The 288,358-nt window shown below is 42.0% G+C and overlaps 1 protein-coding gene across 3 annotated transcripts; it reads right to left on the reverse strand.

The window, feature by feature from the left end:
- Window positions 1-30,239: 30,239 nt before the first annotated feature.
- PREP (prolyl endopeptidase) lies at window positions 30,240-194,728 on the reverse strand. Of its 3 annotated transcripts, none has more exons than XM_077812877.1 (15): window positions 194,598-194,728; window positions 190,626-190,700; window positions 174,826-174,959; window positions 169,936-170,066; window positions 164,347-164,556; window positions 162,906-163,027; window positions 142,338-142,434; window positions 109,844-110,035; window positions 94,089-94,286; window positions 88,171-88,274; window positions 50,068-50,204; window positions 43,047-43,141; window positions 40,367-40,498; window positions 35,903-36,059; window positions 30,240-30,986 (listed from the first exon to the last, which is right to left on the reverse strand). In XM_077812877.1, the coding sequence occupies exons 1-15, from the start codon at window positions 194,640-194,642 to the stop codon at window positions 30,692-30,694; spliced, it is 2,124 nt and encodes a 707-aa protein (XP_077669003.1). In that variant the 5' UTR covers window positions 194,643-194,728; the 3' UTR covers window positions 30,240-30,691. The 3 variants fall into 3 exon arrangements, with proteins under 3 accessions (XP_077669003.1, XP_077669002.1, XP_077669004.1); XM_077812876.1 differs by having other exon boundaries at window positions 142,329-142,434; XM_077812878.1 differs by lacking the exon at window positions 35,903-36,059 and having other exon boundaries at window positions 30,729-30,986; window positions 142,329-142,434.
- Between the last annotated feature and the right edge of the window lie 93,630 nt (window positions 194,729-288,358).

Consider the following 288,358-nt stretch of genomic DNA (forward strand, 5'->3'; position numbering starts at 1 on the left):
AACACCACTGGCCATCACGTACAGCCCCCAGCTAAAACTTCTCCAGCACATTATCAATGATCTACAACCTATCCTGGAAAATGATCCCTCACTCTCACAGACCTTGGGAGGCAGGCCAGTCCTCGCTTACAGACAGCCCCCCAACCTGAAGCAAATACTCACCAGCAGCTACACACCAAACCACAGAATCACTAACCCAGGAACCAATCCCTATAGCAAACCTCGTTGCCTACTCTGTCCCCATATCTACTCTAGCGACACCATCAGAGGACCCAACCACATCAGCCACACTATCAGAGGCTCATTCACCTGCACATCTACTAATGTTATATATGCCATCATGTACCAGTAATGTCCCTCTGTCATTGTACATTGGCCAAACCAGACAGTCCCTACGTAAAAGAATAAATGGACACAAATCGGACATCAGGAATGGTAACATACAAAAGCCAGTAGGAGAACACTTCAATCTTCCTGGACATTCTAGAACAGATTTAAAAGTAGCTACACTTGAACAAAAAACTTCAGAAACAAACAGCGGAATTAAAATTCATTTACAAATTTAACACCATTAATTTGGGCTTGAATAGGGACTGAGAATGGCTGGCTCATTACAAAAGCAGCTTTGCCTCTCCTGGATTGACACCTCCTCCTCTATTATTGGGAAAGACTACACCCACCCTGATCGAATTGGCCCTGTCAACACTGGTTCTCCACGTGTGAGGTAACTCCCTTCCCTTCATGTGTCATTATATAATGCCTGCATCTGTAATTTTCACTCCATTCATCTGAAGAAGCGGTGTTTTACCCACAAAAGCTTATGCCCTAATAAATCTGTTAGTCTTTAAGGTGACACCAGACTCCTTGTTGTTTTTGTGGATTAGACTAACACGGCTACCCCCTGATGCTTGTCCCTTTATTCCTACTCTTAGCCAGCTGTCTCTTAGCCAGTTTATAATCCATGTCAGACCACTTCCTCGAATCACTGCTTAGTTTCCTTAATAGCTTCTTGAGATGGACTTTGTCAGAGGGTTTTTGAAAGCTGAGGCATGCTGGTTCAGGGATTCTCCCTTTGTCAACAAAATAGTAGCTAGGTCAAAGAATGCTATTAGATTGGAAAGGCAAAATGTTCCTTTACAGAGGCTAAATAAACTCATTTGCACATATTCATCTAGCTGTTTTAAAATTCTCTCTTTATCAACAAGTTTGTTTGGAATGATAATTAATGAAATAAGGCTCACTGGTCCATACTTCCCAGGATCCTCTATGGCTTGTATAAAGATGAAAGCGCAACAGAAGAGCTGTTGTATTATGTGAAAATCTCAAATAGAGGGTGCTTTTGCCCTATACATTCTGCAGCATCAGAATGACTCTGCTGAAGTTTCTCTATTAAAATCTGTCAAAGGGTTCACTACTCACTGTTGTGGCACCTCCTGGTGGCTCTCAACCAGTCTGACACTCCCTCCTTTGTTTGTTCACCATGGGGGGGGTGGGCGGGAGTCTCTCTCTCTCTGGACTCCACTTCCCCAGTGGCTGGTAGGGGAATCCAGGCCCACACACTACTCTGGGATCCAGCCCAGGGACCCTATGCCTAGCAACCATGGTCTACACAATCTCAGATCCTGTTGCTATTTCCTCAGCATCCTTCCTACTTTTCCTATCTTCTGCTCCCCTGGATTGCCACTAAAGCTTCCTCTGCTCCCCATGACTTCTTCACCCCCTTTCAGGTTCTTGCCAGAGAGTCTTACCATGATTTGAGGACTTCAGTAGTTCAGACATAAGTTAGGGGTTTGTTACAGGAGTTGGTGGGTGAGATTCCGTGGCCTGCATTGTGCAGGAGGTCAGACTAGACGATCATAATGGTCCCTTCTGACCTTAAAGCTTATGATTCTATGATTGTAGTCCCAGGCAGGATCCCAGGGCTTACTCCCCGCTAGGATTCCTCATCTCTTGCCAACTTCCCTTCTCTCTGAGGAGTGACTTCAAAGTTCCTTCCCACAGCCCCTCTTGCTCTCTACTTCCTGATTTTATACTAGCTCAGCCTGCCCCTGCCCAGCTAGGCTTCATCATCAGTCAGAACTTGTCAGCCCTGACTCATCTCCAGGTTCCGCCTGTTGCAGGGTTAACTGACCCTTTTTACATCATCAGGCCTTATGTGGGGGCAGATACCCAATCACAGGGTCTGATCCATAGCTCACTGAAGATGTGTATTGACTTCAATAGGCTTTGGATCAAGTACCCAGAGGGTCAAGTTATCCTGTTAATCAGCTTCCAATACCCAAAACTATTGGCCAGCTAGAACAGTACAACAACATTTTTAGGGCACAAGACTCCATCAGTCAATTGGATTGTATTTGACTATTAAACCTTATTAGCTATATACATGTTAAATGTGAAAAGGGAAATGTAAAGTCAGGTAAATTAATTCTCTTTGCAGCTACAAAGAATGTGATAATGAAAACTACACCAAGCCTGTAGTAGGAGGATAGCAGAGCAGTCTCTAGAGCTTATACATTTGAAACAATTATAATGACAAGTAACAGTTGTAGAGGCTAAATCTCTGTTAGTTCCAAACTCTATTAGCCCTATATCCTTTAAGCATGCAAAGGAAAAGGTAAAGTCATGTGAAGTGATTTTGCTTGCAGCTTCAATTAATATGATAATGAAGGAGTATACACAGGACAGGAGAGTAAAGTAGTCTGTAGGGATGGCCTACACTGATGAAATAATGACAAAAACCACAGTAATGCAAGTTAAATCACAGATAATTCCAATTAGAGGAGTTAATTAAATGGGCCAGGATGACATTCAAAGCGGCAAAATGCGGGCATCTGGTGGTGCTGAATGGAAAATATGAGCATGGGATACTAGCTGAACATCTAAAGGGGAGACCTATCAAACTTGTGAGACTCCTTAGTTGGGAAAGTCTCCCGTCAATCATAGAATCATAGAATATCAGGGTTGGAAGGGACCTCAGGAGGTCATCTAGTCCAACCCCCTGCTCAAAGCAGGACCAATCCCCAACTAAATCATCCCAGCCAGGGCTTTGTCAAGCCTGACCTTAAAAATATCTAAGGAAGGAGATTCCACCACCTCCCTAAGTAACCCATTCCAGTGTTTCACCACCCTCCTAGTGAAAAAGTTTTTCCGAATATCCAACCTAAACCTCCCCCACTGCAACTTGAGACCATTACTCCTTGTCCTGTCCTCTTCTACCACTGAGAATAGTCTAGAACCATCCTCTCTGGAACCCCCTTTCAGGTAGTTGAAAGCAGCTATCAAATCCCCCCTCATTCTTCTCTTCCGCAGACTAAACAATCCCAGTTCCCTCAGCCTCTCCTCATAAGTCATATGTTCCAGTCCCCTAATCATTTTTGTTGCCCTCCGCTGAACGTTTTCCAATTTTTCCACATCCTTCTTGTAGTGTGGGGCCCAAAACTGGACACAGTACTCCAGATGAGGCCTCACCAATGTCGAATAGAGGGGAACAATCACGTCCCTCAATCTGCTGGCAATGCCCCTACGTATACATCCCAAAATGCCATTGGCCTTCTTGGCAACAAGGGCACACTGTTGACTCATATTCAGCTTCTCATCCACTGTCACCCCTAGGTCCTTTTCTGCAGAACTGCTGCCGAGCCATTCGGACACTAGTCTGTAGCGGTGCATTGGGTTCTTCCGTCCTAAGTGCAGAACTCTGCACTTGTCCTTGTTGAACCTCATCACATTTCTTTTGGCCCAATCCTCTAATTTGTCTAGGTCCCTCTGTATCCTATCCCTACCCTCCAGCATATCTACCTCTCCTCCCAGTTTAGTGTCATCTGCAAACTTGCTGAGGGTGCAATCCACACAATCCTCCAGATCATTTATGAAGATATTGAACAAAACCGGCCCGAGGACCGACCCTTGAGGGCACTCCACTTGATACCGGCTGCCACTAGACATGGAGCCATTGATCACTACCCGTTGAGCCCGACAATCTAGCCAACTTTCTATCCACCTTATAGTCCATTCATCCAGCCCATACTACTTTAACTTGCTGGCTAGAATACTGTGGGAGACAGTGTCAAAAGCTTTGCTAAAGTCAAGGAACAACATGTCCACCACTTTCCCCTCATCCACAGAGCCAGTTATCTCGTCATAGAAGGCAATTAGATTAGTCAGGCATGACTTGCCCTTGGTGAATCCATGCTGACTGTTCCTGATCACTTTCCTCTCCTCTAAGTGCTTCAGAATTGATTCCTTGAGGACCTGCTCCATGATTTTCCAGGGACTGAGGTGAGGCTGACTGGCCTGTAGTTCCCAGGATCCTCCTCCTTCCCTTTTTTAAAAGATGGGCACTACATTAGCCTTTTTCCAGTCGTCCGGGACTTCCCCGGATCGCCCTGAGTTTTCAAAGATAACGGCTAATGGCTCTGCAATCACATCCGCCAACTCCTTTAGCACTCTCGGATGCAGCGCATCCGGCCCCATGGACTTGTGCTTGTCCAGCTTTTCTAAATAGTCCCGAACCACTTCTTTCTCCACAGAGGGCTGGTCACCTCCTCCCCATGCTGTGCTGCCCACAGTGCAGCATGGGGTAGTGCAGTAGTCTGGGAGCTGACCTTGTTCGTGAAGACAGAGGCAAAAAAAGCATTGAGTACATTAGCTTTTTCCACATTCTCTGTCACTAGGTTGCCTCCCTCATTCAGTAAGGGGCCCACACTTTCCTTGACTTTCTTCTTGTTGCTAACATACCTGAAGAAACCCTTCTTGTTACTCTTAACATCTCTTGCTAGCTGCAACTCCAGGTGTGATTTGGCCTTCCTGATTTCACTCCTGCATCCCCGAGCAATATTTTTATACTCTTCCCTGGTCATTTGTCCAATCTTCCACTTCTTGTAAGCTTCTTTTTTGTGTTCAAGATCAGCAATGATTTCACTGTTAAGCCAAGCTGGTTGCCTGCCATATTTACTATTCTTTCTACACATCGGGATGTTTTGTCCCTGTAACCTCAATAAAGATTCTTTAAAATACAGCCAGCTCTCCTGGACTCCTTTCCCCCTCATGTTATTCTCCCAGGGGATCTTGCCCATCAGTTCCCTGAGGGAGTCAAAGTCTGCTTTTCTGAAGTTCAGGGTCCGTATTCTGCTGCTCTCCTTTCTTCCCTGTGTCAGGATCCTGAACTCAACCACCTCATGGTCACTGCATCCCAGGTTCCCATCCGCTTTAGCTTCCCCTACTAATTCTTCCTGGTTTGTGAGCAGCAGGTCAAGAAGAGCTCAGCCCCTAGTTGGTTCCTCCAGCACTTGCATCAGGAAATTGTCCCCTACCCTTTCCAAAAACTTCCTGGATTATCTGTGCACCGCTGTATTGCTCTCCCAGCAGATATCAGGGTGATTGAAGTCTCCCATGAGAACCAGGGCCTGCAATCTAGTAACTTCCGTGAGTTGCCAGAAGAAAGCCTCGTCCACTTCATCCCCCTGGTCCAGTGGTCTATAGCAGACTCCCACCACGACATCACCCTTGTTGCTCACACTTCTAAACTTAATCCAGAGACACTCAGGTTTTTCTGCAGTTTCATACTTGAGCTCTGAGTAGTCATACTGCTCTCTTACATACAATGCAACTCCCCCACCTTTTCTGCCCTGTCTGAACAGTTTATATCCATCCATGACAGTACTCCAGTCATGTGAGTTATCCCACCAAGTCTCTCTTATTCCAATCACATCATAATTCCTTGACTGTGCCAGGACTTCCAGTTCTCCCTGCTTGTTTCCCAGGCTTCTTGCATTTGTGTATAGGCACTTGAGATAACTCGCTGATCGTCCCTCTTTCTCAGTATGAGGCATGAGCCCTGCCCTCTCACGTGCTCCTGCTTCCTCCCGGTATCCCACTTCCCCACTTACCTGAGGGCTTTGGTCTCCTTCCCCCGGTGAACCTAGTTTAAAGCCCTCCTCACTAGGTTAGCCAGCCTGCTTGCGAAGATGCTCTTCCCTCTCTTCGTTAGGTGGAGCCTGTCTCTGCCTAGCACTCCTCCCTCTTGGAACACCATCCCATGGTCAAAGAATCCAAAGCCGCCTCTCTGACACCACCTGCATAGCCATTCGTTGACTTCCACGATTCAACGGTCTCTACCCAGGCCTTTTCCTTCCACGGAGAGGATGGACGAGAAGACCACTTGCGCTTCAAACTCCTTTATCCTTCTTCCCAGAGCCACGTAGTCCGCAGTGATCCGCTCAAGGTCATTCTTAGCAGTATCATTGGTGCCCACGTGGAGGAAGGGGTAGTGATCCGAGGGCTTGATGAGTCTCGGCAGTCTCTCTGTCACATTGTGAATCCTAGCTCCTGGCAAGCAGCAGACTTCTCGGTTTTCCCGGTCGGGGCGGCAGATAGATGACTCAGTCCCCCTGAGGAGGGAGTCCCCGACCGCCACCACCCGCCTCCTTCTCTTGGGAGCGGTGGTCATGGAACCCCCAACCCTAGGACAGTGCATCTCATGCCTTCCAATCAGCGGAGTCTCCTTCTGTTCCCTTCCCTCAGATGTATCATCTAGTCCACTCTCCGCATTAGTACCTGTGGAGAGAACATGAAAACAGTTACTTACCTGTATCTGCGTTGCTGGTACATGGACGCTCCCCTTTCTTCTTCTTGAGGTCACATGCTGCCAAATTTCTTCACCGTCCTCCTGGCCCCGCTGCGCAGCCTGCTCTGAATCTTCAGAACATTGTGCCCGTAGAAGCATATCCTGACGTCTGTCCAGGAAATCTTCAATTTCTCTTATGCAACGCAGGGTCGATACCCCTGTTGCTCCAGACCTTGAACCTTCTCTTCCAATATGGAGACCAGCTTGCACTTTGTACAGACAAAGTCGCTTCTGTCCTCTGGAAGAAAGACGAACATGGCACATCCAGTGCAGGTCACAACAGCTGAACACCCCGCATCCATATTACCTTCCTTCCACGAGCTCACTCAGGAGTTGTAGTAACTACTCAGAGAAGCCGGCCAGATGTAAGCCTCAGCAGGCTCTCCCCGGGCGAACTCCCAGGCAAACTCCCTCTGTTAGCCTCTCTGCTGTTCGCTGCTCAGCTGGTTCGCAGCTGACTGGCTTTTATACAGTCAGGCCCACTCAAGGCTCACCTGGAACAAAGCACTCCCTATTCACACTTTTCAAACCACCAATCAAGCACACAGTCAAACTGTCTCCACAACAGGCACTCAGATACTCACCAACACAGCCTCCTTAATGCAGCCCTTAGCGTACCTCCTCTCAGGCAGATCCCAGGCAAACTCCCTCTGTAAGCCGCTCTGCTGTTCGCTGCTCAGCTGGTCCACTGGTCAGCTGGTAAAGATGATGGCTGGTAGAGTTAACATCAAAGAGCTGAAAAAAATACAATGAAAGCAAGGATAAGAACAGATGGAAAACCAGGAACTGTCACATTGGTACCAAGAATTCTCAATGAAAGAAATTCATCTCTGTGATGATGGCTAGTACAATGTCTGGACATCACTTACAACTCAGAAACAGGACTCAAGTGGAGCATAATCCGTCATCCAAAGTGAGCTGCTGTCCTTGCAGTGATTGCTATTAGGGATGTATGGAGTTATAAGTTGTGACCTGCAACAGAGCAGAAAGAAAACTGTGCACAATGCAGGTTTCCTTGCACTTGGGGTTGTATAAAAATCCTGCAGACTAAAGCTCCAGATCATGCAAGGTGTAGGCAAGGTTAAAACAGCAGGAGAGCCGAAGGATGAAAAATGAAGAGAGGTCATGTTATTACTACAGCTGAGGAGTAGTAAATGAGGGCACTTTGTGGAGCTAAAAGTAGCTAAAGAAAGTGGGATGCATTTATCACATTTAATGCCAAGGAGAAAAGAACTGCACTGTGGAGAGCGAGCGCTGGGATAAAGCTCATGAGAGCAGGAGAGAGACAGCCTCAGGTGAGGGCCAGAAAACACACATGACCTGACAGTATAGATGAGCGGGGCTCATAGTATAGGAGCAGTATAGGAGCAGGGCTGTGAACAGAGCTTTTTGGGAAGGAAAGGCTCTTAAAAAGACACAGAGACGGAATCTTCTGAGTTGTTCCAGGGTGCTTATTGTAGGGCACTGTGATAAGGAGATATCTCTGGAGGGGGGCCCATCTTCCGCCCCTTCCTTTCACTCCCTCATTCTTTGAGAAATGCCCTGGCCAACATAAAGAAAATTTAACTCTTGACCCGATCAGTGCTCCACAGAATAGCACTTCAGGGTATTTTCTGCAGATTTGTTAGTAAGATTTTTCCTCCTCACTCTTTGTTTCTGACACAGTGAAAGAGCTTTTCATGAATGCAAACAGCATTTACAACACATTTCCTGCTAGAAATACAGGAGACATGACCTCACAAAAGGCTTGTACAGACTTCTAAGACTTGAATAATTACATTTGAACATGAGATGTCAGATTTTACTCACACAACTCTTTTTTGACATCTTCTTGTGGGGTAGGTGCACCCCACCATGGAGTGTCGGATTCTGGGGGTTATCCAAGTGGGTATTTGACAGCCCAAGTGGCCAGGGTCTATGTAGCGGCCCTGCAGCCCAGGGTAGTATGTCCCAATGGCCAGAGTCAGTAAGGCTGTTCTTCAGTGGCAAAGTTCACCCCTCCAAGCATTAGCTGCCTCTGGCGGTGGGACTGGGCCGAGGCAGGGGGACCTGGGCTCACCCTTCTCCACTGGGTCCTGACCCAGGGCCCTAGGGAACCGGTACTTCTATAATCAGTTTCAGTTACCCATAACTACAGTTTCAGTGACCCATAACTACAGTCCCATTCCCGGGGCTGCTTCCTACCCTTCTTTCCAATACTGGTAGTCTAGCGGCCTCTGCTGTCTCTCTGTTGGAATCAGTGGTTGGTCTCCTGGAGTCTCAGTCCAGTGGGTTTCTGTACCCTGGAACTCCAGTAGCTTCCCAGCAGAAGCCTGCAACACACGCCTACTCTCATTGGTGGCCAGCCCAGACTGAGCTGAACTACTCTCTTTTATCCCCTGGTTCCAGTTGGAGCATGCGCAGCACAAATGAGGGGGCATGGCTTCCTCTACCCACTGTGTGCAGTTAACCCTTGCTGAACCGGTGTGGGTAGGTACATCCCATCACACATTTCATGTCATTTTGCATAGAGGGGAAAACCCACAAAAATTGACACACACAGCAATAACTTTGAACAGAAAATAGCCTTTAATGGGTACGTTTGCAAACATCAGACTAAAGGGCATCACATATGCGTTTAAATGTTTGAGGTGTTGATCTCAGGATATTAGAGAGATAAGATGGGTGAGATAATATCTTTTATTGGCCCAATTTCTGTTGGTGAGAGAGACAAGCTTTCCAGTTTACACAGAGCTCTTCTTCAGGTCTGGAAAAGGTACCCAGACTGTCACAGGTAAATACAAGGTGGAACAGATTGTTAAACAAACATGTTAAAAGACACCATTTGAGGTGAAGTGGGCAGTTAACACCTAACCATCATAGGACACAGGAAGGTTAGTGGGTTACAGATTGTTGCAATGAGCCACAAATCCAGTGTCTTTATTGAGGTCATGATTTTTAGTGTGTAGCAAAGTTATGAATTTACGCTCCCAGGCTCATCTTTTGAAGATTTGTGCAAGTTTCCTTTGATGCCTAGGGCTGATCAGATATGGGATGATCTTTATGTGAAAGGTATTCACGCATGGGTGATATGCTTTTATCATTTTTCTTTGTGAATTCATTTGAGAGAATATATCATTTTTTCCAACTGTATCAACATATCCCAAAGCTTTGGGTTTCATGAAACAAGCACACCTGGCATGTGTACCATACACCTCACAACAATTTTCATTATACATGTGGCTTCCAGGCCACTTTCAGTTGTTTTTCCTTCTACCCACGTTTGATTAAATAAGATACATACAGAAAAAGGACATTTGTGTGTGTGTGTGTGTGTGCGCGAGCGGTCATGTCTGCACTTTCTTTTAGGATAGAAAATCTCCGTTAACCTTTCCAGATCCATCAGCTGAGACAAAAAGCCGGTTGGCCAAAATTTGCTGTCAGTTACGTCCCTGCAACCCCACCGACTGTAGCCATTAACTGTGGGCATAATTTGGCACTTTGAATTTAAAGTCGCAGATAAATTCTGTCTGAATAATATCTGAGCAGGGAACCTTTTTTATGATCCACTTCATCACATCTCTCCTCCAGTCATCTGTGTTTTATCCCAAGCTCCCAAACCAACAGCAAAGCGACAGACAGATACAGATCATTCTAAGTTATGAGAGTTCAAAGCCAATACTTAAGCACCAAAGCTAGTACAGTGGCTGGTTTGGGCTCTTGGGATGAGCTACAGTTGACTGGCTACTATAGATCAGCTTATATAACAGTAGCCTCTGACAGCTAGGGGACAGCTCTTAGTTTCCTGGGTTGAGGTCTGAGTTTCTGGTCACAGAGGCACAAATCTCTAATTCTATTACATTCCCACCCCCACCCCTTGATCTTAAATACTTATGTTTGGCCAGTGATTACATTTTATGTACGTACGTGGCCATGTACGGTTGCAAACAGATGCCTCATTCAGGTACCAAATGTTCATTTTGTGCACCAAATAGGATTATGCTTCTCTCTTCAGTCAAATTTATGGCACAAGCTCCCTTGAAATGATCTAATCTAACTTGATAAATAAGGCAAAAATAAATGCGTTTTGGTATTAAAAACATGGGTTTTTTTTTTAGAATCTCTCTACATGTGATGTGAACCATATAATAATGGAATAATTCCTGTGTTCTCTCTCTACCCCAGCAGAGCCGTGCCTAGCATGCAAAAGAACAGGCTGCCTAAATCCTAATGAAAGGAACAAGTATCAAAATTAACAAATACTGCCAGAAAATTCTAATGAACTAGTTACATCTCAATGGAATTTCTGATTCATTAGTTAGAAACAACTTTGAAACAGAAAATTCCTATTCTTACTAAGAAACCACTCCCCCAATCTATTTTCTTTAGCAAATGCTAGAAAGGCTGGAAAGCTCTACCATACAGGAAGAATAGCCCACGGGCCTAGGGCAGCAAACTGTTTAATGGCTGGGTTGTTGTGCGAATGATTGTCATCTATGAGAGGAGTATGTTTTCCAGTTTGTCCTTGGCTGCCAAAGCTCTAGAAGTCAGTTCTGCAGGATAATCACACTATAAAAACCAGTTCTCAAAAGTTGTCTTCAGGTATTTTAAGAGATAGACCAAAGCATGAAGTTAAGGAATAGATCTGAACTTCAATGCTCAAGAAGGTTTGAACCTCTTTAATTATTACACCCCCTATTTTAATTCCCCCTAAAAACAACCAGGGTGTTTATACATGAATAAAGTAACAAGCATTTCCCAGATACCACACTGATTACAAATGCTTATTTCCCCTTTTTTGTACTAAAGGTAAGGTTCTGCAAACTACACCATCAAGCTGGAGAGAGACTTTCTGTTAAATACAATGGACAAGAGAGACACTGATTTACACCAGCTGAGGTTGTGGCCCATATCAGCAGCTACAAATTCATGCCCTTTGCGTTTTCATGGTTCCAGACTGTTGCCTTCTCTATAGAGAAGAATTCAACCACAACAACATTTTCTGTAGGACACACATTTTTAAAAAAACTGCAAGGTGAATTTCATTTTTCAATATAACCTAGAAAAATTATAAGTATCAACATTCAATGTGTAAGTTATGTTGGCCAAGCTGGTAGGCACATCAGAGGGTTTAACATTAACAGCCAATCTGGACTTCATTTCTGATCATATATAAACGTTAATGGAGTCAATACCAGAGCAGATTTTTCTCTTTGAGGATATAGCTCTTTGCCCTATGCAAGCATTATCGCAGTTTTGGGGTAACTGCACCTCTAGCCCCTCTCTGTGGTCTACTCGAGAAATGCCCTCTCAGGTCATGCCTCTCTGAGAAGGGACATGTGCCCATGCAGCTGTCTGCAGTTGCACTATGATTATCTAAGGAAGGCCTGACTAAAGATCAGTCCCTGCACTTTGTTTTCTCTCCAAAGGGCAGGACCAGGGAATGCCAGCAGTTCTGAGGGACCATACAGCTCTTCCAAAGCAGAGAACATTTATTTAAGGTCAAAATTATACAGAGAAAACAAACAATAACATAGCCTAAATGTTTCACCAGTAGCCCCATTAGTCCTACAGAGACTTGGGCAAGTTCCAGTCTTTCCAACCCTTCTGCAGGTTTGGGTCTTCTCTTGGACAAAAAGTCATGCTCATCTGTTGAATCGGTCAGGATCTTTAGACCCCATGTTCTTGCTTTATCTCCTGCCTCTCTCGGAAACCTAGCTTGAAGGAGTACAGTATATATAAACAACCCCAGGGGCTGGTTTACAGTCCCAGGGTTTGCAGTAATTACTCTCCACTGTTCATCGTTCCTGGAGGGACTGTGGTAACCCTCCCTCATGGAGTAGAATACAATCCTATCCCACTACAATACATATAAGCCATAACATTAATACAATTGTCCCCAAAAGTACTGCACCTGGTTGCACTATCTGTCACAAGCATCAGATTCTGGTAAGAGAATTGTACTGTTTAGATTGAAAGAGGCAGAAGACATTCTCTCTTCTTGTCACAACTCCAAGGGATTCTAAATAGCTGAATTCTTTATTCAACTTCTTTACCGGGAAGGCAAAAGAAAGCCAGCCCACACCACTGCACTTTGCCATTTGCTGTCAAAATGACAGGTTGTTGCCTCATGCTAGGAAGTAGCCTAAAAACTTAATGAAGCAGAGAAATTCTTCATCTGTTAAGTATTCCCATCAGAATTTCTGAAAAATTGCATCAATTTGTGTTAAACTAAGGGATAAAGTTATTTTATATACTTGCTGTTGCTCCATGACCACTGGGTGCCAAAGCTAGCAATATTTTTGGATACTTACTGTCGTCCTGTGACACTTTCAGATTCCCACAGGGCTAGTGTTAGTGTCAGATGTTACAGAAAGTAGCATGGCATCCTTGAAATGCAGTATATCTTGATAAAACCATTTGTCTGCTTCTGTAGTGAGGAGATATTATAGATTAGGCATAGTTCTTCACAGAGAAAAGAGAGCAGCTGAGAAAGATCATGCCACTAAATAAAAGAAACAATCATCTCTAATCCTTTTCGCCTTTGTGTTGGAGTGAGAAGATATTTCACTCAACTCAGGGTGTGGGATTTGTAGCATTGCTGTAAGTATTTCCCCAATGGTTTCTTTTGGGCAGGATGAGGCTGAATAGGATGTTCATTTTAAGGTCCTTATGACTGTGCATCTTGTACCCTAAAATATTGAAAGAGACAAGCTAGGTTTGAAGAGGTTAAATAATACATGTGTATGATAGGGGTTAAACACAGTTCAGAAGTTGTTTCTTTTCATAGCTATCCTTTTAATAATCTTCCCCTCATACGTTTGAAAAACAATGCTGAGATATAATGTTCAGTTTCAGATGATATTTTGGCTTCTAAACTACTGACATGTTCTTGTTAAGGTTACACAGTGATCATAGGGTTTAGTACTTCAGGTAGCACTGTATGCAGGCTACAGAACTATAGACATTTAAAGGACTTTTTTTTGTATGCATGCAGGGCCGTCCCTAGCAATTTTGGTGCCCTACGCAGCCCCCCCCACGGGGGGGGGGTTGTGTGGGACCCCAGGCCTCCATGGGGTGGGAGGCTGGCCCTAGGTCTCCATGGGGCGGGGGCTTGGGAGCGGGGGGAAAACTGCCCTCCACCCCCCAGCCCGCTCCGCTCTGCTCCTCTGGCTCCCAGCCTTGGAGGGCAGGGGGGAACTGCCTCCCAGCACTTGCCAGTGGTGCAGCTGGGAGCCAGGGGAGCGGAGCAGGCTGGGGCCAGGTCGCTCCACTTACCACGTGGTGAGTGCAGGCCCGACCCATGCAGCAGTCCTCAGGGGAGTGGGGGCAGAGCAGGGGCGGGAAGAGGCAGGCTGGTGGCAGAGCAGGAGTGGGGGCTTGGGGAAGGGGTAGAGTGGGGGCGGGGCTGGAGTGAAGCAGGGAAGTGGGCTTGGGGAAGAGGCGGAGCAGGGGCTGGAGCAGCACGCAGCTGCGCATGGCGGCAGGAAATTTGGTGCCCCAAATTTTCTGGTGCTCTACACAGCTGCGTACTTTGCGTATGGGTAGGGACGGCCCTGTATGCATGATTTAAAAAACAGCAAAAAAGCAACAGTTCAGTGTGGTAAGGACAAAGCTTTACCACTTCCTTGGGCATGGAAGACCTGATAAGCAATGAAAGTGGTGCATTTAGGATCAGGTGGGATGAGTAGAACCCATGCAGGGTGTCCACAGACCCTAGGTTTCAGAGTAGCAGCTGTGTTAGTCTGTATCTGCAAAAAGAAAAGGAGTACTTGTGGCACCTTAGAGACTAACAAATTTATTTGAGCATAAACTTTTGTGAGCTACAGCTCACTTCATCGGATGCATGCAGTGGAAAATACAGTGGGGAGATTTATATAAACAGAGAACATGAAACAATGGGTGTTACCATACACACTGTAACAAGAGTGATCAGGTAAGGTGAGCTATTACCAGCAGGAGAGCAGGGGGTGGGGGGAAGAGAAACCTTTTGTAGTGATAATCAAGGTGGGCCATTTCCAGCAGTTGACAAGAACGTCTGAGGAACAGTGGTGGGAGGGGGAGAATAGTTTTACTTTGTGTGATGACACATCCACTCCCAGTCTTTATTCAAGCCAAAGTTAATTGTATCCAGTTTGCAAATTAATTCCAATTCAGCAGTCTCTCGCTGGAGTCTGTTTTTGAAGTTTTTTTGTTGAATTGCCACTTTTAGGTCTGTAATCGAGTGACCAAAGAGATTGAAGTGTTCTCCGACTGGTTTTTGAATGTTACAATTCTTGACATCTGATTTGTGTCCATTTATTCTTTTACGTAGAGACTGTCCAGTTTGACCAATGTACATGGCAGAGGGGCATTGCTGGCACATGATGGCATATATCACATTGGCAGATGTGCAGGTGAACGAGCCTCTGATAGTGTGGCTGATGTTATTAGGCCCTGTGATGGTGTCCCCTGAATAGATATGTGGACACAGTTGGCAATGGGCTTTGTTGCAAGGATAGGTTCCTGGGTTAGTGGTTCTGTTGTGTGGTTGCTGGTGAGTATTTGCTTCAGGTTGGGGGGCTGTCTGTAGGCAAGGACTGGCCTGTCTCCCAAGATCTGTGAGAGTGATGGGTCATCCTTCAGTACAGACCCTATGTGCTGCCAAGCAGTGCTTTACAGGGCTTCCTGCTATGGGGGCTAATAGGTCTGCAGCTATATGGACTTATTAGCTAAACTTCTCAAGGGTGCAGCAACTGTGGAAATTACAATAGCCCTCAAGCTGTAATAGTGGCCTTGTAGTGGCTCTGTTGCCAATAAGTAGCTTCAGAATTGTCCTTACTTTACAGATGAAGAGACTGAAACAAAGAGCAAGACCATGAAGCAAATTCGGTGTGGTTAAGAGGCTTTATACTGCTCACAGCAGTGTCGAGGGTTGTGGAAGAGGGGAGAATCCCTCTGATAAGTTCTCTCCCACCTTTTGGCTGAGCTGAACACAATTTTTAAACTTCAGCTTTACAGATGACCCTTAACTTTCATATGGACAGCAACGAAGAATGGGAAATAGGGCTTTTAAGTACTAACTCATTTATCTGACTAGCACTCCTCTGGTATTTGGCTGACTGCGAGTAATTAGCCATGGTTCTTCTTTGGGACTTCAACCCAATAGACCTTCTGTCTCAGATGCAAGAGTAATTCACCCAATATCAATACTGCCCAGAGGTAGACCATTCTGGGTTGTCCCAAAAAAAAAAAAAAAATAGACTGGAAAAATATCCAACAGTAATAGAGGCAAACCAAGCACCCATCCCCAAAACAGCAGGAAAGAAAAAGTGTTTTGAGGAAAAATTAGAGAGATGAAGACACTGGGAAGGGCTGCTAAGAAAGCAGTGGCCTAGCCTAGCATACATGTGGCATTATCTAAATAATAATAGTGGTTGGCTGAATGAAGAGACTGCGGAGAAGCTGTGTCTATTAAACAATTTCAGAGCAGAAGAGCTTGGCAAGAGATGGGACAGTTGCTTATCAGGATGGTTTCCAGCTCCAAATAGAACATCCTACCCAAACAACTCAGAAAGCCCTCTGAAAGCAGAGGTTGTCAAAAAGTGTCCACAATCAGGTCCTTCTGAAGTCAGCAGGTGCCCCTGTGCCTAAAATTAAATAAATGAGCTGAAGAAACAGATGTTTTTAAAGCTGTGAAGAGCTTTAGATGCAGAGTCATCCCTGCACGTACTTAAGCTTTCCTGCAGGGAAGGGAGGAGGTAGATTCAGTCAAGGGCCATGTTCAAGGAAATCCTGGTGTGGCAGGATAAATCCCCATTGTCAGTAATATACCTGCTCCAGATCCTACTTGTATTGGAATTTCTTTCATCTTCTCACATCCACAAGCCAACTCCCTCACTCCCCCAATTTGCTATACTTGTGTATTTGTGTTGTTGGGGAGCAAGGGGCACCTGTAAGATCATATTTATGCTGTGTAATGAAAAGTTTAAATTAACCCCATTTTAAAAACAGTTTAAAACCACTGAGATGCTATTTTAACTGCTTTCTGACATTTATTTTGTCCTCCTGCCTTCAAAAAAACCCAACAACCCTTTCGACTTTTCTCACACAGAAACCAATTCTATCAATAACATGCTCTCACTGGAAAGTGTCTAATTTATTATATCTATTCATTAGTTGTGAAGAATGTTAAAAGGCTAGAAACGCAGAAAGACAAATTTTAACTTTTAAAAAGAGATTCCTGTTGCACAAGTTTAATAAAAATAATACAAACAAGGCAATATTTTCAGTCTATGCAAATAAAACTGAACTTTAGTTGTTGCAAAGAACAGATTCCCTTTTTTAAAAGTAGCTTTTTGGTACAGATCAGGTTAACTTCCTCACTGAAGAAGAATTTGCTTCATCCTCCAGAATCAGTAGGCACAAGCCAACCAGAAGTGCATATAGGATTTGTCCATAAAGAAATTAGCACTTCCACTTTAAAAACCAACCAACCCCCCCCAGAGGGGCCGAGAACTTGTTTTGGTTTTATGTCGTTAGGGATGACTTGGTTCCAGGTCTACTTAAGCCAAACCATCAACACTCAGGTTTAAATACTATACTATGATGAGAGCATAACTAGTACCTGACAAATCCCCTTATCTCAAGGTCTATGACTACTTCAAGAGAATAGAAGCAGCATCTTTACAATAAACTGAATCTAAAGCAGCACTTCTAATCCACATATAGTTCCACAAAAGAACATCCCCATTTGTTCTATACTGCTATACGGAGTCTATTCAGTCTACAAGCAAATGAAACTCTCAAACTCAATCACTTCCAAAAGGCTGCAAAACCAGTGTATTTCTAGAGATATGGCACTTCTTCCATATAGAATTGAGTGACTTGGGATCTAGTGTTGGATCATATTAAAGAAGTTCTGTATTAAAATCACAAATGAGTTTGATTCCCCATAGTTTAAATTCCAGGGTATTATTAATTAAGAGGTCTCTTGGTTTTTGGTACTGTTTCTCTCCCTCTACGTGTGAAACTTGCAAGCTGCTAATTGTGTTAGTACATTCTAAGACAGAGTCTGTTCTCAGAGCAATTCTTTGTAACAACAACTACTCACACAGAGAGAGACTCAAAGCAATACTCTGTAACAGAAACAGCACCCAGAGACTCCCCGCCCTTTTGTTGTATTCATCTCGCTTTGTTAACAATTGTGATTAAAATAGAGATAGAGGATGTATGTGGATGGATGCTTGGTGTGGATAATAACTGAATGATCAGGGAGGTGCCAGCCTAAGAATCCAGTGTCCATTGGCTGAAGAAGGCATCAAGTGGAAATAACCAGAGGACCCTCGGAGGGCAGACCGGAATCCACCCAACAGCCTCAAGAATGGGAGAACCAAAGAACAAGATAACATCTAGCAGCACGGAGCTGTCAGGAATGTGCTATCTGCTGATTGATTCAGCAACAGCATGATGAAGCAATTCCCACAGACTGGCATAGGAAGAAATTCCTATAAAAATAGACTCTAAAGAGTGAGAACTTTGGGGTCTGATTCTGCAAACCAACTTCCAGGAGCATCAGATGAGCATCTGACAAGGCCCTGTTCCCTCCTCATGTCCAGGCCACCTGGCCAGTGGCTTGGCATGAGCAACTCTAAGGCTGGTAACTATGATAACAACCTTGCAGAACCTGTGTGTGTGTGTGTTTGTATGAATGAATGTGTGAATAACTATGAGATTGAATGGAATGTTATAGCTATAACTAACTGCTTACTATGATTCTTTCTGTATTCACAATAAATGTGGTATTTTGCCTTTTTCCCTTTAATAAGATCCTGCTGGTTTTTAATTTATTGGTATAACACTAGGGTAGCTCTAGGGCCATGTCTACACTACAAAATTAAGTTAACCACTTGTATCGATTGTACTGTCAGTGTGGGGTGGCTCATGAAAGCCAGTAACAGTTGACACAAGCTTTGTAGTGTCTACCCTGACACTGCATCAACCTAACTACATTGACCTTGACTCTACGCCGCTTATGGACCTGGAGTTATTAAGTCAGTGTAGTGGCGCAGTTAGGCCGGCAGGAGCGAAATTTAAGTGTAGACACTTCCATAGTTTGGTCAATGTAAGCTGCCTTGCATTGACCTAACTCTGTAGTGCAGACCAGACCTAAGAAACCATTAGTCACACCAGTCAATCAGAAGTAAGTATAAGATTGATTAAAATCAGAACCAAAATCTTGCTTCAGAAATAGATTGATCCTCATCAAGATGATTGTCTTCCAGAAATGATACACATGGGAACACTTTACAGTGAGCAGGTGCCTTTAAAAGCAGATAAACACCTCATACTGGGTAGAGTCAACAATTCATTCCCTTCCTGAGCTTTGGCAGGAACAACATAAAAATTCAGCTCAGATCTTCTCAGTTGGGCAGGCTGCTGCTCCCACCTCAGGGCTTCTTAGCTCAGATCCACTCCAGCCACTTGCACCTCCCTTAAGCGAGGAAACTAACAATCACCTCCTTCATTGAGTCAGCACAACCACTTAAACCTTTCCCAGAAGGATCAACCAATGGAATGTGTCAGCAAACACTGCCAGCCTGTGATACTGAATGTGGGCAAAATCTTTCTACATGCCCAATACATTCTTCAGGGATAGTTTAACAACCCTGATACACAAACATTTGAAAACAAATATACTCCTTGACCATTTAAGATCAGACAGCATTTCTGATAGAAGACTACAGAAGAAAAATAGCAATTGAGATATATTTTATTAAACCCAATAAACAATTATGTTTTCTGCTACTGAAAATTACTTGTGGAGGATCCAGCTGTTACACTTGCCACAAACTCAGTTTCAGGAGCACAGAGCTTCAAGGGAGCCAACTGCTGATACAATTCAAGGAAAAGATTTTTGCTCTGATGATTGTGATATAAGTTGCTTAAATTCAAACTCTGAAAGTCATATTAAAAACATGAGCCCCTGAGGATGAACATGGGGACATTATCCATCTAGAATTTTAAACCTTTTCATAGAATCATAGAATATCAGGGTTGGAAGGGACCTCAGGAGGTCACCTAGTCTGATCCCCCACTCAAAGCAGGACCAATCCCTAAATGGCCCCCTCAAGGATTGAACTCACAACCCTGGGGTTAGCAGGCCAATGCTCAAACCACCTCCCCACAAATATTACCTGGTGTGCTTTGCCTCTCCTCTTCAACGTGGATCTCTAGCAATAAAGAGGAGCACAAGACAGGGGTCAAGGAAGTGGGATATGCCGGCTTCGATCCTGCTTCCTGCTTTCCTTCCTCTGAGCCAGCAGAAGCCTGTTCATGGATATGTCCTGGGTTTCCGGCTACCTGAATCTGTAGGGCGTAAGATGGGCATGGCAGTTTGCAGTGACATTATCACTCAGCAAGCTCAAACCTGGTACAGATTAATAAATAATGTACAAGCATTAGTTTGGATAGGTGTCCCCGCTACAGTGTGGAGTTCACACTTTCCCCTAGCTGGTGAGACTTCCAGGTAGTGTTTAGCATGGAAGTCCTTAGCAGCATGGTTAAGTTGTAACATGACCCTGTCACTGTGCAACATTAAGCAGTGTTAAACGAGATGGTAGACAGACCTCAGCCTGCTTAGTCATGGCTACCTCCATTAAAAATCCTTTTAGCCATTTATTAACAATACAGAAAAGAAAGAACAGTTCAAACATTTGAAATGTGAAGTATTAAGTAAGGCTTTAATTGTAACAACATTCAATACAGGATTTTGTATTGTGTCTATGATAAATAGACTAGAGAAATGTTGAGGGCCTGAAGCCCCAATGTGAATTCTTTTAGTTATAAGATTTAGCAAGGCTTAATTTACAATGTATTCTGTATACCTTTGAAGGTTTCTGTGAGACACTGTTTGTGTGAATGAGGAATGCAGGCATCAGGAAAAGATAAGGTATAAAAGCCATCACAAATGTCCAGACAGTCAAGAAAAAGTGAGAGACTTGGAAACAGCAGGAGACAATCAGAAAATATCCATTGTATCCATGCTAAACATGTTAGCAGCATTGACAACCTCAGAAGTGAGACAGGCAACTCCGAAGGAGAGACAACAAATAAATGATAACAGCAGAAAACCCCAAGATTAACACCAATTAAGGACTAATGATTACAGGATGAAATTGCAAAATGCATGGACTCAAATGGGAATTTACAACTATAAAGATGGGCTGTTTTGCCATGGAACTCTGGGTTCAGTCCTGCAAAGCCTCGGAGCATTGGATTGCAACCGACAGAGCCCCGCTCCTCGCGCTCAATCTAACTGGCCATTAGATTGACTGGAGCTACAACAGACTGGTAAATATAAAGACCATCTGCAGGACTTGTGTGTGTGTGTTTGTGTGGGTGTTGTGTGACTGAAAAGCATATGCTAACTGTTGTATTTACAATAAACATGGCATTTTGCCTTATTCAGAAGGACCCCTCCCCCACATCTCACAGCCTTTTAGATGGTGTTAAAATAGTAATAACTGTCCTTAAGAGAAATTAGTTGAAATGGGCTGGAGCTGTTATTGTTAAAGTCTGATCCTGCTTCCTAAAAGACAAAACAAGACACACAAAAAGGGAAAGAAAAGGACAGCAAAGATGGAAAATGTAGCTTCTGTCTCTGGTGTTGACTTTCACTTCTAACCTCACTGCTGGCAAAATACAGGCACGGCACTTGGTTGTATCAGCCACTCTGAGACTGGCAAACTTGTTCCAGCATTGGGCTGCATAAGGCATTGCTTTTACTTGCCTTACTGGCCACAAGCTTTACAGCAGTGTTGCAAAATATGTAGTCTTGGCTAGCGAAACCAGACTTTTTTTAAACAGAAGACAAGAGGAAGGATGAGAAAAAGGAGAGACAAGATGGGGAAGGAGGGGGATGGCGGTATTCAGGATTTACCCATAGCTGGTGACGGTGACAATGTCATCTGGATCCCTTTCTGGGACCCGATGTGGTCAGGACATATCGCAGGATTAGGACAATGAAGGCCCAGGGTTACGGGGGATCCTAGGGTCACAGGAGACAGCACGGGTGGCAGCCACGATGTAAAGCTTGCGTCTCCCCCTTTTGTTGGTCAGTAATTGTTGTGTTCACATCCTCCCATTTTTCTCCCCAAAGTCTTTTCTGTTAAGGACCCCAAAAGGGAATGGTGGGTGGAATAGCTCATCCTCTCATTATTTTGTCACCAATTAGGCCTAATTTCTAACGCATCAATTTTGGTCCCTTGATTTCCAGTCCCACGCCGTTCTTGTTTGCCAGGCATGATATTAACACAGTCCTTGAATTATATTAGTAGGCCTTTCTATTTAGATTAGTTAAGTATCTGTCTCGCTTTTGCACCTTTTCTCATCAACATTTATTGTTGTGGGTTATTGTGGCATTTGATTATTTTTATCAACTTTCCCCCAGTTAGGCTTAGACATGGATAGGACTACTATGCTCAAATTATCATTATATGGTCAGCAAAATGGATGACCCTTCTTCCATATCTCAGGGGAACTTTAGGTGTAGGAGCAAACTCCTTGCCCTGATACAAGGAATGTCCACTAGACGATCATGGGCTTGATTCATACCCAAGGAAGTTAATGGGAGTCCATCCATCAACTTCAGTGGGCTTTGGATCAGGACCCATTTGGGGAACATAATTTCTGCTCATTACCTGTATAACTGCATCCATAAACTCACAGACTTTAAGGCCCAACGGGACCATTAGGATCATCTAGTCTGACCTCCTACACATTGCAGGCCACAGAACTTCACCCACCCACTCCTGTAATAGGCCCATAACCTCTGGCTCAGTTACTGAAGTCCTCAAATCTTGATTTAAAGACTTCAAGTTACAGAGAATCCACCATTTGCTCTAGGTCAAACCACCAAGTGGCCCATGCCTGGGCAACAAGCACTGACTGGTGAGACTGCATCGTTATGCAGCTCTGGGATGACAAGCTGTGGCTGCAGAACTTTCAAATGCGTAAGGCCACTCTCCAGGAACTGTGTGAAGAGCTTTCCCCAGCTCTGAAGTGCAGCAATACTAAAATGAGAGCTTTTGTGACAGTGGAGAAGTGAGTGGTGATAGCTCTGTGGAAGCTTGCAATGCCAGGCTGCTACCGGTCAGTGGGGCATCAATTTGGAGTGGGTAAATCTACCGTGGGATCCAAGTTTGCAGGGCCATCAACAGACTTCCTCTAAGAAGTGTAGTGACTCTGGGAAATGTGCAGGACATAGTGGATGGTTTTGCCGCGATGGGGTTCCCTAACTGCAGTGGGGTGATAGGTGGAACGCATATCCCTATCTTGGCACCAGACCACCTTCCAAAGAGTACATAACTTGAAAGTGGTGTTGCAAGTATTTGTGGATCACAGGGGCCATTTCATTGACATCAGCCTGGGATGGTCAGGAAAGGAGCATGTCGTGTGCATCTTTAGGAACACAGGTCTGTTCAGAAAACTGGAAACAGGGACTTTCTTTCAGACTGCATAGTAACCATTGGTGATGTTGAAATGCCAATTGTGATCCTGGGAGACCCAGCCTACCCCTTGCTCCCATGGCTCATGAAGCCATACACAGGCAGCTTGGACAGCAGTAAGGACCGGTTCAACCGTAGGCTGAGCAAGTGCAGAATGGCAGTAGAATGTGCCTTCTGACATTTAAAAGGTCGCTGGCATTGTTTGCCAACGAGATTAGACCTCAGTGAAAGCAATATCCCCATTGTTATTGCTGCCTGCTGTGTGCTCCATAATATCTGTGAAACAAAGGGAGAAAAGTTTCCACCAGGGTGGGGGGGTTGAAGCAGATTACCTGGCAGCCAATTTTGAGCAGCCAGACATCAGGGCAATAAGAAGAGCACATCAAGGGGCTCTGCGTCTCTGGGAGGCTTTGAAAACCAGCAATGAGCCAGAGTAAGGTGACACTTATCTATGTTGTTCCTTACCAAACTGTCCCCTCCAGTGCATTTTCTCCCCTGTAAACTCCACCACCACCAAGCTCTGTGTATTGCATACAAACACACAGAGACAGCAAAGAAAAGTAAGATATCCTGGGGCAAAAGGGCTGATAACACTGTGGGGTGGGGTGGGGGGGAGAAACAAGGACAGCTTGTTTACAGATGCACTGCAATAACAACCAAAGGTGTGGGAATGGGCGCCTTCTGGTCCTTGTACCCTCCCCTGGTGTTGAGTGCATGGGACACCGAACTCTCCCCCCCCGCCCTGCCTCAGGGCATTTGGGGAAAGGATATAGAACTGGGCAATGATGGCAGCAGGTTCAGCCCAGGCTGCAGAGGGACTCTAGCATCCAGCTGCCTTTCTCAAACCTCAACCAGATGCCTCAACATGTCTGATTGCTTATTCATAATCAGCAGCATCTCTTCCTGCGTGGCATGCTCTTGTTCCCTGCAAGCTCTCCTGTCCTCGCGGTCATTGTGCAGGCTGTCAGACAGTGTAATCCTCCATGCTCTGAGCTCCGTCTAGTCACTCTCGGAGTCGCACATTAACTCACTGAACGTGTCCTCCCGAGTCTTCTTTTTCCACCTTCTAATTTGGGAAAGTCTCTGTCCCAGCGTGGAGGATGTGCCGATGGACAAGATTTCAGCCGCAAGGAATGCAAAGCACAAGGGTAGCATTGACAGTGCATACACTGTTTCTAGAGCAAGTTTTTTTACTAAAAAAAAAAAACAACCCTCAATACACTTCACTGCCAGCCACAGTGTAATCACAAACGCTGGCTACTGCAAGAGTCGGTTTGCTGCTCCAGCCATGGTAAGTAAGGCCATGTGGCATGGGCGAGAGGTCTTGTGCTGCTGCTTTTGTGAAGACATCTTTGGGATCACAAGTTGGAACTTGAGAAAAGCCCCCTTTCCCCTAGTAACCAGGATGGTGTTGAGGACAGGACTAGCGTAAAGCCCCCCAAAGAGTTTGTTTTTTTATAAAAGCGGCACTGAGTTGTGGGGGGAGGGGAGAGAGAGACAAACAGGAAGCTGCCACCTACCCTTTTCTTCAGTGCTGCTTGCAATATACAGTGACCCCTTCCAACCACAACCACAGCACGTTTGGGAAAGAGTGGTTGTATGACCCAGATTTCACCAAATGGGGTGAATTACTTGTTAAATTTTTTGTGGTTTAAGGGCTAGGATTCAAAACTTCCCCCGTTTCCCCTAGGTGACCCTATGTGATATCACTCTCCTGAGGGTAACAGTGGCAGCAAGGGAGCCGATGCTGCAAGCTTCTGGGTACAGACCTGATCCTTATGCTGCAATGCCGTGTGCTGCAATGATGCCAACAGAGTTAATACTGGAGTGGTGTGGGAAAGTGTCCTACTGTGGTGGACGAAATAAGGCAGCCCTTCCCAGAAACCTTCTGTGAAGGATTGCAGAGTACCTCCATGAAAGCTTCATAGAGATTTCCATGGAGGATTCCTGGACCATCCTCATGTACATAAACAGTCTTTTTTGGAGAGCACCCTCTGCATAGCTGGAGTGGCCACCGACACCCACTACACCTACTTCTTTGTTCAGATTAAACATAAAAAATAATAGCATGTAACCCCTACAGTTTGATTGGAAATGTGTACTCTCCAGAGGTGCCTTACCCTGCTGCCAACTGGTCCTGTAAAGGGATGGTGTCAAGGTTCCTTCCCCACTCTGAACTTTAGGGTACAGATGTGGGGACCTGCATGAAAACCCCCTAAGCTTATTTTTATCAGCTTAGGTTAAAACTTCCTCAAGATACAAACTATTTTACCTTTTGTCCTTGGACTTTATTGCTGCCACCACCAAGCGTCTAACAAATATATAGCAGGGAAATGTCTTTCCCCCCAAAATCCTCCCCAAACCCTACACCCCCTTTCCTGGGGAAGGCTTGATAAAAATCCTCACCAATTTGCATTGGTGAACACAGACCCAAACCCTTGGATCTTAAGAACAATGAAAAAGCAATCAGGTTCTTAAAAGAAGAATTTTAATTGAAGAAAAAGTAAAAGAATCACCTCTGTAAAATCAGGATGGTAAAGACCTTACAGGGTAATCAGATTCAAAACACAGAGAATCCCTCTAGGCAAAACCTTAAGTTACAAAAAGACACAAAAACAGGAATATACATTCCATTCAGCACAGCTTATTTTATCAGCCATTTAAACAAAACAGAATCTAACGCATATCTAACTAGATTACTTACTAAGTTCTAAGACTCCATTCCTTTTCTGTTCCTGGCAAAAACAACACACAGACAGAGAACACCCCTGTTTCCCCCCACTCCCCCCTTCAGCTTTGAAAGTATCTTGTCTCCTCATTGGTCATTTTGGTCAGGTGCCAGTGAGGTTATCCTGGCTTCTTAACCCTTTACAGGTGAAAGGGTTTTTCCTCTGGCCAGGAGGGATTTTAAAGGTGTTTACCCTTCCCTTTATATTTATGACAAATGGGTTCCAGGGTTAAAAAATGTTCTTGGCTGTCGGGGAGAACGGACCCAACGCTTGCCTGCCTCACATCCTCCTCACTGTTGCTTGAGGTCGCCTGGGGCTCCTGGGGGGTATCCACAGAGCATTTTGGGGTAGTGGTGGGGTCGCCGCCAACAATCGCATGCAGCTTCTCATAAAAGCAGTATATCTGCAGGGCAGAACTAGAACGACTGTTCAGCTCCCTTTCTTCTGGTACGCTTACTGAAGCTCCTTTATTTTCACGCAGCTCTGCTGCGTGTCCCCGATGTAGCCCTTCTCCCCCATGCCCCGCAGAATCTTGGTATAGATGTCAGTATTTCTTCTGCTGGATCGGAGCGCTCCCTGCACAGACTCTTCTTCCCACACAGCAATAACAGCCACCACCTCCTGTGTACTCCATGCTGGAGTGCATTTGTGGCCTTGAGCCTCCATGATCGGCTGTGCTGACGAGCTCTCCATGCTGATCAAACAGGAAATGAACATTCGAAAGTTCCCGGGGTTTTAACAGGGGAGCAGCTGTTTCCTGTGTACCTGGCTGACATGCAGTGGAGTTGAAAGTGCTCTCCAGTGGTCACAGCAGAGCACCATGGGACACCTCCTGGAGGCCAATTCATTCGAATTACACAACACAGTGTTTACACTATCCCCCATCGCGGAGGTGGAGCACAGAAGTCAACTTTACAGGCCACTTAGGTTGGCGGAAGGGACTCAGTAGTGTAGACACATATATTATTAGATTGACTTAACGCGGCTTATGTCAACCTAAGTTTGTAGTTTAGACCAGGCCTTACACACTGCCTCTCTCAGCACTGTACCTAACCTCACAGTCTAGCCCACAGTAATTGACCGGTGTACTTTGAATTTTAAAAATAAACATAGTTTTGGTAGGCTAACAACATTAAAGGCCAAATTCTGCTCTCAGATGTATGCATGGCTATAACAAAAGTCAATGAAAAACACAGATATAAGAGCAAATTTTACTCTAAAGATTCTAGAATGAAGTTTTAATAACAAGAAGTGGGTGTTTCTGGGCTATCCAAAACTGGAAAATAACAGTGCTTTCTACTTTTTGGAAGGGGAGAAGGGGAAATCTGAGGAACATGTTTTTGTTCTGGAAAGTCAAAAGTTAGTTCCAGCATGGTTAGTATGGACATTTAGGCAGTCTGGAACCAAACTTCTGCATCTATTTAACCAATACCCATTCAGCCTAGAACAGGGGTTTTCAAACTTCATTGCACCATGACCCACTTCTGACAACAAAAGTTAGTGCACGATCCCAGGAGGGGGGACTGAAGCCTGAGCCTGCCTGAGGCCCACTGCCCCGGGAGGGGGGTCAAAGCCAAACCCTGAGTCCTGCCACCCTGGGTGCGGGGGTAGCAAAGCCCTTCAGCCAAAGGTAGGGGTCTGTAACTTGACCCTTGCCACATTGGACTTCGGCCACGGGTAGTGGGGCTTGGGCTCCAGGTCCCAGCAAATCTAACACCAACCCTAGCAAGCCCATTAAAATGGGGTCCCAACCTGCAGTTTGAGAACCACTGGCTTAGAAGATAAGAAATGGCAGCTCAAATACTGTGCAAGTGCACATATTAAAGCTATAACTGAACCCAGCTATCACTGCCTTATTTAAATGCCAGTGCGGGGGTATACATGTGTTCTGGACATCAGGACAAGGTGAATCCAACCAAACTGGAAACCATTTTCAGACTGAGACAATTTGGGGACTCTGTGACTCAATGCAGATGTGGAGTCAGCCACCTGCTGTCTGGGCTGTAGTGTAGGTGAAAGCATCTTGGGACTATGTGTTGGCTGGACCCTGGGGAAACCAGTTTGACCAAGTTTCTCTGCAAGGGGCTGGAAAACTGGAGACTGCAAAATTCTCAGCAGTAGAACAAAAAAATAACCCCCATTCTCCCCCCTGCCAAACCAAACAAGGTGGTGATAGTGGGCTATATAAACTCAAAGGAGACACACACACACAGATATGCAGGACGCTTTGGGCAGGACAGAATGGCATGATTTTGTACACAGGGGTGTTCTGTTTAACAGTGGGACCAGCCAAAGGCAAAGGAAGCTAGCTGCAGGAGAAAGGGTGATGCCACGATTCCGAGAACTACCCAGAGAACTCAGCTCAAGCCCAAAGAACTCTTCAGAGTGGCAAGGAAACTGAGTCAGGGAAAATGCTTACAAATGTGTTATTTTGTCTAGACTTGTGTATTTCTCATGCTACACAAGTAAAGGGCCTTACTCCTGAGGACATTCTGTGCCAAAAAAAAATTCTGCGCATAATATTTTGAAATTCTGCAAATTTTATATGTCAAATTAATGTGGAGGCTCCAGCATGGCATTGGGGAGCACAGGCCACTGGCTGCACAGAGGTGGGAGATCACTGTGCAGCACCCCTGCCCCAGGACACGGACTCAGCAGTGAGGCTGCACCCACCCTGACACAACTCAAGCACGAGGCCTGCCCCAGAAAGACCCTAGGGCTCTGTCCCTCCATGCCAGATGCACCAGGTATGTGCAGGCAGGCTCAGCAAGTTAGGATCCAAGTGTGGATGGGCTTAGTGTGTGGGGATCCAGGTGTAGGTTGAGCGGGTTCTGTGTGGGGCAATCTGGGTGTGGGCAGCTCAGTAGGGGATCCGGGTGCAGGGTGGATCTGGATGTACAGGGACTTGTTGGGGGTTTCTGGGTGCAACGGTAATGGGACTCTGCAGACGGGTCCAGGTGACGGTGGCTGGGGCTCAGCAGGGAGGGGTCGGTATGTGGGGAGACTGGAGCTCAGTGGCGGGGGGTCTGGGTATGGGGAGCTGAGTGGGGGGTCCAGATGCTGGGGGAGTGAAGCTCAGTGGGGTGGGGATCCAGGTGCAACTGGTTGGGGCTTGATAGGGTGGGAATCCGGGTGCAGATGGCTCATTGGGGTGGCCCAGGGGCAGGGGGAGTGGGGCTCGTCAGGGTGGGGATTCTTGGTGTGTGGGGGGGGTGATGATCGGCGGGTGGGTCTGGGTGTGAGAGGGTCTGGATGCATGGGGGTTGGGCTGATAGGGGAGTAGCTCCCCATACAGTGATCCCTCCCCCTGCAGCTGAGGAGCGACATGTGTAGGAAGTGCAGTGGGGAGAAGGGAGGAGTTTGCAGAGCTTCCTACAGCCAGGGGAGAAACCTGGGGGTGGGTCTGACATGGCCCTGGGTGCCATGCAGGGGAAGAGGAAGTCCCCTCCTTCCCAGCCAGCCGGGACTAGCAGCTGAGCCCGGTGCAGGGTAGGAGCCACCAGCTAGGTCTTCCGCAGTCACGCCCCAGGCCCCACGGTGATTTACCTCTCTGCCGGCTACCTTTGGCACTTAAAACTGCTGGGGAGGGTCACATAACTGCTCTTGAGGCTTCCTTTTGTTTCCCCATCAGAAAGTCATTTTTCTGCAGGGAAGCACAGAAATCTGCAGGGGACATAAATTCTGTATATGCACCGTGGTCCAGAATTCGCCCAGGAGTAAAAGAGTAATGCTATTTTAGAGTCCTATGCAAAGTTAATGGGTCTGTTTGCTTTCACTATTGAATGACCATATGGAGCTAAACTGTAAACCCAGAATGCTCACATGGCTGGAACTCGGGGAAAGTATGTGTTTAAGCTGTGGATGAGCCTGAGGGGTCAGCAGTAGTCTGAAGGGCTGGGGAGCTGGACTGCAGGATCTCATCTCTCATGAGGGAGTGCCAGAGAAGAGGATCTTCACCCTGAGTACGCATAGGGACTGTAAGCCAGGGGCAGTACCTGGATTCTGTTCAGACTCAGAAGGCTTAAAGACCACACAGGACCCAGTGAGGTGGGCCCAAAACACAACAACCTGGTGAGTGTCCAGTTTTGGGGGAGCTCTATCAGGGCTCTGTGACGACACTAGTGATATATGGTCTGTTCTTCAGAAGTAGTTAAAGATCCAGGGACAACATTGTCAAGGTTATCTGTGCAACTTGAAAAGAACACAGTAAAATCTTAGAGATGATCTAAATTCTGCAGGTTGAGTTTCTATTACATGGGGAAATAAATTACCTGATACTAAGCTGGTGAAGTATTGGACATCTGCAAGAAACTGATGAAGTTAAGCAACAGAAGTATGATGGACTGTAATACATTGTTATGAATAACGTGAAGTGTAAGCTTTTTAACAGCAATATTTGACTTCAAATGACCCAGCGTATTTGTACTTCAGCATTTTAATTGAAAAGATTTTGTAATACCCATAACATTCTTAAATAACTGATATTATGCTCCAAGTGTTTGTACTGGAACAGTACTTACATTTAATTCCAGGTGAACCGGATATGTTTATAGGTGCAAAACACATTAACATTATTTTATATGAAATAAGCTCAACTACCACCAACTCGGGAATCTAAATCTTCACAACAGCATTGCTAGCAATTCAGCTATCTATTCAAAGGTGCTATCTAAAACATGTTCCTAGTAGAAAAGAAACCCAAGTAAATATTAAAAAGAAGGAAGCTTAAAAGACCAAAACTCCACAGCAGATGGGATCAATAAAATATTAAACTGCAGTTCTTAAATGTAAGTACTACACCAAGTGGTCGGTTGTTTTCACGTAGTGTAAAAGCCCTTGATTTCTAATTGAGACAGTAATGTGTATTCTACCTATTCAATCCAATCAAGATTTAGGCATCGTGCTATAAAGGCAAACATATCAGACACTTCTTCTATAACTTTAGCTGTTGGCTTTCCTGCTCCGTGCCCAGCCTTGGTATCAACATGAATGAAAAGTGGGTTCGTTTGTTTATGGCTTCGGCCCACCACATACTGCAGAGTAGCAATGAATTTCAGCGAGTGCAGAGGGACCACTCGATCATCATGGTCTGCCGTGAGAAGTAACATCGAGGGATACTGGATTCCATCCTCTTCTGGTAGTTTGACATTATGAAGTGGAGAGTACCTGAAAAGAGGACACAAGGCCATTTAACGTTCAAGCCATCAGAGTGGTGCCTGACAGCACTCAGAAAGTCAGTCCCCCATTTGTATAAAATCAATTTTATGTGATGTAGGTAGTGATTCTCTATCACTTGTGTGCTATTAAAGTCGAACAATGGCCACTTATCTCTCTATTTGAATATTCTGGCTCTCAGCCCTGTAGGAGCCCTTAGTAAACTCCTTCCATTTTGGAAGTAAATATGCAAACATTTTAGACAGACATCAGACTTATCAGCAACTGCAATAGTACTCATATGAAACAGGGAAACCTAACAGGCTGGAGCGTCCACTCCACATCCATTCCAGGTGCTGTGCTGCTGGGAATCAGCCAAGTGCTGTGCAGAAGCAGCTGACCTGTCCATAGGGATGGCTCTTGGCCTTTATGGAGCCAGAAATGGTTGTCTCCAGGAGCCATGGGGTTAGGAGGTTGGGCCCCTCCAATCTTTGGACCCCTTCTCAGCCCCCATTTGCCTTCAGGGGACACTGCAGGAAATGGAGAGGAAGTTTTCCTGCCTCTTTGACCAACCCCTTCGTGGGTGATCCTCTGAATGAGGGATAGTCTGGCTTCCAATAATTTGTTTCACTCCCACTGGGCACCATATATCCCTAAACACTAACATACCATGAACTCTCTCAAGACTCCTCTTATATTAGAAATTAACGTTACAGCAATACTAAAACACAGGGGATTATAATATAAGAACAGCCATACTGGATCAGACCAATGGTCCACCTAGCTCAGTATCCTGTCTGCAGACAGTGGCTGGTGCCAGAGGCTTCAGAGGGAGTAAACAGAAAGGGCACTTTACTGAGTGATCCCTGTCATCCAGTCACAGCTTCTAGCAGTCAGATGTTTAGGGAGAGACAGAGCATTGGGTTGTGTCCCTGACCGTCTTGGCTAATAGCCATCGATGGACCTATTCTCCATGAACTTATCTAGTTCTTTTATACTTTTGGCCTTCACAACATTCCATGACAATGAGTTTCACTGGTTGACTGCACACTGTGTGAAGAAGTACTTTCTTATGTTTGTTTTAAACCTGCTGCCTACTAATTTCATTGGGTGACCTCCTCTGTGTTATGCAAAGGGCTAGATAACACTTCCTTATTTACTTTCTCCGCACCAGTCATGATTCTATAGACCTCTATCATCTCTTTTCCAAACTGAACAGTCCCAGTCTTTTTAATTTCTCCTCATAGGAAAGCTGTTCCATACCCGTAATAATTTTTGTTGCCCTTCTCAATTCAAATATATCTTTTTTGAGACAAGGCAACCAGAACTGCATTCTGTATTCAAGGTGTGCACATATCAGGGATTTATATAGTGGCATTACGATATTTTATGTCTTATTAACTATCCCTTTCCTAATGGTTCCTAACATTGTTAGCTGATTAGACAAAGGGAACCACTCATTGCTCTGGATATAATATGATGGTACAGTAACTTACACTAGTTTGTCAGTCTAAAAAAAGACTAACTTTTCACATTAACATCAGATAAAACGGTTTCTAAAACACCTGTTTTGATTTTGAGAGGCCTACAATGGACATATATACAACAGACTATACAGGAACCTTCTTATTATGTGTATTTTCCCCCCACACACAGAGCAAATTTAAGATTCTCCTTTTCATTCTCTATGTTCCAAATTTCATCATATCTGAATTCATTCATATATAAACAAGTTTTATTACACACAAATGTTTGTATCATATCTACAGTAGATACATTTTGTGGGAAAAATCCTCTGACAAAATTCAAAATATGAACTTGACACAATTAACAAATTTTATTGTGCACTGTAATACTGTAAAAATACCTTGCAATCAATATCACCACATGAAAGTTTATACTGTCTTGATAAAATGGCAATCAAGAGGCAAATGATTTACAATAGGCCTAATAGATCATAAGGTATTTTCATTTTGCATTAATTTTCTTTTGAACTCTATGATATTTTAAATAAATGCTTTAGCTCACAAATGAGAGTTAGATTATCTATTCAGTTACATCTAATGGGGCTATTTTAGTATCTAGACACTACATCTAATGGGGCTATTATTTTAGTATCTAATATCTAGATTTAGTATTAAATCTTACATAGTAGTTTAATACTTGTGAGAAATCCTCATTCTTAGTCTTCACTGTTAAAGAAATGAAAATTCAGCATTAGTAGAGCAAGTGTTACAGAAGTACTTTTTAAATGAGGTTACATATTGTAACAGGCTCTTTATTATCCATTATCAATTTGCAGCACATTAAAAAAAAACAGGTCTGTGAAAATACGAATCTTTTTAGGCTTCTGAACAAGAAGTTAAACCTGAATTAATTTCCTTTTGTGCCCCACTCCCAATCAATTTATACAAATAAACCCTATCTACATTCAAAATATAACTTAGAAAAGCAATCCGCTCTCCCATATAATTAAAAACGCTATTTGTTTAGCTGTGGGGCTGAGTGCTCTGTTCTGACAGCCTACCGGAAAATGTAGTGATTACTTAAAAAGCCAATCCTGCATGGTATGTAACTTTTGAAAATATGGCCCATTGGCTTTACAGAATTTTTCCAAAAAGCAGAAAGGTACAAATCTACTATTTATAAAAGTGACTTAAAAGTTAATTTTGAACTTTCAGCGTCCACTGTGTTTATCAACTTCCTGGACACCACTATCGGTTTCAGCAATGGATTATATACAGATGATTATATGCAAGAAACTCATGGATACCCACACAGATCTCGCAAGCACCCTGGACACACCAAGAAAGCTGTTATCTACAGCCAGGCACTCAGATACCAGAATTTGCTCTGAAGAGAAAGTCCAGGCTACATACCTTAACACCACCTTCACTAAATAAAGGACACTCCACCAGAGAAGTAGATCATGTCAGGGAACGGGCCACCCAAATACCCCAGGAGAACCTGCTTCAATATAGAAACCGCCCCCCCACCCCGTCCCACTGATTGCACACCCCTATCTGTCACCTACCACCCTACACTAGAACCCATATGGGGTTACATCAAACAATTACAACCCACATTTGATGGGGACCAAATACTGAAAGAAGTCTTTCCCAAATCCCCTCTTCTGATCTTCAAACAACACCCTAACCTCACCCAGCTCATCATCAGACCAGGACACAGCTCCCCAAAGACCAGGACACAGCCACTCAAAGCGGCACCGGACCCTGCCAGAACAACAGATACAAAACCTACAGACATACTCCACTGCTATGATCATCAACATCCCCCACAACACACCTTTCAAGATCCCTGGGTCATACACACGCCTATCACAATATGTGGTGTACCTCATCCAGTGCACGAAAAGCATAAACAACAACTATGTGGGTAAAACCAGACGATCGCTAAGCTCTGGAATGAACTCACACAGAAAAAAAGACAAACATCCTGTCACTCATGGGTGAACACTTTTCACAAAGCGATCATTCCATATCAGACCTCTAAGTCCCCGTCCTCAAAGGAAATCTGCACAACACCCTCAAAAAGTCAAACATGGGAACTTAGGGTATGCCCCTAGATGAGAATAAAAAACCCACGGCTAGCATGGGTCAGCCCACTTGGGCTCACAGTGCATGGGCTCCGGAGTTGAAAAACTGCCGTGTAGACATTTGGGCTTGGGCAGAAACCCAAGCTCTAGGATCCTGAGAGGGTGGCGGGTCCCAGAGTTCAGGCTCCAGCCCAAGCCCGAACATCTACACAGAGATTTTTAGCCCTGCAGCCTGAGCCCGAGCCAGCTGACCCAGGCCAGCCATGGCCAAGCCATAGGGCTTTTATCCCTGTGTGAACATATTCTTAGGGTAAGTCTACAATGCAATATAAGCCCAGGGTTCGTAGAACTTTAGATAGCAGACCTGGGTTTGTTAACCTAGGGCTTGAGCATCTATACTCATTTGAAATACCAGGTTAGAAACTGTTGAACCCTGGGTCCCAACCAGGGGCTGTAGTGTCTACACTGCAGTATGTGGGCCCAAGTCCAACCATCCATATCCCAGACTTTCTAGTGCTCTCCCAAAATGTGGCTGGCTCTAGCCTTTTGTTTGTGGTGCAGTGTGGGAAAACTTGATTGTCCAGAGGACACAGAAAGTCAGCCTGTGGGATTGTGGTATACTTCTGGCAGACTCTCAGAACACAGATCCAGTGGGGCTATATCTACATTGGAAAGCAGCAGAGTTTGAACCTCTGGTCTCAGTGTGACTTACACTCAGACTCTCCACCCCATGTGGTCCGGGGACCCTAGGTTCAAGGCCTGGGTTAGTGCAATTTGTACACAGGCAGAAGGGGGTGGGTGGGTGGGTAGGTTTCAGTGTGAGTTCAAATCCTGTGGACATACCTTCAAATTCATAACTTTGCTGGACACTAAAAATCATGGACTTAAAAGACAAAATGGTTTTACAGCTCGTTACCACACTTTGTTACACACCCTACTGCTTACTAACCCTCTGCGGTCCTACAACTAAGTGTGAACTGCCTACTTCATTTTAAGTGATCTCTAACAGTATGTGTGAACCCCTTATGCTTAACAGTCTGTTCCACCTTGTATTTAGTTTGGACACTTTGGATACCTTCCCCAGATCTGACGGAGAACTCTGTGAAACTTGAAAGCTTCTCCCTCCACCAACAGAAGTTGGCCAATAAAATGTATTACCTCACCTACTTTGTCTTTTTCATTTAATGGAGTCATTTTGATCCATACCATTACTTAGTTCACATGGGTGAGGGGGAAAATAATTTGTACAATACTTAGTTATTGATGACTGCCATTTAAAGCAGTGAGACTTGACTCAGTAATTACCAGTCAGCTACAGCATAATATAACATTCACACCAGTCGGTTCATTAAAAACACCAAAAGGCACTTACTTCAACAGCCATTTAAATTGTTCTTTATAGTCAGAGCAGCCATAATCAGTTGTCCAGGCATGACCAATGGTGTATTTGTGGAATTTAAGCATGTCCATTACTCCAACTTGAGCAATCACACAACCGAACAGGTCAGGGCGTTGATTAGCACAAGCAGCTTAAAAACAGCAAGACAATTCTATTAACACTGAAGTCTAAAGGAAAAATCAAGGGCAGTAATAAAAGGTACAGTCAACATAAATTTGGCTCAACATTAAATTTTGTAATGTTAGCTTTTGTAAAACTTAAGGATGGCAATTTTACACATTTTGGAAAAAATCCAGTTAAAACAATTGTTTTAAAAAATAAATAGCCCCATGCAGTGCTTGAAACACAAACACTGACTAAAAATGCCTAACATAACACCTATTGAAGTCAAAGGGAAGACTCCCAATAGCTTCAATGGGCTTTGGTTTAGGTGCAAATAAAGTCAAAGGGAAACTGATTTAACAAGCCTGTAAGTCACTTCACTAATTCTCATTGTCCAAGCAGAGGCAAATGAGCAGTGTAAACAAAGAACAGTATTTTTAAAACAGTCTAAGGGAGTTAGGTGCCCACATACTACTGCAATAGAGTCTGGCACCTGACTTTTGCTGCTCCTTCGTAAATTCCAGCCCAAGAGTGTCACAACTGACAAACACACTGGATTCAAACAAGAAACTCACTTTTAACAATCAATAGTGTTATCAGGAACATAAGTAAAGATATTCAGAGAATCATAAAAATGGAAGGGACCTCGAGAGGTCATCTAGTCCAGTCTCCTGCACTCAAGGCAGGACTAAGGATTATCTAGACAATCTCTGACAGGTTTTCTCCAACCTGCTCTTAAAAATCCCCAGTGATAGAGATTCCACAAACTCCACAGGGAGGTTGTGGTTTGTTGAATATTGGTTTGTTGAATTACAGCTTGGCACTCGCCAACGTTCTGATATCACTGTCAGGAAAAAGAAACGGACGAAGCACAAATCTGTATTTATTGCTCTCCATGGGTGAAATGGCACCATAAAGCTCTTTTATTGCTAAATGAACGTAGTAGTTCCTTCATTTTTCAGCTATATGCAAGCCAAAGAACTCTGATAAATAATCATTTCTGACTTAAGCCTGGTCAACGCTTACAATTTAGGCTGACATAGCTTTCATGCTCTGGTGTGTGAAAAATCCACATCCCTGACCACTGTAGCTATGCTGACCTAGCCCCTCATGGAGATGCAGCTAGGTGGATGGAAAAATGCTTCTATTGACCTAGCTACTGTCACTTGGGGAGGTGGCATTCCCACAGGAGTGGGAAAAACCCTTCCCTTACTTTAGGCTGCGCTTACATGACAGGGTTATGTTGGCACTGTAGCTATGATGTAATTGTCCCCATAGTCCAGACCTGGCCTCAGTTGTAATCACAGAGGGAGGACCTCATTTTTTTATAGAATGGAAGCATAAGGAAACAAAATGGAACCAATCTTCCTATTACTATAGGGCATTTTTAAAGAATAATGGCTGCCCCACTTTAAGGAGTGCATATGATTAATCACTAGAACTAAAGCACTCTGGTTTCTGACATTAGAGCTTTCTCTACAGGCTTTTCCCTCTCCACAGAATCTTAGAGTTTTTCGCTAACAAATTCCTGAATCTCAGATACAGAAGCCAAAGACCACAAAATCCCGTAACTGTTTATTAAAGCTAGTACAAGAGGTCAAATAGTACAGTACAGGGATCCTCTTTGTGTGAAGAGGCCTTTTTAGCCCACAGCTGTGCTGCTAACTAAGCCTTTGCCTCGCACTATCATTCCATCGTGCAGGACAAGGAAATCTTGTTTTGCAGTTGAATGAGCCAGAAACTATGGCTTTAGCCTATTCAGAGTCACCTCTTAGTAATTAAGACTAAAAGGGAATACAGTATTCTGGAGGAATGCCAACAATCTTTTCTTCAATGAATGCAAACTGAGGAAATATGGCATTGGGCCCTTGCGTCTGAGCTATTAGTAGCAAATGATAGCTGTTGTACAAGGACATGAATAGCTATTTTGAAATTCCTTGGGTAACGAGAGAAAAAATCCCATTCTGCTTTGAAGAAAGAGCACAGGTAAGAATTTCAAAATAAAGGAGCAATGAGAACATAGCAGTTGGATTCTGCTGAAGGAGAGGAAAAACCCTTCTTGTTCCTTGTGCATCAAAGAAATCAAACTGGAGAACTCTGATTACAGGCCTTAAACTATATTCAAAACAGAGCTTTAAAATGCTCATTAAAGTTCAGTCAGGCATAAAACAAAGTAATATTTTCATAAGCAGTTAAACCACCAAATTCAAATAAAAATCAGAAAAGGTGGATGGCCAGTTCAATGTTTAACTGAGCTCTCAATTAGGTGCTCAATGCTCTCAGTTAGGTGCTCAAATTTACAGTCCACCTGTAAAATGGACTTTTTTGTGCTTGAACTGCAGAGAGATCAATGCCCAATAGCTCTTTACCTTTCTATTTATGCTCTCATTTGCAATACACAATATCTTCTAGCAAAAAGAAAGTAAGCTGAAAGTAAAAGTCTAATTTTACTGATGCTGAAACCAAAACATTAATTCTGTAAAACATTTTTTTCTCTAAATCCTTGGGTGTTTTTATTTCAGTAGCCTTAGGCTGTCAAACTGCAACATGGTCCTCTCAAAGTTACCCCCATCCCCATCCCGCTATTCCTTTGTCATTGTATCCCCATTTGGGGTGGGGGTAAAAAACCTTTCCTCTTTGTTCCCTCTGCTACCTAGGATGAGAGCACACAAGAGAGTAAGGATTTATTTAGTGACAAAGTTGGCAGCTCTTAAAAATTTTCTTAGAATGTGAGAAATTTTTCTTTGAGATGGACTTTCTATATTTAAGATTAAATTGTTCTGAGTAAAGATGAGTTAGAGAATTACACATTAATAAGGTGTACTTATAAACGGTGTGTTAGATTTATATTGTTTCTGAGAATCAAAATTTTTCCATTATTTAGACTTAATTTTTCTTTTATGTATTATTGTCAGAGGTATTTGTTTCTTGTGATCATCTTTTCATCAACTGATTACAATGAATACAGGGCCAAATGTTGCAGTTACTCATCTGTGCACAAAGGCCATAAATGCAGCAGAATTGCCATGATTTTTGTGTGTGTGTATAACAGACCACAGAAAGGCAGAGTATGAAACTTTGAAGCCATTCTCTCCACGGACTTGGGTTTAGGGTAGAGGTGGGCAAATACGGCCTGCGGGACCCTCCTGCCCAGCCCCTGAGCTCCTGGCCCGGGAGGCTAGCCCCCAGTTCCTCCCCTGCAGCCTGAGCTCACTGCGCCGCCGGTGCAATGCTCTGGGCGGTAGGGCTGCGAGCTCCTGCAGCAGTGCAGCTGCAGAGCCACGGCCTGACCCAGTGCTCTGTGTTGCACGGTGGCATGGCTGGCTCCAGCTGGGTGGCACGGCTGCCTGTCCTGGTGCTTTGGGCGGCTCAGCTCCAGCACCGCCAGCCACCAGTGCTCCAGGCAGAGTGGTAAGGGAGCGGGTGGAGGGGGGGGAAGAGGTTGGATACAGGGCAGGGAGTTCAGGGTGGTGGCCGGGGGTATGGATAGGGGTTGGGGAACAGGGGGGTTGTATGGGGGCAGGGGTCCCGGGGGGGGCAGTCAGGATTGAGAGGACGGGTTGGATCGGGTGGCGGGGGGTCCGTGGGCGGTCAAGGGACATGGAACAGGGGGGTTGGATGGGGCAGGAGTCCGGGGGGGGGGGCGATGGGACGGTCAGGGGGCGAGAAGCGGGGGGACGGGGGCCAGATAAGGGGCGGGGGTTGGGCCACGCCTGGCTGTTTGGGGAGGCACAGCCTTACCTAACCAGCCCTCCATATAATTTCAGAAACCCGATGTGGCCCTCAGGCTAAAAAGTTTGCCCGCCCCTGGTTTAGGGGCTTGGCTAACTATGAGGATTTGGGGTAAACTATGCAGATCCAATGGTCAACTAACCCGTCTGTGGCTACTACCATGGAGACCTGTTAGCGAATCTGGATGAAGTTTCGTAAATTTATTTTTAATGAAAAATGTCATTAACAATTGGACTTAAAAAAATAAAAAGAATATTTGTTTGTGAACATCTCCCCCTGTTTCTCCACCAGTTTGTGCTCAGTTTGTGTCGCACATTCTGTGCAGGGCAGGTTCCAACAAACATGAAGAACATGCATTTGACTATGGGTAGCAATTGCCTGTGTGGCTTTAATGGTGGGCATTTTCCAAAGGCTACAGAATGCCAATGTCCCATGCCACCAGAGACTGAAGTGGAATTTAATTACTTTATCCGTATTAACACAGTGACATGCCACCAATTTTTATATCCAGGGGCTCTTATAAATTTTTCCCTCTGTTTAGCTTATGAAAAACGATCCACGTACTAACATCCACATAACAGTAAATATACAAATAGTTCTTACCCACTAAGAGACCCCCATTTGAACCTCCATTAGTAGTCAGCTTCTTTGGAGATGTGTATCCCTCTTTGATAAGATATTCCGCTGCACACTGGAAGTCAACAAAGCAATTTTGTTTGTTCGCTAAAATACCACCTACCACACAAGGAAAACAAAAAACAGTTAGTTCTATAAAATGCATTTGACAGCACCTATTCAGAAAGAGGTGTATGCAGAAATGCGTAGGATGAATTTCAGCTTCATGAACATTTTAATAATTGATGCAGCTGAGAAAGACAAATGAAAACGAAAAACTCTTCCAACACAGAAATTATAAGATGGTTCTGCCAATAACTCTAATGGTCTCAAAAATCTTGAATAATACATATCTATGCTGAGGATCGAACAGGTGATGCTCTTTACCAGCGAGATTCCAGCTAAAAGCTTTGCACTGCCAATTTTACACAAAATGACCACACATAGTTCCACTTGAGGTATGTCTTAATGGAACTTTAACAGAATTAAGCTCACTTATGACCTTTTAAGAAGATAAAACTTCAAACTTACTGCTGTAAAAAATAAGCTAACACTAACGTTTGCTGGACATCAGATACATAACTGGTAATTTACAGGGTTTTATTATTATTATTTGTTTTCAAATCTGATGATATACAGCTATGATAGAAATGTGACTTCAGAGCCAGATCTTAAATTGGCATTTCATTAAGATAGCTCAAATTTTGAAAAGCTACTGTTGTCTTATTAATCTATTATAGTGAAGCTACTGTAGTCTTTTTAGACAAAATTTTAACAAGGCTCATGTAAGGGGAAATAAATGTACAATTTTTAAAAAACTGGGGAAGAAAGAATTTTGTATGCAAGAGATATTCTAATTCTAATGTCAAAACCCATATGGGAGGCAGTCTTGCCCTGCAACCTTTTTATATAAAATAAAGATAATTAATTGCCAAGCTGTGATATTCACAGAAGGATTCAAAACTGACCAAAACACCAATTTACATTTCCCCATTTAAGAAGTTCATTTGATGAGAGACTATAAATGGCTCCTGATCAAAGATGGCATAAAGCTTTGTAAATGCATACCACCCCTATCTGACCTGGACGGTTCTGTCTTGGGTAATTAAACACTAATTAGGAATTGTACTTAGGTGGGAATTGAGAATTAAGTACTAATACCCTTATAGCAAAGGCTATGTTCCAATCTTGTAAAGGGATTCTTGTGGGCAGACTTTACACCTGTTCAGATCCCTTTGCAGAAATGTATAACTTCTTAAAATGTAAAACTTCTTAAAAATGCAGAATACATAATTCATCCAACACAAAGACCACACAAGAGGTGTCCTGGGAATGTTGGATATTTTTATATTAACTAATCCCCCAAACTGCAATGGTGGAGGAGAAATAGAAGTGAAGAGACATCCTGTGCTTTACTCAGAAAACTGAATAATTCTGGTCTGGTCTAAGATCAGGATCCTATCCATGAAGTTAAAGTTATGCAAAAAGACATCTGTATTAGCTGTCTCTGAAATTAACAAAGAACAGATATATACCTAATTGAGATAACAGACTTGAGCTGAAATTAAATTAAACAGGAAATAGGGAGACTAAAGAAGCATTTTCATAGCAAGATAAAATCTCATTAAAAACCGATGGCCAAATCCAAATTACGGAAGGATACTTTGTCTTTAGCAGTGACATTATGCATGCCTGAGCATATGCTATTTCTTTTTATGAAACTGTTACTTCTTTAAGTCAATTACAAGGAAATGTCCCGGACAGGTGTTACAGCAGAAAGAGATGAAAGAGCAATACTGAGCAAAATCACTTTACCGTAGGTTAACAATAGAAATAGTATGCAGAAATTGGTACAGACAGATACATTTGGAAAGCAGATTCGAGATAAATAGTAGCATTTATAAATATTGCATTGAATCCAGAAAGTTGATCTTGTTTTCTTAAAATGCTAATAATTTTCTTAGAAAACTTACACAATGTTTGTTGTAAAATAAAATTTTACACTATGTTGTAAAGTAATATTTTTAAGTGGGATGCAACAAGCAAAACAATCTAACTGCTAAGATCAAATAACATGAGGGAGCTACAGGTGTAATAAATAAATAAATTCTGACTTTCATAACTATCTGGGTAAACAAAAGATGAGAGAAGAAAGGCAGACAATTTTTGGGTATGTTCACTATGCACAGTTAATCTGGGCTCTTATCAGAGTTTTAGCCTCAAGCTTGCTCCCATCCATACAGAAAAGCCTGAGACCTAGGTCTGGAGGTGCTTTAAGCCCATGCTAGCTTATCCAGCTGGAGATGTGGGTTAGAACATGGGATCTCCAAGCTGCTCACTTTGTACTGAGGACAGGCTTATCACTCAAGTGCCTTCCCACATTCTCCCCTGAAGGGCAGGCGAGTTCTCCCACAACTTGACACAACTGACTAGAAAAGAATCCTAGAGCGTCCTTGCACAAAGAACCAAAGGATATGCCCCCAACGTGGGCAGGTCCACAAACTTTGAGGACACAGTGACACAAGAATGGCTTTGCTATAGGGGGACACACACCCAGGTGAGGCTAAACCCAGGTGCCAATGATGTGGGTTAACTGTGCAATGTAGACACGGGCTTTGTCAGTATCACTGCTAAAACCACCATTTGTTCTTGTACTCAGAACCTTTACCTTTGTGCCAGGTCTCTCCATATTCACCACCTCCTCTGATGTTAGCCACAGCTAGAACACCACCCAGATGCCTCACAAAAATAAGTCTTGATACACTGAAGGAGAAAAACAGAAAGCTAGTAGATTACTTTTGATTTCCTGCCCCCCAATGTCTCTCTCTTCTCCCCCCTCTCCCCGCAATGCTGTGTGTATGTTAGATGCAGGAGAGAGTCTGGCATAACGTATGTGACAACATAAAGGGTTAAATCCTCCCTCTGTGCCAAGCCCGAGTAGCCAGACTTGTCTCAGTAGTGTTCCATGGGGATACTACTGTAAGTCTATGTAAAGAAAGCAAAGCTACTCCAATCTTCCTCCTATAGCCCTCCTCAAGGGCAGTGGCCAGCAGATCTATGTAACCACAGATCCACTGGCGATGCCTCTGTTCCTTGACAGTCTCCCAACTCTTCAGTTTGGGGAGCTAGGCTCTGCAGCACTTATGCCCCCCATATAGACTCTCTAAACTCTTCCTCCACTGTGTCTAGAGCCATCTATTATTTCAGAAAAGCAACCTATTTGTTAACCAAAGAACAAGAGCAAAGATATTAAAGGCTAAAAGTGAAGGCCACCATTTGGTCTGGCTTTGTTTAGGAATTGTAGATATCTGAATAGGCGTTAAATTTGTATTTAATATTGCTTGCCTCTGACACTTACAAGGCTGTATTTGCAGAAGAGATCATGTTCTTACATCAAATGTTTGTACCAGTGGTTATACATTTGAGTTCTTGACAACACAAAACTATTTTATACTGAACAATGTAAGTAAACAAAAGAACATTAAAATCTAAATTTCAGTAGCTGACCTCGCTGGTATTTTCTGAGGTTGGATGAAAGCTAATATAATATAAACATATCTCAATATTAAATTACTAAGATATTAGTGTCATTAATATATTTTAAAAAGAGTTTGAATTAAAAGTCACTTCAATCATATTTGACAATCAAAAAGGAAGCAGGCCTCCCATCAATTGAGGCAAAAGCTTAATGTAGCCAGAGCTCTAGGTGGCAAACCAGGAGTACACCAAGGAGAATAGTAAAACATGGGAATTAACCCCAACCAGATTTCCCCCCCTAGGCAAGTCCATACCTACATGAATCAGTCTTAACAGCTCACATAAGAAAGAATTGGGTCTTTATGTCTTTAAGTCCTGATGCCACTTATGAGATTCATTCAAAAATATTTCTGAAAAGTCATTTCCCATGCATTTGCTGTCAAATGCTTCCTAAAGAAGCACAATTATTCTTGTGAACTCACCTACCAAGTTACTTTGTTAATTACAGAAAAGACTATAATGTTACAGTGTGTCCATAAGTCTGTAGTTACAAAAAGAAGCAGTATTTTCACAGCTCTAAAAACAATTAACACCTGCTGGTGACTTCTCTTGCACAGTACGTACAGGGGTAAACTTTGGGAGGGGGGGCGGGGTACCTTGTAGAAGGGGAATTGAGAAGAGGCTCCTGTAGTTTCATCATCCACCCAAAGGATAAATCCTCTACAATAGGCTTGTTATCTACAGCCATCAGCTCACCTAGGGCAATGTGAATTCTCTTTTTTGTTGCAAATCAATTTTCAAGGCTTAGGTCTCTGTGATGTCCTGGTCAGAGACTAGATTTATATTCCAGACATATACTGTGTACAGGGTCACAGTGCACTGTTTTGCCAAACTGTAGAGTGACTAATTTCTAGAGGTTGAGATAGTTCATGTGGAATAGCCTGACACTAGACTGATCCAAGAGATTGAAAAACCACAATCAATTTTGGTTTCAGAGTAACAGCCGTGTTAGTCTGTATTCGCAAAAAGAAAAGGAGTACTTGTGGCACCTTAGAGACTAACCAATTTATTTGAGCATGAGCTTTCGTGAGCTACAGCTCACTTCATCCGATGAGGCACCTTAGAGACTAACCAATTTATTTGAGCATGAGCTTTCGTGAGCTACAGCTCACTTCATCCGATGTAGCTCACGAAAGCTCATGCTCAAATAAATTGGTTAGTCTCTAAGGTGACACAAGTACTCCTTTTCTTTTAATCAATTTTTGGTGGATTATAGTCACAGAAAGAAGAACTCCTAGTTTTTATTGTATTTCTTCTCAGTCCTTGTATCCCAAACAAAATCAAAAGGGATGTCTTTATGTCCAAACCTGCTTGATTGGTCACTTAGCATTCAAAAGCAGCCTATCACAGGATATAGCTGATTGAGCATGGGATCACTAACTCAATATATGTTATTCACAGCTATTTAAAAAACTCAAACCAAAACAAACACCACCCTCTCCCCTGCCTCCCCCAAGCAATTTCTGAATACTTCACTATCAATGCCTTTTCTGTACAACTCAAATCCAAACTGAGAATTCATCCCATGACAAAAGTATACAAACACTGGAACTTTAACAGAGCAGTTATTGTGATTCAAATTTTCAAAAAGCATCTAAGTTATTCAGCATTAGCTTTTCTGTCAATTGCCCTTGGTATACAAAGGCTTAGGTCCTATTCACTTTCAGTGATACATAGGCTCCTAAGTTGCTTAGAAATTTTGAACATTTTACCACATGTGCATAGAACAACTTCACTGTAAGTGGATATTTATTAGGGGAAAGACTGTGCCTTTAGCCACAGCCTATAGGAGGGAGACTGTAAGGAATTCTGCGCCAGGGAGGCAAAATGTTTCCAAGAACTCTTGGATGCATAGACTCTGCATGTCTGAGATGATATTCTTTTGAGGGATGCAACTTACTCTCTCTCCTGTGCAGCGGGCCAATGTGTTGGGAGACAGGAAGAAAAAGCCATAGACTTGCCTTCTCCCTACTTCCTTTGGGGGGCTGTGCGCTGTAGAGATAGTAGGGCGGGAGCAGCTCCTGTGCTTCGCAGAACACAGTGCTATTTTGCTATTTTGCCTGACCCTTATGTGTGCTCTGAAAGGAGTCTTTATGCCCTTCCTCCACACTATGCTCTTGCTTAAGGGCCTGGCAGAATTTGGCCCTGTAACAGGAACACCAATTTAGATTTATGGCTTACTTCACAATCAACGTTTCAGTATACACTAGAAACTGGTTCTACTGTACCTACAAAGGCACATACAGAGCAACAGGGTAAAACATGGCACCTCCTTCAGGATGGTGTGCAGAATCTGAGGTATTACTGGTGGGTTTTCAATAATATTTTCACAGAAGCTTTGCCAAGCCCACACTGAATGCCACCAATTTACCACACCTTTTAACTGTGGTGTTGCTATACAGACTATGAAGGCTGTATAATTGATGACAATGCTACAGCATGTATTCTACTAGAGTTGGTTCTAAATCCAGCTGCTCAGTCCAGAGAGAGAGAGAGAAATAAAAAATGCATGCTTATATCCAAAAATAAAGTACTACTCTAACTGGGTTAATGACTTTGGTCTGCTATTACTTATTTGTATTTATTTCTGGATCTACTGACCTAAACTCTTTACATTTTAAGGAAACTACAACAGCATAGAGTGAGCAGTTACCATAGTAACAGATGCAGTTCCCTTTTTGGGTAGGACACATTTAAAAAAGATTGCTAATAACAAAATACAATGCCAACGTACACAATGTAGCTACTGCCCAAAGCACCAGGCCAAATAGCCAGGGCATCGCTCGACTAGGTAGCTTAATAAGGGTTTTCCTGGTTGAAAATGCAACGGGGCTAGGAGAGACCGAGTGGAAACTGTGTGTTGAAGGGAGCAAGCCTGCAAGAGTTGTGAGTGTGTGACTGAAGGGTAGCACAGAGACAGAGATTCTTGGGCATAGTTTGCTGGAGTGACCTGCTAACGTTTGTTTCTACTGCGGTCAGGAAAAAGGATATTCATGTACATTTTTTATTAACTAACAAGATTGCATCAAGAATATTTCTGAATCTCATTATAATTTCTCATTCAAAAAGAAACAAACCTACAAGGCTAGCTCCTCAGGCTTAAGAGGCAGTAATACAAAACACTAGCTGGGTGACATCTTACTTAACTGAACAAAGGGTAATGGAAAAAACAGAGTCCCCAGGAAGAAAAGAAGAAACTGGAATAACTTGGATTTGTGATAAGTTGCAGGAGCACTGAGATCAAACAAAAATCTGGAGTATTTATCTTCACAAAAATACCCCTTCTGTTTTAGACAAAAGGACTGTTATTCAGTGGAGACCAGAAATAATAATAATAAAAAAAGTAGAAAACTATGATGAATTTTTCATTAAATTTAGTTTTATTTCTGTATATATCTTAGGCAAGGGCTATGTAGTACTACAATCTCCAACGTATTTTGTGCATAGGAGCTGAGTTTTGTTTTACTGTTAAATCGTTGTAGTGTAATTTCACTCTCTCAACCCAGCCTGTTTGTGTGTCTCATCCACCTGTCGTGTCCTGACATACAGACTGTAAACTCTCCTTTGTTATTGTCTGGACAACCCCTACTATAACAGGCCTCTGGTCCTTGATTGATGTTCTTAAGCACCACCACAATGTAAATAATAATCAATCTTGTGAGGTCTTGTGAATCGGATTCTCTGTGAATAATTAAAATCATTATGATATGTTTATCAATTTACTCTATAGGAAACACATACTCTGCATCACAAGCTGAAGTCAGTGATATGTTTTTAGTGGAGGAGGAAGGAGATATTTGCAGGGTGATTCTCACCTAACACAATGACCTATTTATTTCCATCATTTATCAATAACTCTCTCCATATATAAAATCTGTAAGTGGCCTGGAACCTAAAACTGTTTTCTCTGTGACATGTAGTCACAGTTGTGGTCAGCAGAGGCACCTAAGGTGAATCTCCTCATTCAGTATGACAAAGTGAATGGCTGGCATTCTCCATGACCTTTGGAACTCACTTCCTCCCCAACTCTGTAACAACCAGATTTTTTTTTTAGTTTCCAGGGTGCACTTTATAAGGTCACTCCTTTCCTCCTTTGCCCATGAGGAGCTAGATATTGGGAAGGGTTGGTAGTAGTGATGTAAGGTTCTAGTGTGGGACTGTGTGTGGGTTAATTAATTTCTATTATATTAACATTGTTACTGGGTATTTTATTTGATCTGGGGGAATTGGTGGGTCTCTTTAATTAGTGTATTCTTAAAAGACTGTCAAAAATGCCTAGAGCATTAGGCAGGCATGCGTACTGTACACTGTGAGACTCTAAGTTAAATATATCCAGCATTTGGTTTTTATCTCCCCCACTCCACCTCCCTTCCCCAATATATACAGCACATCACATCCTACTAGAAACTAATAAATCACTGGTTGAACCTTCTTTACATAAATATTTTAAAAAACTATTTAGTGTATGTAATTCTGTTTTATACAAACCACCGGAAATTAAAAATGTAGCTTCTGGAAGACAGCTGAAAAGAGCATTCAGATAATCTCATGATACATCATAAGAGTACGGTCCATTATTACACAATGTATTTGATATGAAGGACCAGAAAACTGTAAATGCTATCTGACAATATATTGAGAATGAGGTTTGCAAAGGATTTCATGAGATTTGCAAACTTTAATGCAAGAATTATAGCAGGCAGCAAATTGCTGTAGCTCTTAATATTGCATGTAAATTTAACAGGACAGTTTAATAATAGATTATTTTTGTGACAAGATGCAAACCTACTGTCCGAAGAATCTTCCTTTATCCTGTACTTGCAATTTATTTATTTTTTCTATGCAATTGTGTCTAGCAGGCTTTGCTTTGTACTGAAAGCTGTAAAATAATCCCAGTGTCATATCTTGGCAAGCTTACAATAAGAGTTCACTTGCTGGTGAAATAAACATTGCTTCCCTTTTACAAGATTATTAATGGGTCAAGTAGGCTGCTGTTTGTGGCTCATGAACTATAGAATAGATTGGAAGTCCTGTTTTAAACTTACCACTTTTGATCTCTGATGCATTGATTTGCATGAAAAGAAACCCTCCTACATGTTTATTCTCTGTTCTCCACATGTTGATATTTTACCGAGCAGGAAAGATACGTTCTAAGGTCCCAGTTCAGCAAAGTACTTAAACACAATTTATTTTAAACCCATAAGCAATCCCACTGAGTGCAATGAGAAAACCACTCAGGAAGTGACTCCATACACCAATGGTTAGGGTGCTAGCCAGGCAATCAGGAGAATTGGGATTTGACTCCCTGCTCTGCCACAGACTTTCTGTGTGATCTCAAGCAAGTCACCTGTCTCCCTCTGCAAAATGGGAATAATAGTACTTCCCTGTCTCATAAGGGTGTGACAAAAACAAACATATTGAATATTGTGAGGTATGCTTAATAATATTGGGTTCCTAGCTGGGCCTCTTGCTCTCTCTCTTTTTTAAAATAAGACAGTTCATGCTAGGCTGATATTTTCTTTATTATATCAATATTAATTCATTTATAACAGATTCAAGTGAACAGCATTTCCTGCATATTTTTAAAGATTCCAGAAATTAGCTAACGTCTCAGCTAAAAATAGTGTACCAGAATTGTTTAAGGAAGCTATAGACAGTATCCGTGAAGGAAAATTTGTACCAGTAGCTTGTGCTGGCAGTTCTTGCCTTCCTACACATATTGCCGTATTTTATTAAAAGCTAGTTTGTACTTTTATTATGTTACAGTGATCATCTTTTATTTTTTGAATGATAAGGAATATTCCCACTGACAAGCTTCTGGGACCATGTGCATCCACTTATGGACTTAGCACTAGGAAAAGCTTTTTCAGTAGCTGGTACATCATTAGTTTAAAGGAAGTGAAGAGCTGCAAATGTTTTTAAGGAAAACACAGACTGCACACATCCTGTAATTTCTCTCTCCCTCTCCCCCTCCCCCTGGATGATGAGACAATTGGTCCTGTTTACAAAGGCACAAAAAACTCCCATAGAATTGCCATACTGAATCAGACCCAAAGTTCATCTAGCCCAGAAACCTGTCTTTAAAAGTGGCCAGCACCAGATACTTTAGAGGAAGATGCTGGAACAGTAGCTGTCAAAAATGTCCGTCTTACCTGTAGCTTGGAGTAATAGATATGTTGAAACCCCCATAACCATACAAGAAAGCAGGATGAGAACCATCCAATTTAATTCCCTTCTTGTGGACAATAAACATTGGGATCTTGGTACCATCTTTGCTGGGGTAGAAAACCTAGGACAACACAGAGGAAAGAGATTTGAAATACTGTTAGTGCTGGGAACTATTTGAGAACTCACAAGTCACAAGTAGTTATTTCTACACTTATTTTATACGGATACAAGCCTGGGAACTGTCGAACTGTAGCCTTTTCCCTGTATTTAATAGTTTATTACTGAAAAAATAGAGAAAGGCCATTGCTATCATCATCCACAATGGCTTCTCCCTAACTTCACTGACAGTTTTAAAAAATATGTACTAAAATAAGACCAAACACCTTATTATGATTCTGCTACCTTTACTCACTCCGAATAGTACTTACTCAAAAGACTAATGGTCACTGAAAACTTTATGAAAGGAATATGATAAGCTACACAGACAAACAGGAAAGACAGTAATAAGAAAGATAAATTACCATTTAAGATAAAATATATATTTTTAAAATACTAGAACTAGACATTCACACAAGAAGGAAAGCAGGGTAACTGAGAGGTAGGAGAAGGAAGCTTGTGACAAATACCGTTGACCAGTGTCATTGACATCGATGAATTTAATGCTTCAGCAATTCCCCAAAAGATTGAATAGGCAATTAGAGCTATCAGAAGCTGACAAATAATTCTTTTAAGAATTATATCTCAAAATTCCAGAGACTGTTGCTGCACTAGCAGCAGGAGAAACTGATAAGCTTATGGTAAAGATTTAGGGATAGCCCATTAAGGACTAGGTTAGGTCTAGATAACTGGAGGCTTCATGAACCATATGAGTATTTAAACAAGGATCATAAAATAAAATAAAAATGCAGCCCTGTATGGGCGTGACCCTGATTACTGAAGTCAACTGGAGTTTGGGACCTAAAAGCACAATTTTAACCGTTAGAGACAGACTGCAGCATTTTAAAAATCCATGGTAACATATCTAGGAATATTTATGTTTGAAAAACATCATGTTTTATTTATTTTTATTGTGGATATTATTGGGTTGGCCCACGGTTGTTCCATCATTAGTCACAACAGCATTATTACATTTGTATTAACATCATTTTTCACCAATTAGAAGAAGAGTCACTTTCACATCATATTTTAGGCAAAAAAGAGTGATCTTTGACCAGTCTAAGAGTTTCTTTATAGTAATGCTAAACTTTTACAGTAATGAAATCACTGAGATGGAAAGAGACTACTGAACATTTTTTAAATGTACAATCTAGTAAGGGACACACACACACACCAACATACATCTGGATTTCAGACAAAGCATTTACACTTGCCCTTAGAACTGACTGACCTTGCAAGGTTAAAAAAAATAATAGGAAACTATTATAACAAATTCAAATTGGTTTGGGAATACAAACCAGAGAGGGTTATTAAAGAATCACAAATGTCAAGACTGTGGTGCGTGAAAGGGCTGAAGTGGTGAAATAGGTGGGATGTGACAAAATGGCCAGCATGCAACCCATTGTTTGCTTTGTACTGTACATACCTAACTATGAATAATAGGATGATGCTGTATAGTCTGGTGGGAAAGAACTCGGCAGAAAATACAGAATAGAGGAACAAAACAAATCTAAAGTAATTTGACTAGGTAAGGCTAATGGACTGAAAAATGGCTTATGCTATTCAGTGGAGTAAGAAAGAACAGGAGGATATTAAATAACCGTGGATGTTACAATCTCACAAAATTTTAATACAGAAGACAAACCATGAAGAATTCTTAAGATTTATGAATAATGTACTGAAAACAAGGACAAGACATTTGGCAGAAATATAAAAATATAAATAGAAATAGCAATCTACATCCAGAAATGAAAGCCTCATCTCTAAAGGGCTTCTCTTCACTTACAGTAGTGCAGCAGAACCGCTGAGCACTTAGTGAAGACGTTACCTGTGCTGACAGGAGCTTGTCCCATTGGCACTCCACCTCCCCAAGAGGCAGTAGCTTTGTTGACGGGAGAAGCCCTCCTTTGACATAGCAAAGTTTATGCCGATGGTTAGATCAGATTTTCCACATCCCTGAGTGACACAGTTATACCGACAAAGTTTGTACTGTAGAACAGAGCTACGAAAGCTCCTGGGACTACTACACAGGGTCCAGGACTGAAGCCAGGTGCCCAGGAGTCAGTTTATCCAATCCTGTCTGGCTTATTTTCTTCCGCGGGGGTGGGGGTGGTTTGAGAGTGGGAGAAAGAGGAGCTGAGTCAGTGCTGCCTGAACTGTGCAGAGGGGTGGAACTGTATTCTGCTCACAGAGTCAGCCAAGCTCTCCAACAAGACACTCAAGGGCTTGAAGCAGGAGACACAGACCCTTCCTTTTGCCCCTGGGTTTTCTCAGCCTAATTCTCTCCCTTAAGCCTGCAGGGGCACCAGCTGCTGCAAACCCCTCAAAAGGGGAAGCACAGCTGAGGGGACAATCACCCCTAAAATCCATGCAGTCCTGGGACAGAGCTGGGGATCAGACAAAATTACAAAGCTGAGCTGTTACTCAGATATCTTAAATTGTTTGGAATTTCCTTCAGTAAAGCTCTGCAGCAGGGAGGCCTTGCTAAGCCGCCAGTGGTTGTGGAGGCAGAAAAATCCTGGAGGGAAATTTAGGAAATGGGGTATTTCGCTGCTATCATTGACTGTCCTGTCTGAATCTTCCCCCAAGCTGCAAACAGGCTAAAAGTACCATTGTAATGGATTTTTGGACAAGGATTTTGTGGCTACAATGATCCTGCTAAATCTGGGGGTAAAGCTGGAGGTATCTCATCCTTAAACTGATGGTGCTGATTCAACTCACAAGAGCACAGATATTCCAAGGCAGTGGCTTTGTATTAAGCCATTCACTTCAGTGTGAATGAGTATTACAACACATACCATATGGTTGCACACTATTCTGAAATCCACCAAATAGCTTAGCTCATTTTATGTTGTTAGTGGCAAGCAGAGCCCTGTGTTTTTTGCAAATGTGAAATAACATGAAATAAAACAAAAAAACAATGCTTAAAACAACATATGATGAAAAACTCACTCTGGAGCAGCAGCAGCTCCTGCCCCTAGATCCCTGCTCTGGGCATAGAATCTCAGGGTTGGAAGGAACCTCAGGAGGTCATCTAGTCCAACCCCCTGCTCAAAGCAGGACCAATCCCCAACTAAATCTTCCCAGCCACGGCTTTGTCAAGCCTGACCTTAAAAACCTCTAAGGAAGGAGATTCCACCACCTCCCTAGGTAACACATTCCAGTGCGTCACCACTCTCCTAGTGAAAAAGTTTTTCCTAATATCCAACCTAAACATCCCCCACTGCAACTTGAGACCATTACATCTTGTTCTGTCATCTGCCACCGAGAATAGTCTGATTCGTTCTCTTTGGGACCCCCTTTCAGGTAGTTGAAAGCAGCTATCAAATCCCCCCCTCATTCTTCTCTTCTGCAGACTAAACAATCCCAGTTCCCTCAGCCTCTCCTCATAAGTCATGTGCTCCAGTCCCCTAATCATTTTAGTTGCCCTCCACTGGGCTCTCTCCAATTTGTACACATCCTTTCTGTGTGTGTGGGGGGGGGGGACCTGGGGGGGGCGGGTGGGCAAAAGTGGACACAGTACTCCAGATGAGGCCTCACCAATGCCAAATAGAGGAGAATGATCACTTCCCTTTATCTGCTGGCAATGCTCCTACTTCTACAGCCCAAAATGCCATTAGCCTTTTTGGCAACAAGGTCACACTGTTGACTCATATCCAGCTTCTTGTCCACTTGTCCACTCTAGGTCCTTTTCTGCAGAACTGCTGCCTAGCCACTGGGTCCTAGTCTGTAGCAGTGCATGGGATTCTTCCATCCTAAGTGTACGACTTTGCACTTCTCCTTGTTGAACCTCATCAGATTTCTTTTGGCCCAATCCTCTCATTTGTCTACGTCCCTCTGTATCCTATCCCTACCCTCCAGCAGATCTACCTCTCCTCCCAGTTTAGTGTCATCTGCAAACTTTGCTGAGGGTGCAATCTACGCCATCCTCCAGATCATTAATGAAGATATTGAACAAAACCGGCCCCAGGACTGAGCTTTGGGGCACTCTGCTTGATACCGGCTGCCAACTAGACATGGAGCCATTGATCATTACCCCTTGAGCCCGACGATTTAGCCAGCTTTCTATCCACCTTATAGTCCATTCATCCAGCTCATACTTTAACTTACTGGCAAGGAATAACACATCCACTGCTTTCCCCTCATCCACAGAGCCAGTTATCTCATCACAGAAGGCAGTTAGGTTAGTCAGGCATGACTTGCCCTTGGTGAATCCATGCTGATTGTTCCCGATCACTTTTCTCTCCTCTAAGTGCTGAAAAATTGATTCCTTGAGGGCCTGCTCCATGATTTTTCCAGGAGCTGAGGCTGACTGGTCTGTAGTTCCCAGGATCCTCCTTCTTCCCTTTTTTAAAGATGGGATTACAGTGTGGCTCAGGTCTGGCCTGGCCACCCCTCTGTCATGATGATGGGAGGGCAGCCGCTCCAAATCTGAGCGAGTGTCATTGTGACCTGACACATTGGGCTGCAGTGCCGCTCAGGACCTGCCCCCTCCCATTGGAGGTGTGTGTGGGGGGGTGTTGGATAAAATGATATAACAAGAAATTCAGAAAAAATAAAATGCAAAATTATAAAAAAAATAAAAATAATTTTATGGCTCTCTAGTAGTAAGTTGTACCCATCCCTTCCCTCCAGCTCCCCTAGCTAAGGGATTCAAAGGTTCTAAGTTGCTGTGTATCATATTCATTATGAGCTTTCCCAGCTGCTGCAAACTGGCTTTGAGCATACCTTTGTATCAGTTTGGCTGACTTACCTTTCAGATGTCAACTGTCTCCACAGACTAAGGAATAAGATCAAGCCCTCCACTATAACCTTGTGCTATTCATTACTGCCAAGTTCTGTGCAGCTTCACCTGTGACATTTTATGAAAATCACTTAATGCTGCCCATCAGCTCATGAGGGAAACTCAAGGATCTGCTCACTCAGCAGATGCCATACCTGCCCCATGTGATGTGGCAGAAAGGCAGAACAGCTGGCAAACGCTTGCTGCCTTCCCACAGTTCAGCCACATACACGGGCATTCTGCTGACATGTGGGAATGCATGCCTGAGCAAACAAATGTGGGAATGTCGTGCAAAATTGGTCATATTTGGCAGTCTTGGCTATTGTACTTCCCACCAGGGTAGAAGCTGACCATTGAGTGCCATCCTTGACTTCGGAATTTTCTGACCAAAAAAACCCCCAAAAACCAAAAACAGGTTAAACTTATTGGAAAAATGTTCATGAGAAGTTGGATGAGTCAGGACATTGGTAATGGGAGACAGAACCTCTTAAGCTTTTGATGGCAGCTTCAAATCAAGTCTCAGCTTGGTAGAGATCAAATGTTACTACCATCCAATTGCTGCTCAGTAGACTATATCACGGGTTCTCAGTTTTTCACAGTATATACCAAATCTTAACAGATTTTCTTGAGGACCACTTCCCTTTCAATTGCACAGACTATCTCCCCTTCCATTTCTGATTGGATATTACAGTAGCAACTACACACATTACTAACTTGTAAAAGTAATATCAGGTAAGTATTTAATGTATTTCAGCTGTCTTTTTTTTAAATTTAGCAGCTGGAAACAAAGAGTACCAATACCAGAGAACCAGCTGGCTCTCTGCAGACCACCCATAAGAGCTCTGACGTACAAGCTGAAAATCACTGATCTTTATGAACTGAGTCTAATGATGTCTGTTCCCAAGCAGACAAGTGTCCATATCACAAAAACTACCTTTCTGAGAATGCCAAAGGATGGTATGAACCTGAAAGCTGAACTTCATGCACTCTCTCTCACTCCTATGGTTTGTCTACACACTAACATAATTAAAACCCAGCTATGTTGTTTTAGTGTAATGCCTTTTGCTATTTCAGTGCAAGTCTGCCTGTGGACACTCTTACTTAGCATTAAGCCTGTCCTATTTTGATTTAAATAAAAACCAAATTTAGCCAAATTGATATAAGACATTCTTAATTCAAAACAAGAGCATTCACACAAAGACTTGCACCAAAACAACAAAAAGCGTAACCTAAAACCAGTTATTTTGGTGTATTTTAGTTCCCAGAAGTGCCCCACTAGATTAGATTTGAGACATGTTGGTGTGGCAGTTTGCACTGTTTCTACCTATGCTGTATTTTTTCTATTGATAAATAGAAGATTTAAATCACCAGGAATGCAATCAGGTTTGTTCTAACAAGCATGTAGTGTTTCTAAAAGGATTTTTAATTTCCATTTTATTGGTGATGATGCTTGTAATTAATCCACATTTCTAAAATTTAAACAAATTTGGTTTAAAAATCCTTCTTAGGAGTGCATCTCCAGTTAGCAGCTGTCCTAAACCTTTCAGCTAGTGACAATTTAACTTAAGAAGTTATTCTGCATGGCTGAGCTTTTTAGCATAATTATTTACAGCTTCTATTCTAATTAAAACAAAAAAGAAACAAAAGCAGAATGACATTTGTTACACGGCTTCCTCTTTTCACTCTTTCTGCTTTCAAAGGAAAGTGAGACACCCTCATGTCTATGACACCACACTGAACACTAAACAGGAGTTATTTTTACAGCTTTCTGATGAGCCCCAACAGAAATATGATCCTTTCCAACACATGGTATTTAGTAAGTATCTTTATCACAAGCACTAGCTGCAAAGTGAAATACAAAGCCTTCATGGCATCTCACTTAAAAAAAACCCGACAATTTTTGTTTCATCAGGGCTAAGCAAATACAAGTAATTTCACAAATGAAACAAACAAATAAAACATACCTCCAGGAACTTTGCCTCTGGGAAATTTACAAAAGTTTTCTTTAATTTACTATTCCATTTCATATTATATATTACCTGTGAAATTTAGGGACAAAGCTTTACATCGTTTTTGCCCATCTTAAAATGACGTTTCTAGCTATTGGCATGACCATAGCAGTCACCCATGAAACATGCACCAGCAATCTCTAGAAAGTTATAAAGCTATCAAAAGGGTTTTGGTTTATTTGTTCGTTTGGGGTGGGGTTTTTGTGTGTGTGTGGGGGGGAGATGCTTATTTTAAGAACTCCCAGGAGTTAAAGTATTTCAGTTTAGATAAAATTGCTTGGGCAGAGACCAGTACCAAGAGGTTCAGGGGAAACACTTCCCAAAAACTTCATCAATTGACTCCAATGGAGCTACACCAATTTCTACCAGCTGAGGATCTGGCCCTCCAAATTTTTCCACCAAGTGACTGCTGTTGACAGATCAGTTACTTTCCCTTGACAGTAATTTCCCTGCCCCTTTCTAAACATGAGCTTTTCTAACAACTGTCTGAAGACTGATTTAAGAGGGGGTTTTTATCATTATCATCAGTGAAGATTAAACACTTTAAATAAAAAGACAACAAAGGAAAAACAGCACATCAAGGTGACATTGCTGTTCAGAATTTAAAAGTGTTTCACTCCAACTATCTCTGTTAAAATAATGATTACTCCCCTGCCCCCGCCCCCCAAGATGAACAAACAAAGGGTGGGAATCAATTCAGGAGACATTGAGATATGTGAAGCTATTTACGCTTCTTCAAATAGACTGATTCAATCTCACCTTAAATTTGGTGCTCTCTCTGAAGTAACTGTCTATCAGTTTATTTATAGGACCAATAATGGGAAGGGCTTCTATCTGAGAGATTAAGGTAAACTGGAAAGGGCAAGCCCTACAGAGGGAAGAATGTCTAGGGATGGTATTTCACGTCTAATTTTAGACTCTGACAGCTTTTACTGGAGAATGTTTATGAAAGGGTACTACTGGTTTCTGTTTGATCAGAGCTAGGAGACATCCACTTGTGCTAGTTACAGTGTATTAACCATTGCTAATATACTTTAATAATAACAGAGTATAAGTCTGTTGCAGCTATAGTATACCAAAAAGGCAAATAAATAAAAATCTTCTGAAAAAACAATGACAAAGCTTCAATCAAGTCTCCTTACATTATGAGATAAACGCACATATGACTAATTTATGGGGTGGAGGTAAGACTGAAAACAACCACTCAAAATTATAGCCCTGCAGCAAAAGGTGCTATATTGTTGAGAAAGCATTCTTATTATATACAACACTTTGTGCTGCTCTGGCCGTGTAAAGAAGCTTTGGTTGTAAATGTATCTTCTGCTGCCCTTAAGGACCCTTTATCCAGTTGGAGCAGTGCAAAGCGGTATTAGCGTAAATGAGAATCAGGACCCCTATCACTTAAGAAAAGCATAAGAAGTAAGCACAAAAGACTTCAAATCAAACAAATATTTTAAGAAAGTCTTCTGAGCCATTTCGTAGTCATCCAAGTGTTAAAGAAACCCCAAATATTCATTTTTAAAGAAACTTGCATTCCAGAGATGGCTTTGTTTTAAAACAACTTAAAACCTTGCATAGTCACCATCCTCAATGAAGAAGGCAACTTGGCTAAGTCTGTTTTTTTGGATAATTTTTTCCACTCTCCACCCTGGCTTCTCTAGAACTCCCATTATTCACACATCAGTCTGTATCTTTTCTTACACTGTCACTTAGGCTTTGAAGGCTCCCCTAAATAATGCACGAATAGAGCACACGTTTGTCACCAAAAATACCACCTGTTCTAGGACGCATTTCAGCACTACGTAAGTTCTGTTTTCTTAAGACAATCTGGGGCCCGAGGCACACTACCACATGGGGCTTCCGGGACTCTGCCCCCTACTTCTTGTATATGTCTTTGTTCTTTTATTGTTGTTATTTTGAAAGCTTTTTATATATGGGGAATAGGTAGAAAGCCCTGATTTCTTTTGGTTAAGATTCACTTAGAGCATAGGAGACCTGTCATTCAGTTATATATGAAACGCAGATAGTCCTTGAGAAAGAAAGTCTATGGTTATCCAACTCAACATCTAAGGTGACAAGTAGTGTCCTTTCCTCCACTCCTCCAGAACCGTGCAAGAGTACAGACTTTGCTTACGTACTTTAGCTTTTGGTGTGATACGACAAGGACTCAGGATAGAATGAATGTAGACAACTATTTTCCGTCACTCACCAAAAAAATAAAATAAAATAAAACGGTGCCGATGTTGAGATAGACACATTGAACCAAAAAAAGCTCCCAAATTAACCGAAACAATTCTCATGTGAGTAATTATAAAATATGTTCCAGTTCATGCACCTCAAGGGACACCATCAATTTAAAAGTCATACTTCTGTCTGAATCCCCCCCCATCCTCTCAATACTATTATAATACCTAAAATTACTAAAACTGAAAGTGAACTAAGGGGCAGGAGGAAGAAAATCACCTTATTTTCAGGTTTTTCCTTGTTGTGACATGTTTGTTTCTTTCATGTGACAGCAATTTATGAATAGTCCTCTTCACTGTTTCCCCTGTTTAATCACACCCAGCTCCTCCTCCTGTGTGTGTAGGTCTCTCACACACAGCATGAATGAAAAAGATTTTTTTTTAAATAGGAAAATCTGATCGTAAATCCACAAAAATTGTCAAGGGAAAAATGGGAAGGTGTAGAACCTGAATTTTTTTTTTAAAGTTGAAAATAAAGGATTAAATTTCAAGATGATGTTATAAAAAAGTTAGAGAGTTTTTACAGTAAAGATTGCAGATTACTGCAATAGATACAACCACCAAAAATAATCCCATCTGAAGAAGTCTAATGCATATTTCTTTAACTATGGGTTTATCTAAAAAAAGTTTATATAATTTTGCTGACTCCCTTAACCAGGGCAATGAGGATAAAAATTCAATTTAAAAATGATTGGTTTGGCTTCTCAACTAGAACCCTTTCCCACAGGTAATGTGATTTTCTCATCCAACAAGAAATATTAATTCATTGTATTTGAAAACAAACTGCAAGCCACGCCAAACTAATTATTCTTAGAAAGCCTCCAGTGATTACAAAAATGTCTCACACAACCTGTTTCAAGATCACTTACTACATGCCAGAGTGAATCTGTTCTTCCCATGCACCTGTGTGCTTGATCAAAAACAGATAATGGATAAACTTGTCATAGGACTGTCACCTGCTATAGTTCAAATGAAAAAGAATCTTAAAGCAGAACTATTACCAATAAATAAATAACTAAATAAATGAATAGTCTTTCCTTTCAGGAAAATAGTGTGTTAAGTAATGCATATTTAATAGTAAGGTAGTATCAAAATAATGCCTTTAAAATGAATTTTATTCCAACGTTTTCCACTCTTCAGATATTGAAAAACACTTCCTAATTTGCAACAAATCAAAATTAATAACTACCACAACTCACGTATCAAACACCACGCTAAATTTAGCAATGTGTACTTTACTTGTGAATAAAGAAAAAAACTTCTGACCCACCTTCATCAGTTTTTGAGAATATGGTCACCAATGTCTTAATTACCACAGTGAAAGAGAAGCACCATGATAAGTCCAATACTAATATGTGTAGGTATAAATGAAGTAAGTGCAGCTAAAAATATATTAAGCATCTGATCAGGTAAAGAACCGAAAGCCTTCATCTCTTGCTGACATCAATGTGAGATGAGTGCATTTAGAAACACATGGGATTGGGCCCTATAATTAATGCACTAGCAATCTGAATAGGCCATATTTACTGCTTTTAAATTCATTTTTTTAATTTAATTTCAACTGTTCAACCTGACACAAAACCTTTCCCTGATTAACCATGAAATGGAGAACCTTGATTGGGTTTTAAATTAACTCTGGTTGAAGACCACAGAGGTGTACAGTTTGAAATTTGTGGTATAATATTATATACCAAATTACCATGATCAGTCACCAACAGTACCTTTAATAAAGCCTGCCAAGTTTTTAAAAAACCCACACAAATATAGTTGGAGGAATACAGTTATAGAAATTTAACATTGGAGAAAATTTTCGCACTATGGTGGGTAAAGCTAGGAACCCAAATCTATACTTGGATGCATAAATAAAAGTGACCTGATTTTTAGTGGTGCTGAGCACAGACAGCTCCAATGACTTTAATGAGAATTTCCAGTACACTTAGAGCCTCTGAAAAGCAGACCACAAGCGCCTAATTTTAAGTAGCCAAGTTTGAAATTTTGGCTTTAATCTTTTGACACCTGGAGTGAAATCCTGGCCACACTGAAGTCAATGGTAAAACTCCTATTGAGTTCCATGGAGCCACAATTTCAGCTCTGGTTTCCAAGTTTTAACGTTGAGAAAACCACTCAACACTCTGTTCTAGTCTAGCTCTTATGTGGCCCTCATCACTGTGGTATCATGAATGCCTAAATTCTGGGCTGTGACTGAGGAGTGCTTAGCACATCACAGGATGTCTCAACTAAAATTGGGGCAATTCTGGCAGCAGTCCAGTCCTCAGCATAAATTTGTGTCAGGAGCCAATGGACCAAGTGGCCATTCTCACAGCCAGAAACTGACAGATTATAAGAGACCTGCTCTCTCTCTCTGTTCACACATATGTACCAGGCGTTGGGAGGAATGGTGGGGGAGAGCTGTTACAGTAGCTCCATGCTATTTGAGATTTCCTGCTATGCAGGAGGAATTGTACAGTGGCCTCTTACACTGTCTTTAAGACAACTTTGTGCTGGCAGATGGATGCAAAGCTGCCCTAACATGGGGTAGGACCTGAGCTAAAGTAACTTGGGTATAGTAAAAAATTCATATAGGTAAAAGCCTTAAAGACCACCTGTTACAGATAATTGCAAAATCACTACAGAAATAATCAAGAAGCTCTTTAGAAGAGATCATTTTACCACCCACCCATTGGGACTCGAAGCAGTCTCATGCTGATGGAGGCTAAGTGCCAGGAGATAGTCATTTAGAAAAATTCCTTGTTAGTGAGCTTAGCAATCTAGCAGCAAACGGCTGCTGGGAAGCAACTCACCAGGTGATAGAAGGAATGGGGAGAAACTGAGAAAAAAATAAATCAAAGTTCAGAAATCCTACAGGGAAGGCATAGAAAAAATTCTTTTTGAATCATTCATTTACTTGGTTAAGTGAAAGGTTTTGTTCCCTTTGCATAAATACCAAGTGTCAAAGGTGTAAGTGGCAAAATGCACCAAATCAGTCCCTTTTAAGAGCCACTAGATGAAGGATGCTTTTAGCAATCCGATAGAACCTTTATAGAATAGTTTAATTTTCTACTACTGCCCTCATCATGGTGGTATCTGGGACCCTCCCGGTAATGCAACTAACACTTGTCATGTTTGGTTTGTTCTCTCTGTGTCATTGTTTCCCCAGAGGGAAAATTGTGTGTGCAGTGTAGTATTTTGTTGTCTTATTTTTGTTTTTATTATAAATTAAAACGTACACTGTGCTATGTGTTGACATTAGCGAAGGCAAGGTCGAAGTAGTAAGCCTTGCACTTGGAACTAAAAGGGGCAAGCTATTTGAAGTTTCTAGCCCAAATGGAGATGACTATGTCTTTCTTACATGATTTCTCTGTGTGTGTGTGTGTCTCTGTCTCTCTCTCTCTCACACACACACACACGAGTGTGAGCAAGCTATTACAACAAAACAAAATTGTAATTAACAGCTGGTAGCCCAATTCCCTTAATTAAAACAAGGCTTTACTTCAATGAGGCGATTGCTCTAAGAGATTTACTATAATACCATACTGACAGATAAAAAGCTAAAACAACCACAATCACCTCCATGTAGAAAATCAGCTCAACTTATAATAATGTAGACAAGAATTCAGCTGAGACAACACTGGTAACTCCCTTTTCCCCTTCACTGTCCTCCTCTCAACACTCTCCATGTGAGGGGATACAGCTAAAGAGCTGGCAACAGTAATGGATAGCAGATTGAACGATGCGACACCCTTTTCCTAGAAGGTAAGTGCTTTAAAAAATATTGAAACAAAGGAGAGGAGGTGGCTACAAGTAATAATTATGAGGTTCTTTGTTCTTACCTCTTTATAAGAAATGTGCAGGGATTTGCTACATTTGCCAGTACATGCTTCAAAACCAGTTCCACAGATTTTACCCCAGCGCATGCAAATGCTTATACCAAAGACTTTGCTGAGAAGTAACTGACTTAAAAGCCTGTGATGCCCTTCCATTTGAGGTTTCTCAATCAGGGACAACATGTCGTCTTAGACTTGGGTTTGAGTTTAGGTTGTGTTTCCCCCAATCTACATAAGCAAAAATGGAAAAACTTAATTATCCCTGCTAATGGGTTAGATAAATTAAATCACCCTCCCAAGTAACCCCCAGGGTGTTAGATTAGAAAAGGACTAAGGATCAGGTGCTTTGATTTCACCAGCATCTCCTGGTGACCACCTTCTGTGTTAGAACGTTGCAGAGATGACACTTCATTGTTTACAAATCGGAAAACCATGGATGAACCCGAAGAAAATTAACCCAACAAACAGTAGAACGCACAAAAGAATACTAAGAATGACTTCCTCTAACACCACTGTAGGAATATTTAGGAAAAAATGGCACTGGAGATACTTAAAATAATACATCCTGGTAGCAATATCAGTTTATGGTCTGATTCACAGAAGGACAACATATTAGGACTTCTGGCTCTTCAGTCTGATAAAATTAATGTCAAAAAGTACAGTGACCCAGAGCTGAAATACTTCTGGGGCTAGGGAGAAAAAAACCCCAAAAAGAATGGTAAAAAATTTAAAATATGTCATGATGCTGTGGATTTAATGGGTAGTTTATAGCGATCTCTTCCTTGGGTCGTCTGCAAACAACATTGCAAAAAACCCCATCTCTTTCTAATTCCCAAAACTGTTAAATCACCAAAGAGAAAAAAATAATGATGGTAACTCAGCAGATCTCTGGGTAGTTTAGCTTCTGGAACTAGGAGTTCTAATGGAGTTCAATAAACACTAAAGTGTAGAAGGGAAACCTGGGGAATATTTAAAGTGAAGCATCCCTTGATTTCAGGGGTCCTGGCCTTTTAGGGTATGCGTAGACTGCAATCAAAAACCTGCAAACACACATGGGTGAGCTGACTCAGGCTCACAGCTCTCAGGCTAAGGGACTGTTGAAATGCAGTGCAGCCATATAGACACTGCAATTAAACAAAAGGAGTACTTGTGGCACCTTAGAGACTAACCAATTTATTTGAGCATGAGCTTTCGTGAGCTACAGCTCACTTCATCGATGAAGTGAGCTGTAGCTCACAAAAGCTCATGCTCAAATAAATTGGTTAGTCTCTAAGGTGCCACAAGTACTCCTTTTCTTTTTGCAAATACAGACTAACACGGCTGTTTCTCTGAAACCTGCAATTAAACAGCCACTCAGCCCAAGCCCCACAAACCCGAGTCAGCTGACACAGGCCAGCTGTGGGTTTTTATTGCAGTCTAGAGATTGCTAAGTATAGAGGAGCTTCAAACATAAGGCTATCTTCTCACATAAGCAATGACTCTTAATGAGGAATACCACTTTACATCAGTCTTTCCCACTGTCAACAGCTACCATTGTTTACCACAATCTGTCACCTTTGATGCTGGTTCATATATTAGCTGAAAAACGAATATATATTTTCTCCTATCTGTGAGAACAGCAGTCCAGGACTATGGAGACCTTTGATTTCTTGCTATCATTCATCTTAGCAGTTCAAACACTGGTTGTTATGAATGTTAATGATACTTTCAACAGGCTTTCCTTACCCCATAAATTTCCATAAAATGTCTCAAGGACAGAACAGAAAATAATTAATCTAAGTAAAAATAATATACTCTAAATACCTATGGGTAATGTATGTTGACAGAATTAAGTCAACTCCCAAATGAAGATGCTAACTAAAGTATCTTTAATAAGACTGTGCACTGATGAATTTGTTTTGTGTTAAAGACAGCTAACTAACAAGCAAGGAAAAAAAATGAAAACAACAACAAACCAAACCCAAACTCTTGTAATTAGCAATTGAACTGGATTTTGGGGGTGGGTGCGAAGAGATAATAGTCATCTTTGACTATATTTTGAAACAAACCATTTTTACAAAAAGAAAAGGAGTACTTGTGGCACCTTAGAGACTTAGAGTCACGGATTCTGTGATTTTAACAGATCTCTGTGACTTTTTCAGCCAGACCTGGTGTGATCATACCCTGATTTTGTACATTTTTACCATGACCGCCTCACGAATTTTGCCTAATTTTACTGTGACAAAATCGTATCCATACCCATGACTGATTCAGGCACTGGAATTATTCCAATTTTATCCTCTCTCAGCTGCTGTAATTATAATTACCTTACACACCGTTTTATCAGCTGCACATCAGACCCCAATCATTTACTGATTACTACTGAAGTGTGTGTTTAGAGGTCTGGGGTTTGTAGATCTGCACCTGAAGCAAATTAATAAACCAAACCAACCACCTTTGAGCAATGGTTGTTTTGAAGGCTCTGGTAGGCTACTGGAATATCCTGCTATATCAGAAATTCTGTACACTACATAATGGTTTAAATTGGGTAAGGTACTGTGGAGAAGCTTACAATCCCTCCTGCCTATAATTATTAACAGATGCCCTACAGTGGGAGACTCAGAGTCAAATATGGTAAAGGCATCAGCAACAGACAACTGCTAGAACACTGCGTCCAGTTCTGGAGTCTCACAGTTCTAGAGGGATGTTGATAAATTGGAGAGGGTTCAGAGAAGAGCCATGAGAATAATTAAAGGATTAGAAAACAAGCCTCACAGTGATAGACTCAAGGAGCTCAGTCTATTTAGCTTAACAAAGAGAAGGTGATGAGTCTGTAAGTACCTACATGGGGAACAAGTATTTAATGATGGGCTATTCGATCTAGCAGAAAAAGTAATAACATGATCCAATGGCTAGGAGCTGAAGCTAGCCAAATTCAGATTGGAAATAAGGTGTACATTTTTAACAGGGAGAGTAATTAACTGCTGGAACAATTTACCAAGGATTGTGATGGATTCTCTGTCACTGACAATTTTTAAATCAAGAGTGGATGTTTTTCTAACAATCTGCTCTAGGAATTATTTTGGGGAAGTTCTATGGCCTGTGTGAGATAAGGAGGTCAGAGTAGATGATCATAATGGTCTCTTGTGGCCTTGGAATCTATGAACAGCATTTTGATACTGTCCTGAAGCAGTAAGGAAAGGGGAGAAATCTCAAACTTTTTGGAAGGGTCGGGAAAGAGAACAAGTGTCCCCCCTTTCCTCTCTTCTTCTATTCTCCCCCAAACTTCCATATATTAAAAAGAGAAGACACCTAGGAATAGCTTTTATGCATTGAGGTAAAATGGCCAGAAATAGAGATATATGCAAGAAATCCCAATGTGCAGTGAGAGAAACAGATTGGGAAAGGAAAGAGAAAAGTGCTATTTTTCACTGGATTGGCAACCAAAGAAACCCCAAAAACTTATTTCTCCCTTAAAATTCTGGAATGCACATTGGTCCTTTCTAACCTCAACCAGGGTTAGAAACTGTTTACATTGAGTATTATTCAGCATTCAAGAGAGACTTCCATATAAACTACACATTAAATAGCATATGCCCATTAATGCAGGGAACTCATTGTATTATGCAAGCTTGGGACAAACACAAGAAATGTGAGCTTCACTGCCAAACACAATTGCTGTTGCTCTCCAAATCAGATGTAATTTCAGAACCATTAGCTTTCTGAGTCTATTGCTGTAAGAGATGTAATAGACTTTTCTGTGTGTATTACTCTTCCCTGATTCTTTGGGGACCTAACATTACTTAATACTATTCAGTAGATTTGTACAGCACCTTAATGTAGCACTAAAAGAAGTCAATAAACTCAGAATCAGCCTTCCAAAGAGGCTGGATGTCTCAAGGGATTGGTAATACAGTGCCTTTCCCTTCGATAGTAGTGGTTTGAATTTGGCTCATGTGAATGATAACTGACAGCTGGAGTCATCTAAAGACCTTTTGCCAGTTGTGCAAAATAAGGCTGGAGATCTCAGTCCTGCAAAGAGATGTCACAAAATTTAACACCATTATTGGTAGACTCAGCAGAGAAACGAATGGGCAGGGGGACTGATATTCATAAAAACGATCCCTTCCTGAACAAATCTGGCATGCAACCACAGGGAAGTTTTATATTTTGATTTGATCTGTTGATACAAATAAAATACAGAAAAATATGGACAGAAGAAACAGTGACATATTTTGCCAGTTATCATTTATCTCTTTCACTGCAAGAAATACTGACATCAGGCCTGACCTTGTAGTCCTTACTTCAGTAAAACTCTCTGATTTCAATGGCAGTTTGTCTGAGGAAGGACTGAAGAATCATAAGAATGGCCATACTGGGTCAGACCAAAGGTCCATCTAGCCCAGTATCCTGTCCTCTGACAGTGGCCAATAATGCCAGGTGCTTCAGAAGGAATGAACAGAACAGGTGATCATCAGGAAAAAATGCAATGTTATTTTGTTTGTTTTGTTGGAACTGCTTATGTGCCTGATCATGCCCCACTGAAGACAATAGGAGCTCTATCATTAACTTCAGTGGGCAAAGCATAAAGCTCTATATTTGTGAAATGTTACTGCTCATCTAAATTATGTAAAGCACATCCAGATACTACAGTTATTGAATCTTGATGTTTTATATTAGAGAGATTTGGTTTTATATTGGTCCTGAAATGTTATGCTATGCTGATTGTAGAACAGACTTTATAATAATCGATTAGATTGCAATTTTACTTTTAAACACATTTTGAAGACTCATTTTCCTAAATTAATACATAGGGAAGCAGCATAGTCTTGTAATCAAAACAGTGAACTGGAAGTTCAGGGCTCAATTCCTAGTTCAGCCACGGATCACTGTAATGTGTCACACAATCTATCAATGCCTTTGTTTCTCAATCTGTAAAATAAAGTTAATCATACTTCTCTACCTTTGGGAAGTACTTTGGGATCTTCAGAGAAAAGACAGAATGAAAGTTTGGAAGAAAATACCCGCTGAGACTTAGAAGATTTAGAAAGACTTAGAAAATTCTTCCCTGTTTTCTGACCAAGGGAGTTAAGTCAATTAGTAATGTGTTAATGGTTAAGTACTGGAGGGAAAAATCAAACTTAGGGATGAGTGTTTATGAGAAAGAAGGAAAAAGAAGAAAAAAGTCTTCAGTAATCTCTTTAGAAAGCTAACAAAAAGGAAACTTATTTTTGTAATGAAGATGTTTCTCATTTTAATCTGTCTCTATCCTTACCAACCCTCCACCCTGACCCCACTAAGATACTTGGGGCTTAAATACACACTGCCTTTAAAAACAAAGGGGGGGGGGTGGTGTCCTAATGGCTTATGTTTCTTCCTGAGAGCAAAATTGTATTCACCCATTTACTGTAAAACTAATTTTTTTGCTAGTAGTTATGCAGTTGCTTAAGATATCTGAGGATATAAAAGCAATCCTTTAAACTCTTATTAAAATTGATTTAAGCGCTTGTTCCTAGTCACTCTTACATGTAGTAAGTAATTCACATATGCTAGGAAAAATGGTTATGGATTAGAACTGATCTATATTATTTTAGCTCTCTGTTTTGGGAGGTTCTAAGTGAAACAAAGGCACTTGAATTGGGATCAAATACACCACCTCAATATTCCTCTTCATTAGCAGTGGGAATAAAAAGCGAAGAGTAGTTTAAAGCAAAAAGTTTTAAAAGTGTAAGTCAAAAAGGAGAATATATTTCTCTTGATTTGAACTAGACTACTAAGCAGCTCTGCATCATCACCTCTTTGGACTGAAAAAAAAAGAATATTTATTGTAAGACCTTGTTTCAAGGTTCCTTCCCCACTCTGAACTCTAGGGTACAGATGTGGGGACCAGCATGAAAGACCCCTAAGCTTATTCTTACCAGCTTGGGTTAAAAACTTCCCCAAGGTACAAACTATTTTCTTTTTTCCTTTAGATTTTATTGCTGCCAACCTCCCAGCGTTTTAAACAAAGAACAGGGAAAGAGACCACTTGGAGACGTCTTCCCCCAAAATATCCCCTCCCCCAAGCCCTACACCCCCTTTCCTGGGGAAGGCTTAATAATAATCCGCACCAATTGGTACAGGTGAACACAGACACAAACCCTTGGATCTTAAGAACAATGAAAAATCAATCAGGTTCTTAAAAGAAGAATTTTAATTAAAGGAAAGGTAAAAGAATCACCTCTGTAAAATCAGGAGGGTAAATACCTTACAGGGTAATCAGATTCAAAACATAGAGAATCCCTCTAGGCAAAACCTTAAGTTACAAAAAGACACAAAAACAGGAATATACATTCCCTCCAGCATAGCTTATTTTACCAGGAAATCTAATGCATTTTCTAGCTAGATTACTTACTAACTTAACAAGGGTTGAAAGGCTGCATTTCTGATCTGCTCCCGGCAAAAGCATCACACAGACAGACAGACCCCTTTGTTCCCCCACCCTCCAGATTTGAAAGTATCTTGTTCCCTTACTGATCATTTTGGGTCAGGTGCCAGCGAGGTTACCTTAGCTTCTTAACCCTTTACAGGTGAAAGGGTTTTGCCTCTGGCCAGGAGGGATTTTATAGTACTGTATACAGAAAGGTGGTTACCGTTCCCTTTATATTTATAATGCCTTGTGTCTGAGGATTCTCCCGCCCCCCTCTATAGTTGCCTCATTTCCCTGCATCTTAAACAGAAAGGAAACACTATAATTACGAGGCTGGGATTGGTGAACCCCATAGACTATGTGGTAGTCCAGGTGACTGGGAGATTAGTATTTTAATACTAGTTTCAGCTGTAGGCATGGTCTGGTGCTGTGCAAACTCCCACTTATAGTTGTGCTATGCACACCTCAGTCCTGACCCACAGCATTTCCACTATTCTACTTCCTATTGCGCAAACGCTGCCAATCGTTTGTTTTCTGACACAAACGGAGGTTAGGATGAGACAATACCACAGCCACCTTAATTTGGGGCCTCAACGTGCATTTGAACTCTACAGGTGAAAACTAGTGCAATAACCCACCACGCCATACGCCAATCAAGAACAAGGTGATCTACCTACTAGTCCAGATATTTAGAGAATGACGTCTTCAACTAGGATTTCTACTGTTAATTATTTAAAGCATGCTACATGGAGTTGCTCTAACCCTTGACAATTACTACAGGAGACCCAGCTGCCTCTCATCTAATTAGCTGTCTGGGATTCAAAGCCCAAGAAAAGTGTGAGATCACTAAACAAAATCCTCCATTTAGTTTTATGGATGCTTCTCTAGAAGTTTCTTTCTAGTTTTACAATTCTTCGTATTGAAGGAATCCCTCTTAAAAAGTGCTCAGTGTGGCTACAAAGACCTGTCACCTTTTAAAATATTTCTCTAGAGCTTAAAAAAAAAAATACAGGATCCTAAAATTGGAACAATGCATTTTGAGTTGCACCTCTCCACTGAGCTGCCATTAGAGAAAGCAATGGCAGATTAAAGTGGCATTTGCCATATTCCCATGTTTGTGGAGTAAGAAGTTACTACCCACACTGAATTCAGAAGGCATGTAGCCAATAGTGCCAGAGTTGTCAAAATGAATTTGTTAATGTCCTCCAGAGCAGGACTGTTTGTTGTCTTGGTGCCAACAATACAGTCACTGCCAAACTGCAGGAAGAGATCAGAGATGAAACCTTCTGTGTTCTTGGAATTCTAATGAAAACTGAAGCAACTAAAATACCAATATTCCTTATGCAACAAGATGGGGGCATGCTGCTGCCATACTGTGGCAGGCATTAAATAAAAAACGGTTACGTTCTTGTAACTGTTCTTCGAGATGTGATGTTCACATCCATGCCACATTAGGTGTGCGCGTGCTGCGTGCACGAGCGTCGGAAACTTTTCGCCTTAGCGGCTCCCCTCGGGCCGGCGGGCCCCCCAAGTGGCGCCACTGCGCCGTGCACATCTACCCCTGCCGGCCCGACCCCCTCCAGTTCCTTCTTGCCAGCGAATCCGACAGAGGGGTAGGAGGATGGGTGGTGGAATGGACGTGAACAACACATCTCGAAGAACAACAGTTACGAGAAAGTAAGTAACCGTTTTTTCTTCTTCGAGTGCTTGTTCACGTCCATTCCACATTAGGTGAATTACAAACTTACCTCTGGAGGACGGTAGGAGTCACGGAACAACTGCTCAGAGGACCGCTCTGCCAACTGCTGCGTCCTCTCTGGCCTAGTTGACCGCATAGTGGGTCGTGAAGGTGTGCACCAAGGACTAGGTGGCTGCTCTACAGATCTCCTGGATTGGGACCTGTGACAGGAACGCTGTGGAAGTCACCTGCGCCCTGGTCGAGTGTTCCGTGACCACCGGGGCTGGAACACCTGCAAGCTCATAGCATGCCCGGATGCAGCTTGTAATCCAAGACGAACTCCACTGCGCCGACACTGGGAGGCCTTTTATCCTCTTGGCTACAGCCACAAACAGCTGCGTGGATTTGCAAAAGGGCTTGGTGTGCTCCAAATAGAACGCCAGCGCTCGATGCACATCCAGAGTGTGCAAGCTGCGGTGACTTGAGTCCGTATGGGGTTTCGGGAAGAACACCAGCAGACAAATGTCCTGGCCCAAATGGAATTGGGAGACCACCTTAGGGAGGAACTTGGGGTGCGGCTGGAGCTGCACCCTGTCCTTGTGAAATACTGTGTACGGTGGCTCAGAGGTGAGGGCCCTCAGTTCGGACACCCTTCTGGCCGAGGTAACGGCAACCAGACATGCACCTTCAAGGAAAGTTAAAGGAGAGAACAGGTAGCGAGGGGCTCAAAAGTGGGTCCCATGAGCTTAGAAAGGATCAGGTTAAGGTTCCATGGAGGGACCGGGGGGCGGGAGTATGGGAACACCTTCTCCAACCCCTTAAGGAACCATCCCACCATTGGGTGGGAAAACACCAAGCCCCCCGAGAACCCCTGATGGAAGGCGGAGATGGCCACCCGGTGCACTCTGAGCGAGGATGGGGCTAGCCCTTGCTGCTTGAGGTGCAGGAGGTATTCCAGAATGGCCTACACCCGAGCCTGGCCCAGCCGCACCTGTCAGGGTTCACACCAACACGAGAACCTTTTCTACTTGGCCATATAGGCCGCCCTGGTAGAGGGCTTTCTACTGCCAAGCGAAATCTGCTGCACAGGAAAGGAGCACTGGCTCTCCAGGGCGTTTAGCCACAGAGCCTCCACGCCGTCAGGTGCTGCGGCTGCAGGTCGGGGTGGAGAAGCTGCCCGCCGTCCTGTGTAATGAGGTCCCAGTGTAGAGGCAGGGCTACTGGGGCCTCCACTGACAGCTCTAGGAGTGAGGGGTACCAGTGTTGGTGGGCCCAAGCTGGGGCGATGAGGATCACTGCTGCCCTGTCCCTGTGCATCTTGAGCAGGACCTTGTGCACCATGGGGAGCGGGGGGAAGGCATACATCAAGCTCCCTCTCCACAGGATCGCAAACGCATCCGCGAGTGAGCCTGGGCTGCGGCCCTGGAGTGAGCAGAACCGCAGGCACTGGGCGTTAGCCCTGGTGGCAAACAGATCTACCCGGGGAAGAGCAAAAGCAAGATGTCCGCACTGAGGGTCCACTCGTGCATGAGGTACGACCTGCTGGGGGAGTCCGCCAGCTCGTTCCGCACCCCCGGGGGATAGGATGCCTCGAGGTGAATTGCATGGGCTATGCAAAGGTCCCAGAGGAGGAGAGCCTCAGGACAGAGTGGCGAGGAATGAGCCCCGCCCTGCTTATTTATATAAAACATGGCAGTAGTGTTGTCTGTCAGAACTGTCACGCTGTGACCACTCAGAGTGGCGTGAAAGGTCTGGCAGGCAAGACGAACCACCCTGAGCTCCTTCACGTTGATATGGAGCGACCTTTCTGCCTCAGACCACAACCCCTGCATCATGAGGTTCCCCAAGTGAGCCCCCCGTCCGAGGTCTGACGTGTCCGTCACCAGCGTCAGGTCCAGTTGTGGGGCAGCAAAGGGGATGCCTTCGCAAACCACAGGCTGGAACTGCCACCACAGCAGGGAGTCCAGCACATCCCTTGGGGCTGTCACTACCAAGTCCAGGGGGTCCCTGCCTGGGCGGTTCACCCAAGCGAGCCACGCCTGCGAAGTCCTGACTCTCAGTCTGGCATGCCTGACCACGTGTGTGCATGCTGCCGTGCATGCTGCCATGCAGCACAGCCACAGGCAGCACCTGGCCGTTTTCGTTGGAAACTGGCGCAGGGAGGCCACTCCTTGTTGGATAGCCCGGAATCGGAATACAGGAAGGCTTGCCCTGGCCTGCACCGCGTCCAGGACTGCCCCTATGAATTCCACTCTCTGCATGGGTATGAGCGTAGACTTGGGGAGGTTGACCAGGAGCCCCAGTTCTCGGAACAATCTCAGGGCCACCTCCACATGGCCCCGCACCTCCTCCTCAGATCGGCCCGCCAGGAGCCAGTCGTCGAGGTACGGGTACACCCGAATCGCCACCACTGCCATGCACTTCGTGAACATCCTTGGGGCTGCGGCTAGTCCGACCGGGAGAACCGCAAACTTTTAATGTTCTTGGCCCACAGCGAAGCGTAGAAACCGTCTGTGTGCTGGGAAGATGGCGATATGAAAGTACGCGTCCTTCATGTCGAGGGCAGTGTACCAGTCCCCTGGATCCAGGGAAGGGATGATGGTGCCCAGAGAGATCATGCGGAACCAGACCTTGACCAGGAAATTGTTGAGCCCGCACAGGTCTAGGATGGGGCGAAGGCCCCATTTGGCTTTGGGGATGAGGAAGTACTGGGAGTAGAATCCTTTTCCCTTTAGGCCGTAAGGCACCACCTCTACCACCCCCGCCTCTAGCAGCGAGCGGACTTCCTCCTCTAGGAGATGCTCATGAGAGGGGTCCCTGAAGAGGGACAGGGGCAAACTGCAGCGAGTACCCATTCCACACAGTGCGTAAGACCCAACAGTCTGATGTAATGGTAGACCACGCACGGGAGAAACGGGACAGGCGGTTCAGGAAACAAGGGGAAGGATCCGGTGACTGGTCTGGTATGCTGTCCTCGAGCGCACCTTCAAAAGCCTGGCTTAGTGCCCGGCTGGGGTTTGTGCTGGCCTTGGTTCTGGCCCGGCGCATTATTATCATTATTATTATTGCATCGTCGCCTGTAATCCCTGCCTTGCCTACGGTAAGGCTCATGCCTATGGTGAGGCTGGTACTGGCATTGAGGGGGAAGCTCTGGCTTAAAGGGCTTCCTCTGGGTCGCTGGGGTGTGCATACCCTGCAACTTGAGCGTAGCTCGTGAATCTTTGAGGCTATGCAGCCTCGCATCTATCTGGTCCGAGAAGAGCCCGGACCTCTCAAAGGGGAGGTCCTGGAGTGTATTCTGGATCTCAGGGGGCAGGCCTGACTCCTGGAGTCACGCCGAGCACCTCATGACCACCCCTGACGCAACTGTTCTAGCCACCGCGTCTGCCGAATCCATGGAGGCCTGGAGAGAGGTCTTGGCAACTGCCTTGCCCTCATCCACCAGGGCCGTGAACTCCTGTTGGGAACCTTGCGGGAGGCTGTCCTTAAAACTTCCCCACCGCCACCCAGGAGTTGAAATTGTGCCTGTTGAGGATGGCCTGCTGGTTAGCAATCCTCAACTGAAGGCCCCCAGATGAGTACACCTTTCTACCAAAAAAGGTCCAGGCATTTCGCCTCCTTGGCCTTAGGGGCTGGGGCCTGCTGACCATGGTGCTCCCTTTCGTTCGCCGCCAAAACCACTAGGGAGCATGGACTCGGGTGGCAGAACAGGAACTCATAGCTCTTAGATGGGGAAAAGTATTTATGCTCCACTCCTTTAGCCGTTGGAGCGCTGGAGGCCGGGGTCTGCCATATAGTCTTATAGTTAGACTGGATGGTCTTAATGAGTGGGAGCACTATTCTGGATGGACCTTCAGGGCTCAAAATGTCCACCATGGTAAAGGTCTTTTCCCCAAAACCCCATGGGGTCCTCCTGCTCAACCATCTCCTCGGCCTGCAACCCCAAATTTGGGAGACTCTGCGCAGCATTTCCTGGTGGGCTCTATGGTCTATCGGCGGAGGGCCAGACTCCTCTGTACCTGCCACCGCCTCATCGGGGGAAGACGAGGAGGTTAGCAGCTGCTCGACCCCCTCTGGTTGGTCCTCCTGCTCCCCATCTCCCGTGGTAGGGGCCTCTGGCTCAGGCCGGGGCAGGAGTCCATGGAACGGCACCGGGCTCGGTGCCGGACTCTCTGGTCTATGCTGGGGGTAAGCTTGAAGCCTGGATACTGTTGCCTCCGGCACCGTCTGGTGTCGGTGCGGGGGGGCCGGGACTGCTGCACCGAGTAACTTGCCCTGGACAGGGCCCCTTGGCACTCCTGATAGGCCCGGGGGTCCAGAAGGGCCAATGGCCTGGCGGCCCCCATTGACATTGCCAGCTTCCTTGAGGGTCCCTGCTTTCCGGGCCTGATGCAGGTAGCTATAGCGGCCAGAGCCAGTGCCAACAATCTGCGCCGGCAGGAGAATGAGTGGCTCCTGGCTGAGTGGGACCGGGACTGGTGCCGGCGTTCCTTGGACCGGGACCGTCTGCAGGAGACCTCTGGCGAGGGCCATCTCAACTCCTCCTGGTGCCGGTCTCTGGGCGGTGCCGGAGAGCGGCGTGTCCTTTCTGGTGCTTCTTCGTGTCGACCCGCTGCCGGTGCCGCAACCTCCTTCTGGGCCGCTGGCAAGTGCGAGTCTGCAGAGTTGGAGCTCAACCGGGACTAACTCCGGGAGTGGGGCTAGAACAGTGTCCTCGAGCAGCACACCATTGCCGGCTTACCCCTCGACGGCACCCAAGGCATGGGCGCCAGAGAGTTCTCCCCATTCGGGAGGGGGCTCGCCGCCAACAGCTCGATGAAGTCTTTGCAGCCTCAAAGGTGCGAGGCGTGGAGGGCTGATCCGTTATGCCCTCGAGCCCATCGTCCGCACTGAGCTCACTTAGGTCTGGGCTCGGTGGGGCGTGCGCTGCCGGGACCGCCGGTGTCAGCGCCAGTACCACGGCCTTCCCGCTAGTCGGCGCTTGGGGCCTTGGGAGGTGCCGGCCTCCTGTGCGGGGAACGACCGCGCCTTCCTTTCGGCTGCGCCGGGGGCCGCACCGGGGAGGACGAGCGGTGCCGGGGCCTAGCCTGGTGCTCCGGGGCCAACAGTTTACGGTGCTTAGCCAGTGCCGGGTCTCTCGACGGCTCCGGGGCACTATGCACCGAGAAAGTCTCAGCCGGCGTCGGGTGCTCCGGGCCCAGCAGCTGCAATGCGGCCTCCATCAACAGTTGCTTTAGGTGAAAGTCTCTCTCTTTCCTTGTCCTTGGCTTAAACGCCTTGCAAATCCTACACCTTTCAGTTTGATGTCCGTCCCCGCAGGCAACGTAGACACGAGTTGTGGGGGTCACTAACTGGCATAGGTTTGCGACATGTGGTGCAAGCCTTGAAGCCATGGGCCCGGGGCAGGTACTGGAGGCCTCCAAGCACCTAATGACTTAAGTGTCCACAATCTGTATGTAAACTAACTGATAACAGCCACTCTAAAGGCTAAGGGACTGCTCTTCCAGGAGAGCGAGAGCGAGAGCGAGCGAGAGCGAGAGGTTGTTCCAACACCGCCACGGAGGGTAAGAAGGAACTGGAGGGGGTCGGGCAAGCAAGGGTATATATGCACGGAGCAGTGGTGCCACTTGGGGGGCCAGCCAGGAGCCACTAAGGGAAAAAGTTTCTGACACTCGTGCACGCAACGCTTGCACACCTAATGTGGAATGGACTTGAACAAGCACTCGAAAAGGTACTATAAATTTTTACATAAAACAAGGTTCGCTAAATGTTCTATCTTTCCGAATTGGGAAGCCAGGAGGAACTAAAAACAGTAAAGCTGAAGGAGACAGGAACAACTGACTTGTTTTGCCCTTTCTAATATTAAAATTTATGTTTTTACAGTGAGATCATGAGGAATCAAACAGTCCAAGCATCCACAGAACCAGTATGGTATATAATAGTGTATAATTCTTCAAAATTCATCATTCTTTACCCACGCCTTTAAAAGCTCCAGCTTTAAAAGCATTTTCATGTTAAAGAGAAGGGGAAGAGGGAAGAGGATGGAAAATAGTACAGAGTAATTTATTTACTGAAGAAAGAAAGAGGAGAGAGTGTTCTTTAATTCTGCTTCCTAACACATCGCTCATCTGAAGAACGTGCCTTTTGTCTGTTATTCTGAGGGTGTTACATCTTAGCTGAGATGACAGAGCCATTGAAAATTCTCTCTAAACACCAGGGAACCATTCATTTGTGCTAAGGAAAAGACAAGAAACAACAATAAGTCCTTCTTCACATCCACTTCAAAATATTATAACTGAAGCTCACATTTTGCTAGGCAGATCCAAAAAGATAAGGACATCCATAGGACAGCAACTAATAAGGCCTGGGGCGTAGGCAGGAATACAAATTTGACTGCTTTTGGAGGGGCACTTTCTGAGGCTCACTCACTCTCCCCCACCGTGTCCATGCGGGTGGAGGAGTTCTGTGCCCACGCTGACTATTGGGGGGCCCAAGCCCCTGCTTGCCTCCCCTTGTACATGCCCCTGAATAAGGATGTTAATAAAAATTTTAATGAGTGAATTTAATGTTCATAAATGGATGTACTAATAGTAATGGCAACATCCAGGAATAGCGTTGGCAGGTGTTGTGCACAAGTTTCTCCTACAACTCTACCAATCAACCTCAATTCTGACTCATCTTAGTTTTAAACATCCCTAAAGCAGAAACACCGATTGTGCCAACCTGTATAGTGTAGATAAATTTGTTAAGAATTAGAATGACAATAACCTCATTTTCATTTGTTAACTATCAATATTTTGAACCCAGGTCTCCACAGGAGGCTGAAAAATGAAATAACTCATAGTGCTACTTAGTTCCTACAAAGATAGGTTTTATAAAAGACACAGGATACAATTAATCCTGCGCTCCCTCCACCTGGTCATTTATTGATACAACGTAAAAAATGGCAGCTGCTTTTAAATCAAACTAAGTTATACCATGAATTTCACAGTTCTTTTACAAACAATAGCTAAACAAAGTACAACCCTTGCTAGGCCCATATACTCTTTTGCAATCTTGAACTATTTTAAACACATTGGAAGACATTAAAAGAATGGCAAAGGGATCCAAACAACTTCTTTTGCAATTACAATTTCAACACCTGCAATCTTGCATACCAGCTTAAAAGTAGGTTAATTCAGAGACAGGACAGCAGCCTGTTTATCAATGATTAACCTTCACGATGAGGTGTAACAAGAGCACATAAGAACTCAGTTGGAAGTTCATAAAGTTAAAATTCATGACCTTTAATTAAAGGAGCATTTGAGTTATTATGCAGTAAACAGCTTCTGATAAATTTTACTTATAAGTTGTAGCACCTTAGAGACTAACAAATTTATTTGAGCATAAGCTTTCGTGAGCTACAGCTCACTTCATCAGATGCATTCAGTGGATGCATCCGATGAAGTGAGCTGTAGCTCACGAAAGCTTATGCTCAAATAAATTCGTTAGTCTCTAAGGTGCCACAAGTACTCCTTTTCTTTTTGCTAATACAGACTAACACGGCTGCTACTCTGAAACTTGTAAGTTGCTCAGTTAAACAAAATTGTGCCAAAGTTTCCCTTCATAAATCCATTATTCTCTATTACTCCCCGTAAAATATCACATGATGAAATTATCCAGAGAATCAAAACTCCTTTCCACCTTTTCCAGGAAGCATTATTTAGTTAAAGATTATTAACACTATTTAATACATACTTTAACCACAGGATGTAGGGTACATTTTTGATATGTTGCATGGGGATTTAGCAGTGGGATTTTTTTTTTTTTAAGTCATGTAGAGTCTTGCACTAAAAATCCATGCAACACTGAAAATGTGCCCAAAAGAGCACAGATGTGTCACTTTGACTATTGCAGTTTAGGTTAACACACACATGCATGCGTGCACACTTCATTTCTAACACTTTTGCTCAATTATGTGCAGAGACTACTAGAGAACAACTCTCATTAAAGTTTCATATATGTTATGTAAATAAATCTAGGAAACCCCCAGATGTGCATGCATTCATTCTGTTCATTCAAGTGGAAGAGAATAAATGTAGAAAGCTTTGTACGGGATATTCCTTTCATCTGTATCTTATGAAAAAAAGAATATCCCTCAGTGCAGAATCAAACTTGCCTTAGTCCACTAAGAAAAAAAGAAAAAGCAAGCTTTCGGTTTTCTCCCCTTCAGCACTCAGCAATTTTGATATAAATCACAATAATGAAACCGAGGTTACTATACACGGTTATTTATAATGAAGAAATTAACCTCAACCTGTGACTTTCTGCACAACTACTTTTTCTTGCATCCATTTTCAGTTTCTCCTTTTCAAATGCCTGAGTCATGACCAGGGCTCTGGGGTGGTGCAGAAGTAAGAGGAGGAGCAAGGTTATCATTTAGATTCACACACATACACACACAGATTCCTTGTGGGAGGGGAACACAACCTTTGCAGAGCATCTACTCTTTTCCCTCTCCCCACTGCTGCAAGTGGGTGGGGAGTAGGCAAGGAATGGGGTGGAACCTTGGTTTAGCTCCACAAAACACCCAGTGGTGCAGCTTCACCCCCATCTTGGAGAGCATACGAAACCTGGGTAGCCCTGACACACCAGGCTCCCTTTCCTGGAGTGGAAGCAGAGATGGGCTGGATGGGCAACTGTGATTTAGGCAGCTTTAGGGTCACTGCAGCAATACTTTGACACTAATGCAGGGCTTATGGCAAAGCTGTGATTGAACTCAATGCAATTCAAGTATATAGGTGTCATTTTAAAGGAGCAATTTCAAAAGAATTTGAGATTTAAATGTACAATAAACTGGCCAGATCAAAGGTAAGAAATCTTTCTTCTCTGATGCTGGAATCTCCTCAAATCTCAAATACAAGGAAGCATACACACAGAGGATGGTGTAGGAAGTGGCATTTGTGTATCAGGATATGGCACCTTTCCTTCCAAGTCAGCAAAAAAACAATATCCCACTGCACAGGGGCACCACTTCTGTTATTATAGGTGCTGTATTTGGGGTGTACAAGGTTGCAAGGACTGTCCTCCTCCCCCCCTCCACCCATGTAATTAAGGATCCAAAGGCACTTATCAGAATTATAATGCTGTAGTAACTGCTGTGTTATAGTTAAACTCAACACTGCTAATCGAATTCCAACTGTAGTGAAAATGGATGGTTATTTTTCTTGCTTTCAAAACGTGGAGCATTGCTGAAAGTGAATCACTGTTACATCACTAAAGCAATATAAAGGTAGCAGCTTCTCAGTGGTGGGAAAAATAATCCCTTTCTATATACAACCAAAAAACCTGGGATCCTTCTGGATGAGAAGAGCTCTCTTAACTTAAGGAATTTATTTTTAATTATTAGCCTAATTTAATAAGTAATTGATTTATATTGAAAAGTGGCTTTTGATTCCACAATTGTTTTACATAAAACACTTGATTTGCCAGTAAAATACAATATTCCTAATTTACAATAATTCTTTCTAAACCTCTTAATTATATTGGTTTTTTAATCCCATTATTGTTATCTCACTGAACTTGATAGTATTAGTTATATAATCATGTTCTTTCTCAAAGAGAATGCTATTTTCTTCCTTCAACTCCATATCCTCTGAAGTTTGTGTGTATATACATAATAAAACAGAGAAAGAAGAAGTAGCCTCCCTGATGAATTCAAGCCAAGAGATAAATTTTCGATAACTGCATCTTTAGCAAACTGGCCTTTGCAAAGCTCATCTTTCTATCTACGGAAGCAATCAGAGATGAATGAGGGTATTTACAACAGCCTTGTGCAGAGAGAGATAGTATCTTCTCTGTATGTTAAATTGTGTTATGTAACCTATCACTTAAATCAGCATCTGTGCCAGATGACTGGAGGATAGCTAATGGAATGCTGATTTTTAAAAAAGGCTCCAGAGGCGATCCTTGGCAATTACAGGCCAGCAAGCCTCATTGCAGCACCAGGCAAACTGGTTGAAACTATAGTAAAGAACAGAATTATCCAGCACATAGATGAAAAAACGGTTACTAACCTTCTGTAAATGTTTTTCTTCAAGATCTGTTGTTCATGTCCATTCCATGTTAGGAGTGTGTGCACCGTTGCCAGAGATTTTTCCCTCAGTGGTCTCTGTCAGGCCAGCTCTTGCGCCCTCTGGAGCCCATGACGCTCATGCACAGGTATAAGGAGCACTGTCGGCCACACACCCTCTCAGTTCCTTCTTGCTGAACAACTGGCAGAGGGGTAGGAAGGTGGGTTGTGGAATGGATATGAGCAACACATCTTGAAGAACAGTTATGGAAAAAGAAAAGGAGTACTTGTGGCACCTTAGAGACTAACAAATTTATTTGAGCATAAGCTTTCGTGAGCTACAGCTCACTTCATTGGATGCATTCAGTTATGGAAGGTTAATAAACACCTTTTCTTCTTTGAGTGCTTGCTCATGTCCATTCCACGTTTGGTGACTCACAACAAGTACCTCAGGAGGTGGGCTGAGAGTTCATGAACATGCTGACTGCAACACTGCTCTTCCAAACCTAGCGTTGTCTCGAGCCTGTTGGGTGATGGCATAGTGGGATGCAAAGGTATGCACCGATAACCAAACTGCAGCCCTCCAGATGTCTTGGATGGGCACTTGCACAAGGAACATTGCTGAACAGGCCTGAGCTCTTGTGGAGTGAGTGGTTAGGATGGCTGGCAGTGGGACATTTGCCTGCTCACAGCAAGCTAGAATACAGGCAGTAATCCACGACAAGATACTCTGGGCTGACACTGGGAGCCCTTTCATCCTTTTTGCTACTGCTACAAAGAGTTGCGTGGATTTGCGAAAGGGTTGAGTCCTCTCAATATAGAAGGCAAGAGCACGTCTAACATCCAAGGAGTAAAGCCACCACTCTTTAGAGTTCCTGTGAGGCTTCGGAAAGAAGACTGGAAGGAAAATAGCCTGGTAGCTATGGAATTGTGACGCTACTTTGGCAGGAAGGCTAGGTGGCGGTGCAGCTGGACCTTGTACCGTGGTTTTGATGTAAAGGCCCTGATTCAGAGACCCTGGCTGAGGTGATAGCCACCAGAAAGGTAACTTTCCAAGAGAGAAATAGTAGCAGGCACGGTGCTAGCAGTTTGAATGGAGGACCCATGAGCTTGACAGAAACAGGTTTAAGTACCATGGAGGGACTGGCTCACAGACATGAGGGTAGAGTCTCTCCAGATCCTTGAGAAATCAGACGGTCATCTCATGGGAGAATACTGACCTGTCTTTCACCGGTGGGTGGAGGGCTGAGATTGCTGCTAAGTGCACCCTAATAGATGCAAAGACCAGACCTTGCTGCTTCAGATGGCGCAAGTAGACCAAGATAGCCTACAGGGAAGAACAAAGCAGAGAGAGACCTCATTGAGATGCCCATATCGAGAAGCGTTTCCATTTAGGTAGTAGCCCTAGTGGACAGTTTCCTACTACCTAGAAAGATCTGACGAACTTGCTCTGACCAGGCCTGCTCCGCAGGGTTCAGCCACCTAACGTCCATGCTGTTAGGTGAAGGGAGGCAAGGTTTGGGTGGAGCAACCAGCCGTGGTCTTCTGAGATTAGGTCTGGATAGAGTGGAAGTGGAAGAGGGGATACTACTGAAAGATCCAGTAGCGTGCTGAACCAGCACTGGTGTGTCCACGCCGGGGCTATAAGAATAAACTATCGCTTTGTCTTGCTTGATTTTCAGGAGGCCCTTGTGAAAAAGAGGAATCAGGGGAAAAGTGTAGTGCAGGGGTCCTGACCCGGGGAGAAAAAAGGTGTCAGACAGGGAGCCCAGACTGTGCCCATGAAGCGAGCAAAACTGATGGCACTTCCTGTTCTGCTTGGTCGCGAACAGGTCTACCTTGGGAGACCCCCCACCTTTTAGGAATGAACCTGGCGATCTCTGGCTGAAGGGACCACTTGTGAGAGAAAAAAGGTCTTCTGAGATGATCTGCCAGTGCATTCCGGGCTCCTGGAAGATGTGTTGCCTCCAGGTGGATGGAGTGTTTCAGGCAGAATTCTCACAGATGGATGTCCTCCTGATACAGGGTAGAGGATCAAGCACATCCCTATTCATAGATACAGAACATGGCTGTGGCATTGTCTGTGAGAACTTGCACGACCTTCACTGAGATCTGAGGGAGGAACGCTTGGCAGGCTAAACATACAGCCCTGAATTCCCTGACCAATAGGCCCTGAGGCCGGAGACAGTCAAGCTGGGCTTTCCAAACTACATCTGATGCATCTGAGACTAGCGAGATAGATGGCTGAGGGGCAACAAAGGGTACTCCCATCATTATTGACCCCGGGTCTTTCCACCAGTCCAGGAGATGAGGACCAGGGGAGGAACAGTGAGCACTGAGTCCAAGTGGTGTCTGTTTGGGGAGTGTGAGAAAGGGGTGGATAAAAACTGAAGGATATAGACGATTGTCACTGTACTTAGCACCCAGTGGTCTGATGTTATGCAGGACCATGCCGCGCTGAAATGGGACAGATGGTCCAAAAATAAAGGGCAGGCAGGATCTGATATAGTGCCCTTGGGTATACCTTCAAAAGGCCTGCTCGGGCCCACCAGAGTACCTATCAGACTCTGACTGGGAGGTTGAGGTAGACGGAAGTGGCTGACACCATTTATAACTTCTCCCTTCCCTTTTGTAGGGCTCCTTTCCCAGAGGGGTCGCCGAGAAATAAGGTGGCTTTTGGGGCCTGAAGTGGTTCCTGGAAGCAGACAGAGTGTAGCGGCCCAGTGATCTGAGGGTGGATCTAGAGTCCTTCAGGCTGTGAAGTCTCATGTCTTTCTGTTCCAAAAATAGTGAGGAGCCTTCAAAGAGGAGGTCCTGGATGGACTGTTGGACCTCGTGAGGAAGTCCTGAGGACTGGAGCCAAAAACACCACTTCATTGTGACAGCAGAGGCCATTGTCCTTGCTGCCGCATCAGCTGCATCGAGAGTTGCCTGGAGAGAGGTCCTAGTCACATTCTTCCCCTCCTCCAAGAGGGCAGCGAATTCCTGCCAGCAAATTCCTGTGAGTACAAGTACTCAAATCCACTTGCTGGCACATGTTTCTTTTCTGCCCTTTGAGGTGGGGTGCAGAGACGGAGTTTTCCAAATGGTCTTGACCAGACCCATTACAGCCTCATTAATGGGTAAGGCCATTTTGGAGGGAGCTGCTGCAGCCAGAACGTCAATAAGGCTGTGAGATATTTACTTAAGTGCCTCAATTTCCAGCCCCAGGTTAGCAGCTATCCGCTTCAGCAAGTCCTGATGGGCCCTGAAGTCGTCTTGCAGACACAAGTTACTGGGCCCCGAGATGGCCTCATCTGCTGAGGAGGAAGCTTGCACCGAAGGAGGGGCTCCTTCCTTTTTCTCAACAACATCCATGGGAACCACATCCTGAACGTTGGTACTGGGGTCAGTATTGGATTCAGGGTCCAATGCTGAGCAGGAAGGAGCGATAGCCCACCTCTCTGAAACCACCAAGTAGGATCAATGGGAAGGAGGACCTGGTACCAGGGGAAAACCCCAAGGGTTCCAGTATGGCCAGTGCATAGGCCACTGACCCGTTGGCCACGTGTCGGCAGGGGGACCCACACTGAAGTCCAATGGCACATAGGGTTCTCCTTCAGACTCAGAGTCCTCTCTCAGTGACCACTCTCTGCCTCCATACAGTAGTGTGCTCTGCCTTCATACAGTGCAGAGGGTCCGGGGATTGGTGGCGGACCGAAGATGGTTGTGACAATGGGATCAGGGCTGGCTTGCCCCTAGAAGGTGCCAGTGGGCCCAGTGCCAGGAAGTTCAACACTCTCTGCTCAAGTAGTTGCCCCATCGAAGCTGGAGGGACTCAGAGTGATAGTAAGTAAGGCTATGTTTATATCATGGAGGTCATGGAAGTCATGGAATCCGTGACTTCCAGAGACCTCCCCCTGTTTCAGCCCCAGGGGCTGCAGAACTCTGGACTTTGCAGCCAGTAGGGCCCTGGTAGGCTTCCAGCAACAGGCAACAGCAGTGACAGGGGGCCCCCTGAAAGGCTCCAAAGACAGGCGACAACCTCCTGAGGGGGCCCTCCTTAGGGTTCCAGCAATGGGCGACAGCTTTGCCCAGGGGTGGGGAGGGGATGCCTCAGGCGAGAGGCTGGGAGCGTCCCATTTTCTCTTTGGGATATGTGGTCACCCTACAGCTTCCAGCTGCTATGGGTAGTGGGGGAACCCCACAGCTCCCAGCCACCACAGTGGCGGAGGAAACGATGGAGCCATAGCAGCAAGTCAGACAGGTCATAGCTTCCATGAATTTTTGTTTATTGCCCATGACACTTCCATGACTTTTACTAAAAATAACCATAACAAAACCTTAGCCTTAATAGTAAATCCCCAACTGCTGTGAAAGCCTCTGGGGTTGCAGGGACAGTCAGACCGCTGGTACCGCAGTGGCTTCCGTGTGTCAGTGGAGGGTCCTGCACTGGACTCAATGATCTGGACAGAGTCAACGGTGCACCATGGCACCATGGGTGGAGGAGTGGCCCAACATGGATTGCATCGCACTACCTTCCCCATGCCTGTCCTTTTTCTGCACTGTCGGTGTACTGCTTTTTGTGCTTCTTCCTCTGCACCAGAGATGGTGAATGGTGCTGGTAAGAGCGCGGTGCCAGAGGAGTGCTTTGCACTGAAGCCAAAGTACTCGGTGCAGGATCAGTGCAGCTTGGCTCTGAGGCTGGTCTGAGAGCAGCTTCCATTAGGATAGCCTTGAGTTTTATTTCTCTGTCCTTTTTAGTGCGGGATCTAAAATCCCGACAAATCTGGCACTCGTTCATCTCGTGAGTTTCTATATTTAAAACAACAAAGAATCAGAGATAAAAAACCACTGGGAAAAAGCCTTGCCGAAGCAAGAAGAGTCATTCCAGCAACCATCACAGGCAGTAAGAAGGAACTGAGTGGGCGCGTAGCTGGCCGCGCCCCTTATACCAGCACATGAATGTGCGACTCTAGAGGGCACAACAGCTGACCCGACAGATACCACTGAGGGAAGATCTTCGGCAACAGCGTACATGGCAGGCACACACCTAATATGGAATGGACATGAGCAAGCACTTGAAGAACACCACAATATACTGGAGAAGAGTCAACACAGCTTTTGTAAAGGGAAATCATGCCTCACCAATCTATTTGAATTCTTTGAGGGGGTCAACAAGCATGGGGACAAGGGTGATCCAGTGGATATAGTATATGGACTTTCAGAACGCCTTTGACAAGGTCCCTCAAAGGCTCTTAAGCGACGTAAGCAGTCATGGGACAAGAGGGAAGGTCCTCTCATGGATCAGTAACTTGTTAACAGATGGGAAACAAAGGGTAGGAATAAATAGTCAGTTTTCACGTAGAAAGAGGTAAATAGTGGGTTCCACCAAGGATCTGTACTGGGACATGTGGTATTCAACATATTCATACATGATCTGGAAAAGGGGCTGAACAGTGCCGTTGAAAAGTCTGCAGATGATACTACATTATTTAAAATTGTTAAGTCCAAAGCTGACTGCAAAAAGTTATAAAGGAATCTCACAAAACTGGGTGAATGAGCAATAAAATGGCAGATGAAATTTAATTTTGGTAAGTGAAAAGTAATGCATATTGGAAAAAATAATCCCAACTATACATACAAAACAATGAGGTCTAAATTAGCTATTACCACTCCAGAAAGAGATCTTGGAGTCACTGCGGATAGTACTCTAAAAACATCTGCTCAATGCGCAGCAGCAGTAAAAAAAAAAAAAACCTAACACAATGTTAGGCATGATTAAGAAAAAGAGATAAGTAATACGACAGAAAAGATAATGCTCCTATATAAATCCATGGTACACCCACATCTTGAATACTGCATGCAGTTCTGGTCATCCCATCTCAGACAGGATATATTAGAATGGAAAAAGGACAGAGAAGGGCAATAAAATCGACCAAGGGTATGGAACAGCTTCTACATGAGGAAAGTTTAAAAAGACTCTGATTGTTCAGATTAGAAAAGAGATAACTAAGGTGGGATGTTGGGTGGGGAGATAAGAGATCTACAGAATCGTGAATGGTATGGGGAATACAGGTAAGGAAATGTTATTTATCCCTTCACATAATACAAGAACTAGAATCACCCAATTAAATTAATAGGCAGCAGGTTTAAAACAAACATAAGTACTTCTTCACACAACACAGAGTCAACCTGTGGAACGTGTTGGCAGGGGATGTTGTGAAGGCCAAAAGAATAACTGTGTTCAAAAAAAGAACTAGATAAGTTTATGGAAGATGGATCCATCGATAGCTTTTAGCCAAGATGGTCAGGGATGCAACCCCATGCTCTGGGTGTTCCTAAACCTCTGACTGCCAGAAGCTGGTACTGGACGACAGGGGATGGATTACTCAATAATTGCTCTGTTCTGTTCAGTCCCTCTGAAGCATCTGGCACTGGCCACAGTCAGAGACAGGATACTGGTCTAGATGGACCATTGGTCTGACTTGGAATGGCCATTCTTATTTTGGAGCTTTAGGAATTAGCTTGTCAGAATCCAAATGTTGTACACACCTATTTATTATTTGTAATGTATTAATGCCCAGGACCCCATTGTGCTAGATGCTGTACAAACAAAAACAAAACAGTTCCCAACCAGAAGAATTTACCTGGATGACTGTACTAAGTAAAGTGGAACAACTGCACAGTACATGGAAAGCAATTACATCACTGAGACAGATGCAAAACACTACTAATACCTTTAAAATTCACAACACGAGAAGACGCATACTTGTGTTTGCCTCTTAGTTACATAGCATGGCACATACTAAACTTACCCCCAAAAAGCACATTAGTCCTGCCTCAAAACTTCTGATATTGAAAATTACACAGGAGTTGCTTGAAAGTGATCTTACTCTCATTTTACTCCAGCTGTTGTTAGCCTGCTTCAAAAGCGATTAAAACAAGGTAGAAAAATTAACGTTTTTGTTATTACCTGAACAGTCTGATAAATCGAAGGATCAAATCCTTTCACAGTCACCTCCCGGAAAACTCTTGGCTCCAGTTCTTCTTTCGTCAGATCACAGTGATAAATAATACCTGAAACAGAAGTCAAATTTGTCAATTAAGTGCACATGCATCATTAAAAAGACACTGGATTAAAAAACATGAAAGACTGTAACGAATGGCAAAGTTAACCCAGTAGGGTAAAAAAGCAGCCTTAATAAATCCTTACACTTAATAATTGACATACATTTCTTCACTGAAGAAAGCAGAGACTTTCTGTATGCAAAGAACAATTACTGCTGCCCATACTAAACATTTGAAATTAGAATTCCCACAACCAACTAAATACAGGAAAAAAAAATTAAGCTGCTTTGCATTTAGTAAGAATGATAAATCTAACAGAATTCAGACAATGGAAAGATTTAGGAGTCTATTTGGAAATATGGTGAGTTAATACAGATTATACCAATGTAGTTGAACAGAATTTAGCCTAATACGTTTACTAAGGGCCTGATCCTGCAAACACTTAAGCACGTGAATAATTTTACTCATTTGAGTATGCTCACTGAAATCAGTGGGATTACTCATATGAATAAAATTACTCACGTGCTTAAGCACATGACCATGATGAAGCTGGTAGACTTAAACTTGTTTGTAAGGGTGTGATTGAGGCAGAGCCGCACTGCCCCGGAGGGAATGGAGGCACTCTGCTCAGGGAAGCAGAAGGCCCTCTGGGACATCCATCGCCCAGTGACAGCATACCTGCTGCAACGCCCCTTTGTGGGGAGCACCTCTCTATCCACTGCACATTTATGGAGTGGGCAGAGCCATGCACCCACTTCCTCTTCACCTAGCCCATCCCCTAAAGGAACATGGATGGAAAAGTCACTGCGCACCTGCGTAAGGGCCAGGCAGGATCTGGCTTTTAGACTGTAATCTCCTTTTCTAGGATCCAATCCTGCACATATTTAACCACGTGTTTAAACTCTCTGCTCCCATTCAGTTCTCTAAACTTCCCAAGAAAGTTAAGTTCTTCCCCAATGCTCTCCAAGATGGTCAGTTGGTAGGAAGGGACAAGGACAGTCTTGGGGCCAAGGAACTGGACTGCAATTCAAGAGTTCTGGGTTCAATTCCCAAACTTCCCGTGTGGTCTTGGACAATCACTTTGCCTCTCTGTGCCTTTGTTCCTCAGATGTAAAATTATATTATAGTATAATTATTATAGTAGTTCTTTTCTCTCACCCTTTGTCTTGTCTATTCATATTGTATGCTCATCAGGACAGAGCCTTAACATATGTTTGTACAGTCCCTATCATAATGAGGCCTCAGACTTGGTTGGGAATCCTAGTGATACAAATAAACCTAATTTCAACAGCCAGCAGTCAATATCCTTATGATAGGCTTGCAGGACAGAGGATCATTCTGTCAAAATCTGGAAACAAATCAGGATCAGTGACAAACCTAGGATAGGGCTTTTTGTAAAACCTCTTATTCCTGATCCAGTGGAGCACTGCCATTTCAGATTTAGATAAATTAAGATTAAAGAGGAAAACACAATGTGAGGGTGAGAGAGAGAGAGAGAATAAGATTTAGATTCTGTTTACTGAATTAGGTATGGAAGTACCAAGACTTACCACATTTTTTTATGATTTATTTTCTCTAATAGGTACAATACAATCAACACTGAGAGAAACGCGCAGTGTCAGAGTATAAATAGCAGAGGCTGAGAGTGCAACTGTAGTACAGAGCCAGTAAGCAGAACAAAAGCAAGGTCAGCCCAAATTGCCCGTCTATCTGTATAGTGATTGACTTGACAACATTGCCAAAAATAAGATGCATCTAGCCAGCTTTCAGATTCTCTTGGCTGCTCTGAGCACAGTACACTAATACAAAGTGAGTTTGTATCTAACAAACATTCAGTACTAGATCTCCCTACCTATCAGCAAAGAGGAAATAATACAAGACTTAAATCTGATATAATTAAAGGACAGACACCTATGATTTAAGTATCAGTAAGAAAATCTAACTATTTCTTAACCCAAGTTGCTCCTCCTAACCTAAACATCGTACTGTATTAACGTAAATATATGAAGTAAAAAAAGCAGGGACCATCTAAACAGCAGGGAGTTCAAAAAAGGAAAAGCAGCAAGAAATCTATCCCCTTCCTTAAATTATATAATTTGCTTACAAACCCCAAACTAGTCATATTTCTCTCCTAGTCTCTCTGGCTATTACTATGAACAATTTTGCATCTACTCTGAACCCCTTCATTATACACTGTGACAAAGGGGCTGTTTATTTCACAAGGTAACTACGGCTTCTTGCAGAAATAACTGGACACATGGTTTTGCTTGACAGAAGCTTAAAGGCCTTTTGGGACTTTTGCTTTTATTAACACTCAGGATGAGTCATCCCATTCTGCACTCATCATTCTTCCCCATCTTATCCAGCAATTATTTAGTTTACATAGCTAAGCCTTTATGCACAGCCTTGTTCTGCAGTCTGTTGAGGTAACTTCAAGGTTTTACTTGCATGATCTTTCTGGTTGAAGCTGGTGGGGGTTTTCCTTTCTGGCTCCACACTCAATTATCAACATTCCCAACACCGCCACTCATGTTGAGAGCATATATTCAGATCAGTTCCAAACTGGATACACAGTCTTCCCTGCCTCTCTCTTTATGCTTGAAACTGAGAAAAAAACGAACTTATTTTAAGAAAATATTTCAAGTTTTATAGATTAATTTTCTTACTCTAGTGTAAAATGTAGGGAGAGTTTGGATGACAAAATGAAAAGGGTACTTTTCAGGATATTAAGAGCAGGGGAAGCCCACTTTGACAGTAATCCCATCTAAACAAGCCATGCTCCATCTCAGATATTTTGGGGAGTTTTTTTAAATGAAAAGGCCACAGCATGACTTCTGCCCAGGCTAATGAAGTCCACTCCCTCCCAAACAACTGTTTGCACATTATCTTCTATTGTAGCACATGCACTGTTTGTGTGAAAGTTATACTTCACTGTTAAAATTTGGCATATATAGCAAGGGCCACTTGCAGAAAAAATATAGTTTAAGTTTGGAAGCAAAGACCTCCATGATCAGTTTTTATCCAGTAAGTTTGCCTTTAGAAAGCATCAGTATTTTTCTAGGGACCTTGATTCTCCCGCTTCCACCTATCTTACTGTTCCAGGGATTAACTTCTGCTTGACATTTGGGTAATCAAGAAAACTCAGTAAAAACAAAACGTGTTTGGCTGCATGATGTATTTATATCACTCTGTGGACACTGTTAGATTAATCTGTTTGCACAGGGCCTGGTTTACTGAGCACCCATAGCTCCCTTTTCAGTCAATGAGAGTTATGTGTGCTCAATACCTCTGAAAGCCAGGACTTTAGACAGTGACTGGAGGGTCTACGTAGCACAGTGGAGTGTAGGGCCTGTCATACACAAACTGTTTTTGGAGTAAGTTTTGTGTGGCCAACTTGTAAACTGCCACTAGTGAGAGACAATCAGAATGCACTGAGTGCTCCAATGTATTACTTCAACAAGAACTGCAGAGCAGAAACTGGGATAAATGCAAAATTATGAATTTTAACCATTTCTCCAGATCCAACTACTTGATATTTTGTTATTCAGAAGAAAGAAGTTTGGGTCAGTAGCACGTCATGGACCATACAAAGTAGATAAATGCTGCTTGCTCTTCTATATATGATGGGAAAGCACACCCTTGTTTTAGCATCAAACTGTTCATTTTCTGCGCTTCACTAATGACCTGATTTTCAGAGATGATGAGCACTTTGATGGAAGCTGTGAGTGCTTGATATCTTTTGGGGGAAAAAAAGTTAGTCCATAAGCTTTCACTTGAATTTAACTATCAGCCAGGACCTTTCTGATTTGCTCTTGAAAGAAACACACCTCAACATTTCTCTACATTTAGCATAGATGATCTACGATACCTGTTAAAAAATTACTGATGGTTGAATGGGGCAGTCGCTATGGAGAAGGCTAGACTTCACAGCTTAGTACCCCACTTCCAGAATAAGCCAGAATGGGTACCTATCTCCAAATGACAGAAACTGAAAGGGGGAATGATCTGAGTGGGGTTCTTCATCTTTTACCCACTGCTTCATTCTGGGCTCCCATTATTCTGTGTTTAATCTTTGCTTTTATATTATCGGAGGTTGACGGGGAGTTCTATAGAAGGAGAGAAAAAAGCGAAGGGATAGTAAAGTAAATGGGAAGAAGGAAGACAGTTGTACGGCAGTAAGCATGGTTCATATGGAGGAGGAATATCACTGGTAGACTCGTACCCCTCTTTAGATACTGGTAAGACTGTCCCTGCAAAGACTGATTAATCTCTGATTTACAACAATGCTGCTGAAGAATTTTAATTTGAAATTCAACAGACTGGGGATATTTTCATAGCCATTTCCAAGGGTATAATTAAATACCTCATGCCCCACTAGTAAGGGCTTTGTCATTCCTTCCATGTTCAAGGAAGATGAATTCAAACTGGAACAGATGCAGAGAAGAGCTACAAGGATGATCAGGAGAATGGAGGGCCTATTTTATGAGAGGAGATTAAAAGAGTTGGGCTTGTTTAGCCTAGCCAAACCATGGCTGAGAGAGGATAAGATTGCTCCTCTAAATAGATCAGGAGGGTAAATACCAAGGAAGCTGAAGAGCTATTTAAGCTAAAGGACAATGTTGGCATGAGAACAAATGGATATAAACTGGCCATGAACAAATTTCGGCTGGAAATTGGGAAGTTTCTAATAATCAGAATCAGGTTCTGGAACAGCCTCCCGACTGGATGGAGGAGGGGGGTAAGGTGGTACAGTGGGGGAGAAGGTGAGGGAGGGTGGACAAAACTTAATTCATTTTAAGAGAGGTGGACAAATTTATGAGTGGGATCACATGACTGGGTTGTTTGTGGTGACGGGGGCAGAGCTCATGTCTTATGTTCCTCAAATCTCATGTTTCAGGCTTCAGGAAGGGATGCCCTCTTTCTTTTTTGGTCTCCCTCTTCTGAACAACCTATATGGACATGGCTGGAGATGCTCTGAGGTAATAGTGAGAATTCTCTCTGTAGGGTGCTTGGATGGTCACATGCTCAGGGTTTAAGTGATCACCAGATATGGGACTAGGATGGAATTTTCACCCAGGACAGATTGGCAAAAAGAATGCAAGGTCACTAGCATTCTCTGCAGCACGAATCATTTGCCCAGAGCATCTGGGTCTCTCTCATTTATTCAATTCCTTACCATAACAGGGGGCTCGGGCTTTGGTGCACCTTGATCACTCCTATTCTCTGCCTGTGGCACACAATAGTTTAGTCTCCTGAGAGCTCTCATACTTTGGTCTAACTTTGGTTGTTGGGTTTAGTGTGCAGGTGCTGGGTGGTGATGGTGGCCTGTAATATACAGGAGGTCATACTAGGTTCCTTTTAGCCCTAAACTCTGTGACAGTTTATTAGGTATCTGTGGGCTGGTCAAAAGATATTATCTGGACCACTTTTACATGATCGTGCAGCTCTGCTCAAAGCACATTCATACAGCCTCTAATTGGTGCTATGAAAGCAACACTAATTCCCTTCTTTGAGAGGACAGAATGAGCAAAAAGTTGTAATCTTCCATAGAACTCTCTGTAATACTGAGTCATTTCTGAACCCAGATCCCCAACATATTAACTCACTGTAGACTCATGAGATCCAAGAGTTTTCTCCATTAATATATTTTAAATGCACAGTCCAAACTACAACACACTATTTAGGGCAAAGCACCTTTTTCTATGTTTCTAAAGATCAAGCCACAATTCAGTCTCATTATGTGTACAGTACTTCCTAAATTAAAGATCCATTGGGCAGGTACCCTGTAAAAGGGGCAACACCTGAGGAAATAAACAACCTTACCTGGAGATAAAAAGGACGTAAACTGATAAAATATTTCTGTGTCCTTTTTTCGGCCACTATATCCCACAATGCTGCCAACTTCCAAAGGAAAAGTCTTGAGATGTGTGCCAGTGGCTAGATCATGAAGTTGTAGAACATTCTTCACATCATGCAGGTAACACAAAACCAGGAAGTTGGACCTAACACAAGCAACCCATTCTGTAAAAGTGGTAAAGAAAAAAAAAGTAAAGTGAAACAAAATCCTGCAACTACTGTGGGAACTAAATAATTAAATATAACTAACTTTAAAAATTGCTTTAAACACACACAAAACCTCTTATGGAATATATCTGATTACAATTCTGCAAGCTTCAGAGTTTCCTTGCAGCTCTGAAAATAAACAGTTCTTCAAAATACCAGCAAAAAAGTTATATATAAATATGAAAGACACTATTCCAGGAAAGAGCTGTAATATTCATAAGACTTACATTCTCAGAACATACATTCTAACAAATATTTTTTCAAACCCCGTGCAATTAATGTACACAAACTAAAAGGTGTTTATGTTTTCAGTGTTTAATGGTTCATGTTGCTATTGTATGTCCAGTGTTTCAAAGCTATATCTGACAAAAGTATTGATAAAATTTACAATTTTTTCTTCATAAAAGGGTAATCCTTCTGTCAAAAATATATCAGGAAAATTATTTATGGAAGCATATGAGATAGAAAACTAAACCATAGCTTTTGTGCAAACATAATTTATGAGAATGAAAAGGTAAACAGCTGTGTACAGTACATAGCCATTTCTGTATCTTTTAAAGGATTCACTAGAGTATTCTTATAAATAAGTACTACTCAATGTGATTAAGGATGCCTAATGGAATCCATGGAGTCCCAAGCTTGTGTTCTGAGAACACTAATGTCATGAAGTTAAGACAAAGTTCATAAACTTCTTTTTCAGATTATTAATACTTAATATTGAAAAGTACTAAACCTTTAAGTATGAAGAGAACTATTTTGAAGTATATAGATTAAAGGACAAGAGCTAATTTTTAGTTAATGCTGTTACTTTGATATTAGTTAAAATATACCAAGCAATGGTGTTGGAAAAAGAAAAACCTAAGCATTTAGAAGCAAAGAAATATAAATATTCAAACATCTTCACACTTAATATAATCTCTTAAAATGTACAAATGTAAAATATTACATTGCAGTTGAAACCAACTTTAACTCTGCCCCTTCCAATGAGTCTAAACATGATCGAGCAATCCTCTTACAACCATCCAGCATACATCAGCTACATTTCCAACCTGAGCTACAAACCTTCACAAATCCTCACTGAACTGCAACATATAACTAACAGACCACACTGCAGTTCATTCACCTCTTACGGGGTACATACACAGATTGCTTATACAAACTGGCTTTCAGATTATAAATTCTCAGAGGCAGGGACTGTCATTTATCATGGTTGTACAGTGCATATCACAATGAGTACCAACCTGGTTGAGGCCTCTAGGTATCATCAGAATATAAAAGTTAATTTCCGAGCAAGCACGTGTGTGTCTGTACATTTTAATCTAATATAAGGCCAGTACAGCATTTATGACTTCCCAGACAGGGAAGATAGCTGGGCAGAAACCAAATTTCCATCCCGTGGAAAATTTTGCATTTCTGATTTTGTTTCAATTTATAATGAAAATTCTTTCAGAAATGCAAAATTTTCCACGGGATGGAAATTTTGAAACATTCAGTTTCAGAAGAACCTAAATGGAATTTTCTAAAATTTCTGGGCTGGTAACCCTGCAGAATGTTTTGATTTAATTGATTCAGCATTTTCTGACAGAAAACTGGTCTGTCAGAAAATCTTAGACCAGCTCTATCCCTAAGGTACCTATTCTACCCTTCCAACCCCCTACCCTGGGAAGGGTATGAGCTCTTTACAGTGCCAATTTTCCCACATCACATATTATCATGTGACATTCGCCTGGGTACTTGGATGCTCTGCCTTGGCTTACAGATTAGATGTTGCTTGGGGCACACCATTCTTAGTATGTCCTAAAATGCCTGGGGTTTTCTCATGCCATAGGCTTTAGATCCCTATTAACCACATAATAAGCCTCTCTTTATTAACTTACACATGAGGGGAAAATTCAGCTTACAAAAACCAGCTTCTTGCTAAGTATTTCTGTCATTTAAGAAAAGGGTTACTTAGTCGGCAACTTACTAAAACATTATCACTTACAGTTGTTTCTTTGCCAAGTCCTCAACCAAATTTTGACAAAATGCATACAGTGGTAAAGTATAAGAAAGGAGATGAGGAAAAAATATAAAATCAAGTTCTCCTTTCTCTTGCCAGGTGATAAGTGGATAACGATTCTTGTCTTCTTCAGGCCAAAACTGTGGCTTCTTTCCCTGGCAGGAAGAGAACCTGGTCTATTTGGGTCAGGTTGGAGGGCTGGATCACAGTCAAGGTCCAACTGTTGGACAAAGTTTTCTTCTGGCTCCTGGTTTCAAGAAACTGCAGAAATGCCATTAAATGAGCAGACAAAGACTAGACCTAGGATTGCGTAAGGGTATGTTGTTAAACCCAAGAAACATCATGACCAACAGTTTTTGCATCTACAGTAGAACCTCAGAGTTAAGAACACCAGAGTTACGCACTGACCAGTCAACCACACATCTCAACTGGAACTGGAACTACACAATCAGACAGCAGCAGAGACAAAAAAAACCAAACACAAATACAATACAGTACTGTGTTAAATGTAAACTAGTAAAAAAAAAAGGGGGGGGGGAGCAGTATTTTTCTTCCGCATATTATAGTTTCAAAACTGCATTAAGTCAATGTTCAGTTGTAAACTTTTGAAAGAACCACCATAACGTTTTGGTCAGAGTTACAAACATTTCATAGTTATGGACAACCTCCATTCCCGAGATGTTTGTAACTCTGAGATTCTGCTGTATAACTTGAAACAGAAAACAAAGAAAATCAACACAGAAACAAAGCAAGCAAAACAAAACAAACCAAAATATGACAAAGACCCATCTTACAGGTTACCCTGGGTTTTAAACTCTCTATGGGAATTCAGGGTTCCCCCAACAGTGTTTATAAACCAACTAGAGTAAAGCTGAACACAGACTAAAAACATGTTTGCACATCTAATTTTCAGAACAAAAGTTCCAGGATATGTTATGTTCTTCCTCGTCAGCACAATTTTAGATTAGGATAACAAACTCTAAGAATCGTAGGTCAAAACTAATTTGTCCATAAAGTCTTAACTTCTTTAACTGTTTCTTTTCCTTATATAGGGTCAGATCTGTCCTTCCACTGCCGTGACACCCTGGCTCCTGCTCACCTCTGAATCCTAATGACTATACAGAGTCTTCACTTTCCCCTCACCCTCTTTCCTGAAGGGCCAATGAAAATTTGACATTGGTTTAAATTTTTAGTTATGTTATTTTAAACATTAAATATGCAACTCAAGTGATTGACCCATTTTCTTCAGATTTTGGGGAAAAAAATTCTCCTGTTCTTTTAATGTAAACCTGGCAACTTTCAGGCCAAACCCAAAACCAGACACTTTATACTGGAATACTAACTGGAATTTTAATCATGGAGCCATGACCTGGAATAACACGATACTGTCAGAGGGAAGCGTGGCACTCTATAAAATAGTAGTTGCTATGTAATCATTGCTGTGGTGGGGAATAAATCTTATAAGTGAGGACGGATAATGAAATATAGTTTTACATTTTAATTTCTTACATCTTATTATGCATTTCAAGTTATAGCATCATATGTAGCTCTAACTAAAATAAGAAATACTACATTATTATATAGCCTCTTTTTACACTGCACAATAGGCAGTTTGAATAAAACTGGAGAATCTGCAAGATGCCAGAGTTCAAACTGAATCATAGAATCACAGACTTTCAGGTCAGAAGGGACCACTATGATCGTCTAGTCTGACCTCCTGCACAACGCAGGCCACAGAATCTCACCCACCCACTCCTGTAACAAACCCCTAACCTATGTCTGAGATACTGAAGTCCTCAAATCATGGTTTAAAGACTTCAAGGTGCAGAGAATCCTCCAGCAAATGACCAGTGCCCCATGCTGCAGATTGGTTTTAGTTCATTTTATAACTTTGGTTTATTAATAAAAATATGAACAAGAAAAAAGCATAAATGCAATAAGGGAAATATTCTACTTCTGGCAACACAAGTAATGGTCAGGCAACACAAGTATGGGCTGCGAAAGTGCAATTTGTGTCCCCAGTAGACAACGTACTTCTATACTTAAAATATTCTCAAATTTTATATTAAAAATGTTCTGCATCTCAAAGCTGTATAAAATGATATATAAAGAGCTCCACAGATTAACTTCAGAATTGGGTACAACCCATAACATGCATGCAAAAATATTTATTTAGTCTTTTCTTTATGAAGATATTACCCCCCCATCAAAAATATCAAGCGAAAGCTCTCCATTTTAAAATACAGTTGTGACAATCACTGATTTGTCTCTGATTAGTTGGACACACAATGAAATTTGATGGAGCCTTTCAATACAGGTTAAAATTAATTAGCTTTATGCTTCCACCAAATTTCCCTTTTCTTAAAGAGCATTTCCATTTTTCAGGGCAAAGGCATCTGGTTTCCACTGACGCCTCTTACAAATATTGAGGAGCATGCTTTGAAGGTGGTGATATTAGCTCTTATTCATCCCTTTAGTATATTATGTGGTTATAAATAATCTCCACAAGATGGAGAAAACAGATGACAAGATGGGGGGGTGGGAGGGGGAGTATTTTCAAATGTGCCTGAGGAGCTCAAGTCCCATGGAAGGTCAACAGGACTTATACTCATAAATGCATAGGGCACTTTTGCAAGTCTCCACCACAATGTATTTACAGAAAATAAATACTAGATATGGGCTATACAGGTACAGAAAGAGAAAAAAATTGAACCACACTTAAAAGAACAGTAAAGAGCCCACATCTAAGTGAAGTGCTAAATTATCAAACTAAAATAATGCTGAATTGTTAATAATAACCATTTCTCTATATAAAACCATGAACTGAATTTCTCTGTACCCTAATCTCTGTTTTGAGAATTGGAGACACAAGACACTATTGTACTTTGTTGTCAAGCCCACAACCTCAGCTCCTTTGCTGACACTCCAAGCAAAGCATGTATCCAGAATGCTTTAACTGGTTTCTTTCCACCTCAAGGAAACTTCTAGAGTCTAGACTGTATATCCATAAAATTTCCTTTTTAACCAGTATGTAGCCATCATAATATTCTCCGGCACATATTTATTAACATTCACACAAACTACTGTATATATTACAGCTAAAAGAAAAAGATGAAGCCGGTTAAGGACTTTTTAAACAAACCCATACAAACCACATTTTATAACGCTGTTGCAAATGGTTATAGAACTGAATTTGCTGTTATGATACTGAATGCTGTTTTCCTTGGATAAAATTCTCCCAAAGGGCAAAGTTGTGTTTTCAAGGCCCCCCGGCCTACTTTGGGGGTGGGAATGGTTATGTAAAATGAGGGGACTATTGGAGGTGAGCTGTAAGAATGGCTACACAATATTAAATTTTGCAGGGACAGTGACTCAAAGCCACTACAGAGAGAGCACAGAGGAGTTGTGTTGCAACTCTACACACTGCCTGTACATTGGGGTTTATGTGGATTTTCTCACAACCAATCTACAAGGTGTTTTCAGCACTGAGCTGTTTTTTTCTAGGCTTTGGAGAGAGGCTTAGAGTAGAATATTAGTCATGAACAATGCCAGGAGCTCAGAAATGTGTCAACAGTTCCAGTTTAGGAGAGATTGTCCAGACCATATTTTTATAAATACGTGTTGATATTTTCCAAAAAAGAGTCCCTCTAGTCCAATTGTATAGATGCATACTGACATTCTTATGCTGAATCACTGATGGAGGAAAAGAGAGAACCAAAATGAAGACAAGATCCATGTGCAAATAATTCCTAAGAGGAAACATCAAACTCACTTCCTGAGCAAGCACATGTCTCAACTCCATTAATAGGGATACATTTTGATGGAGCTTCAAAGCCTGAGTTCAAAGACAGCTGCTCATGTGTAATTTTTCTTTCTTCTGCCATGTGAGTTAGTCCACATTTTACAGTAACAGTCATGTTTGTAGAACTCACAGAAAATAACACTTTTTCCCATTACAATAAGCCTAGAGTTATTTATGTGTAGGAAGACCTGCAAAGACAATATTAACAGTTTACAGAATAAAGCATTACTCATTGTATATGTATACTACTATAAATGGACCTATCTAATAAACACACAAAAAGGAGGCAATGGACACCCTAAAAATAAGATCCTAACACATTTCAGGTCAGTTGCAAAACTCCCACTGGCTTCAACAAGGCTAGGATTGTACCCCTCCTCTCAGAAAACCCATATTGCCATACATGTGTGAGAGAGGAAAAAAGTGCTAAGTTGTTCTGAAGCTGCAAACACTGGAGAACTAAGCCTCTCAAGAAACCCAGGGCTATGCCTTGGTCAGTCATGACTGGTAAAGGTTTGCCATGGTATCTTTTGAGAAAAAGGCCATGATGGACCTGTGGTAGCCCTGGTCATGAAAAGTCAGACGAAGATGTGCTTCTGGACTAGAGCATCTCCTCCTGTGGCTCATGGACTGTCTCTTGGTCTGAGCATGCTCTGGTTGTATGAGCATCTCAAAGACAGCTCAGAGTTGTTGCTAGGAAACTCTGGGGCTAAGCCACACCCCCAGCTACTAAATGGTTTCTACTACAAACTCACCAATCTGGTCCTTTGGTAGCTGCCAATTCCCTGCTCCCTACTAGCCTTACGTGCATTTCGCAGTGTATTTTCTTAAGGCTCTGAACAAAGTTTGTGCTACTGTTCCTCAAGAATATTCATGCATCCATTCACTCACCCACTTTCCATTTGCATGGAAAACTCCCCAGTTTAAAAAGTCATGGATATTTTTAAAGACAACATGAAAGTAATGGAATGCATAAGTCTCCTGATAGTTGGAATAAACATATAGTTATTACTCACAGAGATAACAATCCCTTCTCATCAGGATCAACAATTTTGTGATCCTGATTCCAAAGTCTGATTTTGATCTCTGACCTAACTTTGCTATAATCTTATTTTATTGGAATATATTTGATTCAATAGAGTTTTTAGTTTTCTGTTCTTGTCTCTCCATTGCAATGCACTATATACTTAAAAGCATTGAACAAGTAAACTCTGCAAGAATGTACAGACTTCTTTACATATTGCACTTAAGTTTTATATTGATTGGACAATGCCCAGAGGTTTGGAAGGGTGCTTTATAGTGAATTTAAATAAAAAATGCCATTAGAAATCTGTGTTATACCAACAGCAAAATAATGACAGAAAGGTTATTTTATTACTAAACTTTGCCATAAAAAAAGATGCCTACAGGACAAGGCTTAGGTATTTATAATGTTAACAGGCTCCAAATCTGAAGCTTAAAACTGAGAAAAAAAGTGATAAAATAAATAACATTTTGCACTTGTATACAACCTTCTACATGAGGGAATAAAAGCACTTTAAAATACTGAATTAAAGCTTACAAGACCTTGTGAGGTAGGGAAGTGCTGCTATTCTCATTTTGGAGATGGGGAAATTGAGGCACAAAAATGTTAACCTAGTTGCTTAAGGTCACTTAAATCTGTGACAGCCAGGAACATAACTCATCTGAGTCCTAAGTCTTAAATAACTACGTAAAAAGAGCACCTTTTTACTCATTCAATACTTCTATTCAGAGTCTGTCAGTTATAGGGCTAGCTCAGGGGTGGGCAAACTTTTTGGCCCGAGAGCCACATATGGGTATAGAAATTGTATGGCGGGCCAGGAATGCTCATGAAATTGGGGTTGGAGTGTGGGAGGGGATGAGGGCTCTGGCTGGGGGTGCGGGCTTTGGGGTGGGTTCAGCAATTATGAGTTCAAGGTGCGGGAGTGGGCTCTAGGCTGGGGCAGAGGGCGTATGTGGGGGTGAGGGCTACGGCTCGGGGATGCGGGCTCTAGGATGGGGCTGGGAATGAGGGGTTTGGGGTGCAGGAGGGTGCTCTGGGCTGGGATCGAGGGGTTCAGAGGGCAGGAGGGGGATCAGGGCTGGGGCAGGGGGTTAGGGCGCGGGGCAGTGACTCAGGGGTGCAGGCTCTAAGCAGCGTTTACCTCAAGCGGCTCCCGGAAGCAGCATCATGTCCACCCTTCTGGCTCCTACGCGGAGGAATGGCCAGGTGGCTTTGCTGTGCGCTTCCCCGTCCATAAGCGCTGCCCCTGCAGCTCCCTTTGGCCACAGTTTCCAGCCAATGGGAGCTGCAGGGGGCGGCACTTGGGCTGGGGGCAGCATGCAGAGCCCCCTGGTTGCCCCTATGCGTACGAGCTGGAGAGGGGACATGCCGCTGCTTCTGGGAGCCGTGTGGAGCAGCCCCCGACCCTGCTCCCCGGCTGGAGCGCCGAAGTGGGGCAAGCCCAAAACCCCACTCCTCAATAGGAGCTCGAGGGCCGAATTAAAATGGCTGGCAGGCCAGATCCGGCCCACGGGACGTAATTTGCCCACCCCTGGGCTAGCTGTACCTCTGTCCCCTCTCTAGTTTCCCAGATTGCAGCCACCCGACAGGTATCAGGCCCCATGACTTTTACCTCTCTTTGAGGTGGAACCATGCAATTCTTCCACAATTAGACCAGGTGCTGGGCTACAGTATCCTGTGTTTGCCCAGCAAGTCTGAGTGAGTCTGGCTCTTCCCTTCAGGAATCTGCAACCAGTAGATTACAATAACTCAGAACAGCCTTCTTAAAACAAAAGTCTTCTTTATCTAACCATAGGAACAAAGCATAGCATAAGAGAATAAAGCTTTTTAAAACAGCAAAGGGCCTGTTTTACCCCACAGCGTATCTTGCCCCAGACTCCTATCTTTTGGGGAGATAGGTCTTAGTCTCCCCCAAAATTTGTCTAACGTCTCTCTTAACCATTCCAGGCTGCTTTGAACTCCTCATTCCTCCAAAGACTGAGTAACTCCGAGGGAGACATGGCTGGCAGGCCTAGCAAGGGGTCAAACCAGGGCACCAACGTGAACAGCTCTTGCACAGTCTCAAGTGTTTGTGGTGAAGGGTATATCAGGAACCCCCTTTGCCTTTCTGGGAGCATTTCCTGTCAGCCCTGCTATTGAATAAACTCAATATATGCATACAATAAACACCACAATACCCAGTTCAAGATAGAATATTTAGAAATCATTACAGGTAACTCCAAACTCAGAGTCCTATCTATTCACTTTAACGACTGCTCTTTATTCTTGGTACCCCTGCAAAACCAATATATCTATCTATGACTGAATGAACAGAGGGCTCTATTGTAGCTTGTGCATTACCAAAATAATTCTTTACTTAGTTTCAGCCAGTTACACCTGAAGAGGATTGCCAACTTTCTAATGGCTGGTAACCGGAGTCCCGAGGCCCTGCCCCTTTCCCCAAGGCCCCACCCCTTCTCCACTTCTTGCCCCCAGGCCCCACCTCTTCCCGAAAGGTTCCAGCCCCATCACTCACTCCTCTCCTCACTTTCCCCCGTTGCTTGCTGGATCATCTCAAGGAGCCTGTCTGCAGGTAGGAGGTGGCCCCAGCTGAGCCGGGGCTGGCGCAGGTTAATGACCTGATACCTCCAATGACCCTGCAGTAGCTGGACTTTTGGTTTGGGTGCCATTTAGGGTTGCTAGGACTTTCCCATGGAAAACCAGGCATCTGGCAATCCTAAATGGTACCCGGACATAGAAGCCAAATAACGGACTGTCTGTTTAAAACACAGATGGGTGACAACCCTACACCTGAAGCCAGCAGTATCATAGATGTAACTGAGGGCCTAATCTGGCCTGCAGAACCTTTATTTATAGTGAAGATGTACATGATGGAATGAATCTTGCTTTACTCTCACAGTGCATGGTGAATTTCTGCAAGGCCATCAGTAAAGGGGAGGAGGGAGAAACAAAACAATAAATCAACCACCATTGTTTCACCTGTAAAGGAGCACATCTGATTCAGTGTCACTGGCATATAAAACATGGAGCCCTATGAAACTGTTTTTAAAGTAACTCCATCCTCTCTTTTGAGTTGCAATGTATAACTGCTTTTGAAGTTTACTAAAATCTGCTTCTTACAGCCTTTGCTTAGGGGCAAGTAATTGGGCCCCAGGTGAGCTCCAAAAGGGAGGAATCCTCCTCCACACATTCCAGAGGGGGAGTGAAGCCATTTCACATCTTGTGCTCTGGACTAAGGGTTGAAATACATTCTGTGGCTTTATTGTCTACTCTTTTTTCCTTCGCTGCTGGTGAAATGCTGAAGGCCTAAGCAGCGTGACTCTTTCCTCCAACAATCCCCTGTATGCCAGGTGCAGGGAGGCCCTATAAGTGCAGCTAAATTCAACAGGATTTTGACAAAGATCAATATCATTGCCCTAGGAAAATGAACAATACTTTGTCAAAAGGATAGCTTGAAACTCCCTCAGTCAAGCATGCAGGGGGGAAATTAGTGATATGTAGTGTCTAGAGAAGAAAAAAATTCATTTCAACCAGTGAAAATTCATATTTTTACCTTCCCCCCTATGTCTCACTATTCCATTGCCAGTCCCCAGCAGTAAAAATCTAGCATAACCTGCTTCAACGGCATATTCAATCTTCCTATCTGTTCTTACAGCTCCTATCATAATGGGGTCATGATCCTGGGTAGGGCCTTTGGGAGCTATCACAATATATTTGAATATATGCATTAAAAAAAATACTTTTGGAGGTGGCTACACTGGTGGCAAGGGAACACTAACTACTAACTCCTTATCCCCAAAATATAAAAGACAGCAAACTGAAGGATCTATGGCCTTGGGGGGAGAGGCAGCACAAGGATGGGGCCTTGAGGGAAGAGGTGGGGAAGGGGGAGTGGCCTTAGGAATCCAGTTACCAGCCATCCTGCGGGAAATAATCTAAACTTCATACTGATCTCACCTTGCTGTGCTTAAACAAGCTCTGTGGTATGCAAGATCTTACATTGCTCCGAGATCCCTCTGATGAATGACCTCGGCAAACTCAATACTGCCTTTGTTGGCTTTTAAACTTGCACTTTAATATTAATTAATTCACAAACATTTGCCAAGGTTTAGACTCTCTGAGAATTAAATGTAATACGATACAAATGCTTTCCAGTTGGGGGGGCCTGGGTGGGAATGCATCTCATGGCAAATGCAGATGTCCTGAGGCCCTTACTTAACTATTTTCATTTTAAATGGTTGTCATTTGTTTTTTTCCCCCTTCATTCACTGATTAGAGTTCTAAATTTATCTTTACTTTGTGTGAAGTGCCTACTGAGAATTAAGTAAACCTTGACATTGCTTACTGTTTGGGAGAGACTGATTCAAAATAAGAATGCAGATGAATAATTCTTTAAGCTCTGTGCTTTTAAACATCTGTCATATTTACAACCCCATATTATTGTAATACATTTGTTTTTTCGAAGTTTCATGGAACTTGGAATGCAGGACTGGGTTCTCAAACACAAGTTAAAGCCCACAGCCAACTGTACCTGGGGGACTGGGTCAGTGAAGCCAAATTAAATTCTCTCATCTCTTGGTATGTGTATTTTTTGTTAGTCAGGCTGTTAGCTGCACTACAAATGCAGTATGATGTATTACCCTTTACTCTGTGGAAAATTTTTGCTACTGGAGGACACTGGCAGAGTTTCATATTTATTAATCCTGACTCACAAAATCTATTTCCATTATAATGTGATGGTTGTTTTTACCAAATTCAGACTATGTTCATATCCAGAAAAGGAGAAGATACGGTTAACAAGTAGATCATGAAAAGGTAGCAGAATGTTGAGTTACAGATTTCCATATTCCATTCTAAGAAAGAAAAACATTTGTGACTTTGAGCATCAGTTGCCAAAATGTTTGCGAAGTGATTTCCAATACCGTTAATTATATCTGGGTACATAATCACTATTATATACAACCAATTGGACAAGCAGACCCCCCACAAATTCTCAAAGCTCATAATCGGAAGCAAGCTCCCCACAGACCAGGAGTCTGGACAAACCAACCCAAAGCAGCACCCTGATAGAACAACAAATGCAAAACCACATATCTTCACTGCCACAACGATCAGCCATCCCCCCAGCCCCACAACACACCTTTCAAGATCCATGGATCCTACATTTGCCTACCACAATATGTGGTGTACCTCATCCAGTGCACTAAATGCCCCAATAACACTATATGGGTGAAACTAGGCAATACTTATGCTCTTGAATGAACTCACGCAGGAAAATGAAAAAAGACAGAAACACCCTATTACCTATTACTTTTCACTAAGCGGTCACACTACATCTGACCTATCAACCCTCATCCTCAAAGGAAACCTGCACAACACTCTCAAAAGACAAGCCTGGTAAATTAAATTCATTACTCTTCTAGACACTAAAATTCATGGACTGAACAGAGACACTGGATTTATGGCTTATTACAACAATCTGTAACCCACTAAACCCCTCTTTATGTTCTAAGGCTGCAGAGGTGTTAACAGGCCACTCTACCTTGAATGGTCCCTTACAATAAGTGACAGGTTTCAGAGTAGCAGCCGTGTTAGTCTGTATTTGCAAAAAGAAAAGGAGGACTTGTGGCACCTTAGAGACTAACCAATTTATTTAAGCATAAGCTTTCGTGAGCTATAGCTATACGCATCTAATGAAGTGAGCTATAGCTCACGAAAGCTTATGCTCAAATAAACTGGTTAGTCTCCAAGGTGCCATAAGTACTCCTTCTCTTTTTACAATATGTGCTAACTACTTATGCTAAATAATCTGGTCACCTTGATTTTGCTGTGGCCCTTTCCCAGACCAGAAGAAGAGCTGTGTGCGTCTCGAAAGCTTGTCTCTCTCACCAACAGAAGTTGGCCCAATAAAAGAGATTGCCTCACCCAGCTTGTCTCTCTAAGCAGCAAATACTCATTTAACCTTTGAATTCTTATATTCATAGCTTTTGTAGGAGGTGTTTCATTACCATGTCATCTTTGTATCAAATTCACTTGACTCTAAGGCTTTCACGGCAATAAATTATTAACTGCCTTCTGCTACAATTGTGTCTTTCCAAACCAAATCTTGGAAGGATTAAAGCAATATGACATAATGGCAAGCTGGTCTTTCTTCACTACAATATCTTGCTCTTTAGGAATGAAGGATTATAGTTTCATCAGCTGCAATCTAGTGTTATTTTCTTTTATTCAGAGCTATGTCTCAAGATTGTTACAAGCACTCATGGTTCCTTTTGCACAGAGGAATACAGCCCTTTAATTTACAGGTGCCATCATATATAATCAAACTGTTTTAGATTATTTCATTTTAGCGTTTGCTTTAATATATATTTAATTCCCATTATCTCATGAAGCCACTCACCCATTGTAACAATTACTTTACATAGCTATCTCTATAAAGCTAAATATAGATAGAGTACATGCAGAGATTAAATTCTCAGAGTATTTCTTGGAGCCTCCTACACTCCCAACATGCTAGAAAAACTCCAGGGGAATTGAAAATATTTACTGGAGCTCCGATCTGGACATTGTATATTTTGTGTATTGCTGCTCTGTATGTAGTGAAATTTTGATTATCCAGCCCACACTCACCCAAAACTTTCAGTTCAATGCAGGTCAAATATGTCCACTGATGTTTGGGTTGAAGTGTTTGAGCAATTTTTCAGTCTCTAATGGCACTGCCCTCAGTACTCCCTTTTACCTGAACCTTTGGTTATCTAAATGAAGTCCTAGTTCCATTTGAATAGTCAAGGTTGCCAAATATAATCCCTTAAAGAGGTTTTTGATGCATTAAAAAAAATTATTATATGACTATACACACATACTCAATTTGACTTTGCCTATAGAATGGAAAAGCTGAAGCAGAAATCTGCTGAGAAATAACCCCTCATGTGCTAAAATTAAAAATCAAGGTAGAGCACAGGATTTTCATTTCAGAAAAGTAGTAACAAAATTTATTAATGCCAAGATCCATAGCATTTTGGCACCTTCAGACTTTTAGCTATGTATTTAACTCAAACCCATATTTTACATTGCTGTTACCTATGACTTAAATATAACTTCAGAGATTGATGAACAGTTAGCAGATGACCAGAATTTGTCATTTCTATTATTTATCACACATATAGCACTGACAACGTACTCCGCCCTGCACAAGTAAAAGATGAAGGAGGTCCCTGCATCAGAGCGCTTACAATCTAAAATAGAGACCTAGAGGTCTCAATATTCGAGTATGACCAAGCTGTGTTTGCCACCTTTGCAACCCTAAAACCTTGTGACAGCCAAATTTGACTTTGTGCATAACTTGGAATAGCATAGTCCAGTCATGCTCCATTCCCCCCCCCCCAATAATCCCTGTACCAGGGATAGAGATAGAAAATGGTGGTGTAGAGCTGGCTAAGGTGGTTCTATGCCAGTTAAGGATTCCTCATGCTGGAGAATTTCTCAGCTGCCAATTTAAAGCAGCTTTACAGCATCTTTTGTGGCACACAGAAGCCAGGGTAGGGCTAGGCACAGAGACTGCTGGATACACTGGGAAATCCAAAGGAGGGAATCATCCACAGAGTTCTTAAAAAATTATTCTCATGAACTCACAGCTTCTGGGTGTCATGGAAGAAGTGATCTAACAGTGATTTGGAAGAAAAGAGAGCAGAGGCTGTGTTAGCTGGGATACAGCAGTCACTTTGTGAGTATACAGGACTCTGATTTCATCACCAATGTAAAAAGCTATGCACAGGAAAATCTGCACAGAATCAGTGAGGGGATTTGAACAAAAAAACTGGTAAACAAATGTGTAGTTTTCAAACAGCCATTATTATGCTAGTCAGGTATAATTACACAATGTACTGCAGGGAGCATGGAGCACCTAAATGTATTAAATGCATCTTTGAAACACTGGGACAAAGATGCATCAGGATAGGCTTTTCTACAATTAATTCAGTCACATAAACACTAAGAATTCCCCCAAATGAGTGCATTTTTAAAAAAACTCCTGAGCTAGTGCAAAGTTCAGGAATTTATTGTATTGCATCTTTATTATAATTAACTGAAAGTCATAAGGTCCTGCTTTGACTTTTGCTTAAAAAACAAAATTCAAAAAAATCAAATACTCTACCCACCTCTTTCATGCCATCAAATCTTGCCTTGCCTCTCAGCACTCCCAATTCCTGTCATCTCAAGAATGTCAGATCAAACCGGACTCTCAAAATCTGATCCCCTGGTTTGTAGTGTACTGTACCACTGCTAGTCTAGCTCTTATTTTTGTCTGCTTACAGGGCCCCAGTTAACATATCTGAGTGCCTGACAAATGTTAAATCAATCTCCACGAAGTCCCATGAAATGGGGATAGTATTAGCCTCATTTTATAGATGAGGAAGAGAGGCACAAAGAGACAAGCAATTTGAGCAAGGTCACACAGGAAGTCTGTGACAAGTGTAGGAACTGCATCTAGATCTCTCAAGTCTCAGTCTGGTGCCTTAACCAAAGTTATCTTTCAACTCAAAAGAATCCCTACAAATGTAAATAGGAAAAAAAAAAAAAAAAGCGGGGGGGGGGGGGGGTCCTAAGAGACCAGCCCTTTTCAATAACTAGCAGACTGACTTCACTTGGAAAAAAACAAAACAGGACATCTTTCACTTGGTTTATAGTCTTACCTAGAACGTCTCTCTGATGCTCAGGGACAAGCACTTTCCATTTGGATTCATCTGAATCACTGAAGTCAATATTGATTAATCGATAATTTGGAGCATGGCGATTTGTCTTGAAAGTGAACACTGTTCCCTCATTGGTGATATAGTCATACTCGCCATCAAAGTTGTCTATCAGCTTCACCCATTGAAGAATTCCTAAGAGCAAACAAATCATTCATATTAATTACTTACTCTTTAAAACAAGAAACATTTTATTTTAATACTTTACAATAAAGTTCTTCTGACTGCACTGTTGCTTCTTCCTCCTTCTACAATAATGACTATTAGTTATTCCTGCATATAATCGCAAACAAGCCTGGTGGTGAATACTTAATGAATAGCAGCAGCAATCTGACCAATTCAGAAATGAAATTCCAACGCATTGTTACTTTACAGCATTTGGTAGTTACCAAAAGGAAGATCAGACATATCAATATTAATTAAAAAGTAATTTTGAAGTTTGTGTGGCATGAATCTGATTTTCCTACGAACTTTTGAAAGTGCTTCACTGAGTAAAATGAGGGCAGTTTGCTTTTAACTCTGAATTGGCTTGGTTTTGTCACTTTGTACCACAACCTTAGAATTGAATACATTTGGGGATGGGAACAGACTGTATGACAGATTCCAGTACTTTTCCTCTTACATTTTACTATGTTTATATAGGTTTATAGGACCCTAGAAAGAAAAGGAGGCAAGAATAAACCAGGTATATAATACTTATGCTATGTCCAGAACCTAACCAATCAATTACACTTCATAGATGCAGCATCTGCCACACTGAAAATCAGGTCCCTTATTAAAGTAGAGGATACAAGAACATCACCAATTGCCTACTTGGGGATTCAAAAACACTCAGAAGAACTGAGGCTTGATTCTTTTCCTGTCAAGGACAAAGACTGTCATAATTTTAAAGGCCAGAAGGGACCACTGTGATCATGTACTCCTACCTCCTCTATTGCACAGGCCACAGAACTTCCCCAAAACAATTCCTCGAGCATAACTTAGGAAAAAAACCCTAATACTGATCTACTATTGTCCACACTTTGTGAGAAGTCAGTACATCATATATTTTGTAGCAAATATCAATTTGTACATGTGAGAAGAAGAGACAGGGTCCATCGATCAGCTAACGTTCCCTTTGGAGTTTTGCATCATCAGAGGGAAAGCAAGTTTTATAAACAATGTAAAAAATATCAATTACCTTTTTACGTACTGTAGCACTTGATGTTAACTGGTAAGGATACAGATTTTAATCTCAATAAAGTTATGTTCCATTTCAATTGTTGCCACTTAAATTTTTGTGTAAGAACGATTGCTTCTCCACAAAGTACTGGGGACAGTCAGACTTTAAACTAGAATGCCTGGCTCAGCAAGAAAGAATCAACATTTGATGGATGGCTAAAGTTAAACTTAGTATTGGGCGGTTTTACTAACATCTAAACAATTCTGAGCACATTAAATAGGCCAAATTATACTCAAGAATCACATTTAGAAACTTAAGTCTGTACCAAACTTTATTCCATTTTTCAATTCCCAGACTTTAATCCAATTTGATTTTTAAGCCTTGTGAAAGGCATTGGAAGTTATGGATATAAACACTGAAGTGTTACTTTCAAATCTTAAGTGAAACTTTCTTGCAGTACTCAAGCAATTAAGATGAATTCATCCATTTATGCAAGTTATTTGTACATTGGGGGCATATAAGAGTTCCTTTCTGTTCATGCAATAGGCCTCACACCATTATGCCTCCCTTCTTTATCTAAAGCCACCCCTGTTCCTCCAGGAGCAAAAATCCCATTTTAATTATATTAAAAAAAATCATTTCACTTCTTTCTCCACCCATTGTCAAGAACTAAATTGACTTGTCTCAGTTGCCTAGCAACTAGCTGGGCCCAATAAGCCCTCACTAAGTGACTGTGGACAGAAGGGTCAACAAATCACCACTTAAGGCTTGTCGTAACAGCAGCACAGTGGCTGTTCAATGTGTTCCATGCTTATGCCAGACATGCTTCCTATACCAGCCCTTGCTCCAAACAATGCCTGCTCCTGCTCCAAACCTAGTCCCTACCTTCCTCTGAACTCCTGGCTCCAACCATTGGCTTCTTCCTTGACCCCTCCTCTGGTTCTGCCCTCTGATTCTTCTCAGACCACTAGGCAATATTCCTGTTCCAACCACTAGGATGCACTGCTTGTACCTCAGTGTGCAACACCAATGCATGCCCACTGTTTATTTTTTAAAGACTAAACTTCGTAAGCCACTTTTTTAGCCATCCTCTGAGATCTAGATATTCCTTCTGCATGTACGTCTTGCAGGAAAGCAATACTTACACTCCAAATAGTTTAATAATCTACTAACAAAATTCTAAACATTTTTGTATTACAGGAAAACAATTCAGAATTATCTTGTTCCCACATCATTTCTGTCTCCCCCTCTCACCCCCACCCTATTTAAGAGCCACTCATTATTTCTGACATCTAGGTATCTTTTGCCTCTAGATTTTCATTTTCTAAAAGTTGCATCATTCTTTGAAGATTCAGTTTACTATGCGTAGTGGTCTACATAAGCTTTAATATATTTCTTAAAGTGTGCTTATGTTTAAAAGTTAACACATTTTATATAATTGAGAAAACTCTTTTGTCCTTGGAATGCCAATCTCTATTACTGAAGATCAGAGAGAAAAGGTGGGTGAGGTAATATATTTTATTGGACCAACTTCTGTTAGTGAAAGAGACAAGCTTTTGAGTTTACACAGAGCTCTTCTTCAGGTCTGGGAAACTTACTCAGGGCAAGTCTACACTACAACATTAAGCTGATTTAATTTACGTCGACGTACAGCCACCACAGTAATAACATTGATTTTTCATAGCCACACTATGCTCCTTCTGTCGGTGGGGTGCTACCACTGATTTAATGGACAGTGTGGGTCATTGTGAAGCACTGACAGTCCAGAGACCCACTGCCCGTGGCTGACAGCCTGGAGCCCCAGCTGTCAGCACTGGGTGGCGAGGCTCTGGGCTCTCAGCCTGAGTGACAGGGCTCCAGGCTGAGGTAGAATTATTAGTTCAGTGCAGTGGGTGACTCACAGTGGCGGGAGCAACATTGTAGTGTAGATCCTTACAGAGTTAGGTTGATGTAAATTGCTCCGCTTTCAACTTTATTCATCCCCCAATCCCGCTCTGCCTCCAGGCCAAGCTCTGCCCTCACTCTCCCTCCGCCCCCCTCCAGCCCAGCTCCGACCCCAACCACAGGTCCACTGCTTCCCCTGCTGCACCTCCAACCCAGCTCCACCCCCAGCTCTGCCTTCAGCCCTAGCTCTGCTGCTGAGGAAGCCTTGGCTGTGCAGTAATAGAGGGGTGTGTAGACAGATTCCATTACTGGGAGGGGGAGGTGTGACTGAAAAAGTTTGAGCTCCAGTAGGGTAGAGCAGGCCTCAGGGTGTCACAGCTAAATATAAGGTGGAACAAATTGTTTAGCATAAACAGTTAACACATATTTCAAGGGAATTCAAGGTGAAGTGGCCCGTTAACACCCCTCCAGTCACAGGGAGGGAAGGAAGCAAAGGAGGGAGGTAGTTAGTGGGTTATAAATTGTTGTAATAAGCCATAAATCCAGTGTCTCTATTCAATCCATGATTTTTCGCGTCATAACTTTGCCTGACACTAAAAATCATGGACTGATTAGAGACACTGAATTTATGGCTTATTACAACAATCTATAACGTACTAACAACCTTAGGATTGCTAGCCCTCAAAAAACTGTCCTGGAGTCTTCAGGAATTAAAGAATAATCTTTAATTAAAGATTATGTCATGTGATGAAACCCCCAGCAATACATCCAACTAAAATTGGCAACCCTAATAACCCCCCACAGAGGGACAGCTAGAGCCCCACTGCCTCAGGAGGCTGTCAGTGTGAGCCCCCCCCAAATGACAGTTAAATGGGTGAAAGCACTCACGGTGAGGACGCGCACTGTCAACAAAAGTGCAGACATGCAAATCTGATTTAATTACTGTGGTGGCTGTACGTTGTCATAACTTATGTCGACTTAATTTTGTAGTCGAGACTTGCCCTAAGCAAGTTTCCCAGACCTAAAGAAGAGCTCTGTATATGCTCAAAAGATTGTCTCTCTCACCAACAGACATTTGTCCAACAAAAGATATTGTCTCACCCACCCTGTCTCTCCAATATCCTGATGGTTATAACAACACTGCATACTGAAGATTAGGTTTAGCTGGCTAGCCAGAGCTGACAATCTTTCACACCCTCTAAAACCTCAAGCATAGGACACACAAAGCCTTCCATTATAAATAATAAATATAATTGTATCATGAGATTTTATCTAGAATTCACCAATGTGATTTCATTTCTCTACCATTCAAATTTTCTCTTGTTCCTGTCTTTAGACTAACCCCATCAGCAGGAACTGTTACTACTTTTCTCTAGCAAATAATCTGCTCACAGTTCCTGTTACATTTATCAGCTGTATCCTTTTTCTCCCTCTCATCCTATCGCAGAACAGATTGTATCTCATGCTGTTCGGGATATACAAGAGAATCCAGGAACTGGCTTCCACTGCCTCTTGCGGTATGTTAAGGAATCCAAATTTTCCTTTTGGATAGTGTGCTCAGTTTAGCTGGATAGTGCCATTGTGCTTTTTTCTTCCCGATTCTTCATAACAACTGTATTCTTCTATGAGGTTTCCCTACTCCAACGTTAGAGAAGTGCATTACATGGCTGTCCTTACACGTACTGAACCCATCACTCTGGCCTCTCTCAGAGCTCTTGTTACAAAAAACTACTAAAATACCCCTTAACCCTGGAGCAATTTTCCTAGGATATGCTCTGTCTCGGGATAGCTCAGTGGTTTGAACATTGGCCTGCTAAACCCAGGGTTGTGAGTACAATCCTTGAGGGGGGCATTAGGGATCTGGGGCAAAAATTGGGGATTGGGCCTGTTTTGAGCAAGCGGTTGGACTAGATGACCTCCTGAGGTCCCTTCCAACCCTGATATTCTATGATCTCAAGTCCAATGTGCTTTTCCTTTGGGTGCAAAGATCTTAGTAACAAGAAAATTAATGTGAACATATTGTTTCCTTTTCCCACTAGCAGCCCAAATCAACCATCTCTGTACAAAAACAACGAGGAGTCCGGTGGCACCTTAATGACTAACAGATTTATTTGGGCATAAGTTTTAGTGGGTAAAAAAACCCACTTCTTCAGATGCATCTGAAGAAGTGGGTTTTTTACTCACGAAAGCTTATGCCCAAATTAATCTGTTTGTCTTTAAGGTGCCACTGGACTCCTCGTTGTTTTTGTAGATACAAACTAACACGGCTACCCCTCTGATACACATCTCTACAGTTAATCTATACATTCTATCTTCTAGACCACCTACTTAACAGAGAGCCCTTGAAGTCATTCTGGTTGGTTGTCAGTCCTCAAAGATCACTTACCCTCTGCTTCACTAATGTAAATCTTTCCTTAAATTAACCCGTTCTAGCCTTAATACCTCTGAAGATAGTGGACAAAGCTGCTACCTAGTCAGGAATTTCCCCCCACCTTTTTAGACCTGCAGTATTTTCTTTACAGTTTTTCCTATATCTGCTGGGGTCCTCCCCTCCATCTGGGTGGGTACTGTGATTCTGATTCCTCTTCAGATTGCTTGGACATTTTTTTTTCAATTTTAAGAGTATGTCTACACTAAAATGTAAGCCTCGGCTCAGTCTCGAGCCCAAACTCCCCTTCTATCCACATACAAATCTGTCTGACCGGGGCTAGTAAGCCCTCATAACCGGGCCTGAGGACAATGCAGGGGAGGGTGGGTCTGAGCCAGAGTCCCATCCATCACCTTGCAGTGTGAACCTTGCTGTATTCCCATTAAGAGTTTTCTCAGCAAAATCTATTATGCACATTTCAAATTTTATATATACATATATAAAATTTTTGTTTTGAATTAAAAAGACCTGACATTTCAAGATATAAAAGAAAGAAATTAAGTACTTTTACAAGCAGAGTGTTCTTTGATTTCAAGGCTTCAATTTTGTTTCTATTCAAATGTTGCTTCTGTAAAGATGTAAAAATATATTTTTACAATAAAACTAAGACTCATCTCTTCACACAGCAGATCAGTTAGATGAAGATGTATATTCCTAATGCCTCAATTTGAAAGATTTTGAATAATATCAATAAATATAGTGTCTAGCCATAAATTAGCAATACTAATCTTCTCTTTGTTGACATTCAATTTGATATTGACAAGGAGATATTTCCTCTTGCTAGTAGACTAAAGTTAATACTTAAAGTATAAATACTCAATCTCTTTGGAAATCGCAAAAATCAAGCTATGAAAAATTTCTTCAGATTTAAATCTTTTACTTCATATTGCTAAATCAAATTCCAGGGTTGGTGAGCTTTGGGTTTGTTATTTTTAAATGTCTTTCCGTATTTCGTAAGGTTCAAGTTTCTTTTTGCTGCTTGTCACAGTACTAGGATATATTGACCTTGTTTCAATATTTATTATTGAAAGACTTACCTTGAAATGATAAAGTGAAAAAAAACATTCACATTTTCTCTATTTAATTATTTTTCTTTTCACCCCATGTCTCACTTTCTTAATGATATCTAGTGATTTTGTACCTCTGTCATCTCTCTGCTATTATGTATCTCATTTTCATTTTGAATGTTCTGATTATTTTTTTAGCTTCTGTGCCATCTTCTGACTCCTCCCTGTGAAGTTACTGTATCTGTATCTAGTACAATTTGTGCATTTTTTTATGCTGCACATCTAACCCTCAGATACCAGCATACCTATAAATCCTTTACTCAGATCTACCAGCTAAAAATGCTGTGAAATCTCACCTTTGCTCCATCAATGACGCCAGCCTGCTTGTCTGCTTCTGTCTCAAGCACCTCCGAATTATCCCCCAAGCATGGGAAAAACTGCCCCTCAAAAATTCATAAAGCTGCCTTTCTTTTAAGTCCCACCTTAAATCTACTTCTTGGTCTTTACTACATCCATCTGGCATTGGTTAGGCAAATAGCTACTTCAGCTTTTCTGCTAAGCTTTCATTTTATTTTTACCTCCTTCTTTCAACCCACCCCTACAGTTTCATCCATCTGCAGAATCCTTCTTCTGAAGGTGGATTGTGAGCTCCCCGAGTTAGGGACTGCCTCTTTTGTAACTTGACTGTACAGGGACTAGCACAATGGGACCCTGATCCTTGAGGTGTGTTCCTAGATCAGGGTGGGCAAACTTCTTGGCCCAAGAGCAACATCAGGGAATAGGAATTGTATAGCAGGCCATGAATGCTCACAAAATTGTGGTTGGGGTGCAGAAGGGGGTGAGGGCTCTGGGGTGGGTCTGGGGATGAGGAGTTTAGGGTGTAGCAGGGTGCTCTAGGCTGTGACTGAGGGGTTCAGAGAGGGGGAGGGCGATCAGGGCTGGAGTGCGGGAAGGGGTGCAGGTTCTGACTGGGGATGCAGAGGTTTGGGGTGCAGGAGGATGCTCTGGGCTGGGATAGAGGGGTTTGGAAAGCAGGAGGGGGATCAGGGCTGGGGTAGAGGGTTGGGGCATGCGGAGAGGCTCAGGGGTGCAGGCTCCAAGCAGCGCTTACCTCAAGCGGCTCCTGGAAGCAGTGGCATGTCCCTTCTGTGGCTCCTACGTGGAGGCGCAGCCAGACGGCTCTGCACGCTGCCCTGTCCATTGGCACCGCCCCTACTGCTCCCATTGAAATGCTGGAGGAGGCCATTGGAGTGCATAGGAGCCGGAGCAGGGCCGAGCCGCATGGTGCGGCCCCCGACCCTGGTCCCTGGCAGGAGCTCCCAGGCTGACTTAAAATGGCTCATGGGCTGGATCCAGCCTGCGGGCCATAGTTTGCCCACCCCATCCTAGATGCTACCATAACACAAAAAATGGCAAAGGATATCTTAACAAGGGAGATAAGTTAAAAATTCTACTCAGCCATCTCTGTGACTAAAGTTTTTACCCAATGCTGATTTTTCTTTGGTGGCAACATGCTGTTTCAAGATCCTGGATTTCTCTCTTTACGCAACAAAAAGCATTAAAGATGAATACACGTTCAAAAGAACAATCAGCACTGACAACTTAATAAAATGGAACAATCTCATTTCTAGTGAAAGGACAAAACAAAAATTACTACCAGACACAGAAATATGAACAGGCACGCTAAGAAAAACACCACAGGGTAGAGGAAGGAGTACCAGGAAGGTTTGCGAATGTATAAGTGTGTGACTGTTGTGTGTCCAGCTTATTCTGATAACCATCAGACATGCTCCCAGGTTTGCACAGGACAACAGCCAAAAGAAAATGGTTAATGGGATATGTTTTCTTGTTCTGCTGGTTCAACATATAAGCAGCCTCCAGAGTGCTGTCAGAATAAGCTTGATAAAATAGCCACTACAAAAAAATCCCACAATTAGCTCACACACGTTTGTTTAAAACCAGAGCTTTAGACATCTACTTGCTAATGGCCAGTGCACTAGGAAACTTTTTCAAGTTACAGCCTTTAAGTCTTCAATTTCTGCAAAATTTATGTTTTTATTTTAAACATATAGCTTTATGCTTGTGAAGAAAACCTTCCAAATCTGAACCCCTAGTTCTATCCTTCTGAGTCAACACACAGCTCCCAGTGCCTCCACTGTTTAGATTTCCTAAATAGCAGCGAAGTGAAATTAACAAGATTAGTCAATTTCATGATTGGTAAACCCTAGGTGTGACATGGTCAATAATTTTCACATTTTTATTCCCCTCCTCCTTCTCAGAACAATAAGCAACAGAGGAGGCAGCACAAGGGCAGAGGCCCCCAAACAGCCTATGGAGATGTGTGCAGGTGAGACTCCTTGCTTTGCACGGCAGGCCAGGGGCTGGGGAAGTGAAACATAGTCGTCACTCCCAAGACTCACTCAGGAAGCTCTGTGGTCCATAGAGGAAGATCTTTGTTTTATTGAATGGCCATGAGTGAGGGTAAAAGAAGCAGTGTGGTTTCAATTTAATGAAATTCATATTGCCATTGAGTTGAGTAGGTAAGGCGAAGCCTGTAAGCAGGGTCCAAAGACAGCATCCTAGTAGGAATCTCAGCACAACCCGAGAACTGGTGGGTTGTGGGTAGGCGTCTCCGTGAGACAAATTCTTTATAAGAGACCATATAGGTTAGTGCCCAGTAGGTTTTCGTTTTAACCATAAGATATCAATTAGCAAAATTAAGAGAGATCAGTTTACACGCAGCATAAAGGAGAAAAACTGGACTGGGGGAGTGAAAACAACCTACAAATTTTACTACCTTTGACATTTCACACGAAATCAAAGTTCACATTATGAAAGACATCTCTTTTCTTTTTCACTGTATAAAAATGTTTTCCATTTTAGCTAGCGTCCCTATTTTAAAGGGACTTGTAAAAGTGTCTCTCTGGGGCACCTCTCTAGAGGTTTGGGTTCCCTTGCCATGTCCAGTTACCACTACAGAGTCAGCCCACTTCAGGCCCCAGCCACCTAGTCCTTGCAGTGGGCCCCACCCTTGCAGGCCTTGTTTATGGGTGGGAAAAAGCTTTTGTTCAAACTCAGAAACCAAGCCCTTCCCGGGGTCAACAAAAAGAGAAAAGGTCAATGGCACCACCTTTCTTCAGGAGTGCCTGTGTAGCAGCTTTACTGGAGTGCTTCCAGCCACCTAGCCAAATCAGCCTATCCCTGCCCTGATGGACACCTTGCAGAGCTGGCGGTGTCTCTCTCTCAGAGGTGGGGGATTCCTTCCGCAGCTTCAGAAGCTGCTCCCTTCTTAAGGCTTCCCCTTTGCTGACTGCAGATTCCCCCTTTTAAAGTCCTCCTTCCTACCATGCACGATTGGCAGGAACGGAGGGGGCGGGGCTACCTTAGCACACAGGAACTCCTTCCTCGTCCATATGGTGTTTACACACCCTGTCACTGCTCTACTCTGGTTTTTATCAAGAAGTTCACGATTGCCTTGTTAAAACTATTAAACATACACAACATGCAAGAAATAAAACGAACACTGCACAGTGTGAAGGTTACAAAAACTGAGCGTGAAAGGCATTTTAACTAACCTGGAAAGTTGAACAGATGCTCCCTTCCGTTTTCCAGTAGCACAAAACTAGAAATGTTGTGTCACATAGATTACGATTGCGGGGAAGACAAACCGACAATGGCTATTACAAAATGTCACACTGTAAATTAATTTAGCTTTACAGGTATTGACAAGAAGTTATGAATTTTCTTCAGTTAATATTCAAACATTTTGAGGATGTCAGGCTGTCTGTCACTCTATCTTAAAATCAGTGTTCTAGAAATGAGAGAAATGCTTCTGATCTTAAGTCTTCTAGAGACATTTTTTAAACAACCAGCATATTCTCTATAAGTTAAACTAGAGCGTACTCTTCCCTACTAGATAGTAATATATAATCACAAAGTGCCTTCCGTTTAGAATCAAATTCATTTTCTATCAGACATAGGATGAGTTAACTTCAACTAATCCACAGGTACTTACACATCAAGAATCAATGAATGTGCAAGACATAGCTGCCTTCTCTACAACAGAACTAATAAAATGTCACGCTTGCCTAGTCTTTAATGATATCCTTATCTCTTCACTTAAAATTTACAGAAAGTGCGTGTAACAGAATTCCACAACTCATACTAAGCACAGTGTACATAAAATGTCATGAGTAAAGATTACTGATGCAATTATGAAGTGGCAAATAACTGATGGAACACAGTTTAAATAACCGATATTAACTTGTGTAAAAGCTAAATCAGAAAAATTGCTCAGATGCTTCTATTACATTATGTCTAGGTCTCTAATGTCTAAATGTAGAGCAGAGCTGATGTGTGTTCCAGAAGATGCTTTCCAGACGTAAACCCAGCATGATTTAACTGATTTAACTGCTATATTTTTAGACTTTGATTCAGTTGAGTAGAGTACACCAATATCTCTTGCAGCCCAAAAGTGGCTCACCAAAAATTAAGATATTAAAATATGATAAAAACGAAGAGAATAAAAACAGAGAAGAAATCTTGTCTAGTTTACAACTTCTAATAAATTATTATTCCCATTATTTGCAAAGTAACACTGCTAAGAGAAAGACTGATTTTTCAGTCAACTATCACATTGGGACTACCAGCCTCAGCAGAAAGGCCAGTGATTGAATGGGCATGGAATCTAATCACTAGAGACAGTCCATGTAATCAGACCAAAGATATAACATGGAGAAACACATCCTGCTAGTGCCTATGCTATGGCAATCTGGTCATGGAGAGAAAATTTCATTCGCTATTGCTGTCAATCAGCATATTTCACACACACGATAAATTATAAATTAAAAAGAAATTAACAAAAGATTTCCCCATCCACCTAGCAATGACACAGTAGTGTAGGTGTAATAATAGAGACCTATTTCTTCCATGAAGCCTATAAAAATGTTAGCTAGTTAATAATAGTTGAGTAAGAGGGCAGCTGGCGGTCATTTTGTTTATTGCAGACATATACATTGGTAGTTCCAATGTGTGTGTTTGTCAACCACTACATTACTCTGCTTTATCCCCTTTCTCCACCTATGCCTATCACGTATCTTTCAGAAGGTAAGATCTTTGTGACCAGTGCTGTCTTATGTGTTCGCCTAGCAAACTGTTGAGAGCTACCCCAATGTAAATAACTAAATAATCACAATAACAAAATGTTGTGAGAGAAAGGAATAGGGGGAGAAACAGGCAGAGGGACTGAGCACACCTCTTCATTGGAGCATTCCCTCACAGAAATGTAAACACTCTGATAAAGCTCAACCCTAATGAAGGATTAAGAGCAGTTTACCAGAATTTCAATTTGTTTGGTTTTCTGTAAAACACATAAGCTACAAGAGAAATTTCCTGCTCAATAATCTGAAAACTAACATGACTTGTGGTGAGCTTTACAGCACACAATATCCCCACAGGCTTAAAAAGAGTGTCAACATATTTAAGGGAACATGACCACCAACAGGTAAAGAAAGGTCTGTGTTAACATATTTAGAAACAATTTAGGGCTAGCAAACGATGACAGGACAACGCTTATGGAGAGGACTTTTAGACTGTAAGATCTCTGGGGCAAGGATTGTTTTTATATTTGTATCTTGTACACTACTCTGCACACTGTCAGCACTTAAATGTGTGGCAATGTGTTTAATTCAGCACTACTTCTCCATCTGTAGAAATGGCATGAACATGAAGCCTCAAGACCTACACCATTAGGAGAGTCAAAACAAAGGGCTTAATCCTGCATCAGCTTCAACAGGTCTACATGGATGAGTAAGGGTTGTAAAATAGACTCCCAAATGCAGTAGTTTCCAGGAGGAAGGATTCATTTCTATAAATCAGTCATGCTATCTGTAACAGATATGGTAATTTCCTGCAATATCCTTGGGAGACCTTACTGAAATAAATTTAAGTATATTTGGTGTTCATTGTATTGGTTTATGAATTATTGTGGGCTGGGATTGCGTGTGGGGAACTTCAAAGGACTATATAGAACAATGTGCCAGATGAGCATGGACTTTTGGGACAGCGTCAAGTGGTTAGCCTGGGGAATCTGAATGCAAATTTCCCCACTTCCAATTATGCAAAACCACAGCCTTTTCAAGTTACACCCTGAGGAGGGGACCATTGTCTGTTCAATACCTGTTCCTGCAGCCTCAAGATTGTAGGCCCAAACTGTATACAGCTTAACACTGTAGTTATGTTCCTGAAAAATGCTACTTTAAGCAAAACGATGTTAAGCAAATCCAATTTCCCCGTAAAAATTAATGTAAATTGGGGGCGGAGGGGTTTAGGTTCCAGGGAAATTTTTTTCGCCAGACAAAAGACACTATACATACATACATACCCACACAGAGTATAAGTTTTTAACAAAAAATTTAATACTGTACACAGCAATGATGATTGCTAAGCTTGGCTGAAGTGGTGAAGTCAGAGGGTGGAAGAGAGTGTGATATTTCCCAGGGAATGCCTTACTGCTAAAGAATGAATTGGCACTCGGCTGGGCCCCTCACACTCTACAAGGCAGCAGGAACGAAGGGAGAGGAGACAGCATGACAGAGAGAGACAGACACACACCGTGTGTGTGAGAGAGACATGGGCATTGCCCCTTTAAGTATGCTAACCCCACTCTCAGTACACTGCCTTTTTAAGTAGATCAGCAAATTGAGACAGCAGCTGCTGCCAGCAAGCTCCCTACATCCTAAGCCCTGTCATGTCGTCCCCCACCCACCCTCTGGAGATGGGATAAAGGAGCGGGGGCCAGGAGCAGGGGGAGGGGGACACCCTGACATTAGCACCCCTCTTCCCCCCTCCTCTTGCACAGCAAGCAGGAGGCTTCAAGGCAGAGGGCAGGAGCAGCACATGGCAGTGGAGAAAGGGACAACTGAACCGTCTGGCAATTGATAGCCCGCTGGGCTGCTGCCACACAGGGAACTTAGGGGAGCAGGGAGCTGATGGGGGGGCTGCTGGTCCACCCTGGTTCCAAGCCCCCACCAGCTAGCTCCAACGGGCTGCTCTTTCTGCAAGCAGTGGACAAAGCAGGTGGTGCCAAACAATGTTATAAGGGAGCACTGCGCAATTTTAAATGAGCATGTTCTCTAATTGATCAGCAACGTAACAATGAAACAACGTTAATCGGGATGACTTTAAGTGAGGAGTTACTGTAAAGGAAAAACTAAACTTGGGAGCTAGTTCAGAGCTAAGCTGCTATGAACTGGAGACCACAGAAAAACTCTTTTGTGGGGTTAGGAGGACTGACTGCCACCATAACCCTTGTTGGAGTTAGGGTGTGATCTCTGGTAAGTTTATTAGTATGCGTATAGGTTCTTTTATTGTTCTTCATATATTTTCTTTGTATCGCTTTCACCTTAAAAATGAATGTGCTTGCTTATAAAGTGCTATGTGGTAACAACTATGGGCAAATACAACTATTCATAATCTTCAAAGAGAAATAGGTTACTGTCACCATGTACTATATCCAGAGGGCAAAGGGGAGCCCAATTGGCTTTCTTCCTCAGCACACTCCCAGGAAATGGGTGACTCCTGCCTCCTATATTGCCCATAGGAGGAGGGGAGCCTGTCCTAGCTCCGTCCCCCTCTCCCACCTCATCACTATAGATGTTCCCAATACAGCGTTTTGCAGTATGGACATGGCTCTTCAGAATGTTCAGGTATTAGTTTGGTATGCTGCCAAAATTTTCCTGACAAATCGCTATTTCCATTCTGTCACTTGCTTTCAATAATTTAACTCTGGAATTTCATGAGATAAAGACACTTCTGCAGCCAGAGGGTTTTGCCCCTGCCAAATTTCAGAAGCCAGCTAAAAACAAATCAAAGTGTTCAATCTTCTTTAAAAAAAAAAAGGTCACTAGAATCTGTTATAATTAAATGTTAGGTCACCTAAATATGGGGGTCGCTACCAGTTCCCCCATAATATTCCAAAATTATTTGTACTTGTTTGAGATATGTGCTCTGTATCAGACACAGGTGGATAGATGTTGGGAGGAAAGAAGGGAAAATAGTTCCCTTTACGTGGAAAAGGGAGAACTCTATTGGCAGTTTCATCTCACTGGAAGATCATTCTCATATTTCTGTCAATTTCTGATAGGAATCATTGTTCTCTTTCAATCTCCTGGAGCAATCAAGTAACTAGTTCAGTCAATACCACCTGGCCATTACTCACATCTGTGTTTAAAAATATACTAGCTAACTCCCCTGACTCCTCCCTGGCTATTGCCACCTTTCACTAGCAGATTTGTACTACTGGCAGAAGACTTCTCCCTGCAAACTTCCACAGAGACAAAGCAAGGTGGCAGAGGACCCTGAGGCAAGACTAGGTTAGGGGTCCCACTCCCAATTCCAAAATCTAAAATTTTCCTTAGCTTTACCATCTTGGAAAATCAGAACATATCCATAATACGCAACGTGCAGGCTATTTACACATTTATACAAAATGCTTACTGGCAGTGATGTAGTGCTAAATTTTATAGTGCAGGAGCCCTGCAGAAATTAGTTCAAAATTGTAAACCTGTCACATGTGAGATTGATTTCAGAGACTATCTTGTGTGTGATATCGCCATAAGATACAGTACCCATATTCAAAACTTAACATTTTACCAGTAAATTTTATCTAATTGAAACTCTGCACAAAACCAATTACGAGAATTCCCACATTACTGCTAAATACACATACTGTATTAACATAAAACACAGGTAATTCAGCTTTTATATGCCAACTTTAAGAAGTAGTAAGGCACATCTAAAACACACATAGTTAGTCAAAATACCCAAGATCTTGAGTTACCATATGGATTTTGATACTGTCTCACATGATTGTCTCAAACAAACTAGAGAAATATAGCCTAGATGAACCTACTATGAAGCGGATGCAAAATTGGTTTGAAAAGCGTACTCAGAGAATAATTATCAATTATTCACAATCGAGCTGGAAGGGCATATCGAGTGGGATCCTGCACAGTTCTGTCCTGGGTCCAGTTCTATTCAATATCTTCATAAATGATTTGGATAATGGCATAGAGAGTACACTTATAAAGTTTGCAGACGATACCAAGATGGGAGGGGTTGCAAATGCTTTGGAGGACAGAATTAGAATTCAAAATGATTTGACAAACTGGAGAAATGGTCTGAAATAAATAGGATGAAATCAATAAGGGCAAATGTAAAGTACTACACTTAGGAAGGAACAATCAATTGCACAAATACACAGTGGGAAATGACTGCCTAGGAGGAATACTGCAAAAAAGGAACTGGCAGCTATAGTGGATCACTAACTAAATATGAGTCAACAATGTAATACTGCTGCAAAAAAAGCAAACATCATTCTGGGATATATTAGCAGGATTATTGTAAGCAAGACATGAGAAATAATTCTTCCACTCTACTCAGCACTGATAAGGCCTCAACAGGAGTACTGTGTCCAGTTCTGGGCACTACACTTTGGGAAAGATCTGGACAATTTGGAGAAAGTCCAGAGGAGAGCAAAAAAACGATTGGAGGTCTAGCAAATTTAACCTACAAGGAAAGATTGAAAAAAAAAAAAGAAAAAAAAAAAGGGTTCATCTAGTCTGGAGGGAAAAAAAACAAAGAAAACTAATCTTCAAGTACATAAAACATTATAAAGAAGAGGGTGATAAATTGTTCTCCTTAACCACTGAGGACAGGACAAGAAGTAATGGACTCAAATTTCAGATAGGGAGATTTAGGTTAGACATGAGCAAAAACTTCCTAATGTAAGGGCAGTTAAGCACTGGAACAAATGATCTACGGAGCTTGTGGAATCTCTGTCATTGGAGGTTTTTAAGGACAGGTTAAGAGAAACACTGTCAGGGATGGTGTAGGCTAGATAATACTTAATCCTGCCTCAGTGCATGGGACTGGACTAGATGACCTATTAAAATCTCTTCCAGTCCGATAATTCTATGACTGTGTTACTCCAGTACCAAATTGGTGTAACTCTACTGAAACTAAATTAATGGCTGTAAAAGAGGAGTGTTGAAATGTGGAATCAAGCCCAAAATATTTGTACCTTAACCCACAGTTTTGCCCATAGAAAAACTTGCAATTTGAGCACAAATGGCACTTGCTTGGCATTCGTGAATCATGGGTGTAGGCATCAAATGCAACCAATGGCAACCAACCAACCATTAACTCCTCAGGTTTTCTCAAAGATCATGATACCTAGTCCATCACTACACAAGTCAGACACTTACTGTATGTCTACTTCTATACCACAGAAACATTACTTTAGATTAAAAAACAGCCCTCACTAATGTCTGTAACATCTTCTAATTACCTCTAAGATACACAAACTACTTGGATGGGGTTTAATCCTACCCCATATGGGGCAAAATTCACTGCTATGCTCCAGCTACTTTGGACCACTCCATAAACCCAAATTAAGTGGCTGATCAGACCAGGCTTACAATGGTTTTTGATTGTCCAAATGTTGCGTAGGAGCTAGAGTGCCCCCAGTGAATCTAGTCTAGTTAGGAGAAACACATTCTAAAAGAGTAAAAGGAAATTAATTCTGATCAGGGGACAGTCCACATCCACTCCCCACTACCCTCCCCATGAGTCCTCACCCCCTTCCCCATCCCCTGCAACTCTCTCCCACCCCCTAGATACCCACTCCCCATCCCCCACCCTCCAGAGCTCGGGACCACTGCAACCCTTCTCCTGGAGCTGCTCAGCTCAACCACAATGGGATCCAGGCATCCCCTGCACTCTGCTCACCCAGCCCATCTGAGCCCACACCCCCCATGGGGCCCCTCAAGGGTGGCAGTATCACATATGGATGATGCCATTTTGCAGAGTGCGTCACTCTGCCCCCACCAGCATCATTCTGTACGCAAAATAGCATCCTCTGTGCAGCGTGATCTCACGTACACCATGTGCGAGGTCACACAGGTGGGGGCAAGGACAAGCGAGGGCCCACATCCTGTATTCTGGGCGTGCATCAGTGCTACCTTAATAACCTTTCTCAATTTCGAACATTATGGCTCTTACCTCAGTTCTTTAAGGTGACTAGATAGCATGACAAACGTTTCACTACCAGAAATGTCCTCCTTTAAACACCTTTACTGGCACCCATACCAGAGGCTCTGTCCTCCATAAAACTGCATCCCTAATTTCCTTTTTTCGATTTCCCTCAATTTTCAAATTAACTGCCATTCCCTTTTTGTAATCCTGTACTATACAACTTGATATGTGGGAAACAGTTCCTTATTTAAGAAGGTCCTGTAACTAGTTTGCTTCTTTGAGATCTATTTTCTCTTCCCAGAACTTTCATGCATAGTCTCATCTCACCTATTTTTAAACACGGCATTTTTGCCCTCATCTAGTATTTATCATTCAAGCTTTTGCTCTCTTAGGGCTTTATCCAAAGATCACTGAATTCAATTAAAAGAAACACCATCCTCCACAAATTTTCTTCAGTAGGCTTTTAGTCTCCTCTAGCACATATAAGGTTCCTGAGCAGCTATTTCTGATGTTTCCCTTTCTCTCTTGTAACCTTTAAGAACCGTCTCAGAGCCCTACAGTCATTAAACTCCCCATATACAGTATAATTTAAGAATGCCACTATTTCTGAAGTGCTGCAGCCATTCACAACACTGAATGCAGTGAAGCTGCAGTATGAACACACACGAGTGGAAATAGCATAGCGGCGGCACTGCTCAGTCATCATAAATCCACTCTACTTCCCACTTGTTGGCTAAGTCAACAACATGGACATATAACCCTAGTCAGAGAGCTCTTCGGTTCATGGACAATTACATCTTCAAACGTTCCCCTGACTGTCAGATTCCGATAGGTTTTCACTACTATGCCCTTGTCTACACAGCTCGCAGCGGCATGTAGAGTAGGTGTAGCTGCAATAAAAAGCAGGCTGCGTCCACACCGTGGTGCGTAGCTACATGCGGTAGTGAAAGGCTCTGATGTGGGTAGGCAGCGAGGAAAGGCTCTGGTAGTCTTTCCCTGTTGCTGGAGTCTTTCACTGCAGTCAGGAAACGCTCCAATAGCGGGACACTACACTGCTAAAAACAGCAGTCTAGATGAGGGAGGCACTGCTTGGATATGCAGAGAGTAGATAAGGTATATACCCCTAAGGTTCTGTCAACTATTTCTTCACCTAAGCAGCGCCTTACGATTTACACTAGTGTTTACACCAGTGCTAGGGGGTGTGCAGCCTCCGTACTCGACATACCGCCATAAATGCGGACATGCTGGGGTTCTCCTGAGACCTCTTCCACCCAGTTCCCCAAAAACTCAGTCTGACTCCAAGCTTGTCCCTCAGGTTCCTTTATTTGGCATACAGCAAAGCTATGCTGAGTTGATCAGACTCAAGCATAGAGGGCAAGCGTAGGGCGTACCGCACATCCAAAGTGAGCACTAATTAGCTAGCACTAACACACATGCATGCTTCACTGTACATTGCATCATACACTTCATGACTGGCTTGGTTACTTTTCAGGAACCAAACCCTGAACAGCATGTGTTGTTCACGTATAACCTGATCTTTACACTCCAGGTATATCTTGTCCATTGACCCTAATACCAAGGTGTTCTTGCTTATCTTAGCTAGCACAGACATCCTGACTCAACACACTTCTTATTAAGTCCCTTTTTACAACTCAACCTTCCAGTTACCTTCCCAATCATGCCCACTAAGAAATGAGGTCTTATTTATGTCAGGTTACTAATGCCCAGCCAGGCCTACAAGATATAATTTATGTTGTGTGAATGGTCAGAACTAATTTAAGCTCTGAGCACACCTTTGTCTAACACACTGTTAATTTCAGTGCAAGTTACACTGCTACTGTTTTCAGGAGCAGACGATCACAGTAAACATTTTAATAGCTCATTAAGGAGCTTTGTGGAAACCTGTGACTGGTCAGTTGTTGGAAATGAATATTACTGACATCTGTTCAGTTTTGACTTTATGATTGAAAGTGACATCTTATTTCCAACCACTGTAATTCAAATTATAATTCAGAGAATACAGTAGTGCCAACAGACACCAATCAAATGTAGTATCTCATTGTGCCAGGTACTGTACAAACACACAACAGCAGACAGCCCTTACCTAAAGGGCTTACAATCTAAGTAGACAAGAGCCAAAGGAGAGAGGAGGATTATTATATCCCCATATTATAGATGGAGAACTGAGATAGAGCTATTAAGTGATATGCCCAAGTTCATACAGAAAGTCTGCAGCAGTGCTTGAGAATTAAATCCAGATCTCCTGAGGCCTCTCCCTCCCCCCATCCAGTCCAACAGGGTCTTTTAAACACAAGAGCATTCTTCTTCTTCTTTAAAGAGAAAGCGCCTTTCCAAAGAAATCATGAACAACCCTTTAAAAAGTTTTTCCTTATTAATCATTTTTATTTTGTAGCCGTGGTATCAAACACTTGGTAATAGTGGTATTTTCTCTGTCAGCATTTAAATAAGTGTTTCTAATATGGACGGACTCAAAGGAAAGACACTTGGAATTATTACATTTTCTGTCAGTCACCAAAGCTAGCAAAACATTCATGAAATGACACAGCTACAGATGATACCTGATTCAATTTTTTAAACAGTATTTTAATTTCTCAATTTTTGGCAAACCATCATGGCACCAAAGAAGGCAACAATGGAGCATCACAATTCTCCATGCAAACAAAAAGTGCACCCAAACCGTATTCCATTATAAGATAATCAACTTAGAGACCATAAGCAAACTAAGGATTTGTACTGGCTTTCCCTCCCCCGGCATCCACACACACTAGTATGACACGGGCTGAGGTGATATTCCAACATTTATTCCAAGTGACTGCTTTTCAAACTCCACCTGCTGTGCCTATAATGTAGGCATGTGTATACTAGTACATACTGAGAGAGAGATGGAGAACTGCTCATGCGTATAACTCTTTCCTTCCTTAGCAAATACAGCCTTAATGTACAAATGACATATTATAGCCATTGCTATTATACTAACACTTCCATTATGATCCTTGTTTCCGGAGATTCCATTTTGTGACTGTACTTATCATAGCAAGGTAAGTTTCACTTAAATTTCTGAGGCAAGTTCCTCACTCTCTGTTCCCGACCCTTTTCAATGGGTAAATAAGCCAGAGTAGCTTAAAGAGGCCCGAAAAGTCTACAGCTGGGGGAGGATTTCCCCTGGTACAGGCACTGTGGATGACAGCAGCAAAGCTAACACCCAAAGATGCCATCACAAGACCGGGTGTGCAGCATATGCCGGGGTAGGACTGCAACACACACAACATTGTAGAGATTCCTAGCAGCCCCACAGCCCAGAAAGGCTGCCGTGACTCAGACAGGCCCTTAGGACTCTCTCAATTACGCCAGGAACTTCTGCAGCCCAGGACTGGGAGGGCACAAAGGTAGCTCAATGCCAGATTATCCCCTCCCTTGGGAAGGAAGTTCCATGCTGGGCCTTTTATTTAGTAATAGCGGAAAGAACCAAAGTGCATTAAATTTACTGGGCCTTGTACTCTTTATTGGCAGACATAGCATAAGGTACTGGGCATAGCTACAAGTTGCCCCTATGGATTTTGGGGGAAAGGGGGGAGGCAAGGCAAGACAGTCACTCAAATCTCTGTAATTCTTAACATATGAAACTTGACCACCATTAATCACATAGCTTGTCTGTGGAATCTTACATAAAAGCTGTTCAAAATTTATTATTTCATTCAGGAAAGTTATTAGTTTAAGAGTGTCCAATTACTCTGATAAATGGAGTTTTGTCAGTTCTGAAGACCAGCATTGATTAAAGAGGCGCATTGTGAAAGTGTATCACGTTATTTATTGAAGAGGCTAAACAGATCATATTTTCTTCCCTTACTGCCCCCTACCATCTGCTGTTTTTCAATTTGAATTGTTCACCTCCTATAAAATAAAAGCAACATTTTGGGACTGACAAAACCAAATCGTAATTAAAAATCCTTAATACAGGTTAAATATAGAGAAAGCTGGTTATTGTGCTCTTCTTCAGCAAAGAGAATATAATTATTGGACTTTTAATTGTTTGAATAAATCAGTCAGGTAGAGAAGGAAATAAATTCTAATAAAAACCTGCAACTCTATACACTGTGCAATACAGAGTCCTCTATACTGGTTAATACCGATCCAATTCGGTTAATACTGATTTAAGACAATCTGCCACAAAAAATTAATTATTTCAGAGCTCAGGAAAAGAAAAATCAGGTATTTTCATACTTGTTTCCTCTTCATTGCAGGGAACTGTTGATGGCATTTTTGCTAGTGCAGTGGCTAAGAGAAATTGCTTTATATGGTATTGTGATGGGGCACACTTGCTCCATACTGGACTGGGAGGGGTTAACCCTACATTGTGGACTGAGGAAGCCACGCCCCCTCAACTCCAAATGCACCAGTATAAAAGGGAGCAGCTCAGGTCAGTTGGGGCTGACTGCTGGAGAGGAAGGACGCGTACGGCAGGCTCCAGCCAAGGATCAGCTGAAGCTAGAGGCCAGTGGAACCAGAGATGCCACAACCCAGGCAGACATCAGGCTACCTACAGAGGCCCTGCAGTGTCCAAAGTTGCTGGAGACAGCACAGCCTGTGGAATCCAGAGACAGCCGAGATGCTCAGACCACAGCGGTGAGAAACACAATAAGAAGCAGCCCAGGGGAAACAAATAGTGGCCTGGTTGGTGAACCAGAGTATTGAGACAGCCTGCTGACACAGTGACATGCGCCACTGCTGGGGCCCGGTGAAGAGGGAGGGCCGAGATTGCCCTTACCCCCTTTTCTGGGTGTGGTGGCCCCCTACCCCGACTGAAGGCACTTGGCCGTACTTTCCTGCCAATGGGGGTGAATCCATTGACTGGAGCCACTGGGCCATACTGCCCTGCGAATGGGGGTGAATTCTTTGACTTTCATCACTAGCCCTTACTGCCCTGCAAACTGAGGCAGTTCTAATTGACTTCAGATGTGGCCCTACTGCCCTGCTAAGAGGGGCGAACCTATTGACTCTGGCCCCTATGCCACCCTGCCCTGCTAAGAGGAGTGGACACAGTGACTTTGGTCCCCAGGCCTTGTGGCCTGGTGGAGCAGGGCTAATACATTGACTTTGACCATTAGACCTCATTGCCTCGCTAACAGAGGCAAGCATATTCACTCTGGTTACGGAGATGCAGCTGATTTATACCCTACTCCTACACCTTAAGGGAGATGGGGTACACTAGCCCTGCACTAGATGGGGTCCCCCCAACCCTGTCACAGGTATAAACTGAATAAAAGAAAAACTGAGTACTTTTTGGGGAAGTTGAATTTTTTTCAAGAAGCTACATTCTCTAAGTTGCCATTCATATTTGGCTTATTTAAGGTTCCTGCAGATCTTAGGCTAGGAGCTCTTTGGGGAAAGAAAGACTGAGATGTTTGTACAATGCCTTTACAGTTAGATCTCTTGTGGGGGTCCTGAGGCACTAACGTAACAGAAATGAAGAATGAGTGCGACCTCTACTTTTACATATTATTCCTAGTTTTATTAATTAAGATAGCCTTGGATACTTCACCTACACAGTCAATCACACTGGACTAGATACTGAATGATAATATAGTAAGCAAGCAGTTACAAAGGAGTTGCAAATAGCATGCCTCACTGTAATAAAATTGTGCATGCAAGAAGTTAGCCATTCATATTTTTGAGATACTACTTTGAAGGAAACTAACATGACTTGTTATAAACACTACAAGAAAGTGATTACAATATTTGAAGTACATTAAATATGAAGAAATGAGTTAAACAAACCTGAAATAACACGGATGTTCTGTAGATACTCATTTGAATTTGAATTTGTGGCTGTATTTGTTGTTTCCACCCCCAGCCCCCAGATTTTCTGCAGGATTTCCCCTTGCGGAGTTTTTTCACAGCTTTAGAAGAAAACAGCGCTGCAGAGAAAAGACATGCCTTGAATTTACCCCTGCCTCAACTTCCACTTAAGCAGCCATGCCTGCTCCACCCAGACGGCAGCACCAACCTTTCGCCAGGGTTTTTGGCTATTTCAGCTGCCAATAACAAGAGGGCTAAGGAATATTTTAATCAGAGATGTTTAAGGAACTGAGAATCTCAGTCAAAGCATCTGTGAATTTTTGTTTTTATTCACAAAATAAGTATTCTTTTTTACTTCACTGTGGCACCCCAAAATAATCTGTAACAGGAAACTCTTTTCCAAAATCATTTCAACTTACAATGAATCAACACAATGTATTCCTAAAAAAATCAATGCCTATGGGTTATCTTCTCTGAATCATACGTTTTGGAAAGATTTCTCAAGTTAGGTCCTAATGAAAGCTAAGTTTCTTCACCTTGTGAAGAGAAGATTTCTCTGTAATTGTGGGGGTTTACAAATGACATGTTTTACCAAAGTGTCTGTACAGACTACAATCCATGATAGTGTCATTTAAGCCTCAAATTCTAACATGCTGACTAAACTTCATGATATTTCTTCATAACCATTTGTGAAGAACTCAGGACGTGAAGGCTGCATTTATCATCAAGTCCAAAGAAACAGTGACAGCACTACAATTAGCTCGACAAGGCGCTCAGTATACCAAAAGATAAACAAACCCACTGGTGATGATCATATCTCCTGACTATCGGAACATCTACTGCTGAAACAGAATTGCCACACATGGCTCAAGAATGTGAGTATTTCCTGTCCTAGGAAAAGGAGGAAAAGCCAGCATAAATGTTCACCATATTGGACACCACTATGAATAAAAATTAATTAAGGTAACTTTAAATTAATTATATTTAAAACAGGTTTTGTAGAGATCAATCATAGATTAGAATCAGTTCTTGGTATTTCTGTAGTGTGCCATAAAAGCAAAGACAGCAAATTCTCTCTCACAGCTTGACATACTGAATTTCAAAGCACTTTAGCACTTGATTTCTTTAGTTTCAAATAATTATTCTTTACCACATGGCATAACTTCTAGATTTTCAACTCTAAAAAGTTATTTAGAAAGCAAATATTCAAAGAAAAGAGTTAAAATAGTTCATGTAAACATATTTGCAACTAAGTTTGTAGATTGTAAAACGTCAAAGTAGTACATACAGGGTTGTAAACAAAGTGATCTATAAACTTGTTTAATATGAATTACTTTGGGAATCATCTCTCTCTCATACCTTAAAGGCTATTTGCATAAGCTTATGTTCACTACAGACTAACATCTACCAATACTCCTTTTCAGATCCTTGCCATTCAGTGTTCCAACTTGAAGGGTATAGAAAAAAGGTGAAATTTTGGCCCCACTGAAGTGAGTGGAAGTTTTGCGATCAACTTCAATGAGGTCAGAATTTCATCCATTGTGTATTCTAGAATTTAGTTTTAGTTACAGGCAGAAAAATCCTTATAGATTATGGAGATCACTTGAAATACTACTATCTAACCTCTCTGCCCTACAAAAATACTGACAGAATGATTTAACACTCTGAATATGAAGTCTAAAGACATTTCTGAAATTTAAGATTTTCTAAATCCATGAGAAGCACAAAGCTTGCAAAACAACTGGTGGATTTGCTGGATCACCAGGGGTTAAAAGGAGCAATTGAAGAAGGTAATAATGTTGCTGAGAAGCTCTTTTTCCCCTCCACAGCAGTCTTCACTCACCACCAAGGATGTTGGGGAAGATATTTATCTCTGACCTGCTTTTTTTTCCCTGGTAATAAAGATGAGCTACTCTCAAGAGACTGAGGTGCCAGAAGGAGATTCTGCAGCAAGGATAATTTAAAAAGCAATAAGTCACTAACCCAGATGGTATACATCCAAGAGTCCTGAAGGAACTTAAGCATGAAGTGACTGAGATGATAAAAATATGCAAATTATCTCATTAAAACAGCCACTGATTCAGAGGACAGCAAATGTTGTGCGTGTTTATATATATATTTAATTTCAATTTTTTTATTAACTTAAAGTTACAGTAAAACATTAACATACTACATTGTACATTACTTACTCAGGGATCAGGATAACATTCAAAGAAGCAGGCTGGAGATTCTGCTTAGCTGGCGGGGGAGTCCCCCTGCTCTGAATATTGTATATTTTTAATATATAGATACTTTAATAAATATAGGCTCAGTCCTGCTGGGATGCTCAAAGTAGAAAAGCATTACATTCAGTAAATGAAGGAACATGCCTTACAATATACAATATTAAGGTTTTGTTAAGACATGTGTTTGCACTTTAAAGTGTTCAACCCCTTCTGGGTTAACAGAATCTGTTAGTCCAAGTCTAACATAACATCAAAACAAGAGAGTCCTTGGTCCTGCTGCAGTCAGATTTCAGCCCTCTTCCTTATAGGTGGACTCCCACTGTCTAACTACAAGCTCCTGGGCTCCAGTTAAACCACCATCTGGGTCAGGTCTCCCATCCTTCCAAAGGCGTCTGGCAGGCTGTGGTCTTCTGCCAGTTCCTTGCTTAAGCCTGGCTTCTTGCCACATGTTGGAGCAGCCCATCTGTTCTCCTCCCCAGTCAGCCTTCAACTGCCGGGCTTTCCTCCTTTGGTCCTACACCCATCCATCCCTAGTGGGGTAGGGCAAGGCTCACTGAACAGAGCTGACTGGCCCAAGGCATGCTAGCCCTTTAAAGGGGCAGACTGTCCTTCTATAATGACCAATTGCTACTCCCTCTCTAGCTAATCTTTACCTGCTTAATTGTGTGTACACATCACAGCAGAGGGAGGTTTTAGAAAGGAATTTCAATGAGAAGGCAGCAGTAGTAGCCTTCCTGGTCAGCTCAGGTAGAGCATACTACGGGGCACAGGCAGCATGGGGAAAAGCGCAGGAACAATTTTCAGAAGAGGACAACTGGGGTGCTGAGACTGGCAGCACTGATGAAGTGGAAGGATTGGAGGAGCAATACAATTAAGACAAGGCTGCATAAGAAGGGAGGGAGATGCAAAGCTATGCAGAGTCTTCAAAGTAAGAACAAGCAGCTATGGATATGTCTACACTGGCAGAGTTAAAGCGCCAACAGTTACAGCACCGCTCAGAGAGCCCTGAAGGGAAACTGCTGTTGTGTGTTCACACCGTAAGCTGCCTGCGCAAGAGCATGTTCACTCTTGTGGCACTTGCAGTGGTATTCAGAGCGGTATTCAGAGCTGCACTCTAGGCAGCTCTCTCATAAAGCATCTCTTCCTCTTCTGCCGCTAAGACTTATGGAAAGGCGGAGGGAGGGTCGCGGGGCATCCCGGCTTCTGTCCCAATGCCCCGTGATGCATTGCTTCGCATCCCAGCAATTCCTGTGCTTCTGTCCACATTTGGCGCCATCTTTCAACAGTTTGTGTACTGCATGCCCTGCCTCTTCGGTATGCAGGAATGGATCCCCAATTGTTGACCAGTATGCTGCTCGCTTGGACTAACACGTCACAAGTAGCAGTGGAGTTATTCCTTAAACTACAAAGGCAAGAGGAGTGTGACATTGATCTTGCCACGCTTAGTAGCTACGACACGAGATTGCTTGCGGCAGGCACGGAGAAGCTGACCACAGTAGAACGCAGCTTTTGGGCTTGGGAAACAAGCACTGAGTGGTGGGATCACATAGTCATGCACGTCTGGGATAACGAGCATTGGCTGTAGAAGTTTCAGATGAGGAAAGCCACATTCATGGGACTGTGTGATGAGCTCGCCCCAGTCCCACGGTGCAAAGGCATGAGAACGAGAGCTGCCCTGTCCTTGGAGAAGCATGTGGTGATTGCACTGTGGGGGATGGGGACGTCCCAGGATGGTTACAGATTTGTGTATGTCTAGGGATTATATCCAACCTTCTCCTTTGGAGTGCAGCGGGTACTGTGTCCATTACGGAAGATCTCTCGCTGCTGAGGTGAGCAGGGAATCAAGGGAGGGTCTTCAAGACTGTGGCTTCCACCCTGGCCCTTATGCGGCTTGTCTGTGTGCAGCAATGGTCCCCCTCCCGCCCCCTCCTGTGACGGCAGAGTGGTGCAGGAAAGTTACCGTTAATGGGACAAGAAACAAAGCAGCTCTGCAAAAGAACCTGCAGCAGCAGATTCCCCAGTATCTGCATGAGAGTTTCATGGAGATCTGAGGTAGATTCCCGTGAAGTGAGGGAGTCAATCAACAGCCTATTCTGCCGCTCAGACTAGGTATATGGTGGTCCGCACATCATACAAACACAAGCCTATTTCCTGCAACCCTCCTGCCCCCAACAACTCACTTCAGTGATTCACAAAAATCAAAGCCACTTACCAGGGGCCTCTTCTCCTGTTTGCGCTTCACCAAGCTCCAACAGCTGTGACTGGCTAGCCTCCTCCGGGTAGAAAAGAGCTCCTGGCTGCATGCATCTCTGACCTCCTAGTCATCCTCTGCCTTTGGGTCCCCTTCCCACTCCACATCCTCGTCCAAGATTTCCTCCTCCTCCTGGCTCCGTCCACTCTCTACTGGCACACGATCCACCAAAGAATCCACAGTGGCCTTTGCAGTGGAGGTGGGGTTGCTACCGTGTACTGCATCCAGCTCTTTGTAGAACCGACAGCTTGTGGGCGCAGCATCGGAGCAGTGGTTTGCCTCCCCCACCTTATGGTAGGCGTTCCGCAGCTTTTTCACTTTGACCCTGCACTGCAGTGTGTCCCAGTCATGGCCCCCTTCTGTCATGCATCGTGAAATCTGTCCATAGGTATAATAATTCCTACAGTTGGAGCACAGCTGGGACTGGACAGCCTCCTCTCCCCAAATGCTGATGAGGTCCAACAGCTCGGTATTGCTCCAAGTGAGGGATCGCCTGGTGAGTGAAGCAGGCATGGTCACCTGGAAAGATGCACTGAGACCACTGCCCATGTCAACAAGCAAACAGAAAGGGGACTTTCAAAATTCCAAAGGAATGTACGGGGCGGGAATGACGGTTGGCCACCTGAAGGCAGGGCAGTAGAGTTCAAACCGATGACCAGAGAGGTGAGAACAGGCATTGTGGGACGCCTCCCGGAGGCCAATTGCACCCTGTAATCGACCAGGGTGTCTACACTGGCACTGCGGCGCTGTACCCCAGCGCAGACAGGTGTATGCCTCTCGTTGGGGTGGGTTTTTTTACAGCGCTGCAACTGCGCAGTATCTGTGCATAAAGTGGCACAGCAGTGTGTACACCTCGGGAGCTACAACGCAGAAAGCTGCTATATTGAGAAGAAACTTGCCAGCGTAGACAGGACCTTAGACTTGACAAGGAGAAACAGACGCCAGCATGGTGATTACAGGAGTGAAGTGATACAGTCAGAATAAAAAGCAAGAGGATGATTAGGACTCAAATAGTATTCCCAAAGCTGGTATAAAGCTTGCTACTGCTTCATATCAGTATTGCAGCACTAATCCAGAGGAAAAGTAGCATTTTCAAATCCTGCCTCTCCCCAGAAACTAACATGAAAGGAATGGAAGTCCCTGCAACATTGTGGTAGTCAGGTTCAAGCAGGTTTAGTGAGAATAGGGCACACTCAGCATGCACAATTACTGTGACCCCCATTAACAAATGATACTTTTATTATTCTAGAAGTTCTCATTTATGAGTTTTTTAAATTGTTATTTTTATATCTTGTAACTTAGTCAAGCAAAGCAGGATTATATATGTTATTGCTAGCATGTAAGCATGTGTTCAACCTGACTCTAAGGAAGAGGCTATAAACGGTTAAACTTCAGTATATGTAAGTTTTACTTCACACTGAGCTATACATAAGGCTAAGATTTTGTCATGTACATTTTTAGTAAAAGTCACAGACAGGTCACTGGAAAAAAAAAATTTCACAGGAAGCCTTGTACTGTCCCTGACTTTTACTAAAAATATACCTGACAAAATGGGGATCTGCTGATCCCCAAACCACCTGAAGCGGGGTAGCTGTGCAGGGCTAGGAGCTGCTTGCAGCAGCTGGGGAGTACCCCTGCCACCTGCAGCTCTGGGAGTCCCCTGCTGCCTGTGGGGTCCGGAAGTTGTGGATGCTCCCGCTTCCCATGTCCACTGGGAGCTGCGGGGTACCCAGCCGCTGCTGCTGAGGAAACTGTGGGGTTCCCCTCCCGGGGCTGAGGGATTCCCCCCTCGCCTGCGACAACTAGGGCCTCAGGAATTCCCCCACCGGGAGCTCAGGGTTCCCCTGCCTGTGGCCCAGGGTTCCTCTGCGGGCAAGGGCTTGGGGATTCCCCCGCCACTGCCAGGAGCTCAGGGTTCCTCTATGAACTGGGAGCTCGGGGGTTTCTTCACCCGTGGCTCAGGGGTTCCCTGCCGGCTGCGGCTCAGGGATTCCCTCGGAGCTCAGGGGTTCCTCCACCACCGCCGGGGGCTCAGGGTGTCTCCCAACTGCAGCCAGGGGCTCAGGGGTCCTCTGCCGGTGGGGGCTCAGGGATTCCCCCGCTGCTCACAACAGCTTGGATCTCCAGGGGCTGCCAGAGGCACCAGGGTACCCCGCAGCTCCCTGCCCCTGCTGGAGGTGGGGGACCCAGCAGCTCCCAACCACCGCAGGCTGACGTCACTAGAAGTCACAGATTCCATTACTTCTGTGACCTCCATGACTAAATTGTGGCCTTAGCTATACATAACACAGACTTCATTAGCCCATGTGGTCTTCTGAGATGCCACAGCAGTACTCTCTGTAAGCTGTGTGTTAGATTCATTTGTGGTGGGAGGGATGATGTGGGGGAGAGAAAGAAAGGTGTTTTGCATGTAGTTTCAGTATCCCTCCGTCTTCAGCTTCTTGAGCTCAAATGACAAACCATACGGTTTTCTATTTAGCAAAATATCTGTCTCCACTATACCCAACACTTTCATTTTCAGAGTCTTCTACATTGTCTTTATGTTTCTAAAGAACCTTTCTGTGCTGTTCCACTTTGTTTTCATTGGGCCTGCTATCCTATAGTTACCACAACTATAAGAGCTCATTAAACAGTTACTAAGCTGTCCAAAACAGTATTACAAGGGCACACTGACAGCAGTTAGAACGCATTGCTTCCAGAAAGAGTGCCCACATTTTAAGTGAGTATTCCTCTTGGAAAGGAGCTGTTAAGAGTTAACTACCCCATTTACCTTAGCATTGTTTAGCACAAGCACATGAAGTATCCAAAGTGGAACAAATTCCAGCAATACTCAAAGTTCAAATGACTCAGTTTTGTTTACCAGTTAAGCTGAACAACATGTGCGTCAATTAAGGGATGTCCCAGGAATCATATAGCATAGTAGTCGTGTGCGGGGAGACTTTGGCAAACCAGTAAAGTGCCTGAAATCACTATGGCTTATTGCTAAAAGCAGCCAAGTCAGCAGGCTTAGCTTAACCAAGGCAGGAGGGGAGGGGGGGTTTTGGGTGCCACAGAAAGGGCAGCTTGACCCCCTGTCCTTCCTGATAAGAATTGTGTTGAAGTTGCTGATACATGCATCTTAGAAGAGCAGGATGTGCCCCCAGGAATGTCTATTGGGGCCTCAAGGCTGCAAACTCTGGAAAAACCCACACCTGGTTAATCGATAATCAGAAGGAACCTCTTGCCTGCCCATTGGAACTGCTTGCTTAACAAGTTTTCTTTAAGGGACATGTCATTCTATTACTAATGTATAAATAAGGGGGGAAAGTTTGAGGTAGGGGGACTCTTCAGAACTGGACTCTCCCTCTGGATGCATCTTGTGTTCCCCACTAGCAGACGGGCTGCCGCTGTGCCACTCGAGAGCCACACTCAGCTTTGGTAATTATCAAGGGTTGGGGGTGTTTTACTAACCTGTTGCAGACGTGTGTATAAGTGCTTGAGACTAAGTAAAGTTTAGCTTTAAGCGAAAGCACTCGTGTTGTCCTATTTGTTCCAGCCATCTATCAGTCGGACCGCCGTGTCTTCCCCGATTTATTTCCTGACACTATCTCTCACAGAGTAAAAGTTACCAAGAGCTTTGGGTTGAAAGAACCCCGGGTAACAATCGCAGTAACTAAGGAACCAAAATCAAAATCCATCCCATGCACCGTTGTTTCTGAACAGTACCAATCACCACAATATCCCCCTAGTACTCTGTTTACATGCACGAATGCAATTTTCCTTACTCTCTGACATTTGATGTGGCAGCTGTTGTAGATTTTATTCAGTTTGTCATTAAATTTCTAATTCAACACAACAAGAATCCAACAGAGCAAAGATGTGCCTGTTATGCTCTGAGCAGAGAGCGTATTATGAGGAGATTTCTCTAGCCTAATGCTCTGGAAGTATCAAAAATACCGGTCAATAAAACTACCAACATGGAGATATTAGACCTTACAGCTACACACACAATGGGCATAAAAAGCACAGGGACATACTGTGCCCTTTTTACACCTCATTTGTGTGGTTAGAAAGTAAGATAAATAAGTCTGCTATTACATAAACAATAACTATGTTAATCCAGCTATAATGTATGAGAACTATCCCTTAGAACAGTAATGCATATAACTATATTCGAAGTTCTGATGGAGTAACAATTATTAAAATTACCTTTGGAGATGAAACAATACTACAAAGTAAATTTTTTGTGACTATACCTACAGGTCTAAAGAATTAAAATATTTCACTCTTTTACTGATAATGTACAAAGAAAATCTAAGTTATATCCAAGTCAGGCACTTTTGAAAATGAACATGATAGTCTGAGTTTAAATGCACCACAGAATTCTGGCATGAAGAAATATTCCAATCGTCTTTAAACACTGGAAAAAAAAGTTAGTCTGTAAAACCAAATCATAAACATTAAACATACATTCATGCATATCATCCTTTTAGACATATAAATCAAAAATGGGATGTATACATGATGACCGTCCTTGATGTTAAGCAGAAGAAGCTGAATGTTAGCTATGTATCTTTTTATGTAGATGATATAGAAAAACAACCTAAAGAAGGGAAGGATGAAAGAAAAAGAAAAAATTACCTGTTATACCATTTGATTCCTTTTGTAGATCACAGTACCACAGCCTGTTCACTGGATCACATCCTTCTCGTATGGATAGTAAGACATACCGACCATCATCAGATACCTGCAAGAAATGACAGAAAATGAGGACAACACATTATTTTGAGAGATACTTCTGAATAGGAAAATCAGTGACATGTACATTTAAGACATTCAAGATAATTATTTAAAAAGGAACAATTTTTTTTTTAAAACTTTACTAGGAAGTAAGACTAGCACATAAAATTCACAATTAAAATGTGATGGGATTTTTTTTTTGTTTTTTTTACTGAAAAGAAAGGCTGTTTAATATGTGCTATTTGAACAAGAATAGATACTTCTGTTGTGTCCTCATTTTCTACTGACAGTATAGGATCCAGTAGCTTTATACTGGTTATAGAACGTTCGAACTACAACAGAGACATAATGGAAAAGACAAAGAATGCTGGGCTTATTTTTGTTAAAGTCTAGCCATGACTGTCCTTGGTAGTATTCACTCATTTACACTCTCCTCTCTACACTTCATCTTCTCATAGTCATCTGTGCTAATACACCATCAGGGTTAGCTTCCCAAACACAATAAAGATGCAAAAAGAAAAGGAGTCCTTGTGGCACCTTAAATAAAGATGGGAGACCGACGACTCATCTTATTAAAAAAATTAAAAGGCAAGTCTGCAGATACTGAGTTCAGTTTCTAACAGACTTTAAATATTAAAGCATGCAACCATATCTTCTAGGTATAAGATCTGCACCTTTCATTGAATATATAATCTTACACTTTAAACAAACAAGTTTTGGTGCTCTTGAAAGGCACTTGTTTGATGGGACAGGAGGCAGATGCCCTCCACATAGCCACAGAATATACACCTCACAGTCAATGAGTGCTTTCTCATTACTGCTCCATCAGCTTGCTTGAAACTCAACATAGAGAGGAAATGAAAACTTTAGACGAGAATAACAAAAAAGGTAGAAAGACAGTAGAGGGAAGAATGAGGACAAATATGATATTTCTGTTGCTTGGTAGGCTAATGCTCACATCTGGATGGAAGTGAAAAGGATTTATATATTTAGTATATATGAAAGCATTAGATATACAAGTACGTACACACATTCACGTACGTACGTACACACGTGTGTGTGTGTGTGTGTATGTATATACACACAAAAGAAGCTATGGGGAGCCTTGAAGAAGGGGGTTTTTAAAATGGACTTAGGAAGGACAGGGAGAAGGCAAGGTAGACATGGTCCACAAGGGAGTTCTAGGAAGAGTGCGCAGGATAAAAGCAGGCATGGAGGTGATCATGAGTAAAGGTCACAGGGAGAGCCTCAGCATGAGCGGTATGCGTTGAGAAAAGAGAGCATGGTGAGGAAGAATTTAAGGAGGTAAGAGCAGAAAGGAAGACGAGAGCTAGGTATAAAGAAGAACATAAGAATGGCCATATTGGGTCAGACCAATGGTTCATCTAGCCCAGTATCCTGTCTTCTGACAGTGGCTAGTGCCAGATGCTTCAGAAGAGAGCAGAAGAGGGCAATTATCAACTGAGCCATTCCCTGTTGTTCTTTTTTGAACAAAGTTATACTTTTGGCCTTCACAACATCCTCTGGCAATAAGTTCCACAGGCTGACTGTGCATTGTGTGAAATAGTACTTCCTTTTGTTTGTTTTAAACTTGCTGCCTATTAATTTAATTTGGTGACCCCTGATTCTTGTGTTATCAGAAGAGGCAAATAACACTTCTCTATTCAAGGTTTTATAGATCTCTATTATATCCCTCTTAGTTGTCTCTTTTCTAAGCTAAACAGTCCCACTCTCTTTAATCTCTCCTAGTATGGAAGTCATTCCATACACCTTTTCATTTCTGTTGCCATTCTCTGTACCTTTTCCAATTATAACATACATTTTTTGAGAAGTGGTGACGAGAACTGCATGCAATATTCAAGATGTGGGCATCCCACGGATTTTTATAGTGGCATTATATTTTTTGTCTTATTACCTCTTTCCTAATGCTTCCTAATTTTGTGAGCTTTTTTGACTGCCACGCCACACTGAGCAAATGTTTTCAGACAACTATCCACGATGACTCCAAGATCTCTTTTTTGAGTAGTAACAGCTAATTTAGAACTTAATCACTTTGTATGTATAGTTGGTATTTTTTCCAATGTGCATTACTTTGCATTTATCAACTATGAATTTCATCTGCCATTTTGTTGCCCAGTCACCCAGTTTTGAGAGATCCCTCCATAACTCTGCAGTCTGCTTTGGATTTTGAGTAATTTTGTATCATCTGCAAACTTTACCACCTCACTGTTCACCCCTTTTTCCAGATTGTTTATCAATATGTTGAACACACTGGTCCCAGTACAGATCCTTGGACCCTGCTATTTACCTCTCCACTGTGAAAACTCTGTATTCCTACCCTTTGTTTCTTATCTCTTATCCAGTTACTGATCCATGAGAGGACCTTCCCTCTTATCCCATGATAGCCTACTTTGCTTAAGAGAGTTTGATGAGGAACTGTGCCAAAGGCTTTCTGAAAATCCAAGTACATCATATCCACTTGATCACCCTTATCCACATGCTTGTTGACCCCCTCAAAGAATTCTAACAGATTAGAGGAAGCATGATTTTTCTATAAAAAAACCATGTTAACTCTTCCCAACATATCATGGTCATCTATGTGTCTGATAATTCTGTTCTTTGCTATAGTTTCTACCAATCTGCCACATACTGAAGTTAGGCTTACTGGCCTGTAATTGCCAGGATGGCCTCTGGAGCCTTTTTTAAAAAAAAAAAAAAATCAGCATTACATTAGTTAACCTCTAGTCACTTGATACAGAGACTGATTTAAGAAGGAGAAACTTGAATTGTAATAAGATAGTGAATCAGGAAAGATATTTTAAGAAGGGCTGAACATGGCCATAACCATGGGATAGAGAGAAGATTATCCCTGTTTAAAAGTTACTGGGCAAAAAAGGTCCATCAAGAGCAATCTTCTGTGTTTAGAATTAGCAACATAACTTGTCAGCTGGAAAGAACCTCTGTGAAGTTGATTCTGTCAAGACTCACTTCCCACAACACTCCATAGCCTTTCATGGACTTGTGGAAATTGGATACAGACAGAAGCTGCAGCAGAAACAAGAGGCATGTGCCTCTATTATACAAGCAGTTCTGCTTATTGTGCTGATCCTTCCTCTGGGCACCCCATGCCAAACTTCAAGTATACAAGCATCAGTGGGGTAGCCGTGTTAGTCTGTATCCACAAAAACAGCAAGGAGTCCAGTGGACCTTAAAGACTAACAGATTTATTTGGGCATAAGCTTTCGTGGGTAAAAAACTCACTTCTTCAGATGCATCGTACAAGCATGTCTCTTCATCTATAAACATGCAGATGCCCTGCATTAGCAAGTGTACATCTGCCATCTCAGCCAACATTGGGAATTAAACTGATGACCTCCAGAACTAAAAGCATGAGTCTTTAAACCTTGTGCAAAAAAGGCAGGTTCCCAAGATGAGGACAGATCCGCTATAGATTAGTGAGGGACACCATATATACACCCCACCCCAACCTGGTTTACCCAAAGCAAAATGTATGACATATTACTGAAATGTGTATTTGGCAAGTCACACAATAATTTACATATCATCATACAAATTTCAGTGCAAAACCTGTATTAAAGAGGTCTTTTCACTGAGAGACTCACATTCAACCACACCATCCCCTCAGATCAGCAGCAGGGTTTGAACCCCTTGATTTTTCGATTCCGACTTTAGAGTTACAGGAATAATTGCTATTCACTAAGCAGAGCAGAGACTGGAGCCTCTTCCTGGACACACACTTTTCTAGTGGGTTACACAACTATTAACTAGTCAGCAGCAGACGATCAGTGACCAGGAATCCTAGATTCTATCACTGACTCTGGGAGAGGAGTGTGGTTTTTAGTAGTTACAGACAATACATGGTGAACCAAACTGGTTGGATCACTCTGAAAGACAGACAGTGTGGTGCAGCGGGTAAGACTGGTGTTTGTCACATTAGAGACCTACATTCTGTGTCTGCCATGATATTGCAAAAGCTCTCTGCCAAATGTGTTTAAAATAAATTAAAATAAATAAATAAATAAATAAATAAATAAATAAATAAAAAGCAGGTAGAGCAGGGAGAAGTGGTCAGCAGCTGTTACCTAACTGTCTTCTAGGTGGGGGTTCATGGCCTTAGCTAATAATGGTAGCATGAATAGCACTGGAATTTAAACAGAACTCAGAGGTGAAATTTGGGCTCCTTTACCAGCTCAGGAAACTTTGCTTTAGGCTGTAGGGAGAATTAGTGAAGGGTTGTAGGTGTATTTTTAGCATCTCTGGGAGCGAGTGACATCACTTGCACCACAGCAGATTTGCCCTCATATTAAAAATGAACTCATTCAAGTTGGCACATAGATTTTCCAGGATGGCTAAAATGTTACAAGAAGCAAAGTCACCCACAGAAGAAATTTTTGAACTCTTATTATTCTATGAATTCATTTTTCATCAAACGAACATGAAAAACTTAAGTAGACCTCAAAGTTTACATTCTATGTTTTAGTTTTTGCCATTTCAATGAGATTTACACAAAATAAAGGTTTAAAGTTCCTATTAAAACTGAACTCTGTTACAACCTTATGGAGCAACAGCTGCATCATAATATCCAGCTGAGGCTTTCTCCTCCAACACTTGCTGCTCTAATGGGAAAGCATAACTGAAGCCACCAATAAGTCCTCTTTTGTATCCAGGCTTCTCATAGGTGTCCTGTTTCCTGGTAACTGTTGCTATGGTGTGATAAATAAAGTGGTGGGTAGCTCCCTTTGATGGACAACCAGACAGCCAGTTAGCTATAAAATCCCTCTTGGTAGCTGTTCTCTGCTTGCTTTACCTGAAAAGGGTTAACAAGCCCACAGGTAAAGAAAAGGAGTGGGTGCCTGACCAAAAGAGCCAATGGGAAGGCTAGAACTTTTAAAAAATGGGAAAGAAACCTTCCCTTTGCCTGTTGTTCTCTGGGCTGCTGTATTTTCCATACCTAGAAGAAATAATTTGGATAGGGAATTTTTAGTTAAGACGTTATCAGGTTTATTTCTTATTTTGGCTTGTGAATCTCCTCTGTGCTAACCCCAGATGCTTTTGTTTGCTTGTAATCTTTAAGCTGAACCCCCAAGAAAGCTATTTTGGATGCCTAATTTTTGTAATTGTTTCTTTTAAGATCTAACAAAAAGCCTAAGTTCCAGATGTATTTTTTCCCTTTTTGTTTTTAATAAAATTTACCTTTTTTAAGAACAGGATTGGATTTTTGTTGTCCTAAGAGATTTGTACATGTTGTTTGATTAGCTGATAGCCACAGCTAATTTCCTTTGTTTTCTCTCTCAGGTCTTCCCCGGAGGGTGGGGTAAAAGGGCTTGAAGGTACCCCACAGGGAGGAATTCCCAAGTGCTCCTTCCTGGGTTCAAAGGGGTTTTTTTGAATTTGGGTGGTGGCAGCGTTTACCAAGCCAAGGTCAGAGAGAAGGTGTAACCTTGGGAGTTTAATACAAGTCTGGAGTGCAAGTATTAATTTTTAAAATCCTTGCAGGCCCCCACTTCCTGCACTCAAGGTGCCAGAGTGGGGATTCAGCTTTGACACATGGTAACATGTACCAATGTAGTCAGAGAAAATGTATTTATTAACTTGATCAGTGGGAAGAAAAAACTATATTTAGTCCTTCGCCTAAAGCTTTTGTGGTGGGAAGTAATCAATTTAAAGTTTTCCTGTTTAAGTGAGCCGTTGTACACTTTTAGTCTTCCAAAAATCACTGGAATTGGAAGTCACATTAGAAACCGATTGTGATGGTCTACACTATTACGTTCACCACTTTTACAAGACTATGATACATTTTGTGCAGTCTGCCTTGTGAGGTATCAGTTGAAATGTCAATCTTCTGAATATTATTGTCTTGGTACAATATGCTTATCAACATTCTATGTGAAGTTATAAGATTCTATTATGTATCACTGCCATAACCTGCTCCAAGTTTAAGAAAAGCAGGTCCAAACCAGTTTCTCAGAAACAAAGGACAGACCAACATCCAGCCAGGTCTTAAAGGACTATTACCTAGTTAAACAGCCATTCTTTGGCAGAAAGAAGGACGTGAGCAAGGACTTTACATATTGACAAAGTGGAAAGGGGGGAAAGGGTGTTCCTGTGTAAACAGATTGCCTGAACCCCAGCTAGAGGTAATCCTCAACGAGGGGAAAGTGGTATAAGAATGAGAGACAGTGGCGTCCAAATCACCCCTCTCCCCCTACATCTCTGCTCACGGCAGCTCTCGAAACACAAATAAAGCATCATTGAACTAGCAGAGAGGTGGTACTGACTAGAAGGCTTTTCAGCCAGTACAGACTGCTGTAAACATAGGTAAGACAAAACCTTTTTGCTTTAAGTTCACTTAAACTTACTGGCTCCACTAATTAGGTTGGTGGCCCTCCATTCTCTCGTGTGTGGGCGCGCACCTGAGAAGGGACTATCCACCGACCACAGTTGAGAATCTCTTATCTAAAGCAAACTTTGCTCTGTAGTTATGAAATGTGATTCTTTGTGACAGAAGAGTTTCATGTGGCCCTACATTTCTTGATCAAATATGTTAATCCTTTCTTCGATATAAGAATCGTTAATATTTGCAACTGATGCTACACAATAAGTTTAAGAATATCTAAATCCCATCTTTGATTCTACTCTAACAGGTTGCAACACCTTTGGAGATAGAGGGGGAGAGGTACAGCAAAGGGCAACATGCTTTATTTTTGCATTAACATCAGTACACTGAAACAGATGAATTAATTCAAGCTGTCTTTATCCACAGCAGGTAAATTCATCCATTTCAAGTCAAGGTTACATAGAGAGATGGAAATCAAAATTATCTGTTGCAGAGATGAGCATGTTTAAGGTGTAACAGACAAGTGCACTGCAGTCAACTGAAACAAAAAATTATACACTTTTGATTACTGCTCATATTTTACATATTTAATGTTTGCCTTAATGAATATAAACTAGTTTGCCTAATATTTGGCTCTCTTCTTTTCAGAGAATCATAAAGGTATTAATAGGACTAGTGTATATTTAAATTAAATTTTTTTGACTCAGTGATAGGGTGCTTTGTGATTCTTCAATCAAGAACAGGGTCACTGACACCAGCCTACTTTTTGAAGTTACGTTGTGAGTTAATGCTTGATAAAAAAATGGTGCGAACAAGTTATTTTCTATTTTATTTTTTTTTTTGGAAAGGGTAATTTCGGACCGCCGATGACGGCAGATTTGAGCATACCTAATGAATTTTCCTTCAGCATTTCCCAGATGGACTGGTGAAGAGCTGATAGCAGCTTAGGTTTAGTTTGAGTCAGGAATTCCCAAAGCATATTGCTGGTGGGATGCCAATTAGGTCTGTCTGCATCACTCTAATTGCTGTGACATCAGTGAGTTCCGTAACCCAAAGTAATTTAACAGCAATAGGACAAGACACTGTTGGCTGCAGCACACTAAAACGCTAACAAATGTTCTACTGGAGAGGCAGACATCCATTTCTCAAAATGCCATTGGCAATTTGTGTTGTAAACCAATTGGATGTGATTTCCAAAAGAAAAAAAGTGAAGTAGCATTCTCCACACCCACATTTGGATTTTCTTCAGGAGGCCAAATCTTGTTAAAGAGACCAATTAGTAACTCACAGATAGCCCACAAAGTTTAAGTTTCACACTAGGATCTGGGTTCAAATCCTATGCTGAAACACAAGTACAATCAGGGGAGTCCGCACTGTAAGAGGTGACAATTTATATAAGATTTTAAATTGGAGGTAAATTTTCCCAGTGTCCTCTATCAGTCTGAGTGGAAATTAAAAGATCCTGGCAATTTCTGAGAGAGCTCTGGATTGCGGGTCAAGGCAAACTTTTCTCAGTAAAAATTCCTGATGTTCAAAGCAGTAAAACCCATTGATGAGTATTAAGGGGGAGATTTAACAAAAGCATCTAATAGGATTTTAGGAGCAGGAGTCCTATTGAAAGGCAGTAGGGCCTAAGAAGTTTAGGGGCATAAATCCCATTGTCTATCAATGTGATTTGTACTCCTAAAACCCTTAGTGACAGCCACATTTACTAACACATGACACTGCACTGTCAATATCTAACTCAATATTTGTGTAGGGTCTGTCAAGGGAGGCCCTGGATGAAAGCTAGGCTTAATCCACGAGAGAGAGAGACTGGAATTAAGGTGGAAAATTCATTAGGGTTTAAATGAAATGAGCAATTTCTGTCTGGACTGAACAGGTGTGACTTCCTTTCTTCTGCATTCACAATCACTAGGGTAACCATATTTCCCAAAGGGAAAAACGGGACACCATGTGGGGCTGTTCCCAGGCCCCCTCCCTCCCCGCCACCAGGCTGGGGTCACTGGAACCCTGCCTGCCCTTCCGCCCCGCCCCAACGTGAGGCTTAGGTCACTGTAACCCTGCCTGCCCCTCCTTCCCCCACAAGGCTCAGGTTGCTGGAATCCTGCCCCACTCAAGAGGCTGGGGTTGCAGGAACCTTACCTGCTGCCCCCGCAAGAGGCTGTTGCTGTTCACTGCAATCCTGCTTGCTGCCCCTGAGTGAGCCCTGCCTCTTTCCCCTGCAAGGGGCTGGCTCCCCCCCCAAACCCAAACACACAAATTCCTCTGCACCCCACCTTTTGACAAAAGTAGACATTTATTTTGTTTGCTCTTGCCATTATATTTTTGATGGCTGAGTTTTTCCATTTTCTAATTTAGGATTTGGTGGATATTTTGTTTTGTTTTCTTCTGTTCACACTAACTTTGTTTCTTGGAAATACAGATATTGCCTATATAGGAAGATAGTTACGTGGTAGATGAGACTACCCATGAAACACCCATGAAACACAGATGAATTAATATCTAAGGAGAAAAAACACATTTGAACTCAAAACTTTCAGTATCAGTGAAATATATTCTCCAACAGGCTACACGTTATTTGCTAGAGGAAAAGATTAGTTCTGTTGTTATATTAGTAATCCAAAGAAGTGGATGGACTTTTATGAATGCAATACATATAGCAGTTATGGTTTATCATATCCACTGGCAAAACTGAATTTAATCAAAAAATGTTATGTAAGGGCCACAGAGTTCAATCCAGGTGTATTGTTTAGAAAATACCAAGATTTTCATACATAATGTGCGTGTGTGTGTGTGTGTGTGTGTGTGTGTGTGTAAAAAAAATAAAATACAAGAAGAATGCAGGATTTGCATAGATTGTAAGACTAGCAGGGACTACTGTGATCATCTAGTCTGACCTTCTGCATAACACAAGCCACAGAACTTCCCTAAAATAATTACTGTTGGGGCTGGAGTATAGATCTTTTGGAAAATCATCCAATCTTGTGTTTCAAATTACCAGTGATTGAGAATTTCATACTTTTTTGGCTTTATGTATTTCTCCACAGCTATAACATCTATAAAAGTGATTTTAACCTGAAACAAAAAAAAAAAATTTTTTTTCAAGTGTATTGATAGTGCCCAAGATTTCATCAACAGTACAAATAGTGCTTTTAAAATCACTTTGATAGTTACTGCAGCAACACTCCAGATGGATGTATTCTTACTTTCTCTTTATTTCACAAATGACAGCCCTTAGAGTTTGCAACATTGTATCAAGCAACTATGTATTTTACTCCTATACAAGCCAGCAAGCCTATTTACCCCCCTTCATCTTGTCTAGTTGTACTACTACAAGGGAAAAGTAATCAGTTCAGAAATTATTTTGCCTGACAAGCTATGAAAAAAATAAATAAATATTTCGATGCAGAAAACTTCAGGGATTAGAGAACACATTGGTGTCCGAGGGAAGATACATTCACTTTGCCTGTAACACCAAACATTTTTAATGCTGTTATAATTCTCACCCTGAAGTCATTAAGAAACCCTGATCATTATTTTTACAAACTGCTGCTCTTCCTCAAACACTAGCTTTCTTTGCATTCCAAAGAGGATAATGGTCATTATCACATAATGCATTCCTAATGAAACAGAACAAACTCAACAAAGCACTCAAGTGGAGCCAAGTGGCTGAGTTAGGAACTGGACTCAATGTTCCTGTAAACCAGGCAGGGGAAGGTTAGACCTTCCGGAGAAGGAAGAGTTGGTGGCAACAGAGATCCAGCTGCGCCGAGCATGGTACCAATACTCAGGGGCTCAGCAACCGTAGTGATATCAACAGCAACAGTGAGTTATTTTCCAGCACTATTACCAAAAGAAAGAGTGCAGGCATGAAGGAGGAAGAGACTGTTGCTGAACTGACAAACAGAAAGGACAAAGCAAAACTATTTCACCTTTTAAATTACATCAGTACTGTTTTGCACTACATGCTATGTTTTGTGTAACAGTCTAAGACCCATCAGGAGTGAGGTTCTATGGTAATGATCTGGTACATTCTTGAAATGAATGCTTGGCTAAAATTTGTTAATGTAATTAAATCATAAGTATTTGCATTATCATAGTATTTGCATAACTATTTGCATTATAGCACCTAGGACCCCCCCCCCAGTCATTAGGGTTGCCAGGCGTCCGGTTTTCGACCGGAACACCCAGTCAAAAAGGGACCTGGGTGGCTCCGGTGAGCACCATTGACCAGGCTGCTAAAAGTCCAGTCAGCAGTGCAGTGGGATTAACGTAGGCTCCCTGCCTGCCCTGGCTTCATGCAGCTCTTGGAAGCAGCCGGCATGTCCAGCTCCTAGGTGCAGGGGCGGTCACGGGGACGCTGTGCGCTTCTCCCGCCCTGAGCGCCACCCCTGCAGGGAACTGGGAACCATGGCCAATGGGAGTTGCAGGGGCAGTGCCTGCAGCCATGGACAAACACACAGAGATCCCTGACACCTCTGCCTAGGAGCCAGACATGTCAGCCGCTTCCGGGAGCCGCCTGAGGTAAGTGCTGCCCGGCCACAGCCTGCATCCCAAACTCCCTCCCACACCCCATCCTGGAGCTCTAGCACTGGCATGTGCATGTTGCACTTTCTTCCTGTTTGCCTTTGAGTACACTAAAAGTTGTTTAAACCCTGAATAGTCTAGGACCTGGCCTTGAGAGCCACCTCTTATTCTATATCCACGTAGGTGGATCTCACTGTTAAAACACCCCATTGTTTTACATTGGCGGAGCCCTCCCAGGCTGTATGTAACTTATTTTCCAGCAGCCCACAGAGTTTCCTCACCTACTCCTATCACAAGTTCAGCTCCACTACTGGTAGCAACAATGGCAAGTCTCAGGAAAAAATTGTTTAGTGCAAACAAAGCTTCACCTTACACACCTAGCCTTTGGAATACATTCCCCATGGCAGTCCTGAGACCAAGTCTAATGCATTAGAGAACAATATATGATGTTATAAGATGCAGCATTGGCAAATCTGGGAAACAATGGTTTGGTTTCAAATTTTTGTTTGGCTTGCTTTCCTAATACACAGTGATTCTTCAACTCTACCAGCTATGAAAGGCTATACATAACTTATTGTTTAACTTTGAAAATATGAATCTGGATGCTACAGGAATATATGCTGCAGTAGTTTGTAAAAATACACCATAATACACAAAGATCAGTATTAATTAAGACAACGCATTTGTTGTTCTTTTGAAGATAGCCTACAATACTGTATTTGTTTCAGAAATCTTCATTCCACACTGCCCTCTACTGGGAAGTTAGTCAAACTGATTTTTGCCTCTTCCCATCTTAAATTCAATACAAAAATATTCTGGAGTACTGAAGAGACTTGATGCCATCATCTTTATATTTATAGCTGGATTATTTTTAACACACAGACTGGAAATAAACTAAATTGTTTCTATCAATCTTTCAAAGCAATCTTTCAATACCATTTGCAGCATCAGCAATTATGTTTAAATCAAACAGCTATCGTATCAGATAGACATGCAAGCCCCAGAGTTGAATGAGTAATGAGTCAGGGAATTGAAGCTTTTTATTGTATATTGTCTCTCAAAGGTATTAAACTGACCAAATTTCTTCTACTTTGCTTTTCCCAAGTCAGTGTCCTATTTTCATTTTTTTCCTTTGAAAATATATACCTAATCAGGTCTATATCTTCCATAGAGAATTTTTAAAGTACAGTGGCTTTACTCTGTCATCCCAAGGATTTCCTTTTCAAGTGTGACATTTGCAAATAAAAGGGTATTCACCCCACCCTCCATGAGTCAGCCCTGCAAACTCAGCCTTGGATACAAGAATCAAAAGGAGTTCTTTCCATCTCACGTATCACCAGCAACAAGCAAGGTTCTATAGGCCAGATTAAGCTTTTCAATTACACCTGGTATACCCAATGGATTTATTTAGGTTTACACTGCTATAACTGTATAAAATGGAAGAGAATCCAGCTCTCTCAGCCCTCCAAGGCCAACACAGCTAAGCGCTACGTAAACTTTTTGTCACTTAAGGAAGTAGATAAGACTCTGGATATACACAACAAATCTGCTTAATAAAAAGATGTTCAATTGCAGATGGTTACATTTCATAGGATATCAGCACCTTAAGAGAAAATAATCAGCCAAAAATATTTAAAGAGTGCAGCAAAGCCAGTAAACATTTTAATTAATAACAGATGCCATGGGTGTACAAAGTCTCTTGAATTTTTCCAATTAACTTTGTATGGTCCATTTTTCTCACATACCCCTTCAAAAGTTTGCCAGACAAGATTCAGTCAAGTCTTACAAACAAGTTCATTATAAAGAGAAATTCTGATCTATTTTCCCACCCTTTACACACAGCAATTTCTCTTTTACCATGAAGGGACTTTGGGAAAACACTACAACTAAAGTAACAATAAAACAATTTTATTCAAGATACTAAAACTGATGGGCAAGCTCCACACACTGTCCCACCCCCACCCTCCCTGTAAGAGTCCTCATTTTTTTATTAGCTTGTTTTTTTCATTTAATACATACAAGTGCAAAGTCTTTCACAACAGGAGCCCAGGGCACTCCTAGAATTTACACCAGTTCAAGCATCTTTATTAGATTAGTACATAGCTATTTGTCTCTTCAGTAAAATCAGGGAGGCTACCCTCAAATCTTTAAAACAAATCAAGCTCCATTAGGTCCTCTCACTCCCTCCATGGGATCAGAATTTCAGGTGGATTAATCTTCCTAGATCCCAGGGAAGCAGTACTAATTCATTATCCAGAAATTTCTCTTTTCATTACTTTCCCCAAGGTTCACAGCAGCAACCCCTTTCAATATCTGCAGGCCCTAAGGGATCTGGCAGCGTCCCTACACTCTTAATATTAGTTTTCATGCTGTACAAAGATAAATTCTTGCTACAAAACAGAGAGGTGGTTTGCTCATTCAGCATAACAACCATACTGTGTCATTATCACATACAAAATGTCACAGAAGGCAAATTTTAGAAAAAAAGCGACTTCTTTCATTTATGTAAATCTTCCCCAAGCTCCCTGTCTCGGTGGTAGAACCACTAGGTACAGAACTGACACGGACATGGCCTTCAGAGGCCAAAGATGTGACAGCGACACTGAGCCTGGCATGGCAAACTCTTTGCCTTTCATCATGAAGATTCTACAATGAGTTCTCCTCACACTCAGCTCCACATTTCTGACATCAAGACATGTCTGCCACTTGAATAGAAAAAGCCTCTGTTGCAGGTTTCCCCTCCATTAACCCACAAGAGATCATTCAACAGGCTCCTACTATGAGTTTGGAAGCAAGATTTCCCTCGAGAGCACACCATCACCCCTTATATTATTGTCCTAGCTAGCATAAAAAGATCCCGTAGGTTTTGTACATATTGGTGAATCAGAACACAGTGCTCAAAAGGAAAATGAATTAGCTTTCACAACAACATGTGTACTCTAATAATGTGCGTCACCAGTGTGAATCAGTGGGTTCATCACTACAAGACATCTGTCACCAACAGACTGAGAGGAATCAGTTTATTTACAAGAGTGAGAAAATAAGGACAACAGTTTTCAAGTTACATCCCTTTCTTATCAATTTAACTCCATAAACTTTCTAGTTTTTACTATTTGTCTAATTTTCAGTGACAGATTAAAGTTTACAGTATGTGATCTAGTGAATAACAACTACTTCATGGACGGACTGCGTGGCCTAAGAAAGGGGTTCTCAACCTTTTTCTTTCCAATTTATTTGAGCATAAGCTTTCGTGAGCTATAACTCACTTCATCGGATGCATCCGATGAAGTGAGCTGTAGCTCACGAAAGCTTATGCTCAAATAAATTGGCTAGTCTCTAAGGTGCCACAAGTACTCCTTTTCTTTTTGCTAATACAGACTAACACGGCTGCTACTCTGAAACCTTTTTCTTTCTGAGGCCCCCAAACAGGCTATAAAAATGACATGGCCAACCTGTGCCACAATAACTGGTTTTCTGAATCTAAAAGCCATGGCGGCATTAAGGGGTAGCAAGCAGGGCAGTTGCCCAGTGCCCCATACCACGGGGGCACCATGAAGCTAAATTGCTCAGGCTTCTGCTTCAGCCCCAGGTGGCAGGGCTCAGGGCCTCACGCTTCACCACCATGCAGTGGGATTTCAGCTTTCTGCCCTGAGCCCAGCAAATCTAACACTGGCCCTGCTTGGTGGACCCCTTGAAACCTGCTCACGGCCCCCCCCCAGGGGCCTCCAGACCCCTGGTTGAGAAACCAGTAGCTTAAGAGGTCTTTGCCATCTATAGATTTTATGATTCATATGTGCTCTAATTTAAAAACAAAAACAAAAAAACAACCCTGCTTCACAGATGTTTTTCTTCCCAAGGAATTTCACAAATGAGGGATCTAAATCTGGATCACTGCCTTTTTCTTAAATTGATTTTTTAAATTCTTGATAGAAACTATTTGTCTTCCAACAGTTCCAGCTTTTCTGTTCACAGTGACTTGCTATTTTTAAAAAATATTTAACTACTGTAGTTCTATGTGCTGAGTACACTAAGTAGGACAAAAGTAGTATTATTAATCACAAAGGAGATAAAAATAAAAATAATAAAAAGATCATAAATAGCAGTAGAGCACAGTGGTTAAGCACAGTAGCTGGAGTAGATCTGAAAATTCCAAGAGAATATCAACTATTAAGAAGATCAGTTCTATGATTACCTGAATGACTGCTATTTTCACCGATTCTGTCTGCCAATTTATATGCAGGGTAGGAGTTACTCTGTGGCCAATGCATTGCTATTTTCAACCCACAAAAGCCTGTGGCTCTTTATTAAATTGTTGTAGGTGAGACTGGTAGTGCAACCTAATATTAAGATTGCCCAACACATCCCTGTGACGCTGCACTCCATATGATGTTATGAAAATATGCTAATGAGTGTGAATATAATGTAACTGGAATATGCTTCATGCAAAAGGTCTCCTGTAAGGTATCATTATAAAGCTTATAATCTACTGAGTGTGTTCATTCTATTTGTATGAATGTATCATTCTTATATTTTATATTCCTAGTTTCAGATACAACTCTCAGGGCCTACTGTGATTATGCAAAGTGTGGGTCATTAATGGTGGTTTAGAATCTTGATGGCTCCCATCAACTAGGACAATTGACTGTAGATGGCTCTGTTTACTTGCAAGCCTTCCTGTGAGTCAGGCTGGGAAGAATGAAGGCTTGGGGGTCTCACAGGACATGTGACCATGTCACCTGGTACTGGAATCCATCTTTAACCTGGTGCTTTTCCAGTTAGAAGGAGGGGTGGGAACACAAAGAGACAAAAGATTTCTGCCTTGTGTCAAAGGTATATAAGGGGGTGGAACAGAACAAAGGGGGCTGCAGTCATGAGAAATCCCCTAACTGCCACCTGAGCTGTAACAAGGACTGTACCAGGGAAAGGATTGGGCACAGACTAGAAAGGAGTCTAGTCTGTGTGTTGGATCATATTAAAGAAGTTCTGTATTAAAATCACAAATGAGTTTGATTCCCCATCGTTTAAATTCCAGGGTATTACTAATTAAGAGGTCTCTTGGTTTTTGGTACTGTTTCTCTCCCTGTATGTGTGAAACTTGCAAGCTGCTAATTGTGTTAGTACATTCTAAGACAGAGTCTTTTCTCAAAGCAATTCTTTGTAACAACAACTATTCACACAGAGAGATTTCAGAGTAACAGCCGTGTTAGTCTGTATTCGCAAAAAGAAAAGGAGGACTTGTGGCACCTTAGAGACTAACGAATTTATTTGAGCATAAGCTTTCATGTAGCTCACAAAAGCTTATGCTCAAATAAACTGGTTAGTCTAAGGTGCCACAAGTACTCCTTTTCTTCACAGAGAGAGAGACTCAAAGCAATACTCTGTAACAACAGAAACAGCACCCAGAGATTCCCCGTCCTTTTGTTGTATTCATCTCGCTTTGTTAACAATTGTGATTAAAACAGAGATAGAGGATGTATGTGGATGGATGCTTGGTGTGGATAACAACTGAATGATCAGGGAGGTGCCAGCCTAAGAATCCAATGTCCATCGGCTGAAGAAGGCGTCAAGTGGAAATAACCAGAGGACCCCCGGAGGGCAGATTGGAATCCACCCAACAGCCTCAAGAATGGGAGAACCAAAGAGAAGATAACATCTGGCAGCACGGAGCTGTCAGGAATGTGCCATCTCCTGATTGATTCAGCAACAGCATGATGAAGCAATTCCCATAGACTGGCATAGGAACAAATTCCTATAAAAATGGACTCTAGAAAGTGAGAACTTTGGGGTCTGATTCTGCAAACCAACTTCCAGGAGCATCAGATGAGCATCTGACAAGGCCCTGCTCCCTCCTCACGTCCAGGCCACCTGGCCAGTGGCTTGGCATGAGCAACTCTAAGGCTGGTAACTATGATAACAACCTTGCAGAACGTGTGTGTGTGTGTGAATAAATATGAAATTGAATGGAATGTTATAGCTATAACTAACTGCTTACTATGATTCCTTCTGTATTCACAATAAATGTGGCATTTTACCTTTTCCCCTTTAATAAGATCCTGCTGGTTTGTATTTTATTGGTATAACATGTGAAAGAAGCTTATTGGAACACCTCTGAGGGTGAGATTTTACTTGTAATCAGTTTCCTACTGTATTAGGCTGACTTGCGTGGTTTTGTTTTATTTTGCTTGGTAATTTACTTTGTTCTTTCATTACTTGGAACCACTTAAATCCTACTTTTTATACTTCATAAAATCACTTTTTGCTTATTAATTAACACAGTGAAAGTAATTAATACCTGGAGGAGCAAACAGCTGTGCATCTCTCGCTCTATCAGTGTTATAGAGAGCGAACAATTTATGAGTTTACCTTGTATAAGCTTTATACAGAGTAAAACGGATTTACTTGAGGTTTGGATCGCATTGGGAACTGGGCGTCTGGGTGCTAGAGACAAGACCACTTCTTAAGCTGTTTTCAGTTAAGTCTGTAGCTTTGGAGGGACATGATTCAGACTTGGCCCTGTGTTTGCAGCAGGCTAGCGTGTCTGGGTCAACAAGACAGGGCACTGAAGCCCTAAGCTGGCAGGGAAAACGGGCTCAGAGATAGTCTCAGCACACCAGGTGGCAGTCCCAAGGGGGTCTCTGACCCAAGCAGTCATAATCCCACTAAAAGGTTGTATTTAAAACTTTTCCAACTGTTTGGACTGATTTTCCGTGTCTGCCATCTGTCTGTGCAGAATTGTTTTGGAAAATTTCAGTCAAAATGGTTCAGCTGTTTTAGAGGAGACTGGGGGGTGGAAGGACAGGGAAGTGTTTTGCTATGCTTTGGAGTAGGAACTTGAAATTTGGCAGGGGTGGCCTTTGTGCCAGGGATATGCTTTCTTCCACTTTTTTTTTTTTTTTTTTAAGTTAGACTTTACACATACTCATCAGAGACTCCACTCCTGCTCATATAGCAGGACTTTTCCCCACACTTTCAGCTCTGGGCTACTGTAGGCCCTGGTGGTGCCAAGTCTGGTCACCTAAACTGAGAGCATGGGAACCTGTCTCCCCAGTGCTCTCAAATGATCTCCCCTATTCCTGACTGGAATGCAGAAGGGGTAAGAGCTGGACTAAGGGGTGGGGAATGGAACAATGGGACTGGATGGGTAGAGAAGACTGGAACTCGTTGGGCAAGGAAACTAAGGCTACATCTACACTAAGATGGGATTGATGCTCTGAGATCAATCCACAGGCAGCTGATTTAGTGGGTCTAGTGAAGACCTGCGAAAATCGACAGCAGACCGCTCTCCAGTCAATCCCTGTACTCTACCCCTGACAAGAAGAGTAAGGTAAGTCAACAGGAGAATTTCTCCCATCAAACCCCCCGCAGCATAGACCCACGGCAACTTGACATAAGGTAGGTTGACTTCAGCTATGTTATTCACGTACCTGTTGTTGCGTAGCGTTGGTCAACTTATCATGGTAGCGTAGACATAGCCTGAGCCATGGAGGGAAACAGGGGCGGGGGGGGGTGGGGGGGGAAGGAAAAGGAGAAGAGAGACTGAGGTAACACCCATCCACCCAGGGGCAGGAACTACTGGCTAGGCAGTAAGATAGATAAGAAACCTGAGGAGTGAAGCCTAGGACTGGCTAGGTGAGGAGAATGGGAGCTGGAGTGGCGAAGAGACAGGACTGGGACATGAACAGGTTGGAGTCAAGTTTGGGGAGCTAGAAGAAGAATCTGTGCCTACTAGACCATACTCCTCACCAGAGCATGGAATGGAACCCAAGAATCCCAAGTCTCACCACTACTCTACAGTCAGCAAGTATCTGAAATCCATTGGCAGTGTTCCATCCCCCTCGGGTGTTGGTCCACATAGAGGATGACAATCTACTACTGCTATCAGTTATTCTGTTCGTTCATGTGGCTGAGGTCTGTTTAGTTGGTCTCAAGTTTCCAACCCTGCTGATGACCTATGTGAGTGTCAACATGCTGCCACATGATGGCATTTGCTTTTTCAGTGTGCCTTAAAAAATTAAAAAAGCAAACAAACAAAAAAAGCCCCCTCCACACCTCTCCCTCCACACACACAACCCAGAAAGTTACAACAGAGCTATGTTAAAAGAACATTACGATTGCAAAGTTAAGCACTCAAAAGTTTACTTTAATTCTGGCAGTTCCTACCTATGCAACCTTAATTCAGGCACCTTCTGAATATGCATGATGATTAAGGCTACGATTTAGTCGTGGAAGTCACAGAATCCGTGAACCCCACAGCTGCAGCTCCCGGCCCCCATGGGCGGCAGGGCACCTCACATCTCCCAGCCCCCATGGGCAACAGAGGACCCCCGCAGCTGCAGGTGGCACGGGTTCCCCACTGCCCCCAGCTGCTGCAGGTGGCTCCTAGCCCCACTTCAGACAGCGTGGGGATCCAAAGACCCATTTTGTCAGGTTTAGTAAAAGTCACGGACAGGTCATAGCTTCGTGAATTTTTCTTTTTTGTCCGTGACCTGTCTGTATTTTTACTAAAAATATCCATAACAAAATCTTAGCCTTAATTATAATAGTGTCTTTAACTTAATCACATGTAGTTTTTTCTACAAAAACCTTGCCTCACTCCATGTACCACAGAATGCTGCTCACTAAGTAAGCAGCTATTCAATGTTTTGTTTTATATTTATTGTTCAGTGTGTGGCCCTCTGCTTATTTGCTTCACACTATTCAAATCCCACCTTGAAGACAACTATTAATTTCCTTGCAGGCTTTTCTAGAGTACTCATCACTATAGCATCTGAGTGCTTCACAAACATTAATCTATCTTCACAAGGCAGCTATGAGATGAAGGGTATTATTATCCCCATTTTATAGATGGGAACTGAGACACAGAGTTCAAGGTCAAAAGTATTAACTAATTGTGTACCCAACTTAAGACATCTAGGACCTGATTTTTCAGAGTATTTAGCATTATATGTTACATATACTTAATGTTCAAATCACAGATTCCATTGACTTCAGTTGCAGCTGTGAGTGCTCAGCACCTCTGTAAGACAGACCTCCGGGTCTCATGGCAGGCTCCAGACAATGAGGCAGTCACAATTAGTGATCACCTGTAAAAAGTGTGACTTACATGACATGTCCAGCATCATTCCCTGTGGCAGGAAAGGATAAAATCCAATTCTCCAGGAGAGCATTCACCTGCTTTATCCCTGAAACCCTCCCTTCTTTTCCTGCAATCATCTGCCTCTTTCGCAGTGCACCTTCCAACTTCCACAACAAATGAGCCAGGGAGCCTATAGACAACTGCCTCCTTCACTACACTACCCTGTTTCATCCCCAGAGCTTGTCCAAACTTTGTGCTGAAGGACACAGGGTCCCAAGGAAAAAAAATAGTATGTGATCATGCAATTAAAGTCTGTATAATAATGCAGATGCACTGAATGACCGAATTAAAATTGCACAAGTAGCTTTAATAATGGCACTTCCTAACTTCTGAGCCTTTGACTTTGCAACCTTAATAATGGTCTCACAGATTTTTTTGTTTGTAATAAATATTACAGTTTGGCTTAATCAAAGAGGCTGAACATGCATAAAGATAAATAAAGTGTGTAATTTACCTCAGCTCCACCCATCCATTTTGGCTCATCAGGAAATTCGGCACATAAAACATCTTTTGACTGGTCAGTCCCAAGGAAGTGGTAAAACAGCTTCTGATGCACATTAGTGGAGGTCTCAGTGCCTGGTATAATTCAGAAGGGAATTATTTCATTTTCAAAGACAACTTTTATGTAAACCATAAACTTTTTGCAAGCTTCTCTGCCTCCGTACACACACTTGTGGTGAAAGGAGTTATTCAAGGATTGCAGCCGGAAACGGCCAGCAGCCATTCTTATTCTCACTACACAAGTAAGAAGGGTGTGTATTTGGGGGAGATGCACGTATGACAAATATTACTAATTTCAGGACGCATTGTTTCATGCTCCATTTTCTGGAAACCATCAGCAACTGAAAACATTATTCAAGGAGTCCAAAATATCTGAGTAGGTTTTGGCATCATGTAACATGAGATGCCATTGATAGTCATTCCATTTAGTAAATTTACAGTAACTAAGTAAGATAACATTGGTATCACTAGGATATTATCAGTTAGTGTTCATATAATAATAGTTGCTAAAAATCAAAAAGTGATATTTTAAGGCTTTGCATGAAGTGCTAGATGAAGCTTGTGATAGGAAAATAGGAATCCATGCCATCAGATTTTGTTTAATCAAATCAAGGTAAAAAAAGAATATTGGCCCAGTAATTTTTGGGCATGCAACATTTAGGCTGCATTTCCTGATTTTTTCTCATTAAACATTTGTTTGTTTTAAATGTTCAGGAGTGACGGACAGATGCAGTTTAGTCAGTAACTCAATCCTTACCAAATATTTCTAGAATTACTGTACAGCACTGCTACGTAATTTTTTAACTTCTGAACTAGGAGCATTATTTCAATGCAAAAAGGACAAGACAAGGTACCAAATTTGGAAGTTTGTCCAAATTATAGTTCCATAGCAGTTGAATGTGTAAAAATAAAAGACTTGCTCCCAGTATATTTACCAAAAAGTGCTTGGTACAAGATCTTCAAAAACCTCACTGTGGAAAGAAAAATGAGTAAACTGTTCAAAAAAAACAAAACACAAAAAAACCAGAACAAGAGAGACAGGAAAAAAACATACTTATAAAGAAAAATAACGTATATGGATTTAGACCCTGATCATTCAAAGACTTACACACCTTTCCCACTATTATCGGGGAACACATATGTTCGTTAAGTCTTTTCAGGAATGGAGAGTGCAGGGTACAGTAGTTGTAGAAGTAGCAATCTCAGAGGGGAGTGAGGAGTATCAAGAGGTCAATCAATACTCTACACATCTCAACTGCCCAAGGAAATTTCCTGGGGCAACTCACCATGGATGTGGTTAAATAGTGCTCGAGTAAAACAATTTTCTAGCCACTATTACACCCACCTGTTGAAAAAAGGGGTTACTTTTCTCCACTGATGCGAGACATACTTACCGTCACTTTTCCCATCTTGTTTTGGATAGCTGTTGTAGAACATGCCTTTTCCGTCATGGGTCCAAGCCATGCAACTGAATTTAACCCTTTCCAGCATATCTGGAAGCTCTTCAGGACCATCCACTTTCATAAACTTGATAGTTACCCAGTCTGAGCCACTGGAACTCAGACCGTAAGCAAAGTATTCACCATCTTCACTGAACGCATAGCCTACAGATAAAGCCAAACAAATGCCTGGGTCACTCTTTCTATTTGGCTGCACAACTTTCTAACATTTGCCACACATTAACCAAATCTGAACCAGGGAAAGTTAAAATATATGCGATAACTGTGTTCACTTAACAGAAATGTTTCTCCAGTACATTTTAGATTGCTAGTTTATTTCGACTTGAAAGAAAGAAGGAAAAAAGGAAATGAAGGAGCATGTTACCAGTTCAAAGTTGAAGCATTTAAAAAAAATAACTTTCACTTTTAAATAAATGTTTGGAGCACACTTTCTTTTGTTTGTTTTAAACTACCGAAGTAGGATCTGGCTCGCTCCGCCAGCAAATAGTAGTGAATGCACTGGCAGTACCAGTGATCTTTGGTTGCTGGCCATCTCTCACCTACTGCACACCTTTAGGTTGGAAGCGTCTTACCATCTTTCAACATGAAGTGGTGATGCAAGTTATTTATACACATACGTAGTAACTAGAAGGAGTGCTGTCTAGTGGTTATCCCAAAAGACAGAGAGGCAGGACTGTTAATTTCTACTTCCAGAGCTGCCACCGATGCAACTATTTAGTGTTTCTATCACTTCTAATCCATGCTTAGACTCTAAGCCTTAGCGTAAACCACAGCTGAAGTGAGGCGGCATCACACTTGACTGGTGGGCCCTGCAGTGTTCAAGTCGCTCCTTCCTAAAAACCTGTCTGTTAATTGGGAAGGGGCGCACACATCTTTAAACACTTTTTTTTCCAAATGGGGCTTTCAACATTCCCACTGTTTGACCCTATAATAAACCTATAATTTATTAGAGTCCCTACACACAGCTCTGTGTAGCTCAAAAGCTCACCTCTTTCACCAGCAGAACTTGCTCCAGTAAAAGACACTACTTCACTCAGAATATTCAAGTATTAGTTAACGACCACTGGTTGGTAATTCGTTCTGGGGATATGAAGGGATCTTTAGTACAATCAACTGTTCCCAAACACATGGTATTCACTTTTCTGGAGTTTCTGGAGATTCCACAAGTTCACAGCTAACTGACTGAGAGTTTAGCTTAGCATACCATCCTTTTTACACAAAGAAAGACTGGCACATGACAAATGCTGAGGACAATCTACTAACAAGTATCTGAACTGTGAGCCTCTTCCTCAATTGCCTGTAGATGCTGGTGGAAAGCAGAGGGGCAGGCTTATAATTAAATTAACAGGAAGTTAAAGAAGTAGAGGTGGGCTGACAAAAGACAAACTTCCTCAAAGAAAGCGATTGCCATTCCTGAGAGTCATTTCAAGTTAGACTCTGCAAAGCAATAGAAAATAGAGAGAAATATACTGGAAAAACTCTGCACCACCAGATGGACGGATTATATGACCTAATAGAATTAGTTGGAAAAGACCCGAGATTTATGTACTTCTATCTGAATCATGGGAGGAAAACAAGATTCTGCAACATCTTTCAGGAGGGCCTTAGATGGATGTTGGCCCAGGCACGCAGGGACAAATTCAGTCTGGTTATAAACAAGCTCAACTCTACTGAAAAAAATGGATTACACCAAGCCTGAATTTGGCCTGGTGTTTCAACTAGCAATATAATTACAAGTTAAATGATTATGATTTTTTTTAAAGCCTTTCTCCACCACTGTGCACATGCACATGCACCTACCTTTATAGCTCATGAGGCCTTGTCTTCAATAGGAAAAAAAGTGTTAACTCACTTGAGGCAAGAACATAAGAGCTGCCTTGCTGAGCCAGACTATCGTCAACTTTGCCCAGTATCCTGTCTCCCAACAGAGCTTCAGGGGGAGTATACAGAACAGGGCAATTATGGAATGATCCATCAGTCTTCCACTCCCTGCTAGTCAAAGGTTTAGGGTTGCCGGAGATCACTCACCACCTTGGCTAATAGTCACTGATGGACTTATCCTTCATGAACATATCCAGGTCTTTTTTTAAACTAGTTATACTTTTGGCCATCATATGTCATGACAATGAGTTCCACATGTTAGTTGTGCTTTGTGAGAGAAGGACTTTCTTGTTTGTATTAAACCTGCTGCCTCTTAATTTAATCAGGTAACTCCTGGTTTTTGTATCATGTGAAAAGGTAAATAAAACAGGGTAAACAGCGAAGCGTTATTTACTTTTTCCACACCTCTTACAATTTTATAGACCTGTATCATATCCCCCCTTAGTTGTCTCTTTTTTTAAGTTGAACAGCCCAAATCTTTTTAGTCCCTGCTCATGTGGAAACCATTCCTTACCTGTGGTCATCTTTCTTGCCTTTCTCTGAACTTTTTCCAGTTCCACTATAACGTTTTTGAGATGGGGCAACTAGAATTGGATACAGTATTCAAGGCATTGGTGCTCCATGGATTTATATATTGGCATTATGATTTTTTCGTCTTAGTTTCTATCCCTTTTCTAATAGTTCCAAATGTACTGTTAGCCTTTTAGAGCGCTGCGGTGCATTGAGATGATGTTTTCAGAGAACTATCCATGGTAACTCCATGATCACTTTCTTGGGTGATAACAGTTAATTTAGAATCTATTATATATGAATAGTTGGGATTATTTTTTCCCCCATGTGCATTATTTTGCACCTATCTATGTTGAATTACATCTGACATTGTTGCCCCGTTACCCAGTTTTGTGAGATCCCTCTAAGTCCAAAGCATACTGTGAGGAGTTAACTATCTTGAATAATTTTGTATCATCTGCAAACTTCACCACTTCACTGTTTGTGCCCTTTTCCAGATAATTAATGAATATACTGAACAGTACTGGTCCCAGTACAGATCCTTGGAGGACTGCACTGTTCATCCCTCTCCATTGTGAAAACTGACTATTTATTCCTACCCTTTTTTTCCTCCCTTGCAACCAGTTACTGATCTACAAAAGGCCTTCACTCTTATTCCATGGCTACTTAGGATATGTCTACACTGCAATTAAACACCTGCAGCTGTCCCATCTCAGCTGACTCGGGCTCGTGCTATGGGGCTGTTTAATTGCAGTGTAATGTTCAGACTCTGGCTTGAGGACCTCGGGAGGGGAAGGGTTCCAGAGCCCAGGCCCAAGCATCTCTATACTGCAATTAAACAGCCCCATAGCCTGAGTCCCAGGAGCCTGAGTCAGCTGACAAAGGCCAGTTGCCAGTGTTTAATCACAGTGTAGACATGCCCTCAGTTTCCTCAAAGGGACCTTGTCAAAGGCTTTCTGAAAATCCAAGTATACTATATCAACTGGATCACCCTTTTCCACACAGAATTATAGAAATGTAGGACTGGAAGGGACCTCAATAGATCATCTAATCCAGTCCCCTGCACTGAGATGGGACAGCTGCAGGTGTTTAATTGGAGTGTAGACATATCCTAAGTAGCCATGGGATAACAGCGAACCAATGATAACTTCTCTGAGTTCAGTTTTCTAACCAGTTGTGCACCCACCTTATAGTAGGTTTCTCTAAGCTATATTTCCATAGTTTGCTTATAAGAGGGTCATGTGAGACAGTATCAAAAGCCTTTTACTAAACTTGAGATATGTCACATCTACTGCTTCTCCCTTATCCACGAGGCTTGTTAAACTGATAAAGATATTAGGTTGTATTCTTGTTCGCTCCGTCAAGGAACTCTAATGGATCAATGAGGCATGACTTCCCTTTACAAAAGTACTGGTGCTCAGTACTTAATTTGGGCTCACCTGCTTGTAATTGCCAGGATTGCCTCTTTTAAAAAGACAGCATTACATTCAGTACCCTCCAGTTATCTGGTACAGAGGCTGATTTCAGTGATAGTAGTTCTGTAATGTTATACTTAAATTCTTTCAGAACTCTTGGGGGAATACCATCTGGTCCTGGTGACTTACTACAGTTTATTGATCAATTTGTTCTAAAATTTTTCTACTGACACATCAAGTTGGACAGCAGTTCAGATTTTGTCACTACCAAAGATCAGCTCTGATGTGGGTATATCCCCCACATCCTCTACAGTGAAGACAAATGCAAAGAATTCATTTAGCTTCTCTACAATGGCCTCGTCTTCTTTGAGTGCTCCTTTAGCACCTCTATCATCCAGTGGCCCCACTCCTGTTTGGCAAGCTTCCTGCTTCTGATGTATTTTAAAAAAAAAAAAAACAAAGGTTACTGTTAGTTTCGGCATCTTTAGCAAGTTCTTCTCAAATGCTTTCTTGGTCTGCCTTACTAAATTTTTTTTAAATTTACTTGTCAGTGTCTATGTTCCTTCCTATTTTCCTCATTAGGATTTGACTTCCATATTTTAAAGGATGCCGTTTTGTCTCTACCATCCTCCACTGTTTAGCCACGGTGGCATTCTTTTGATCCTTCTACTGTCTTTTTTTATCTGGGGTATACATTTAGTCTGAGCCTGTTATAGTGTTTTTAAGTTGTCTCCATGTTGATTGCAGACATTTTACCTTTGTGACTGCTCTTTTCAATTTCCATGTAACTAGCATCCTTATTCTTGTGTAGTTCCCCTTTTTAAAAGTTAAATGTTACTGTGGTGGAGGTTTTGATATTTTCACCTCCTACAAGGATATTAAATTTAATTACATTATGGTCACTATTGCCAAACAGTTCAGCCTACAGATGCAGCTTGTACATTTCACATGAGTTAGTAGGTTAAGGTAAGCCCATAGCTCCCTCACACACTCTTTAACTCAACCTGCTAGCTCATGTAAAAACTACATACTGTCTGGCCTTCACTAGGATTCTGCCTCAAGTGAGAGGCATTCGTTGCTTGTTCAAGGCAGCTGGGCTGTGCATGGATGTAGCATGAGGCTGACATGACAGTGCCACAGGTACAGCTTAATTAACATACAAAAACTTTTGTAAAAGGTAGATCAGCATCTTTAACTAGACTCTGTACTGGACAATCAGTGGAGAGGCAAAGCACTACTCTGGAGAACTCCCACTCTGCCTTGCCCAATAATTACCATTTCTGGCATAAAGCTGGACAAATACTTTGAACTGACATTTGAAAGAAGTTACACTAGAAAGTGCTGAGGCACCTGAGTATTAGAGGTGTCCATCACACAAATGCTTATGAGGATTATAAACAATCCAGAAAGCCAACAGCCTGTGCTGAGAGAGAGAGAGAGGAAAGATTACCCAAGGTTAGCAAGTGACATTAGATATTCTTTCCGCAGACACATAAAAAACTAATAATCATTAGGAATTTTTTTTAAGTAATGAGAATTCCTCGCACTCACCTTTTTATCTTTTGCTTTTTTATTTTGAGTAGACAAAACCCCTATCAGACACCACAGCTTTCCCCATAAAAATACTTATGAACATTATGTTTCGATGTAAACAAAAACCCCTAACTTTTATAGTTTTTGTAGCCTCTGTTTTTTAAAAATCTCCTGCCTCACTGACCTCGTAAAGCCACAGTGCCATCATCAGAAAGCTTATTTGGATCAAGAAATATTTTGGCATCAGCATCCAAGGATTCTTGCACATATAATACTCGTTGGTTCTGCAGTCCAGTATTGTAAAAGTGAAAATACCTGGAAAACACAAACTGAATAAGTAAAAAGGAACTATTTTAAATTTTCCAGATCAACTTTAAAAAAAAAAAAAAAAAGAAGAAGAAGAAGAGTAGGGTGTGAAAGATTGATAAGAAGCCATAAAAGAAACAGAAGCCATACAGTAGTGACATCTTTACAAAAGAGTATCCAAATGCTTCTGGAATAGAGGAATGTGGAATTCATCTAAGCCACCCTCTACCAAAAAACCCCAAACACACACAGACTAACTATATACAATAGAGGATGAAGTAACTTCCACACTACAACATGACACTGAACCGTTTGACAACCTTGACATGTTAGCAAGTTAGGGAAGCTTCACAGGACTGTTTACCTTTGAAGTAGTAATACTGAGTGCAAAGGTTTTCTAAGTTTTAAAAATAATAATTCAGAATTTTCATTCTCTAAACTTTTCCCCTCATATGCTTCCTAGAGGGAATGACTCCTTTATTTTTCCTTCCATCCTGAGTACTGTATCTGGGGGCTGATAAGTAAGTTTTAAATACAAGAAACTGCATTTGAAACTGTTTCCCTGCATTTCCTTGCTAAGGTCTAGAACAGTAATAAGTGTCAGGAGATAGCTGCATGAACCAAGAGTTACAAAATTATATGAGTGGTGCTGCCCACCTGAGGAATGGGTATTAGAAGTGCGTGCTTAGAAATTAATAAATTCAACCAAGAAATTGATCTCGTCTTCGTAAATTAGTGATGATGATAGAATCTCATGTACGAGGATTCAGCAAACACTATAGGTGAAGATGCGTATGCAAGTTCAGACCACGGTAAGAACTGCAAACACGATTGCATGTGGGACAGAAGACTGTCGCATCTTTGCTTTACTCAGTTCACATTTTTCACACAAGATGTTAATGCACCTTGATTCAAAGCAGTTAGTGGCGACATGACAAATCTGCCACCATCTTGCTTTGTCATGGGATGTTGCTTCCCATTTGTCACCCTGGCACATTGAAGCACGTCTTTATATCCCTTTTTACTGGCCACCATGAGAATAGGTGCCTTGCTTTAGCTGACCACACAGTATGGCCTAGGGCAGTGGTTTTCAAACTGTGGGTCATGACCCAGTACTGGAATGTAAGGCACTGGGTCACCGTGGCTCTGGTCAACACTGCCGACCAGGCCATTAAAAGTCCGATCAGCAGTGCTGCCCGGCTAAGGCAGGCTAGTCCCTACCTGTTCTGACACTACGCTGCGCCCTGGAAGCGGCCAGAAGCAGGTCCGTCTCCTAGGCAGGGGGACCACAGGGCTCCGCGTGCTGCCCCTGCCCCGCACTCCTGTTGGCCGGGAACTGGCCAGTGGGAGCTGGGGGGTCCGGTGCCCGTGGGCGAGAGCCACGGGAGCTGCTTGCATGCCTCCACCTAGGATCCAGACCTGCTTCTGGCCTCCTCCGGTCCGCAGCAGCCTCTGCACCCTGGCTGCGCCGCTGACCGGGAGCCACTGGAGGCAAGTCCATACTCCAATCCTGCGCCCCAATCCCCTGCCCCAGCCTTGAGCCCCTCCACCTCCCCACCCAGAGCCCCTTCCTGCAGCCCAAATCCCTCATCCCCGGCGCCACCCCAGAGCCTGCACCCCCAGTCCAGAGCCCTGACCCCCTCCTGCACCCCAAACCCTTGCACCCCTAGTCCAAAGCTTCCTTCCACATCCTGAACCCCTCATTCCTGGCCCTACTCCGTAGCCCTCACCCCCGCACCACAACCCTCTGCTCCAGCTCTGAGCCCCTCCACACCCCAAATCCCTCATCCTCAGCTCCGCTGCATCATAAGCATCACAAATTTTCTTCAACTGGGTAGCCAGAAAAAAAGTTTGAAAACCACTAGCCTAGGGCATTCTCAAGTCAGCCATACAAACAACATAGCCAGATCAACACAGCTGCGCTTTTATGAACATACTCTGAATGCCAGACATCCCACAACTATTAAGGAATTTGATACTGGGAATCTTGTTCCATATGTGCTGTCTTCAGTCAGTTTGCAGGGTCAAATGGTGGGACACGTTTCCCAATGTGGCAGAGATATGTTGTCCACATCTCACAACCATATAGAAGCACTGTAAGCAAGGCTTGTTTTGATGCCCTTATTGTTCCACAGCCAGTGTGACCGCATTCCAAATGTAGAGCTGGCCTTGGGAAAGCAATGAGCAACTTCATTATCAATTGTGGCATTTTGTGACAACATACTCCCTAAGCTGCAGATCTTCTCCAGTGACTTGAGCGGAGCACTGTTGATCTTAATAATAAGTTAGAAATGTACATCCCACAGCACAGGTTGGTACAGTACTTCAGTTTTCTTTAGGCCGATTGTGAAACTATTCCAAACTAGTAAGGACCTAGCTAACCTGCCAAAGCTGTGTGTGTCTTCGTTTCATTGTATAGGACTCTGCAGTTTATTACTAACTTGCCAGTGAGGTCAAGTCAAATCTACAACTTCTCGGGGGAGGGGGTTCTCCATTGCTTCCAGACATCAATGAATTCAAACAATTCGGAATCCAACAGTTATATACTATTGTGTTACTCTAGGAGCAGTGATGAAAGTAAAGCCCTGAGATTAGAAGCTACTTAGACAATGGGCTTGTAAATACCCTCAACCGACAGAACTGACTGTTGCGAAAGATTGTATGCAACGTTGTTGTAGCCATGTTGATCCCAGGATATTAGAGACACAAAGTAGGTGAGTTAATATCTTTTAGTGGACCAACTTCTGTTGGTGAGAGAGAGAAGCTTTCGAGTTTACACAGGTCCTGAAGAAGAGCTCGGTATCAGCTTGAAAGCTTGTCTCTCACCACAGGTGCTGGCTTTCTCAGGGTCCCAAGGGTGCTCAACTCCCCATTCCGCCCCAAGCCCCACCCCCACTGGACCTCTTCTCCCAACCCCTCACCCACACCCCATCTCTTCACCGTCCCCTCTCCGTCCCTTCCCATCCAGCGCCTCCTACATGCCACGGAACAGTTGATCACATGGGTGGGAGGCACTTGAGAGGGAGGGAGGGAGCTGGCTGCCGGTGGGTGCTAAGCACCCACTAAATTTTTCCATAGCTGCTCCAGTGCTGGAGCACCCACAGAGTCAGCGCCTATGTTTCTCACCAACAGAAGTTGGTTCAATAAAAAAAATACTATCTCACCCACCCTGTTGCAAAATGTGCAGTTTAGATTATGAAAGTTGAAGGGTATTTTTTAAAGTAAATTATGTGTATTTTTTCCATCTGACTGCATTTTTTTTTAGTTAGTTTCACTTCTGTGTTGCCAGGTATTTTCACTTCCTAGTTTACTAAATTAGCATGACTGGACCACTGTTTCCCAGAAAACTTTTTGTGCTCCCTGAGCTTTTTAAAGAGTATTTGTAATACCTGCTGTTTCAGAGATGCTTAGTTGCAGCTGCTATTTCTTATCTTATAGTTGAAATGATAGGATTTATGAATTTCTAAACATTATAACCATAAGAAGTTTATAGGCCTTATTTCAACTGAGTAAGATGTACATGAGAAAGCCTTTTTTAGATCATGTAATCTCTAGATCTGGATAAATATGATTAGAAGTGGTACAACAGAGTTTTTTTGAAGTTAGTCTCTCACATGAGGTTGATCATTACTAATGGATAGTGAATACCTATAGCATCCCTATCTGAAATATGAAGAGCTACAGCTCCTCTCCGTGGCTTTGTGTAGCAAAACCCCACTTTCTGAGTAGTCCTCATTTCCCGAACTCCGTGAAGCAGCATGGAAGGGATAGGGGAACTCCTTGCCCTGCCTACAATTCCTTGTGCCTGTGGATGGTTGCGGGAAAGCATCAAAAAACGTATTGATTGACTGAAAAAAGGCTGAACTGAAAGATAGAAAGGGCTCTTTATAATTTTTACAAATAATAAATGTCCACATGGGACAAACGGACAACATTATAAACATGGCTATCATGTCCCCTCTTTGCCCTTTTTGCTGGAGAACTGCTGCATGTCTCTGTAGTGATGTCATAGGACGAGGTAACACAAGCTGCAACTCCATCTCTGCAGTTGAGGAAAGCCCAAAAATCAGCATCCCCCTTTCTACCCTCGCCTAGTTAAAAAGGAACAAAAGGTGTGATTTAAATTAGCAAACTGTCTGAAACTAGAATTTTTAAATGAGCACCCTTACGTTCCCATTCTGTTTTTTTAAATCCTTGTTAAACGGTATGACTTTCTGCTCCTCTGCTGATATTTAAGGGTCTTTGGAGCAAAAGAATATCCATAGAAAGATAATGAAAATGACTATGTAAAGTCCTGTCAATTGCACCAAGTAAACCAACCAAAAAATAGCATAATTTCCTCCAGCCCCCCAACCTTTCCAGTTTAGTAATCCTAGGTATTACTTATAACTATAATAGAAACAAAATATTCAGTCAAAAAATGTGATTTTTCAAGTTGGATGTCCATTTAAATATAATGACCATACCAAGCTCTAAAAGAATTTTATCATTAAATGGCATTTGTTACCAAAGGATCTGAGGCACAGAAGGGAAAACTGTTTTGTCCATGGTCACAAAAAAAGGGCATCAGGAGTAATGGGAATAGAACTCAGGTCTCTAGGACTAGGATCCTATCTACTGGACCACACAATCACATTCTTCCCAATTTACTACATTTGATAATTTGTAAAGTGAATGGAACAGATCAAGTTAATAGTTATTTTGAATTTCCAGGGCTGAGAATTCAGCTTTATGATCTAAAAAGCACCCAACGGCTTTCTTTACATACCTTTTTCCTTTCTTGAAGTGGCAACTGTACTTGGGATAGTCATAGAGCTCAGTCATTCGTTCTTTGAATAACCCTCTGACAGGACACTGCTCAAGAAAGGGAACTGTAATCTTATTCTGGGCCTCCACAAAAGCCTGAAGGTAAAAAAAAAATGCACATGCTGAGTCAAACATACCTATATGTCCTACAAGAAATACTATCTACCTGACACAAGTAGCACAGAAAGAATTGTTCTATGTATATGATGTGTAGAGTCACCCATGAAGAGTCTCAATGCCAACCTCCAAAATATCAGGATAAAGTGATAGAAAATAAAGTATTCAAGATAAAATAGTAGATCTCAATTTTGACTCTCAGATGCACACTTGTGTAATTAAAATTACAGCCACCAAAAACTAGATTTCCTCCCATCCCCCAAAAAGAAGCATTTAAGAAATCTTCTCATATTTGTCCAAGAGGCTTGGGTAAAAATCAGATTATAATGTGTATATAAATAGTGTTAGCTTCACTTGCATCACAAGAAGTATATAGAGCTGCAGTACAGTGTGCCTCCGGTACCCTACAACTACTAAAACTGGAAAATTCATAAGGAAAAATAAAAAGAGTATTTCACCCCAATAAGAATAGTATTTATATGGCAGCATGTGACTGGCAGACATACATAACACTTTGAGCTGTGTGAATCCATCACATCTCACAAGCTATACAGAACTGGTCTGGACAGTAAACCCAGGAAGTCCAAGGTACAAACAGGAATTGGCTTTGTTAGTTCTGAAGACAGCACTTCTTCCCTTCTCAGAATGCACTGAGCCAAATCCTCATGACAGCAGGTGAGATTCACACATGTGAAGAAGACTCAAATGATGCATAAAGGTACGTTCTGAGCTGGGTCTCTGTTCTTGAGAGATACATGATCAAGTCCCTGATCACTTGTGGACGTTAAAATTTCAGTGTCACAAAAGAGTAGTAATGTCAACCACATCTCAAGGCCAAATTCCAACTCAATTATCTTTTGCCTATTAAATTCCTTCTGCAGTTTCAATTAGAAATGATATTCTTCCATTTCACATCCTAAAACTGTTATGTAGGGTGTCTGGGAGCTGTTAAGTAGGTGCTGTATTTTATTCCAGAGTTGAGTTCTTTTCAGCAGCAGATGAAACGAGCCCTTTATAGCTTACATAGTCTAAAACACCTTACAATTCTTCAGAAAGCAAGGTGCTATACAAACATAATGGATCCTAGCTGTCCATTGCCTTGTACCTTGAGTACTCATTTACCTCTTGTGCAATGGAGTAAAAAGTACCATTCTAACCTTGCATATGGCTAAGGAACTCACATAAGCCCCTGGTCTGCTAGCACAGGCACTAACCAAATCTAGGCAAGAGTATTAACTTACGAGCTATAAATGCCCAACAAAAAAATTAATTCAGGGAAAACAAACTGATTATTTCAATTACCCAATCATGAGACTGTAGATAGCAAACACGCTGACTACTCATTTAATTAATGTTTGCAAAACGCTTAAGATTCTCAGATCAAAGGGACAACATAAATGTGCAAATTATTATAAATAGCCACACACTTAGTCTACTTGCTATCCTGAATTGTACTGCTATATCAGAAACAGGGTAAACACTTTAGGACCCTTCTTAGTTCTATAGGGTGTGTTGAAGAGAGTAATACTTATACATTACCTGTTCTGCTCACTGTCAGATTAGACCAGTGGTTCTCAAATTTATTTGATCGCGCCCCCCTCCTTTGTGTCTGTAGTAGTTCATGCCCCCCACATCCCTCCCGCAACACAAGTACAAATACTGATAAAAGCGGCAGAGGCACTTCACTTGAATCAGTTTCGGCTTCTGGGCTTTTCACTTGAGTTGAGTTTTTTTCTGTTGCACGAATGAGCCAATGATCCATTCTAATAAGAGCAAAACTGTGATTGTGATGCATGCTTACAATTAATTGTGCACGTCGTGTTGTAGAAAACAGACTAAGGTACAGATGGCAAAGACTCTGTATAATGCTATGCAAGCTTAACAGAAATCCATCAAAACACACAGCGCCATCTAAGGACCTGATACATCTGGAGGAATCAGCTCTGCTAATTATTTGTTGCTGTGGGGTAAAATGTGTGCAGTGAGGTTTTTTTCTCCCTAAAGTTTCTCATGCCCCACAGAATACATTCCACAACCCCCTCCCACCCAAGAGGATCCACCCCCCCAGTTTGAGAACCTCTGGATTAGACCAACTTTACCATTATGGAATACTTTACTATATTTCCCCCTGCCTCTGCTCAATCACCAAGTATGTCGCAGAAGTTACAAAAATATTTATAAATGGGATATTATCAGAATTTAAAGAATGAATAAGTTCTGCAAGAGTTTTGTTGAGAACATCCAGACAACTACCCTCAAGAATAAAAAAAAAACCCCTGACTTTCCAAAAGACTGCACGCAAATGAGGCACTGCTCTACAAAACATACACTGAACACGTTAAATTTGCCAACAGAAACATTAATACTAAATAGCTACATCCAAACGAAAGGAACTAAATAGAATGCTTACTTTCCTTCCAACCCAGAGTCCATTCAGGACAGATATATAAAAGACCAGCAACATTATTCTATACCCTCCCTCCTTTCATGAGCCTACAGAGAAGGATCCTGTATTTTTTGTTGAAATTCACAACCGACAAATGTCACATCATTAGATTTGGAGAAGTACAGAATTGAGTGATAGCAGAGAAGGAGAGAATAAAAAGGTTAAGAGGAGACAAAATATTTGTGTCTTTCATACAAATAACCTGGCTTTTTTTCAAGTTAGCGCTTAAGGAAAAAAAAGAAAGCCAGTTTCTTATGAAGATGTCACCATAGAGTGCACTACTTTAGTCAAGCGCAAAGCCCTGAATAAAAGTGAAATGACAAAGCCATTTTAAGTTATTGATTTGTACAGTAGAAGGACTCAAAGTGAAGCTTCACAGTTAGTGAGGAGAAAATGGGAAACAGCCATATGTTTAAAGACTGTAGCAAATGCATTCATAATAGCAAGCTTCATTCCCTGCTGATCACATCGTAGGACTACAGAATTCATACTAAATTTGTCTGAATTTTCTCTTTCAGAACATTAGTTTGAACAGATCCTCTAACTTATATTCCACTTGCCATCCCTCTCTTTCTTTAGCTAGAACCTCAAGTCAAACTCACATTGTACTTAAGAAATATTCAGTCCCGGCCTCTGGTTTCTGATCAGAGGAATCCCAATGCTTATGAAGGAAAGGGCAGAGCAGAGTCTTCCAGGTCTGGGACCCTGAGGGTATGTCTTCACTACCCGCTGGATTGGCGGGCAGTGATCAATCCAGCGGGGATGGATTTATCACATCTAGTCTTGACACAATAAATCGACCCCCAAGCACTCTCCCGTTGACTCCTGTACCCCAGCACCACGAGAGGCGCAGGCAGAGTCGACGGGGGAGCGGCAGCAGTCGACTCACCGCAGTGAAGACACCACAGTAAGTCGATCTAAGTACGTCCATTTCAGCTACGTTATTCATGTAGCTGAAGTTGCGTAACTTAGATCGAAACACCCTCCCCCCCTCCAGTGTAGGTCAGGGCTGAGTAGGTAGAGACCTGTGCTAGCATATCCCCATATAGCACTGAGGTCTTATAAATAATATTGTACCACCCCATCATGTGTCTTCTACATATGTACACAAAAATGGAAGGTGTGGTTAAATATTTGACAATCTTTTTCTAACATACTAGATTGCCTTTTGATATAGAAAAAGAGACACTATACAGGAAGCTATTACAGTTATCTTCTTCACTAATCCAGTAGTGGAATATGTAGGTAGGTAGGTAGATAGGAAGATATAAAAAAAGTATCTGTGTTCAACCTCAAAAATAGTATAACTTGTTTGCTAGCACTTCTGCTACTTACCACAGTGCCCACCAAAAAAACCATAATTTTTCCTTATTTGTTTAATCTTAAATCCAGTTAGATTACAGCAATAGCCACATTTCTTTATGTGTCAGAGCACAAAAAGTCCAAATGTATTTATGTATTTTTCCACAGTTTCATATCAGCAATTTAAATGAAGGATATACTGTTTTTATAATTAATTATATTGTGTTAATGCCCAAAGCACGTTAGGCACTTTCCAAACACCGAAGAAGGCATAGTCCTTGCCCAAAAAGCACACATTCTATTAAGACAAAAATCAGATGAAGGCTGGGGATATGACATATAAGCAAACACAATATGGTGGCAGGTGTCTTGTTAAAAATTACATATCAGTTAAATACACTAGACTACCCTCCCAGCAACCTTCCTCCTTATTCAGCCCCCTCCTTCTGTCCCCCTACCAACATCAACTCTCAACTTCCACCCGAGTATCCTGGCGCCCTGCTCTACCAATGTTCAATATCTCACTTCTGTAGAGGTGAGCTGTTCACTAAAAACAGTTATAGGATGGTGGACAGCAAAGAAAGGGCTTAGCAATAGGGTGTTTACAGTACTGCAGCAAGAGAAAAGGAAGCCACACCAGTATACTCTTCTACCACGGATCTACTCAGAAGTATGACTGGAGGAAACAATTTTTCTGTGCAAGACACAGAAGGGACATCTAAGGGGGGGGGGGGGGGAAGAAGTTATTAAAAATAAAAACAACCATCGCCACCCAAAAACCCCCAAGAAGCTCCAATTTCAAGGAAAGTAAAGAGGAAAAAAGAATAAAGCAATCTGTGCTAGCTGCATTAAAAAAGTTACCCAGAGAAAAATAAAATTTATTGCTCTCTGCTGGCTTTGCCATCTCTTGTTTGTTACATAAATCTAAAGGGAGTTGAAGTGCCTTCATTCTATTTGCATGTCAGCGCTCAACTGACCTGATGCAGGGCAAACATGAATGCAATAAATGCACAGTGAGAGGAAAACAACGCTCCACTGCACTCTACCAATTGCCCTGAAAAAGGTGGGCGTAACAGCAGCCATTCTGCAGGGTGACAGTCCCCTCAGATCTGAGTGAATTTACAATTCCTTACAGAGCTACGGAACATCCCCAAGTGTCTGCAAACCACCACAAGAGGATACAAGGGGCACTTCTAGATCATCTGCTGGCAGGAATTGAACAGTAGTTAAGAGAACTGCTAAATCTGGTAAAAAAAAAAAAAAAAGCAAAATCCCCCCCCCCCCCCACCAAAAAAAATAATAAAAAGCTTTCATCTCACAGGGATTGGGAATTATTTCCAGATTCCTTCCCCTTTCCCTCCCTCTCTCAGTTCTTTATACATTTCTCAAAACTTCTCCAATGACGAGTTACAGAGTAACAGTTAAAGAGTTTCATTTCTCCTTTTGCAACTATCATTTCCAAATTTGAGGAAGCTTTGAGAAATTACAGAGCAATTAAAGAAAAGGTGAAAAAAATCTAGACAATTTATCCTACTGCATTGAGTGGCAAAAAATAATTAAGGAAAACAGGGAAAAAAGGGGAGGGGAGGGAGGAATGGGGAAAAAAATTTAAAATGAAGATTTCAGAATTTCTGGGTTTGATGAAAACCAGCATAAAAAAAATTGTATTTATTTATATTTTTATATACACACACACACATATACATATACACACATTCAACAGTTGTGTTTTAAAATATTCATTCAACATACTGAATGTATATATATTTATTTTACTAGGGCTGTCTATCACAGCTAACTCAAGCAGTTAACTCAAAGCAAATTAACTCAATTAATTGTAGTTTTAATTGCACTGTGAATACAAATATAAATTTATTATAAATATTTGTGGATGTTTTTCTACATTTTCAAATACATTTTTTATTTCAATTACAACACAGAATCCAAAGTGTACAGTGCGCACTTTATATTATTTTTATTACAAATATTTGCATTGGAAAAAGATAAGCAAAAGAAATAGTACTTTTTCAATTCACCTCAGACAGGTACTGTAGTGCAATCTCTATCATGAAAATGCAGCTTACAACTAAAGGGAGGTTTTTTGTTACATAACTGCACTCAAAACCATGAAAACTTCAGAGCCTACAAGTCCACTCAGTCCTACTTCTTGTTCAGCCAATCGCTAAGACAAACCAGTTTGTTTACATTTACGGGAGATAAAGCTGCCTGTTTCTTATTTACAATGTCACCTGAAAGTGAGACCAGGCATTTACATGGCACTGTTGTAGCCAGCACTGCAAGATATTCACGTACCTGATATGCTAAACCTTTGTATGCCCCTTCATGCTTCGACTTGTTTTTAAATATTTAAATAAATGTTATTCTATTTTTATTTAACAGCACAATTAATCTTTTTAATTTTTTTAATCACGCGATTAATCACAATTAATGTTTATAATCGTTTGGCAGCCTAACTTTTTACCCAAAAGTTAATTAACATTTTTGACAAGCTCTGGGAGTTATATGGTCAGAGACCTATGATAAGACTCTGAAACCTCAGCATGGACATTTGTATTCAGTGATGCACATGGAGTTGGCCATTTAGGGTATGGCTACACTGCAAATGAAGCAAGGATACACATACCCACGCAAGCTTTAATCTCATTAGTATAGGTAACGACAGCAGCGTAGTTGTGATGGCATGGGCCCTCCAGGGACTCTGGGCACATACTCCAGCTGCTAGCCTGTGTTGGCATGTCTATGCCGCGTCTATACCTGCGCTAGCTAGGCTAAAGCTACCACGGGTATGCCTACCAGCATTACGACCACACCTTTCACTTGCAGTGTAGGGAAAAGGGGCAGTCACAAATTTCCACTTCCTTCCCAACCACCATTTCTGCAAGGAAACTCACCAAGCAAAAGCTAAGATGCCTAGCCCTTAAGGGGTGGGGGAAGTCACATGTGAACCAGTACCTTTAAAAATACAAAGTAAAATACACACATGGAGAGACTTCACCACCACTAGAATTTTTTTTTTTTTTAATTTAAAAATCTACCCAAAGAGAAGAGACCACAAAACGGTCCTTGTTACATTTTCACTGGAAACATTCAAAGCTACTTAGAGAGAGGTATCTTATTTGCCAGTGTTTTACAATCACTTATTAGTTCATCCTTACAATGTCAACTTAAAGTTCAGTGTTGTATCAAAAGCCACACCCCTGTTAGGTTTACCTTTTCTTGTTAAAGACAGCTGAAATGGGCCCTGTTCTTGCTACTTGTACACCAATGGACTGCCACACCCACACAGAATCCCATATGAGTCAATGGGGCTCTGCACAGGTGTAGCAGTCTGCCTGCTCGTAAGTTGCATGATATGGGTTGTAGTTTGGAAATACATTAGCTTATTTCTACAGAAATATTATGGATGAACTTTATCCCCCTACTCAAGTGAGACCAGCAAAGACCACCCAGTGCCCTCAATATTTTGCATTTTTGGACTGATAACCGGCGTGCTGTTTTTTGATGACAACATACACAACTAGCCACTGGTTTTATTTTGTCATGGGCTTTATGCTGAAGTTTTTGCTGAATGGCTAAATGAGAAATATATCAGAAACAATGTGTGTAGCTGTTTGAATATTCAACTGGTAAAATATTCAGCAATTCTGGATGGATTTTTGATAGTTTATTAATAAAATATTTGACTCACTCCAGAGCAGGTTGAACAGTATTCAAATAATTATGCAGCAAAGTTTGTTAAGTTATTTATCAATTCTTTGTCATACCCACCAGTTCTCTGGGTAGAGGTATGCTATTCTCTCAACAGGATAATAATTTCCCCATACACAGGATGGGGTTTTCAAAAGTGTGCAGCACTGGCCTAATTCTGTTCCCACTGAAGTCAGAGAGGGATTTATCTTTGGCTTCTGTGAGAGCAGAGTTGGGGTGGAATTTTTGAAAGTGTTCAGCAGCGGTCTGAGAGTTTCTGTAAGTGAACTATACAGAGTTCTATTTGTTCAGCAGTAAAACAGAAATATATATCCTACCATTAAAAGGGCGATCAATCTAACAAAACCCATCCCCCAGAACAGAGCTGGTATCACTGATGGAGTTAAATATTATAGTGTAAAACTAAACAGAGTTCTAAGGGGAAAGAGACAAGTCAAAGTGCAACTGGAGAAGGATCAATCAGATATTACTACAAACCTATTTGAATGCGTCCTTTTATAATAGGTTTCAGAGTAGCAGCCGTGTTAGTCTGTATTCGCAAAAAGAAAAGGAGTACTTGTGGCACCTTAGAGACTAACCACTCTCAGAGAAACTGCTGAATTGGAATTAATTTGCAAATTGGATACAATTAAGTTAGGCTTGAATAGAGACTGGGAGTGGTTGAGTCATTACACAAAGTAAATGTATTTCCCCTTGTTTATTCCCCCCCACTGTTCCTCAGACGTTCTTGTTAACTGCTGGAAATGGCCCACCTTAATTCACTACAAAAGGTTCCCCCCCTCCCCCCAATAGCTCATCTTAAGTGATCACTCTCCTTACAGTGTGCATGATAAAGACTCATTTTTTTTATGTTCTGTGTGTATATATAAATCTCCTCACTGTATTTTCCACTGAATGCATCCGATGAAGTGAGCTGTAGCTCACAAAAGCTTATGCTCAAATAAATTGGTTAGTCTCTAAGGTGCCACAAGTACTCCTTCCCTTTTAAAATAGTTTCACTTCTAGTTTATTATTCCAAGCATACCTTCTGCTTATAACTACATTATATTTCCATCGCCCCAAGTTAACTGCTCTTGCTGCTTGATCCCTGCCCTTTTTATTCCCAGTCTGTTCTCAGCCCCGATCAACAATACAAACTTTTGCCAACATAGCTACATTAGTTAAGGGTGTGATGACAATGCTGTCCTGGCAAAAGCCCCTAGTGGAGTTACACTGGCAAAACTGGACTTCTGCCAGCATGGCTTAGGCCTGGCCCACACTTAAAAATAAATAAAAAATTAGAGACAAATCCAGCCTAACCGATTTAGGTGGGCAAAAACCTTCTTATCGCAGGGATATGCAGACTGAGGCTCGGGAGCCTCACTTTAAATTTCACCTTAAATCCTCTTTTTCTCTTTAGTTTATGACAGACAGACATTCTTGGTGACACATTTTGCAATACTGGGTATCAAAGCCACTACATAAAAATAAGATGTATAGTATTTCTTCTGTTGTCCTTCAAAAGATAATGAGCAAACCTCATGTGTACATAGACTATAATTCATACAGTAGAAACAGAGGGATAAATAAGAAAAGGAGCCATAAAGTTGAGAAGCGCTCTTCCTGCCTTTTTTTATGATGGATTATAAAGATGTTCTAGCCCTGTGATGAAGTGACAAATTTTAGCTCAATGCCACCCAGTACATTATTAGTCACCGACCATATATTATGCCGTAACATAAATCAGATTTTTTTTTGAACTCTACTTCTTTTTTTGAAACATACTACAATGTCATAAATGAAGGTATCATCATACTATAAAATAGGATATGGTGTGATCAAAAAAGCTTCAGGAGAAAAAAGGCATATTGAAGGTTAGGATTTAAGCTTGTGGGCATATGATTGCACAGAAGTGGATACAGTACACAGCAACTAGCCCATTATTTTCATGAGTACATTGCTTATCCATAAATAAAAAAAGAGGAAAAAACCCACAAGCAATAAACAACAGACATTTGGAAGATCACCAGGATTAGTAAGAATTAACTGTAATTGTTCTTCAAATTCTGAAGGCTGATGAAGTGATTTTAACTTGTTTATCAACAGTGCAAAATGTCCCTAAAATGTACACTTGAAAGGATTATCGGAAGTGTGTAAATTAATTTGTTTTTCCTAAGCTGCAAAGTCTGATCACAAATCTCAATCCAATTACTTGTTCCAGCACATGCTCTATTGCTGTTGTCAAAGCTGCTGTATAAACAGACTGGAAAGTGGAGTACAACAAAGGAGTAAGTATCATTTCTCCCTGGCTCCACTATTCAGTAATTCTATATGGTTTCCTTTACTACTGTTATTTCATGTCCTGCATGCACTATCTAAATATTGGAGCTGGAGAGGGAAGGACCTTCCTTCCTTGGGTAGGGTATTCTTCTGTCCTGTTTTGTGGTGGTTATATTACTAGCAGACTACATATTGAGGCATTCCACAGCAAGAAGTGATCGATAAGGCTTCAGTCTGCAACAACATAGGTAGAAAATAAATTAAAGTTACATGTCTGCTCATACACCAACTATTCCTGGGGCACTCAGCATCTAATGCTGAAGCTAGGTCTTTAAAGACAGCCAACCAACAGGAGAAACCACTTGCAATTCACCTTCAAAGACAACACCCACTAGGTTAAGCTTAGTATTCAGCTATTTCCTAAGGGTATTGGTCTAAAAATCACAGTATTGCTATACCAGATGCATGATTACTTTTGCCCCTTTGCCAAGCAGTAGCAGATTTCAGACCTTGCTGATCAGTTTCGTGTCAGAGGTGAAATCAGTGACATGGAGTTAATGTATTACTACTATATTTACTTAAGAAGTGTACATGAGTCCTGGTTTCTTGAACAGAGATGGTCTCAAATTGCTCACAGGCAAGTCCCTCCTGCAAACCTCAGGTACGGCACCATTGCCTCATCACCAACCAGCAGCAGCCTCAGAACTGTCTCTCAATGCACAGAGGATAACTGTTCCTTGTTCCTTCCATCAACAGCCCATCTCTACCCCCGTTCAGAGTTCCTTCTCTGGGATGAAATGGCCACAACAAGACAACCTGGGCATCAACCCTCGTTGTGCAGCTGTTTTACAAAGGAAGCTCAGAAAAGGTTCAACTGCCCACATAAAGGGTGAGTCATTTAGTATAATCTCCCTGACCCAGTCACTGGGTAAGAGTTTCATGCATGTTATGAATTGATGTATAAGCACTCAGGATCACCTTAGCACATCATCACGCTTTTGCTAAATTCAACCACAGTAACGTCTGTGTTCACAAGAACATAATTCAATATCTGATGTAGATATCAATATTTTAATCATGACCTCATTTTAATGGTGACTGCTTTGGTCGCACTAGTAGGAGAGAAGGTCAGAGTTTTCAGTTTTACCTTGGAATTTCTTTACTCTTGTGAATTTAAAGTAGGCTCTTCACATAATTTGACCTCAGTATTTTGCAGCCAATCCGCATTAGCAATAATAGCCTGGTAGCACCAAGGTGGAGAGTTCAAAGCAATATCTTTTAAATGGGTACAAAGTGTAAAAAGAAGACAGCGAAGATTATCTACGGAGTTGGTTGGATGAAATGTTAGGTTCCCCACCCTCAATAAGGATAAGCATGCCTGACCCAAGTAGAATTTGAAAATCATATAGAAAAAAAGAGAAGATATTCTAGGATTCAGATATGTCTAGATACACGTTGCAGCATTTCTAAACAACATACAAAGGCACAACAGGATTGGAGAATGAGGTATGGAAGGGGTAAGTACCACTGTTAAAAAAAAACAAACTATTTTTAGAGGTCACCTGTATATACACATTAGCACCCACTTAAATAACAGAAGGTCCATTTGGATAAGAGACTAATTTTGATCTTGTTTGTTTAAAGTTAACATTAGGTTCTTGCCCCACCTTACCCTCAACTCAAGAGTCCCTCTTTCCTTCCTGTTTCTAGGAAGGACACTAAGCCTCCCTGCCGGGGTTGCTCACTCCATCAAAAGGAGGGGTGGCAGCATCAGCTGCAGGCAACACTGACTCTATGGAGACAAATGACACAGGATGCTCCTTCAAAGCAAAGCAGAAGACATAAAAGTGATCTATGGAGCCAGCTGAATGAGATTTTACCATTTCCCCCCAAGATACCTGGGGGCCTGGGAGTGTTGAGAAATGAAAAGCTTTTGGGAGAAGGGGAGGGATGGGCACAGGTCTCAATGCTGAAAACCTTAGGGCTGCACTGAAACCAGCCCTGGTACTTCCTGAAGCACCCTGGGTAGTCCAAACTTCTTACAATCTCAGTCCCTGCTTATTTGTTCTGCTGCTGGAAGTGTGGCTGTCCCTCCTCTTCCGCCCTACCCCTTTTGATGAGGAGAAAGACAGGAGTATCAAATTCGCTGCTCCCCATAGGAGAGAGAAAGCAGACCCATGCCTTCTTCCCTCTGCTGCAGAGCAAGAGGCCAGTGAGGAATGTAGGTAGACAACTACAGGAACTCCTCACTTAAAGTCGTCCCAGTTAACACTGTTTTGTTGTTAGGTTGCTGATCAATTACGGAACATGCTCGTTTAAAGTTGTGCAATGCTCCCTTACAACATCTGGCAGCTGCCTGCTTTGTCCATGGTTTGCAGGAAGAGCAGCCCATTGGAGCTAGCTGGTGGGGGCTTGGAACCAGGGTGGACCGGCAGCCCGCCCCCCCATTGCCCTAAGTTCCCTGTGCAGCAGCCGCCCAGCAAGCTATCAATTGCCAGCAGTTCAGCTGTTCCTCCCCCCACTGCCATGTGCTGCTCCTGCCCTCTGCTTTGGAGCTGCTCCCCAGAGCCTCCTGCTTGCTTATTTATCTAATTTCTTTTTGAACCCAGTTATACTTTTGGCTTTCACAACATACTCTGCCAACACTTCCAAATTGAGTGAAGAAGTGTTTGTTTATACCTGCTACCGACTAATTTCATCGTATGACCACTAGATATTGTGTTATGTGAAGAGGTAAATAACACTTCCCTCACTTCCTCCACACCATTCATGATTTTATAGACTTCTATCTTAACTCCCCGCACCCATCTCTTTTCTAAGATGAACAGTAACAGTCTTTTTTAATCTCTCCTCGTATGGAAGCTCCTCCCTACCCCAATCATTTCTGTTGTCCTTTACTGTAGCTTTTCCAATTCTAATATGTCCTTTTTGAGATGAGGTGACCAGAACTCCATGCAGTATTCAAGGTGTTGGCATACAATGGATTTATGTAGTGACAATTTGATGTTTTGTGTCCCTATTTCTTATCCCTTTCTTAATGGTTCCTAACATTGTTAGCTTTTTTGACTGCGGCTGCACATTGAGCGGGTGTATTCAGAGAACTATCTCCAATGACCCCAGATATTTTTCATGGTAACAGCTAATTTAGACCCCATCATTTTGTATGTATAGTTGGGATTATTTTTTCCAACACGCATTACGGTGCACTTAACACTGAATTTACCTGCCTTTTTATTGACCAGTCACCCAGTTGTGAGATCCCTTTGTAATTCTTCAGTCAGCTTTGGCCTTAACTATATTAAATAATTTAATATCTGCAAATTTTGCCATGCTGCTTACCCCCTTTTGCAGATCATTATGAATATATTGAACATCACAGGTCTCAATACAGATCGTTGGGGGAAACACCCTATTTACCCTTCTCAACTGTGAAAAACAACATTTATTCCTACCTTTTAAGCACTTACTGACCCATGAGAGGACTTTCCCTCTTATCCCATGACAGCTTACTTTGCTTAAGAGCCTTTGGTGAGGGACCTTGTCAAAGTTTTTTGAAAGTCTAAGTACCCTATATCCACTGGATCACCCTGGTACACATTTTTGTTGACTCCCTTAAAGAATTCTAAAATATTGATGATACCTTTACAAAAGCAGTGTTGACTCTTTCCCAGTATATCATTCTCATCTATGTCTGATAATTTTGTTCTTTAATATAGTTTCAAACAATTTGCTTGGTACTGAAGTTAGGCTTACTGGCCTGTAATTGCCAGGATTGCCTCCAGACCCTTAATTAAAAATAGGTGTTATATTAGCTACCATCCAGTCATCTGGTACAGAGGCTGATTTAAGCAATAGGTTATATACCACAATTAATAGTTCTGCAATTTTATGTTAGAGTTCCTTCAGAACTCTTTGGTGAATACCATCTGGTGATTTATTACTGTTTAATTTATCAATTTGTTCCAAATCTTCCTCTCGACACCTCAATCTGGGACAGTTCCTCAGATCTACCACCTAAAAAGAATGTCTTGGGTGTGCAGATCTCCCCCATATCCTCTGCAGTGAAGACGGAGGCAAAGAATTCATTTAGCTTCTCCACAATGGCCTTTCTTCCTTGAGTACTCCTTTAGCACCTCTATCAGCCTGTGGCCCCACAGACTATTTGGCAGGCTTTCTGCTTCTGATGTACTTTAAAAAAATTTTGCTGTTAGGTTTTGTCTCTTTAACTAGTTGCTTTTTATACTTTTACTTGAATTAAGTTAAGCCTTACTGAATTAAATTAAACCTTATTGAATTAAGCATTTTAGGAGTTCATTATATTAAAAATGCATATATTTACGTATTACTGGGGGACTGAATGTAACATCTCTAGGAGGGAGACATGACTAATGCAAAAGCTGGGAAGCATTATGAGCTTCAAAGCTCTATTTTAAAATAACGGGCCACAAAGAAGGAACTTTTGGGATAATCAAATTTTAGTGGGATACCTAGAGAAATACCTGGGGGGAGGGAATGCAAATTCCCCACTTCTGTGCCCAACCTATTAAAGCTACATCTTGAGGAAAACGCATTGTCTGATGGATTACTTATTCACTGTTTCTAAGGGTCAAAGACCCAACCTTTTAAAAAATAATAATAAAATAAAATAATAATAATCACAGATTCATGGGCCTACTTGTTCTGAGTTAACAGCTGTTGTGAATTTGTGACCGCACAAAAAAATCCTTGGTGCTGTTTAAAGGACGGTACATCTGTCAAAGCCCTTATACAGAATTTGGGTGATCTGGTAAGATTATTAGCATGCGTGTGGATTTTTTTTATTATTTTAAAATATTCTCTCTAATGCTTTTATCTTAAGCCTAAGTGTGCTTGCTTAGGAAAAGCTGTGCTGTAACTTAAATCTATGGGCAATTACGCTGTTTACAGCCTCTGAGAAGAAAAGCAAAGCAGGCCTGCTGAGGCAGTCTGACTTGCTGGGAAATTCAGTGTAGGCAGGGAATTGAGCAATCTGCAAAAATCCTGGTCTTGGATGAAGACGTGTCTCTTTCCCTCAAGACAGGTGACAGCTGGGAAGCCGCAAGCCTGAGAGCATGTGCCCTTGTTGGACCACAGAGGTGTGAATACCAGTGCAGTTGCCCTGAACTGTGACAACAGTCACCTTAAAGGAAAAAAGTTAAGAGCCATTTCAGACACTACTTCTGTCCCATCCTCCCCGAGTTCCTATGACAATTTCTTATTTTTAATCAAATAGTTTTCTCCCTCCTGGTGCTACATGAAAAACCCACTCTAACATGATAGACTAACTACTTTTGGATCAACCCTGCAAACACTTATACACGTGTGTAACCTTATTCACAAGGGTAATCCCAAAATCAATGGCTATCTTGGTGACACAGGGGAGGAAAAATGAAACTTTACACAAAGTGCTGTCAAATACACAAAGTAAAACCAAAGAAAAGAGAATCTCCTTCTACTATTTTGGCTACAGTAATTTTAGGTGTTAGAACATTTTGAAACAGAAACTTGAGTTCGGTGACCCTTGATATTCAGGAATCATCTGTCGATATGGGGCAAGAGTGCTGGAACAAGTTTTATAGTGGGGGTGCTGAAAGCAAAAGCCATTATTTTGTTGTTGTTACTACTGCCACACCCTCAACACCCATATGTGGGCTGCACTATAAATAAGATGTGAACTATCTAAATTGTTTAATATCTTTATCTCTACATTAACAAAGTCACAAGATGTGGTGTCTTAATACCATTGTTTCATTGATATCAAAGAGTACTGTTACCTTGGACATAATATGCTAGTTTTACAAAGTTACCAATATTTTGCAGACGGGGAAGCATGTCTCAGGCCTACAAAGAGATGAATGTCAAAACTTCCAATTTTATAGATAAAAAGTTACCTTTGTTTGTTCACTATCAGGGTCTTCCAGCCAGCTATACGGGTCACATATTTTACACCCATGGTAATCATGTACCTGAATTTAAGAGAGAGACATTGCTTTAACAAACACAAAAGCAAACTTTGTTTTATTTTGAAATTAGCAAATGATCCACATCAGGATGAAGGCTCTATGGAACAACAGAGCTGGGAAGAAAGAAGCACAATGTGAACAACATAAAAAAAAAAAAAAACACTCTCCACTTGTCTACATGACAAGTTACTGCATGGCAAGCCAGGGTGTGAATTTAGTTCAGACATTTCAAGTTTTATAGTTCACTCAGCTTTAAAAGTAGAAAGTCAAGCTGATCTTTTTGGCAGTGTCAGCTAAGACTCCAATTCTGCAAATACTTCTCATGAGTGACATTAAACACATACCTAGTATTACAGGATTAGGGCCTAAATCACTGCCTTTTGTGGGGCAGGAAGTGGGGGGGGGGGGCAAGGGGGGAACTACCAACCAGTTTTAATAGAACCTACATGGTTATTTTTAATGGACATCAGTTTCTCCATTTGAACACAGAGATGTTTAGTTTTCAAAATGTATATTCTGAATGTTGATGTACAGAAAGCGAAGTGAGAGTCTTAGAAATACATCATCATATAAGATAAACTTTCTAATTTTCTGCATCTTTCATCATTTAGATTAAGGCCTTAATTTTCCAAGAGAGACTGGAGATTTTGGAGACCTCCATTTTTGGACGCTAAGCTTGAGATCCCTCAAAAGGGTCTGATATTTGGACACACTGAGCACCTGCACTATGGGAGTCAGGCTATTTTAAGAAGTCTCAAGTTGGTGATCCAAAAACACGCAATACACTAGTCACTTTCGGAAAATTTAAATCTATGTTTTTTCTACAGATGTTATATATGTAAACTTCAAAAAAGTTGACATAAATTTAAGATTTAGTTTAGCTTTTATTTCTTGTACCCAAACAGTGACATTACCATTTGGGGAAAATGCCAAAAGTGATTCCTTTCTTTATGTGTCCTATGATTATATTAACACAACACTGTTACCCTCTATACCCCTGGGAGAATTCCGCACAAAAAAAAAAATTAAAAGTTCTGTGCACAATATTTTAAAATTCTGCAAAATTCTAAATATTTTATTTATCAAAATAACTAGGGCTGTTGATTAATAGCACTTAACTCACGTGATTAACTCAAAAAAACCCAACAGTGATTAATCACACTATTAAACAATAAAATACCAATTGAAATTTATTAAATATTTTGGATGTTTTTCTACATTTTCAAATATATTGATTTCTATTACAACACAATATACAAAGTGTACAGTGCTCACTTTATATTATTTTTATTACAAATATTTGCACTGTAAAAATGATAAAAAAATAGTATTTTTCAATTCACCTCATACAAGTATTGTAGTACAATCTCTTTATCCTGAAAGTGTAATTTATAAATGCAGATTTTTTTTTGGTTACATAACTGCACTAAACAACAAAACAGAGTAAAACTTTAGAGCCTACAAGTCCACTCAGTCATACTTCTTATTCTGTCAATCACTAAGACAAACAAGTTTGTTTACACTGATGGGAGATACTGGTGCCTGCTTCTTATTTACGTCACCTGAAAGTGAGAACAGTCATTCGCATGGTACTTTTGAAGCCAGCGTTGCAAGGTATTTACATGCCAGATATGCTAAAAATTCGTACGCCTCTTCATGCTTCGGCCACCATTCCAGACATGCTTCTATGCTAATAATGATCATTAAAAAAATAATCTGTTAATTAGATTTATGACTGAACTCCTTGGGGGAGAATTGTATGTCTCCTGTTCTGTTTTACCCGCATTCTGCCATATATTTCATGTTGTAGCAGTCTCGGATGATGACCCAGCACATGTTTGTTTTAAGAACACTTTCACTGCAGATTTGACAAAATGCAAAGAAGGTACCAATGTGAGATTTCTAAAAATAGCTACAGCACTCGACCCAAAGTTTAAGAATATGAAGTGCTGTCCACAAAGGGACAAGCTGTGGAGCATTCTTTCAGAAGTCTTAAAAGGGCAACACTCAGATGCAGAACTACAGGACCCGAACCACCAAAAAAGAAAATCAACCTTCTGCAGGTGGAATCTGACTCAGGCTGTGCCTACACTACCGCAGTGAGTTGACCTACGCTACGCAACTCCAGCTACATGAATAACTGGAGTCTACATACCTTAGGTCAAGTTACTGCGGGGTCTACATTGCAGGGGGTGGTCGAAGGGAGAAACTCTCCCGTTGACTTACCTTACTCTTCCCGTTGGGGGTAGAGTATAGGGGTCAACTGGAGAGTGATCTGCTATCGATTTGGCAGGTCTTCTCTAGACCAGCTAAATCGACCACCAGTGGATCAATCTCAGAGCGTTGATCCCGGCTTTAGTGCAGACAGTCTCTGATGATGAAAATGAATGTGTCGGTCTGCATTGCTTTGGATTGTTATCAAGCAGAAACTGTCATCATCATGGACACATGTCCTCTGGAATGGTGGTTGAAGCATGAAGGGACATATGAATCATTAGCACATCTGGCACGTAAATATCTTGTGACACACGTTACAACAATGCCATGTGAACGCCTGTTCTCACTTTTAGGTGACATTGTAAACAAGAAGCAGGTAGCATTATCTCCTGCAAATTGTAACCAAACCTGTTTATCTGAGCGACTGGGTGAGTGGACTTACAGGCTCTAAAGTTTTACATGGTTTTAATTTTGAATGCAGTTACTTTTTGTACATAATTCTACATTTGTAAGTTCAACTTTCATGATAAAAAGATTGCACTACAGCACTTGTATGAGGTGAACTGAAAAATTTTGTTTTTTACTGTATAAATATTTGTAATAAAAAATAAACAAAGTGAGCACTGTACACTTTGTGTTCTGTGTTGTAACTGAAATCAATATATTTGAAAATGTAGAAAACATCCAAAAATATTTAAATAAATGGTATTCTATTATTGTTTAATTGCATGATTAATGATTTTTTAGTCACTTGACAACCCTAGAAATAATACAATATAATCTCACTCCTGCTGTCAGCCGCAGCAGCACAGGGGAACACTAATCTTCACAATTCTGCATTGCGCAGTGGTGCAGAATTCCAGCAGGAGTACCTCTTGAGTTCTATAAAACTAAAACAAAATGTAAGTGCCATTTACTGGACAAAGATTATGCTTTTATTTATCAAGGGTGTGAAATCCAAAGCGCTTAGCTGAAAAATATGGTGTGGGTTGTGAGAAAACATTTTCAAGTTTGGGATGAAGCTCACAGTTCAGAACTGTGAAGTACACCCCTTACTGACAGGGTTTGCCTTTCACGGACACCTGTGCTACAAATTGCACCACAACACACAATACAGACTGTGATTACCAACAAAAGTAATCAGCACAGTTCTATAACATCATGCTAACAAAGTTTCCTGAAAGAAAACAAAAACGAAGGAGAGATCCTTGTCCAGCTAGCTCAGAGCAAGCACTGCTAACCAGCATGTCAGGCAGGTCACTTAGCCTCTCGCTGAAGGGAGAGCCTCAATGTCTACAGCTGTCAAATGGGGTTGCTAATACTCTCCTAACTGACAGCGTGGGGAGGGGACATTCCGGATTACAAGCCCTTTGGGGCTCCCCAGCTGGAAGGCCCTGCCGGAGTGGCCGAAAACACAGGGCACTGCCCCGCCACCTAACCCCAAGGGAACGACGGCTCCGGCCTGTGCCCCGCTCCCCTCCGTGGGCACCAGCAGCAGAGACCGCCGCTGCCCCACCGGGTCGGGCGCAGAGCCCGGGGCCGGCCGGGAGACGCGCCCCACGTGCCGGCCAGGGGCTGGGCCGCTGCTCGGGGGGGCACCCGCCCACGGCAGACAAAGGCGGCGGGGGTGGGGAGGGGCAGCCGGGGGCCCCGCTGGGAGAGCGGGGTCAGGGCTGAACTCACCGCAGCCTCGTCGCGATAGGCCTCCGGGTACTGGAAGCTCCGCATGGTGCGTGGCGCGCAAGAAGCAGGCGGGCGAGCGGGCGCGCGGCCGGCGAGAGGGGTAGCTCGGGGCTGGCTCTGTAGCCGTAAGCAGAGCGGGGAGAGGGGAGAGCCAAGGCCCGCCCAGGTGACAAGAAGCGGCTGCGCTGGCAGCGCCGCCCGCAGCCAAGAGGGCTGCGTGTGCCGGGGAGCCGGCAGCGCAGCGAGCACAGCGCCCTCTGCAGGCAAGGGGCGGCACGGTCCCTGGCCGCTGCGGCTCGCTAGGGGGCTGCGGGGATACTGCCCGCGTGGTGGCGCTGTAGCATCCTTGCGCAGGGCTCCGCCCGCGGCTACCGGGCAGGGGGCAGTGCACGGAGAGTACACAGCAGAAGCGGCTGGGAGGGGAGGAAGAAAACACTGACGACGTCTTTCCCTTCCAGCATGGGAGGTGGAGCTGCACATGCACTAAGCCCCTGAGCTCCACGGTGAGCTGTTCTGGAACAGCTCCTAAGTGTGGGCACCAAACCCGGAATAACCCTGTCTTTTTCTCCAAATTAGTTTGAGCTATTTGGAAGGGGATAGAACTAAACCAGACCAAGGCACTGGTATTCCAGAATAGGAGTGTCCACATATGGAGTTCCGAAAGCTGGCCCCCCTTTAAATTCACACCCTACCTTATTCAGGAATAACTTCTGTGTGTAGACAAGCCCTCCATCTGATACACAAGGTGGAGAAATCTGGTAGAAAACCCAGTACTGTGACTGTTCCCATTCCCAGTTGCTGGGCATGGCAGGAGTGCTGGACTTCTCACCAGGCTATTGTCTTCGAACCTTGTGTATGTGTCTCCCAACACCCTATTTTCTTAAGTAGTAGCTAGTTTGTTTAATCCTGCAGTTAGGGGGCATCTGGTAACATTATTCAGCCCTGAACTATTAGGATAGTGGGCCCAGTTCCCTTCTCAGCCACCTGAGTCTTACCTTCAATTGTCCCAGCCATTTAACCAGAGTGACTTGTGATTTGAATCAGTATAAGTGGGAGGAGGAGCAGCTCCAAAGTGGAAAGAGATGCCTTACAAATCACCATTAGCTGGATTCTCACACCATGGCAGGCAGGGCCACACACAAAGGGTGCTTTGATTTCTGGCCATGGTATCGCTATTGGTTGAGGATTACCAGTGTTAGCCCCACACACAACCAAGGTTCTGCTGAGCAGAGATCTAAGTTGTCCAAGATAACAGAAGTCCAACTCAGCCTGCAATATAAAATTGTTTGTAAAAATCAGCAAAAGTTGGAAACTAATAACTGGTACAAGCTGAATTAAGTTTAAAGAACGGTGATAAGGGGCTCCTGTCACAGGTTGACAGGACAATTTGCTGAAAGATTCTAGAAGTGGGAGGGAATGTTTATAGTAGAAATCACTGAAATGTGCTTTGACTGGTTAATTTTAATGAGATGAAGTTGCCACCTATTCTGGACACTGTTTAACTGGTCGTGGGAGGCACCAAAAGGGAGCAGGGCAACAGGTGGTTTGGAGGGAGTAAGCTTTGCCAAGGTGGCTGCTACCACCACAGTTTTCTGGGACTTTGAGATCTACCATAACACGGTTGGGCCTTCATCATTCTGATCCTGAAAGATGTTCTGACCACACTGGGCCACAGAGAGAGAACCAAATGACATCACCACCTCCACCAGCTTTAGCTAAATTTTGAACAACACCTGAAATGTGAGACTTGTATTCCTTCGGTCATTCTTTCCTTTGTGTGTCATTTTCCTTCTCCACTTTATTTCTAATCTGTTCTATCTTTCTCTTTTTGTCTTCTAATAGCCCTCTTCTGTGTTAGCCACCAAGACAACTGCAGCTTTTGCTATTGTGCTGCGAGCACTTGACCAGAAAGACAACTAAAAGCAATGCCTTAAACAGCCTATAGTTTGTCTGGTGTCAGAGTCAGGCTGATTAAGACCATGCGCTGAGCCTGAAATTCTACAGTAGTGAGGTTACTTTTGAAAGTCAGCACCAGAGACAGAAGCTAAGGGCTTGTCTACACTGGCAATTTACAGCGCTGCAGCTTTCTGGCTCAAGGGTCTGAAAAAGCACACGCCTGAGCGCAGCAAGATTCAGCGCTGTAAAGTGCCAGTGTAGACAGTGCACTCTCAGCGCTGGGAGCCGCGCCCCTCGTGGAGGTGGGTTTTTTTAGAGCGTTGGGAGAGCTCTCTCCCCACACTGCGTAGTGACCACACGAGGCACGTTAAAGCCTGCCACGGGAGTGCTTTAGCGTTGCCAGTGTAGACTAGCCCTTAGTTTTCCTCTGCTTTTTCATGTGTTTGTCTTGTTTTGTCTTAAAGAAAACAGGATCAGAGTTCAGCAAGCATGGCAACAATAGTTCTATACTATCTAAACTAAGGGTATGTTCCCTGCTGATTCGCTTCTTCTTGTGGCTCTGCAAATACCGGAGGATTGTGTGTCCTGTGCTTACAACGCTTATGACAATAATGCAGAGCAATGTCCAGGTTTCTGTCAGAGATGGTGGACAGCAAGGAGGGCTCTGCTGGTTCACGGGATTTTTAAAAAGGCACAAAAATTATGGGACATAGATGACAGTAGGGGACGGAGAAAATTGCATGCTGTGAAGTTGACCTTTTGCTCTCAGTCACCCTGTGCGACTTGTTTCTGTCCCATCATGCATTGCCAAAACTTCCGAAAAGACAGTGCGCTGGACAGTGGTGGTTTTACACACTGGGATCCCTACCCATGGTGTGCCACACTGCATCAACACAATCCTGGGGAGAATGCGCAGTTCTCATGCAAGGAGCCAAGTATGCATGCTCATAAGCTGTACCCTGACTGCAGCTGCTTAATGCCACTCACAGCATCAGCCATGGTGAGTGTGGCACCAGGGAAATGGAATTGAGGAGGGAATTGCTTGGTTGAATGAAACTTTAGCTGGCATAGTCAGCTGGGCAATTGCACACAACAATGGAGAGCTGCTAGGTGTGCTTGCCAAGCTGGGCAGTCAGAAAAAGGCACTTCAAAAATTTGCAGGGCTTTAAAGGAGAGAGGGGGCTTCTAGTCTCCATGACCCCTGGGCAGTGTGGCACTCACAATTGTAATTACAGTGGTCAGTGTTGGGCCTTGCGGATCAGCTGCTGGAGGACTCTTAGGGTTGAAACAGGTAATGCAGTGTTTACACTAGCTTTGAGTCAACTTCAGTAAATTGACCATGGCTCAATGCCAAGGCGGGTGGGGGTGGTTTTACAGCATCACTATAACTGGACACATCAATACAATGTAGACACATGCCATAACTAGGTGGACATGTGGTGGCTTACGTGGATGTAACTTTGTAGTGTAGATCAGGCCTTAGTGTTGCAAAAGTAAAGAAGGGTGCTGCCTAGAGGATAGAACACTGGGCTGAGATTTAGGAGATGTGGGTTTTATTCCCTTCTGGGTGACCTTGGGCAAATCACTCCATCTCTGTTTCCCCTGGACGATAAGGAAGCTGACCTCCTTTGTAAAGTGCTTCAAGATCAACTGACAAAATATGATATAGAAGAGCTAGGTATTATTATTATTTTCTGTTGGGCCTGAAACCCCTTTATCAACACAACAGTTCCTGCAAGATGGTTCCTGAGTTTTTAAATGGAAGACAATACTCTATTTTAGTGGGTGAAGGAAGGCTCTTCTCCTTTACGTCAAAAAAGGTTTTTAACCGCTGAATGTCAAACACTGCATGTGGTTTATACTCTCCATTGCACTCCCATTTTAGTACTAGTTTGTTCATTTCAAAAATATATTTTGGTTCATTGTGTTCTTTTAATAATTATATTTCTGGCTATCATACAGTCATTAGCTACATTCTTTCAACTTACTCAGCATATCCACACTGACTCACTTCCAGTAGTATATTGACTCAGTAGGAAATGACCTCATTGCTTCTGTAAAGAAAGATGTGAAAAAAATCCTGTGAATTCAGTTTTTACCTTCCTTTTTCACCTTTTCCCCACCCCATTTGATCATTATGACTTAATAACTTGAAACTTTTCTCTCCCAAAGCCAGATGTCAACTTTCTACCCTCACTCTTGCTTTTCTCAACTTTTGTGTTTTTTCATTATTGCAAAACACAGATCCTGCTTTTCAGATATTTACCAACAGATGGCAGCAAACCCTCAGTCTTTCACATTCTCACAAATAGCAGCTAAATGTCAAAGCTTCTTATCTGTATCGGGGTTTGCTGAATGTTTCGAAATTCATCTAATAATATCAGAAAAATGTTGTTCGGGGGAAATATGCCTCTGAAAATATATAGTACAATGTGTAAATTTTCAAACATGCCTAAATGAGTTATGAGCCCAAATCCCATTGTTTTCCAATGAGACTTAAGCTCCTAAATCATGTTTACCCACTATATACATTTTAGATTTTATTAGCATTGAAATAATTTATGGATAATTGGTAGCTTGCATGGCTGTAGAGATGAAATATGAAATTCATATCTCTATATATGTCTTTAGTATCATATAGTACAACAGCATATTAAATAAATATTATTTGGTACACAACAAATCCCCAATAATATCAATTGTTTAAAAATGGAAGTAATTGGTAAAATAATGTTTCATTCTTTTTACTTTAACTTGCTGTTTGTTTAGACTCAGAAATTACTGAAGTTCTATGAGCAAAATACTTTTCTAAAACTCAAACAGAAAGAAATTGTCCAATTTTTATTTTGTAATACATTAAATTAAAAATAAATGCTTCTCTTTAAAAAAGGTGCTCATACATAGTAATTGCTACACTGGATCAGACTCATGGTCCATGTAGTCTCTGTGTCTGACAGTGGCCAGCACTACATGCTTCCAAGGAAGGTGGGGAAAGCCTCAAAGTAAGTAGAAGTAGGATAAACTGTCCCTCAGAAAAATCTTCTCCTAAAGCAGGAGACTGGCTTAATCCTTGAATGATGAGGTTGTATATCTCTTCCAAAACTGGATTTTTAGTACTTAATATAACTTTGGATAGTTTTGGTGTCCATATAGATAAACTGTGGAACTTCCGTCACCCTGTGAAGTGCTTATGGTTTGTCTAGACATAGAAATTACACTGGTTTAACTTAAACTGGTTAAGAAAACAATTTCATTAAACTGATTCAAACTTGTTGGCATCTTATATCAGTTTAGTTTCCACACAGGTACAAGCTAAAGCAATATGAACCAAGTTTAAATTGATATAAAAATATCCACACAAAAAGTTGTACAAGTTTAACTAACTTGGTTTAGAAACGTACTTTTAGTTAAAGTGGTAAAACTTTTTGTGTAGACAAGGCCTAATCTGTTCCTTTTCTTTTGCAATGAAATATAGGATATTCTTTCAACAAGAAAATAGTCTAGAGCCCAATCTGGCAAGACACTTACAACCAAATTTTCATAAGGGGCCTCTAATTTTGGTCCTTCAATTTTTAAATGCCCAACTCTACCAGACTTGGGCATTGAAAAATAGAGGTGCCAAAAACTAGAGGCCATTTATGAAAAATTGGGCCTCAGTGCCTCTGAGGAGCTGCTGAACACTTTCCACTCCCACTGAAAAATTCAGTGTGGTTGAGCACAATCGTTACTTCCCATGAAGAGCCAAGCACTTTGCTGGACTGGTCCCTCAATATACGTATGCCATTAGAACAATTATACTTCCTGCAGCATTTCTGGAAACTTATCCCACTCTAATTCAAAGCAGTACTTTTTTAAACCCCTAAATAGTTTAATTCAGCTATGACATCATGAACAAAACACAAATTTTCTGCTCTTTGTAAAGAAAATTATTGCAGAGCAGCTGGAACTGTTTATATTATATTGCTCTGCCGTGTCTTACACTGCATCTGGTCCTGACACATAGCCTCATGGCAGCAATGAGAGTCTTTTCATTGACTTAAGTGGTGTTTGGATCACACCCTAGCTCAGCAAATATCACTCTGTAAAAACAAGAAAATGTCTGTAAACACAGATTTTCTATAGAAATATATACAGAACAAAAATATTAAAGGGAGTACAGATGTGTTTATTTTTACATATGTTTGCTATTATTTTTGCTTAACTCTATTCTTTTTGTTGTACACTGCAAACATAGTTTATATACAAATTTCTATCTTCAAACATCAATATCTACAAAAATAACTTTTTTATTGAAAATGATCAGACTATGAATTGCTTTTAAATATGCAGTCCTTGGAAATGTAGATAAGTGTGAATGGGGTGGGGGGTTCTTTTCAATCTTCAAAAGCTAACAATAAACGTTTAGTTGTTTTGGATGATATCCAGGAAGTTTTGCCATCGAGTTCAATGGGGCCAGAATTTCAACCCTAATTTTAGCAGGCAACGTAGAAGTCAACTTTCTTTTCACAAGTTGTGACTTGTTGACAGAGTTTGGAATATACTAAATATAGAAAAATTGATATATTTTCCTGGGAAAGAAAAACAATCTTCTCTCTTTGCTTTGTCTTGTTTACAAGAGTTCTCAGCATGAAAGATCTTTTTCAGGAAGTCATTGTCTAATTTTATATGTTGCATATATACACACTTTGCTTGCATTTATCAAACTGTCTTAGAAATAAATGACTTCTATTACATACATACATTATGACAACACCCCACTCTACCACCACATGCTTGATTTTGCATTATAATTTCATACAATGCCCCAGATTTCTGTAGGAAGAGTAGAGACTTTTGAGTAAAAAACACCAGAAAAGCCATCCCAAGCTCAACTTGTATGAGTGCCAACTGAATATCTTTGAAAAGAACTTCTTAACATAACCCCCCCAAACCAAACCAACCAATTAAAAAAGTGAAAAACCTAACCCAACCTCAGCCCAGCACAGTTCAGTGACTGCTGAATCAGTACAGCTGATATGTTACATCAGGGGTAGGCAACCTATGGCACGCGTGCCAAAGGCGGCATGCGAGCTGATTTTCAGTGGAACTCACACTGCTCGGGTTCTGGCCACCAGCCCCAGGGGCTCCGCTGCTGGCCTGGGGTACCGGCTGCCAGCCCCCTGCCAGCTGGGGTTCCGTCCGCCAGCCCCAGGTCCCGGCCGCCAGTCCGGGGGACTCTGCTGCCAGCCTGGGGTCCCGGCCACCAGCCTGTGGCTCTGCAGTCACTCGCAGCTGTGGCCTACTGCCCCCAGCCTGGGGCAGTGAGGGGTGCAGACAGGGGTAAGAGGGGGCACAGCTCAGCACCCCCACCTTAAAAATTGTTCCAGCGCCACTGTACTGGGATATTTTTAAGTCCTGCTTACATCACTATCACGCCACGTGGAACAGCACACTGCATTTGACATTGAGATTAGAATGTACATGCAAGAACTGGAATCAGAATTTTCTGACAGATTTCAAGATTTCCAATGATTTGGCCCAATGTTTTCTTTTCTAATTAAACCTGAAAAGTTCAACGAAAGCGACTTGGATTTGTCTGTATTTCAGTGAATGGGTGTTGAAGATTTCGAAATGCAGCTCATTCAGTTAAAAAGCTCAGAATTCTGGGCATCAAAGTTTGGAGATCTGTGCAATGCACTTGAAGCTACCGAGAGAGATCATAGGGCGACTTGCTGGACATCCCTGCCACTGAAATTTAACTGTTTGAAGAAAATTGCATTTGCAATGCTTTCAGCATTTGGATCCACATACCTGTGTGAACAGGTATTTTCACACATGAAATCTGTCCTCTGTCCCTCTCGGAGCCGGTTAACAACTGATCACTCAAAGCCTGTCAGAAGTGCAGCTTAAAGTATCCAAATACATGCCAGACATTGGAAAACTCAGCAAGGAAAAGCAAGGGCAAGGATCACACTAAACTGATAAGATCTGAATTTTTATTTAATTTTAAATGAAGCTTCTTAAACATTTTAAAAACCTTATTTACTTTACATACAACAATAGTTTAGTTATATATTATAGACTTATAGAAAGAGACCTTCTAAAAACATTTAAATTTATTACTGGCAAACGAAACCTTAAATTAGAGTGAATAAATGAAGACTCGGCACACCACTTCTGAAAGGTTGCCAACCCCTGTGCTACATCAAGAAATGTGCTAGGATTTTGCATGTTAAATTTCTCTACCCACTTTTTAAAACAATTTATTTTAAATATTATCATTTGCATTTCATAAGGGAGAAAATGATAAGAAGGAGACAAGAATTTCTGTTCCAAGATAAATATCTGAATATGTATATTAAGAAAAACAAGGTAACCTCAGAATAAAAATAGTGCATTCATAAAGAATTCAAAATTGATTTTTATAGGTTTGGATAATTTCTATAGTGTTTGATTCTCTTCTAAATGAAAACAATCTAAACACAATTTTGTAATTAAATTAGAAATGTCCAATATTTTCATAATTGAACTTGACATTCATTATATTAATAATTATTTATTTATTATTATTTATTATTGCAGTTCCCACGAGCGAGGGCCAGCCTTAGGAAAAATGGTGCCTTGGGCTAACTTGTATTTTGGCACCCCTGACCCCTGCTGCCTCCCCAGGTCCATCCCCACCACCTCTGTCCCCAATTGCCTTCCCCCGTCCCTCACCCTCCCATCCCCTCTGTTCCCCATTGCCTCCCCAAACTTCCTTCCCCCCTCATTGCTCCCAGGCTCCACTGCCTCCCCACCCATTGCCCCGAGCTCCCTTCCACGGCCTTGAATTCCAGGCCAGCCTGCTCTTTGCTGCTTGACCACAGTGCCTTCGGTGTGGCTAGATAGGAAAGGCCGTATTTTAGAGATATTATGAAAAAATAATCTTCACGGGTTAGACATAGCCTTGATGTGAAAACATAGAGAGGGCTCTGAGTTGAAGATGACACCCAGGTTATGGGCCTGAGTGACAGGCCGGATGGTGGTGTTGTTGACAGTGTTTAAGAAAGGAGGTAACGGGGAGCGCTTGGGATGAAGATTAAAAACTCTGTTTTAGCCATGTAGCGTTTGAGCTGATGGCTAGACATCCACAAGGAGATGATGTCAGAGAGACAGACTAAGATTTTAATTTGAACAGAAGGAGACAGCTCTGGAAGAGAGAGATAGATCTGTGAGTCATTGATAGTAAGATGGTAGTTGAATTTATGATTGCAGATCAGATTACCCTGAGATTACCCCAATATAAGGTGTAGAGGGAGACGGGAAGAGGACCAAGAGGGATCTCCCACAGAAATTTGGAGAAGACATGGAGACATTATTTTCCTATTCTAAAGTGCATTTCATTGTTAATAAAAGCTAATTAATTTTAAATGGTTAGCATTTAAACTAATTAAATCCCCACACGATTTACTAAATTAGTTACGTCTTATGGATATGAATTTTATGCTTCTGAAGACACGATAAACTTGCTGAAATCCAATGTCAATTATGCATTTTTTTATAGCAGATGATTGGTTGTGTTTGCCTTACTATAGGGGTGTGGAATTTCTCCTGCATAAAGATTGCAGGATGTGTTGGATACTAGACAAGCCCAATTGTTTTCAAATTTTAAATATTTTAATGTAATTTTCACAATTTTTTAATATTTCTATTTATTTATTTTTACTATCTTCACATCTGGTGGAAATAATTTTGGAGGGAAATTTTGCATTTCAATTAAATGATTGAGATAGATAGATAGATAGATATATGTTATTAGCTTCATTAGGTGATTTTCAACTGGCAGGTGTGAAACTGCACTCCATAAAGTGGAAACTCTTTTTGTTATTGATGGAAAGGAATTCCTCAACATTGTGAAAAGAAGAATGACACAGCTCAAGGTAGGGTGACCAGATGTCCTGATTTTACAGGGACAGTCCTGATATTTTGAGCTTTTTCTTATATAGTCGCCAATTACCCTCTGCCCCCTGGCCTGATTTTTCACACTTGCTATCTGGTCAACCTAGGTCAAGATTCCTCAGACTGGATTGTGCCCATTTGCAGAAATACCCATGGTATTTGCAGAAATACCCCCATGACAGAGTTCAGGGGGAGGAAAACTCCACAAGAGGAACTCCACAGAATTGCACCCAAATCATTCAGAGAGAAAGTGCCACCCTTAAACCCTGAGCATCCCAGAGGGAATAGGGCAATCAGTGCCTCTTTACTAGCTTTGAGCATTCAACAACCCTGTCTGTTCCCTGACAGCACAGCTCCAATGGAAACTGATAACAGGATCCATGACAAATATATTATAGTAAATAAAATTACTTTGAAGCAGAATTTGAGGTTTTGATTCTTCACTCTGAGCCAGTTGTGATTCAGGGCCATCCATCCTCCTTTCCCTCTGCCCCAAGTTAGGACTGAAAAGGGGCACCCCAGTTTATGCCACTTAAGTAAAGGTCCTTCAGCAGGAAAGTTAACTGGTATCAAAAGTTTCTCTGAGGTATAAAGGACTTTGTTTAGCCTGGAAAACACTAGCACCTTCCACACTATCAGTTAACTGTGGCTTAATAAAATGTGTATATGTCTAAAACTTCCAAAAGGGCTAGAGGAGCATTTTCAAGATAATCCTATTTAAAGAAATTGTCCTTTGAAGTGTAACAAATAACAGCTGGGTTATTAGAACTGAAATATTTTTAAAAATCTAATTTCCTTTTTAACCATTTATACGGTTTACCTTTTCCATTTTGTTCAGCTTTGGCAGTGAAATTAGACTGCTCTGTTTCCATTTCTGTACTTCTACTATAGTCTTGAGTTTTGATTTCTATACTTGTTGGGAAGGTTTAAAACTAAAAAAAGTTTTATTGAAATAAATTTTGAAAATCAATAAATACATCCTAACAAATTCTTAGTTCTTTTTTCTTTTTTTAGTCTGAATTTCAGAGCTAAACTATTTGGGAGTTTTCTTATAAGAGACATTCTAATAAGAATGATTAGATTGCTTCCTTCCCTCCCATAATTCACATACTCCAAAATTTTGGGGTCAGATTTGAATGGAGCCTAATCAACAGCCTGAAACAATTGGTGCTTCCCAAGGATTTTTAGAGCTGGAGGGTAGAGAAAAGGAAATCATGGGCCACCTCCTCAGATGAGGTACATCAGCATAGTTCAGTCGAGGAGCTGGTCCTGAGTGTTTTAATTGGTTTTTCATTTGTCAGTGTTACTACTTAATCAGAACCCATATTTTTCCATTTTATAACTTCAGGGCACTAATATCAAATTTTCTGTCTGTGCAACACAGTTTCTTTATGACAATCCAGTACATCATCATCATCATTAATACCACGTTAAATGAGATATTGTCATACCGGCTGAAAGACACATAAAAAAGAAACAAGAAGTGAAGTATGGAGAACTTCGCCACGAGGTGGAATGATTACGGAAAACTAGAACAAAGGCGAGCCCAGTGATTTTTGGACCACTCAGAGTGATCTGTGAGGGTGTATGAGCAGCTCAAAAACACATTCAGCATGCCAGACATCATGATCAGTGACCTCCAGAAGACATTGCTCTTAGGCACTGCAAGAATTTTAAGGAGCAAGTGCATTTGAGCACCTAAAATGTAGGAATTCTGCGGATGGTTTAACAAAACTCCCGATTACCCAACTCAAAGGAGACAGTTGGTGGTCCAGATTTATTAGTGACTCATGAGGATAAATTTTAGACAGTAGCTTTTCCCTTTTTATGCTTAAAGATCTTATATGTTGTGAAGGTTATTTGTTTTTTGTTTTTTTAAATGATCCCCAAGCTGTAATATTGAGGGATAATAATAATAATAATTAATTAATTAATATATCTCATTTTCATATTTTAAAGGAAACATGTAAGTACTATACACTGGGGGCTATATCTCCTACTTTTCCAGGGGGATGGTCTTGATTATCTAGTAGGTGTTTTCCATCTCTACCTATTATGATTTTGCTAATGCTGTAGACAGCCTTTCACTGAATTCATTCATTACTTCCCTTCAAATTTTTCATTATTTCTTATCAAAAACTTCAAAAAATGATAAAATCTTTTATGGGAATTTTTTCTGGTCACCTGAGTTTTTTGTCTTATTACCAAAATTTCCAAACATTAATTTTCACCACTTAATTAAATATGCATGTTAAAAGGCAAGAGATGTTCAGAGTTAGGATCTGTTTGCTAACTTTATTTGTGCCCTTGCTGTTGTGAATTTCACAATATTTACTAAGGTATAAAGTGTAATAGTTGTTACCACACCAAGTCAGACTTGCAAAATATCTTGATTTGTTTAAAGATAAGCATGTTATCTAAACCTCATTAGCAATAAAGTGATCCTATAAAGAAACGTACCTTTCTCTTGTGTAATGTTACCTGGATTTTCTTTTTCTCTGGTAAGATGACTACACTGAATTTCAAGTTTAATACAAAGCTGGCAGCTTCTGGATAATGTTGCCACAAACACAACTATGACTTATGTGAGGACATACATTTTCACCAAGCTCCTGATAATTTTATGGAGAGCTGTTTTGAATGAATTAAAAAGAAGGTTACTGCATGTTTAGGACCTCTGCAGAGGATTGGCAGATTGAGTTTGAATTTGGCAAGCTCAGCCAAGGCACATCCTGGCACCAAGCAGTCAGGAGAGATAATAGGGTTGCTTTAAGTTTCCGCCTTCTGGCAAAGTTTCATCAAGTTCAGTACCCAGGCTCTTACACCCACTTAAGAAAGCAAACTGGTCTTTCAACTTCAGGATAATGCACCTAATAATCTAATTTCCTAGAGGGTGCTGAAAATAAACAAAGATAGTCCCCTTCTTTCTGGCAATGGAAACGAACTGGCAATCCCTCTTTTCCAAGGGAAAATAAACAGAATTGGTCCATTTGTTCCAAGCATATATCAAGAGAATATTGCCTTCTCTTACTGGAAAGATGCACTCTTCTTTGATTGGGTTAAAATAACGCCTCTCCTCTCAGAGGGCTCAAGCTCTTGTGGGGCTGCCTGGTGGGCAAGTCAATAAAATGGAACAGATTGCTTCTCTCAGTGTGCCATTCCTACTCTCCAGGCCAACGTAGAGTGGAGTTGGGGCTCTGCATCCGAACCCCTACCTCTTCCCTCTTTCTGGGTAATTTGGTCCGTTGTGGGAACAAGGATGAGCAATCCCTGATCAGAGGGACTTCTATTATGATCATTCCTTGTTGTAGGCCATATAAAGGATGATGCTGTGGCCTCCTATTCCCATGCAACCACACAAGGGACTATCACAGTCTGGCCCTGAATGCAAGGGCAGAGAACAGACACACATCTATGCAGAGACACCACAGTGATGAAGGTAGTAAAATACTCTCTGTTGCTTTTACTCCCCTGAGCCATGGTTTTCCCTCCCACCCACTTGGAATGTGCCTTCATTGCAAAGTTAACTCAAGTGATTGGCACCTGGTTCTGAGCACCCACATTCACCTAGCTTAGGTGTGAGCAAACACACTGCAAAAGCCACACTCAAGTTATTGTGTTGTGTTTCACCCATGTGCAGCACTAGAACTTCTGGGGGCATATTCCATGGTTCTTTGTGCTGCAATAAACTGGGTCACTCTAGTATTCTTTCCCAGTGAATTGTGGGATAACTTGCCTGTCTTTCTGGGCTCTTGGGGGGAATTGAGGGAAGCTAGCCAGCTAGCCCAGATTGAAAGCACTGCCAAACTCGGGTGAGAAGGGTTTGTGTATGGACAGGAGGTGGGTTAGGGGCAACACCTAGTAAGAGCCCCAGTTAACTCTGCAGTGAAGACATACCCTTGGAAAGGTGTGCACTACTGGTACCACTAATCTTGTGGAGTCTTTGTGCTCACTGAAGTGCAAGCACCAAACACCTGTCTATCTGGGCATTTGTACTGCAGCCATTATCATGGTATCATGTGCCTGGCCCCTCCATAGAGATACAAAGGAAGATCACTCTCCTTGTACTCTGTTCCCTTTCCCCACCCCAAATGCTTTGCACATCTGGCCCTGCACATTCAGCATTTCCTTCAGATACAGTGTGAAGATTTCATTCTTGGTTTGCTTTACCTCCTTATCATGAACTCAGGACTCAGTGTTATGCAAAGTTAAAATCTGTTGAAAGCAAGGGTATTTGACCCTGACCACAACCTGTGGAGCCTTTAGCAAACAATTGAGACATTCTATGTGTGGTTAAAACAGCTCTCTCCTAAATTTGACAGCAAACTCAAGAATCAAGCTGAATGTTTTAATTAGGGATATAAATAAGAATCAATGCAAACCATTGCCCAAGGGATGAGCCAAAACATTTTTAAGGTTCAATGAAAGTTTAATAATCTCTGTATTTTTGAATCAGGCTCTACCAGGGGCATATTAGGAGCTAGGAACACAGCGTTCCCTTAAAACTTTGTGTGTGTGTGTTTGTGTGTGTGCTTGCCATCTTCATAGCAAGGATAATTCTTACCCAATTCCAGGGTGCTTTTGTGGAACTCCAGGGGAACTCGAATGGTTCAGCATCAATGGTGGGGTGAGCCCAGTTTTGCTGATCTCTGTATGCCTTAGAGCTTCAAGTGCCTGTAACATCGTTTGAAAGGAAAAAAGAATGGGCTAAATTTAAGCTTGGTGTTGAAGTCAATATTGGGCCAGATCCTCAGCAGATGAAATCAGAAGAGCTGATTGAGCGATCTTAATAGATTTAAAATCAGAATAGCTAAATAAGATGCTAGAGTTATGCAAATATGTATCAATTTAGGATCTGGACCAATGAGTTATACCAGAGATAAACTTATTCCAAGGCTTTTTGATTGAAATTTAGTTCTAACAAGACAGAACCTGAACATCTCCATTTCTGTTTACTGCCTATAAAAAGCTGATATGTTTTCAACAGAGCAAAAACTTATCAAGATTTAATAAATAAATAACTACTTGCTTGACTTTTTGTGAATAACCTACAGATTTTTTGAATAACCTACAAAATATTTTATGTTATATGATCCTTCATAAACTAACTGAATTTAGAGCTATATCTTCAGGTTTAATAATTCCATGTATTATTAATATACATATATAATTGTTTGTGGTTTTATTATTTATAAAATATTCCAAATTCATTTCTCTACGTTAATAGCTACCTCTGTCTGGGTATTATTGCATTATAAACTGCATTGTAGCAAGTAAAGTATTGACAATAACTAATTTTTGTTAAAGCTAGTATGCATGAAGCTAACACAACAAATGGAAATTTTATGAGATCATGGAAGGCAAGCATATCTGCACAGTTTCCCAGGTGATGTAGAATTATGAAGAGTTCATTTCTTGGGGTTTGTAGATTGACTGTTACTTATTAACTAGTGACCAACTGATAACTCTATGGACAGAGTCCATCTTTTCTATAGAATATAGCCTCATTTGTCCAGTGCATGAGGTTTTATGGCCTGCTTCAAAATGTATGCACATCGTGTTGTCCTTGCAAATTACTTCTCATGCAGAAATTATAGAAAGCAAACAAAATCTTTGCCTTTCCAAAGGACAAAACAAATTGTCTGGGGAATGGATTCTCAAGTAATTAAAATGAAGGGTTACATGAGGGCTAAAACTATTTTCAATAATGGCTCAGGGGAGCCTGTTACTGTACTACTATCCATAGCAGTTGTTCAACTCTTAGTATGAGAAGGAGGATTTAGAGACACAATCCTAGCTAGCTAGCTAATCTTAGGGTTTTTCTGACCGACCAACACTGAAGTATCTGAATACCATCTATATGAAACCAATAGCAACAGTGAAGGCCCTAGAGGACTTCATGGAGTCTCTGCCACTTCTCCCATTATGGGGTCAGAGCTCTTCTTAGAGTAGTTTGTTGATTTGGTTTGGTTTGGTAGGGAGTTAGTGGTTGAAGGGACATGCATCCGATGAAGTGAGCTGTAGTTCACGAAAGCTTATGCTCAAATAAATTTGTTAGTCTCTAAGGTGCCACAAGTACTCCTTTTCTTTTTGTGGATACAAACTAAAACGGCTGCTACTCTGAAACCAGGTTGAAGGGAGTTATTGGCGTTCTGAAGTCCAAATGTCCACTACAGACCCTATGCCGGTCTAGGTGTGTCAGTGTAACCCCCTACTGTAGATGCAGCATATGCCAACAGAAAGAGTTCTTCTGCCGGCATATTAACACCACCTCCTTGAATGATGTTAGCTAAGACAGCATAAGCACGCTTTGATCGACCTAACTGCATCTACACTGAGGGTTTTGTCGGCATTTCTGTGTTGGCTAGGGGTATGTGATTTTTTCACACTCCTAGCTGACATAGCTCTGTCAGCAACACTTTGTAGTGTCGACAAGGAGCATTATTCTTACGATGGAAAGACTTTTACGAAGAGGATAAATCCTTCATTTGAGATTTTATACAGAGTTCTCTTCTGATAATCTCAGCTAGCTACTGAAGTCAAAAGAACATATAATGTTTCTTGCAAAGGACAAAGAATAACTTCAATGTATCTTGGCATCATTCTCTCTCAAGCTAGGGTCTACTGTCCAGTACTGTATATGAGCTATAGCTCAGTACGTATGGCTGCTGTACTAGCAAAATTTAACTCCACAGCTTTGTAAAGTACTTTGTGATCTCTGAGTAAGAGAGTTGTTGAAATAAAATCCTACTTAAATCTGCTGATGGAAAAATTCATTGCCCATTAACAAGTGCTTAATTTGATTTGTGCACTGGCGGCTTTTATAAATATGTTCACTGAAAAAAAACTGTTAAAATATTTTATAGTATACGCCTTGAGGTATAATATAGTGTGACTGTTCAACTTCATTATCTCTTTTGTGCCATCTCTCTGTAAATAGCCATTCCACCAAGGAGTGTAAACTGGAATATCTCAAATGATGAACACAGAAAGTACTGTAAATACCCAGATGAAGTTGATGCTGAAGGGTATGTTCTAGAGCTCATCAAAATTTTTTTGATGGAACACACAGCTTTCCATTGCCAATGAAGTTTTGTCAAAATCAAAACATTTCAAAAGAACGTGTAGATTTCAAAGAATTTTTTTCCAGAAAAATTTCTCAATGAATCATTTTGCCTTTATCATTTTGTTTCAACTTAAGTGTTTCAATTAATTTAGTTTAGTCTTTAATATTATATTAAAATATCAGTGTTATTGTATTACATGTGTATATTCTGTTTAAGATTGTATTTTATTTTAAATTTTATATTACGTTATAATATTTTGACATTATCAAAATGAAATGCTTCAATGTTTCCAAATCATTCTTTTTTTGAGAAATTTCAAAGTTTAGACTTTTCATTCCAATTCAAAATGTTATAATTTACTGCAGAATGAAACTCTGTTTCTTTGAACAACTCTAGTAGTTTTCATAGAATTTATTTTTTAAAAGTTTAAAAGTTTTTAAAAAGGTATTTTTAAATTGCTGGCTTTTTTACTGATGCACTCAACTTCTTGTTTGTTCTTGTACAAAGTCTCTTTGTGTATTTTAATTCATTATTCAGTTGAAGCAAAACAATTATGCATTTATTTCTTTAAAGAAAATTTACCTATTAGAGGAGGAAAAATTTTTCTTTTTGTTTTGTTGTTTCTGTTTTGGGGATGTTCATTAGAAAGTTCAGAAATCAAAATGGTGTCCCGACCCTTAATAAATGGGTAACTAAGAACTCCAGCCCATTGGGGGTTTGGCATCTTCAGTAATGCTTGAAATATCTCGTCTCCGCTGAGTTCCTTTTCAACAATGAGATCTATGCCTGGCTGCCGTTTTGGGAAGTTGTCTTTGTATATTTTACAATGGTGTCCCTAAAATAATACAAAAATGATCATTGTGTGATATATTTGATGGGAAATAAACACCAGAGTAGTCTTTTTCATATTATTTTACTACAAGTTCATACAGCAGCTCATATGCTCTCCGGTTACACTATCTTTAGATTGTAACATTAACTTTTGAGCTGAAATAAGCTTCTACCATCAGATACAAAGAATCTTTCTGAAAAAAAATCTACTAGGGCCTGATCCCAAGTCAGTTCAAATCAATGGGAGTCTTTTCATTGACTTCAACAGACTGATACTGCATAAGGTGCATTACAGCCACATGTAACAAAGAAATATGTACATTGTGCTTTCAGTTTTTGTAGGGAGGTGTCTCTCCTTTTCTTAGTGGAAATTTCAACTGACTTTAATAGACTTTGAATCAGGTCTATAACTAGTGCTATGGGAACAAAATATTTGGCCAGCTACAGTGTTTGCAAAATTTCCCTCTTTGTCTGGGCTGGCTACTGACTGCACTTGTAAATTCTCCTGTCACTTACCCTACTGACTAGTTTCCCCCTCCATTTTATGTTAGATAGTTGAGCATTGCTTAGATTTGCAAAATATATGCCCATTTAATGAGCTATGATGTTTGCTATTAAATGCTTATGCTAGTAAGGTAGTAAATCCTCAAGTCCTTATTCACATTGTACTCAGTCACTTACTCAGGCAAAATTTCTATTGGTCCAAATCCTGAGTGGTGCAGATCACGGGCAATAAGGGTTTTGCATAAATAAGGATTGAGTAAAAAGTGGATAAAAATTTCAGGATTTGGTTTACCAAGTGGAATCTCTGCCCAGTAGTTCCTCTTGAATAAAATATAAAGTTATTCTGTTTCTGAACATTTGTTCTTCTCAATGAACAGGCTTAATCCAATGGTAAAAAAAATAGCCAGATCTTTAGGAGTAATGATCAATTTTTATTGAAGGATCCTGTCTGTTAATTTCTTTTGAGCTATTTGTATGGCTGCACTGTCTCCTCTATACTGGTACCCCCTTACTACCCCTTTGTTACCTGCCTTTGAAAACATTTAAAACAAACAAGACCCTTTCTCTTCCCATAGACAGTACAAGTAATATTAATGGTTATCTATCTGTGATAAGCAAAGGAGTCTCATTTTACATGACTTGAAAGGGTCATCTGTATTGTCAAGCCCAATTAACTTGTCTTACTCTCACAAAACAGGGGGTAACTAAGAGGCCATTCCTCTCCACATACCTCAGAAAGCAGTTCCGGTATGGCAGGCTGATCAAAGGATATTCAAGGTTTCAAAACAACAAATAGAATGCACACCTTTATTTAGTACCCAGGAATTTGGATTGTACTTGCTTGGCATGATACCTGCAGGTATGTATGTTCACTGGAAATAATTGCATAAAAGGTTGAACAAGTTCTAACTACCAGTTTTAACTTGTATTTGTCCCATGATTTAAAGGAAGAAAATTCAGTAAAATGTTGGGCAAACTTGGATTTCAATCAAGTTTCTTTAGGGGCTTACAACAAAATTTGTGCAGAGATCTTGTTTCCTACAAAATCTAAACTGAGAATTTTTGTCTTGTGCTGTTTGAAGGCCCCAGGACTGAGCTGCCTAAGTCAGGATTGTCTCACAAAATTCAGGATGAGTGGTAAGTCTGAGTGAACCCTTTATATTAAGCTTCCATGCCACTATGTGCTGCAATACCCCTCAGCTCTCATAATATGAACAGGGTCAAGCCAGAATAGTATTTGGGCAGGAGATGTCCATGAGACTCACAAGTGCTGTAGAAAATGATGTTCATGATTTAGCAGGCAGGAATGTCCTCACTATTCTTATGGCAGTACTATACTCCTGGGGTTGACATCATGCAGGTGAAATGCAATTGATCATTTGAGCCATTAAAGATTTCATAACACTTATCACAACAGAGTTGTTAAATGTGGTGACATGCTCAGGTACAAAAGTGAAATATTATATTGTCAACATAAATTTATTCCCCCTACGATTAGATATTTTTCACTTCCTGTGTTAACTATTTGCTGAGTTTCATCACAGAGCAGTGGCATGACAGTAACCTTATGTGATCCCTGTGTATAGTTTGTACTTCAGATGTCTTTCTAATGTATTTTGGGATCCTTTGAGAGGAATGTGTTATATAAATGTAAGTTTTTCCTATTAATAATAAAGGATGGGTTGAACTTAGTTTTCTTTTAGTGATCATTTGAAAACTTTTATATTCACCAGTGACTTTATGCCTATTCGTTTCTATTTTGCTTGCTTTCCATGGAAAGCTGGTGGGAAAATATTTTTCCCCTTCTGTGGAAAATTTTAATTTTTCAATAAAAAATTGAAAACCAAATACTTTAAGCCAAAATCAAAATATAAGTTTGGAAGTACCCTAATCTAGTTTCTTTTTTAAAAGATAGTGAAAAAGTGTTTGTGTGTGAGTGAGTGTGTGTGTGTCAGTGTGGGTAGAAGAGGGGGAGAGAGACAGAATCTTTTTCCAGTGGAAAAAAATAAAATAAAAAGGTAAGAGGAAGGGTTTCTCTCACACATTTTCTGTGACTTATTTATTTTAATGTTTTTCTAGTGGGGGAAAAAAGTAAAAGAATGTGTTTTAAAAAGGTTTAAAAATATTTTTTATTTTTTTAAAAATATTCACTGAAATCAAAGAAAAATTTGGAATATTTCAATTTTTTTCATTTTGAAATTTTTATTCTTTTTGTGTGTGAAGAAATCAAGTCCTTCAAAGAAACATTTTGATTTTTTCACAATGCCCTTTTTTCCCCCTAATAATTTTGTTTGGATAATTTTTTTTTTTTTACCATCTCTAATCTGCAGAAAAGCACAGTCTGCTTGACTAGCTGAGGTATTTATGAGTGGCTTAAATACAACACACAGTGGAAAGTAACTGTTGGGAGAATTAGGTGCAATACAGTGTATGAGTGTTTCAGGAGAATACTGAAGATGGGACCAACTCTGTCATTGTTAGAGATTGACAGCTGCTGTAACATGAATCTAGTTAAAGGTCAGTGGCCATGCTATATAGTCTACACTGTGCCTATCAGTGCCATCTCTTGAAATAACAGTTACTTCCAGGACTCCTTCATCTTCTTCACTCTCTGACCCCCACTTCCTCCCTCCCCTGCAGCTCTCCATTCCTTCTCTGGCACATATCCTTCAGCAGCACTCTCTTTTCTTTTCTTGCGCTTTTCCTGCTGTCATCACACAGACCTCTGTGTGTTTTATTGTACTATGTTCCCCTAACCTTGCTCAAAGGCTATCGCTGTCTTCCATGATCATTTAAATTCTCCTTTAAAAAAGGGAGGGGAATTTAATTTTAAAAAAATCTAAATAAGATGCCAAGAAGAAAAGCTCCAGAGTCCTACAAAAACACTTTCACAGTTGTAGTAATTCAGTCAGATGGGTAAATGCAAACATGTGCCTTTAACCAAATCATTTCATGTCTCAATGTCAGACCCTAGCTTTGTGAATTTCCTGAAGAATCTATTTATGACCCACTCCCTTGAAACTTGGAAGTAGTTCACTTAACAAAAAGCTTCCATATTAGTCTGCCAAGATAGTTACCAAAATAGACCTGTCGCATTGTTGTTTTTGAGGATTCATGACCCTTCATTCATCTCTCATACCGGGACTTTTGTTTGAGGCCATTTTGTTGTCACTGTGGCACAGAAAGTTAAGAGGAGTGTTTAAAATAATTAAGTAGCAGAAGCAGCTCTTTACATTTGGAATGCAACTTATTCTTGAAGTTCCTATATAGAAATTATAGCATGCAATTTCAGATGGAACTGTGTTTACCCAGTACCTCGAGGTTTAGGAAAAACCATTTGTGCCAAGGAATTTGACAAACCTGTAAATCTAACTTCTTTCAAGCATGATAATTTATAAAAGCCAATTGCAATGTGCTTTTAGGGCCAAAATCCTTGGCAACATCACTTCCATGCATAAAGCTCTTAGGAGCTGTTGGGGGATAATGATATGAGAGCAGTCAGTGCTCCCGGCCATCCTAGCCAGGAACGAAGCTCTAGCCCAGATGACTGACAGATAGAGGGACGAAAAGGCCTTTGCAGCTCACAGAAAGCAGTCTTGCCTGAAAGATCTAAAACTGAATTGTCATCCACAGAGAGGCCAGTCCTGTAAGGTCGAGGACTTAAAATCCCTCTCTCTCCCCACTAAGACTTCTACTCCCCTCACAGAAAGATGGCTAGGAAGGATTGAGTCCTACCCTCCCGCCCCCTTCCCTGTTCTGGAGCAGCATATTGGTCGTGACCAGTCTGTAAAGAGGGAAGAAATCTGTCAATATTTAATCAATAACTCATTTCCTAGAAATGGGTTACATTCTGGGTAGCTTATGATAGCCCAAAGAATATTTCAAACTTGAAATAACAGAACAGGCAACCAGAAATGCACAAAACATAGAGGAATAACAAGGAGGTGAAGATTATTGTCACAGTTTAAATGGCATGAAGTGGTGTAGAAAATTACACAGACATTATAATTAAATTCCCCCAGGGTTTGCATAAATTGTTCAACAGGATCTCAAAATAAATTATATTACAAGTAAAGAAGACAGGGAAGGCCCTGATCCTAGATTTCTCATACACCCCAGACTTCTACTGAGTCCAAGGAATCAGGCCCTAACTTGCATGGTAAGTTAGTTATTATTTGGAAGTTGCTTTTAAAATTGTCACAGTTTGCTGCTAATGGACTTTCAGGCTTCTTGTAACAATTGTTGAATGATACAAAGATCATGCAAGCAGGTACACATAAGCAGGGATCTTGTGTAACTCACAAAATAATTATTAGAGTACCAAACATGAAACCCCTGCACACTTCAGTGGGGACAGAGCTCAAGCTACACATAGTCACTAACATGCAGAAAGGTGTTATTTAAGATGAGTTATTTATAGAACATTTACACTATAAACAAGTGTACTTAGAGACACTTAATATAAAGTGTTACTGTCTGCTAAGGATCTGTTCACTTAACATTCATGAAGTCCTGAGTGGTTTGCAAGTCAATTAAACACTGATGAAGCAGAGTTAAATGTTTCCTATTGAGAAATGTCACAGCATTCTTTCTGCTTCATTTCGTTGTGTCATTCGATGCACTAAAAAGCATTCAAGTGACACAGCACCACCTTTATTTTAATATCATAACACAGTGCAATGTAACGTGTTGAGCCATGTGCAAGCAGGGCTCAACTCATCAGAAACAAACAATATTCCAGTGCAAATACTTGCTCCCAGGTAAGTGAGGAGATGCCATATCTTTGCTTTAAGGGCAAACTGAAATATAGCAAATATCTTGATAAATGGATTTTCCCTCATGCTTGAAAACTGCAGACAAATCTAAACAGCAGCACACAGGCTCACGCAATTTAACACCCAGTAGCTGTCCCTTCCTTCATGATTAAAATGTCTGGCAACAAGCATTGGCAGGGTCTTCCTAAGGTTAGGTTTCCTCTTGTTTTGTATGAATGGAAATGTTAGCAAACTCTGTCACTCAAGTCTAGCTAATGTATCACTTCTGTTCTTTAGGAGGCTATCCAAAGCTTACTGGAGTTTAAGGAATCCTTAAAATGATCATATATAAGCCAATGCTTGCCATTTTAAAAACCTCTGGTGATACAGTAAAGCATAGAAATGCTACACACATTACATATCAAGGGACATGAGGTACAAAATTTGTGTCTATTTTAAATTCTTTCTATGGAAATCTCAACAGGATATTTTAATTGTTACTAGTCATGGCTAAGTGATTCCTTTAAGTACAATAACTGCCCTGGGGATAGGAGACTATCTAATGGTTAGAGAGATCACATGTTCTGGCTTTAAATATGATGTCCCAGGAACTTCTTTTAGAATTCCTAAAAAATCCAGTTTTTCATTTCATCAGTATAAATGCTTGTTGTTGCTTTCTGATAACAGCAAAATGTTTGTTCAAAGCATAGTGCTATACTGAACAGAGGTTGCTTTGAACAAACAGTCCTGTAGAACAGTAGTTCTTAGCCAGGGGTCCAAGGCCCCCTGGGAGGATGGGGGCTGCGAGCAGGTTTCAGGGGTCCACCAAGCAGGGCCAGCATTAGACTTGGTGGGGTTCAGGGCAGAAAGCCATAGCCCCACTGCATGAAGCTGAAGCGTGAGCAACTTGGGGGAGGGGGCTTGTGGTGTGCGGCCCCAAGCAATTGTCCTGCTTGCTAACACCAGCCCTGGCTTTTAAATGCAGAAAACCAGTTGGTGCAGCAGTTGTTATTAGTCTGTTCAATTAGTGGAGTTTTTTATAGCATGTTGGGGGGGGGCCTCAGAAAGAAAAAGGTTGAGAGCCCCTGCTGTAGAATAAGTCATCAGCGTGATGAACAGTGTTTGAAGTGTTGAGAAAAGCTGAATGAGTGTACGTAGATACTATCAGAGTTGTTCTGTTACTCCCTGTTGCATATTAATGGCACAGGTTTCATAATACCTAATTCAGAACATTAAATTGCTAGAGGAAAAAATCCTTGGTTCTGAGAAATATGTCTAAGCTAGTGTTGAGTCAGAGGCTGGCAGTAGAACACCAGCCTACACTGAGCTGTAGCTCACAAAAGCTTATGCTCAAATAAATTTGTTAGTCTCTAAGGTGCCACAAGTACTCCTGTTCTTTTTGCGAATACAGACTAGCACGGCTGCTACTCTGAAAACTGAAAAAAGTGTCTTTTGAATGAGACTTTCATCACCCTAAAGGGTCCTGTATCAGAAGGGTAGCCGTGTTAGTCTTTAAGGTGCCAACTCCTCGTTGTTGTTGTGGATACAGACTAACAGATTTATTTGGGCATAAGCTTTCATGGGTAAAAAACCCACTTCTCCAGATGTATGAAGTGAAAATTACAGATACATGCATAAATATATTTTGGCACATGAAGAGAAGGGAGTCTTGTAAGGTAACTGAAGAAGTTACCTTACAAGACTCCATGCATCTGAAGAAGTGGTTTTTTTACCCATGAAAGCTTATGCTAAAGTGTCCTGGTTTCTAACTTTGAAAATACAAAACAGCTTGTAGCTGAAGGAGCTGAATGGAGATAGCTAGTCTGCCTGCCTGGCTCAGAGCCTGTGGGAAAGTGGAGGTGTATCTATGCTGCCAAGAAAAGCATGTGAGGTTGAGTGTCACTGTCAGAGCCTGGGTCAACTGACTCAGGCTCATAGGGCTCTGGCTGTGGGGATAAAAATAACAGTGTAGATGTTCAGGCTTGGGCTGGAGCCTGTGCTCTGAACCTCGGTGAGGGGGGAGGGTCTTGGAGCCCAGGTTTCAGCCCAAGCAGGAAGGTTTACACTGCTATTTTTAGCCCTACAGCCCAAGTCCCATGAACCTAAGTCAACAGACCACGGCTCTGAGATTCCGTGCCAGGGGTTTTGTTTTGCAATGTAGACACACCCCAGAACATCATGAGCCCCAGAACTCACTACATTTCCTTTAGAAAGTAATAGCATATTCTTTCCATTCCTTTGCTAGATGCTGAGGGGAGCACAGCAGGTTCAAGGCTCTGGCCATGACTCCAACACAACTGGCTGTGCCTTTTCTGGGGATAGAACACTGTAGGGCAGGCTATGTCACCTTCCCATTGGATCAAGCAGAGCTAGCAGCATTGGGTGCATGGTGCAGCGGAGAGGGAGATTTCCTTTTTCACTCTCTTGCCATTGCTCACAGGAAGACTCCATTTGATCCTAATTTTTGTGCATGCATGTGTGTGTGTATACATATATATATTTCTAACTGTGTTGCTTTAAAATAATATACATAAATTTAGAAAGAATTTAAAGCAATAAAATAGAATAGAGAAAACATTGTTTAAAATGTCTGAATGTTTCATGGTTTTAGTAATGAAATAGGAGAACAAAAGCTAAAAGGAGACATACATACAGAAAACCAGAGGTCAGGGTTTCCTGTATTTGTTCTTGTCACCCTAGTATATATGAGACGAGTCATTAAGGTTATGAATCATGACAGCTATTCTTGACAGTAAAATTATTTTTTTTGTCAGCAACATTGCTGGTTCTCCACTTGTAAGGTAACTCCCACCTCTTCATGTGCCAGTATATCTATGCCTGTATCTGTAATTTTCTCTCCGTGCATGTGAAAATATTTTTTGACCCATGAAAGCTTATGCCCAAATAAATCTGTTAGTCTTTAAAGTGCCACTGGATTCCTCATTATCATCCAGAAGCTGATCCAAAGCCAACTGACTTCAATGGGAAATTTTCCACTGATGTCAGTTGGTGTTGGAGCAGTCCTCAAAAGCACAACCCCGATCATTTCAGCTAAAGAAGTAACTCCCTTAGCTTCATGAAAGCAGCAGGCTCTTATCATCGGTGCAGGCCACCTACTAGAGAGAAACACTAAGCCAGTACATTATGAAAACATTAAAAGATATGACAGAAATAGAGAATAGAGAGAAACAGAGAAAATCTTGATATTAGAACTTTCACCATTCTAGCTGCTCTCCTTTGTATCAATCTCCTTGAAGCAAACTGAATTCAAAATGGGGGGTGGGGGGGATCAATAAATAAATAAAAAAATGGAGGTGCCGAGCTCTTCCCAAAGACAGAGGCAAGAGAACATTTAAAGGGGACACTATCAGGTATTAGGCTCGGCATTTAAGTATTATAAAATCCTAATATTGTAGAATATTTCAGGATCTTTTTTTAAAAAGAGTTAATTGAAAAGAGATTTTGCTTGGATGAAAAATAATAATAATAGTAAATACACTACAGTGTTTGTAACCAAAATATGGCAACATTTGTATCCTTGAGCAGAATCACAAAATGAAATTGGTCAGTCTAGTCTCATTGTCTAAGTGAAATGCATAAGACAAGCAAATGGCATAAGTGATGAACAGTGCATTTGAATTTTAATAATAATCTAAATTGGCATGATAAATAGTAACATGGGTCAAAACAGTTCTTTTTAAATTACTTACGTTTGTTACCCTGAAGTTGCACTTGAAGCTAATGGAGGGCAGAAAGTTAGGTGGTGCCATGTGTGTGCAATAAATATACATTATAGACTAAACTAACAGGGTCAACAATAGGAGGAGAAATTAATATAGTTCTAAAAATGTGCTAGACAAGAGGAAACAATTACTGGGCAGTTATTTGGAGGAAACAAGCATTGGGCGGTTCAATTGTTAACACAATGAAAGAGAAAGGCGTAGGTGATCATTCTGGTCTTCCTACATTGTCTAGTGTTGCTTCCAGTGTTAGAATGATGCCACACACAAATCCTGATGGTACAATAATGAGCCTCAGCACTTTTCCTGATGAGACGATAGAAAATAAATGGGCTCTTCTAACTTGGGCATCTGAATACTGGTTGTATTTGGTCCTATAACTGTACATTGAAATGCATTTGGTCAAAAAATTAGCTGTTTCTTTATGCTGAGAATGCATGATTGCCTAACGCAACCTAATTTCTTGTATCAGTCCCCAAAATTCATAGAATCATAGAAGCGTAGGACTGGAAGGGACCTCCAGAGGTCATCTAGTCCAGTCCCCTGCACTCAAGGCAGGACTAAGTATTATTTAGACCATCTCTGAGATGTGTTTGTCTAACCTGCTCTTAAAAATCTGCAATGATGGAGATTCCACAACCTCCCTAGGCAATTTATTCCAGTGCTTAATCACCCTGACAGTTAGGTAATTTGTCCTAATGTCCAACCTAACCTCCCTTGCTTCAATTTCAGCCCATTGCTTCTCGTCCTATCCTTAGAGGTTAAGGAGAAAAAATTTTCTCCCTCCTCCTTGTAACAACCTTTTATGTACTTGAAAACTGTTATCATGTCCCCCTTCAGTTTTCTCTTCTCCAGGCTAAACAAGCCCCATTTTTTCAATTTTCCTCATAGGTCATTTTCTAGACCTTTAATAATTTTTGTTGCTCTTCTCTGGACTTTCTCCAATTTGTCCACATCTTTCCTAAAATGTGGCGCCCAGAACTGGGCACAATACTCTAGTTGAGGCCTAATCAGCGCAGAGTAGAGCGGAAGAATTACTTTTCGTGTCTTGCTTACAACAATACTGCTAATACATCCCAGAATAAGGTTTGCTTTTTTTGTAACAGTGCTACACTGTTGACTCATATTTAGCTTGTGATCCACTATGACCCGAGATCCCTTTCTGCAGTACTCCTTCCTAAGCAGTCAGAATGTGTGCAATTGATTGTTCCTTCCTAAGTGGAGTACTTTGCATATGTCCTAATTCAGTTTCATCCTATCGACTTCAGACCCTTTCTCCAGTTTATTCAGATCATTTTGAATTTTAATCCTGTCCTCCAAAACACTTGCAAGCCCTCCTAGCTTTGTATCATCTGCAAACTTTATAAGTGTACTCTCTATTTCATTATCTAAATTGTTGATGAAGATATTGAACAGAACTGGACTGAGGACAGATCCCTGTGGGACTCCACTTGATAGGTCCTTCCAGCTTGACTGTGAACCACTGATAATTGCTCTCTGGGAAGGGTTTTCCAACTAGTTATACATCCATCTTACAGTAGTTCCATGTAGAATAATAGAATATCAGGGTTAGAAGGGACCTCAGGAGGTCTAGTCCAACCCCCTGCTCAAAGGAGGACCAATCCCCAATTTTTGCCCCAGATCCCTAAATGGCCCCACTCAAGGATTGAGCTCACAACCCTGGGTTCAAAAGGCCAATGCTCAAACCACTGAGCTATCCCTCCCCCTCATGTAGGCTATATTTCTCTAGTTGGTTTATGAGAAGGTCATGCAAGACCGTATCAAAAGCCTTACTAAAGTCAAGACATACCACATCTACCATTTCCACCCATCCACAAGGCTTGCTACCCTGTCAAAGAAAGCTATTAGGTTGATTTGACATGATTTGTTCTTGACAAATCCATGCTGACTGTTACTTATCACCTTATTATCTTATAGGTGTTTGCAAATTGATTACTTGATTATTTGCTCCATTATCTTTCCAGGTACTGAAGTTAAGCTGACTAGTCTGTAATTTCCCAGGTTGTCCTTATTCCCCTTTATGATCGATTAGCACTATATTTGCTGTTTTCCAGTCCCCTAAAATCCTCCATGACTTTTTGAAAATAATCACTAACAGCTCAAATATCTCCTCAGTCAGCTCCTTGAGTATTCTAGGATATAGTTTGTCAGGCCCTGGCAACTTGAAGACATCTCACTTTTCTAAGTAATTTTTAACTTGTTCTTTCCCTATTTTCGCCTCAGATCCTATCTTATTGTCACTGGCATTCATTATCCGATATCCGATATCACTATCAGATAGCCAATCGCTACTGAAAGAAAAATTTTTTTTTAGTACTTCTGCCATTTCCATATTTTATGTTATTGTTCCCCCCCTCCCTGCTTATTGAGTAAGTGGCCTACCCTGTCCTTGGCCTTCATCTCAGGAGGTTTGGTGGTGACACAGCTGTGGGTGCGCATAGTGGCTTTGAGTGATTCTTCCCAGTCAGCCGCGAAGGGAGGCCACTCTGTCTCACTATGCCACCTAGCTATTGATAGTCAATTGACAGGAGATTAGAAAGGTATAGCATCTGTTAATGGTCAAGGGCCCTGGCCCCTTAGGGCTAGGCTGAGTAACCGGCAGACTGTCACCCAAGTTCCCTTGCTTGAGTAGATGGCAAACACAGTCAGGCTCTAGCCCGCTGGGCAGGGCAGAGCAGTTAGCAGTCTAGCCCAGCTTCCTAGCTTGGGAAGACAGCAAGCACACACAGGCCTTCGGGCTTCAGGGGGATAGGCTACCCCCCCAAGGGTGGGGTTGGCAGCAAGGGGGAGGGGGATCCGGGCCCAACCTAGTCCACCAGGTCCCAGCCCAGGGCACTAGCAGTGATGAGTCATCCTGCCACTGGGTCAGCAGGGATCCCACTGCAACACTCTGACTCAACTCCCACTAACTCAACCATACTAATGTCTGATTTCCCTGAGCTACTTCCTACCCCAGTCCAGTCATAGGGTTCCATCATCCGCGAGTCCTCTGTCTCCTCAGGGTACTCACCAGACGACAGTCCCAGCAGCTCCTCTGGGTATTCAGCTGATGGCAGTCCCAGCAGCTCCTCTGGGTTTCTGGCTGATGGCAATCCCAGCAGCTCCTCCCCACCATCAGTCTCCCCCACTGGCCTGGGAGCTGCACAATTCAGTTCAGGGTTCAGCAGCGAGGAGGGGGCATCTGTCTCCTTCCCTGGCTCTCATCCAACTGAGATGGAGGCCCCACCTCTTATACTTCCCTTCCTGGCTCTCTGCCTCCAGAATGGGGGGCGGGGCTGGCCTGACTGCCCACCAGGGGCTGGAGAGTGGTTCCTCCCCATCGCATTGGAGGGAGGCCACTCTGCATCACTACAGTCCTCCTGATATCACTGCCAATAATGGTGTAGTCATAGAAATTATGTTGAATAGGAGAAGAATAGAGAAGGATGGTCTTGTTGATAAATGCATTGGAATGGGACTCAGGAGACCAGGCTTACATTTCTGGTTCTGCCACAGATTTCATTTGTATCCCTGGAGAATTCACTTGGCAGAGCCCTAGGGGGCCAGTGTGATGGTGCCTGCACAAAGAATGGCCGACACCCTGTCTCCTGGCAACTGATGGCTTGGGCCCCTCCTCTGCAAAGATGCCAACTGAAGGTGTTGGAGAACAAAGAGATCAGATGACCTCCTGGCCTGGAAAAGAGACAAAGGAGAGGAGGGGCTGGAGAGTTTCAGTTTGGAGCTGGCTGGGAAAATGGGGGGAGGCTCAGATGGGGCTCTGGCCTTCCTGTCCCCCAAGACAGACCTGACTGAGGGGTCCTGTTCTCTTTACCTACAAGCTCTCTTTTAGACCATGTTCCTGTCGTCTAATAAATCTTCTGTTTTACTGGCTGGCTGACATTCACATCTGACTGTGGAATTGCGGTGCAGGACCCACTGGCTTCCCCAGGAGCCCCGCCTGTGCGACTCACTGTGGGAAGCACATGGTGTGGACGGGGATGCTGAATGCTCCGAGGTCAGCCCCAGGAAGGTCGAAGTTGGGTAAGCTTCTTGCCCTGGGGAGGCTTCTCCAGAGTCCTGACTGGCTTCATATGGAGTAGTTCCAGAGCATCACCCGGTGACTTCGTGACAGCATGAAATGTCCTGCAGACATTAATAAATCCTTTCTGAGTGGAAATGAAGGGCAAGAAGAAGAGCATGAAGTAAATGACTCTGACAGTGGTTGCACATAACAATAAACTTTTTTGATACTTCTGCTTCTGTGACATTACCATCTGGAAATGTTGTACACTCGAGTTTTCAGCTCTTCAGTCATCAGGAAAACGGGCATCTCAACCAACTATATCCAAAATACTACCAGCAATTACTTCACTTATAGACAGGATGACACCTGAACATCAATAAAAAATTGACCAAGCTCTCTCAAGAGCAATATTCACCTCTAGCACTCCATTATCAGTTACTGAAAATAGTTCTTGGCAGATATCATTTAAACTATTAAGATCATTGTTAGGATATAGATATTCAGGCCTGTCTGCAAAGGCCTGTACTTTAAGAATTTAGGTGTATTCTTATCACTTGACTAGTTCTAGAGGTATAAAAGAAAGAATCAAAGTCACTGTCTGCTGGTGTAAGGGCCTTCTCTTACTGTGACAGTCTGAGGCCCTGTTCTTAGGCTAAGGCCTTTGGCTAAGCAGCAGAAGCAGCCATAAGCTGGGAAGCGAACAGTCACATCCTCACATTCCAAACTAGTCACATTGAAATAAGGTGCTATTGGGCTGTTAGGAATACAGTCCTGTCCTGATAGTGTCTATCACTTCCAGAGAAAGGGAAGTGCCTAGAAAATGTAAAAGGAAACTTAGTTTGATAGCATCCTGTCTGGCAAGAACTCACTTACCAATAGCTGGGATGTGAAATCCTCACTTCTGTATTGTCTTGTCATTATAGTTCTCACTTTGCTATTGTTTGTCTGTATAATCTCTGTCTGGTTCTGTGATTGTTCCTGTCTGCTGTATAATTAATTTTGCTGGGTGTAAACTAATTAAGGTGGTGGCATATAATTGGTTACATAATCATGTTACAATATGTTAAGATTGGTTAGTTAAATTTCAGGAAAATGATTGGTTAAGGTATAGCAAAGCAGAACTCAAGTTTTACTATATAGACTGCAGTCAATCAGGAAGTGAGTGGGTGGGTGTGGGGGGGGAAAATGGGAACAGAGAATGTGGGTAAGGAAAGTGGAATCATGTTTTGCTAAAGGGGAAGACGGGAACAGGGAATGGGGTAAGGAAATTGGAATCATGTTTGGCTAAGGGCAGGAACGGGAACAAGGACACAGGTGTAAGGCTCTGTGGTGTCAGAGCTCGGAAGGAGGACACTAAGGAAGGAAACTGGAATCATGCTTGCTGGAAGTTCACCCCAATAAACATTGAATTGTTTGCACCTTTGGACTTCGGGTATTGTTGCTCTCTGTTAATGTGAGAGGGACCAGGGAAGGAACCGGGTGAAGGAATAAGCCCCCTAACATCTTGGTGCTGTGACTCGGATGCATCACATTGGATAGATGAGTGGCAGCCCATAAGTCCCCCTCACCAACAGTCCACGCAGCTGCTCGGAGGGGTTATCGCGAACTCTCGTGATGGTAGTTGCGGGTTCTGGCAATTCAGGATAAAGGATTTTTTGGATAAATGGATAAGGAAGAACCAGGGCCCATACAGGTTCAGGGGTCAACCTGGGATGAGATTAAAAAGGAAATGGAGAAAGTGTTAGGGGACCCAGAGGGATGGGGGGTGGCTGAGGAGCCCACCCTCCTTGGTATATGGGTAGTGGAAGAAGGTCCCTGCCCATGGGGACTGAATGCCTCCCAGGGAAATGAGGCACTTCAGTCTGCTTGTGAGAGGTTTGAAGTAAGGGCAGCATTATGGTAAGCTGCCAGTAATCTTTCAAGTTTGGTGCTGCTTCAGCAAGGGTTGCTGAAGGGTTGTAAATTAGTTAGGGGTAGTTAAAGATGATTTGGCACAACAGGGTTTAAAGTCAAAAGCAGAGTTAACAGACTACCTTTAGAGACTGGAGCTGGGACTTGGTCCTGCGGGAGTGGAGAGGAAAAAAAAAACAACTTTCAAAGTGCAACCTGCCTTTCCACACTCTTTTGTTTTTCTGAAGTTTTAATGGAGGGTACTTTGGATACTTATGTGCAATGTCAAGAAGGAAGTTTTTGTTTAATGATAAAACCCAGTTATATAAATGTAACTGTATGTGCAACTCTGTGCAGTCACATTGGATGGAAGCTTGGTAATTAAATTTTCCAAGGGGGTCAGGTAGAGTGGCTACTACCACCACTACGCTTCTGTCCCCAGAAGCCTTTACAGCTATTCTGAGGGAAAATGGGCCCTTTTCCCACAGAAATGGTCTATAAGGGACTGCTGCAGGCAGAAGGCAGAGAGAGAATCTGATCAAAATTATTTGACTATTGGGTAATGTAATCAAAATCACTAAAGGATGGAAGCGGTTTCTATTGGAACTTAACTTGGCTGCCCCTGGTTGTGTCTAGTTGTACCAGATGGAAGTGTAATCGGGGTACAGTTGTGTAAAAAAGAGTAATCACAGTGCAAGAAATGTTAGGCAAAAGAGAACTCTGTGTCATAAAAGAAAAGGAAAAGGGGAGGAATTATGGGAACACTGAGCCTTGGGGTGGCTCTGGTGGATCAGATTGTTGCTTTGGTGGGTGTGCATGAAAACTCTGTGGGCATGGGGGAGGCAGTTACACCTTGTGTAAAATTAATATGGCTAATATAATGTTATGGAGGTTAAACTATATGGAAGGAATGTGCATTTTCCCAGGACATGTGCAGTGTATATTGGAGAAGGGGTAAAAGAAATGCAAATAAAACATGGTACTTAATTAAAATCCTATTAGCGCTCCAAAAGGGGCCACAATAGGTTGTGCTTTCTTTTTCAGATCTCTGTGTGACAGGAGCAGGAGATGAAAGTAACCAGAACTCTGGCGGAAGTAAAATGCTTCCCTTTTAAGACAGTGTCTGAGCTGCTAACAGCTTTGGATCCATAGATCTTTGGATCTATGATTCTATGACTATAGAACAAAATAAGGACAGCCTGGAGGTAATTCTTCTGTTTTTCCTGCAATTAGCAAGGAAATTTGTAAAAGAAAGTGGTATTATTACTATTAAGCAATAATCTGTCCCCACCAGGGGGGTGGAAATTGTTTGTTTCTTTTGTTTTTCAGACACTCTACAAGCAAGCTGGTGCCAGCGGAAGAATAACTCAGAATACCATGGATCTGTGTTTTGTGTTGTTTGTCTGTGGTGTTTGTCTTGTTGCTAGCATTGTTGTGTTTTAATGAACAGAAAACCTCATGACATGGGTGGGGGATGGCTTCAAAAGGCTATCCTTGGGGGGGGAAGATGTGTATGGGAATGCAAAATGCTCAACTAGAAGGCCAGCACCTGTGTAATAGCTACCATGGTACCTGGAAATGGAACTGCAACTAAGGTGGTCCCCACAAGCCCTGTGGAAATAATGAGAAGGGGAGGAGCTCACTGGGAATCAATGGAGGGGTGTGTAAAATAGTGTAAATCAATAGAAGATGTTTGGATGTGCCCCTCTCCTATGACTATAGAGGAGCAGTATCAATGGCCTATGCAAGTGGTGGACAATTGGATGTACTGTGTATAAGGTGTTTTGCTGGGAATGTACATATTACTGGGGGCACAATTATACCAGCCCATAACCAAACTACACACATCTACATGCTGCTATCTGGACTTGGTGCACAAATAGATCTGTGAATCTTATCGCTGTGAATAAGCCAGGGCCTACTGCCTGATTCCATACCAAGTGGTCAAGCTGGTTTGGACAATATCCCATTTCTCTGTGAACATTCAATGGACTTATGATATGGACAAAAGCAAGCAAAACCTGCAAGGGCAGCTTGTTGCAACTGCCAGCAACTGGACACATAAGATCGTGACCCTGTCGAAGGAGGAGAGGCAGTGTTTTGGGGGTGTCTCGGATGTTGGACCATACTGCAGTGGTCAGGACTCGGTGTTGCTGTGGATTTTGTATTGTTAACTGTACTTGTGTTATGTTGCATAGGGAGATAACCTATAAGTAATGTAGTAAGCCCTCCAAACCCTACAGTGTACTAGACAACCCGGACCCAACCTTCTCGGGCCCGCTATAATGGGAAGTCTGGAACACTATTCGGAATAGGTGTGCTATGCCCATACGAGAGAAGGTGCAGTGCGCTATACTACACAAGGGGCAGTGGGACAAATGGAATATCGACACCTTCCACCTTGATGCCTGGCCCTATCAGGAAATGTGTCGCCATATGTCCTATGCTTTTCCAGGGATACCTGGGCAGGAGGATTCCAAAAGAAAAAAAAGGGGTGGAGTGTTAGGATATAGATATTCAGGCCTTTCTGCAAAGGCCTGTACTTTAAGAATTTAGGTGTATTCTTATCACTTGGCTAGTTCTAGAGGTATAAAAGAAAGAATCAAAATCACTGTCTGCTGGTGTAAGGGCCTTCTCTTACTGTGACAGTCTGAGGCCCTGTTCTTAGGCTAAGGCCTTTGGCTAAGCAGCAGAGGCAGCCATAAGCTAGGAAGCGAACAGTCACATCCTCACATTCCACACTAGTCACATTGAAATAAGGTGCTATTGGGCTGTTAGGAAAACAATCCTGTCCTGATAGTGCCTATCACCTCCAGAGAAAGGGAAGTGCCTAGAAAATGTAAAAGAAAACTTAGTCTGATAGCACCCTGTCTGGGAAGAACTCACTTATCAATAGCTGGGATGTGAAATCCTCGCTTCTGTGTTGTCTTGTCATTATAGTTCCCACTTTGCTATTGTTTGTGTAACCTTTCTGCCCGTCAGAGTTGGCAGCAACAAGGGCCGGGTTCAATATCTAGGGGATCCATTCCAATAACACAATGCAAACCAGCTCGAGCCCCCACCCAGTGACCTGGGACAAATATATACCACCCCCGCTGGGCGCCTCCAAGAGGCAATACTTCCCCTCTCGCGAGCACGTAGTCTGAATGTAGCAAAAAGCCTTTTAATAACAGAGAGAAACAATGTGGCATTACGTTGGGGAAACACCACCAACAGGATTCATAACACAACCCATGAGCAAAAAATCCCACCCCAAGCAAATTGGGGCATGCCCCTTTCCCTTTGGTTCTTGAGTCCAGCAACCCCAAATCACCCAAAGTCCTAAAAGTCCAATGACCCAAAAGTCTCTGTCCCTGGTCAGGGCAGCCCCAGAGTTCGAAAGTTTATCTGCAGATCTTTACCTCCCAACCTGGGTGGAGATGGGACCGGGGTAAGAGGCACCTTACATGATCTGAAGCTGACCGCCCCACAGCTCCATAGGCCTTCGTTCCGCCAGCCGCCCCACGAACTCCTTCGCTCAGCTCCGCTCCGCTCCACTCCACGGCCCACAAGTAGCTCCCACCGTCCCACGACCTGCTCCACCAGCCTGTCCACAAGGCACTCCAGCCATCCCGCAAACTGCTCCACACTATATCTTCAGGCTCCCCCACTACTTAACACAACGCTCAGTGATTTCAGCTCTTAGTCAGTTCAGCTCTTTGGTGAATTCAGCTTTTAGTAGGGGAGCCTCAGTGCTGGTGCACTGTTAGCCCCAAGTGAGCTTAGCACCTGTAACTAGACTTCTAATAAAATCAAGATTAGCTCTGATATTCCACAGTGGAGAGAGGAGGAAGTGCAATTAGCATGTAAGGCCCTCACCAAGGGGCCCATACTACCAAGCATTAATATTTGTCCCCAGCTTCTCTCAATTCACAGAGTTTTGGAACCCATGACCCTTGCCTAGCGAGTGCCACTTAGTTGATGGTGAGTCCCTCCATCATAACAAAAGGCCAAGTACAGTTCCAAGCACAGTTCCCATAATCAGGGTAATAACAATTTATTCTTCCTGCCCCAATAACAGAGACACTGGGGATCCCACAGCAGCCAAAGTGACCATTTGGGCAGCTATGGCTTCATTCTAGGCGGGGTGGGTGTGCCTATGCAAATGAGATCGGCCCCTGAAGTTCTTTTCCACAACTTGCCACACCTCACCACCAGATGTCAGGGTGGAGCTCATCCTGACACTGCTTACATCTGTCTGTATAATCTCTGTCTGGTTCTGTGATTGTTCCTGTCTGCTGTATAATTAATTTTGCTGGGTGTAAACTAATTAAGGTGGTGGCATATAATTGGTTACATAATCATGTTACAATATGTTAGGATTGATTAGTTAAATTTCAGGAAAATGATTGGTTAAGGTATAGCAAAGCAGAACTCAAGTTTTACTATATAGCCTGCAGTCAATCAAAAAGTGAGTGGGTGAGTGTGTGTGGGGAAAATGGGAACAGAGAATGTGGGTAAGGAAATTGGAATCATGTTTTGCTAAAGGGGGAGATGGGAACAGGGAATGTGGGTAAGGCAATTGGAATCATGTTTTGCTAACGGGGGAAATGGGAACAGGGGTAAGGAAATTGGAATCATGTTTGGCTTAGGGCAGGAATGGAAACAAGGACACAGGTGTAAGGCTCTGTGGTGTCAAAGCTGGGAAGGAGGACATTAAGGAAAGAAACTGGAATCATGCTTGCTGGAAGTTCACCCCAATAAACAATGAATTGTTTGCACCTTTGGACTTTGGGTATTGTTGCTCTCTGTTCATGCGAGAAGGACCAGGGAAGGAAGCAGGTGAAGGAATAAGCCCCCTAACAATCATTATACCAGTTACCCAGCAGACATTCTTCAAGCAAGCCTCTTATGTAATCAGAGTATGAATGCGCAATGCAAACTGTGCAAGAAAAACGCCAATGAATCACTTTGTCTGGCAGTACTTACAGATGGTTGAACAGATGTTTAGGGGGAAAAAATCGTAAACTTTGTGATAACAATACTTTTACCAGTTTATTACAAGAGCATTGAAACAGGAGAGAACAGACATACTGCAGAGTATATTAGTAGTGAAATATGTGAAGTACTAGAGAAGATTGGAAATGGGAAGGTGTTTGCTATACTGATTGATAATGCCAGTAATATGAAAGCAGCATGGGATATCATAGTGGACAAATATCCACATATTACAACAGTAGGATAATCTTCCCATGGCCTAAAGTTGCTTCTTAATGATTTCATGAAATGGGGCACACTGTAAAAGATCTATAAAAGATCAATTAGCAGGTGGCCCAATTAGCACACAGATGTAGCCCAGAACAGCTTTGTGCTAAAGGCCGCAGGTCTGGGTCCCGCTGCCCCACTGCGTGGTGGGCTGCAGGCTGCCACCTGGTCCCACACTCTAGGCTCCAGGTTGTGGGCTCCAGGCTGCCGCCCGGCCCCACACATCAAGGTCAGGCTGCAGACTCTGGGATGCCACATGGACCTGCATGGCAGGGTCAGGCTGAGGGCTCCAGGCTGCTGTCCAGCCCCACACAGCAGAATTGGGGTCTGGGGTGTGGCTGCTGCCTAGCCCCATACAGCAGGGTTGGGGTACAGGGTCACAGAGTCCAGGGTTAGGCCAGGGTCTGGCTGCCCCCCAGCCCTGCCTGGTGGGGTCAGGGGTCCCCACACAGCAGGGCCCACAATTGAGGTCCCTGCTGTCCACCCTGCGCCCCGCTCCACACCCCACTCTATGGAGAGGTCTTTGGGTGGAGGACACTGTGCATAGGGGTTTATGGGGGGAGTTAGGTGGGGGGGGGCACTGTGGTTCTCAACCTGTGGCCCAGGTAACACTTAGTTAAATAGGTTGAGATCCAATGTTATAGAATATTTCCCAGAGCCCCCTCAGACCCTCCCTTGTCCCAACATGCTATGAGAACTCCAGGGGCACTGAAAATATTTAGTGGAGCTCCGCTCTGGACAGTTCTGTCTGAATTTTAGCCCTGAAAAAAAGTTCTAAAATATGTGAAAAACTATTCATATTGAAGATGCGGTATTTAAGAAGAAGTAGGAAGAAAAGTATGGTATGAATAAAATGGTAACACTGAAACTTTCTAGCAAAACAAGATGGGGAAGTGTGGTGATGTCCTTTGAAAGTTTATTAAAAAACCAAGTAGCTTTTCAAGAAACAGTGATATTTGAAGATACTGAAGTAGTTAAAAGTGTATGATCCATTGTAGCTGATGAGGAGATCTTCTAGGTTCACCTGCAGAACTCTCTGAAGTTCAACACGCAATTGCTTCTGCAATCACTTCACCTGAACCAGACAAAGTACTTTTATCAGACATTACTCAGCTTATGGCCAAGATAAAGTCAACTGGTTTTGAGAATCTAAGTGCATCTCCACTCACAAGTCAGGAAGGAGTAAAAGTTAAGGAGTTTATTCAGAGACGGGAAGATTTTTGCTGCAAACCCATACATGCAAACCTCTTAGATCCAGGGTTTGGAGGTAGTAATGTTAAGGCTTGTCCTCACTACTGGGCTCAATGGGTGTCGCTGCCATTGATGAACCGGCGTTGATTTAGCAAGTCTGGTGAAGGTGAGCTAAGTCGACGGGAGAGCGCTCTCCCATCGACTTCAGTACTCAACCTCAATGAGAGACAGAAGCTATGTTGACAGGAGAGTAGACACTGCTTTAAGTCTATATAAGTTACATAACTTACGTAACTTAACCAGCTGTAACTTAGATCGACTTACAGCGTTAATATAAAAAGAAAAGGAGTACTTGTGGCACCTTAGAGGCTAACCAATTTATTTGAGCATAAGCTTTCATGAGCTACAGCTCACTTCATCGGATGCATACTGTGGAAAGTACAGAAGACGTTTTTATACACACAAACCATGAAAAAATGGGTGATTATCACTACAAAAGGTTTTCTCTCCCCCAACCCACTCTCCTGCTGGTAATAGCTTATCTAAAGTGATCACTCTCCTTACAATGTGTATGATAACCAAGGTGGGCCATTTCCAGCACAAATCCAGGGTTTAACAAGAACGTCTGAGGAAGGGGGGGTAGGAAAAAACAAGGGGAAATAGGCTTGAATAGAGACTGGGAGTGGCTAAGTCATTATGCAAGGTAACCTAAGTTAATTGTATCCAATTTGCAAATGAATTCCAATTCAGCAGTCTCTCGCTGGAGTCTAGATTTGAAGTTTTTTTGTTGTAATATCGCAACTTTCATGTCTACTCTACTTGTGCTATATTGATGACATCTTCATCATTTGGACCCATGGAAAAGAAGCCCTTGAGGAATTCCACCATGATTTCAACAATTTCCATCCCACCCTCAACCTCAGCCTGGTCCAGTCCACACAAGCGATCCACTTCCTGGACACTACAGTGCTAATAAACGATGGTCACATAAACACCACCCTATACCGGAAACCTACTGACTGCTATTCCTACCTACATGCCTCCAGCTTTCACCCTGACCACACTACATATCCATTGTCTACAGCCAAGCTCAGTGATACAACCACATTTGCTCCAACTCCTCAGACAGAGGCAAACACCTACAAGATCTCTATCAAGCATTCTTACAACTACAATACCCACCTGCAGAAGTGAAGAAACAGATTGATAGAGCCAGAAGAGTTCCCAGATGTCACCTACTACAGGACAGGCCTAACAACGAAAAAAACAGAATGCCACTAGCCGTCACCTTCAACCCCCAACTAAAACCCCTCCAACGCATTATCAAGGATCTACAACCTATCCTGAAGGACGACCCAACACTCTCACAAATCTTGGGAGACAGGCCAGTCCTTGCCTACAGACAGCCCCCCAACCTGAAGCGAATACTCACCAGCAACCACATACCACACAACAGAACCACTAACCCAGGAACCTATCCTTGCAACAAAGCCCGTTGCCAACTGTGCCCACATATCTATTCAGGGGACACCATCACAGGGCCTAATAACATCAGCCACACTATCAGAGGCTCGTTCACCTGCACATCTACCAATGTGATATATGCCATCATGTGCCAGCAATGCCCCTCTGCCATGTACATTGGTCAAACTGGACAGTCTCTACGTAAAAGAATAAATGGACACAAATCAGATGTCAAGAATTATAACATTCATCAACCAGTCGGAGAACACTTCAATCTCTCTGGTCACGCGATTACAGACATGAAAGTTGCGATATTACAACAGAAAAACTTCAAATCCAGACTCCAGCCAGAGACTGCTGAATTGGAATTCATTGGCAAATTGGATACAATTAACTTAGGCTTGAATAGAGACTGGGAGTGGCTAAGTCATTATGCAAGGTAACCTATTTCCCCTTGTTTTTTCCTACCCCCCCTTCCTCAGACGTTCTTGTTAAACCCTGGATTTGTGCTGGAAATGGCCCACCTTGATTATCATACACATTGTAAGGAGAGTGATCACTTTAGATAAGCTATTACCAACAGGAGAGTGGGTTTGTGTGTGTGTTGGGGGGTGTGGGGGGATGGGGAGAAACCCTGGATTTGTGTTGGAAATGGCCCACCTTGATTATCATACACATTGTAAGGAGAGTGATCACTTTTGTTAGGGGGCTTATTCCTTCACCCACTTACTTCCCTGGTCCTTCTCACATGAACAGAGAGCAATACCCGAAGTCCAAAGGTGGAAACAATTCGATGTTTATTGGGGTGAACTTCCAGCAAGCATGATTCCAGTTTCCTTCCTTAGTGTCCTCCTTCCCAGCTCTGACACCACAGAGCCTTAGACCTGTGTCCCTGTTCCCATTCCTACCCTTAGCCAAACATGATTCCAACTTCCTTACTCCCATTCCCTGTTCCCATTTCCCCCTTTAGCAAAACATGATTCCAATTTTCTTACCCCCATTCCCTGCTCCCATTTCCCTCACCCACATGCCCATGCCCACCCCCACCCACACCCACTCACTTCCTCACTGACTACAGATTATGTAGTAAAACTTGAGTTCTGCTTAGCTATACCTTAACCAATCATTTTCCTGAAATTTAACTAACCAATCCTAACATATTGTCCAATTATATCCCACCACCTTAATTAGTTTACACCAAGCAAAATTAATTATACAGCAGACAGGAACAATCACAGAACCAGACAGAGATTATACAGACAAACAATAGGAAAGTGGGAACTACAATGACAAGACAACACAGAAGCGAGGATTTCACATCCCAGCTATTGATAAGTGAGTTCTTGCCAGACAGGATGCTATCAAACTAAGTTTCCTTTTACATTTTCTAGGCACTTCCCTTTCTCTGGAGGTGATAGGAACTATCAGGACAGGATTGTATTCCTAACAGCCGAATAGCACCTTATTTCAGTGTGACTAGTTTGGAATGTGAGGATGTGACTGTTTGCTTCCCAGCTTATGGCTGCCTCTGCTGCTTAGCCAAAGGCCTTAGCCTAAGAACAGGGCCTCAATCTGTCACAGTAAGAGAAGGCCCTTACACCGGCAGACAGTGATTTCTTTCTTTCATACCTCTAGAACTAGCCAAGCGATAAGAATACACCTAAATTCTTAAAGTACAGGCCTTTGCAGACAGGCCTGAATATCTATCACTTTAGATAAGAAAAGGAGTACTTGTGGCACCTTAGAGACTAACCAATTTATTTGAGCATGAGCTTTCGCGAGCTACAGCTCACTTCATCGGATGCATACCGTGGAAACTGCAGAAGACATTATATACACAGGGACCATGAAACAATACCTCCTCCCACCCCACTCTCCTGCTGGTAATAGCTTATCTAAAGTGATCATCAAGTTGGGCCTTGATGATCACTTTAGATAAGCTATTACCAGCAGGAGAGTGGGGTGGGAGGAGGTATTGTTTCATGGTCCCTGTGTATATAATGTCTTCTGCAGTTTCCACGGTATGCATCCGATGAAGTGAGCTGTAGCTCGCGAAAGCTCATGCTCAAATAAATTGGTTAGTCTCTAAGGTGCCACAAGTACTCCTTTTTGCAAATACAGACTAACACGGCTGTTACTCTGAAACCTAGCATTAATATAGACAAGGCCTTAGTAATGATAGCACTGTTACAGCATTTGACTGGATTACTAAACAAGTCACAAACTTAGAACCAAATGTTGAAAAGTGCTTTCAAATGTTGCAGAATACAGAACCTCTTCAGGTATTTGGTCCTAGAGAACAATCTGAGAAGCTGCTTTTTCTACAACATAGTGGCAAAGCCTTTGTTCAAAAGATCCTTTGACTCCTTTTGCTTCTCATCTGCTTCAGACTCCTCCAGTTTCTGTAGCATGCGAAAGAAACTGGTCAGTGATTGGAAATACATACACAAAATCAAAAAACAGGCTAACGTAAAAGAGTTGAGAAACCTGTTTCAGTGTGTGCAAATCTTCAGTTTAATTAAGTGAATTCACCAAGATCATAATGAAAGTTAAGAATCAGAAGTTGTAAATCTTTCACACATCGATTCTGACTAGATAAGTCACAAGGAAAAATTTGAATTATGTTAGTATTTCCAAGATGATATTGGTAACTAAACTGCTCAAATTGTATAGGATGGCTAGTTTTGCCTACAGTTATGAAACTTACTCTATATATGGTGATAATGCACTATTAAAGAGTCTGGTGTTTATGATAAAGTTTGGCTGTATACCCATATTTACTGTTGGTCCTTAATATTGTGCTGTGTTAACTCCATTATAACAAATATATATAGGGATGTTCATTTTTTGAGCTTTTTCTCAAGAAACATAAGTTTTTTCTGTATGTGCATTGTAACATCTGGTTTCTATCTACATAATATTTCTGACCCCATGGATATAACCTTCCTTTTTGTTTACAAGCCGACAATATTGATATCTTCTATTTTCAACATTTTATTTCCCTCCCGATTTTAGAACATAAGAAAGGCCATACTGGGTGAGACCAATGGTCCATCTCACCCAGTATCCAGACATGCCAAACCTGTGAAAAAAAACGCAGAAATTTAGCTTGTTTTCGACTTAATTGTCTTGTGAGTTGCTTGTTGGCTAGTTTTTGGCTTGTAGCTTGCTGCTTGTTGTAGCTTGTTGCTTCTTTTTTTTTGATCAGCTCCCAGCAAGCAGAGGCAAGGGGCAAGCAGGGCCAAGGGTGGGGAGAGAGTCATGGGTGCACCGTTGGCCCACCACAGTCCCAGACTGCATGCACACTAGGGGGATCTAGTCACATAGGTTCTTACGGATTGGCTTGTTTTGGCCTTGTTTTGAAATGGGATTAGCTTGATTTTTGGCTTATTGTGAAAGTCGAGGTGCTTATTTACTGCGTGAAACTTGGCAACTGTGCCAGTATCCTGTCTTCTAGCAGTGGCAGATGCCAGATGATGCTGAGGGACTTAACAGAACAGAGCAATTATCAAGTGATCCACCCGCTGTTGTCTAGTCCCAGCTTCTGGCAGCCAGAAGCTTAGGGACACCTAGAGCATGGGGTTGTGTCCCTGAGCATCCTCCATGAACTTAACTAATTTTTTTAACACAGTTATACTTTTGGACTTCATAACACCCTATGGCAGCAAATTCCACAGGTTGACTGAACGTTGTGTAAAGAAGTGCTTACGTATGTATATTTTAAATCTGCTGCCTATTAATTTCATTGTGTAACCTCTAGTTCTTGTGTTATGTGAAGGGTAAATAACAATTCCTTATTCACTTTCTCCAGACCATTCATGATTCTATAGACCTCTATTATATCCCCCCTTAACTGTCTTTTTTCTAAGTTGAAAGCCTGTAATTACCAGGATCACTTCTGGAGCCTTTTAAAAAAATTGGAGTTACATTAACTCTCTGCCAGTCCTCTGGTACTGAGGCTGATTTAAGCAATAGGTTACATATCACATAGTTTTGCAATTTTATATATGAGTTCCTTCAGAACTCTTGGATGAATTCCATCTGGTCCTGATGACTTATTACTATTTAATTTATCAATTTGTTCCAAAACCTCTTCTACTGCCACCTCAATCTGGGACAGTTCCTCAGATTTGTCACCTAACAAGAATAGCTCAACTGTGGGAATCTCCCTCACATCCTCTACAGTGAAGACTAATGCAAAGAATTCATGGAATTTCTCCACAACGGCCTTGTCCTCCTTGAATGCTCCTTTACCACCTCAGTTGTCCTGTGGACTTACTGATTGTTTGGCAGTCTTCCTGCTTCCCATGTACTTAGAAAAATGTTGCTGTTAGTTTTTGTGTTGTTTGCTAGTTGCTCTTCAAATCTCCCCCTTTTTTTTTTGGCCTGCCTAATTATGCTTTTATATTTAGCTTGCCAGAGTTTATGTTCCTTTCTCTTTTCCTCAATAATATTTGACTTCCAATTTTTAAAGACTTTTTTTTGTCTCTAACAATCTATTTTACTCTGTTGCTTACCTATGGTGGCATGTTTTTGGTTCTCTTATTTTTTTTTTTTTTATTAATTTGGGATATACTTTTAGTATGACCTTCTCTTATGGTCTTTTTAAAAAATTTCCATGCAGCTTGCAGGCATTTCACTCTTGTGACTTTTAATTAGCTTCCTCATTTTTGTGTCATTCCCCTTTTTGAAGTTAAGTGCTACTGTGGTGGGTTTCTTTGGTATTTCTCCTCCGCACAAGAATATTAAATTTAATTAAATTATGGTCGCTACTACCGAGCGATTCAGCTATATTCCCCTCTTGGATAAGATCCTGTGCTCCACTCAGGACTAAATCAGGAATTGCCTCTCCTCTTCTGGGTTCTAGACTAGCTGCTCCAAGAAGTAATCATTAATGGTGTCTACAGACATGTCAACAGGTATAAAAAATACATGTAAGTACCTTAATGTGCAACTCCGTCTCCAATACTAGATAAGTATAAATTCTTTACTTTAGTATTTTATTTATTTCATAAATATACCTAGCATTTAGTTTCAATGAGCAAGTAACTGCTGCACATATTTCCATTTTCCCCAAAATTTCCATTTTTTTCCAGGAAAAAAAAAACAGTAGAAACCCCCCTCCCCCACCCTTTGTTTTCCCAGGCCTTCAAAATTTCTGGAAATTTTACATCACTAGTTCTGCCATATATGGAGTTGTGAAGAAAGGCTGAGATGACTGGATGTCAGTTTGAACTGATGTGTGGATTGACAAGTGCCTAGGATGAGAGAATATCATGCAAGAATTACAAGAAGAGAGCAGCAAGAGCCTGATCCTCCTTTTTCAACACAAGATACCCATACCACTAGTCCAGTCGCACGTCACTCCTTCTATCTAAAGAAGGTGATCTAGTACAATGCACTTGTTCTTTGATATACACTGCATCCCGCATTCCCCTTCTTTAATAAGTATGAACTCAATGCACTATTAAAGCACAGGCCAGCATGAGGGTGATGCAGAACCACACGACCCTTGGGGCAGCTTGGAAGAATTCTGTATCAGAGAAGGAATTCTGCCATCAGCTCCCTGAGGTGCAGGAAGGGAGGGAGGAACTGTGTCTGCACCCACTTTAGGGAGTGCAGCATTCTTTTCCTTCCCATCCACTGCTCTGGTCCTGCTTTGTAAGCCAATGTGAAAGAGAGTAGGATCATGGCCCTGCCTTCTCCCCATTCTTCCCTGCTCCATTTGATCCTCTTTGTTCCCCCATGGGAATAGAGAGGAAGAAATATTTGTGCTCTTCCAAAGTTATGGACTTGAACTGTGCCTTCATGTGGGCTGTGTGGTGGTGACAAGACTTCTTGTGAAGCTCTGATACTGGCTGGTGGGCTCAAGCAAACTAGTTATAATTTAAAACCATATTTCTTCATGGGTAATTTAATAACAACAACATGTTTATCCAGCTAAAGACAAGCCTCTGTTCTCCCCCCACCCTGTACTTTGGGAAGCAATATTCCAGGGAGGAGCCAGCTTTGGAGCCAGAGAACCTTTCAAGTCAGCAGAGAGACAGGCCCAACAGATTTTGCAGTAGGTACTAGAGGACATTGACGATATCACTGCTTTCTATAAATGTAACTAGACATTCTCTGTCCTGTGCTGCTTGGCTGTTTGCTCCACCCCCGCCTCCAGTTCCCTCCTTCACAGTGACTTTATCTGAAACTCACTTCTGCCTGCCCTCCATGCTCCTTTCCTTTTCTCTCCAGTCATATCCCCCTCACCTGTCTTCCTTCTAGAGCTCCCTCCCTTTTCGTCTGTCCCACATTACTCTGTTCACTCTGCTTGTATGTTATATTTCTTTTCCCTACCCTGCATCTTAGGGTATGTCTACACTGGCAGAGTTACAGCGCCGGCAGTTACAGCGCCTCTCAGAGAGTCCTGAAGGGAAACTGCTGTTGTGTGTTCACACTGTCAGCTGCCTGCACAATAGCGTGTTCACACTTGCGGCACTTGCAGCGGTATTCAGAGCGGTGCACTCTGGGGAGCTATCCCACAGAGCATCTCTTCCTCTTCTGCCGCTAAGAGTTGTGGGAAAGCAGAGGGGGTCACGGGGCATGCTGGGTCCTGTCCCAATGCCCCCGATGCATTGCTTCGCATCCCAGCAATCCCTGTGGTTCCATCTGCATTTGGTGCCATCTTTCAACGGTTTGTGTTCTGCATGCTCTGCCTCTTCGGTCTGCAGGAATGGATCCTGTTGGATAATGTTGATCAATATCCTGCTCACTCTCACTAACACGTCACAAGTGGCAGTGGAGTTATTCCTTAAACTACAAAGGCAAGAGGAGTGCGACATTGATCTCGCCACGCGTAGTAGTTACGACACGAGATTGCTTATGGCATTTACAGAGGACCACAGTGGAATGCCGCTTTTGGGTTGGGGAAACAAGCACTGAGTGGTGGGATCACATCATTATGCACGTCTGGGATGATGAGCAGTGGCTGCAGAACTTTCAGATGAGGAAAGCCACATTCATGGGACTGGGTGATGAGCTCGCCCTAGCCCTGTGGGGCAAGGACATGAGAATGAGAGCTGCCTTGCCATTGGAGAAGCGCGTGGCGATTGCACTGTGGAAGCTGGCTACTCCAGACTGCTACTGATCAGTCGCTAACCAGTGTGCATTGGGAAAGTCGACCGTTGGACTTGTGTTGACGGAAGTGTGCAGGGCCATTAATCGCATCCTGCTCTGAAAGACCGTGACACTGTGCAACGTGTGACATTGTGGATGGCTTTGCACAAATGGGTTTCCCAGACTGTGGAGGGGGAATATATGGCATGCATATTGCAATTCTGGCACCAGACCACCTAGCCACCAAGTATATTAATCGGAAGGGGTATTTTTCAATGGTTCTCCAGGTGCTTGTGGATCACCGTGGGCGTTTCACAGACATTAACACAGGCTGGAAAGGTGCGTGACACATGCATTTTTCAGAACACTGGCCTGTTCAGGAAGCTGCAAGCAGGGACTTTCTTCCCAGACCAGAAGATCACTGTAGGGGAAGTCGAAATGCCCATTGTGATCCTGGGAGACGCCGCCTACCTGCTCCATGGCTTCTTTCTGGTATGCCGCATTCTCCTTTCAGCCCCTCTTCTCGCTGTCTCACCACTCCTTCAATTCTTGTTTTTCGGCCACGGAGTGCATCATGACATCACACAGAATTCAGTTCTTCGTGGCCGCTTTCTAATTCTGCACAGCCATTCAGCCAGCGATAACAAAGATGGAGGCTGGGCTCCCAGGGTCATCTCTGTGAAGCCAAAATGCAACATTTTACAGAAGCAATATTGTTTGTAACACACAGACCACTGATTCAGTGATTTAAAACACAGCCACTATTTACATACCTGTCACTAACTGGCTGACCCCAGGCACGGCCACATGAGCCACAAGACTCCAAAAATGCTGGGTAATCAGTGTTCCAGGACCATACTGTACACTGGGCACATAGGGCTTGGGGAGAGCCAGCGTTGCTTATAACCATTACTGTCCCCACAATTTTCCACAAGCTGTTTTCATTATAGAAGAGATCTCACTGCTGAGCGTGAGCAGAGAATCAAAGGAGGGTCGTCTCCAAGACCGCGGCTTCCGCCCTGGCCCTTATGCAGCTCGTGTGCATGCAGCAATGGTCCCCCTACTCCCCACATGATGGCAGAGTGGCACGGGAAAGTTACCCTTAATGGGGCAAGAAACAAAGCAGTTCTGTCAAAGAACCTGCGGCAGCGGATTGCCCAGTATCTCCATGAGAGTTTCGTGGAGATCTCTGGGCAGATTCCCGTGAAGTGAGGGAGTCAAACAACACCCTCTTCCACTGCTCAGACTAGGCATGTGGTGGTACGTGCATTCTACAGACACAAGCCTGCTTTCTGCAGCCCTCCTGCCCCCAACAACTCACTTCAGCAATTCCCAAAATCAAAGTCACTTACCAGGGGCCTCATCTCCTGTTTGCACTTCACCAAACTCTGACAGCTGTGACTGGCTAGCCTCCTCCGGGTAGAAAAGAGCTCCTGGCTGCATGCATCTGACCTCCGAGTCATCCTCTGCCTCTGGTTCCCCCTCCCACTCCGCATCCTCGTCCAAGATTTCCTCCTCCTCCTGGCTCGGTCCACTCTTGACTGGCACGTGAGCCACCTAAGTATCCACAGTGGCTTTTGCAGTGGAGGTGAAGTTGCCACTGAGTATCGCGTCCAGCTCTTTGTAGAACTGGCAGCTTGTGAGTGCAGCATTGGAGCGGCGGTTTGCCTCCCCCACCTTGTGGTAGGCGTTCCACAGCTCCTTCACTTTGACCCTGCACTGCAGCGTGTCCTGGTCATGGCCCCTTTCTGTCATGCATCATAAAATCTGTCCGTGGGTATCATAATTCCTACAGCTGGAGTGCAGCTGGGACTGGACAGCCTCCTCTCCCCAAATGCTGATGAGGTCCAACAGCTCGGCATTGCTCCAAGTGAGGGATCGCCTGGTGCGTGGAGCAGGCATGGTCACCTGGAAAGATGCACTGAGACCACTGCACGCATCACCGAGCAAACAGGAAGGGGACTTTCAAAATTACCAAGGAATTTAAGGGGTTGGGCTCACAGTTGGCCACCTGAGGGCAGGGCAGTAGAGTTCAAACCGATGACCAGAGAGGTGAGAACAGGCATTGTGGGATGCCTCCCGGAGGCAAATTGCAACACTGTAATCAACCAGGGCGTCTACACTGGCACTGCAGCACTGTACCCGGCGCAGAAAGTTTTACACCTCTCGTTGGGGTGGGTTTTTTAAAGTGCTGAAACTGTGCAGTTTCTGCGCGCTAAGTGGCGTGGCAGTGTGTACACCTCGGGAGTTACAGCGCAGAAAGCTGCTTTATTGCACAGAAACTTGCCCGTATAGACAAGGCCTTTGATTGTAAGCTCTTTAGAACAGGGGCTGTCTCTTATTCTATGTTTCTACATTATTCTAGCACAAGGTCCCATTTTCTGTTGTGCTGTAGACACGACCATAGTAAACACATTTTGTTACAATGATAGGTTTTGAAGAGCAATCAGCAAAGAGGTGTGCTATAGAAGGTATAAATATACTGTACTGCATATTTTTTACTCTCTCTATTTTCTCTTTCCTCCTCGTTGCTCCTTTTTCATTGATTTGCTGAATTTGTTTGTCTCTCTTCCCACTCTCTGACCCATTTTTTAATCTTACATATTCTTGTACCTCTCTCCTCCTCTCTGCCACCCTCACAGCCTCACCGAAGAAGAATACAAAGCGAAGAAGCGTTTGAGTTGAACTTTAAAACCCATGACGGTCAAGTGGGTTTGAAATGAGGCAAAACAATTTCCCCCCTCCCTTGCCTCAGTCCCTGACAAAGAGCTTGCTGCAGCTTTACGGTAAACGTTCAGAAGGATGTGCTGCTGCATGTTTCCCTTTCATAAGGGAAATTCTGGAATGTGGCTGTGCATCAAAACACTTGTTGAAACATGGTCTGTTAAAAGGGCACCCTAAATCCCGCACAGTCGTCTCATACGTTATATTTCCACTCCACTCCCTCTGTAGTAAATACAAGAGAATGGCAGAATGTGTCTTGTGGATTGCTTCAGTAATTTTGTTAAGGCAGAGTAGGGTAGATGATAGATCCAGCGATGCCGCTTTGCATGAGCTGAGGATCTGTCCTGTAGGATATAAATGAGTTTTGTTCATTTATTTTCCAAGGGGTAAATTTATACTCATTTTCAAGTGCTACTTTTATGGCTGTTGTTCCTTAAAGTTAACACAGTAATTTTCTCTATCTGAATATATATACACATAGCTACACATCTATTCATCCACACACACACATACTCAGCCACCCACCTGCACAGTCATTTTATTTTCCTTACAAATCACTTCGTTTAGGCTTACCAGTGTGCATTTAAGAAACAAGGGCCAAATATTTATCTTAGTTATTCTAATACAATTCAATTTAAAACAATGTAACTGCGCATAGAGTTGGTTCCTTCAGATAGGATTTCAGAAGGACCGCATTTTACTGTGCAAGGCAATACTCTTTCTCCTGCGTTCAGAAAGTGATGCAGCTGAAAGCATTAACAAGAACCTCTTTGTGTTCCTGCTCCAAGGTGAATGAGGAGCATTGACAATGGATTATCCACAGTATGCATCCGATGAAGTGAGCTGTAGCTCACGAAAGCTTATGCTCAAATAAATTGGTTAGTCTCTAAGGTGCCACAAGTCCTCCTTTTCTTTTTGCGAATACAGACTAACACGTCTGTTACTCTGAAACCTGTCTAGTTACAGTCTTTCTTATTACCAGTTGGTGTCACTGTGCCACTGATACAACATTGTGCAGCCCTTCCATAACAGAAAGTAAACTGAGGGGAGGAGCATAGAGAGTTCAAACAAAGGCAAATAAGTTGTTCGATGTGAAAAGAATATCTGGTATTTATTGTTGATTCTGTTTTCATTTCTGTACAAGGGAACACACTCATAGCTATGACAATACCACAAGTGAGGTTGAATTTCTGTTCTGGAAACACATAAATATCAGTTCCTTTTTTGGCTCTTACGGTACTAAGCTATTCTTTTCATAGGAAGGCAATCAACTTATTTCTCAAAAGTGAGTAACAGAGTGAAACTGGAGATGTTAACATATGAGGAAAAGAAAAATTGCTTGGATTCAATTCAATCTGACCTTTATGGGCATAAATGGATTTCTCCATGTGCTGCAATTAGTGAAAACTGACAGATATTTTGCATTTATTTGGTTGAGCTGTGATTTGATTCAAACTGATAACATTCTCTGTTTTTCTAAAGCCTTATGGGCCTGACCGAAAGCTCACTGAAGTCAATGGAAGTCCCACCAACTTCAATAGGCTTCGGATCAGGCCCTCAGACCCTGTCAGCCCTTGGGAAATGCAGTAACTGTAAATAGTTAAAGTACCGTACGTTGGGTATCAGAAACAGACTTTGCTTTCACTGACAATTTATTAGAAAACAAAGTCAAAATTTAGGAGGAATTAAACGCTGTAGAGCGAAATAAAAATGTGGGATAAAAAAAAGTGATGTCCTGAGAACCATATGCCTAATAAATAATGACTAATACATACAGTCTTTCCGTAGCCCCATAATGGAAATTTCAAATTCAGAGAAAGACATTTCCAGAAGCCTCTCTCCTAAGTTTGGATAACATTTTATTTTGTAATGCTAAATATCATGGAGCTGTTTCTTACTTATGTGATACAGTAGAATTTATTTAATTCCTGACAAAAGTTGCACAGATACTTGATTGGGAATGGGATGATTTTGAAGAAACAGATTCAGTGCAAAACACAATGCATTTCAAAGACTAAACAATGGACAAATAGCACACCTGATCTGCTTAATGGCTGCATCTAGGGCTTGTCAACGTACAGAAGTTGCACCGATTTAACTAAAGGGGTTAATATAGGCCTCTTCCCCAGTTCAGAGCACCAATGTTTGGGGTGAAAGGTGGCCATGTTAGCATTCACTTTCTCTTATTTAATTTATCATTTACATTAAAATGGTACTGTAGTTCAGATTTAGCTGTTTTACTGGTGCAGAATCTCTGGCCATCAGCAATCAATCAAACATGATATGTAAACCTGCCAAATGAATAAGTTGATTGTTCTGCATCAGACTGTTAATGAGTATATTTGAAAGGAAAATAAAATATCTGCTCAGATAGTGTAATACTGCATGCCAAATCCAATAATTAGCACAAAACCTTCTGTGAAACACCATGTTACATAAATCAATCTGCTCTGCAACAATTTAAGTCAATGTTTCAGCTGAGTGAACCCAAGGTATCTGTAAGGAATAACCCTGTTGAAATGAGGGATTTATTCTACACTGAGGCAGTGCATTTAACAGATCTCAATTGTATTGAAACAGAAAATTGCATATTCTTAAAAGCTGCCAGCTACAGCCTTGCAGCCTGTGTTACTTATTTAATTTTCAGATGAACCTTCAGACTGTAAATTCACATATTTCCCTTCACACTGGAAACTGAACTTCTTTGAGTTTTCTCTGTGTTTAAACCTTTCACGCTCCTTGGTGACTGACCAGATAACCCTAATACAAAGCACATTTCAAAGAGGTTTCTTCCTTTTACTTAAAGATTAAAGTCTGTTTAAGAAATCCCCATTATTCCCTAAATTTTTCATATGTAAAAATTAGGGAAGGGAATAAAGAAAATGGCATGAAGTATATTATTCTTTATTCTCTTCTCTACCCCTCAGCTTCCTGCACATCTATCTCCACAACACATAGCACAGTGACAGAAATAATGGTAATGTTTAGCTTAATATCCCAATCAAAAAAAGCCTGAACCTGTCTGTGATTCATTTCACTCTCCTCAATGGTTCTAAAGAGGGACCTTTCAAAATTCCCTTGAGATCAGCATTTCAATGGAAGTTACCGTTTATTTTACCCCTAAAGAATGATAATGCTACCAAACAAAAACACAGGCTTTTCAAACTGGGAATGCGAGATGAGGAACAGGCCCTCCAAGCTCTCAGAGAAACAACACCTATTCCTTCACCTAAGGCTGTTTGTCAGAAAGGATTTCCTCTTTTGTTTTTATTCCTCCTAATTCTACTTTTCTTTATATATACCCCTGAGACACTCTCCGTTCTTACATAGCTCAACTTTAAACCTTTCAATTGTTGAACAAGCTTATGCCACCCAAACAACGATTTTCATAAGACTCACTAAAGAAGTGACATGTAAATCAAACTTTACAGCTTCACACTGTTTAGGCTGCTGTAACTGCAAACTGCATTCTTCAAACTGTCATAATCTCCAACTACCTATACCAGATATGAAGACCCTTACTTCCAATTTCCAATCTCCAGAGGTGTGTTTATCTTTCTTTCCAAGCAAAGTGATTGGCCACGTCATCCCTGGAAAGAAACATCAGGCCTAATTTAACAAAATAAAGTTTCACACTTGGGTTTGCATTAAAATTTACAATTATGGACAGCAACAAGTGTCAGTGTTTCTGAAGGCCCCCTGCATAGTGGTTATATATTTGGCTGCTAGATTTTGGCTGAACATATCTTAACGGATCAAATCCAGGTTCCATTGGAGTTAGAATTAGGCCAACAGAAAATGTGATCAACTATTTGTTCCATCTGGTTGATCATGATTCTATCAAGGGTGTTGAATGTAGTTTGGCCCTAGTGGCCAGACTGTGTTCAACGATCGTTGAGGAAGGTACTTGGGGAGTTGTGATTGATACACCATGCCTTTTTTAACATAGATGTACCCATAATGTTGTGAAACTTGGTTCTGTTACACTTGGATCACCTGTTTTTCAGAACAGGAATTCAAGGGTCAATTAGTCACTGGATAACAGGGTAAATACCTGCCTAGACACGTTGGAGCTCACTGAGATGAGTCATCAGGTACAATAACGTTTCGCAGCCACTGCTCCCTTTCCCAATGTTGTCAAAGCCCTAGTTACACTGATAATTCTCAGAGGAGTTCTAGAATTATATCAGCCTTGATTCCAATAGTTTAAGAAAAAGCTCTGCAATGGGAGGTCAGAAAAAAGAGATGTCCCTAATACTTTAAGGATCCAGCCATTCCTAGTGCTAGGATCTGAATTCTAATTCTTTGACAGAACTATGCCAAGTCTAAAATATGTGAAACATTATGGTTCACAGTTGTTTTCAAAAATGTCATTTAGGGACAAGTTTTACTTTGTAGTTCTAAAATATGGGTGAAGTCATTTGTTTCTAAACATAGACATTTTTTGAACACTGGATGTTTCTTGGTACTGGGTTACAATTCTCACAAATGTGTGTTTTTGAAATCTGTAGTTTTTCAAGGACATCACTACATATCTGTAGAGTTTATTTTGTCATGTTTTAAAATATTAATTTCAGCTCCTGAGTTTCTAAAGTATAAACTGAAAAACAAATTCATTTATTTCTTGAGTGATATTCCTTTGTTTGCAGGTGGAGTGAAGGGCCACCAACCAGACCACCCCAAAACCCATCACTAGCCCATTCTAGTCCCAGTAGTCTCCATGCAGAAACTATTTGTTTAGGGTCACTGCTCAGTGGTAGCAACACACATTTCTGCCACAGGCAGGGGAGAGTTCACCAGAAAAAGGCATTTCACCTTTATCAATCGGGCTTCTTATTTGACACCATTCTAGGAGTGCCTTAGAAAGAACAGATTTTGGTTTTATATCAGGCCTTACATACTCCTCTGTTGCCAGCACCTTGTGTAGTCATTTACATTGATACAGTGCTACCCTTTCAGAATAATCATGTCTTACATTCACTTTGCACTGGTGTCAATGACTACACATCAGTTGTTTTACTGTACACAGCAATGCAGTTTAAAGCAGTTAGTGAATAATACCATCGCTAATGAAGACTGCAAGAGGAATGTCTAGGTATGCCGAATATAGGTACTCATAATTAATAATTAGTAGTAGTAGCGGTAGTAGTAGTAAATATATGGGTAGCATCCAAAGGCCCCAATTGAGAATGAGGTCTCATTGTGCTAGACCCCATATCAATATAGAAAAGAGACCATCCTTGCTCTGAAGGCCTTACAATCTAAAGACAGAAACCGATGAAAGGTTGGAGATAAGGTTACAGTATGCAAGCAAATGATATGATAAAGAATGGGCATAGCTTTTTTATTTGAGTGTATTGTAGGCAGTTTGACAAAAAAAACCAATTTATTTTCCCCAGAATTTTTCACAAAACATGCTTAACATTTTTGACCAGCTCTTCTGGACAATAAATTAGGCATGAGTTTGCAAGGCAGTACGGCTACAGCTGAGGCCAACACCATTATAGGCTGCATCCACAGAACATCACACAAAAATATTCCCTTTTTTTATGTGCATAGGTACCTCATTGCCAGAAAGTTGTTGATACATTGGAATGAGTTCAGAGAACAACAAGGTAAACTGTTATGAGTTTGAATGGATTGATATATGAGAGAAGACTAAAAGAGTTAAATATGTATAGTTCACCTACTGAAGGAGGAAAGCTTTTGATATTTCACTACAAATATTTGAAAGTGTAACTATTAAGGAGGAAGAATTATTTCAGGTAATGCAAGGTAAAACTAGAAATAATGGAATGAGATTAGAAGGGAAAAATTCAGCTGAATGTCACAGAAAATTTCCCAACAGTGAGATCTATTAAGCTGCGGAATAGTCTTCCAAGAGAAGTGGTGAAAAGCCCGTACCTTAGGACATGTAGAATTAGATCTGACCAAACACTAGTAAGTAGGGACAATCCTGCATCATCAGAGAGTTGCGCCATATGACCTAATGGATTTTCTTCCATCTTTTAATTCTTGAAGGTGTGAGGTGTGTTTTTGTATTTCATTTCCAATCTCAGTGAGTGACAATGCTGGAACAGAGAGCACACAGATGGGCTAGAAATAGGTGAAAACAAAGACAGGAAATGAAATAGGGATCTTTTCTTAAATAGTGGTGTGGCAACCTCAGATAAGCAGGAAGACCAACGGCATTGACAATTACAACATATATTAAGGAATTATAGCTAAGTTATTACTCAAGACCCCGGTATATACTTACAGATCATCTGGTTCTGTTTCAGTCAGTCCCTGCATAGAGGTTAGACTATGGTGAACCACCAGATCTTATCTGAGCACAAGGAGTGAAAAGAATATCAGCAATAGGAAAAAAATAATAAAAAGGAGTAGTCCTCCAAGAACCGTTCCTTACTGTCATTATTCTCATTCAGTCAGTATATATGGATGCTTATGTATATGCCACTCTTCATTGACTTGGGCTAGGCTGGGCTGGGCTGGAGTTGTTTTGCTGATCCACAATAGTGCAAGTGCCATGGCTGAGCTCTGGATACCAGCTGCTTATTCATACTCAGGTCCCTTTATGCTCCTCGTCTTAGAATAAAGGGGCCTTCAAATGAGTGCATACGTAAATGACCCAGAACAGTGCACAGGGACCTTATTGTAATTTGTAAATAAAAATCAGGCCCCTTTTGTTTCATCCATCTGCCATGTCTTCTCTTTTAGGCTATAAACACTCTGGGGCATGGACTGTCATTCACTATATGCTCGTATAGTTTTTAGCACAACGGGGTCCTGATCTAGGTGGCTTCTAGATGCTACTGAAATATACATTTTAAATAAATAATTACGTAAAGCTGTTTCATGGGTCTTTCTTAAGATGAGAGGCAACTGCTACAGGTGACATGGAATCTCTACAACTAAGACAGCACAATCTGGAGATTTTTCTCAGTAAAGACCAGGACCCTTACGGAAAAGTCCTACATAATTTGAGGGCTTGTATGGGATTCTTTCTATTAACTTCAATTGACTTTGCATCACACCCAAACTGATAATGAGAACTTTAAAATAGGCTGTAGCAAGAATATAATTATCTATTAAATTCAATAGAATGATTTTAAAAATACTGTATCAAAGTTGTCATTCTCTTTTAAACGATAAATGTTTTAAGTAATTTCTATGGTTACCATCCCTACTAAGTGATACAGACTTCTCTCTAATGGTAGACTGTAGTGTCTGGTGGTTAGTGCAAACCACTGGGAACCTGAAGAGTTCTAGACTCTCATCCCACCTAAACCGCTGACTCACTGTGTGACTGGTCAAGTCAGTTGAGCTCCTTGTGCCTCAGCCCACCAAGCTTGAAGTCTGGGTAAGATGTGGAAGTGAAAAAGAAACCAGATGCTGAACTAAATCTGTCTGGGTCAATAAATCACAAATGGATAGTGAATATCTCTTTTTGTGGATTAGAGTTCACTTATTTGATGCTCTAGTCAGAAATCGTGTGGCTGTTGCAGAGCAACAATAAATACAGAAAAATCCTGGCTGGTTAATAAAACTCTAGGTAAACAGCCTATTTAGATGAATAGCATTCTTGTTTCAATTCTCATGGCTGCTGGTAAACCGAGGTGCTAGTTTTATAGCAAACTCATTCTCCTTTAAACTTGCTGTTTTCACTGTTGCTTCCTATGGAGTCTTGTTAAGCACCATTGTAGTTGATCCTCTGACACCAGTATATAAGGAGAATGCATTCATTATAGTTCCTTTGTGCTTTGATATATTATTTTTAAAGCTCTCCCTCTATTTTCTCTTTGTAGCAGTAGATGTGTCAAACATGCCCTGACTGATTTAGCTTTGTCAGTCTGTCTAGTCAATGAGGCCTGGAAAATTTACACTCACACAGAAACACTGAGTTAATAATGATGAAGTGCTGAAAAAGTTTTGGACCACATCCAAAAGTCTGAGTTTCTAAAAACAAGACCCAAGGCAAAAACTGCAGGCTCTGATACAGACCTCAGAAACATACACAATTCAGATTCACTTTTTTAACTTTAGAAGGGGTTTCTTCTAGCTTTCAAAGGAAATGTTCTTCAGTTATGCACATGAACCTTCAACAATTTAAGGATATAATCCTGTCATTCTTAGTCAGACTTGATTCAGTCATTTCAAAGGCACTTTTGCCTGAGTATGAATGGCAGGATATGGCGTGAATTTATGATCATGGAGTATGCTGCTGTGTCCTATTTGCACGTTTTTTTCAAGTTGAATTTTATGGGCAAAATCCTGGCCTCATTAAAGCCAATTGGAGGTTTGCCACTGACTTCAATGGAGCCAGGATATCACCCTGTTTGGTTTATATTAGAAGAACGAATTGTAATATCTGTGAGAATAAGACCTTTAGAAGGAGACGTCGAAATAACATAAAAATAATCCCAAACTGTTAAATGGTTTTAAATTCATTAATAAACTAAATAATTTCCAATGAGCCCATGAGTCAAAGATGTGTGACTTAACAATGACGTGACAAAAAACCTGGGGTTTGGTAGAAGAAAATCATGCTCTGCAATGACATGGAGTTCTGACAAGGAGATTATTTATGGCTGTTGTGTTAATCCTGTTATTCCCACAAATACGCTTTTTAAAATTAACTGCCTTGATATGAGGTGAAGGATAGGACAGATTAATATAACAGCTTTCTCCACAACTAGGTCATTTATAAAGTATAATCTATAGGAAAGCTGATGTCATAAAAAGAATGATTTGATACCATTGCCATGATATTAGCTCCCTTGCTACCCTTGAACTCTAGAGACTTAACGGTCCTCAAAGAAATGATATTGAAACAACCTATTTTGCAAATGATCCTGTGGACATCTCAATCTATTAAATAATTACCAGGAAACTTTAGGTGACTGTCACTAAGATCTGTGTTTTCCTGATTATTTAAGCAACAGTCCATGCCCTGAATAATTGTTCAAAATCCAAAAATTATTTAGCAATTTTTGTGCAGATTGTCTTTGCTTAACCTATTGGAAAATGATGGTTCAGCTACTTTCAGATTTACCAGCCCATAAACCTAGCCTTGTCATACCAGTCTGCAAACTAGTGCAAGTAAACAAGGGGAGGGATAGCTCAGTGGTTTGAATTGGCCTGCTAAACCCAGGGTTGTGAGTTCAATCCTTGAGGGGGCCATTTAAGGATCTGAGGCAAAAATTTGGGATTGGTCCTGCTATGAGCAGGGGGTTGGACTAGATGACCTCCCGAGGTCCCTTCCAACCCTGATATTCTAGGATTCTGTGAATCCTAATATGTGAGCTCCTGGAGGTTATGTAAAAAAACCTGCTTGACTATAACTAGCATTCCACCAGTAGAGAATTTTTTGCAGGATTGGAGCCAAATTCAGTGATGACTAATCTTCATGCTTGCTAGTCTGCAAATAAGACTCCTAGCTCTTTAGCAAAATATGTAATTGATCATGGTTTTGTATATGTAGGTATTGTAAAAACAGGGTAAATCTCAAAAGATACAGCTGCACTGGAAAATTCATAAACATTTTCCTGTACTGGCACAACTCAACTAGCAGTAGCAACAGTGGGAGTTGTGTGTATGGATGAGTGTATTTGTGTATATGGTTGTGTATGGGACTGCACACATGAGTACGTGTATGAGTGCTTAGTGCGTGTGCATGCTGTATGTCAACGTTTTTGGCAAGCAAAATGATATTTTCCACCTATTCTCATTTCTCCATTGTGTATGCTTTTGTCTGTTTCAGTTTTATGTGTTATACCATCACTCATTTGAAAGGGTAGCTGTAGATCTTAAACAGTGGCATTTATATGTGAGATGTAGTAAATTGTGAAGTTAGATGGCGATTTTCAGAGGGGGAAAAAAAGCTGTTTCTCTAACAAATTCCAGTGCTCCACATGCTATCTTACAGGTCTCCCTTTATGTTCTTGAGCTCTTGCGTAGTTAATGGCTCTATTTTTTGCATAGGCACTGACAAATATTCTTTACCTGGTTATATTGTCATGTCCTCTCCTCTCCGCAACTGGAGTTGTTACACTGATGCCAACTATTTGCTCATCATGCCGGTGGGATAAGGCCTCTTTTCCAGCCTGTTTATTGTTCCTTTTCAGGACGTTTATTTCCTACTAAACTAATTTTCCAAAATGTGATATATTTTTTCCCCACAACTAAATATTTTTATTGTCCTGCTTTATTTTTACTATCTATAAACCCTATTTAATAGATTGCAATACGAAAACAATAGCAACAATTCAATATGCCTCAACAAAGGCCTTTGCTTTGTATCATATATTACCTTTGTCTACATTCCTTGACATAGAGCCCCTAACACTTGTTTTACCAGGGCATAATTTCAGTCCTATTCCTTTTTGTAGTTCTATAGCAATAGCACTAGTTGGCACTCAACACAAACATTTAAACATATATCCTTTGTCAGGTGGATTTGGATGCCACTTCTTCCATGGAAAACTTGGTTCAGTTACATTAATAGGACTATTCATAAGCTTAAAGTTACACTAGAAAAATTGAGATCTAAATCAGACATCCTTTAAAATGTGTTCTGACATGGTTTATCAACATGTCATTTGCCTATAGGTTCAGGTAACTGGTTTTGCTAACTGTGGAGAAAATAATTTAAAAAAATAAATAAAAGGAATCTATATTCTTTAAGATTTAGGTCAAAGAATTTCACTCCTAATACTGAATCTTTATATCCTAAAATGTAACACCTGGTGCTAAAGAACAACATTCTCTTAAAAGGGGTACCCATTCTCAGATCAGATAGGAAATCTGCCTTAAAGACTGACCCTTTCACTCCCACTACACTCTCTATCTTTCTCTCCACCAAAAGATTCCCTTTCATGGTCACAAATATTTAAGCCGTGGTACTGATTTGCTTTCATATCAGTTTTGTTCCAGATTTGTTTATTCTGCCCCCTCCTAGCAACCCATGTTCCTCTGGTAAATCTGATAAACAATGCCTTTTTATTGCTACAGGCAGAAAGTCCAATGAAATACAATGGGAGGCATGACTTGGCTGGGTTGCAAAGTGCAGGTGTTCGGAATATTATGGTCATCCAAACCAGATGCGGAGGAGATGAAGCACCTGTTTCCCTTCTTTGCAGTGCTGGGGAATACAACTCTATGCAGGCTACAGAATGTAGCCTGAAATTAATAGTGCTGCTGTATTTTTTCCTCGAAAGGGGAACAAAGATGTACCACGTACAACTTTTACAAACATTCCTGCAAGCACGCACTCACGCACCCACACCTGTGAGGGGCTGGATAAGCTGCTTTCAGTGGAGCAGAAAGGAATCAGAGACTTAGCAGTAACTTCACCTCTCTCTGTATTGTATTATGCAGCAGGACAAGGCTGATGAAGGAGCAAGAGGTGATATTTTTATAGCTTTGTTAGCTGTCAGACAATCCATAGCCTCTTGGATTTACCTACATTTTATTCACATTTCTACAGGTTCTACAAATACCTCTTTCCAAGGCAGAAATTCAGTGAATATTTTCTGTTCATGAGACAAGGCTCAATCCTGTTGCCATTGAAGTGAGTGGAAAAACTCCCATTGACTTAAATGGGAGAAGGAGCCTGTCCTAGTACATTTCATTGTTATTTGATACTATGGAGTCCACAGCGGGAGGAGGCAAAACTGTGATCGTTGGGGTCAAATTCTGCTGACCTTCCTCACTCTGTCTGTTCCATTGAGTTAAATGGAATTGTACATGTGGGTAAGGAAAGCAGTAATTGGCTTTTGGTTTGAACACTGTGAGCTGCTAAGTCCAGGTGACTTTCAAATAGGAAAGAAGTTATTTGTAAAATTCTAGCCCAGCACCTACAGAACTTTGTCACAATAGTAGTGTAACAGGGCAACCGGACCTGTTCTGGAAGGAAGCTGAGCAAGCAGGTGCTTGGAATCAACTGACCCAGCTGAACAGCAATTAATTATTGGGTTTGATTCCTGTCTGGAGGACATAAAGGAGGGCCCCACCGCTCCTTGAGGGGGTGGGGAACCAGGAGACAGTTGAGAGTACATTCTTGCAACAGATAGCTGGCAAAAAGACAAGCAGACCTGGTGGACCCTCGCCCTAAGGTTGGGAATTCCAGACCTTTAGGTTGCCAGAGGGCCCCACAGTCTCAGCCAAGAACAGGCTATTCCTTTTATTATTGTTCTACATTTCCTTTTCTTTCGGAGACTAAACAGAACCTTGAGGGAAGGGGTTATAAATGGAACTGGCTGTGGCTGAGTGTTTGTTCCAGTCTGGTGATCAGATCCACCAGTTTACCACTCATCAAGAAAATGAGTGATCTCATTCTATGGACTGTCCTGTTAATTAAAAAATATTGCAATAGCCATGCTTTTCATGAGGAAATGGTAAACACAACATAGGATTTTAAAAAAATTACTGCTTTTTTAAATTGTGAAAATTTTGAAGTTTTGACATTTTCTAGTCTTTGAAAAAAAATATTAAAAGGTTTTTTGGAGTCAAAACTAAGTTTTGTTAAAAAGTTGTTTGTCCAAGACTCCAAATTTGGAAAAGCTTTATAGAATCATAGAAATGTAGGGTTGGAAGGGACCTCAAGAGGTCATCAAGTTCAGTCCTCTGTGCTGAGGCAGGACCAAGTAACATATAGACAATCCCTGACAGGTGTTTATCTTAAAAACTTGCAACAAGAGGGGTTCCACAACCTCCCTTAGAAGCCTATTCCAGAACTTAACTGCCCTTATATAGTTAAAACATTTTCTTAATATCTAACCCAAATCTCCCCGGATCTGATTACTTCTCATCCTATTTTCAGTGGGCATGGAGAACAATTGATCACCATCTTCACAACAGGTCTTAACATATTTGAAGACTTTTATCAGATCCCTCTTCAGTCTTCTTGTGTCAAGACTAAACGTGCCCACTTTTTGGACAGCTACACATTTGGGTAAAACTTTCAAAAGTAACTAAGCTAAGTGCCTGCCTCACTTTTGAAAATGGGACTTAGCCTAAATTACTTAGGAGCCTCTCTCTACATTAGCACTTTTGTCGGCAAAACTTTTGTCAGGGGCGTGAAAAAACACACCCCTGGCTGACATAAGTTTCACTGACAAAACTGCCGGTATGGATAGTGCTATGTTGGTGGGAGACGCTCTCCTGATGACATTGTGACTGCTGCTCATTGGGGGCGGTTTAATTATGGCGACCGGAGAGTTCTCTCCTGTTGGCATAGAGCAGCTACATGGCAGACCTAACAGTGGTGCAGCTGCGGTGGCCCAGCTCTGCCGCTGTCAGGTCTGTAGTATAGACATAGTCTTAGACACTGTGGAAAAATGTACCGTTCTCCTCCTCGTCTCTCTCTCACTCCCAGGCACACAGGTGAAATAGGTAACCAACAGCTCCTGCTGGAAACCAGGAATGGCCCTGCAGTTCAGTTAGAGGAAGTGGTCACAGTTTAGAGCTGATGCTTGTGCATCACAGGGGGGCTCTGCAGTAGCACGCAGGCCATAGAAACACAGTGGTCCAAATTCAGTACTTTTGGAAGAAGGCACAACTCCATTGAATCATTAGATTTGTGCTCACTTACAACATGACTGAAATTGGTCTAGTGAGTTCATCTATCTACCTGGTGGCTGAACTTTGTGACTTTGTCCTTACCCATAACTATTTTACATTTGGGGACAATGTATACCTTCAGATCAGCGGCACTGCTATGGGTACCTGCATGGCCCCACAGTATGCCAACATTTTTATGGCTGATTTAGAACAACGCTTCCTCAGCTCTCGTCCCCTAACATCCCTATTCTACTTGCGCTATATTGATGACATCTTTATCATCTGGACCCATGGAAAAGAAGCCCTTGAGGAATTCCACCATGATTTCAACAATTTCCATCCCACCATCAACCTCAGCCTGGACCAGTCCACACAAGAGATCCACTTCCTGGACACTACAGTGCTAATAAACGATGGTCACATAAACACCACCCTATACCGGAAACCTACTAACCGCTATTCCTACCTACATGCCTCCAGCTTTCACCCTGACCACACCACACGATCCATTGTCTACAGCCAAGCTCAGCGATAGAACCGCATTTGCTCCAACCTCTCAGACAGAGACAAACAGCTACAAGATCTCTATCAAGCATTCTTACAACTACAATACCCTCCTGCGGAAGTGAAGAAACAGATTGATAGAGCCAGTCGAGTTCCCAAAAATCACCTACTACAGGACAGGCCTAACAAAGAAAATAACAGAATGCCACTAGCCATCACCTTCAGCCCCCAACTAAAACCTCTCCAACGCATCATCAAGGATCTACAACCTATCCTGAAGGATGACCCAACACTCTCACAAATCTTGGGAGACAGGCCAGTCCTTGCCTACAGACAGCCCCCCAACCTGAAGCAAATACTCACCAACAACCACATACCACACAACAGAACCACTAACCCAGGAACCTATCCTTGCAACAAAGCCCGTTGCCAACTGTGCCCACATATCTATTCAGGGGACACCATCACAGGGCCTAATAACATCAGCCACACTATCAGAGGCTCGTTCACCTGCACATCTACCAATGTGATATATGCCATCATGGGCCAGCAATGCCCCTCTGCCATGTACATTGGTCAAACTGGACAGTCTCTACGTAAAAGAATAAATGGACACAAATCAGATGTCAAGAATTATAACATTCATCAACCAGTCGGAGAACACTTCAATCTCTCTGGTCACGCGATTACAGACATGAAAGTTGCGATATTACAACAGAAAAGCTTCAAAACCAGACTCCAGCCAGAGACTGTTGAATTGGAATTCATTTGCAAATTGGATACAATTAACTTAGGCTTGAATAGAGACTGGGAGTGGCTAAGTCATTATGCAAGGTAACCTATTTCCCCTTGTTTTTCCCTATCTACGCCCCCCCCCCTTTCCTCAGACATTCTTGTTAAACCCTGGATTTGTGCTGGAAATGGCCCACCTTGATTATCATACACATTGTAAGGAGAAAAGGAGTACTTGTGGCACCTTAGAGACTAACCAATTTACTTGAGCATAAGCTTCCATGAGCTACAGCTCACTTCATCAGATGCATCAGCTGTAGCTCACGAAAGCTTATGCTCAGATAAATTGGTTAGTCTCTAAGGTGCCACAAGTACTCCTTTTCTTTTTGTGAATACAGACTAACACGGCTGTTACTCTGAAATCTGTCATTGTAAGGAGAGTGATCACTTTAGATAGGCTATTACCAACAGGAGAGTGGGTTTGTGTGGGGGGGGGGGAAAAAGAGGGGGGGGGAGAAAACCTGGATTTGTGCTGGAAATGGCCCAACTTGATTATCATACACATTGTAAGGAGAGTGATCACTTTAGATAAGCTATTACCAGCAGGAGAGTGGGGTGGAGGGGAGAGAAAACCTTTTGTAGTGGTAAACACCCATTTTTTCATGGTTTGTATGTATAAGAACATCTTCTGTATTTTCCACAGTATGCATCTGATGAAGTGAGCTGTAGCTCACAAAAGCTTATGCTCAAATAAATTGGTTAGTCTCTAAGGTGCCACAAGTACTCTGCTTCTATCAGATGAGGGACCCAGTTAGGGACTGACATTGTTAAAGTCAATGGGAGTCTGTCTGTTGTCTTTGCCCTGACCTTACAATTCACTGTGCATGGATGCCTTTAATGGAAATTAGATTATTAGGCCCATAAGAGACTGGGGCCGAGATCTTCAAAGGTATTTAGATGCCTAACACCCAAAACAATGGGTTTTTCTGCCATAGTACCTTTGAGGACCTGGACCTAAGTCCACTCTGGTGTTTGTCCACCGGTTGGTAGTTCACTCTCCAGAACCAATAGATGCTTTTTTTTTTCCTTTTGGTCCGTGCTGAGTTATATAATACATTTTATTTACTCAGGGAGCTTCCCTTTAGGAGTTTCTGAGCAGGCCCTAAGTTTGGCTCCTGACTTTGCTGGTATTACTGCACAGCAAAATCAAATTTGACCAAAGAAAAGCAGTTTTCAGCAAATACATTTTAACTGTGTTAATAAACTAGAACTGTTGGGGGGTTTTTTTTGGGGGGGGGGGAAGGGGGGAGGGTCAGAAAAAAGGGAAATATGGCAACCTGTTTAACATTTCTGTAAGGCTCTAAAAGGAGAAATAAATGTTACATACACACCCATTTAAAACTGGAATCTCATTAGAAGAGGAAGAAGGAAAATCCACAAATTGTGCCAGAGAGAAGAGAATGGCAAGGGGGTGGGACAGGCATAAGGTGTAGATGTTAAAGTCAATACAAGATTGGTTGTCTTTATTGGAGTTTATACTCTCATTGTCTAATTGGACTAGTTGAGCAGGGGGAGATTAAAATGTATGATAAACAGGGCATCTTTTATGTGATACTATTGGAACGGAGTTTACTTACCTGCAGAAATCTTTCTTTCTGTGCTCCTTAATTTGTCCTTGAAGTCCTGTATCTAATCATTAGTTGAGCAACTAGTAATTCTCCCCCAGCCCCACCACCCTTTTTTATGATCAACTTTAATCTTTGGACTCAGTGAAAAACATGTTTCCCCTATCATAACTAGTTTAACAAAAATTCTCTTTCAAGTTTAGATTACTCAGATACAATGGCTTTCCTGCAGCTTCATGCTGAAGAAAGGAATTTACATTAGGGAAAAAAAGAGATTTATGATAGCATTGTATTTCCATTTGAATATGGAGAGTTAATAACATGCATATGGTTTTTTTTATTATTATTATTTTAAGGTTTAAGATGTGCCATAGGCAAAAAGGAAACCTGGAAACTGTGGGACTGGCAGGGCTCAGTGAATAACTTAATCTGGGTTTCATTCACAAACAGCAGCTCACACACAGGGAAAGGGCTGGTGTGTTTTGCCAAATCGGAACTGGAGTAAGTGCCAGGATTTCCTGATTTGTTTACATTTCTCAAAAAACTTTTTTTCCCCCGGACTAAGACAGAATTAGACTTCCTTTTCCACTTTTGGCCCTTTCCAAACTATTCTTGCCTGACATATTCTCTCCTTTTCCCTGTATTCTCCTTTGTTTCAGTCTCAGCTGGGCTCCTTTGTTTTGCAAAAACAGAAAGGCAATGAAAGATGTCAATCTATGATAATAATGATAATGTAGTCAGGTTTGCATGATAGCAACACAATGCCTTGGGCTTTTCCAAAACACTTGGATCCACCACTCTCTTTGCAATTGTTCCCAGAGGAGAGAGTGTGATATATCCAGTGCTGTATCCTAAAACTAAGGTGCCATAGTGTTACAGAGTAAAATCAATATGAAAGCAGCTCGCCTAAACCTTGTTGATGAGACCTGTCACTGCATTAATAAGAAATCAGAAGGGACTAGTCATGGAACTGAAACACTTTTTCATCAACTGGTGGAGCTTTTCAAGCTTCTCAAGGTTTTATTTTCCCTACTACTCATTTTTCACTTTCACTAACTTTATTGTACTTTACCCATTGCCTACGACCTCAGAGCTATAGCTGCAGAAACTTGTTTTGAAGTGCTGTGTTCATTTGTTTCTATCCTTTTGATCATCCCACAGAAAGAAAACAATGGAGGCCATTGTTTTTCTAACAACAAGAGAAAGCCAGTCTGCAATCAGTGGTTAATGCGCATGTGCAAAAGGGCTGGGAGGGGGGTGTCCTTAAAGCTGGTAAGAGCCAGGAGAAAGAGCCAGAGGGGCTTAGACATTTTACTGATTGACAGTTGCTTGATTCCCTGTCCCAGTCATTAGACACAGTTATCCTATTATATATTATTGTTTGCATTACAATGGTGCCTACAGAAAAAAGAATGAGGAGGACGTGTGGCACCTTAGAGACTAACAAATTTATCTGAGCATAAGCTTTCATGGGCTACAGCTCACTTCATCGGATGCCTAGAGGCTCCAATCAAGATGGCAGCCCCTTTGTGCACATGCAGTGAGAGACCATCCCCAACTTGAAGGCCTTACAATCAAAATAGACGAGGCAGATGAAGGGTTGGATGAGAGATATAACATACAAGCAGAGAGGATACAATATACAAGCAGAGTGATTAGACTGATGGGTGGAAGCAGCCATGTTACTGTGTTTCTGCATCTTAAAAATTCTGTTTGTTTTATTATTATTTTAAAATGTTATTGTCCAGCTTTTCAGCTGACATAGCTCCACTGAAGTCAATGCAATGATGCTGATTTACACCAGCTGATTAATGGGAATACACAGTGGGGAATGGGGTGAGGGGACAAGATGAGTTAACAGAAGTATGAGAACAGGAAAAGGAAGGCTGAGAAGAACAATTATTCAGGAGTCAAGAAGGAAGGGTAAGGGGAAAAGATAGAGGAAAAGGAGGTGGAGAAGGACAGAGAGGATCTGGGAGGCAGGAAGAGTGAAGCTGCAGCAGAGGGAGTGTGAAAAAGGGGGGCAGGAAAAGATTGAAATAAGCAGGCCCGTAATATTGCAATTCCTGCACCATCTTTTTTTAAAAATTGCATCCTGAAATGTAGAACAGAAATGACATGAATGGTTGTTTGGGATGTGCCCCTGGAGAGGGCTTAACTGAACACGTGTGAAACATACAATAAATGTTTGCTCATGAGTCTGTGTAGTATTGCTATCTAAATTTAATGGTTGGGAAATAATACTGTGTTATATAAGTTTATGTCCATTTAAAACATTTTGAATTGTTTATTTCAAAATATGTAATTTTCATATTTCAATGGTGGTATGCTACATAATTGCCTAAAAGCACCCATTTTTAGCACTTCATCTGATATGAACCAAAAACCATTGTGCCACCGGGGAAAAAAGATGAACAGATGTGTGAACTGGAATGAGGTGATAATGAAATCAAAAATTATTTTGAGAAATGATGGAAAATAATTCAGGACACTCAGATATTAACTGAATATATTCCAGCTCCTTTCACATTAGAAAACCTGCAGAGATATGACAAGGAATCAAATCCTGATAACTTACTTGCAGAAGCAAAACAAATTGATTTGAATGAGATTACTCATGTGAGTAAGGAGAGCAGGAATTGGCCTAATGTCAATGTGCAGCATTTACTAGAAGTTAACACCTACCATTTCTGCTTCATCAGTTGTCTGAGCCTGTAGTTTCATTATTAGGTTTTGATGACACAGTTTTAGATTTTCAGTTACAACTTGCATGATAACGGCCAGTACTCTACATCTGACCAGTTACTGCTGTTTAGCACTATAAAGAAACATTATTTTTCCAGGCGAGGTGTGCGTATGTGTGTGGGGGAAGTGGTGTGTCTGTATTACTCTCTTAAACAAAATATGATTCATTGCTTGTGTCAGCCAGAGTTTGCTTCCCACTGACAAAGCAACAGGAGGGGAGACTTATTTTAAACAAACACTTCTGCTTTTTTGCATTACTGATAACTAATACTGATGAAACCACAAACCTGAATAGCACAGAGGCTTCGCCAAAAGTTAGTCATGCGTCATTTGGAATAACTCACTACTTGATGGTAATTGACATTCAGTTTAGACATTCATTTTCCTCTCTGCGGTTCCGAATAAAAATTCATGTTCAAAAATGCAATATCTATCTTTCTATCTACGCATTTTATCAGCTTACAAGGCTTATCACCATAATACCTAAGCACTGAAAACTTTAGGGTACGGTTTCACAGAACAATAGACTAACATTAGAACGTGAAGCCCGCATTTAGGTTCCCGAACAAGTGACCTGATTTTCAAAAGTGCTCAACACCTTGCTGCCTCTGTTGACTTCAGCTGACATCACTTCCACCAGTAAGTGCAATATCAGAACATTGTCACTTTATTAAGCTGCATAAAAATGACTTAAAATGGCCCCATTTCACCTCTGCATCTGCAAGCGGAGAGGTGCAGAAACCTACAGATCTAGGCTGGCAAGTGGAGCTTTCAGCCCCTTTTTATTCTTCATCCCAGACACTCACTGGTGATCTTCAGACCATCCTGTGTAGCCAGGCACACTTTGGACCTGATCTTTGGAGTAAATGTGGAGAGAGAAAACATCATTAACCAGGCATGAGTCTGGACTGCCACTTCATGCAAGCAATTGTCAGGGCTCTCCTTGTCTCCAGGAAAATCCCAAAAGCTCATGGATTTTAAGATTGAAAAAACATATTCCATGACAGCCATAACTGGCCAAAAGAATAAGGGGATGCAGAGCTGGTAAGTCTTTACAACAGTGGATGCCACCACCATGGCTCCCAAACAGGTCCTTCCTTCTAGTGGTGCACACAGGCCTCCATGGTTCTCAGATAACGTATGTCAAATGGAGAGAGAGGAAAACTGAAACTAGAGTACAGGTGGCAGAAAACTCAGGCTGTCAACAGATGGAAACACAATGAACAAGCCTGTTCCAAGGGCACATACAGATCTTTTTCTCCTCCTCCAGAGCAGACATGCAGAAGGCGAGCTGCTGCTTTCTGCACCAGTTTCAGCACTTTCTCAAGGCTGCTGCTTTCAAGCTAAATTAAAATGAGTTGCAATAATTAAGTTCCTTGCAAAAGTTTGGATGTTTTATTTTTCATCTCTTTAATTTTCCTGAATTATAGAAAATCCAATCTGATTTACCTATTAAAATTTGTGATTAGAGGAATTTTAGGAGAGAAGTTACAATAAACAATTTCTACAGTGTATGAGCAAAATACTGCTGTCAGATCTGCATAGTGTGGATTTCAGAGTAGCAGTCTGTATCCGCAAAAAGAAAAGGAGGATTTGTGGATGCGAATTGTCTCCAGTGTTCTGTGTTCCTTACATAAATAAACTCCAAGTAGTGAACAAAATCATGGTTTTTCTTATATTTTCCATGTTGGAAACTTCTGACAACTGAAGATATTTTTGAATTAAATAAGCATGGACTTAGAGACCATCATGCTTTAATGGGATAGTGCAATAATTCTTGAGCAGCGTTGGGGACTCCTGGGGTGGGATGCAGCGGTGGTGTGTTTGTGTGTGTGTGCGCGTATGTATGTTTTTTTTTCAAGTTTTCAGCTAGAGATCAGTCCAAACCAAAGGTAGGCATCCAAGAAATCCTTTACATTTGGAATTAGGCCCTCACTTGAAAGCTCAAGCCTATTTTTATTCCCCACATACATTACGGTAGAGGAAATGCGTCTCACTCAGAAGAATCCCCAAGGTGACAGGAGCATGCCTTCCTGGTAGAGCTGTAAGAAACAGAACTATCATTTTTCACTTTACAAAAGTCACCCTTCTCCAACAGTGTTGCCAGCTCTTGCATGTTCAATTCCCAGTCTTACAATGTTTGGGGTTTTTCTGAAAGCACCAAAGTCTGGAATCAATCAATCAATCACACACTCTCTCTCTCTCCCCCACCCTTCTGGGGTATGTTTACAGTATGGCTGGGAGTAAGCTTCCCAGTCTGGGTCAACAGCCTCTCGCTAGCAGGCTTGTGCTAACATACAGAGGACAGCTGTGTGGATGGTGTGTGCAGGATGTTGCCACACTGGCAGAGGCTTGGACGAGCCACCCAAGCTCAGACCCACCTGAACCCTCTGGATCTGATCTCAGGTGTCTGCCCCAGCCTCTGCTGGTGCTGCAATGTCCACACTGCTATTTTTAAAGTGCTAGCACGAGTCTGTCTCTCTGGGCCGGGGAGCTCGCTTCCAGTTGCAGCGTAGACATACCCATGGTTGCAGAGAACAGGAATCAATGCATCCTAAAGGCTCAGAGACCTAAAGGGAAATAAAAATAAACTAAAAAGCTGTAATTTTTTTAAAAAACCTCATGATTTGGGGGGTACCGACTCCTGATTTTTGAATGCTTGGATTTGGCAATTCTGCCCAACATACACAAACATACGCACACTCCAGGACTGTCCTGAGGTTTCTGAGAGCTGCTCCCTTCCATGTTCTCCTCCCACCCCAGGAAACACAGCATCCAAGTGAATCCAATAATAAGCATAAACTACCCCATTTTGGTACAAAACTGTGTCAGTCTTCAAGGCTTGTTCTTTGTATCCTACTGTAAGCAACAATTTTGTAGCATGTTTCAGGTTCTGATCTCAGGTGACCTCTCCCATTCAAAGATAAAATCATCAATTAATTATGCTGGCCAAATCCCAGAGGTAAAAGAAGTTGTTGAGAATAGAAGTTCAACATACATGTGGGGTGTCAAATTAGTCCCTGAATGCAGTTAACTCCCAAGATAAGCATGTCTCTTCCAAGAGACTATTTTTTCAATTGATTTTACAGTGATGTTAATGATGAACTAGTTTGTTTCAGGTTTCAGAGTAACAGCCGTGTTAGTCTGTATCCACAAAAAGAAAAGGAGTCCTTGTGGCACCTTAGAGACTAAAAAATTTATTTGAGCATAAGCGTTCGTGAGCTACAGCTCACTTCATCGGATGCTTGTTTCAAGCACTATATCATCTATCATCAATTTTATCACATTAAAATAAAGATTTGCTCCAAAAATATATTATGGCCCCAAACAAAAATAAGTACTCCATAAAGGGTAAGAAAAAGAATATGGCAGCAAAGAGATGTCATACAATATGTTCTCTGCTTTTTTTCTGTTGTAAGGAACTACATAAAACCAGATGTGCGCAGGAGAGAAGCATTCTCTGATATAACAATGAGTAATAAAGAGTAACTCACAATCATAGGATGCATGACATAATAATGAATTGTATATTACATGCTTGGAGAACACAATCAAAACTGTCCATTTCTTCCAGTGGAAGTTCACAGGCAGAATTGGGACATAAGGAAAATTCCACTTCAGGTCTTTCATGCAATTTTCCTGTTTTCATGCAGTCATTGTGAATAAGAAAAAGTACGGATGTTAGGATCACTCTCTCTCTGCATCTATGGTGATAACTATTTTTTTAAAAAAACAATTTATTCAATTATCACTGATTTATTTTTAACTTCCTAAAGTTATAATTATCTGTGCTTTGATTCCATTAGATGACAAGTAAGCCTGGTGCTCATGAGAATATGTGGTTATTCGTTTAAATCTGTAGCCAGAAACCAGGCAGGATGGGAATGGGGGAAGATTCTAGGCAGAACCTCCACAGTGAAACAGAAAGAGAGAGAGAAATTAACTACAGTGGTAATATTATTCTCCTTATTTTAATACACGACCGTAAATGGTACTAGAAATGAGTGCTGTTTCTGTGATTCTTTGCTGTTCTCATATGACAGCGTTTGGGATGCTATTCTGCTGCAAATGCTTTCAGATGAAACATAAAACCAACACTCTGACCATTAGTGATCATTAAACATCTCATGGCAGCTTTTGTATGGTAGGGCTGTTAACCTTTGTGTGCTGAGAAAATGCCAACTAAAGTAATTGCATTTTGCCTGCTTAAACTCCTACTGTGGTCTCTTAGGGAATGCCTACACTGCAATTAGACGCCCATGGCTGGAGCCTAGGCTCTAGGAACTTGTGAGATGGGAGAGTCCCAAAGCTTGGGCTGCAGCCTGAGCCCAAACCACTATACCGGAATTAAATAGCCCCACAGCGCAAGCCCCGCGAGCCCGAGTCAGCTGCCATGGGCCAGCCATGAGTTTTTAATTGCAGTGTAGACATACCCTATGATAACCAAGTCCCAAACAATTTAGGGCTTTACAGGTAATAATTAATACCTTGAATTCCACCTGGAATCTTACTGGCAGTCTGTGCAAATCCCACAGCACTGGTATAATGCGCTCCTAGTATGAAACTTCATTTCAGTGTAACCCCATTCTGCTCTAGCAACATGTATCTCCATGTAAAGCACATTGCAGCAATCCAATCTTGAGGTGACAAAGGCCTGGAGAACTGTGGCAAGCACAGGCGCTGCCTTCCTCCTTTCCCCAGGGTGTTCAACTCCTGCTCCACCCCAGGTCACGCCCCAACTCCACCCAAGGTTCTGTTCCACCTTTTCCTGCCCCGCCACCTCTTCCCACTCAGTTCTGCCCCCTCTCCTGAGCATGCCCCATCCCCGCTCCTCTCTCTCCCCCCAGTGCCTCCTGCATGCCAGGGAACAGCTGATCAGGGAGAGGCTGGGAGGGAAGGGGAGGAGTTGATCAGTGGGACCTCCAGCAGGCGGGAGGCACTGGTATGGGGCGAGGGAGGAGCTGGCTGCTGGGGGGTGCTAAGCACCCACTAATTTTTTTTTCCAGCTCCACTATAATCTTTATCGGCTTTTCAGCTTCCATTAGCTCCTTACCTAGAGAGGGATAGCTGTAATTCAGTCATCCAAGCCACTGGGTTATTTGTTCCATTGCGTCATCATCAGATGTATAGAAAAGTAGAGTCACGGGTTATCCCCATAATGAACACATTACAGTCCTTCTCTCCTCTTACTCTCTCAGAGACCTCAAACTCACATTAAACAGGAGAGATGATAGATAGCTCCCTGTGGTACCCTGCATGAGAATGACTAAGGGGCAGAGTTACAGTTGCTCAGTTATCCCCAAGAGATGAGCTGCTCAAGACTGACTCCGTCCCCAAATGCTAAGGTCCACGGATATATCAACAAAACATTGTGATCATTGGTATCAAAGCCTGGTGACCAATTTAAATAAACTTGCATGGACGCTATCATTATCCATTGCTCAGTAAAGATCAAGGACTGAGCCTCCCACTGTAGGTTTTGTCCAATAGGCAGGCTTTTAACCTAACTCATCAAGGTCAAGGAAACTAAGGACTCAGGACACTGCCAGACCTGCTCTGCATAACCTTCCCATTGACCTTTCCCAGAAGTGGAGTTCAGAAACAGGCAGATAAGACAGCAAGATTGTCAGTAGAGCCAGTTGAATGGGTGTTTTTTAAAAATAGCTTTTCAACTGACATAAAATGTTCACAGAAAGTTTTCATTCCAGCCAAATTTTCCAGTTTGTTGATGAAAAGCTGAAAAATTACAATTTTCATGCCCTCCCCACTTCTCGTCTCATCTTCCCCTTTGATTTCTTGAGCACAGGTTTCACAATAGCATCTTTAACAAAAACTGACACCTGCCTCCCTGTAGGGAAAATTGATAATTTCCACCAACAATGGATGTCTCAAAGTATCCTGGCACCTCCAGGACCCCAGTGGCAGCCCTGGGAGAAAGTCACTCCAAGAGGACTCAGCATTCGTACTCTGGACATCCTGTTTTGTTTCTAAGGTCAAAGACAACTCAGACAGAATGACAGTGACTTCAGTTTAATTTGGATACTTTGTCAAACAGTTGTCATATTCCTCTCCAGTGATGGCTAGATTTCAGCAGTGTTTGATATGACCCCTGTATGATCTCTTTCAGCCTCACAGGGTTTTGGGAGACTGAATCGGCTAATGTTTGCAGAGTGCTTTGAGATTTTTGGATGGAAGATGCTATAGAAATGCAAAGCATTGTTATTACTTTTACATAATATTTGTATAGAGCTGCAGTGTATATTCACAACGGATGAACAGTCCTCGCCAAGCTTGTGAGTGCACTGCTATTCACCTATTCTAATTCCTTTTCATGAGCAGCCTGGAATGAGCTGCCAGGTTTCGGATGAAGAATGAAAAAAACATTGCAGATATTCTGAGGTGTGAAGACATCAAACTGCCCTTCACAAATCACCTAGTGGGACATAAAAAGAGAGCACACAAAAATTATTCTCTGATTCTTTTAGTGCTGGTATATTAGGCACATTAGGATTAGAAATGGGCAACATATTTAGATAAATAGTTTATTTGTGAAAAAATGCAGTTTTGGGTCTGAATATTGACTGTTTCTAATGTAGACTATTCCCCTCTGATGAAGCAGCATAGTTCTGTTGCCCAATCATGTGCTGCAGAAAGATCTCAAGATCCACTTGTTTAAATTCTACTACGAAGCTTAAGAGAGGGATTTCCCTGCCTCTGACAGAGTTCACGCTCTCTTTGGAAAACACACCATGGCGACAGATCCCCTAGATATACCATAAATTAGGTAAATCATAGAACTGGAAGGGATCTCGAGAGGTCATCTAGTCCCCTACACTCTTGGTAGGACTAATTATCTACACTATTCCTGACAGGTGTTTGTCGAACCTGCTCTTAAAAATCTCCAATGATGGAGATTCCACAACCTCCCTAGGCAATTTATTCCAGTTCTTAACCACCCGGACAGTTAGGAAGTTTTTCCTAATGTCCAACCTAAACCTCCTTTGCTGCAATTTAAGCCCATTGCTTCTTGTCCTATTCTCAGAGGTTAAGAAAAACAATTTTTCTTCCTCCTCCTTGTAACAACCTTTTATGTACTTGAAAACTGTTCTCATGCCCCTCTCAGTCTTCTCTTTTCCAGACTAAACAAACCCAATTTTTTCAATCTTCCCTCAAAGGCCATGTTTTCTAGACTTTTAATCATTTTTGTTGCTCTTCTCTGGACTCTCTCCAGTTTGTCCACATCATTCCTGAAATGTGGTGCCCAGAACTGGACACAATACTCCAGCTGAGGCCTAATAAGAGCAGAGTAGAGTGGAAGAATTACTTCTTGTGTCTTGCTTACAACACTCCTGCTTATACATCCCAGAATAGTGTTTGCTTTTTTTGCAATAGTGTTACACGGCTGACTTCTATTTAGCTTGTGGTCCACTATGACCCTCAGATCCCTTTCTGCAGTACTCCTTCTTAAGCAGTCATTTCCCATTTTGTTTGTGTGCAACTGATTGTTCCTTTCTAAAGTGAGTACTTTGCATTTGTCCTTATTGAATTTCATCCTATTTACTTCAGACCATTTCTCCAGTTTGTCCAGATCATTTTAATTTTAATCCTATCCTCCAAAGCCCTTGCAACCCCTCCCAGTTTGGTATCGTCCACAAACTTTATAAGTGTACTCTGTATGCCATTATCTAAGTCACTGATGAAGATATTGAACAGAACCGGACCCAGAACTGATCCCTGTGGGACCCCACTCATTATGCCCTTCCAGCATGACTGTGAACTGCTGATGATTACTCTCTGGAAACTTTACTAAAGTCAAGATATACCATGTCTACTGCTTCCCCCCTACCCACAAGGCTTGCTACCCTGTCAAAGAAAACTATTAGGTTGGTTTGACACAATTTGTTTTTGACAAATCCATACTGACTGTTACTTATCACCTTATTATCTTTTAGATGTTTGCAAATTGATTGCTTGATTATTTGCTCGATTATCTTTCCGGGTACAGAAGTTAAGCTGACTGGTCTGTAATTTCCTGAGTTATCCTTATTTCCCTTTTTATAGATGGCACTATATTTGCCCTTTTCCAGTCTTCTGGAATCTCTCCCATCTTCCATGACTTCTCAAAGATAATCCCTAATGGCTCAGATATCTCCTCAGTCAGCTCTTTGAGTATTCTAGGATGCATTTCATCAGGCCCTGGTGACTTGAAGACATGTAACCTGTCCAAGTAATTTTTAACTTGTTCATTCCCTATTTTAGCCTCTTCTGTTCCAACCTCATTTTCACTGGCATTCACTGTGTTAGACGTCCAATCACCACCAACTTTCTTGGTGAAAACCGAAACAAAGAAGTCATTAAGCACCTCTGCCATTTCCAGTTATTATTTTGCCCCCTTCACTGAGTAATGGGCCTACCCTGTCCTTGCTCTTTATCCTGCTTCTAATGCATTTGTAGAATGTTTTCTTGTTACTCTTTATGTCTCTGGCTAGTTTAATCTGGTTTTGTGCCTTGGCCTTTCTAATTTTGTTCCTACATACTTGAGTTATTTATTTATATTCATCCTTTGTAATTTGACCTAGATTCCACTTTTTGTAGGACTCTTTTTTTATTTTTAGATCATTGAAGATCTCCTGGTTAAGCCAGGGTGATCTCTTGCCATAGTTCCTATCTTTCCTATGCAGTGGGGGGATAGTTCGTTCTTGTGCCCTTAATAATATCTCTTTGAAAAACTGCCAACTGTCTTCTATTGCTTTTCCCTTTAGACTTGCTTCCGATGGGATCTTACCAACCAACTCCCTGAGTTTGCTAAAGTCTTCCTTCTTGAAATCCATTGTCTTTATTTTACTGTTCTCCCTCCTACCATTCCTTAGAATCATGAACTCTATCCTTTCATGATCACTTTCATCTAAGTTGCCTTGCACTTTCAAATTCTCAACCAGTTCCTCCCTATTTGTCAAAATCAAATCTAGAACAGGTAGTTGTCTCCATCTTCTGAAATAAAAAAATTGTCTCCCATACATTCCAAGAATTTATTGGATCATATGTACCCTGCTGTGTTATTTTCCCAACAGATGTCTGGGTAGTTGGAGTCCCCCATCACCACCAAGTCCTGTGCTCTGGATGATTTTGTTAGCTGTTTAAAAAAAGTCTCATCCACCTCTTCTTCCTGGTTAGGTGATCTGTAGTAGACCCCCTACCATGACATCACCCTTGTTTTTTTACCCCTTTTATCCTTACCCAGAGACTTTCAACAAGTTGGTCTCCTATTTCCGTCTCAATCTCAGTCCAAGTGTATGCATTTTTAATATCTAAGGCAACACCTCCTCCCTTTTTCCCCTGCCTGTCCTTCCTGAGCAAGCTGTACCCTTCTATACCAATATTCTAGTCATGTGTATTAACCCATCAGGTCTCTGTGATGCCAACTGTGTCATAGTTGTGTTTATTTACTAGCATTTAAAGTTCTTCCTGCCTATTCCCCATACTTCTTGCTTTCGTATACAGACATCTAAGACACTACTTTGATTTCCCCCACAGTTCTATCTTCTCTCTCCTTTATCCCTGCTATAACAGCCCATGTGCCTCACAAATGCCAAGCCTTCTCCCAGGTCTCCATGTTTTTGAATTACCCATGGGCTTTGGTCAGCTGCCCCCTTCAAACTTAGTTTAAAGCCCTCCTCACTAGGTTAGCCAGTCTGTATCAAAATATGCTCTTCCCCTTCCTCAATAGGTGGACCTTATCTCTGCTTAGCAGTCCTTCTTCCTGGAACAGCATGCCATGGTCAAGGAAGACGAAGCCCTCCTGGCAACACCATCTTTGCAGTCAGGCATTCACCTCCAGGATGCATCTGTCTCTCCCTGGGCCCCTACCCTTGACTGGAAGGATCGAAGAGAAAACCACCTGTGCTCCAAACTCCTTCACCCTTACTCCCAGAGTCCTGTAGTCACTTCTGATCTGCTGAAGGTCATACTTTGCAGTATCATTAGTGCCCAGTTGGATGAGTAACATGGGGTAGTAGTCAGGGGGCTGGATGATCCTTGACAAGCCCTCCGTAACATCTCAGATACAGGCCCCTGGCAGGCAGCATGCCTCCTGGGATGCCATGTCAGGGCAACAAATGTGTGTCTATGTCCCTCTCAGAAGAGAGTCACCAAACACCACTACCCTGTGTTTTCTCCTCTGAGTGGTGGCTATGATCCTCCCAGCCTTGGGGGTACAAGGCTTCTCCTCCTCCACTTTTGGGGTGATGCCTCATTGCTTGTTGCCAGGGCAGCATATCAGTTTTCCATCACCATTGTGGGTGGGTTGGGATAGGGGTGCTTTTAAGGCCTTCTCTCCTAGGTCAGCCCTACCCCCTTGTTAATCACACAGGGGGAGGGTGATCACAAGGCTGAGTGAGGCTGATCAAAGGTGATCAAGGATGATCCAGGGAACAAAGGCTCAAACAGTCCCCAGACATACAATCCTAACTGACCCTGTGTCATAAACATACAGCTAAGGGTAGCATAAAATCCCTCCTTTATCTGTAAAGGGTTCAGAAACTCAGGTAACCTGGTTGGCACCTGACCAAAGGGACCAATGAGAGGAGAAGATACTTTCAAAATCCGTGGGGGCTGGGGTTTGCTTTTGTTCTCTTTGTTGTTTGCTCCGGGGTCAGCTAGGAACCAGGATAGGGAAAATACATCTCCCTAAGCCATATCTGAATGTAGCATCTAATCTTTCATAAATAGTAAGTAATAGCAAGGAAATGTGTTAGATTATCTTTTGTTTCAGCTTGTGAATTTTCTCTGTGATAAAAGGGAGGTTTATCCCTGGTTTTGTACCTTAAAATTTTGCCTAGAGGAGAAACCCTCTGTGTCTTGAATCTGGTTGCCCTGTGAGATTATTTTCCATCCTAGTTTTACAGAGGTGTTTCTTTTACTTTTCTTTTTAATAAAGTTCTGTTTTCTTTAAGAACCTGATTGGGGTTTTTAGTGTCCCTAAAAACCCAAGGTTGGTCTGTGCTCATCTTGTTTATTCTCAAGCCTCCCCAGGAAAGCGGGTGTAGGACTTGGGAGGATATTAGGAGGGAGATAGACTTCCAAGTGGCCCTCCCTAAATGTTTGTTTGATTCACTTGGTGGTGGCAGCGTTTACCTAATTCAAAGTACAAGGGAGAATTTGTGCCTTGGGGAGTTTTTACCCTAAGCTGCTAAAAATAAGCTTAGGGGGTCTTTCATGTGGGTCCCCACATCTGTACCCTAAAGTTCAGAGTTGGGAGGGAACCCTGACATCCTGTAACTGAAATATCCAGAAAGAGAAAGAAAAACACAAACAGCCAAACAAACTCTCTTGGTCCAAAAGTTAGTACTCGCACCTTGTTCATTCAGCAGGAGGCTCCCCTTCTCCCCCTCTCAAGCTCCCCTGTTTGCGGTCCCCTGTCCGTTAGCGCAAACAGAAGAAATGCAGAAGTCAAGAACCTGCATTTTAGCTACTTAGGCTAAGATCCTGATCTTCACCCTGGCCCTTTTATAACAGGCAAAAGGAGCAAAGTAGTGTAAAGGAGCCCTGAAAGCTCCAGCTCCACCCAAGGGAGGATTCCCCTGATGCAGGCACAAGGCCATCCGAAGGCCTGTGATCTAGCTCCGGCATAGGGGAACATGCCAAGGGTGGGGCGGAGGACAGGAGGGGCTTGTTGATGGCAGTGCTGCAGCACACAGTGTTGTGGAGATTTCACGCAGCACTGAGGCCCATAGGGGAGCCTAGAGAGGCTGCCATAACTTAGACAGGCCCCTGGCCCTCTCCAGCTCCCAGAGAAGCCCTGGATGGGGAGGCCACAAAGGTGGCTTAGAGCCACCATAGCCTCACTTCCCCCTGGTCTGGTAGTTCTCATCTCCCCCTGACTGCAGTATAGCTCCCATGCGAGCTTATTTACTTTGAATGGGCCAGAAAGAATAACAGTTCACAGCACAATTATGAAACAATTTGTTAATGGGCTTCTTACTATTTCAGAGCTTCTTTTTGATTATCTTGAATTCATAAGTGCATGTGGAGGTGTAATGATTAACCATCAACATGTTTTTGTTACCAAAATGACTGTAAAGCTGTTCTGCCTAGACACTTATAGATAAGTGATATAAGATAAACTACTATAGTCAGCCTACTCACTGTCTAGTACCAATAGCGCTTCCTGAAATACTTGGCTAGATACCGCTGTATGGTTTTATGCACAGGAAAAATACTTCTTACATGTTGTCATACAAATCTAACATCTTTAACAACCTATGTGAAACCTGGGTGAAATCTAGCAAGGTGCAGGCTCTGCACAACTAGAATACACCATTTGTTCCCTTATGCCTGGTTGTAATCTAATTTTGTTTTACAGGGGACAGCATCTGTATTGTAGTAGAAACAAATTTTGAAGTAATGCCCTCCTGCAGATTTAGGGGGCTGGTATGTGTGTGTTACTTTACCGACTTTTTCTTCTAAATGTTAGCCAAAAATAAATGTTTCTAACTCTAGAAACACTCTCTTCAAGAAATTGAGGACACAGCAAAACCAACTATGCAACTGAAGCCCAGTACTTGTATACAATGTGACGTGCTGCAAACATATCAGTGCTTTCCAGAATGAGAGACAAGCTGCTTTCTGTTTTTAATAGCTGGACAAATATTTATAAACAACTTCATTAAAAGCAAAGTAACAATTGCCAACACAAAGCATCAAAAAGTCACAAAACCACATAGTTTGGTCATCTTTATGTCTTGGCCCCCTAAATCATCCACTGAACAAACACTAGGGGTTCGTTAGGGCCAGGTCCAAAGCCCATCGAAATACTCCCATTGATTTTGGTGGGCTCAAGTCCTAAAAGAAAAGCAGTCTGTTTAACTTCACTTTATTGCAGTGAGAGACTACAAGCCTGTAGTCTATAACCTAGAAAACTTATGCCCCACTTATGGGGTTCCTTGTTATGGAACAGTGCATGCCACATCCAATGAGAAGCAATCCAAAAGTTTGATTGTCACAACACCCCTCTCCCCCACCCCCCGCTTCTCCTCCCTTCTGTGACTCTTGGTTTTGTACTTTTCACAGTGGCTCTTACAAGTCCCATTTCAAACAGCTCTGGGCAGGCAGACCCCCAGCACCCATGCAGAGCCTCTGCAAAGTCAGTGGAGTTCCTGCACACAGAGAGAAGCCAGGAGGGAGAGATTTTTGTACAAATGAAATCCCTGTAAGTGGAAGTTCACAACAGCTGGTGTTACACTTTGCTCCTGACAATGCACTGACTCCATATGTGACTTTCCTTCCATTCACTATTAAGAAATATCTAAGTCCACTTGAGCTGCAGCACAACATCCACTGATGTCACATGAGTCTCTCCACTGACTTCAACAGATGCAGAATCAGGTCCTAAAAAGTAGGTTCTCCTGAATGTTTATATAAACAAAAACAACAGCTTTTTTTATTGACAGTTACAGCTGCATCAGGATACACGCCCCACTTTCCCTCCTCTCACCAATCCACAGCCCTGAAAGCATGAAAATAAGAAGCGAAGGGAAGAGTCTCAGTATTCTTTGTCACCTTCCCATTGCCTCCAATGCTGCTAACACAGTCCCAGTCATTCATCTCTGACACACACTGAGAAGCCATACATACACTGACCTCATCCAACACACTCTGTCATGCAGAAGCCTTCACGTACTCTCTTGTGTCAATAGATCAGTACATTGGACTGTCGTGCTGCCCGTTCAGTTGGAAAGCTATTTGGTCTTAGCATTTCTGTTAAGGTTTTGTGGTCTCTCACTGGGAGTTAATGCTGCAACATGATGCTGTTTTATCTTGAGAAACATATTAAAGTCATTTTTCTAATGGATATAAAACAACAAATAGCACTGTTTATATCAGTGAGGTAGGTCCTTATTTGTATCCTCTGAATATTTAAGTGATTACTCTTGTTATGCTTTTCTTCTTAAATTGTCATCAGAAGTCAAAGGCTGTTCTCATTTAGAGAATATGTTCATAGGAAGAATAAGGAAATAATATCCCAATAATGATTTTGGAGATAAAGATAATAGCCACACCCATACTCTAAGAGTTGGGGAATAGCTTCTTATCATTAATTGTTATCATGATTAGAATTTGTGACACTCCCCAGGGTTTTCAGCCACTTCACTGCCAATTGCTCTTAATGTGAAGAAGACTTGTGTGCCAGATGGGGTCAACGGCCCAACTCCACCAGCCGTGGCCAGCACAAGCACTCCCTGCTCAGTCTACACAGACTCTGGTGCCCTTCTGCTGGTTAGCGATACACACACTCCAACCCTTGAGCCCCCTAAGTGTCCCCATGGACTGCCCAGTCTCTGTTCCTCTGGTCACTCACAGTGATTACAGTTACTCTGCTCCACAAGCAGCAGTATTCCTCAGCTTACCAGTTGTACTTCAGCATCACTACTCTCCTTAACTAACAGCACATGGTACTTGTGTTCACTATAAACAAATCTAACAAAGAACAGAGATTCAAGTAATAGCAAGTAGGCGGAAGTATTGGAAACAATTGGTTACAGTTAAAACAAAATCATTATATGCCTTCTGGAGTCTAGACTTAACTAACAAAACACTATCTTGTTTTAGCATAACTGTTAGCTCACCTGAAAGCTTTCTCCCAGCAAGTAACAACCAGGCCAGCTGTGACCTTCAATTCATAAGACAGACAACTGGCAGCTTGTTCCCTCAGAGCAGGATACTGGGTGTCTCTCTGCATTTTCATAGATTCATAGATACTAAGGTCAGAAGGGACCATTATGCACAACGCAGGCCACAGAATCTCACCCACCCACTCCTGTGAAAAACCTCTCACCTATGTCTGAGCTATTGAAGTCCTCAAATCGTGGTTTAAAGACTTCAAGGAGCAGAGAATCCTCCAGCAAGTGACCCGTGCCCCAGGCTACAGAGGAAGGTGAAAAACCTCCAGGGCCTAATCCAATCTGCCCTGGAGGAAAATTCCTTCCTGACCCCAAATATGGCGATCAGCTAAACCCTGAGCATATGGGCAGGATTCACCAGCCAGATACTACAGAAAATTCTTTCCTGGGTAACTCAGATCCCACCCCATCTAACATCCCATCACAGGCCATTAGGCCTATTTACCATGAATATTTAAAGATCAATTAATTACCAAAATCATGTTATCCCATCATACCATCTCCTCCATAAACTTATCGAGTTTAATCTTAAAGCCAGATAGATCTTTTGCCCCCACTGCTTCCCTTGGAAGGCTATTCCAAAACTTCACTCCTCTGATGGTTAGAAACCTTCATCTAATTTTGAGTCTAAACTTCCCAATGACCAGAGTATATCCATTTGTTCTTGTGTCCACATTGGTACTGAGCTTAAATAATTCCTCTCCCTCTCTGGTATTTATCCCTCTGATATATTTATAGAGAGCAATCATATGTCCCCTCAACCTTCTTTTAGTTAAGCTGAACAAGCCAAGCTCCTTGAGTCTCCTTTCATAAGACAAGTTTTCCATTCCTCGGATCATCCTAGGAGCTCTTCTCTGTACCTGTTCCAGTTTGAATTCATCCTTCTTAAACATGGGAGACCAGAACTGCACACAGTATTCCAGGTGAGGTCTCACCAGTGCCTTGTAGAACGGTACTAAAACCTCCTTATCTCTACTGGAAATACCTCTCCTGATGCATCCCAAGACCGCATTAGCTTTTTTCACGGCCATATCACATTGGCGGCTCATAGTTATCCTATGATCAACCAATACTCCAAGGTCCTTCTCCTCCTCCGTTACTTCTAATTGATGCATCCCAGCTGATAACTAAAATTCTTGTTATTAATCCCTAAATGCATAACCTTACACTTCTCACTATTAAATTTCATCCTATTACTATTACTCCAGTTTACAAGGTCATCCAGATCCTCCTGTATGATATCCCCGTCCTTCTCTAAATTGGCAATACCTCCCAGCTTTGTATCATCTGCAAACTTTATTAGCACACTCCCACTTTTTGTGCCAAGGTCAGTAATAAAAGATTAATTAAGATTGGTCCCAAAACTGATCCTTGAGGAACTCCACTGGTAACCTCCATCCAGCCTGACAGTTCATCATTCAGTATGACCGGCTGTAGTCTCCCCTTTAACCAATTCCTTATCCATCTTTCAATTTTCATATTGATCACCATCTTTTCCAATTTAACTAATAATTCCCCATGTGGCACGGTATCAAATGCCTTACTGAAATCTAAGTAAATTAGATCCACTGTGTTTCCTTTGTTTAAAAAATCTGTTACTTTCTCAAAGAAGGAGATCAGGTTGGTTTGGCACGATCTACCTTTTGTAAAACCATGTTGTATTTTGTCCCATTTACCATTGACTTCAATGTCCTTAATTACTTTCTCCTTCAAAATTTTTTCCAAGACCTTGCATACTGCAGATATCAAACTAGCAGGCCTGTAGTTAACCGGATCACTTTTTTTCCCTTTCTTAAAAATAGGAACTATGTTAGCAATTCTCCAATCATACGGTACAACCCCTGAGTTTACAGATTTATTAAAAATTCTTGCTAATGGGCTTGCAATTTCGGGTGCCAATTTCTTTAATATTCTTGGATGAAGATTATCTGGGCCCCCTGATTTTGTCCCATTAAGCTGTTTGAGTTTTGCTTCTATCTCAGATATGGTAATATCTACCTCCATATCCTCATTCCCATTTGTCATGCTACCATTATCCCTAAGATCCTCTTTAGCCTTATTAAAGACTGAGGCAAAGTATTTGTTTAGATATTGGGCCATTCCTAGATTATCCTTGACCTCCACTCCATCCTCAGTGTTTAGCAGTCCCACTTCTTCTTTCTTTGTTTTCTTCTTATTTATATGGCCCTTATTTATAGAACCTTTTACTATTGGTTTTAATTCCCTTTGCAAGGTCCAACTCTACTTGACTTTTAGCCTGTCTCACTTTATCCCTACGTGTTCTGGGAGCAATGTGGGTCAGTATCCTGTGCAATGAGATGATTGTAGGCCCTGACTAGTGAATATCTTGCCCATATGCTCAGGGTTTAGCTGATCGCCATATTTGGGGTCGGGAAGGAATTTTCCTCCAGGGCAGATTGGAGGCCCTGGAGGTTTTTCGCCTTCCTCTGTAGCATGGGGCACGGGTCACTTGCTGAAGGATTCTCTGCTCCTTGAAGTCTTTAAATCACGATTTGAGGACTTCAATAGCTCAGACATAGGTGAGAGGTTTTTCGCAGGAGTGGGTGGGTGAAGTTCTATGGCCTGCGTTGTGCAGGAGGTCAGACTAGATGATCATAATGGTCCCTTCTGACCTTAGTATCTATGAATTTCTTTTAATCACTTACAGCATTTTTCTTAATAGGTTTGGTTTCTTTGACATTGTTCTCCAACTCTGATTCACTGGTTTCCTGTAGATTCACTACACCTTCTCTGGTTTTCCTGTGTACAACATGTTGTTACACACACTCAGTGCTGAGAATTAGTTTAAAATAGTTCTGTGCCATAATTACCAACTTCAGACTTTTTGAGTTTATAGGGAGATGTCCATGACAAAACAAAACAACAACAGAGAGGAAAAACTACCAGGTTATTCCCTATTAGGACAGGCCAGATGTTATTTACAACATTGTTCATGAAGCATTTTCTTTGCCTTGCTGGCTTTGATCCACACACGCTGTCAGTTTTGAACATAAACGTCCTGTCACATGTTGACTGTGTGCCCTGACTAGTAAACATGTAGGAATGCAATTTATAAAGACAGGCTATAGAAGCAATTAACAAAAAATTACAAACAAGAGAAAGGAAATGATGCAGGAAGATGAGCTAAATCTGGTCAGATTACAGGACACCAAGGTAGCTGCATTACATGTCATTTGCACTGGAGTAAGTGTCAAAATAAGTATGTGCTGTCTAGCACTCATGAAACCTTTATCATTATTAGGGAACAGTATTGCTCAGATGGACTGGTTACTACAGAATCCCATGGGTGTGCAATCTTTAAATGGTGATGAAGAACATTATCACATTTGGCATTTTATTCACACTGTGCAGCGGAAGATTGTAAAACTAGTTCTTGTCCTATAAAGTTGAGAAGAAAAAAGTTTCCAGAAATGTTGCATTCAGAATGTTTAAGAAGAGGGTGATATCTGACATTCATTGTGTTTTCTTGTTAAAGCAAAATAATGTCACAAAAGAGAATTTAACAAGAAGAACCTAATAAACTCTTAATAGCAATACAACTCTGCCTGTTACCTGCACTGAACCTAGTCAAGCCTGTAGATTATAAACTCTTTAGGGCTGGATTTTGAATATTTTTGACCTGTTTTGAAGGATTTTAATCTGTTATGGAATCATATACATAATAATAAACTATAAGACTCTGACCGGTTTCATAGAGTTATTGACCAGAAGGAACCATTCGACCATCTAGTCTGACTATATCACAGGCCATTAAATTTCACACAACCACCCTGATATCAAGCCCAGTTACCTCAGTTAGACCAAAGCATTTCAGTCCTCAGGAGTCTAAAATGCTGTGTGTTACAGGACGTCAGGATCAAGGGCCTGCAGCTAGCCTGCTTACCAGGGAGCTCAACCCTTGGACAGTCTAATGAGTGCAGCTGGGCCCCAGTTGAGCCTCCTGATTGACCCAACCTCCCAGTTGGCTGAAGGGATCAGCAGACCCATTTTTAAGATAATCAACAGCATTAGTGCACTGGCTGCTCAAGGCATTCACCTAGTTCCTGCCTGCACCAGTCCTTCTTCTGCCTTCTCAAACCCAGGTAACCCAGTTCTGACCTTCAGTTCTGATTGCTGGCTCTGACTCTGTCCTTATTTTGGCTCTGGCACCTGACTGTGATCACTAAATCTAAGTGCCCACACCCCTAACAATTTGAGCAGCTCACAAAAGGAACCCATCAAGGGCAAAGGGTACTGGCATAATCCCTGCAGGAAATTCATATCTCATGCTGTAGAGGAAAGCTAAAAACCCCAGGTCCCTGCCAATGTACATCTGAGGGAAAATTCCTTCCTGACCCCAAATATTGTGATCAGTATGACCCTGAGCATGTGAGCAAGACACACTAGCCAGGCATCTAGAAAGAGGATTCTGTTAATACAATTAACTAGGCTTGAATAAAGACTGGGAGTGGATGTGTCATTACACAAAGTAAAACTATTTCCCCATGTTTATTTCCCCTCCCCCCCCCGCTGTTCCTCAGATGTTCTTGTCAACTGCTAGAAATGGCCCACCTTGATTATCACTACAAAAGGTTTCCTCCCCCCTCCACTCCCTGGCTCTCCTGCTGGTAATAGCTCACCTTACCTGATCACTCTCGTTACAGTGTGTATGGTAACACCCATTGTTTCATGTTCTCTGTGTATATAAATCTCCCTACTGTATTTTCCACTGAATGCATCCGATGAAGTGAGCTGTAGCTCACGAAAGCTTATGCTCAAATAAATTGGTTAGTCTCTAAGGTGCCACAAGTACGCCTTTTCTTTTTGCGGATACAGACTAACACGGTTGCTACTCTGAAACCTGTTAATCAAATAGATGCTCAGCACTAATATGGTATTGATAGAAATATTAACAGGACGCTCAATGTTAAGCTTTATTAATTCAACCAAAAATATCCTCTTCAGAACACACTGGGCACCTAATAGAACTAAAGTGACAGGGACAGAAGAACTGCATACGAGCCAGTGAGCAATGAAACAGAGGCTAAGGTATCTGATATGGCAGTGACCCAAAGCCATGGGGGCTGGTAGGTGGGTAGGCAAAACTGACACATGAAGGCACAATTCAGAATAGTTAAGAGCAGCAGATTAAGCTATTTCTAATGCAAAATAGATCAAGCTATAACTAACAAAAATATGGTCATCAATGCCTATAAATATATCCTTAAGGAGTCAAGAGAGGAATCCATTTACTGTTTGAACAAGACTGGCAATCTGCAGGCAAAGTGAATTTTACAAAGTGGCATAATAAAATGTATGAACTTGCCCATTTAGAAATGATCTCATGCTCAAGTTGCCATAGGTGCTGGAACTAGGGGTGCTGGAGGTGCTACCACACCCCCTGGCTTGAAGTGGTTTCCATCATATACGGGGTTTAGAGTTTGGTTCAATGGCGCTCAGCATCCCCTATTACACAAATTGTTCCAGCGCCCCTGCAAGAGGGAAAGCCAGAAATGGTGAAGAGAATATGGTCTTTGGTCTTAGCATTATAGAAATTGTTTAGGAGGTACACATTTAGGAGAGGAGGTTCTGCTCTCGGCTTCTCCTGCAACCCCTCTGCAAACAGTTGAATTATGCAGGTATAAATGAGAGCAGAATAGGCCCAAGGTGGACCTAATGGGCCAAACTCCTCTTCAGTTGTCCTGGAATTGACCGTGGCGTTACACTAGTGATGAATGTGACCCTTCTGCCCTAATGTATACCCTTTGCGCTATCATTAGAGTCAGTGAAGCCCATTCCTCCTTCACTTACTTGGGTGTAGCTCCCCTTGAAATCAACGAGAAGCTGCACCCAAGTTAACGAGTGTGGGAACTGGACTCAGTGGGTTTGCCCTGGGTATAAATTAGGTAGAATTTGGCACTCTGATTGTAATTTGGTGGAGACTGTATGTATAATAGCTCTATATTGTGCATACCCCACCCTTCACGGTCTTGTTTTCATTTCTTTTTGAAATAGAAGTGTTAATATTGGAGGCATGGTTATCAAAACTTTTTATGACATTCTTCAAAAAACTGCTTTATTTGTATGTTAATTCTCTTATCCAGATACAGGAATGTGACGATAAATACTTTAATAAGAGAAAATCAGCCAACTAGAAATCCTTCCTTTATTCTAAAGATAATAGTTACATTTGTTGGCTGCTGCTGTTAAGTTTTTCCAAACACAGAAAAACAAATTCTGCTCTCAGTTACAGTGGTCCAGAGGTCAGGGGGTTAAGTCGCTGTAACAGAGCACAATTTGTCCCATGTATCTTTATTATGGAGAAGTACTCTACTTATTTGAATGCAACGGCTGATCATAAACTATTCTGGATTTGGGGATCAAAGTACCATTGTCTTTTATCACTAGCCTTAGAGGAAAGCTATAGGCCAGATACTGCTCTGTGACTGAGCCTGCCATTTCATTCCATAAAAATTCAAGGAAAAAGATATTTTCTAGCAAATGGTATTTATAAAACCAACTTCACTAACTCAATTTTTTTTTTATATACCTACAGGTTGATATACAAAAAGTACAGATTTAACAGAGGGCTAGATGTTGAGGATGCGGGGGAAGGGGAATGGAAAACTACAATAGAGTTATAGCTCAGCAAGACAGAAAATTCTGTGTGTGGTGGGAGAAGTGCTCAATAGCTTAGATGTCTATACACAAATGCAAGAAGCATGGGGAATAAACGGAACTCGAAGTATTAGTACATAAACTAAATAATAACAATTGGCATCATTGAGATTGGGTGGGATAAATATAATGACTGGAATACCGGTATAGAGGGGTATATCTTGGTTTGTTGGTTAGGAAGGACAGGCAAGGTAAAAAAAGTCGGGAGCTATTGCATTATAACTCAAAAATGTAAACACTTGTTCCAGGGTCCAGAAGGAAGCGAGAGGCAGACCAGTTGAAAGTCACCGGGGAAAAAATAAGGGGCTATGTCACAGTAGAGGTCTACTATAGTCCATGAAATCAGGATGAGGCAGATGAGGCATTTTTAGAACAAATAACAGAAATGTCTAAAACACAAGAGCTGGTAGTAACAGGGCACTTTAACTACCCAGACGTCTGTTGGAAGGGTAATATGGCAAAACACAAAATGTACAATAAGTTCTTGGAATTTGTTGGGAATGACTTCTTGTTTCAGAAGGTGGAGGAAATAACCAGAGGGGCTGTCACTGTAGACTTGATTCTGACTATCAGCGATGAATTGGTTGCAAATTTGAAGGTTGAAGGCTATTTGGATGAAAGTGATCAAGAAGTGATAAATGTCATGATTCTAAGGAGAGGAAGGAGTGAGAGCAACAGAATAAGGCCAATGGACTTTTAAAAAAGCAGACTAGCAAGTCCAGAGAATTGGGAGATAAGGTTCTATGGGAAGACAATCTAAGAGAAAAAGGAGTACAGGATAGTCAGCAGTTTCCAAAGAGAGATATTAAAGGCATAACGACATGTTTCAGAGTAACAGCCGTGTTAGTCTGTATTCGAAAAAAAGAAAAGGAGTACTTGTGGCACCTTAGAGACTAACCAATTTATTTGAGCATAAGCTTTCGTGAGCTACAGCTCACTTCATCGGATGCATACTGTGGAAACTGCAGAAGACATTATATACACAGAGACCATGAAACAATACCTCCTCCCATCCCACTCTCCTGCTGGTAATAGCTTATCTAAAGTGATCACTCTCCTTACAATGTGTATGATAATCAAGTTGGGCCATTTCCAGCACAAATCCAGGTTTTCTCACCCTCCACCCCCCCACACACAAATTCACTCTCCTGCTGTTAATAGCCCATCCAAAGTGACCACTCTCTTTACAATGTGTATGATAATCAAGGTGGGCCATTTCCAGCACAAATCCAGGTTTTCTCACCCTCCACCCCCCCACACACAAATTCACTCTCCTGCTGTTAATAGCACATCCAAAGTGACCACTCTCTTTACAATGTGTATGATAATCAAGGTGGGCCATTTCCAGCACAAATCCAGGTTTTCTCACCCCCCCACCCCCATACACACACAAACTCACTCTCCTGCTGGTAATAGCCCATCCAAAGTGACCACTCTCTTTACAATGTGTATGATAATCAAGGTGGGCCATTTCCAGCACAAATCCAGGTTTTCTCACCCCCCCCCCCACACACAAACTCACTCTCCTCCTGGCAATAGCTCATCCAAACTGACCATTCTCCTTACAATGTGTATGATAATCAAGGTGGGCCATTTCCAGCACAAATCCAAGTTTAACCAGAACGTCTGGGTGGGGGGGGGTAGGAAAAAACAAGGGGAAAAAGGCTACCTTGCATAATGACTTAGCCACTCCCAGTCTCTATTTAAGCCTAAATTAATAGTATCCAATTTGCAAATGAATTCCAATTCAGCAGTTTCTCGCTGGAGTCTGGATTTGAAGTTTTTTTGTTGTAAGATAGCAACTTTCATATCTGTAATATGTAGCTCACGAAAGCTTATGTTCAAATAAATTGGTTAGTCTCTAAGGTGCCACAAGTACTCCTTTTCTTTTTTTATTAAAGGCATAACAGTAAACTATTTCAGTGTGAAGGAAAGATAGAAAGAATAGTAAGACACCAATATGGCTCAATGAGGAACTCTTTAATTACCTGAAAACCAAATAAGGAATTCTACAAAAAGTGGAAATATGGACAAATTGCTAAGGATAAGTACAAAAGAAGAGTACAAGCATGTAGGGACAAAATCAGAAAGGTTAATGCACAAAATGAGTTACATCTAGCAAGGGACACAAAATGCAATAAGAAGAGGTTCCATAAAAACATTAGATCCAAGTAAAATGTAGGTCCTCTACTTAGCAGGGAAAGGGAGCTAATAATGGATGATATCAAGAAGGCTGAGGTGTTTAATGCCTATTTTGCTTCAGTCTTCATTAAAAAGATTAATGGTGACCAGATACTTAACACAATTAATATTAACAACAAGGGGGAAGGAACACAAACCAATATAGGGAAAGAACAGATTAAAGAATATTTAGTTAAGTTAGACATGTTCAAGTCAGTAGGGCCTGATGAAATTCATTCTAGGGTACTTCAGGAACTAGCTGAAGCAATCTCAGAACCATTAATGATTATCTTTTGAGAAGTCAGAGGATGTGTGAGGTCCCAGATGACTGGAGAAGGGCAAACACGGTATCTATCTTTAAAAAATGAGAACAAAGAGGGCCTGGGGAATTATAGACCACTCAGCATAAGTTTGATACCTGGAAAGATAACAGAACAAATTAGTAAGCAATCAGAATAACTGGGTTAAAAAAAAAAGGCCAGCATGTATTTTTCAAGAACAAATCATGCCAGACTAACCTAATTTGACAGGTTACCAGGCTAGCGGATGGGGGAAACTGTAGACATGATATAGCTTGATTTTAGTAAGGCTTTTGACACAGTCCCACATGACATTCTCAAAGCAAACTAGAGAAATGTGGTCTAGATGAAATTACTAAAGGTGGATGTATAAGTGATTGAGAGACTGTAAGAGTAGTTGTCAATGGTT

Source organism: Eretmochelys imbricata, chromosome 3, assembly GCF_965152235.1.
Source record: "Eretmochelys imbricata isolate rEreImb1 chromosome 3, rEreImb1.hap1, whole genome shotgun sequence".
Taxonomy (NCBI): Eukaryota; Metazoa; Chordata; order Testudines; family Cheloniidae; genus Eretmochelys; species Eretmochelys imbricata.

Coding starts and splice junctions, on each gene's coding strand:
- PREP (XM_077812876.1), bottom strand. CDS start 194,642: ATGCGGAGCTTCCAGTACCCGGAGGCCTATCGCGACGAGGCTGCG. Junction 163,028..164,346: donor ACAAGATGGGAAAAGTGACG/GTAAGTATGTCT, acceptor GAATTATACCAG/GCACTGAGACCTCCACTAAT. Junction 40,499..43,046: donor TGGAGAGACCTGGCACAAAG/GTAAAGGTTCTG, acceptor CTTGTGTGGTAG/GTGGTATTTTAGCGAACAAA.